Source organism: Lissotriton helveticus, chromosome 11 (assembly GCF_964261635.1).
Source record: "Lissotriton helveticus chromosome 11, aLisHel1.1, whole genome shotgun sequence".
In the NCBI taxonomy this organism is placed as follows: domain Eukaryota; kingdom Metazoa; phylum Chordata; class Amphibia; order Caudata; family Salamandridae; genus Lissotriton; species Lissotriton helveticus.
The window spans coordinates 948,732,321-949,020,678 of NC_136072.1; positions in this window are offsets into that span (position 1 = coordinate 948,732,321).

Genomic DNA, 288,358 nt, shown 5'->3' on the forward strand with positions numbered 1-288,358 from the left:
GGTTATCCCTTCATGGAAGCAGCGTCAGAAGGTTGTCTTTAAGCAGCCCTGGCATAAAATTGATCTTGACCAATTTCATGACCTTCTCTCTGCCAGCTGATCCTGATGCCGCTGATAAAGCACTCTCAGCCTGGATTCTCAGTCCTCTTGATGTACTTATTCCGGCAAAGTGGTCAAGTAGTCTTAACACTAAATCCAACCCATGGTATAATGATGAAACCTGCAAAAGGCTGGAACGGGTATGGAGACGAGAATATGACCCGATGCAGAAGCAGTGCTATCAAGCAGCTATCAAAAACTATCATAGGGCCATTCATACAGTGCGGGCAGCTTATTTCGCCGGCGAAATCAGGAGCAGTGGCAACCCCTCCAAAACCATCGTGCCCATATTTAAAGATTTGAAGCAGCCGGGGGTCCCTGCAATGCCTCATATATCATCTGATGATCAGTGTGAGGCTCTTGACACCTTTTTTGTCGAAAAGGTGGAGAACATTTATAAAACCTTCACTCACACTGCTATGAGTCCTGACCATGTGCCTGGACCACTCCCTACACATACACTGGCTGCATTCCCGCTGGTCTTCCTGGAGGAGCTATGGTCACTATGCAACAAGATTCAATCCGGCTCCCCTTCTGACCCCCTTAAACTTGACCAATTCAAGAAATTGCTACCTGTGCTCCAGTCACCTTTGAGCCAGGTGTTTAACATAGTGTGGTCGTTCCCAGCACTTGGGAGCAAGCCAGGGTGGTCCATCTGCTTAAGAAACCTTCCCTGGATGCAGCCAAACTGGAAAATTATCGCCCAATCTCTCTCCTCCCGTGGATCGCCAAGATCCCTGAGACCCATATCAATTCTATCCTTACTAGATTTCTGGAAGAGAACAACTGCCTGGACATTTCTCAGAATGGTTTTTGCTCAGGTTACAGCACATAATTCGCTCTCCTAGCCGTCCTTGAGCACCTTAGGCTTGCTCTAGATTAGGGACGTACATCGGCTCTGATTCATTTATACCTCAGTGCCGCATTTGATTTGGTTTCTCATCAGATTCTCCTGCTCAGGCTGGAGGAGGCAGGTATTGTGGGCTTGGCCCAGAATTGGTTTGCTTCCTTTCTCTCAAACAGGACCTTCCAGGTTGTGGCCCCTCCATTTGCCTCCACACTCCATTCTAACAAACAAGGGGTCTCTCAGGGTTCTGCGTTGAGTCTCACACTTTTTAACCTCTATGTTCAACCTCTGGCGGGCCTGGCGAGGAGCAGAGGGTTTACTATTGAATCGTATGCTGATGATACACAGCTGGCATTCTCTGTCTCGAACGACACCGTTCAAGTTCAGGACAATCTTACGGTTGTCACCGAATGAATGACTGCCAACTGTCTCCAAATAAATTCCAGCCAGTCAGAGGTTCTGCTGGTAGGAAAAGATCAAGAGCTGTGGGAGGAACGGTGGTGGCCGGCCTTACTGAGCTTTGCACCTACCCTTAAGCAGGTGATGAAAGATCTAGGAGTCTGGGTCGATTCAGCCCTCAGCTTTAAGTCTCAAACCAAGAAAGTTGCAGGGACTTGCTTTGGCATACTTCGGGGGCTCAAACCGCTGCTTGGGTTTTTCGACTGGTCCATCAGGCAAATGATCATTCAGGCCTCCATCTTGTCAAGACTGGACTATGCCAATTCACTTTATTTAGGGGTAAACAAGACCGAAACCATGAGACTACAGGGAGTTCAAAACTCTGCAGCTAGAAACCTTCTGGGCCTCCCTAGAACCTGCCCCATCTCCAGGGCAATTCATCGGCTACATTGGCTGCCTGTTGTCAGTCGAGTGGAATTTAAGGTCCTTTGTACTGTGTTCAAAATTCTGAAATCCTTCTCTCCTGGCATTTTGTCAAACTTGCTCTCATTCTATTCTCCCTCGCGCCAACTTCTCTTGATGGGGCAACATTTTGCGACTGTGCCTCAAAAGAGGAGGGCGCGATCAGGCGGGTACTCCTTCCGTTTACTGGCTGCCAAGCTTTGGAATGCTTTGCCAGTGTCCATTCGTGCCATGAATAACTATCTGACCTTTCGTAAGGCCATCAAAACTCATCTTTTCCCTTCACTTTGGAGCCTCCTTTTGGTTACCAGCCTCCATATTCTGCTTCAGCGCTGGGATGCCTCTTTGCTGAGGCAGCTGTGCCCTCTACAAAATGTGCTAACATAACATAACATAACATAACCCCAGATATGCTGAGCAGAGATGGTCAAAAGATGAAGCTCCGCCCAACCTGCAATTGCACAGATTCAAGGAAGGACTGCGAGGACTTCCCTAGTGATTGATGTAAGCCACAGTGACCGTGTTGTCAGACCGCACCAGAACATTGCAACCCAGCAGCAGATCCTGGAAGTACCATAGAGCACATTCCACAGCCAACAGTTCCTTCCAGTTGGAGCATCAGCAGGACTCCTATCTCAGGCCACTGACCCAGAGTAGCACCCCAAACGGACCCACTGGCATCCGTTGTTAATACCATAGGGGGTTCGCAACCACACGCCCCAGGAGAGATTTGAAGACACCAGCCACCACTGGAGAGTGGACACAATCTCCAAATCACTGGAACCAACAGAGTGAAGTCCTGAACCGGGAAAGGTACCCGGCGGTGAAGATGCCTCAGCAAAGGCCGAAGATGGAATCTGGCCCATGGAGCAGTGAAGACGTTTGCAGCCATGTGACCCTGCACCTTGAGCCACTGAAGCAGAGGAGCCGATGCCTGAGACAATAACACCCTCAACAGGGACTGAAGTCACAGAAGCCTGGAAGGAGGAAGGAACACCTTGCCCAGAACAGAATCAAAGTCTGCCCAATGAAGGACCCCCGGGTGGTAGGAAGTAGCTGGCACTTTGGAAAGTTCCGTAGAAACCCATGGCGCTCTAGCGTGTGAATGGTCAAAGACAAGTGCTGAAATAGCACCAAGGCTGATGAAGACTGGAGAAGCCAATCATCCAGGTAAGGAAACACAGACACTCCCAGGAGGTAAAGAAGGGCCACATGGGGATCCACCACTTTGGTGAAGACCCTGGGAGCAAAACAGAGACGAAATGGAAGGACACAAAACTGCCAATGTCGACCGTTCAGGTAAAATCGCAGAAATCGTCGATCCTCCAGAGCCACGGGCACATGAAGATACGCATCCTGGAGATCCAGTGCAAACATCATCCAACTCTCCTGAATCAAAAGGATCACACATTGCAGGGTCTCCATCTTGAATAGAATTTTCCGGGCAAACTGGTTCAAAGGCCGGAGATGGATCACAATCCGAAACCCCCCGTGAGTTTTGGAACAAGAAATATTACAGAATAAAATGCCAGACTCCATTCTGACTGGGGAACAGGTACACTCACCTTCTTTAGAAACAGGGACTGAACGGCGTCCATCAGTGCTCGACGACGAGCCACGTCCCAAAGGGAATGGAGTCTGCACCCTGCCCGATGGCAACAGAGGGTAAAGGAACTCAATCTGATACCCTCGGTTTAGGACATCCAGAACACACTGGTCGATTGTTGTTAGGCGCCTAGCTGGCAGGAAAAAGCGCAGCCTCTAACCAACCACTGGTGGACCACTAGCAGGATGTCCGCGGGGGTAGCATAGTCATGAATGCTGAGGACCTTGCCCTGCATCCTGAGGGGGTTTCTTCTGAAACCTGCACTAGAACCCCTTACCAGCACCTTTCAGGTTCCGAAATGAAGACTTCTGAAACCGCAAAGACTGACGGAAGTACTTAGCATTGGAAAAAATGACTCCTTACGGGGAGGCTGATGCTGGAAGGACAAAGAATACTTCCGCTCCTTGAACACCGTGTGCAGTTTTTCTTCAAGAGTGTCCCCAAAATGATGAGGGCCAGTAAAGGCAATCACAATGCCATGGACCGCTGAGCCGCATCCATATTCCACGCCTTCAGCAATAAATTCCACCTAGCAGCAATGGATGCACCACAAGACATGGCAGAAGCGCTCACAGAATCTAAGGCAATATCTGAGAGGAACTCAGCCTGATGTTCCATGGATTCTAGAAAATCCAGACAATTGCCATTCTCCTGCATCGTAGCAAACAAAGTCTTAAAGTCAGATAACAAGGACTGAGCGACATATACACCATATACCCCTGAATGGATAGTAAAATGGGACCCCGCATACAACTTTTTAAAGCAGAGTCAATCTTCTTATCCACCCCATCCCGAAGGATATTATCATCAGCCATAGAAGGACGACCCACCAAACTAGCCACAATGGAATCAACATGAACAGTCTCAGGAATAATATCCTCCATGTCCTGCAAATGGTAGAGTTTTGACATAAAGCGAGGCATCATGATGTGATCAGGGTACTTACACTCCTTCAAAAGGTTGTCAAACACAAAGGGATGGATAGGCAGAGTCTTAGTAGCCTGCTTCCGAAACTTAGGCAATGCCGCATCCCTGGATGTGCTGATAACCACCTCATCCGGAAAACCCATGTTCTCACTGACATGAGACAGGATGTCAGACAAGAAATCCTTGGATATATATTTTCCTTTCAGGTCCAGCGCACCCAAGGAGGAACCATCTAAAGAGTCAGAACTGGAAATGTCAGAATAGAGGTAATGACCCCCACCAGAACGACCACAAACCAACTTTTTGGAGGACTTCAAATCGGATAAAGTCTCCAAAATCAGCCTCTTCAAATAACTGTCATCCATCCTGGCCTTTTTCACAGGAGGGGCAGAACCCACACTGTCTGCTGGGGAAGAGGTAGAGGAGACTGGAGACACATCCCTGCGTTTACGCTGATGCTTCCCATAACTCAAGACCAACAACCAGTAACAACCTGTACAGCACGTCAGTGGAGAAGGTAGCACATAAATGAAGAGGGAACCTGTCCCCACTTTAATACATTAAATCCCAGAAGGAGTAGTCACCAGAGGGAACCGGTATGCTGGGACAGCTGACACGAAGGTAGGCACTGAGGCAAGGGTGTGGCCAGCATGCAATACAAGCCCGGCAACTCCCGACCACCGTAGGCCAAATGTACTAGGATGAGCCTTGCTCCAACCTAGAATGAGCGACGTAGCCAATATGCCACAAGGATCACTAAGAGCCCATTCCCAGGCACCTACCATATCAGAGGCCACCGGTGAGAACACCATAGCCACCAGTGGTCATGGAGCAGGTAGCGGGACCCTGGGAAGCCGGTCTCACGCATCCTCTATCAATCCTATGAGTCCACAAACCAGCGCAGCCAGAGCGGCCCACCATCACCACCTGGGACATCTTCAGACAGATGACTGGAAGCATCGACGGCCACATCAGCAGGGAGAGACAGCAGTGAACCCGCTCCACTGCAGTCGTAGGAGGGAACCACTCACCCGCTTCCAATATCACCACGGAGACCAGAAGAAACACCCGCTCAGCCATCGAATCCGCTCAGCACCGGCTCCGGAAGGAAACAGCCAGAAGCCAGGCAAAGTCCTCCAGCCCAACTTGGAAGAGACACTCTCAGAGAAACGCGATTGTTCTCAGCAAAGCATAGTCACAGACCACAGAGACCTGTCCAGCCCAGCAGTACAGGAAGCAAAGTCACGGTCGGAATCCAGGAGGCCAGGCATCCCGACTCCAGCAGCTCCCACAACGGTCCAGAAGCACTGCCAGAGGCCAGCAAAGGAGGGAACAACAGGACAAGCAGTAGAAGGTAAGTGCCTGGCACCTACCCACAGCGTTCCCCGTCATGTCCACCGACAGGAAACAAAACAGGAAGTGCTTTCTGTTGGCTATGTAATCATAGTCTTTGGCAGGAGGGTGGGTGGAGCCTAAAAGCGTTTCTTGTTTTGTTTCCTGTCAGAGGAATATACCTCATTAGTGATAACTGGGTCAAGGACGAGAGACTTAGAGGTAATGAAGTATGCAATCACACAGGAATCACCAAATGACACATAAAATGTATGAATCATTTATGTATTTTCGCACAGCACAAGTGTGGTGGGTAATAGGTAGGAAAGTGCAGTGTTAGGCATAACATTCAATTTCAGTTGAACATGCAAACTCCAGAGTGCAAATTGGAGATGAACAGGCTCGGTGGTAGATGTTCCTTATCCATCGGTCATGTAGTACTTTTCAAGGTTCATATATTCCACCTAATTTGCATACATATCAACCCATATGTTGTTCTCAATGTTGTAGTCTTCTGTGGTAATTTCTGCGGCTTTCATCAGCACAAACTATTTATTAAAGTAATGATTAGCCTATCTCAATTTTTAGGTTTTCATTCCATGATTTATTTGCTGGATTTTGTTTTATTTTTCCTGCACATCTGGTACTACACAAATTCTCCTTTTATGAAACTTATATGAAGAATAATTATTATGCTCTGTTGCAGGTGTGTTCCATTAAACTTGACCAGGCAATTATTGATGCATTGCTCTGTTATATGCGTATGATATTATGACCTTTTAAACTTTGATGACATTGCACCATAGCTGCGTCTCTTTTTAGAATAATTTGTGCTTCTTTTGCTACAAGGTTACTTTTATGTTCTCTTTTTATTTTAGGTGAGAGAGGGTGGCAGTCGGTGATGGGTCCGTACTTATTCATTCAAATTAGTTTTATTTTTATTTTTTTACTTTGTGCCACCTCTCCAGTTTACGGACATAGCAGCCCCTTCATAGAGATTGTGATCAGTAGGTAGGTGAATTCGTCGGTAAACAGTCAAAATATCGAGTAAAAAATATCGAATGGACATAATATTGAGTTTAAAATATAGACAGGACAAAATATCGAATGGACAGAATATAGACATCAAAAATATCGTTTTTAAGGTAAGTAATGTAATATTGAATGTTAAAAATATAGAAAGTTAAAATATCGAAGTATATAATATAGGTTATTAAAATTATCGAATTTTTAATAATATCGAATTTTTTATAGTGTTTTTTAAGTTATTATATGTGTGAAAAGTGTGTATTTATGTTATAATTCATTTTAAATAATGAATTTTGGTTTTTTAATTTTTGCGTAATTTAATTCTGTAGCGGGTTGTGGGTTTATAGGGGAATAGGGTGGGAAGTAATTTAATTATAATTAATTAAATATGTAAATTTGTTTATTGGCATTCATTTTTAATTAATTGTTAATTAATTTATATTTGGTAATTATTTCAATTTTAATTGGCAATTAATTTTAATTAATTGATTAATTGCTAAGTATGTTAATTTGACTAATTTCTTTTCTGTAGCGGGTTGTGGGTTTATAGGGGAATTGGGTGGGAAGTAATTTAATTATAATTAATTACATAATTAAATGTATTTAATTGTATTTAATTTGAATTAATTGTTAATTTATTTTTCATTGTTAATTAATTCATTGTTAATTTGTAATTAATTTGGATTAATAGGTAACTAATAGTAATAATTAATTTTAATTTGTAATTTTAATTGATCAATTGTTATATTATATTAAATTGGTAATTACTTTAAATTAATTATTTATAGATATTAATTTATATATTTTTAAATAATATATGAAGTATTTACTTTCCCTACTGTTGCACTCTCTGGAGTGGGAATAGTAATTTTTACCCCTACGCTATCCAACGCTTTCCCTACTGTTGCACTCTTTGGAGTGGGAATAGTAATTTTAACCCCTACGCTATCCAACGCTTTCCCTACTGTTGCACTCTTTGGAGTGGGAATAGTAATTTTAACCCCTACGCTATCCAACGCTTTCCCTACTGTTGCACTCTTTGGAGTAGGAATAGTAATTTTTACCCCTACGCTATCCAACGTTTTCCCTACTGTTGCACTCACTGGAGTGGGAATAGTAATTTTTACCCCTACGCTATCCAACGCTTTCCCTACTGTTGCACCCACTGGAGGGGGAATAGTAATTTTTACCTCTACGCTATCCAACGCTTTCCCTACTGTTGCACTCACTGGAGTGGGAATAGTAATTTTTACCCCTACGCTATCCAACGCTTTCCCTACTGTTGCACCCACTGGAGTGGGAATAGTAATTTTTACCTCTACGCTATCCAACGCTTTCCCTACTGTTACACTCTTTGGAGTGGGAATAGTAATTTTAACCCCTATGCTATCCAACGCTTTCCCTACTGTTGCACTCTTTGGAGTGGGAATAGTAATTTTTACCCCTACGCTATCCAACACTTTCCCTACTGTTGCACTCTTTGGAGTTGGAATAGTAATTTTTACCCCTACGCTATCCAACGCTTTCCCTACTGTTGCACTCTTTGGAGTGGGAATAGTAATTTTTACCCCTATGCTATCCAACGCTTTCCCTACTGTTGCACTCACTGGAGTGGGAATAGTAATTTTTACCCCTACGCTATCCAACGCCTTCCCTACTGTTGCACTCACTGGAGTGGGAGTAGTAATTTTTACCGCTACGCTATCCAGCACCTTACCTACTGTTGCACTCTCTGGATTGGGAATAGTAATTTTTACACTTCCGCTATCCTACAGCAATATTATTGGATATTTTTGTATTATATTATGTTACTATATATATATGTGTTAACAAATATGATTGTAAAACATTTTTTTTATAACTTTAATTAATTATTTTATTATTATAAGGTAATTTAAGTATTTTTAAGTATATTTTAGTAATTAATTTGTAATATTAATTTAATTTAACATTGTTTTTTAATAAAGTTGATATTTTTATAAACTATATTTTTGTAAACGATATTTTTTACTCGATATTTTTGTACTTACCTGTTTGTAGATATAACGTCGATATTCTGTCTGTCGATATTTTTTCCCCGATATTTTGGCAAGTCGATATTATGTCCTTTGATATTATGTCAGTGATACGAATTTGTCACAGTTTGTCTGGTCATATTCTTCTATGCTGTACCGAATAGGAATTTATACCAGTGTGTCATCTGACACATACCTTTTATTTTCATTTTAGGCATATTTTGTTGTGATGGTGCACATGATGATATGTGTTGAGTGTAGTTCCCATGATATTAGGTGGATATACTTGAAGGAAAGGTACAGGAATGAAGATGGACACATCTCTGTTGGGTATGATCTGCACAAAAAGGACCATTGTGGAGTTTGCACTGGAGATGTATCCATGATCAGTGGATCCCTCGGTAGTTTCCGTGCTTATTATTTCCTAAGATCTGTTTAGGGACAATAATGGCAGCACTGTAGCTTATGATTTATATGATTTATGATCATAACACAGTAGATCTTTTCTGGAATATTTGTCAGGTGGAAACAAAAACCCAAAGTTTATATTTAAAAGGAAGCAGATGCAGCTCAAGGATGCATATTTAACATTGTAAAACAATATATGCGCTTCTAAATCAGCAATAAATGCTATTTATATTTTGTCCTATTGAAATGATTTTATTTTAGCAATGGCGCTGCCACAAAAACATATCTTACTTGGAGTGAAGTGACTGGGGATGCCACTTGTGCACTAGTAAAATCTTTCATCCTAACACCTTGTATCGTAATTCAGTTCCTCTTATGCTTTTAATTCCAAGCACTGTGCACATATAAACAAAACTATATTACTTACCTCTGGCCAAGGCTTCATAACTACCCATGCTTCCTTTTAAGATAACAGTACTTGCCAGCCAGTGTATTAGCTTCATAACATGAACCACAATTGGGACCATGGCAGATGTCTTCTCGAAAACAGGGTGGTACTTCCAAAGAAAAGTAGCACTTTTAATGTGGCTTGAGAACAGGTAACTTTTATCTTAAAGAGTGTGTATAGTTAAACTCAGTCCGGTTATGCATGATGGAGTTCCATATGATTTGTCCATGAAGCCCAAAAGCCCAAAACACAAAGTAGGATTTTGGAATTGCTAATGTCTAAACACTGTGATGTTGCAGGTGTCACAGGGATGTGGCTTGTAACTTTTGATACCCTTTCTAGAGCAAACAAGTGATAATCCAAAATGCTTGAATTTATCTTCACAGCCGGTAATTATTTTGAGTGCATTCAATACCAAATCAGTTTTAGCCCATCTCTCTGCTTACAATAGGTGACCTTCCTGGACAATGTGCTCTCTGTATGCAAATATTAGCAGTACCAGACTTGTTTTGGCCTTTGGATCTTAATCATTGAATCAGAGCTTGACTCCCTGTGGTACAGTGAGCAGAAGACCCAGAGGTGGTATAGGAATGCCTGTATATATAGCTCACTGTGCCATAGGACCCAAGGTGCACCGCATTGATCAGCCCAAAAAGGTTGAAAAATGTCTGGTGTTGCATATCTGTGTTCCCATAAACACTGGCATTGTGTTCCTTAGAGCATCCCCTGAGACCCACATCTTAGAGACCATTTAGTAGGTTCTGCAGTGCATGATTACTGGCATATGAACTGCTTTAAGTCTAGACACCTAACATTCAACAGCCAGTCAACTAAACATATTTGACTGTCCTTCAAAGAGCAATCCCACACCATGTACAGCAATTATTAGATGAATCATATGTGACCACCTCATACATATCCAAATGACCATCTTCTTCTCTGAAAACATTTTTACTATTGTTTTTCTCAGACAACAGACACAAATGTTGCTTAAGGACAACTTTAGAAACCGATCGGAGACAATTTCTAATTCAAACTGTGATAGTACTCCATGAAAACTTCTTTGGGTATAAACAGAAGGACATTTTTCATACTATGGGCCCATTAGGATGACGGGCGGACATTGTCCGCCCGCCACCCTATCGGAGAACGGGACCGCCCGCCATAAGGGCGGGGGTCCCGTGGGGGGAATTAGGATGTGCCCGCCACAGTGGCGGGCACATCCTGTAGTTTTAGCATTGTGGCGGGTGGTGCACTCTGCACCACCCGCCACAATGCTAAAAATGCTTTTTCGCATTTGCATATGCAAAGCGGCAGGCACCGCGTGGTGCCTGCGGCTTTGCATTTGCAAATGTGGGGGGGTACCATAGGTACCCCCTATGTGCCCCCCTGACAGTGGCGCCAACCTGGGGGCCCTGCAGGGGGCCCCTGCAGCAATCGCCGCATGCCTTTCCGTGGCGGCATTGCCGCCGCGGAAAGACCCCTAATGTAAGCCATCGTAATATGGCTGGCGGTGTCCATTGGACACCGCCACCATATCAATCTATTACCGCCGCGGCCGCGACCGCGGCGGTAAAGCGGCGGACTGTCTTTCCGTCCGCCATTGTCCCCTCCGCCATCCTAATCAGGCGGAGGGGAAAACGAGAGTGGTTGTCGGGCGGATTGCCTCCGCCAGGGTGGCGGTGGCCACCGCCACCCTGGCGGAGGCAATCCGCCCGATATCCTAATGGAGCCCCATGTTCTCCTGTCCTGATGTTTACGTATTATTAATGAGGACAGATTACAGTTACTTTGTGTGGCAAAACTCCAAAAACACAGTATTTCTATTTGTGAGATGTGAAACTCGAAATGGGAAAGGAACATTGCCCAGAAGAAAACTGCTGCCCCATTAAGATTTTATCCTTGGGTTGTTTGGCCAACCCAAAAAACTGTGTCAGCATAAATGAATCCATTTGTCAATTAGTCTACAACTATGTTGCTGACACTTAATGGGGTTGTAGAATTTGATGGTAGAAGACCATCTAATTGACCATGGCATGCCACCAATGCCTCAAGTTTGCATAAGTACTGATTCTCTGGATCAAATACCTCATGCTAATTTAGACTTGAGAAGTAATTCCGATAGCATCAGCTGAAAGAGACAACATTCAGAACTCAACTCATTCAATTGTGGCTTCACTGAAGGTTTGGAAAAAGCAAATGTCTTTAGAGGGGTAGAATTGCTTGTAAGGAAACCTAGCGTGGGTACGCTGACTTAGATCTGAATTATGGACAAAATTAAGCCTGTCCAAGATCAATAAATCGGCAGAGTAGCTGCCATTCATCCTTTGACTTCTTGGACCAGTATTCAAATAAAGGGCTTCACTTTCTGCTTTAATACATTTTTCACTTCTCCACACCATCCCTACAACACAAAGGTGTGTACTTTGTCTGTTCCAGTGTTGTATATTAAATATGACTTTGAGGTGTCGTTAACCCCCACCCCGTGAAATTGTCAGGTACCATTATTTCCCTTGTTTATCTCCAGAGGAACAGTAGACATTCTGCTTTGCATACTGTATTCCTGAAGTGGTCTAAAGTGTGTGAGTCAGGTTGACCCTGAACGGTTAGAACACTTCCTCAATGAGTAACGGGGGTACCTGTAAGGTCCACTGTAACAAATTGTACCACATTGGTATATATCTCACAACTTCCAAATATCTTGTCCTTGAAAATCCGTTACTAAATAATGGCAATGATAATACTACATGTTGGCCAGCTCTTGTTACAGCTCATTTTGCTTACCCAAGTTGTAACCTGAATTTGCTCACCTGCATGTCTCACTTGACACCACTTGAACTCAAGACTTTGCAAATTTTCCTTCTGCAAACCAGAAGCTACCTATTAGTTGTGTGGGTCCTGCATTACCTTTAGGATATAGGATTTTTCGATTTAACAAGAATGTTGCAGTATTCACTAGTGTCAAATGAGTTATCTTCTCTGAGATTCCAGAAGAAACCAAAACAAAGAACAGATATTTGCTACCATGTGTGAAACATGTGAACCCCATCTATGCCAGAAGCCTCTATTTCTCTTTTGGGCCTTATTGTGTGTAATTTCTGTGTGATGCTATATTTGCATACAATTATCCCTTGATTAAACCTTGACTGTTCAACTCAACGAGAGTCTGAGCATCTAAATTGCAAAGCGATAATTAGTCAGTTCAGTCAAAATGCCACTCGTAATCAGGCCCTTAATGGGTAGACTCTGCTTGCTCTAGGACTCAGAGTAAAGATTTGACTTGAAGTACCTTGTAAATTACTAGGTATTTTCTTCAAATGCTGCTTATCAATAATGGGACATCCATCCACAACACAGAATTGGACTGATTATGATGGTGAACTAGGCAGATGCAAGGGTTTCACACAGGTCTGCTGCTTGTCACACCCCATTTTGAGCTAATGGTATCTATAGTAGGAATCAAATGGAGCTGAAAGTAATAAAACTAAATTCTGCATACTATGATTGTATTATTATTATTATTGACAATAATAATTATATTAATATTAATATGACTTTCTGGTAGCTTCCGCTGCATTCTTTTCTGCAGCAGCAAATCCAGTTCAGCCAAACTTCTGAGTGACGGTAGTCGGCCTCATGGAGCCCTTATAGGCTATGGCTTACAGCAGAGTGTGCAGAGATTTCCTTACTCCGCGCTCCGCTCAGAATGCGGAGTAGGGAAAAAATCTCCGACTCCGCAGCGGAGCGGAGTTAGCCAGTCTCCCCGCTAAATTGCCCCCTGCCTCCACTTCCTTAATAAAATAATAGTGACAACTTCATTTAAAAAATAAAAATAAAGTATTGGGGCATCCCCGTGCTGCCCTCCTCTTTCTCGCCGGACATTTTGCATGAACTGTGCATGTGCACTCAAGCATGCTCAGTTCATGCAAGATGTCCGGCGAGGAGGAGGAGGGCAGCCCGGTACAGGTTAGTGACTTTGTTTTTAATTAAGTTATCACTATTTTTAGAAATGGGGGTCTCTAGTTGGCAGAGGTAGGTACCTTTGTCCAAATAGGTACCCCTGCTTCTAGTCAGGGTAAGGGGGATACACTCCTAAAATAACCCCTGCCCACCTCCTTGGAAGCTTGGCAAGAGCAGACAGGCTTATCTCAAAGGCAGTGTGTAAGCATTTGTGAACACATATCGTAATACAGTGAAAACACTTCAAATGGACACCACCCCAGTTAAAAAAATTAAGTAATCTTTATCAAAACCAAACAAGACCAAACAACAAAAATCACAGTACTGTAACCAAAATATGACTTTCGAAAGGTAGAAACAGTTCTGTCCATAGTAAACTATGGATGCAACACTTACAACACAAAGTACCTTGGATGCTTCACAGTCATAAACACAAACAGCCACAGGGAAGGTGATACGTCGGTTCCTTACACCCAGGGAAGGTGATGTGTTGGTTCCTTACTTCAGGGGAGGTGAAGCGCCGGTTCCTTACTGCCACACAGGGGAGGTGATGCATCAGTTTCTTTCTGCGGCCGCGGTGTTCTTGTAGACTTGGTACCCAAATGCGATGTTTTGTGCTGCTTTGTGAAGCTTGGCGTCATCCAGCGTCGGTGCTGGGGGCTGCGCAGTGAGGATTCGCGTCACCCGGCGGGACTCGGCGCGGCTTTGCGTTGCCCTGTGCCGGTTCCGAGAGGCTTTGCATGGTTTTGTGATGCTTTGGGTCGGTTCTTGCAGAGATCAGCTGCAAAACCCACTTCTGAGGCCGTTTGACTGCAGGAGGCACCTCGGGCAAGGGTAAGACTCACAGATGGCAGAGTCCAGCAGCACCAGCAAAGTTACAGGAAGTCTTTTGTATCCCTGAAACTTCAGAATAGGTAGCAAGTTAAATTTCAAGCCCTTGGGGATCTTTTCTTCAAGCAGGTGACAAAGCAAACAGCAAAGTCCTTTTCTCCTTTCCTTGGCAGCAAGCAGCCACTGCAGACCAACCCCAGACAGCAAACTGCACATCAACAGTATTCCTCCTCAGCTCACCTGGCTCTTCTCCTTGGCAAAGGTTCCTCTTAATTTCCCAGAAGTGATCTAAAAGTCTGGGGTCTGGGCCCCTCTTTTTATACCCAAAAATCCTTTGTTCTCTGAAGGCAGAGAGTGTCTACACCCAGGAATAAACAGTTCTGTGGGGCACTTTTCAGGTGCACAACAACCTCCATTGTCAGTGTAAGCCCTGGCTCCAGACACACCATAGGGGGATGGAGTCGTCATTGTGGAAGGCAGGCACAGCCCCATTCAGGTGAAGGTGCTACTCATCCCACCACTCCAAATTCAGAACAGGCTTATTCAGACCAGCCCTGACTCATCTTCTGGAGCTGCTGTTTCTCTCCAGCCCCTGTCATCCAAAAGCCAGACATGCAATACACAAACCTAGCAGAGGCACACTGAATGGTTATGCAAGAGACTACCTATTTTCTAAAAGTGGTATTTTCAAATACAGAATGTAGAAATCACCCTCACTAAAAGATGCATCTTAACATTCTGAGTTCAGGCATACTAAACTTTATTTTCCTACCTTGTTCCCAGGGTCAGTAATGTTTATAAAATGTTATAAACAAACTCCCCATTCTGTCCTATGGGAACAGATAGCCTCGCAATAGTGAAAAACAAAATTGGCAGTATTTCACTATCAGGACATGCCACACACATCAGGGCTTGTCCTACCTTCCACATACAATGCACCCTGCCCACAGGGGTACCTTGGGCCTACCTTAGGGGTGACTAATATGTAGAAAAGGGAAGGTTATGGAACTGGCAAGTGTGTGCCCTTGCCAAGTCGACATGGCAGTCCCATATTGCATGCAGGCTCTGCAATGGCAGGCCTGAATCACATTTTACAAGCTGCTTTTGTGAGTGGCACAATCAGTACTGCAAGCCCACCAGCACCATTTGATATACAGGCCCTGGGCACACATAGTGCACTTACTAGGGTCTGACAAGTAAATCAAATAGCCAATCATGAAACCACTAATCTAGAACACAATTTACAAAAGAGAGCAAATGCACTTTAGCACTGACCAGCAGTGGTAAAGTGCCCAGAGTCATAAAACCACCAACAACAGGTCAGAAAAAATACAGTAGGAAGGCAACAAGTTCTGGAATGACCCTGCAAAAAGGGCCAAGTCCAACAACTATTATTTTATTATGGGGGATGGAGGTGGATGGCAGAGCAGAGTTCCACAGAGTTTTACCCCAACTCCTTGGACCTCCACTTAGTTTGACTCCGCCAGCTCCGCTCAGGGTTACAGCTTTGTTCCGCTGGAGATTTCTAACTTCCAAAAAGTTGTCTTAGTCAGAAGATAAAAATCTTTACTGACCTTGATTGCCACATGCTGCTAATCCACAATGACAACGTCCTTGACCTGGAAATCCAGTTTCTCCTGCACAGAGCTTTTGCCGACTATCATCGACCGCTTTACCAAGACTTCGTCCAATGCTTCCAAGTGAGAACGACTACTCCTCAAACACTGCCTGCTACCGTGCCAAGCTAAATTCTGTCTTATTCTGGACATTTCTTCAAAATGTCTTCAAAGTCCAAAGTTAAGCCGAGACTGGGCCCAATCCACCTTGTGTATCAATTCACCACAGCAGTCTGCCTTAACTTCTGACTGTACCTGGACTTCCAGATACCCGTTGTTGGCTTTTAGGTGCCATTTTACACTAAAGACTTTAAAAATTCATAACTTTGGTTCTATTGGTTTGATTTAATTAATTTTGCTGTCATTTAACCCATTACAATTATCTCTATTTGTTAAATTGGTTTGGGAGTTTTACTGTGTTGTGTTTTCAATATATTACTGTTGGTGGGCTGCATAAATACTTTACACATTGTCTCAAAGGTAAGCCTGACTTCTTTTTGACAAGCTACTATGGGGTTAAGCAGATGTCAGGCACGGCCCGTGTAGGGCGTTACACCGGACGGTGATGTCAGGCGGGGGTGGGGCAGGGTGGGGGGTTGTAAAATGCGGGATATGGATGATTTCAGGTAAGTCCCGAAAAAAAAAATGAATTTTGCTGCGCGCGCTGCATCACTTTTGGTGATGCAACGCACGGAACGAAATTCGTTTTATTTCTTTTTTCTGGTACTTACCTGAAATCGTCCATATCCCGCATTTTACAACCCCCCCAGCCTGCCCCTCCCCCGCCTGACATTACCGCCTGGTGTAACGCCCTACACGGGCCGTGCCTGGCAGATGTTAATTTAGTGGTTTTTGTGGTTCATCCTGACATGGATTGTGGTTGTTGCATCAGTGGCTATCTACTACCCTCAATCAATAATCACATTTCTTACATTTTATTTAAACTATATGTTCATTAATTTTAAATTATTGAAACGTTAATTATTTTTTGTGGTTATTTACTTGTCTACATATTTATTATTTTTTATGTAAATTTAAATTTCAGATGCTGGTGTTTTTTGAGAGGTTGCATGGTCAGTGTTTTGAAAAGAACATATATACATAGGTAATAAATGAGTAATGTTTCAATTAGGCAGATTTTGTTAGTTTTTTTTTGCTATAAATTATTTTTAAATATAAAACTGTTTGATTATTTGTTTGGGATATTTTGTGGTTTGGCGGAGCATTGTTATTATTTTATTATATATGAATTATTGTTAGTTGTTTCATATTTTTAATTTGTAATGTTTGCTGTTTTTTGTTACATGTTGTATAATTTTATAATTATTTATTTTTTGTGGGTGTGGGGTTCATTGGAGGATTGGGAAGGTAGCCTTTAAATGTAAATTTATAATAACACATATTCATTGAATTATCTAGAAATTATGTTAAATTTGTATTTAACTTGTTTAGTTTTTAAACTGTTGAAGTATATGATTATATAATTAATTTCAATAAAAAATGCAATTATTAATATGGGTTGTGGAGTTCATTGGTAAGTAGAGATGCTTTTTCTAAATTACATTATTGAATTATAATTAAGTACAAATAAATAGGTAAAGTTTCCCATTTTTATTCAATTTTCTTAGTTTTGAAAAGTATTTTTGGTCTATGTTTGCATGAAGGAGTTTGCGCAACATTGCTATTTTAGAAATGTTTTATTTAGTAGTTGATAAATGTGGCCACATGTCAGTTTTATTAATTTGTAATTTTTTTTAGAGGTTTTTGTATTTGATTTGTTGAATTTTACGTTTTTATTTTTATTTTTAAATAATTTGAAATTGGTGAATTTGGGTAAACCCATATTTGTTGAATTGGAGTTAGAATAGTATATCTACTCCTCCCACCCAAATGTATGTACCTTCCCCAGTATTTGTTAGACTGGAGTTACCATAATTTATTTGAACTCCCCACCCCTAAAATATGCACTATTCCCAATGTTTGTTAAACCGGAAGTAGAATAGTAAACTCCCTCCTCCCCAATATATACACTTCCCCAGTGTTTGTTATCTTGGCTTTCTAATATTAAATTGTTTCTATTGCCTCCAATGAATGCACTTTTTGGAAGGTTTGTAAAACTGGATTAAAATAATAAACCAAGCTCACACAATGTAAACAATATAGGCATTTTACCAAAAATTGGTTAGATTGGATTTAGTGTAGTAAATCTGAGCTCACAATTATATATGCATTTTACATAATGTTTGTAAGATTTTTGTTAGAATAAAGTTTATTTTAATAGTATTGGACTGGAATTAGGTTGTGACGTGTTGCTGAGTATGTTTTGAGACATTTACAGCATATTTGTTTTTGTATTTGTGTTATATCTTCTTATTAGCTATCTATAAAATAATATTTTTATTTTATAATTCGTTAATAGTTATGCTTGTTTATATTGTATGTATTATTTCATTACATTAAAATGATATATTGTTGAACTTAAAAGTATATGTATTTGTACAATGTGTTTATTGTACTCTAAAATGTAATATTTAGATATTGTTGAAAAATATTTTTTAATTATTAAATTACTGTTTATAATGTATTTTTTTGTTATTTAATTAATAACATGGTAATGGTTTTAAAAAAATAATGTAACTTTCTTTATATTTAAAATAGTGTTAACTACAATTAAATGCATATATTTACCAGTATAATATGGAAATTATAGGCCAGGCTATTTTGATATTGAACATTTTTGTTCTTTTCATTGTAAGTACATAAACCTAATATTTTAATTCACATTACTATGACAGCAATGTTTTCGTACCTGAAAGTTTTGGGGATACTGTTCTATCATTCATCCCTAACAGATTACATGTTAGCATAGCTTTACCCATGAAAACTAGACTCCCGATTGTCACGAGGAATTTTCAACATGATTGTAGTTCAATTTTCGAATGTAACCCCTTAATGAATACTATTATTCATTACATCAACTGGTTATATCTTGTTTGTGTTTCAGAGCCTTTTCATATGTAATCTACATGAAACCAGTGCGGTTTAAACCACATATACAGATCTGAATTGAGTAATATGCTTCTTACTGCCATTAATAAGGAAGTGGTGGGGAATCATTGTCAACGCGAGGCTTCAACTATCATGAGTCATGGTGCTTCCCCACACAGTATATTAATAATATATGTGCACCTGAAGATTAGCACATAGTTTTGAGAATTGTGCGCTTTGTAAATGTAATCCATGAATGCATATTGACAAAATATACTGCTTATTGAAGCTGTCTTGCTGTTTCTAAATACTGTAAATAGCAGGCATTACTAGTACCAAATTATAGATACTAGGTCCTTGCATACATCACCTAACAGGTAGCGGTAGGTGAGAGGCTCTGGTCCCTTGGGCAGACTGCCGATTTTGGTGCTGGAAACCAAGGTTCGAGCCTCGGGGTCGCCTCCACATCCTGTGATTCTGGGCAAATCACTTAATTTCTCCGTACCTGAACGTGTGAAGTAACTAGTACTCATTGTAGTGACCCAGAGTTACAGTCAGCAGTCTAGTGTTTTGTATGCCAGCACACTGAACACCCACCCACCACTGACGTCACTGGTTAGGTGACGCTGCTTTAATAAAAGAGGCCGAGCCCATGTGCTCTGGGCCAGTTGTACCATGTAACCCACTGTGTCTGCGTCAGTTCTTTCCAGCATGAGGGCCCAGGGCCCCCAACATTACATTGGCGACGAGGAGGGCGGACGCTAGCCACGCGTGCCGCAGCTGAACATCCCCGGGAAAGTAGAAGGGAAGTGCCCGTGTGCAGGACACCCCTCCGGGGAAGCGGCGCCGGCCGCCGAGAGGCCCGAGGGGCATGTGCTCTGCCCCGGGCCTGAAGAGCCATGAGGAGGTGACCAGGAGCCCAACCCGCACCTCCATGCCCAGCGTGAGCCTCCCGGCGTGACGTGAAGGTGCAGCGGACCGACCAGAGCCCACCTGTGCCGGCCGCAACTGAGCGCCACATGGAGGCGCGGCAAGAAGTGCCCGGGAGTGAGCGGACCGACCGGAGCCCACCTGCGTCGGCCGCAAGTGAGGCCCACCCGCGTGGTGACTGAAGCGGAGCCCACCCGCAGATCAAGAGTGGCCCGTTGGCCGAAGGTAGGCCCATGCCGTGACCAGCACCGAAAGCGGAGCCCACCCGCAACGGTCACAACAGTGCAAATGGCGGCTGCCTGCTAGCGCCGCCCGGAACTACACAAAGCGGAGCCCACCCGCTACAAACATTGACTATACCCCCTAAAGTGGGAGCGGCGCCAGCTATGCCCAATTATCAAGCTACGTTGTCCCTTAATAAAGCAAGACTCGCGGAGCCCACCCGCGGCCTGCTTGCATCATCCTTTGTCCCCTGCCGTGCAGCGTGTGCAATGTGAGGCTGCGGCGGCGGGGTTAATGAATTTCGGCGGGAAGCGCCCGCAGCGTGTGGAGAGCTGCAGGGCACTGGACACTGAAGCGGAGCCCACCCGCGGTGGCCGCAACCAGGTGACCCCACCGGAGGACACCACGGACCGACCGGAGCCCACCCGTGTCGGCCGCGACTGAGCCCCAGCAATAGTGAAACCAACGCCGAGCCCACCCGCGTGGTTGAATAGACTCGCCAGCCAGAGGTGAGCCCAGACTGAAGAGCCAAAGCGAGCCCGCCTGTAGCGACCTTTCTCCCCGCCTGCGCCATGTGAGGAGTGAAGCTGCGGGAGGGAGGCTGAGGAGAGCAAAAGAAGTTCCCAACGAGAACTGTCCCGGGGTGAAGGAAGCCCATAGTGTCTGAGAGCGACCGCATCGGCCACGAGACGTGGTAAGGAGCAACTAGAGAAAGTACCGTCCCGGGGCAGGCATTCCCAGAACCAGCAACACACAGGGCAAACCCACGTGGGACACCAGCAGCGCTGCCTCAGCTGGCGGTCCTTTTTCCCCCACCACAAACACTCTTGCGCCCCACTGAAAAGGAAATAGCACTTACCGGATGGCCTGCTCCTGATGTCTGGGGTCAGCAGTGGCTCCAGCCCCTATGCAGCCTGAGAGTAGCAGGGACCTTAGAGAAAGAAGACAAGAAGGAAAGAAAGTCTCGGGGCAAAGCAGGCTGCTGCTGGATGAAAGCCTACAGCCTCACTGCCACCTAGTAGCGAAATCGCAGCACTGCACCCGCTGCACAAAATACATCACACACAGTGTCTGCACCCTGTGATGTCCCCAACACGAGACTCTGCCTCTAACAATAGACAGGGTCACAAGGGAAGCACCTTAACCAAGCCTGATTACCAGCAGTCACCCCAGGACTGTAGCTATGCACAGTGTCAAGTGGGATATATGACGTTACAACGCGGACTTTTACCACGCAGACCATTACCACGCATTTTTTACAACGCAGGACCCTTTACCACGCATACCATTACAACGCTGGTATTTACAACGCAGGTACTATTACAACGCATACCATTACAACGTAAGTATAGGTAAGTAAATAATATGGTAAAATAATTATTAATAATATTTTTTTAAATTAATAAATTAATTTTTTAATATTTAATATTTTAATTATTTATGTTAATATTTAATTATTAATTTTTAAATATATATGTTAAAAATACCCCTGTACCCCAAAACCCAAACCCAGCCCTAAAACCTAAAAATACCCCTGAACCCCAAAACCCAAACCCAGCCCTGAACCCTAAAAATACCCCTGTACCCCAAAAACTGAACACTGACCTTGAACCCTAAAAATACCCCTGTACCCCAAAAACTGAAAACTGACCCTGAACCCTAAAAATACCCCTGTACCCCAAAAACTGAAAACTGACCCTGAACCCTAAAAATACCCCTGTACCCAAAAACTGAAAACTGACCCTGAACCCTAAAAATACCCCTTTACCCAAATACTGAAAACTGACCCTGAACCCTAAAAATACCCCTTTACCCAAAAACTGAAAACTGACCCTGAACCCTAAAAATACCCCTTTACCCAAAAACTGAAAACTGACCCTGAACCCTAAAAATACCCCTTTACCCAAAAACTGAAAACTGACCCTGAACCCTAAAAATACCCCTTTACCCAAAAACTGAAAACTGACCCTAAACCCTAAAAATACCCCTTTACCCAAAAACTGAAAACTGACCCTGAACCGTAAAAATACCCCTTTACCCAAAAACCCAAAACTGACCCTGAACCCTAAAAATACCCCTTTACCCAAAAACCCAAAACTGACCCTGAACCCTAAAAATACCCCTTTACCCAAAAACCCAAAACTGACCCTGAACCCTAAAAATACCCCTTTAAAAAAAAACTAACATATAACATTTTAAATATAATTATATACTTACCAATACTTACGTTGTAATGGTATGCGTTGTAAAAGTACCTGCGTTGTAAAAACATGCGTTGTAAATAAATGCGTTGTAATAGTATTTGCGTTGTAAAAGTTCCGTTGTAATGGTAGTGCGTTGTAAAAAATGCGTTGTAGTGGGTGTATACCTGTCAAGTGCCACCAGCATTCTGCCACAGAAGCAAGTAGCTGCTTGACAAAGGAGCAAAGTACAGCACACTGATGTGGAAACCAAACTGGCGCAGCGACGCCGCCACGTCCAAGGAAGCGTACAAGCCATCACACAGCCTAGGAAGATAAAAGGCAACGGCGCAGGGACGCGCCAGAAGAACAGGAACACGCCAGGGGACAGCGCAGGAACGCGCCAGGAGTGCCAGAGTGCAAGAACTCCACACCCGCACGCCAGGACAGCGCAGCACTGCACCGGGACGTGCCAGGAGCGCCAGGGATCAGGAGCGCCCAGTGACGCTGCCCAGCGACACGCCAATGCCACAGAACAACACTGCGCAGGAACGCGCAAGGAGTGAAGGAACTCCACACCTCAGGACCGAATAACACTGCGCAGGAACGCGCAAGGAGTGAAGGAACTCCACACCTCAGGACCGAATAACACTGCGCAGGAACGCGCATGGATTGAAGGAACTCCACACCTCAGGACCGAACAGCACTGCGCAGGAATGCGCACGGAGTGAAGGAACTCCACGCCACCACGACGAGTAACGCAGGGATCGCGTCCTCGGAGACCTGTCAGTAGGTCACAGCGAAGATGACTTGCCAGAAAGTCACCGCCAGAAGTGGACCAGTCAGATGGTCGCCCGAATGGAAAGGAAGAAGATGACCATTCAGATGGTCGCCCGAAAAGAAAGGAAGAAGCTGACCAGGCAGATGGTCGCCCGAAAGGAAAGGAAGAAGCTGACCAGTCAGTTGGTCGCCCGAAAAGAAAGGAAGAAGCTGACGAGGCAGATGGTCGCCTGAAAGGAAAGGAAGAAGCTGACCAGTCAGTTGGTCGCCCGAAAGGAAAGGAAGAAGCTGACCAGGCAGATGGTCGCCCAGAAAGAAAAGGAGCAGATGACCAGTCAGATGGTCGCCCAGAAAGAAAAGGAGACGATGACCAGTCAGATGATCGCCCGCAAAGAAAAGGAGAAGATGACCAGTCAGATGGACGCCCGGAAAGAAAAGGAGAAGATGACCTGCCAGAAGGTCACGACTGCGAAGACATGCCAGAAGGTCAAAGCAAAAGTAACTGAATAATCTGACATGAAGACCGACGTGAAGCTCAAGAAGAGGTCCATGGACAGGACCCAGAAGAGGTCTGATAACACCGACCCGAAGTAAAGGAGGAGCGACAGGAAGAAAGGTGCGATGCCTGGTTTTGGTCATTGGAAGAAGAGAAGGCGTGTCCTAAGGGTAGGACGCAACCAGGGAGACACGTGTGGAGTGCACGCCACACGGAGATGGCCTGGGTAGTGAAGACAAGAAATGGGACCGACCACGTTGTGAAAGGAATGGAGGAGAAGAAGGGTAGTGAGTGCCATGGTGCCACTAGAAGATCACAAGAAGAGAAGAGGTGTGACCGGTCAACTCACACACCCATCAGAAGAAGATGGTGACATGCACCAGAACACTGGAGTGCAGCGGAGAACAAGGCCTGGCATGAACACCACAACACCGGCGGCACAAGTCAATGATATCCACCTACGAGCCATCCATCCAGGTGGCGATCGCAGAAGAGGGCAAGTTTTGGACTGTTGACAACAATCTACCTTTGGGGTTGAGTGGAAGATTGGATGGCGAGAGTGCTCACACATTCGGCTGAGGAACTGACCACTCCACACCAACCCGTGGCAGCCCAAGAAGCAAACGCCTCAAGGGACTCTGGTGGCAGCAAGTCCCACAAGAGAGACAGGTCCACAACGGTGCGTCTGCAAGACCCACGAGAGGAAAGCTTCACGTGCAAGAAAAGAGTCGACAGCGTAACCTTCAGGTGGAACTAGTACACAACGGTGAAGATCGTGGAGCGCCCCGCTCACGGCCCGAAGGCTATGGTGGAGCAACATGACCGAAAACACCAGTCCAGTGGAAACCAGGCAAAGAGGTCCTCCCGGACATCTTGTGAGAGAGGAATACCGGCGAGAGGGGCATCCTAGTGAGAGGGATGTATGCACCTACTCCTTTCATCTGCCCAGAAATACTTTGAAGCCTGCCCAGAGACATCACCAAGGACCAGGACTGAAGAGGAGAACTGAGAAGACAAACAATACTCAGATCATGTCACCCTTCTCTCTAACTACCAACTGTCACCAAGGGTGCCAAGCAAAGGCAAGACCGAAAACAACGTCCAGGCGGCGCAGACAGAAGATAGGACCCGCCGAATAACGGCAAACCATGCCACTGTGACTCATGAGTCCTGGATGTAGCAACTACACCATCTGCGACCTGCAATCCACCAAAGAGACTCACTTCAAATCATAGAGTACAGTGTTATATTGTATGTACATTTTCTTTCCCACAGGTTTGAACTTTGTCGTGGGGTTTGCGAACTGCACTTTTTCTCCCACAGGTTGGACTTTCTTTTGTTTTCATTTTCCCCCAAGTTTGGGAGGGATGTAGTGACCCAGAGTCACAGTCAGTAGTCTAGTGTTTTGTATGCCAGCACACTGAACACCCACCCACCACTGACGTCACTGGTCAGGTGACGCTGCTTTAATAAAAGAGGCCGATCCCATGTGCTCTGGGCCAGTTGTACCATGTAACCCACTGTGTCTGCGTCAGTTCTTTCCAGCATGAGGGTCCAGGGCCCCCAACATTACACTCATGTACCCAATACCTTCTGGTCGAGTTCCCGCTATATAAATCTGCAAAAAAACAAACAAAGGGAAAACAGGTGACGGTTATCATGCTGCCGAAATATTTAAATGTGTACTTACATAATTTGTGTTGCTGAATGTCATGCGATAAATTTTAGACAGAATAACTCGATGTATGACTATGGAAATGGGTCTGCCATAAAATTGCTCTCAAGACTTGCCATATTGGAGGATTATTCATAAAGAGAATGTTGTACGACGAATGGTACCTGCATCGAAGAGCTTTTGCAAGCTTCATGTATCCATTCCCGTTCCATGTTTCTAATTAATCATAGCCATAGCCATAGACACCGCCTCCTGTCCTTCTCACGTAACATATTATGCCGTTGACTTAATACACTTCCTGTGTACTCGTGTGTTATTAGAATGTGTGCGCTGTTGGGACGGCCGACTGATGCCTCGTCCTCGTCGCCACTGTAAGTATTTCGGATTCGTCGCGGTGATAATGAAGCAGGCAGGCTATCCTGGGCAAGATGGGATGGAAAATGGAAAGTTAAGTTGCCTTCTGCTAACTGAAAAAGAAGAAAACACCCAGTGGAGGAATAGCAGGAAATTGACTGAGCATCTGTTCAATTCCGCTCTCTCAGCGTGTGGTTCCGCAAGCCATTGGTGTCAAAACAAGCGGAGACGAAATTAATCTACAGCCGAATAACAAAGTGGAACATAATATACTCTTCCGGTCGAGTGTTCATTGGGCTTTAGCAGGTCTTATTTTAGCATAAATAAAACGGTCTGCTTTTTTCTTCTCGCTACCAGTTCAAGCACAGTTAATTGAAAACAAACTGAGATATTTATTTGTGGGCACCTACGGCGCGCTAAACAGAATAATCGTTCTCTGGGGACATTTTGAGAATCAGCGTCAAGATGGATCTCCACTGCATGGTGCTCTTAACATACTAGCTGTTAGTTAAAGGAGGTACTCTGGCTTTTGTGTCCTGTGGAGACTAAAATTAAACAACTCTTTTTATTTCCGAATGACAGACAAGAGACTCATCTTGAAGCGCACTCCGGAGTAGTTCTGTCTCCACACAGGGCCTCTGGGGCTCAGGGCTTCATTTGCCGAGATGTCAGGCGCGCGGAAGATTCTGCATTAGGCCTTTAATTTAGTGTTTTGCCACGGGCTGCTGACCGCTTGACACAACTCAAATGTGAGCAAGGGTACAGTACAAGGGCCTGGGACTGTTCCTTAAATTTGTAAGGATAGCAGACTTTCTGCTGGGAGATTGTTTACCCTTTTATCAAAATGACCGAATTACCATGTTTGTTATGGTTTTTGTACTTTACATGCTGAGAGATTGTTTACCCTTTTATAAAAATGGCGGAAACCACCACGTCGGCTATAGTTAATAGTTTTGTACTTAACATGGTGTAAAAGTAACGTAACTCATGCAGTTTTGTCTTTAATGGCAGCCATTTAGTATTGCTTTTGTGTACAACGTGAATTATCTAAAACGGCCGAAGTTGAGCATCTGCGAAAATGTTTTTTCGGGTTTACTACTAACGTTAGGTCATTTACGACTTGAATGCACTTGACTGATTGTTTCCGACTATTTCTTCATAGGGAAAGTGATTCATTAGTAAATCTAAAAGAATAGTTTGGATATTCATTTAAAGTACCATCTTAAGATGTCATTTCTCCAAGAGACTTTCGCATTTTAAATGTAAATTCTTTGAATGTGCTGAACGGATAGATGCAATGTCTTTACTGGTAATAATATTTTAATTCATGTTCTTTTTGTGCTTCACCCCATGCTGTGCTGTATCGAGTAAAATATGTTTAATCTCCATAATTTCATTGTAACCAATCAACCGTATCAACCATATGCTAATACCTCCCTTCTCAAGCACAACGACTAGAAAGACATGCTCTTAAGCGGAGGCTTTGGCGAGAAATCATGTTTTTGTATCCTCTTGAAGGAAAATCGTGTTTGCCTTATGTCAAATCCCAAAGGGTTAAAGTCAAAACAAAACCCCCAAGAACAAGTAAAAACACTTGCAGAAACGACTATTCATAAATGTAGTGGGTGAAGTGGACCGAACAGAGGAAAACTCGCCACACACACAGCATTCCTTATTAAAAAGTGTGAAGGATGTAAAAAATAATTAGTGGGTGTGTTAAAGTTTTACGAGGAGCGCTGCTGTAAGAGAGGGGCACCTGGACCCACCAAACCACAAGAGAGGAAACGACTGATTTCAACACAGTTGTGAAGAAGTGAGAAAATATTCCTTAAGACTCTCGGTGTGGATGATAAAGGCTGGTGTAATGATCTGGAATATTGGAATGTGCTCAGTGCAGGAAACGAGAGAATCCAGCCAAATCCCAGATCTAGCAGCCAATTATTGAGTTGGATACGGGCTGGAGCTAATGAAATATGCTGAATTTGTCCTGGTGCAGTTTACTAACACTAGAACACGCAGCACCCGCACATCATTGACTTTCATTTTGGATCAGCAACCTGCAGGCATTGTGAGGATTTTCTTAGTTTCACTACCAGCTGAGCCCAAAACAAAGGCCTGATTTTAAAGGTCATTAGCCCTACTTTGTTTGAGTATCATTCTGGCTAGGAGCTATCTAGAGCCTAACACCTAAATGTCAATGAAGTGGAGGGAAACAAAGGCATACAGTCGAGTGCTTTTCAGAAAACAGTATATTAAAATAAACTCTGAAACTTTCACATTTCCCTTTCAACATTTCTTTTTTTTTATTTCAATAGATTTTATTAGAAGACTTTTACAAAACAGTACAGATTAAGACGAAAGAAGACAACACTGGTTAGATGTAGGCATACGCATAGGTAATGGTACATACGGGGTTATTGTGGCACCTGTGTGTTGGTTATACATGGGCGGCTTGAGTCCTTGTCGTTACATACCGGTCATAAGCATTGCCCCCTACGGTCGGAGGAGATCATGTGTACAGGTAAGTAGGATGAAAGACAAGGAGAAGAGAGAGAAGGGACGGACACAGGTGTGGTAGGTTTGTGTGGCAGAGAGTTTGCAGCCAGGTTACGCCAAGGGGGGGGGTTGGGTGGGGGGAGGGGTACAGTGGAGTTGTAATAGTGTTTGGGAAGGTGGTGCGTTCACGGCAGTTTTTGCGAGGCAAGGTATTTGTCCAGGGAGAGCCACATCTCATTGCTGCGTCCAACTTGTGGTGTTCGATTTATCGTTATGTTATCTGCCCCCCTTAGGAAGGTGACCCAGTTGAACCATACTTTGAAGGTGGCCTTCCCTGTGTCCTTCCAGTTGGAAAGGATTGTCTTGGTTGCTGCCGTGAGGAGCAGGTGGATGAGGCTCCTGTCGTTGGCCTAGTGAATCTCTGGCGCCATGAAGGCGTTTGTTATGCTGAGGAGGTCTAGTTGCGGAGTTTAACCCGTTACATTGTAGATTAAATCTATTACTTTCCCCCAGAATTTTTTAACTTTAGGGCAGTGGACAATCATGTGTTCTAGGTCTCCTTTCTGTTTCTGACAGTTCCAGCATAAGTCGCTGTCTATGAGCCCAAGCGCTGCTAGACGTGCCGGGGTCCAGTACACTCAGTGTAGGAGCCAGAATTTTGTTTGTGCTAGTTTGTTCCTACTTGCCGAGGTGGGTTTTTTCTCTTTCGCTAAACCGCCCGGCGTGTAGTGTTTTCCAGTAGTCTATGACCTTCCTGTTTACACTGGTTGTTTTTGCCCTTAGTAATTTAGAAAGGTGTGATGTTTGGTGCCCCAGTTTGTTGCGATTTGTCAGGTATTGGTGTATTGTTGGTACCTCTTTGCTCAGTCTTGCTTTAGTGATTGCCGCCTTGATTTTGAGAAAGTTGTATAATTCTATGTCTGGGAGGTCGTTCGCCTTTTGTAGGCCGGAGAAGGTGGCAGGAGACCCTCGTACTTCCAGTTGGGATGGGATTTGGATACCTTCGCTGGATCCAGGAGGTTATGATAAGTATGCTGTTCTTGTATTTTATTTTTGTGTTGAACCAAATGGATTCGTGTTTTGTGTTTTTTATGCCTTTTTCCATTCTTTTGTCTACTTGCAGTAGGGCGTTTTTGGTGTTCCTGAGGATTGTGTTGTTAGCTTCCGGGTGTTTGTTAGCTGTGAGGAGGGCCGCCGGGTTTAAGCCTCCAAGCAGCGCTTTTTCTAGTTCCAGCCAAGCTGGCGTGTATCCCTGTTCTTGCGTGAGCCAGTATATGCCTTGTCTGGCGAGGCCGGCTGTCTGAAACGTCTTAAAGTTTGTGACGTTGAGCCCCCTTAGATCCTTACTGAACCTAAGTTTCTGAAGGCTGATCCTTGCTTTTTTACCCCTCCAAAGGAACGAGTTTACCAAGGCATTCAGTTTTTTATGAAATTCTTTTGTGACTATCAGTGGCAACATACTCAGCAGGTAATTGACAATGGGGGTTATCATCATTTTAATTGTTTCCACCGAGCCCCACCAGCTGACGTACTTGGGAGACCACGTGTCTAGCCTGTCTTTTATTTTGTTTAGTATAGATTTTTCGTTATGCTCAAGTGTTGGCTTGAGGCCCCTGTCAAACTAGATACCTAGGTATTTTAGGCCCCTTTTTGCCAGTGTAGGCCGGAAGATCCTATCACATCCCTGGTGGTATGGACGTTGAGTGGTTTGCATTTGGACTTGCTTCTGTTAAGCTTGTACCCTACTACATTGGCATACACGTCGATGGTGTTCATTAGTGTCTCTATTGAGGGCTCAGGGTTTTCTGTCATAATGAGTATGTCATCGGCGTACGCTGCTAGTTTGACCGTGTTCCCTTGGACCTCCACCCCCTTAATCTTGGCATTGTTTCTGATCATGGTCAGTAGGGGTTCAAGGGTCAGTAGGGACAGTGCCGGCGAAAGTGGGCAGCCTTGTCTGGTGCCTTTTTCCAGAGATAGGGCCTCTGATGTGCCTCCATTCACCACGACTCGGGCTTTAGGGTCCTTGTAAAGCGCCTTCACCATTGACCTGTACTTCTCGCCTAGGCCAAACTTCTGCATGCACTGGTCAAGGAAGGGCCATGAAACTCTGTCGAAGGCCTTTTCTGCGTCTAGCGCGATCATCACCGCTGGTTTAGTGTTGGAGGAGGCCTGGTTGATTATGTGGCAGAGGAGTCTAGTGTTGTCTTGCGATAGTCTGTTTTTAAGGTAGCCCACATGCGTTTTGTGTATGAGGTTTGGAAGTTGTGCCTTAAGTCTTCACGCTAATATTTTTGCGTATATTTTGCAGTCTACGTTAATTAGAGAGATGGGTCTGTAGTTCTGCGGGAATTGCGTGTCTTTACCTTCTTTGGGGATGACTATGATGTTGGCTTCTGCCATTGAGTTTGTCATTTTCCCTCCTCTGATGCAGTGTGCGAAAACCTCTTTCAGGGTGTTCCTAATTTGGGGGAGGAAGTGTTTGTAAAATTTGGCTGTGTAGCCGTCCGGCCCTGGTGCCTTGTTGTCCTTTAGGGCAGCTACTGCCATATCTATTTCTGCCCCTGTTATTTCTGACTCTAGTGATGCACACTGGGACTCCGTTAGCTTGGGTAGGTTAATCTTGCCCAGGAGGGCCGCCCCCCATCGGGGTTGAGATCTTTGTCCTCCTTGTATAGTTCCTCATAGAATTCTTTGAAAACTCTGAGAATTTCTTTGTTGGCTGTCTGAGATATCTTATTGGCGTCCGTCATGGCCGCAATGGCGTGTTGCCTTTGCTTGATTTTAAGGTAAGAGGCCATGGCTTTGCCTGCTTTGTTCGCTGAACACAGATTTATTGTTTTGTACCTATTAATCCATGTGCCTGCCCTCTCGCTTAGAATCTTTTTGAGTTCGTATTTTTTTCTTGTTAGGGTCGTCAGTGTTTTCCTGTCGGCTAAGTTGACACAATGGTGCATCTCCAGGTCTTTGATCTGTCCCTCTAGTTCTGCTATTGTTTTATTCCTGTCTCTGTTCATTTTAGACCTAATGCTTATTATTTTCCCCCTTATTGTGGCCTTCATAGCATCTCAGAGTACTCCCTTATCTACGTCTGGCTTGTCATTAATTTCTAAATAGTCTTTAATGGCTTCCTCTATGGCTGCCGCATTGGCTGGATCTCTATTATGTCGCTATTGAATCTCCATCTACAGCTTGTTTGTTCGTTGTGGTGGCCACTAAGTGTTAAATTGATGAGGGAGTGGTCTGACACTGTCCTTGGCGCAATCTCTGTATGTTCTATGAGGTGGGTGTGAGTGGCTGACATCAAGATGTAGTCGATTCTGCTATACGAGTTATGGGGGTGGGAGTAGAAGGTGTAGTCTCTGGTGTCTGGGTTTTGGAGTCTCCATGGATCTTTGAGGTGGAGTTTGGCACATAGGTTCATAAGTGTGTGTTGGGACTGTGTTTGTTGGCTAGTTCTTTGTGGGTGTTTGTCTAGTGTTGGGTCTAGTACCTGATTGAGGTCTCCTGCTACTATCAGGAGCTCCTCTTGAGGGAGACTGCTGAGTTTGTCTCCTACTTCTCCCCAGAAGAACTCGTCCTCCGTGTTTGGGCCGTAGATATTGGCGATGTGTATCGTTTCCTCCCCACATTTCAGGCTGGTTATTAGCAGGCGTCCATCATCGTCCGCCTGGTGTTCGTGCAGGGTCAGTCTGGCTTTCTTGTTTATTAGCGTTACTACCCCTCTTTTTTTGTGAATGGCTGGCGAACAGAGGGTTAGTCCAACCCAGTTCGCCTTTAGGCGCTGTGCGTCCTCTTCGGAAAGTTTCGTTTCCTGCAGGACATAAATGTCGCTTTTTAGTTTGGTTAGGTAGTTCATTATCTTCCTTCTCTTTATCGGGTAGTTGAGCCCTTTGACGTTGAGAGAGGTTATTTTCAGGTCTGAGAGTAGTTGGGGGTTACTGTGTGCTGTCATGTTTAGTGTATACTATCGCTCTTGCTTGGTGCTGTCTATGAGGGGTTGCCCCCCCTGCTTTTTGGTCTGTCCACCCCTCTCCTGGTACCCCTCGCATGCCCCCTCTTGTCTGTCTGCGATGCGTGATGGCTTGAAGTGTGTGTCCGTTAAGAAAGTAAGAAGTAGAGAAAGAAAGAAAAAGAAATATATGCTCAGTACCGGCCTGACCCCACTGCCCCCCCAACCCCCCACCCCCCTCCCCTCCTCCCCACGCATTTCGAAAATTGGGCGTGCGTCAGCAAAGTTCCCTCCCCCCACTCCTCCCCCAAGGGTTCCTGAATATATAGGGTATTTGGCCCCGGGCTTGATCAGCGATCGACAGTAAAGGATATACAATTGGTTCGTGCAAAAGACGTTGCGTTGTTTGGGTCTCCTCGTCCCAGGGTGAATGAGGTAGACGTGCTGCCATGAGGTAGGGTCAGTTCATAGAGTTAGTGACGGGGTCCACCCCGGGACTGAGGATCATCTTCTTTGTGAGTTAACGCTTTGGATAATAAAAACTATACAGTGAGGTAGAATGTTGCTTGAGGTAGAAACGTTGATCCCGTGCTTTAGTTCTCTTATGTGCATTCTTATTGACCTTTGCAAGCCTGGTCCGTTGCACTCGTATTGTCTGATGATGCTCTTCTCTTCGCTGTCTCTGAGCGTTGCGCCTCCATGTCTTCCGGCGGAGGGCCGTGTAGGTGTCTTCTTAGCTCCCCCGGGTCGTCGAAGATCAGTGTGTGTCCCTTGTCCACTATTCTCAGTCTAGCCGGGCCTGCAAAGCTGAAAGTGATATTATCCTTTCTCATTCTGTCTCTCAGTGCTAGGAAACCTTTCCTTGTTTCGACTGTTTGGCACGAGAAGTCATGTGTGATTATTATTTTGCTGTCTTTCCACTTTAGAGTCTGGTTTTTCCTGGCAACTGCAAAAATGGCCTCCGTCTGCTGCGACCTAAGGGGTCTGCAAATAATTGGGCGAGGACCACGTGCGTTTTGGATTTTCATCGCTGGTACGCAATAGGCCTTGTTTAGTTCGAAGTATCTGTCAAAGCTAAGACCCCTGATGTGTGGGATGAGCTCCTCTAGGAGAGCTGAGCAGGATCCAGGCTTGTCCTATTCCCCCTCTGGTACACCGAGTAGTCTTATGTTGCCTCTTCTTGTGCGGTCGTCCTGCTCAGCCAGCTGTTTCTGTAGGTTGTTTGTGGCCTTAGAGATCGACAGTAGGGCTTTGCTAGACTGCGTGTTTGCGCCTTCGATGTCACTGATTCTCGATTCCGCTGTATCAATCCTACTATTTGTCTTGTGCTGGTCTGCTCTTATAGCTGCTAATTCTAGTTGCATGTTGTCAATTGTTTGTTTGGTGGATCTAGCAACCTCGTTGCCTTCATTAACTTTCCTGAGGATAGTGTCCAGAGTTGTGTCGCTTTTGATCTTCAGGGTGAGTCAGGATTGTTTTTGTATTTCTTTACTTCGCTGGTTACAAGCATTTTCTCTGCTGGTGCAACTAGCGCTGATTGCTGTCTGCTGCGACTAGTTCCCGGTTGTGTGGTCTATAGTGCCCAAGATGGCTGCTGCCTGTATTTACCTTCAGTTTCGTTTTTCGCCTCAGTTTGCGCCTACTCGCACAAACAGGTGTTGGCTGTCAGTGTTGTTCAGTTGTGGCCCCCAGTGTTGTGGGCTTTTTATCTGTCCGCTGTACTTTGCTCACCAAAATTGTGGCCTTGGGGTGGTGTGTGCAGACCAAGATGGCTGCTGCCAGTGTGCGCCTTCAATTTCGTATTCGTCGCGACTTATTGCCTTTCCTTCCGTTGCCCCAGTCTGGTGTGCTTATGCGCGTTCCTCCGATCAGTTGCTACCACGCGTGCTGCAACGCTGGATAAATGTGTGATGGCTCAGATGACTGTTGCTCGTGTTTTCTTTCAGTTGCGCAGACACCCTGGTTTTGCCGTGTTCTGCGTTATCCCTGTTTGCACCCACAGGACCCGTCTGTTAGCCGCTTTCCTCCGATTGTGACTTCGGTGTTTGCCGGCGCTTCTTTATCTTCTTCGCCTACCTTCTGACCTTGTCGCCTTAGATGGGTTGTGGTGGACAAGATGGCGGCTGCCTGTGTGCACTTTCAGTTTTGTAATTGCCGCAGTTTGTTGCCGACTCTTCCGTTGCTCCAGTTCCGCTCACTGGTCAGGACTATTTGCTATTGCGCTCCGGTTGTGTCCACAAATTCCAGGCGCCCTTTTGCATTCTGCGCTTGCTCGTCTGCCTTGTTGCTCTGGGTGGATGTGTACTGGGTCAGGTGGTTGCTGCCGGTGTGCATCTATGGTTCCGCATTCACGTTGTTTGTTGCCATAATACCGTGTTTGTTGCTGTTCCCTACGTTTGCGCCCGCCGGACTGGTCTGCCTTTGTTCGCCGAGCTTATCGCGTTGGGGTTGATATGTGCTGTCCAAAAAGGCTGCTGCCAGTGTGAACTTTCAGTTTCGTATTCACCGTGGATTTTTTGGGCGTAATCCCCGTGATTTATGTTGCCTTTTCTTATGTTTTTCGCACGCCGGACCGGTCTTATGACTGCTTGCTCCGATTGTGCTGGCGCCCGTTTTTGCCTTCTGCGCTCTGTTCGTCTCACCTGTCGCTCTGGGTGGCCCCGGTGGCAGCTGCCGGTGAGCACTTTCAGTTTCGTATGCGCCTTTGGTGCAGTTACGAACTTTGTACCCGCTTGCACACGCAGGTCTGGTTTGTTCGATGCGTCTCCCTGATTGTGTCCACCGTGGTGCCTGCGCTCGTTCTTGGCTTTCAGCGCTTGCTCACCAAAACTTGCGGCCTTGGTAGGTGTATGCTGGCAAAGATGGCTGCTATCAGTGTGCACCTTCAGTTTCATATTCACCGATGTTCCCTTGCTGTTTCTTACTTGTCACTGTTGACACACACCCACGTTGGCTGTGCATATGACGGCCCTGACCACTCCCCATATAAATTGAGTGGGTGACGACAAAGCTACATGTCCAAGTTCCAACCCGCAACCTGCGGTGACATGTCTGCATCTGATGTACATAGCACAATGTAATGTCATAGGGCCCAGGGCCCACATGCATACTACAAGACCACAGGGATACACAAAGATATCATGTTGAACTGGCTACGGGCACATGCGCCCGGACCCTTTATAGGCAGGGCCACATGTACAGTGGTGCCAGTGCTGGATGTCTGTGGGGTGCGTGTAAGCCATTCCACACGGAATGTCTGGTGCTGGCAACCACTTGAACATTGTACACCAGTGCAACGGAAACTGAAAACGCATGCAATACAGAGTCAACTGCTGAACATCATGGAGTGAGCCGGAGAAAGTTCAGAGGACAGCCAACATCCAACATGCAAACAGAAGTGTCCGTGAGTTGCAGTGCACTGGGCTTTGGACACTCGAGATGAGCGCGCTCATGTGAAGAAAAAGTCTCGGATTGTGTCCCTTTGATAAATTACTGATGCAGATTTAGTGGGGTGAGTTAAACCTGCATCATCTTCCCCATAAACGTCTCAGGGCCCCCACACTGTTAGAGTTGACATACCTGTGAAACTACTCCACAGCACAAAACACAATCAACAATGGACAAAGGCCTGCGGTGCACTGAGTCACTGGCACCTGGAGTGCTGAGCAGGTTATCAGGCCGATGATGGAATCCACGACAGGCCTGAGCAACTCTGAAGTCTGTCAGGACCACAGCTTCAACTCTGGCAGATGGCAGTTGGAGGTGGTCCTTGCGGTGGTGGCGTATTCCTCCTGCGATGATGCGTAGTCCGGGACAGTCTGGACTCGCTTTGGTGTGTGAGCCCTGGTGGGATGCATTTCGACCCGGAGGCTGCATACAGCGCAAGGCCCCAGAGTAATGGTGTTGATAACCCCAAGGCCTAAGCCTCAGAGGCCAGCTAATGTCTCTGGAGAAGGGGTCCCGGACAGAACCAGCACCAAGTTAGTGGCCCCGGATGCACTGTGGCTCGCACAGGCACCCAGCCACGGGACGGTGACTTGCAGTGCCATCAGTTGGGCAATGCGACCTGAGCTGGTCACATCACTGTCCGAGGTGTATATTTCGGAGTGTTCGGGGGACAGTGGAAGGTGTCCTCCTGGGCAAGACGCCAAAGGTTTGATTTTATCCATAAGCAGCAAATGGAGGAGTGGAATGCGACAGCCCCGTTGCCACCACCAATTCTGTATCAGCTACATGAGGATGAAAACTGCCCCTTAGTCCATAGGCTCAGAAGCCATCACAGTTCGACCAGAGAGTGTGCATGACTGTCGGGAAATGGACTTAGTGGCACCGGGGCTGAGTGGGGGTGCAGTCTTCTATGATGCGGGTACACTGATATGAACTCCACCATTGCTGAATCATGACTCTGTGACCTACTAGACCACAGTGTAGGCTGGAGGCAGCGGCGGTCAGCAGAGACACACAGCCACGTGTCATTGACTCGCGATGCACAGCGCAAGTGACACCAGGGCAGTTGTCGGTAGTGTACGAACACCTCCCTAACAGTGATCCTTTTCTCTCCGCTAAGATGCAAGTCATCAACCTCTTACACCTCTCCTTGTGTGCAATAATATGTAATCTGCCTTTGCATACTCAATGTTTAGTTCTGAATCTGTGACCTACTCGAGTGCAGCATAGGCCGAGAGCAGTGTAGGCCGGAGCTAGCGGTCAGCACGGGCCGTTCACCAAGTGACATAGGTTGGTGGCCACACCGGCCTGCATAGTTCAGTTTCAATGGCACCACACCACCAATATTCAGTCACCTCTATGACTGTGACCCGGCTTTCGTCCGGACTGAGCCGTATCTTCCTCTTACTCCTCTCCGTGCGACCACTGGTGTGCCATTCGTGAATCGCGACTAGATGCTGGATGTGAGACCTACTGGTCGGCAGGGTAGTCCTGGTCCTGGTCCCTCTTCCACGTTTCGCCAGATGGCATTGAACAGGGTTTGTGGCAGCACGTGTCGCCGGCTGGCATTGAACAGGGTTTATGGCAGCACGTGTCACCGGATGGCGTTGAACAGGGTTAGTGCCACCACGTGTCGCAAGATGCAGATATGGTACTATGCCTCACGGATCGAAAGGGAGTCTGGTGCTGTGGACTCTGTCGTGGATTTGGGGTCACTACCATTCAGAGGCCAGGACACAGTTTCACATATGGAACCCACTGGGCCGCAGAGGACGCCAGTAGAATATGTCAACGAGGAAGAAGTAATGTGGGCCAGCGTCAGGGGGACAGCGGTGGTCTGAAAGGCTAGCCGGGTCTCGGGGCCTTGACTTACACAGTCATGTGGTCGGCCCTCCATGACACACGCCAGTGTCGAATGCAGATCAGTGTGGCCTGGCTGCGTAGGCTCGGGCCTGACGGGTTTGTGGCCAGTGGGCCAGTGTATTGCAGGCACAAAGGATCTCAGGCAACTCCACTAACGAGGACGACATCGGCCTCATGGCAGTGTGGGAGACGCTGCCCTGGCAGAGACGTTGGGCTTTCTGGAAGAGGAACATGCCCATGGCTATGTGCTTTTTATTCACACCCCTACGCTGGGCCATCCCACTCTGCTCACGCTTACGGGGGGGGGGGGGGCGTAACAGGCAACATGTCTGCAAATACCCCTACTGGCTGGGTGACATGGTTGCGTTCACTGTCCACTACACTACTACACTCCATACACCAGAGGTGTATGTCGCCGTGGATATGGGTGTGTTCTGCATACTGAGGTCTGTGCAGCACTTCGCCGCCACTCTTGGCATTGTGTACTTTCCCAATCATCGTTCTACTGCATCCTTCACACATGCCTGGTTGCCTCCTCTCCCCACATTCATCTATTGTGTGGCTGAGTTGCCATGCCGTTGATTGGTCATGTTCACAGCTTTCCCAGTTTACCATTGTAAGTTGGTCTATCGTGTCTTGTGGGTGGGCATGTTGTTGTGCATGTTGGTCGTGAACTTGTGACGTGTACATTGGCAGAGTTGTGGATTGCATGGTTGTGGAGTTGAGGTGAGTGGGGTGTTAATTGGGAACTTGCCAAGGGGCTGTGCATTTTCCCTTTGTCCCCTCCTGGGAAAACTGGTTGCTGATGGGCTGTCGGAGGGTGAAGGGAACATGCACACTAGCTCTGTCTTTAGAGGCGACATTGGTGTAGCTCCCATGGTGTTCTGATGTTGCCTGCATAATGATGTGTGACGTGGGCTTCCTGTTGCGCTGATTGTGTGCTGTGTCACCAGGGGACCCCCAACACATGCATGCATCCGGCTATGGCGTATGGTCCTTTCTTGGTCTTCATTTGTTCCTGCACATTGTGTTGGCTGTACGGGCCTGGGGTGCCAGGGTGATGGTGATGTCCAGGACAGGTGTGGGGGATTTGGATGTGGCTGGCTGTGAGTCTCTGCCTACTCTGGCGGCTGTTGGTTGGGGTGTGCCAGGTGGCCAACAGGTGCAGCACAGCCAGCAGCGTGGTGTGGGGTGGGATGTTGGTTGTCCGCTGTGTTCGAGCCATTGGCCTGTTGGGCGAGGAAGGCCAGGATGCGTAGGATGGTTGTCCATTTCAGCCTGTAGTGGACAGTGACATTGTCAGATGTTGTGCCTGTGAAGCAGGTGCGTTTCCTGGGGGGTCGCTGTCTTTCTCTGCGCTGCCTCTGTGGTGGTTCAGGGGTGAGTGCCAGGTAGGTGTTGTGGCCCTCTTGGGTGTCCGGGCTGCAAGTTCAGTTGCTCCATTGCATGTGTTGCCCTTCCGATGACGCCCATGGCTCCTTACTGTGGTTCAGGCTCCTGTCCGACTTAACACCAGGTCCGAGAAGGTGTAAATTTCCTGCTGCTAACAAGCCTTATTGCGTGCTTTGTGTTCTTATCGCCGATCTATCTGGTCGTTGTGAATGTTGAGGTGTGGTGTTGTTGCGGCTTTGTGCACGGGAACGCCTACTTAGCATTTCATTAGCAATAGTTGCGGAAGTCCTCTGTGGCGATGTTTTTTGCAGCTACTATCACAGGAAAACTGGTGCTGTGGCCTGTTAGCACCTGCTTGTGAATGGTTGGGTACATTTATCACGACTTTGGCTGCTCTAAAGTACAGTTAATTCGGCGATAGCTCCTTGTGAATATGCACCTTTGTGTTTATGGTTACCATATATATGGTCGAATTCCCAGTTGTGCTTAATCGAAATACGGAAATTAAATAAAAGTATTTTTTGTGTTGGAAAGCATATTTTGAGCAAATTTTGTAACCAAAGTGATGTTATACAAATGAAATGTGATGTTCTGCAATTTGCCTTTCACACTGAATTCTGCTTGTACCTCATAGTCGCTTTGAGTAAGTTGTTAGTTTGTTTTGTGTTTGCTCTTTATTTAAAGGGGTTGTGTGGTCCCTTTTATTTGTACTAGCATTTTCTGTTAAGTAACTTACATGTAAGAGAATTTGACTGGACCCACCAGACCCTGCCTAAAATGGGGTGGTACTCTTGACTGCTGAACATGAATTTGCTATCTTGCTTCCATCTTGGCCCTTCAATGGTGACTGCTGCATAGACACCGGGCACACCTGCCTGTTTTACACCAAAAGCATGCCAAATAAAAGTCTTCTTTTGTTAATCAATGACACTCATTGACACAGATCATTAACCTGGGCCTCACCAGCCCATGAAAGCTCCCATGATACTGGCATTGTCTGTGACTAAAATAAAAAATACTATAATTGGTGAACCATCAACTAGAGGCTTCTATCAATGTATGTACCAATTTACGATTCAATCGCATCTCATCACTATCATCGCCAGTTTAATTTGAATACTATCAACTATGTTCACAATAAATAATGTAAAAATTCTTCCATGTCCTCAAAAATATATGTTCGGCATTTAAATGTAATTTGGAATGTAATCTAGTCACTGAAGAACACATTAAGGACCAAATATTCATTATGCAATACTGGACTGAGGACACATCTTCATTATATCATGCATATGCAATTCTGATAGAGTAAACATTTCTTGTTTGAGACCATGAATCTCAACAGGGACTGAGGATCACATTCTTTTATATGAACCCCTTAACATGATTTTACTCTCCCTTCAAAATACATGCGATTTCAAAGCTGTATTTTGTGGTTGTTCTGTTTCACTCACTTCAACTACCAATACTATCTTAGGTTATCATCTGCTTGGAAAGCACACATCTATAGAATTGGTACTGATTGTAGATAGTAAAGCGACAGGTACCGGCTCTGATACCATTCTAACGGGAGACTGTAATCTTTGTCTGAGTTATTCAGGAGCTGCAGCAGTTAATGATCTCTCACTAGTGTAGAGCCACTTGGGCTGTCCCAAATATTGACAGTGCCTACTCCTATTGCAGGAAACATCCTAGAACAACTCTCCAGTATGGGGGAAATTAACACATTTTTAGAAATGGTGTTAGTTCTCGGGCATACCGTTCTACAGTCTATTTTTGAATTTCCACTACACCACTCCACCAAATTCCACAAGTTGCAGGAAAGAGCATTCAATACCAATCGTAGCAGAACATACATTCTAAATGGTTATTCTGATCTTTAGATGACAAACCCCTGTCCAGTACTGGGAATAAACCTATTCTCTTGCTCATTTTATTCCATAGCCATGTGCTAAATATTTGTGACAAATTAGCACCAAGTTGATGGTGGTCAAAGCATACAAGGAATGAGAAAAAAATGTTGTTTGTCCTTGCAACAGAAATGCTGAAACAAGGCAAACTGAACAACAAGGGGTGTGGATTATGTTCACACTACAAGACTACAATTTTTAAAATAAAATACAACTAAGGGGATTTAATGATATTTCTTAGACCTGGCATCACTGGTGTGGTTTCCTCCAAACATTTAGCCTTCAGACATTCTTTTTTTGCTGGCTTAATTTTTCCTGTTCTTAGGACTCTGCACACTTTACCACTATTAACCAGTGCTAAATTGCATGTGCTCTCTGCTTAAAACAGGGTAGCATTGGCTTATACCCAATTGGCATATTTAATTAAGTCCCTAGTAAAGGGGCAGTGCATGCGTCCAGGGTATCAAGATTAAATGCTACTAGTGGATTTGAGGACCTGACTGTGCCACCCACTTAAGTAGACCTTTAAACATGCATCATGCCTGCCATTGCAGCCTGTGTATGCAGTTTTCAAACTGCCCAAAACCTTCTATTTTAATACATATAATTCACCCCTAAGGTAGGCCCACATAGCCTAGCTGGGAGGGTGCAATGTATTTAAAAAGTTGGACATGTACTTTTATGTTTTATATGTGCTGCTAGTGAACAACTCTACTCACTTCTGTAAGGCATTCCTCTCCATAGGATAATAATTTCCAAATGGGAAGATATCACTAGCTCATGTTTGGTGTCTCTGGAATTGTAAAGAAAAATACTAATTTATGAAGTCTCATTTGTAATTACAAATTTGAAAATTATACTTTTAGAAATGTTGCGTTTTCTTGTTTTAGCCATTTGGTGCCCGCAGAATTTTATCTGGGTCACATAACTGAGTGTGGGTGATAGTTGGGCTTTGTGAATTACTCCTAGACAGCTCACACAATGGGGAGCTTAGGTATAACTGGATCAGCCATCACTTGCAGGATGGGAGGGAGGAGCTGGGCACAGCCCCACTCCTGTCTCCCCACAAAGTGCTGAATAGCCCCTGTAGTTAGTTTGGAGCAGGAGCCAGGAAGGCAGTGTCATGCAGTTAGTATATATTCCTATACAGAATACAGAATCTGCGTGTTTGGATAACATAAACTGTGGATCTGGTGGCAGACTGGCTCTGAGCACCCCTACCAAAAATGTTAGCCTGTTTGCATTAGCTAGGTCACAGTGCCACTAGAATCTCCTCTTATCGAGGAGAGAATAGTTTCTGACATCCTTAGAACATGACAACTCTGAACCCCCAGGATTGTGGAAACAATGTACTACTTTTCTCTCAGTCACTTGTGCTCACTTAGTCGGTCTCAGAGTGTTCCACAGAAAAAACAGTTGGGCGTGTTACAATAAGAATTTATTGCACAGTTGTTCTTCTAGTGTAAAATAGATGTGCTGCAGCAACTGTTAGACATAGCAGATATATATAATCAGCAGTACAGTGAATATAAAAGGATAGTACAGTTTTACCATTTTGCAATAGTCATTAACACATACATGAATATAAAAGGCATGATAAAAGAAAACGCGTACTCCTATGATGCGTGTCTAGATGTACCTAAGTGTACCTAGCATGGGAGTTGGCATGGAGCCAAGAATCCCTCTAGGTTTTTGTCTAACCTCATTACCTGAACTGAGAGAGTGTGGGATCCCACCCCCGTCTCGAGGTGGACACACCGCAAGGGATGTGTTAGACCACTGTCAGATGGAGCATCTGCACTTCAAAGACAAGCCTCTAGAAGCTTCTCGCCTCTTCAAAGGCACAACTGTGTATACATACTGGGCTTCGTATACCAACTATTCAGTACAGTACTGGATTTGTGGATACTCTGCCAGGAAGAAGGACTTCTGTGCTGCTGAAAGGATTGCCTAGCTGCTGGGCTACTGCTATGAAGGAACTGCTGTCCTTCTGTGCTGCCCTGCTGCCCTCTTGCCTGGGGAGAAAGAACTGGGCCTGCAACTTCATCTTGAACCCAGGCTACTAGAGTGACTTTAGGGGCTAGTCTACTGACTTCCTGATCTGAGCCTCAGGGACATAAAAGGCTCTCCAATCCTACAACCTGAACCCAGCTGCAGTGAGTCCCTGACCCCGAAGTGGTGCCCCACAGGTCCTGAACCCTTGGTGTGGTTCAGTGAGCTGAAATCAAACTTTTGGGCTCTTTGCGAATGGGCCCATTCACACAGAGTACTCGCTGCTTGCACTGTGATCGAGATCGAAGCTCCATCAACCTGACATTTTGCTCTCCAGCCTGCACCACTCTCGGGGACCCCAGCACAAAGCTCATCTGTGATCCTTGCCAGCTTATCGCCCTATGCCGAAAGGCTACTGCAACACTCTCCTTGCTCCTAGTAGCCCTCTCCTTGCTCCTTGCAGCCCTCTTCAACACAAGCAATACTCTTCACACGGACATGAGAAGGTAAACTTCATTGGGTCTAATACATCATGATAAGCCTGAAAGTGTGACTTTGACCCGGTCCATCGTGACCAGATTTCCTTTGTGCTTTGTGGCCCTACTTTCACTAATTTACAAAATATCATATTTCTGCTTGTAGCTCCAGTTCTACTGGCTATATTTGTTGTTTTAGTCAAGTTGTATTTATTTAATTGTACTATAGTTTTCTAATACGATGTGGGATCCTTTTTGTGCGGTGTTTTCACTTTATTATTCTTTGAAGAGTTGCACAAATACTGTACACATTGCCTATAGGTTAAGCCTGACTGCTCTGTGCTAATTAGGTCAATTTGGAGTTTAATTGTGCTTTACCCTGGCAAGGATTGTGGTTGCTGCTTGACCAGGGCTCACACACCAGTCAACCAGTAACCCAATTTCTGCAGAATGCAGCACACATGGAAAGAGGAAAAAACAAGGAGGAATACAAATATTTCTCCTCGTAACTCCTGCTCTGGGTAGGTACAAACATTTGCTGCTGTCCCAGGTTTACATGATTAAGTCAATCTGGGGCAACCTCAGAATTCATGGGTTTAGCATGGAAAAAACCCAACACAACACCCTTGGATGCCCTCTGTGGTGCAGAGTAAGGCAACGCAGTAGCTTACTTCATATCTATGAGGCTACTTGAAGCCATTCAGGGTGGCTTTGTGTGGCTTTATGTGGCTTTGTGTGGCTATGGTTGAGAGGGTTTCACTGCTGGAGCATCAGAAAAACTGAAGCTCCGGCGACACAAGCCTCTTAATAATAAGCCTCTTGGTGGTTTTGGGCCTGAAAAGAACATTGCACCATAAATACCAAATCAACATTTGCAACTCTATGGGAAAAATAAACCCCAAGGCTCAACCTTGCACTGTCACCAGATTTTTCAACAAAACAATAAACTCAGTTGTAAATAAAGAATTTTCAAATTTATGAACTGAACATAAATTTAAAGACCTTGAAAATCTATCATCCAGGAGTTCGGCAAGTATTTGCCTCCTTGCACAATGCACAACAATTTCTTGTCCTCTTATCTAACTACAGATAAAAGAGGCTTTTCGCTCTAAGGAGAGGGAGTTTCCTGCTGCTTTATGAAATGCAGAGTAGAAGAAATCCCGCAACATAGACAAACTGTCTTTGCAGGGAAATAGAGGACAAATAACTTTTCATGCTGAACTGTCATCTTTATAACCCTTACAAGTCAAATACAATAATTAACATCTTGTGCAGTGAACAGCTCGACTCAAAAGATGAACAAATATTTTTTCTTCTCAGTGAACCCTCGTGCGTCACCCCAAAAGTACTTCGATCATCCATGAGAAGTTGGGACCTGAGATTGATAGTATTTAAAAGTGAAAGCCTATGCTGTCTGTTACGGATCGTCCCAGGGATTCGCACTCCAAAGAAGAGACACTTTTAGAGCATGTTGCTCTTTAAAGAAAAAACTTTTTGATAGATTTATTTATGTTTTTTTTAAATGGTTGTGTGAAAGGCAGTTATGTTTTTATCATTTGTAAGTGCCTTTTAATGTATTTCAAATTGCAAAGTTAAAATACTGACAAAATCAATGAGTAGCATTTGTGAAAAGGAAGAAGGAGGAGTAAAAATGGCAAAGCATGAAAAGAATATTAATGGAAAGCATTACAGGAGTTTTAACAGTAGAAGAACTGGCGTTGACTCACTAATGGATCAAGATTGAATGCCAAGTCACAAGGAATTCCTCGCTATAATGAATGTTGGCTCATTTGAAATCATTGGTAGGGTGAGCTCTACGGAAGAGCACATATTTTTCAATGTTACCTAATGTTTCATGGCAACCTTTATTGATATTGGCTGACTGTGGCAACACAACTTTCAATGAAGTATTGAACTATGACTAGGAGAATGTTAAATACATGAACATAGTACACAACAATGTGAATATAGTTGAGTGTGAGGCACCACATGTAGAAACATTTTCAGGTATCGCTTTTTCAAAGAATTGTGGTTAGGGGTGGGCGGAATTTGCGTAATCGCGTTACGCAAATCTCCACGAAACGGTAAAAAATCTCCGTGAACAAGCAGAAATTCTGTGAACCCGCAGAATTTCTTGTTCGCGATCCTTTTTTACTGTTCGCAATCGCTGTTTGCGAGCTCGTGGGGGAATATCTTGTGAACACGCATTTTGAGAATGCGAACAAGAAAAAATTTCGCGAAGTCGCGGAACGCAGAATTTTGGGCAATTTCGCGTTCTACGTGGAACGTGAAATTACCCAAGCTCCGCAAATTCCGCAAGTGGAACGGAATTTACTGCACAGGCTTAATTGTGGTTTTGTGTAGTACTGTGCAATTTTGCCTCTGTTTCATGACACCGTTTGGAGAGTCTAGTACAAAAGTGGGAGTGAGCAAAATTAAATGCATTGGTGTGTTCGCTTACAGCACAGATAATAAACGAACAGTACACCTGCTATCAGGTACCTAAGCATATTCTAGGATTTCTACTATAAATCCTTAATTACCTAGTGTGGCATGCTTCATCATCGGGTTCTCTCTCTAGAGCTGCATGCCATCCAATATTGCATCTTTCCTTCGCTCCTGCAGTTTACCTTACACAGGTGTCAAGGTGGGTGTTTTGTGTTTTTTCTGTCAAGTATAAATATATCCTATTGTAGTATTATAGAACCTGTAATTAAAATTGTGTGTAGGTGGGCTCCAAACAATTTTTTTTATTGTTGCTTCACAATCACAAAATTAAAATGAAATAAGTGTTAGCACAAGTCAGGTGCTTTATTCAGGACTGCAGTAGTGTTGTACATAAGTAAAAATTAAGTGTCTAAATCGTAATGGAAATATTGTTGACCAAAAAAGGCACTCTTCTAGACAATAAGGTGGATGTATCAAGTATAAATTGTAGACAATTCACCTGAATAGAAAATTAAGTATAAAACATATATGTCACATTGTCACTACCAGGAATTCCCAATTAGCAATCCATAAACAGCTGCACTGACTATCTAATGTAGGAGGGTTTATGACCGTAGCTAATTGGAGCAGTATAAAAGTCAAATACACTGCATATAGTATCAGAAATGCAACAGATAAGTACGTGTTTTGTAGGAGTGGCTAGACAATAAATTAGCCAATGAAGCAGATGATCTTGAGGGACCAGAGACATCATCGCCAGGCATGGCATTATGATTTGTATTTAGGATTAAACTACCTACCTGCAAAAGAGAGTACCATATTTAACAACTAGTGTTCTACTCTAGAAACCATCCTTGCGAATGTTTCTTTTCTGGAGTTTACATTAAACCCATAAAAGGGGATGGGAAGAATATTTGTAATACATTTAACCACTGGCAATCACTCGGGCTAGCATTCCAGCTCATTTCAAATAAGTTTAGACCCAGCAAAAGGCAAATTGCTTGGTCACCTTGTTATGATTCATAATGTACCCCAGTATAGGCCTGGGTAGTCATCTAACCTTTCATCTACATTTTCCCTGTCATTGTACAACATAACAGGTTTGGTGCTGACCTTTTCCCTAATTAGGTGCTGCATGATTGTCGTGTGTTTTTCTCCAAAAACTAGCCTCATCTTTTATGCATGAGGATTCTCAGAATACAAGCAGGATCACCATCTTTTGCATAATAACTATTTATAAGTTTCATCACTATTGTCATCCTTGGGCCACGTGACACATCAAGGTAGAACCCCTGAGGGTACCTTTTGGGTATATAAATGCCATATCTTTGCTGGGGCAGGCAGAGGAGAAAAGACTTCTATGCTGACACGCTGACACGAGACTCTGAGGTTCCTTCACTCAGACACTCCAGCACTCAGTGGTCTGACATCAGTCGAGGGGTGTCCATCTCAAGACCAAGATGGGGTCCTTTGTTCTCTCACATCAGGTAATGGGGTTGGCTTTATCCTAGGGGGATTTCTGGCTCTACACCTGCATGCATGCTAGGTACATTAGGGTCAAATAGTTAGGGTTAGCATCATAGGAGTACGCATTATTACTGTCACATATTTATATTTATGCATATATTCTTTGTTTTAGCACTATGGTAGAATTCCACCATCTATTTACTCTGTGCTTATAACAGTATATATCTGTTTCTGTCTTATGGTTGTTGCAGGACACATATTTTACACTAGAATGATGCTGGTTCAATAAATGCTTATTGAAAACATCCCCATTGTTTATTCTGTGAATCTCCATGAGCCAAAGTGAGTACGAGTGACTGAGCGAAGCATACTATACTGTTTCCACGATTCCTGAGGGGACAGGATTGTCATGTTCGATAGTTGCCAGAAACTATTGGCTCCTTGTTCAGAGGGATTCATAGTGGCACTGTGAGCTAGCTGATAGACAGGCAAACATATCCGGTGAGGGTGTCTGGAAGCACCATTCCCACAGTTTATGTGATCTAAACGAGCAGGTCCTATATAGATTTATAGGAACTACACCATACCCTTTTGTGTGTTTGAGGTGATAACTCCAAGGCATCGTTTTGTGCGCATGATTTGATGCAGACCAGACTTTAGAGTTCATTTATGGTCATGCCATCTGGAAATCTATGTATTTGTTTAATTTACCTTATGGATGAATATAACAATGTTACTGCTTGAAACATATGGAACAAAAATGTTATTACAACATCCTGTGGACTGATTAGCTTTCCTGTTAGGAGACAGATATTTGCTGACTACTGTGATATGTCAATATTATTTTTGCATAGTAATTTCTTGGCCAGTTTTGGGCCACCAAGCGAAGGCTACTGTCTACTCTCCCTTGTGCTATGGTCCAGCTGCAGTAACAATTCTTTCACTTGAGGACGTTTTAATTTTTAGGATTCTGTTTTTAATGTTCTTTTTAAAAAGTATTTTTTTAACAAATTGAACCATTTTTACACAAATTCATGAAGACAAAATGGTCTCTATTGAAAGTTTCAAAGTGACAACTGTGAAGATTGTTAGATACTAATGCACTTGCACTTTACTCTCGTCTTATTTATTCTTACTTGGTTCTAATAGAGACAACACACAGTAGATGATGTCTCCTAGTGATCTTTCTGTGTCTACAAATTACATTATGAGATACTTGACTTTTTGAACCTGTTGTACTAAATTCTTTAACTTGTGATAACTGTATCCTGGGTTCCAATGTCAAGGAAGAATTTGTGTGTATCTTTTATGGTTCTACAACCGAAATAAAGATTTAAACACATTATTATTTTTGCATAGTAATGTTTGGATGGTTAATGTGTTCTTTAATGGGGAGAACACTATGATAATATGATCTAGCTAGTGCTTATACAACTGGCGCCTTGCTTTAGAAACAGATCTTTTGGAACTATGAAAGACAACATCAATTCTTTGCATTATTGAGTGTCTTCTTTTAATTTATCCTCAGTTTGCTTATCGTCAGGCACAGACAGCTCATCACTGTGGGACACACTTACTATATGTTTTTCATCAATACTGAATGATGCAGCATATAACAACTATTTGAGATAAATATTGAGGGCTCTACATAATGTCACTCTACAAGATATGAAGAAACGAGTATTTACTTTTCATCCTTCCTAAAGTTCTTTGAATAACTTTGCGTTGCTTGTTATGTACTATATCAACCTTCAAATGTGAAGGTAGAATCGGAAATGGTAACCACAGCTTTATGGGCTAAGCACTGCCACCTGTATTGTAAAATAATATTAATGCAAAGAAAGTCAACTCAGTAAGAAGCACATTTTAAACATATACACAAATTTAACTCACTTCACTCCCCACCTAGTAATTCATTTTTCTTTTGTGGTAAACTAGTTAATGGTTGGGAACCATGTATTATTAGGTGTGCTTTACATGCCACATTCACGCAAAGGTAATATGCCATTTTCCTTTTACAGAAAATTTGTTCTCCTGCCTTTGGTGGTACCGTTCTGAAATGGGTGAAACGCACACCACACACTTCTTTAAACATTTAAGAAATAGTGACTTTCAATGCATTTAGTTTATGTATATTTTTTCTTGGAAACCTCGTGTACTGAGGAATTCCAAATATCATGAACTCCAGAACATACTGAAATATGTGGAAAAAAAGTAGGCTAGTGATACCAGCATCCATAATAACTGTTACCTGAAATGTAGCTCACAAAAACATGAACAATGGAGAAATTGCTATATAGATGTCAGTGAACTGTTACATTTCATTTGAATGTGAATCAATATATCCTGGTTACTTTGGTCATCCAGATGGTATGCAGATAGTGCTGGGTGGGATCTCATGTTGCACTAGCCAATACTAGGTCTGTGGAAGCTTTCTGCCCTTTGCTCATGTAACCCTGGCTGATTTAGACTGCGTTATGTGACCCAACTTCTATAATAACGTCTGGTGATTCCTGTGATGCAGGGATATTGCTCGAGACATGTGTTCTTCAAAGCTGGACAATATATGCGATGATGACTTTTCCACAGAAAAATGCTATCTTTTTATTCCGACAGGATTCTTTATTCCCAATGTTGAATACCATCTAATACCATCATAAATTATGATACTTGATGTAAGTTTAATCTTTGTAAATTTCACAAACTTGGGTCTTGCCATAAAACATTTAATCTGTACACAAAAACTTTGCCAGTCATACCAAAATACAATTGAACATATCACAAATACTGAAGCAGAGATAAACTATGATTGAGTGTAATTACTGCAAAAAAGTGTTGTAAATGACATATTTGACCAGAGCTGAATCAGCACCTTAATGTCTGTAATGAGGCCCACCTTTCACATATTCTTCCTTTTTTATAGTAGTTTTGGAAACTGTGGCTCCTGTACTTTGCCTAGCACACCATCTCATGTTCACTTCTCAGAACACTGAGAACAATTACTTTGAGACAATCTTGATGCAATGAGTTTTTCTGCCTTCCTGACCAACCACTTTTAAACCAGGACTTACTTCAACATACCTAGGGGTAATTTTACTCACTTTAATAGAGGCAAGTTTCTGTATTTGGAGATCTGTAATTGTATTTGTTCACTTGAATAACTGTATTAAATGTTCTAAAACATTATACATTTGTAGCTGTTACAAAGACCGTCTGAAGAAATATTTCCAAGTAAAAGATCTGAAACAAAATGACCACCAAAAAACACAAAGAGCACACAAATATTGATCTATATACTTTGCACATAAAGTCAAAAATATCGACAACAAAATATAGAAGACCACAACATTGTTAAAAATGGATAAGTATATCTAATTTAACCATTATACATTACATTTAATTTAAAGCATCTAGGGGCCCATTAGGATGTAGGGTGGATCGCCACCGCTCGCATGGTGTGGCGATCTGCCCAAAATCCTAGCCCGCACCACCACCCATTTCCCCCCGCTATGTTAGTATGGCGGGGGACCGCGGCAGACGGGAAGACCATCTGCCACTTTTCCGCCCGGTGGACAAGTCAACCGGGCAGAAAAGGGTTTCATATAGTGGCGGTGTCTGCAAGACACCGCCATCCATATCAGGATGCAGGCAGGAGGGAGCCTTTCTGTGGTGACGTTGCCACCACGGAAAGGCATGTGGATTTGGAGGTTCAAACCCATTGCGGGCCCCCAGGATGTTGGGGGTGTGTGAGGGGCACATGGGGGTACCATTAACCCCTACATGTGCATGCACAACATGGCAGGCACTGTGTGGTGCCTGCCACGTTGTGCATGCACATGTACGACATGCATTATTGGCATTACAGCTGGTGGTGCTTTCAGCACCGCCTGCCGCAATGTTACAAATGCAGGATGCGCCTGCCAGAGTGGTGGGTGCGTCCTAATGTCACCCACGGGACCCCTGCACATATGGCGGTCCCTTTTATCGTCAGGATGGTGGGTGGACTTCCTAATGATGCCAATAGTATTTTTAAAAGTATTGCATTTTTAAACATATACTTGTAATGTAAAAATTATATAAATAATTATATCTTACAAGCATAACATTTAAATATACTTTAAAATAATAGCAAAAACACATTCTTATAAAATTATTTAAATCTATGTAATAAAAAAGCTAATATAAACTAATTATAATATCAAGCACTAAATATTGAAAATTACTAAATATATACACTAACCATATAAAAAATTAAATTAAGAAAGATCAATGGAAAATGTAAATTAAACTAACATTTAAAATTAAATAAAAAAATGTTAAAACATAATAAAACAAACAGATTAAAAAAAACATATTTGGAGGCGGAAAATCCACTACTCCCAGTCCAACCTGAGAAGCAGTAGGGAAACTGCAAAACTTTAGAGGGGGTTAGATTTGGTATTCCCATGCCAATATAAGCAAAGGATGGAAAAGTGTTGGACTTTGGAGAGGTTATAGTTACTGGTCCCCCTCCAGTCTAAGCAACAGTGTTCAGATTTTTTATTCCCACTCCAATTTGAGCTACAGAAGAGAAAGTGTTGAAATTGGGAGGAGTCAGAATTAATGTTCCCACTTCAACCTAAGGAAAAGTAGGGAAAGTGATCAACTTTGCAGGGTATGGAGAACAATATTCCTACTCCAATATAAGAAAAGTGTTGGACTTTGGAGGGGTTAGATTTACTATTGCCACTCCAATGTAACCAACAGTAAAAAAAGTGTTGGACTTTGGATGATTTAGATTTACTATTCCCACTCCAAAATAAGCAAAAGTAGGGAAATTATTGGACTTTGGAGGGGTTACATTTACTACACCCCTCCTTTCTATTCCCACCTCTGTCTAAGCCACAGTAAGGAAAATGTTGAACTTTGAATGAGTCACATTTACAATTCCTACTCCAATGTATACAAAAGTAGGGAACGTGTTGGACTTCGAATGGAAATACTGGACTTTTGAAGGGACAGATTTACTATTCCCACTCCAACATTTTTTTAAATAGAACCTTCAGAGAGCAAAACATGGAATACGTTCATTCATTAAGTATAACACAAATAAAATATATTTTCAAAATATAAACTTGATTTATGGATAAAAAATCATACTAGAAATATTTACATTAAAACGTTTCTTATTAACATAATAAGCAAACACTCAAAAAGATAATTAAATAATATAACAAATTATATAATTACGATCATTATTTGAGAAAAAGAAATAAAATGCAAACAATTGGTGAATATAATATTAACTAACAATATTTGATATCTAAATAAAATGATCAATCAATTAGCAAATAATAAAAAGCAATCAATCTATTAAAAATCAATTTGTTTATATAATTGATTATCAATTAAAGAATACATGACAATAATTTTAAATTAAAAGCAATAACTCTTATTTTTTAATGCTCCCACCCTAATCTAATCCCCTACAAAACCAACAACACAGCACTAAATAAAAAATTATAATTAAATAAAAATACAAATTGTAATTAACAAATCAAACACACATTAAACACACATACACTTATGAGGTTAAAATAACTATTATTTATAAAACTAATTATAAATATATAATATACATGTATTAAATAAAAACAATATTATCTGCAACTATACTTAAAAAAATAAAATAACGAAAAACATGATATTTTTGCATTTTGCATTCTGTGCCACAATGTTTTTGACCTCATTGTATTTCTGACATATGTGACCCACTGTATTTTGTATGCCATATATAGTGAAGACACAGGAGCCAGGGTGAGAAGATAATCTTTATTGTAGGCTACAAGGTTGTGGAAAAGACAGCAACTCCACCTGTTACTCTAAAACTTCAACTGTGAGTCCAAATTAAAAATCAACATTCTAAGAACACCACACAAATAAATCCAAGCACCCAGCAACCAAAGAACTCTGGCAGAGAATGCTTCTATGTGCAGCCTGGGACACATGAAGCATGAAGAAGTCAGGAACACCAATACTACATATCTTCCCTTCTCCTTTGTTACAAAACGAAAAAAAATAAAAATGCGACAATATGTGAAAAACATAAACAAACTTACCCCCAAAACATCTTGGGTGTAACTGATTCTCTTGAGCTTCTCCTAAATCCAACATGATCCTCCCCAAATCCCATGCTATCATACACAACCGCTTCTTCAGTACTGCATTTGGCACCAGAACGCACATTAACAATTTCTGCAAGGTTCGACCAATGCCCACCCATGACTTGAACTGCATTGTTGCCAGTCCTCACAACTTTAATCGGTTTACCAAACTTGTTTTCCCCTTTTTTTTTACATGAATCAGAGATTTAATCCTGACCATATCACTCACCAACAGTGTTGGCACCTTTCTTGCGATCATGCCAGGCTTTCTGTTCAACTTGAGTCCCAGACAAGTTTTGTCTCACCACTTCCATGAGTTTCTCCAAATCAGACTCTGATTTGAGGTATTTACCCATCCAGCCAGGTCTGAAACTGGTGTTGGCTTTATGTCCTCTAAGCAGTTTTAAAGGGTGACGCCTTAGTGGAGGAATCAGGTGTAGTCCTGTAGATCCACAACATGCTATTCAATGATCTACCAATGTCATGGTTCCCAGACTTTGCACACTTATTGCACTCCTCCACCACATTGTTCATCCTCTCAACAAGCTCATTCGTCTGTGGGTGATACAGTGAACTCTTGGCATGCTCTATTCCACATGAAGCAAGAAATGTTTCAACTTCACCACTCACAAATTTGGTCCCATTGTCAGAGACAAGAGCCTCAAGGAAACCTTCCCTTATGAACACTTCGCTCCAAAAGGCAATAACATTTGAAGCATTGGCTTCTCTTACCAGTTTGACTTCAGGTCATCTGGAGGCATAATCCATAAGTACAAGTACATACCTGTGACCACCAGCCAACAACAATCAAAAGGACCCATCACATCAATCCCCAATTTGACCAATGGCCCAGAAGGACACTCAATGGGTAATACAGGAGGCGATACAACACTCAAGCTTTTATCAGTAGCACCGCTCACACAGCAAATCTGCCTCCTCGATTTCACCATCCATCCTTGGCCACCAAAGCCTTTATCAAATACAAAGTTTGGAAAGTATTGCACCCAAATGCCCTTCATGAGCATTTTTAATGATGGCCTGTCTAACTACATGAGGGGGTACAAGCTTATCACACCATAACAACATGCCATCCTCAATGGAGATTTCATCCTCAACTTTACAATAAGGTTGTAGAAAGGGAGACAAGACTTTTTCTGTAGGCCAACTCTTTTTTATACACTCACAAACTTGCTGAAGAAGAGCATCATCACTCAACGCATTTTCCGCTCTTCTTCAGAACCTATTTTGGACTTAGGTATATCTAAAGCAGCCACAAAACAATTGTCACAGTCCTCATCACAAAGCTCACTGAAATCCACATTCTTTGTGGAAAACAAGACAAGCAGTCAGCTCTCCCATTGTTCCCACTGGCAATGTGGGACACATCAAATTGGTACTGCAACAACCTAGACACCATTCTCAAAACCCTAGGAGTACAACAAGTACTGACATCAGCACTAAGAATAGAAACGAATGGCTTGTGATCAGTTTGTAGTTTAAAGTGCCTGCCTCAAATGTATGGGTGGAATTTCTGAATCGCAAACAGACAAGCCAGCAGTTCCTTTTCTGACAGAGTAATGTAATGCAGCATCTCTCAACACTCTAGATGCAAATGTTACTGTGTCTTCGTTGTCACCACTCCTTTGCCTTAATATAGCACCAAGCCCTACTTGGCTTGAATCCACAGGTACATCAGGATCAAATGGTTTGAGGGCTTTGCACTAACTCAAGATGGACGTGATGAGATCAAAAGACAAGGAACACTCATTAGACCAAAAATTATTTGACACCTTTTTTAAGCAGGTTCCTAATGGGATGCACAATGGTGGCAAAGTCAGGAATAAAACGTGAGTAACATTCACATAGCCCAAGTAGTGACTTGATACTAACCTTATCACTGGCAGAAGAAGCACTAACAATAGCTACAACTAGTCCTAATCTAAGTTTAATACCCTCTTGAGACAACAGATGGCCGAGGTATTCAACCTTAGGGCAAATTAATGTATATTTTTCAGTTATGAGTACTACGCCCTTTCCCTCAAAAAACATTCAGAACTCTGTGTAAGATGACATCATGTGAATGAGTTTCTTTGGTAAAAATCAACACACCGTCCAGGAAAACCAGAACACCTTTCACCCCTTTTAACACATTTTGCATCACCCTCTGAAAAACAGAGGCAGTAGATGCCAACCCAAAAGGCATACGTCGGTATCAGAATGTGCCAAGAGGAGAAATAAATGTAGTCAAGTGACGTGACTCTGGATGAAGCTCTATCTGGTGGTAGGGACAATCTAGATCCAATTTAGAAAAATACATGGCTCCCTTGACACAAGCAAATAAATCATTGATCTTGGGCAAAGGATGAGAATCAATCCAAATCTACTTGTTGAAGGACCTCAAATCTACACAGACTCCAAGCTGCCCACACTTCTTGAAAGCCACAACGTAGGGAGACAACCTCATTGAAGATTCAGTGGGTTCAATGATCCCTTCATCACATAGACTCCTCAACTCTTTGTCAAGGTCATCCCTCACACTAAATGGAACACCTCATAGTTTATATTTTTCTGGGATGGCATTATCTTCAACAATGATCTCATGCTTGAACCCGTGAATCTTGCCTAACTTGTCACCAAAGACGGAAGGAAATTTTTTCCCCCCACTTTTGTCCCTCATCATGACAACCTACATCCAAAATCTGTTCCTTACCATCCTAAAATCCGCCCGAACAGTCTGTGGTGGAATCATCCGAGTATATTGAGACCCTCGACAGCAACATAAACTTTCCCATTAATTTTCCTGCATTTGAATTCCATTTCATCCTAAATACACCAAGTAATTCAATCCGAAGCATCTCATAAGAAACCGGATATCGGTCAGGAGGTGCCAAAACTCTGTTTCCCCATCTCTCCCTAAAAAGCTGTTGAGTAATCATGGTGATCCTGGCTCCTGATTCTACGAACATTTTAAGAACCTTTCCCCCAATACTGACTTCTGCAATTGGTTCAGCACACTTTGAAGGATCAACAATGACAGTTATTTTGGAATCACTTTGACAACACACAGGACTGGCGCTGATGACAGGAACCACCTCGGAATCAGACTCATCTTCAGACCACAGATTTTTTTTTTAACTTCTTCATTTCAGACACACTTAGCAAAATATATATATAAACAATAAGATCCACCTCTAAGAGGTTTCCTGTGAGCCAAGGTATGACAGGCATACACAGTATTTGTTAAAATACCCCTCACATACCAAAAGGACCCTTAGTGTCATGCTTCATCATCGGGGTCTTCCCGCCCCGCTGCGGGACGGTGCGTGCTACGACTAGCGACTACGCTGGAGCACTTAGATATTGTAAGTGCTATGTGAGGTGTATTTGAGTGAGTGTAAGTAGGGTCAGGAGTGATTGGAAAAGTGAGGTTAAAAAATACCTGGCCTTATGAAAACAAAAATTCTTTATTGGTCATAGGCTGGTATTGTTAAAATTAGTGTGGCGGAGAAACCAAAGCTTAACAATGAGCTAGTTCTCCTGGTGATGTCAACATGTTTCGAGGCTGCCTGCCTCTTTGTCAGGACGGGGTCAGATCCCTCTGTCACTCACTAACGTTGCTATCAATATGTGCAATGTATGTATACAAGTGAAAAATGAGAATATAATACCTTTGTGGTATGAGATTAAATTACAGTTACAGCCCTATCAGTATTTCTGAATCATGAGCCTGCAAGATAAAATGAGAGCACGTAAATACTTCAGGCGTGCTTCCCAATGCGCGTTTATATGTCACCTGTGGAAGGAAAAAGCATGGTGACATATATGGTGACTTTTAGCGAGTCTCTAATTTTAAGACACACTATGGTGCTGTGACCTGTTTAAAGAAAGGAAGACACTACATGACGGGACACACACATAACATAAAACACACACTCTATGTCGTGAAGATCTGCATAAATAGTGAAGAGCTGCAAGAAAAATGCTCATGGTAAATTGTATATTCCGCTAAATACATACTGGAATAAGAAGGAGTCAATGCCCCATGAGACGATCTGGAAGAGGGGTAAATGTAACTGCCATCTGTTAGTATAGGAGAAGGAAAAAAGGAAAAAGGGGGGTATTCACAAGTTCAGTACCAGATTGTGGGAGCTATCGGTTCTGTGCTCCCTAACGCGGCTATGCCGTACTCACTACTTGTCGAGAAAACCCCGCATCTTCCCTCGTCCGCGGCTACCGTGGTGTGAGCGTGTGGAGCGGGGGATGCTTTTTCATACTGGGTGGATTTGGATCTTTGATTGCACCTGTGTATGGTGGGGAGTGGCCGATAGTCTAGTAAGAACTAGACCGGTCTATGGTATTCAATGGCGGCAGTGAGCGGCGGCCATATTGGAAACACCGGGTTCTCCCCGAGGCTATTTCTCGTGTCACGAGTGCTCCTACGGGCGCGTTTTTTTAATAATAGTTGCTAAGAGTTGAAAAGTGGGCCGCGCTATGAAATAAATAGGGCAAAAGGTCAAAAGGTAAGGCCAACGCGCCTCTATTTTGCACATGCGCGGAGAGTTTTTCTAATGGGTATCGAAGGCCGTCTACCAAGAATGAAGTTCAGATGTTACCTTCTGATAGGGAAAGTGCTCCATTATGAGCCAAGCATCTTGTGATCTTTAACAACATGCCACATACAGTGTGGTTGTGTGGCATGCAGACGTACATTTGTGCAAGGCTAAAAAATCTTGTGCAGAAGGGGGGAAAAGATGTTAAAACTCATTCCCCTTCAATGGCATGCAGTGTGCAGACAGTTCATCATTGGGGTTTGTAGAGGTCCAAAAAAGAGGCAGTCAAGTTTCATTGGTAATTCCCAGAAATGAAAATATGCATGTATGGGAAAATACAGACATCAATTGAGGGCAATCACTGGCTCAGTTGTGCCCAGGGTATATCATCATTCAACCCTGTGATGTGTGTTCCTAAACGAAACACACAACGTTGTTCTTTCTCTAGAAGGCTTTATTCGGACTTGATGGATTCAATCACTGTCCAGCGAAGATCTTGAATACTGTGGCCCATGGTTAAATAATGGCTGGCCATCTTAGTAGTGTTTTGTTTTCAACGTATGTTGCTTCTGTGTTCACCGATGCGTATTTTGATTGGTCTTGAGCTCATTCCAATATATTCTTTGGCACATGGGCAGGTGATAAGGTAGACGACATTTCTGCTGTTGCAGTTTGTAAAAGCACGTTGTTCCCAGGTGGTTCCATTTGAGAACTTGATAGTTTTGCTCTTACTGGTAAGTTCGCATGCGCTGCTTGAGCCACAAGGATGGTGGCCATTCACAGCTGTTGATTTGGGAGGGCCACTGTCTCTCGTGGTTCTTGGTCTGCTATGGACCAAGATGTCTCTCAGGTTTCTACCCCTTCTGTGGGAAAACATAGGTTTTGGAAAATTCAAGGAGCCACAGTTCAGGATTTTCCAATCTTTGTGATTTTGTTTAAGTTAGTGTTGAATGTGGTTACACAAATTGGGTGGTTTTCTTGTTCTTTAGGCATTGTAGGTTCCAATAGGGCATCGCTAATATTATTTCTGGTCCTTTTCAGGCCCTTCTTGACAATTTTCTCTGGATAGTTTCTGTTCAGTAGTTTTCGTTCAAGGTCAGCTGCTTGGCTTTTGAACTCTGCGATGTTAGAACAGTTTCGCCTGAGGCGAAGAAATTGTCCGTAGGGGAGGTTATTCCGCAGGTGTCTCGGGTGGAAGCTGTTATATAGTAGGAGACAGTTTTTGGCGGTGGGTGCTGGTCTGTAATCTACCTTCATTCGGGTAAATGTTGAGGTCTAAAAAGACCAGGTTTTGATTTGATACTGTGTGGGTGAATTTTAGAAACCGATCTTGTTGGTTGAGCCAGATCATGAATTCTTGAACAGATTGAATGTCACCCCTCCAGATTACAAGCACATCATCGATGTAGCGTTTCCATGTAGCAACATGGTCACATTAGGGGTTCTGTTGTTGGAGAATTCTTGTGGTCTCCAATTGGTGAACATAGAGACCAGCAAGACTGGGAGCAAATGTGCTCCCCATGCTGGTCCCATGCTTTTGTAAGTAATGAGTGCCCTCGTAGAGAAAGAAATTGTCTCTCAATGCCAGACTGATGCATTCCAAAACTACTTGTCTCGGGGTCTGGTATTGCCAGGGTGTTGAGAAAAGTACCTCCTCGATTATCTCAAGTGTTTCACGATGGGGAAGGCTTGTGTAAAGGCTTTCTACGTCCAACCCGAGTAATAGGTCACGCTCGGGGTCGAATGATATTTCTTCGATCAATTGGAGTACCGCCTTTGTGTCTTTAATATAGGTGTTGGTTGCTTGTACTATTGGTTTCAAAAACGCGTCCGCGAATTTTGAGAGGGGTTCCAATATGGAACTGATACCAGACACTATCGGGCGCCCTGGTGGATATGCTGCCTCTTTGTGATTCTTTGGTATAGTATAGAAATACGGTGTTATGGGTTGTTTTGAATGAGGAAATCTGCCTCTTTTTTAGATATCCAATCATGGGCTGTGGCCTCTTCAACCATCATGAGAATCCGGATACGGATTTCTTCAGTTGGATCATCCCGTAGTATCTCATAATTTCTCCTGACATCTAGTAATTTGCGGCATTCTCTGTCATAATTAGACTGGGTTTGGATGACAATAGCGCCGCCCTTATCGGCCGGTTTGATGACGATATCTGAGTTGTTTGCTAATACCTGCAGGGCCTCTTTCTCTTTTTGTGAGGTGTTCCGAAATGTCGTATTGTCAGTGGCTGGTAGGTTTACTAGCTCCTCCGTGACCGCTTTCTCGAAAGCCAATAACTCCACCGGTATGGTTGAGTCTAGAGGAGTGAAAGCTTCCTCAAGCCTTTGTCTGTTGGGTCAATGTCATTGACCCCATTTTCATTGGTATCCTTAAAGAAGGCTTTTAGTTTAAATCTGCGTATGAATACTTTCATTTCTTGACAGATCTTAAATTTGTCCATTCTGTTTGTGGGGATGAATCCTAGGCCTTTTTCAAGAACCTGGCATTGAGATTCAGTGAGTTGGAGGTCGGATAGGTTAACTACTAAATGCCCCTGCTGGTTGACGCTGTCATGCTCCGTGTTGATACACATGGCGGTGCTTCTGGATTCTGGTTCCAATGAACCTGGTTTCCCTTTCGATTTCTGCCTCTTTGTGGACCGCGGCTCTGACCTAAAAAAGGCGGTGGGCCATAGTAGCTGAAATCTGGGGGTGGGTGCTGGTTCCATTGTTAGTACGGATTGCCCATGTATGGTGGTACTGGTGGGTAGTGCATGTAGCCAGAAGGGGCTTGGTAAAATGCCCATCCTCTTCCCCCTGGTGCATACGGTCTCTGGAAACGCGTTCCACCGCTCCTGTTACCGGGTTGCTGTTTCTGCTAGATCCCGAATCATTTGAACTAGTGTCAGAGAGATAGGTGTCTGTACTCTGGTCACTATAGTTCTTTTTAGACACATAATCGTTCTTGATGTATGGGTACACGCGTTCATGGCTGAACACATCAGAGTCTTTCTTAAGTTTCTTGTATTTGCTCTTCTTGAGTGTCAATTCAAACTCTGTCATTTCCTGGTTGAGTTCGTCTAACCTTTTTTTCAATGCTGTCGGGGTTTGGTAGCTCTTAATTTGGACCTCCAATTTCTGTATATCAATTTTGAGTTCCTGAGTTAGTCTAGTCGCTGTTTTTATAATGAGGACTAGCCAGTCTCTGGTACAATGCCAGGAGATCAAAGACCAGTCTTTTTTTAATGCTGTGTCGTGTGTAAAAATGAAAGGTTCATTCCTGACTATTAAGCCTGGTGGTGCTGCTTTTGCCTTAAGGTATTCGGTCATTAGAAGACCGTGTAGAGCTGTTTTAATTTGTGTCCTTCTCAGAGTCGCCAATTCATCCCAATCTCCATTGGTCGGACTAGGGTCGGTGTTGTTCAAACCTTCAAAAGGGTTGAGAGTTGCTAGGATTCTGTCGGCTTCCTCATCATCGAAACTCAGACCTCCTGCTTCAGCCATCTTCAACTAAAAGTGTGTGCTATATGTGGGTCTTATATCTGTAGTGTCTGTGGGTGAACAGTACTCTTTTCCAAATACGGAAAAAGAGTGAAAAGGAGACAAGGAGAAATCGCCTGTCTACCTTTATGCCAGAACTTATAGCTTTTGGGACTCCCACAGCTGTGCGCTGTCTAAAGAGTAAACAAAAAATTAAATTAGGGAGTGAAGAGGTAGTGCTAGAAAGCACTAAGGTGGACGTACCCTCCTCCAGTCAATGGTATATATAAACAATAAGATCCACCTCTAAGAGGTTTCCTGTGAGCCAAGGTATGACAGGCATGCACAGTATTTGTTAAAATGCAAAATGCCAGACTTTTTTGCAATAATTGCATGTGACATTCGTTGCAGGACACCTCACACCTTTGGGATGTGGAGAATTTCCAAATCGCAAACACATGTTGCTGTTGATAACATTGGAAGTATCAGCTTTGGGTTTGGCAGTCACAACCTTCCCACTACTCACACTCTTTTGTCTGGGCTTGGTCACTCCGATTGCAACTACAGACTCTGAGGGGTTATCTTCGAATTCTTTTAGCAAAACAATGAAGATTTCTATACCTTTAGCTATTTTGATAGTCTCCTCTAATGATGGATTGCCTATAGCTAACAATTTTTGCCTCATCTGTTTGCCTTTACACTGACAGACGAATTGGTCTCGGACTAGCTGGTCAGTAAACCCCTCAAACTGACGTACTGCAGCTAACCTGCTCAAAACTGAGATGTACTCATCCACATCTCCTCTGTCGCTTTGTTTTCTTTAAAGAAACCTATGTCGAAGTACCATGAGACTGGATTGTTTGTCGAATATATTTTTAATATAAAGAAAACAATGGTTCTTGAGTTTCAATCCACTAAACCTTATATGGATATCATATTTAATTAGGTAATGCGATTAAATCTGCATATTTCGACACCATAAAAATCCACCACCACCGGATTGCCTGCGGGGGCGCCGGTAGGACCCCTCAATCGATCCACAAACAGTGGTCCATTCCTAACCATCAAGCTGAACATCCTACAGACTTCACATAAGATCACCAACAAGTTAGTAGGTGACCCTCTGGAAGCTTGGACGGAGTTCCAACCTGACCAGCTTCATTGGTGTTCGACTTTGACCATGAGTTTGATCACGGCCAAGTTTCCCCCTCATTCCAACCCCTGCCCCTTGTCCTGAAGAAGACCCGCAGCCGAGGCTTCAAAATTCCCGAGAGCATTAGGGTCGAAACGTCGACGCTTTTCAACTTGTGTGCCTGTACCTTTTCTGTCCCTATTCCCCTTCCCCCTTGAATAGTTTGGACAGGCCTATACAATAGCGGAAGAATTGCCGCCTTGTTTTTTGTAAATACCAAAACTGTATATTACAATTGTTTTCTTTTTTCTCTCTAATCACTTGAGCACCCTTTCCCTTTACTTGACTATACTTTTATAGTCTCTGCGCTGTTTACAAGTAGAATTGTTTTATGAAATTGTAAATAAATATGCAAAACTTTGGTAATATAAACACTTGAAGTGTGGTCACAATACTTTCCATTTTAGCTGCAGGCTATACTTATCATTTTTGGGTACTGCTTTTTCCTTGCATGCAATGTGTACATAACTAATGTCCAATCGAACATATCTCTCCCATTTTGCTTGAGTCGAAATATGCAGATTTAATCGCATTACCTAATTAAATATGATATCCATATAAGGTTTAGTGGATTGAAACTCAAGGACCATTGTTTTCTTTATATCAATTTATACCCAGGTCCCTTGATTCTGTGGGTGATACCCCATTGATTTAATGGAATATATTTTTAAGCTTGAGAAGAGTTTCTCATCAATGTTCTCACCCTCAGTTCATGGAATATCTAGCAGATGTTTGAAGATGGATCTCCCTTCGAAACCAAGTGCATGAAGTAATAAATATCTTTTCCTTTCCGCACAAATTCTAGATGCCCATATGGCTCCCAAATAGGTTTCAAATGCATCAAACCACACCTCCCATCTTACTGGTGGTTCAACTGGATTGTCCAAAAATGATGGTGGCGGTGTGACTGCTTGCATTGTGCATATGATGGATAGAGAGATGGAAAGCTAAAACAACATTAAATGGCAAATTACTTAAAGAGAACAAGGGTACACTCAAATGTCAATTATGTATAGTACAACAACTATTACCAAATGTGCAATTAAATATATAAGAGTGAACCATTAGATGTAGAGTTTGAGGTTGAGAAAAAGGAGGGAACCCAAGAAAAGAATTATGTGAATAAAATTATAAAGGAGAAAAAAAAATGAAGCTTGACAATGGAGAAAAACAAGGGGTGTGCGAATCACCATGACCCACTGTATAGAAAATTTAACTTATACCAATAAATGCTTGAACTGTGTGAAATTGAGTAGAGTTAGTGTTCATAAGTAGTGGTATAAGAGAGTAAATAGTTGATAGGGTGTGCGAATCACCGTGATCCGCAATACTCACTGTCTGTAGAACGTTGTTGAAACACCTGATGAGTATTGCGTTGAAGCATACATGTGGTAATGTATAGAAATGCTTTATGAAGAGCTGAGATCCAAAATGCAGATTGAGCAGGTAAACGAGCCAGCACGGTTGCACAGAAACGAGGTGCACCCTTAGACCTCTAGAAAAGACGTACAAGACAGGTACGCCGCTCTCCGCTTCGTGTGACTACGGTGGCTGCAAATGTAACAGCTGTAGTCAGTTTTCCCTTAGTCACGGGAAGAGACACGCACTGCTTGTAGTCTGCATGGAGCAGCTGAGACATGTCTCGTGTAGGGTGAAGCCCACACTGTGTCACAAGGAGAACTGCACCAAAGCTCCCAACTATTAAAATAAAATCTCCCACCTCAGAGTCCGTGGAGGGTTGTCTCAGAGGAAACTGTAATGTGAAGGTCTCACCAGTCTCACAAAGGATAAGAGGCACCCACTGAGGATGGTCAGAAGTGAACAAGATGTGGAAGATGTGGAAGCCAGCAGGTCCACAATAACTGCAACTTGAGCAAGATTGAAGTAGAAGGCGGCACAACCAGGATGAATGGAAGGAAACGTTTGTCACAAAGGCGACAGGTTGTGCTGAGAGGGACCAAAGGCTAACAGCACACTGCAGTTTTGTCTGTGTAGCCAGATTGTAACCAACAATCTGTAGTGAAGACGCCGGAGCCATGGTGAGTAGATAAGCTTTATTGAAGGCTACATGGTTGAGGAGAAGGACAGCAATTCCACTAGCTACTCCACAGATTCAACTGAGAGTCCAAGTTAAACATCAACATTCTAAGAACACCACACAAATAAATCCCAGCACCAAGCAACCAAAGAACTCTGGCAGAGAATGATGTTCTGTGCAGCCTGGGACACAGGCAGCATGAAGAAGCATTCTCACTCAGGAACATCAATACTACACCATATTTTGTCAGAATATCCCTGCTACCTGCTACCCTTGCAACATATCCTTAGTTTTCAGGAACCCAATAAAAACGTTAGCTTCTCCTCTGCATGCCCTCACTTCTTTACTGTAAGAACATATCAAAACTTTTACCCAATCTGTTACACCTATCTTTGCTATACAATGTACCTGTCATATATATGCAACATTATCTTTGAATATGCCATATTCGTTATGAATTCTCGTGCCTTTTACAGCTGTTACAAATCCTACAAGTACTCAAGCCAGCATTTCTCCAGTTTTTAATGGTGGAAGTACATCATTATTCTTTTCTTCGAGCATGTTAAACAATGAAACATTTGCCTGAAAATGTCATATCTCAGGGAGGGTCATACCTCCTCCAGCTGTCTTTTTTTGTACAACATTCCTTGCTCTTTTCGGGTTTAGTCCCCCAAAACGTTACAAATACATTTAAAAAAAGAGTTTAAGGCTGGTTGTGACTTAATAACTTTGTTAACTACACTGTTCTGAGCACCAGCTATCCACTAGGCTTTAGATATGTATCTGATTATTAATGTTTTAACCATACGTTATGTTTTTCGTGACTTTTTGAAGATTAAACACAACTAATTAGAAATAATGGAAGACAGGGCCCTTTCTGCGGTATGGTTCACACTTAGGACAAGGGTTCAAGGACTTGAAAAGAACACGCCTGTGACCTTATCAAAGAAACCTCCTACTGGTGCAGGAAATAGTCAAGTTTCATCTGTACCATTTTACTCCGTGTGTAAAACAGAATGGAACAAAGGGCGCTCGCACCAGCCGAAACATAGAACAAACTGACCAAAATCTACTATTCCATTCTGCATAATAATTAGTAGATAAAGTAAATTTTCATCCCTTTCCAGATATGAAATGTTGGACAGTGAGGCTATATCAGTGTGGTCCATTTTATTGCACAGGTAGAACATTTTAAAAAACATTTTCTCTTTTTTTACTTGTATTGAGTTGTCTGTTAAAATCTCAATACATTCACATAATTTAAAAGCAACGCCTGTGTTTTTTGTAGTATCACTGTTTTCTTTTTTCATGTTTGCACTGGTTCAAAAGTGGTTGTGTGATGTCAACAGGAGCACAACATTCCCAATTAAAATTAAAATGGCACAGGGGATTTGCAGGGGTTTTTGCATCGGTGTGAAATTTCTGTAATATGGCCTCTATTTTCCTGTACATTCCTGTCTCTTTTTCTTTGTCTATGGAGTCTAATGTAGAAATGATTACAGATGCTAATGGTTTGGGTGGGAAAAGGCTCAGTTCTGCCCATACGAGTTTAGTGTTTTGACAGGGGGCTCTTACATCAGGAACAACATTCTTCTTAGTCCTACATGGAGATTCATTGGAGACAACACAACAGTTCCCTTGAGGGAATATAAATAAGTTTATGGCAGTGATTGCACAGTCTCACAGATGCTACTGCTTGCACTGTTAAAATAATTGTGCTAATGTGAGCTCTACTCTATGGTATAAGGCATATTCATCCATAAGATACAAACCTTTAGAGTGTCATTTTGCAATACAAGCACAGGGCACTGACAGAAAGGTAAAGAATATGGAGCCAAGTGCTATCTACTCACTGGAATAGGCCCATCAATGAACTGGCATGAACGAGGATGAGGATATTAAGCACAGTTTACTTTTGATTATTCAAACTAATGCACTGATGGCTAGACACTATGAATAATCGTTCATACTCTTAATACTTTTCCATTAATGTATAATTCAAACATCTAAAGGCAGTTTTGCTATTTCTACAAACATCAACAATCTTTATTAGAATGTGAGTGTGCAGAATCTCGAAGTGTAAGTGGAGTATTTTAAAGATCTGTTGTAACTGTATTAAGAGTTTAGATGCAGTTGCAGCTACTGCACATGTGCGAAGGAAATCACTTTCCCTCTTTTTTTGGCCCTTCATTGTAGAGCTTTCCCAAATAAGACGATTTATGAATTATACACTTCTGTTAAGCTTGGCTGTATGAGCTTCGCTCTTCGATTGAGTCAGACAGTCGGCAGCCATGGCCCGTATAGGGTGTGCCACCGGGTGGTGACGTGGAGCGGGGGAGGGGCAGGGTGGGTGGTTGTAAAATGCGGGAAACGGACGATTTCAGGTAAGTAACAAAAGAAATAAACACATTTTGTTGCGCGCGCTGCATTGCATTTGGCGATGCAGCGCGCGCAACGAAATTCATTTGTTTTCGTTACTTACCTGAAATTGTCAGTTTCACGCATTTTACAGCCTCCCACCCTTCCTCTCCCCCACACCACGTCACTGCCCGGTGGCACGCCCTATACGGGCCGTGGCTGGCAGTCAACATTTTCGAAAGGCCCACTGCACACTCCAAAGCGTGTGTCTAACTCTGTTGCTTCTGTGTTGAAAGTGCTTACCTACCCACAGTCCTGGTATTTTTTTTTATAGAACAGGTGCTCTCTCTTGTCAGACTCCTCCTCTAACTAGTGCTCACAGAAATTGTGTTTGGGTGCTTCGCTATCTAGCCCAGGTTGTACAATGCTGCATGCCACTCAGCAACAATTTCTGTGGTATCTGCCTTTCTCAGGAGAGAAAGGCAGGGAAATTGTAAGATCCCTACTGTCTCCCATTTCATCACAGCGCGGTGAAAAACCAGCAAGTCTCATTAACCGTGCTTCACTATGACGAGATGGGATAGGGAGGGATTCAGAAGTGTGTGACCTGACGGCATAGACATTTTGTTTGGGACATGCCAATGGAGGATCTTCGGGTCCCAGAATGCAGAACCTCTGTTTTCAGATAAGATCATTTGTACCCTAATCCCAGTGCCAGCTGAAGTGGCACAGCCATGATTTAGGCAAGAATATGAACTCTAATTTGACCTCCCTCTACCAGGAAGCCTGCAGTGCAGACACCATTACAGACTGGAATAGCAAACCGCTAGAAAAATGTAAAGTAATTTGATGCCTAACAACTGAGCACAATAGTAGAAAGAAAGTAAAATGTATTCCACTTTCTGTCCTTCCTTGTTTCCTATGTCCTGGTCTCTTTCTTCTTCAGCTGCAATATGGTTGGTGCCCACTATCACAATATAGAGTTAGAAAAGCCAGTATGTGTGCCATTTTATTATTCAGGCTACTGCTCACTTAATGAGTGAGTATGCTTACATTTGTATAAATGGTTGACACAATGATTGTAGATGTTGACTTGGTAGATGAATGTGAATCGACTCCGAGGTTAAGTGAATGATTGAGTATTTGTAGGTAGGTGAGTCTGAGTTAGTGTGTGGATTTGGGTGACAGCTTGGTGAATCACAGTAAAAAGCTTAATGTTGAAGGCAATGTGAATGAGTAGTTGGTTGAAGGAGAATGAATCATTGAATGTGAGTGAGGGTGTGTGGGTGGATAGGTTAATTAGGTTAGGGGAGCAGATGCATGTGAGTAGCGGAGTGGGTGAATGTAGGAATGATAAAGGTCATAGGGTGACATTAAGCTAGCACACCAAGAATTGAATACAAAGCACAGCACATCCCTCAGCAAAGCTATTTACAAAGTAAAATAAAGCAGTGAGTAGGTAGTGTTGTGTAGTAATCCATAGGATCTGCATGTTTGTTGGACAAGATACACTTTGGGTGAGGTGCCCGGACTGATTCCAAGCACCCCCGCAGGATATGTTCGCCTAGAGACCAGCTAGCTCACAGTGCCACAATAAGCACCCCTAACCCGCATGAGCGCATGGTTTCTGGCAACCTCTGAACATGCCAACCCTGACCCCTCAGGGATCGTGGTAACAGATCAGAACCTCTCACTCAATCACCTGTGCTTACTTGTGAGAAATATACAGAGAATACACAGTGGGAGTTTTTCAATATATTTATTAAACCAACGTGATTCTTGTATAGAATACATGTGCTGTGATAATCAGTAGACAGAAGCAGAATGAAAGTGATTACAAGCACCAAAAGTGTAAATAGTAGATATAGTTCTACCATAGTGCTAAAACAGTGTTTATATGCAGTCATATAAATCTAGGTAATAATCACGAGTACTACTTCTCTGTAAACCCTACTATGTGTGTACCTAGCGTGTGTGTAGAATTAAAGCTTAGAATCCGCCTGTGGGGTTGTGGGCTGGTCGGACCGGAATAACAGGCGGGGAGGCCGAATATAGTGGGCTATGTTCAGTGGATTTTAGTGTGAGTAGAGTACAAAGTCCTTCTCAACAGAGTGGTATGAAGGAGTCCCGGCTGGAAGCGTAGGGCTGAGTTGGTTCGTATGTAGTTTAGGCTCCGTGGGGTGTAGTCCTCTGCTGGGCTGATGTCGTCGTGGGAAGTGCCGGACGCTGGTACTCCTCGGAGGTATACAAGGGAGAGAGAATACAGGGGTTAGTCCAGTTCAGCAAGGACTGTCGAGTACTTCCACCTGCACCGGGGAGTGAGGGAATCGGAAAGCGAGCGTGGGGAAGGGCCGGTTGGGTAAGAGGGGACAGGACCAGTAGGAGAAGGAATGGGAAGAGAGTGTTGGCTGTGTCAGGGATCAGTGCGCAGGAGTATATACAGTGACAGTGATACTTCTCTATCGCTATAGCTAGTGTGGTGTGCTCGTGAGTTTTTTTTTATATACGATATGTACATTATATACAAGGGAACACGGAGAAAGGATAGTGGTCACTCACGTGCCCCGCCGCAACTCTCGTTCGAGTTGCGGCCGCTCTCCAGCCACTTCCGGAGGCCGCCACCAGTCCTCCGACCAAACGTCTTCCTCCTCGTCCTCCTCTCCTCGCTCCTTCTCTGCTCCGTTCTCCTTCAGGGGTTCCACGCCTACCGCTGTCTCCTGCCACGAGTCCGCTGGTGGGAACGCCTCTCCTTCTTTCCAGCCGGCTTTTCTCTGTTCCGGGTTGTGTTCAGAGGAAGCGCTTCCGGGTCCGAAAGCGGTAGTTTCCGGGTCATCGACTGATGCCTCACTTCCGGGGTCATGTGCGATCGCTTCCGGTTCGTTGGTCGGGGTGTTTGTTGTCGGTTCCTGGGGGCGGAGAGAGAGAGAGAATGTCCGATGGGTAAGGGATGCTGTACGCTCCGTTGTTGAGGGGAGGGACCCCTGTCTGAAATGCCGCCCCGGCGGGGTAGGGACGACTGCTTCTCCACATCCCCTTTCCCTAGCTGTCTTTCTAGTAGGGTTTGAAGGAGGTGGATAACGTGAGAGGTAATCCGCATTGCCCTGTTCTAGCCCCTTGCGGTGCAGCGTTTTGAATCGGAAGGGCTGTAGAGAGAGAAACCACCGAAGGACTCTGTCGTTGTGGCCCCAGTTGCGGGCCATCCACTCGAGTGGGGCGTGATCCGTATACAAGAGGAACTCACGTCCCTCTAAATAGTACCGGAGACTGTCCACGGCCCATTTAATCGCCAGGGCCTCCTTCTCAACAACTGCATAGTTCAGTTCACGTGGGAAGAGCTTCCGGCTGAGGTACAGGATCGGTTTTTCGACCCCTGTCGGATCTTTCTGTGACAGGACTGCCCCCAAACCCTGATCGGAGGCGTCTGTCTGCAGGATGAAGGGTTGTGTATAATCAGGGCTGATTAGTACTGGTTCGGAAAGCAGGGACTGTTTGAGAAGGTCGAAGGCTTGTAACACCAGGGGAGTGGGATGCAGTAACTTTTCTTCGGTTCTGGTGGCCTTTTTCAACAAATCGGTCAAGGGGGCTGCGGTTTGGGAAAAGTTGGGGATGAATCTCCTGTAATATCCCAGCAAACCGAGAAAGGCACGAAGTTCCTTCCTGGTGTGAGGGAAGGGTATGGCTTGAATGGCCTTGATCTTATTGTCTTGGGGACGGATGACCCCTTCCCCCAACAGATACCCCAAGTATTTCACGCTTTGGGCCGCCAATGTGGTGTTGGCGGGGTTGATGGTGAAACCGTGCTTCCCAAGTGAGTGTACTACAGATTGTAAATGGTGTAGATGTTGTTCCCAACTGTCACTATAGATGACTATATCGTCGAGGTATGCCCCTGCATACTGCGAGTGGGGTCGTAATACCAGGTTCATAGCCCTTTGAAATGTTGCCGGGGCTCCATGAAGCCCGAAGGGCATAACCCTAAAGTGGAACAAACCCTCAGGGGTTGAAAACGCAGTTTTTGGCTTGTCTTCTGGTTTTAAGGGGATCTGCCAATAACCCTTGCACAAGTCAAGGGTACTTATATACTGGGCTTTACCTATGCGCTCCACCATCTCGTCTACGCGAGGTAGGGGATAGGAATCGAAAGCAGAGATCTTGTTCACCTCTCTGAAATCGATGCAGAATCGAGTAGAGCCATCTGGTTTGGGGACTAGAACGATGGGAGAATTCCAGCTGCTGCTGGAGGGTTCTATGATGCCCATCTTCAACATCTGGTTCGTTTCTTCTTTTATGACAGCTCGTCGTGCTTCAGGGATACGGTAGGGTCTTTGTCTCACTGTTTTCCCTGGTTCTGTGTGGATTGCATGTTCTACTATGGTGGTGTGTCCCGGCAGGGACGAAAACACTGACTGCACCGAGGACAAGACACGTCTGAGGTCCTGTTTGTTCCTTTCAGGGAGATCTGTGTCCAGGCACCCCTCAAACGGAAGGGTTGGGGTGTTCATCAGAACAGGGCGGGGCCCCTCCCACTTCTTCAGTAGGTTTATATGGTAGATCTGTGTGATCCCTCGGGTGGAGTCCGTCTCGATGTCGTAGGTGACGGGAGTCACCTGTCTTAAGACGGGAAACGGGCCCTGCCACTGCCCTAACAGCTTGTGATCGGAAGAGGGCAGGAGTAACAACACCAGGTCCCCAGGATTAAATGAGCGGGCCTTGGTCCCTTTATCATATTGCTGTTTCTGTGTGACTTGAGACGCCACCATGTTCTGTCGCACGATCTCCCTGATTTGTCCTAAGTGGGTTCGGAGATTATCTACATACTCATGGAGGGGACGGGTTCGGTCTGGTTCAGCTTCCCAGGCCTCGCGAGCCATGTCTAACAGGGTCCTGGGGGCTCGTCCATATAACAACTCATATGGTGAGTACACGGTACTGCTTTGCACCTTACAGCGGATGGCGAAAAGGGCAAGGGGAAGCATCTCCTCCCACCTTTTGCTCTCGAGACCCAGGAGTTTCTTGAGGGTGGATTTCAGGGTGGCATTATACCGCTCCACCAACCCGTCTGTCTGGGGGTGGTACGCCGATGTTCTTATTTGCTTGATACCCAGATGGGCGCATACTTGGCGCATGAGGGAGGATACAAAAGGTGTCCCTTGATCGGTTAAGATCTCACAAGGGAACCCTACTCTACTGAAGATGGAGATGAGGGCCTTGGCTATGTTTTGGGTTGTGGGTTGTTTCAAGGGGACGGCTTCGGGGAACCGGGTAGCATAGTCCACTAACACCAGAGCGTACCTACACCAAGTCCTAGAGGGTAGCAAGGGTCCTATCAGGTCCATACCCACTCTGGAAAAAGGGACATCGATAAGAGGGAGGGGCTGGAGAGGAACCCTAGGGGGACGATACCGACTGTTTCTCTGGCAAACCGGACACTCCCTGCAATACCGCTTTATTTGTCCGTGTACGCCCGGCCAATAGAACTTCTCTAGGACTGTTTGCCCCGTTTTTTCGTCGCTGAAATGCCCTCCCAATAAGTGGCTGTGGGCCAGGAACAGTACCTTGTCCCTAAACAATCCAGGGATAACTAGCTGGGGTGGGAGCTGAGGCCCCCCTTTTCTGTACAGGAGTCCGTTCTTTCGGAAAAAGTAAGGACCTACTTTCAGTGGGTCCTCATTGTCCAGGGCACTGTTCCAGGCTTCGTGCAATACTGGATCTTCTTGCTGGGTTGCGCGGAATTCCCTATCGGTTTCCCACGGATGGATGTCTACTTGAGCCGGGTAGGCACTGGTAAAGTCCCTTTTTTCTCTCTTCTTTTGCTTCTTGGTCTTGCACGGTTTTGACGGAGAGTCCACAGAAGGAAACACATGGGGAAACGGGGCTTCCGCCCACCATTTCTTTAGGGAGTCGGTAGTGTCCTGAAGGAGGTGGGGAAGACCACTGTAGTCACTACCCAGGATGGCTTGTTCAGGGAGATTGGGAACCAAACCGACGGTTAACATACTTCCTTCATCTGAGGGGTGTTGCACCCGTACTCTGGTCGTCGGATAACTCCTGGTGTCGCCGTGGACACATTTGATGGCGACAGTTCCGGTCACTGCGCCGACAGGTTGAGGTAGTTCCTGGGGTCGTATAACGCTATGACGACAACCCGAATCCGCCAGCGCCATCATGCGGTGTCCATCAATCCTCACCGGACAGTGGAAAGACGGCGGGTGACTTCAGCGGTGAGACAGACATAGTTCCTGGCCATTCCTATGTCCATGGGCTCTTCCTTTTGAGGACACATACGTGCTATGTGTCCGTACCCACCACAGTGATAACACTGAGGTCCCGGTGGGTGGGGCCGAGGCATAACAGGGTAGGGGAACAAGGGGACCGGATCCGGTCTTCTGGTCGCGGGAGGTGGTCTTTGGGGTCGGGAATGGCTGCCATGTGGGATACGCGGATGCGGTTCCTCCCTGTTGCGCTGTGATTCCTGGGCTCGGCTGTAGGCACTGGCAATCTCCACAGCACTATCAAGAGTTAGGCGGGCGTGTTGTCGCACCCATTTTTGGGTGGTCGGATGTAGGGACGCTAAGTACTGCTCTAAGTATATTTTCGACATGATGTCCTCCTTGGTGGCTGTGGCAGGTTTCAGCCACCGATTAGCCAGGTCCTGTATACGGAACGAGAGAGCCCGAGGCGTTTCCTGGGGTCCTTCCTTAGCCTGACGTAGACGCACCCTGTAGGTTTCGTCGTCAATCCCCAGACGCTCCAGAATGCAGGTTTTAATGTCATTGTAGGGGGTCTGACCCTGTATATTGGCCTGCTGGTAGGCTGCCTGGAGCTCACCAGTCAACAGGGGACCCAGGTAGTGGCCCCAGCGGTCGGCAGGCCAGGCCGCAACCTGGGCTAGGCGCTCGAAATTGGTGAAAAAATAGTCAGGGTCTTCGCCCGGCACGTACTTTTGTAAGACCACGGAGGGCAAGGAAGTTACAGGTCTTTGTTGCCCCATGACGGTGGTTAGTTTATCGAGGGCTTGATCCTGTGCGGTCCCCTGGCCCTTTAGGACATCATGCAGTTGTCCTCTATCGTCCTCTGCCGTTTTGAGGAAACGTTCCATCATCTTGCCAAGTTGTTCCTGGCTCTCTGCGAGCTGTTGAACTGCGGCCTCCATGCCTCCGGTGTATCCCACTTCTGACACCACCTGTGGGGTTGTGGGCTGGTCGGACCGGAATAACAGGCGGGGAGGCCGAATATAGTGGGCTATGTTCAGTGGATTTTATTGTGAGTAGAGTACAAAGTCCTTCTCAACAGAGTGGTATGAAGGAGTCCCGGCTGGAAGCGTAGGGCTGAGTTGGTTCGTATGTAGTTTAGGCTCCGTGGGGTGTAGTCCTCTGCTGGGCTGATGTCGTCGTGGGAAGTGCCGGACGCTGGTACTCCTCGGAGGTATACAAGGGAGAGAGAATACAGGGGTTAGTCCAGTTCAGCAAGGACTGTCGAGTACTTCCACCTGCACCGGGGAGTGAGGGAATCGGAAAGCAAGCGTGGGGAAGGGCCGGTTGGGTAAGAGGGGACAGGACCAGTAGGAGAAGGAATGGGAAAAGAGTGTTGGCTGTGTCAGGGATCAGTGCGCAGGAGTATATACAGTGACAGTGATACTTCTCTATCGCTATAGCTAGTGTGGTGTGCTCGTGAGTTTTTTTTTATATACGATATGTACATTATATACAAGGGAACATGGAGAAAGGATAGTGGTCACTCACGTGCCCCGCCACAACTCTCGTCCGAGTTGCGGGCGCTCTCCAGCCACCTCCGGAGGCCGCCACCAGTCCTCCGACCAAACGTCTTCCTCCTCGTCCTCCTCTCCTCGCTCCTTCTCTGCTCCGTTCTCCTTCAGGGGTTCCACGCCTACCGCTGTCTCCTGCCACGAGTCCGCTGGTGGGAACGCTTCTCCTTCTTTCCAGCCGGCTTTTCTCTGTTCCGGGTTGTGTTCAGAGGAAGCGCTTCCGGGTCCGAAAGCGGTAGTTTCCGGGTCATCGACTGATGCCTCACTTCCGGGGTTATGTGCGATCGCTTCCGGTTCGTTGGTCGGGGTGTTTGTTGTCGGTTCCTGGGGGCGGAGAGAGAGAGAGAATGTCCGATCGGTAAGGGATGCTGTACGCTCCGTTGTTGAGGGGAGGGACCCCTGTCTGAAATGCCGCCCCGGCGGGGTAGGGACGACTGCTTCTCCACACCGCCCAAGGGTTGATCCAAGCCCATTACCTGACAAGAGAGAATGTAGGGCCCTATCTTGGTCACAAACTGGACACCTCTCACAAAAAGTTAGACCGATGCGTGGTGAAGTCTCAGAATGCAGGGACCCTCGGTGTCAACTTAAGTGCCTCACTCCTATGCTAATTCTATGAGATACTGATTATTTATAATAAAAAGGATCCTTGCAATGTACGTATAGATCAGCAATGTTGTGGATATATAGCTAGCCCGTCACCCAGTGGATGAAGATAGAATTACATTAGTACATTCGTGCTTAGAGGCCTTGTACTTGGTGCTCGAGGCATTGTGATAATGTTAATGCAAAGCCAGATGTGTAAAGAGAAATAGTTTCAGAGAAACGAATCCAGCATTGTCATGCACGCAAATATGTGTAAAAGGTCACAGCAGAAATGTTATTGTGAAAAAGACAATGTAAGAAATGAGTAGCTTTGCTACATGGTCCTAACCCAGACACATAACAGTAGGTGAATGTGAATTCAGTGAGTAAGGCACCTGTCATTTAGCTCCAAGATATCCACAAATAAATAAGCCTTTGAGAACCATAAATGTGAAAAATACTCTGTCTTTCTGTCCCTAGTTTTGTTTGACTTTTAGGTATGGGATCATCATATTGCTCCTTCATCCTCTCTTGGTGCTGGATTTTTAATTTAGAATTATAGTATGGTACTCATGCATTTGGATATTGTACCTCTGACATGGCCCACTTGTAGGCATGCTCAGGAAAATCGACACACACAAATCATATGGATGCAGTTAAATGAACACAATGTGCTGTGGTGTGCTCTCATGCAGGAACACATGTATGCACAGGCACAAGCAAACTCCCTAGCATAAATATATACAAACACACACACACACATGTGGCCACGCGCGCATGCACACACACTCATACAAACACAGACACCAACGACAATGGGATAGACATTCAAATTATTTAATTTCCAGATTACAAACTAGAGAGTGCAAAATGCTTTGCAATGAAAACAGCTGGTCAAGATACATTGTTGTATATTTTCACACCATATGCCAGCAGTGACTGCTTTCTTCAATAGTATGAAGTGAGTAAAACTGATTTCCACAAGTGTTTCTAATGAGCAGCATGTTGCAATACACATGGCCATTTAATGAGACCAGATACATTTGACAAGGGAATTAGTAATGATGTAGCCATTGATCTGCCAGGCGCACACACCCCTTGGGAGTGTTCTACTTACACGGCCATCCAGGTATTCTTACAAATATTTATTGAGTTTAACTTTTGGTTTATTTCATTGATAAAATCTGCTTTAAAATAGTCTATTTTACCCCATTTGAAAATAAATTGGAGGGAGAAGTCTGCAAACTATGCTTAGGAGGATTATGCTGCACTGCTTTTTGCAGTCATCAGTCGCCACTCTTTCGTATGCAGTACAGGAGCACAAAATGAATGCACACCCTGGGATAGTGCAAATTAACCCACAAGGTAGTTCATAGAGAGATATTGTTGTTTTCAGAAATTGTTGAATGGATTTTTAGAATGATTTGTCTATGGCTTAGATAACAGAAAAAAGTGTGTTCCAAACTCGGAGGTACCTTATCAGGACAATAGTGTGATATCACATGATGATATTGGTATGTAATCCTTGGTGATAACAGGTAATTGGTGACAATGTGAGGGTGCTAATTTTTACCATTGTTAGCTGGCTACATTCCCCTTCACTTAGCCTTTTTCTGTATCCTGAAGCCATACTGAACACAGGGGCATACTGACAGCTGTTTCGTCATCTAGTGGGAGGTCCTAAGTACTCTTTAGTGGTTGTTCACAACTGTTCACAGTGGGCAGAGGTAAAGTTTGTGGTTGTGGTGAGTACTAGGATGCAATTATATTTTTTAAAGATTTGTTTCCCCATGCAAAGCAAGCTTGGATGATGGTAGGGACTGAAGTAGATGAAGATGAAGCTGGTGCAAGAGGAAAAAAGAAGAAAGTAGAGGTTGTTCTCTGTTAGAGAGTGGCTAAGAGTTACATTGTCTTGGTTACTAAAGAAGTGCTTATCTAAGTTTTCATGACAGTTGAAAGTGAAGGGAGTTTATAAATGAGTTGTGGAGTGGAAGAACGGAAATATATTCAATGTGAGCAAAATCATGTGTGATGGAATACAAGAGAGAAGGAAATGGACAGTGTCAAAGGAACAAGAATGATAAAGTGGCGAAGAGTGTCACTAAGGTCCCAGGGTGGTTGTGGGACTATTACTGTGAGTAAAGTTGTTTTGATACTATATATTGGAGAATTTCATGTTACAAAAAGAATGCACATCATAGGGCCCGATTACGATGTTAGATGGACCTGAGTCCATCCGACATCGTTTTGGAACCGGGACAAACAAACTCCTGTTGCCGGTACCCACCCAGCAAGTAGGATACGAATGAACACTGTTCGGTTGCAATCCTATTCCTTACAATGAGAGCATGCATTGCAACTGGAAGGTATGCTCTCATTGTAAAGAGCTGAGGTGCAGCTCATCCCTGCACCCGGTGGCAGGCACCTTGATGTGCCTGCCACAGGGTTCAGGGTTCAACAGGGCTGCACCATAGGTGCCCCTGAGGTGCCATCTGTGGGACTTGTACCCATGGGGCCTTGCTGGGGGCCCCCAAAGTCAAATTCCCGCAGCCTTTCTGTGTCAGAAAGGCCAGCGCAGAAAGGCTGTGGGAAAATGCCATTGTAATCCCTTGGGCGGAAAGACCCGCCCGAGGGATTACCGGAGGCTTTCTGAATGGCAGATAGGCTCTCCAAGCCCATTGGAGGCCATTCGGAAATCCGGTTCGGATCCTTTCTGATGGACTACATCAAACTAAGTTGGTCAGAAAGGAATCTGAACAGCTGATTACAATGCTGTAGGAACAGCTCTGACTGAGGGTCGGAGGCATTTCCTACGACATCATAATTGGGCCCTTCCAATGCAAAATACCACAGTGAAGGGAGCACCGTATTCAGTAATCAGAATTTGCAAATGCAAACCTGTTTCCAACTGATTCAATCAAAAAGACAGATTTTCTTGAATCCACAGATCCACAATTTATTGCACGTCACTTTAGGATAGTGTTTCCACAACGATTATGATAGTTCATCAATATTAATTAACAAGCTTGTAGCAGTTCATCAACAGAAATTCCTAATAAATTCAGCCAATGCGTTTCGTTCAACGTAGGACATCATCATGGCTGAAAAGAAAAACGAAATACCATGCATATTCCCCACACCACATAATTACATCTTGATTGATGACACAATTTCCTAAGCATTAAATTCTTCACATTATCATCAACATCCCCAATATATCATTGTCATCAGCATTAACAAAGTCCCTCTATAAAGAAGCCTGCCTATATAACAATCTCAACAAAAGTCGATCATATAAAGTAAATTGCAAAAAATCCTTGAAGCAACTAAACACTGGGAGAAAAACATATTCATCCTATATGTAGAAAAACTGGACCCTCCAAAACATAATCTCATGGTTATTGAATCATAAACGTACATTGACCAGTTCTTTCATGTCACCTAATTGTCTTTCCTGACATTGATCATTTACTTATTATTTAGCTAAACCTGAGAAGTTATTACGTGCCAGAATTCTATCTCCATCCTAAAATCCTCTTTGCAGTATTAGGACAGAAAAGTAGACACCTCTCAATAGTTCAGTGTTCTTTCTGTGTAACTTCTACCTATCACACAAAAGGTTCACATTTTATTTTGATTTTTCGGAAGATAAAAGGAGATACATAAAATATGATTATTACATCTGCCCCAATCCTCTTATCTCTTACCAACCATTCCTAATCTGATAACCTCATGGCCCATTAAACATACCTTCTAAAATAATGGTTTCCAAAATGTCATGAGCACCATATTTCATAAGTTCATCCGTGCCTACTAAATTGCCAATCAGCAGTTTTGCACGAAAATAAAATTGAACCTATTACACCAAAGTCCACTAAAGTCTTCATCATACAAAAGTTTCAACATTGAACCCACCACCATATTTAGGATGAGCTCATCTTACATATATCTGCATCCAAATTCACCGAACTATAGGTAGGTGTTTTACTTTTCTGTCCTAATACTGCAAAGAGGATTTTAGGATAGAGATAGAATTCCGGCACGTAATAATGTCTCAGGTTGAGCTAAATATTAACGTGAATCTTGCAAATATCTAGGGGTAGTCGTATGCTCCAAATTAAAATTCAAAGACCATCTAATTGAAAGACGAGCCCAGGTGAACAAACTGCGCTTTGCACTTAACACAATATGAACAAAGCTGTGGTGCCCATCCAATTCCCACATTTTACAAGTAATTGCTGCCAAGTTTCTTCCAACACTCACCTATGGCTCCAAACTTTCAAAGGGTAAAGACGCAACCGTTTTGAACTTACAGCAGCCCACTTTGTTCATACCCGTTTTTCGAATCCCGCAATTTACCTCTCAGGTGCAGGTCTGACTGGAATTCAGGTATTCAATCAACTGCCGGTCAGGTCAGCAGCATTTGTCAAACTGTGGTGGAGATTGGGAGCGGCACATCCAGAATCTCTGGCAGCACTTTGCGGATAGAAGTATGACTGGTCAACCAACCATTTACTGCCCTCAATTTGACTGAAGCATGGGGTTTAAACATCAGCTTTCCCACATTTAAGAAAATTGCCAACAACGCAGCCAAACAGCAAGCTTGGTCGCTTGATAAAGCAGAGAAATTGAGAAAAAAACATGGATGGCTGGTCTTACGATCGTATGGGAACTTGGACTCGCAGCCGTACCTCGTAAGTCACATATCTCCAAAAACACAGCACTCCCTTCTTCTCATCCGACTGGGAGCTTTTTCCACAAAAGATCAGGTTCCATCATGGAAACAAACCTTGCCAAATAATCTTTATCGAATATGCGACCGAGCCGAAGAGACAGTACAACATGCCTGTATCTGTCCAGCAGAGAGTCAATTGAGACGACATCCTTTAGTTCCAGCCCTACGGTCACTCCAGATAAGATCTTGCCGACCTGTCGTGATGACACTTTTGAATAGCCAGTCACTGCAGCTCTCTTGTAGGATAACAAGATTCTCCAACAAATAAACAAACAGTTACAAACACAGCAGGGGTAGAGGGGAGTTTGGCAGCTCAGCGTATGGTACAAAACAACTCAGAATGACGTCTAGCAAAAAGCTGCCCAAGAGCCTTATCAAATTTCGTGGAATCATTCTCCTGAGCTTAGCTCACCAGCAACCATCCTCCTGCATGCTCAGTTACCAATGGACTCCAAAGGCGGCAAATTCTTCAAACTTCGTGAGACAACTTCACTAATGTTAAGAACAGTCAGCACTCTCAGTGTGTCATGCCACAGCGGCAAATGACGATCACGCTAGCACAGAGAACAGCTTTTAGTTCAAAGTTTTGAAAGATTATTTAACTATTTATACATAGTACTCGGATGGTATTTTGTTTTTGTGTCAATCTTTTAACTATGATGAGTTTTATGTTTTAAAAGCTATATCACTGAGCTAAGGGACTCGCTGCATGTTATGCAAACTGAGCAGGCATTTTACAATTGCACTGTCAATAATCATTTTAGTACGGTTACATTTTAACCTTTCATATTGGGCATCATCCCTAAACCTGTAATGCGATTTGAAAAGTCAGCTAATATGCATAATGTTCTTTTTTTGTAATGGATTAGATTAACCAAACAAAAAAGATATATTAATTTAATTGTACTCAAGTTGTGTATGTAGTTTTTGATAGGGAAGAGGGGAATGTGTTGTTTGGGCCAACGTTTGTCAACAAGGGTGGAATCTCAGTATATCGTCCTTGGTTGACATGAGATTCTCTGTGAAGATTGCAAGTGCTGGCAGCTTCTAGCCAATCCTTTTTCAAAAAGCTATACACTTATTTTCTTCAAATAGCTTACCCGTTCTACTGCATCCTGCATCTTGAATGTGGCTTCCACAGAACAACTATCAGGAACGTGCCACTCAAGTACATATGCCTCTCTTATTAAATCTATAGGAGAAGAAGGGAATGACCAAAACCAGCCTTTTACCAATTCCCTGGCCCATGCAACATTCTTTCATCTGGTATTCTCAAATCTCTCACTTCATGGTGACATGACCGAGAGTACAGCTAAAATACATGGCCTCGATTTACAGATTGATTTTTGCTGTATGACCAGCAAAAACAAAACCTTGTCTGTGCATTTTGAAAGGTACCTAATGTATAATCTTTACATTTTCTGTATTGCATTTATTTGCTCCTATTGTTCTATTGATTTCATATAAACTTAGTGTAATTTGTAGGGCAGAGTATTTCATGTTTTAAAACTGTCCTAGGATAATCAATGTGATTGACTACAGTACACTTGAAATTAGCTGTAGAGATGGATATGTCATGAAAACCTTTTTGTGACCTTTGAAAACATTGTAATGAAAATACTTTAAATGAAACACTGACAGACATGCTTACAGTAACCAAATAAATACAGGAATCGCCATAAAATGAGCTTCCTTGTGTGTTGCATTTATAATTCTATCATCTCATCTTCATAACCATGTTTTTAACTATAGGAAATGTTTGCTTTTCCAATTAAATATACACCTACGATCTTCACTTTTTGCACCTAGTTTATCTTGGTATGAGAATTATGTTAATAGCTAAATACTAGACAGATTTGTACACTCAAGCATTTTTCAAGTGCCTTGTTGACAGCAGAACTGTCAAACAGATCTTTTATGTACAACATGCATACAGTGAGTATAGATTCACCCCTTCACCCACCAGCCTTTGTCTTGAAACTTTAGTGATCACAACTTGTCTTAGCCTAGAGGGTATCTCTCTCTCCTCCGATGCTACCAGCTGTTGTGGTGTATGTTTATGCAACCAATGCAGTACTTACATTGAACTGCACAAGGGACTACTGTACAACTATAGCAACCCTTGTAGGTTCTTTCTGGCTCTGTCTTGTGTTTCTCTCGCTCTGCTCCTCTTTGTGCTCCTCATCCCCATTCTAATTATCCCTTCTTCACCATGTGCCAATGTGCTCCTTGTTCCCCTGTCCACCACCCTCTTGATGAGAGTTAGCACCTGGTCAAACACATATAATTAACAGTGTAACCCATTTGGCCACACAAAAAGGACCAGGAAACAGTAAATAGAGTCAAGACGTTGTATTAGAAGTTAACAGGATAATATAAATCAATATCAATACCATGCTGTAAAGGTACAGAATAACAAAAGGATAGTTAAACCTTCTGAAGAAGTTCAGGAGCATCAGTATGAGACAAATAGGAAGTTCAGTCACAGCAATACAAAGAATTAACAGCAGAATCTGATGCTCGGAGAATAATCTTATCTTCTCTGTTTAACATGAGTAATAACTATAGTCCTCTAATCTAGAGTCTAAAACTATTAAAGGATATATAATCTAAAGGAGACAAGGAGGCCAGGGAAATGCGAAAAAGAGAAAAGTGTGGGAAGTGTGCGAGAAGGTGTCGGGGTTGAAGAAGCTTGGTTATGACTCTTCTAGGGATAGGGAGATAAGTGTAAGCCTTAGTCACACTCAGCAAATAATCAAAGGGGTAAGCATAGAGGTCTATACCTCTCAAAGTCCAAAGGTACTTTGCCAACATCATGCTATGAGAACACTAGTTAATACCACAAGAATTGTCTGGGTAACACCCATTGATCACAATATCAGTGGCTCCATTGTCCTTCTTTTCTCACATTGTGAGCTGCAACATTAGCAGACTCTCCTAGGCCAGTCTTGGTCACCTCCAACAATTAGATACATTACAGCAGTTAATACTCCAGCTCTCTATGCTCTTTGTCAAGGTCTTCTTCTCAGGTTTTCAATCATTAGTACAGACTTACATCTATTCTCAAACTAACAAACCATGTTAAAGTATCTGCAAGAAAAACACATGCAAAATGGAAAAACAATATTGTATGCAGAAAGAAATACAGGCCTACTCGAGTGAAGTTAAGCATATTATTCAATAGATGCTTTTCAGGTGCTCATATAAGTGAAAAAAAGTGCCTATAGTGACATGAGTGAATACAGTGAACAGTCACATTGAAACAAGGAGTTATCCACAGAAATATGTACAGTGAAGAGGGGGATTTTCCTTGATAGGGTCGATGATGTTTCGATCTTTATTTACTTAAGATCATCATCAGGACTGGAATGAGCTTCCTGAAACTAAGGAGGGTAAGTAAAATCAGAACTCTGCCCTACAAAATGCAATTTTTACATTACTGATTTGTGCTCCCGATGGCATGATATACATGAGTATGCATGCAATTGATCATGAATCACTCATGGTAGAATCCAGATAAAGCCATGTGCAGCGCACAAAGAGGTGCTTACTTTTAAACACTAAGGGGATCGCGCATAGCCATTAAAAGAAGGTAACGGAGAACTTACTATGTTTCTTATAAGCCCTATTAATGGGATGATGGCGTTGGGGGAAACCTCTTGGTGGTTTGGCAGGACGATCTATATTACGAGAGAGGAGATATTAATAGAGTCCTACATGTACGTGTGGATTAGGGTGGATGAAGGAAAAATATCGGCTTACATTGATATGCCGGCAGCCGGGGGTTAAGTTGGCCTTGTGAAAAGAACAGTTCTCAGTCTGGGATAGTCAGCAGCTGTATTGCTAAGGAGAGACATAAGTTGTTAATGGACTACATGGGTACATGGGGTGGGGTGTAGTCATGCAGAGGGCTTCCTTACGTGCACTGGCAGGTCAGCGTAGTGCAGGACAGTAAATCGGAAGAGTTTCTTATTGATTTGATCTACAAGTGGAGCCAAGGAAGTACTGTCAGGTGTGGTTCAAAAATTATTTACAAGGAAGCATGATGTGCGTCCTACCAAACCACCAAGAGATTTCCCCCAACACCAGCATCCCATTAATAGGGCCTATAAGAAACATAGTAAGTTCTCTGTTACCTTCTTTTAATGGCTATGCGCGATCCCCTTAGTGTTTAAAAGTAAGCACCTCTTTGCGCGCTGCACATGGTTTTATCTGGATTCTACCATTAGTAATTCATGATCAATTGCATGCATACTCATGTATATCATGCCACCGGGAGCACAAATCACTAATGTAAAAATTGCATTTTGTAGGGCAGAGTTCTGATTTTACTTACCCTCCTTAGTTTCGGGAAGCTCATTTCAGTCCTGATGATGATCTTAAGTAAATAAAGATCGAAATGTCGTCGACCCTATCAAGGAAAATCCCCCTCTTCACTGTATATATTTCTGTGGATAACCCCTTGTTTCAATGTGACTGTTCACTGTATTCACTCATGTCACTATAGGCACTTTTTGTCACTGATATGAGCACCTGAAAAGCATTTTTTCTTGTTGGAAATATGGAATAAATATTTTTCCACATGCTACCCTACATTTTTGCTCCTACAATTAATTTGTTAACAATTTATTGTCTGCTATTCTTTCTTAGACCTTTTTAGGCCACCCCTGAACCTCTGTTCTCTTTTTACATAGTCTATAACCCCAGGTTCTAATTTATGGGGTGCCCTTGTTCTCCAAAACTATTATTCAATAGATGACATTAATATGTGTTGTTTGTGCACATTTGCAAGTCGCAAATAATTTTTAAATAATCTTTTGAGACTTGCTATGAGGAAGGGGCGTGCCCCTCCTAATAGCGACCCCACAAGCCATGTAAGACTGTATTTCGATCACAATTGTGGTCGCAAATCACTCGCAGTATACCACCCTCTTCAAGAGGGTGGTAAAGCACTCGCAAACGGGAAGGGGTCCCCAAGGGACTCCTTCTCCTTTGGGAATGCACGTGCAAACATTTTTTAAGAACAGGTAGTGGTCCTACCAGGACCACTGCCTGCCCTTAAAAAATGAAACAAAAACGTTTAATTTTTCTCTTTTTTTAATGCACCCCGTTTTCTTTTAAGGAAAACGGGCTGCATTTAAAAAAAATGCCTTATTTAAAAGCAGTCCCAGACATGGAGGTCTGCTGAGCCCGTCAGGCCACCATCCCGGGCAGGGCCAATCATTCCCAATGGGGTCGCAAATTGCGAATGCCTCATGAATATTCATGAGGGATGCAGTTTGTGACCCCATTGGGTATAGCAAACAGTGTCTCTGACACTGTTGTATATGGCATTTAGCGAGTCACAAATTGTGACTCGCAATTGAGCGCAATTTGTGAGTCGCTAAATGTCCCAGTGATACATCGGCCCTTAATCAGTATGTCCTTAGATTACATAGATCTTTATTTTCAGCCGGCTGTAAGAGCCCCCTGGGTGCCTCCTGGGTGCAAGATTCTACCAGTTTGTTATCTACCAAGGTTAAAAATTTCACTAGCTTGAAATTTCAGCTTCGGGTCATCAGATTTGAAGCATGCTATCACTGCTTCTTGCTGTGTACGAATCCTACCGACGCTGAATTCTGGTTTCAGTATTCGAATCCTTTCTTGCTTTAAGTGAGCACAGGTACAGTTCAGAGGTGCCATATCTTCCCTTCCTATACAGATGACAGTTGGTTGCTGCTTGTCCCCTCTGCCATTGTAGAAGGTGCAGTCTAGATGGCAATTTCCTATTTGAAGATTAAGGAATTTTTCCTTTGTACAACTCAAGCACACCGGGCTAAAGTAAAAGTGTTTTGTAGCCATTGATGGTCACCAGTGTGTGGCTCCCTTTTGCAAGGGCAGCTTTGTCGTCTATTAACGAGAGAGTCCTAATGGTCCTTCATACAGCTTTTTTTTAAAAGAGCATGAGTGGCTGGTGTATCCCAAAGTTGGGAAAGCCCAGTAGTTGTGAGACTACTTTTTAAGTAATTTCTGGCCGGCACTTGTGAGCTAAGCTGTAGCTCCTTCCAGAGTAGATGGTTTAAGGTGTTTGGGGTGGGGGCTTCCCTGATTTTGTGCCCGCAAGTTAGGTAGGACCCCCATCTAGCTAGGTGTTGCCCAAATTGCAGTCTAATCTGAGCCACGAGGCATGAATTGGTATGTTTAAAAAAATCCTGTAGGCTCTGGTAATAGTGCTTTCTAGAGTTTAGCTTTCATACGAAATGGTCAGTAAAATGTTTGCTTGAGCAACCTGAAGTAGAAGAGAGAGCCTAGGGCCTGTCAGCTTGGTTTTTAGTTGTTTCAGAGATGTTGCTAAGGCCACTCCTTTCCTTCTGATTGATTCAAGTTGAGTGACATTTTGACCACCGTTATCAATGTTTAGGCCTAGTTTTTCGTAGTTTGCAACATTCAGAATTTTAATGTTCCCCACATGCCAAACACAGGATTCTTTAAAAGTTATTTTATAGTGATAGTTTTAGTTTTGTCAAGATTTACCTCCAGAAAGTTTTCTGTGGCAGAGCTCTCTAGTGCGTACAGGAGGTGCTGCAACCATACTTGCGTGTGGATAATCAGGACCACGTCGTCCGCATATAGGATACTGGGCATGGCCATGCCACCTTTGCTTGGAGTATGTACATTGCATAAGTTAAGGGATTGCGTCAGATCTGTCATCAACAATTTAAATAGGATTGGTGCCAGCACACAACCCTGTTTAAGCCTGTTGGTTTTGGGGATACGCCTCAAAAGTTGTGTGCAGTTGCTCAGTTTTACCTGATCCCAGGTTACAGCGTGTAATTTTATTAGCATGTCTGTGAGAGGTTTCAGGATATTCCAGCCAGCACGTTTTTTCCACAGTCTTGCCCGATTTATTCTGCCTGTAAGTATTTATATTTTTTATTTCAAAGAATTTTATTGAAGACATTTTGTAGTACAGTACAGTGGTAATGCGGGGGCGATACAGGTGAGATACAAGCGCCTTGTGGTTACATTCGGCGTCTTCGCAGGGCAAGCGGATATTGGTAGTTGACGTTTCTTTAGGCCCCAAGAGAAGGGAAAGAAGGTGTGAAGAGAGAGGAGAAAAAAGAGGATGGGGGGGGACCGACCGTTAGCATGGTGGTTCTCCTCTGGCCTACAGCGGTTGCCCGCGACGGGGGGTGGGTGGTTGTCTGTCTACGGGGGTTTGTGTGACCCTAAGTGTGCGTCCAGGGCAGCCCACATCCCACTTCTTGCTTCGTGACAGGTTGAACTCCTTGCCGTGATGTTGTCTGCCCCCCTGAGGAAGATTACCCAGTTGACCCAGCTCTTAAATGTCTCTTTGCCTGTATTCTTCCAGTTCGCTAAGATTGTTTTAACTGCCGCTGTGAGTAATAGGTCAACCAGTTCCCTGTCCTCCTTGGATTCCAGATCTGGGGCCATGAATGCGGTGGCTAGTCCATCGAGACCTTGCTGTATGCTCCCCCTACTAACGTGTTGATGAAGTCATTCACTTTGCTCCAAAAAGACTTGACTTTCGAGCAGTCGTAGATGAGGTGGGCAAGATCCCCTCTTGCTTTATGGCAATTCCAGCATGTGTCGCTCTCTATGACCCGACTTCAGCTAAGCGAGCCGGCGTCCAGAACGCCCTGTGCAGTAGCCAGTACTTTGTTTGCACAAGCTGGGGGGAGACTTTGCTCTTGGAGGCTGCGACCCAGAGGCAGGACTTCTCATCATTGCTAAAGCGTCTGTTATGCAGTGCTTCCCAGAACTCTATCGTTTTTTTGTTCAGTGTTGACGTGTGTGGACCTAAGAGCTTGTACAGTTGGGCGGTCTGGTGCCCGATCTTGTTCAGGTTGTGCATGTACTGTATGATGGAGGGGGTCCCTTAAGTCAGGATTGCTTTTGTGATAGCTGCTCTGATTTTTAGGAATTCATAGAATTCTATGTTGAGTAGGTTGTAGGCCTGTTTCAGGGTGTCAAATGTTAAAGGTGTAACCTCCTTCCCTAGCTGTGCAGGTATGGTGATCCCTCTCTCATACCACGCCCTGTTGTCTAGTGTCTTCCCTCTGTATTGTATTTTTGAGTTGAACCAGATTGATTCCCATCTCGACCTCCTGATACTATGCTCCATCCTCCTGTCTACCTTCAGGAGTGCTATTCTCGTGTTCTTGAGAACTGCGTTGTTTGCTTCAGGGTGCTTGTTTGCTGTGAGCATGGCTATGGGATCTGCACCCTCTAGGATGTCCCTCTCTAGCGTGAGCCATACTGGTGTGTACTCCTGGTTCGGGATGAGCCAAAATATTCCCTGTTTGGCCAGGCAGGCCATTTGGAATACCTTGAAGTTCGTGACATTTAGCCCTCCTAAGTTCTTGCGCAATATCAGTTTTTGCAGGCTAATCCTAGGTTTCTTATCCTTCCATAGGAACTTGTTGATCATGTTGTCTAGCTTCTTGTGGAAATCCTCAGTGAGTGTTAATGGTAGCATACCTAGCATGTAGTTGATCATGGGTGTTATCATCATCTTGATCGTCTCCACTCGTCCCCACCAGCTGATGAATTTGGGGATCCAGGAGTCCAGTTTCCTTTTACTTTATTTAAGACGGCTTCTTCGTTATGATCTAGGGTTGACCTCAGATCTCTGCTGAAAAGGAGACCTAGATATTTTAAGGGCTTCTTTTGCCATGCCAAGCCAGAGGTACCCAGGACCGCACTCGTTGTGTGGCAGTTCATGGGTTTACATTCTGATTTCTCCCTGTTTAGTTTATAGCCTGAGGCTAGCGTGTACTCTTCTATGGTGTTCACCAGCGCCGCTATTGAGGTGGTCGGGTTGTTAGTTGTGATCAGTATATCGTCTGCGTATGCTGCTAGTTTCACTGTGTTATTCCTAACACAAACGCCTTTTATGTCTGGGTTATTCCTGATCATTACAAGCAGCGGTTCCAGTGCCAGCAGGAATAAGGCTGGGGAGAGTGGGCACCCTTGTCTTGTGCCTCTTTCTAGAGTGAGTGGTTCTGATGTCCCCCCGTTTACTACCACTCGGGCCTTTGGCTAATTATATAGCGCCATCACCATGCTTCTATACTTATTCCCTAGGCCAAACTTCTCCATGCATAGGTCTAAGAATGAAGCAAAACCAAAGGTGGTGATGGATGGAGCGTTGACAATACAAGCACTCACCCCCAGTCAACTGATCTGGGTTTAATCCATCACCGTTCTTTAGCCCACTCTGCCACCCCAGTTCAGACATGGCCATATGCAAATCAGTCTGACCCTGTGCCTCATGGGAACAGTCCAGCCCGAACTGCCAAGCCATGCCTTCCCTGGACCGGAAACAAGCTTCCGAGGACCGGTTTCTGGCATTGCAGCCGTCTTCAGCCCGGCTTGCTTGAATCCAGTGGCAAAGTGAGCAAGGGATTAACGTCTGAGCATACCCTGCCAACTTATGGCGAACAAAGAAAAACCAAAGGAAATGATGGACGGAGCGTTGACAATACAAGCACTCACCCCCAGTCAACTGATCTGGGTTTAATCCATCACCATTCTTTAGCCCACTCTGCCACCCCAGTTCAGACATGGCCATATGCAAATCAGTCTGACCCTGTGCCTCATGGGAACAGTCCAGCCCGAACTGCCAAGCCATGCCTTTCCTGGACCGGAAATAAGCTACTGAGGACCGGTTTCTGGCATTTCAGCCGTCTTTAGCCCGGCTTGCTTGAATCCAGTTGCAAAGTGAGCAGGGGACTCACGTCTGAGCAAAACCTGCCAACTTATGGCGAACAAAGAAAAACCAAAGGAAATGATGGAGGGAGCGTTGACAATACAAGCACTCACGCCCAGTCAAATGATCTGGGTTTAATCCACCACCGTTCTTTAGCCCACTCTGCCACCCCAGTTCAGACATGGCCATATGCAAATCAGTCTGACCCTGTGCCTCATGGGAACAGTCCAGCCCGAACTGCCAAGCCATGCCTTCCCTGGACCGGAAACAAGCTACCGAGGACCGGTTTCTGGCATTTCAGCCGTCTTTAGCCCGGCTTGCTTGAATCCAGTGGCAAAGTGAGCAAGGGACTCAAGTCTGAGCATACCCTGCCAACTTATGGCGAACAAAGAAAAACCAAAGGAAATGATGGAGGGAGCGTTGACAATACAAGTACTCACGCCCAGTCAAATGATCTGGGTTTAATCCATCACCGTTCTTTAGCCCACTCTGCCACCCCAGTTCAGACATGGCCATATGCAAATCAGTCTGACCCTGTGCCTCATTGGAACAGTCCAGCCCGAACTGCCAAGCCATGCCTTCCCTGGACCGGAAACAAGCTTCCGAGGACCGGTTCCTAGCATTGCAGCCATCTTCAGCCCGGCCTGCTTGAATCCAGTGGCAAAGTGAGCAAGGGACAAACATCTGAGAATACCCTGCCAACTTATGGCGAACAAAGCAAAATCAAAGGTGGTGATGGACGAGCGTTGATAATACAAGCCATCACCCCCAGTCAACTGATCTGGGTTTAATCCATCACCATTCTTTAGCCCACTCTGCCATCCCAGTCCTCGGTAGCTTGTTTCCGGTCCAGGGAAGGCATGGCTTGGCAGTTCGGGCTGGACTGTTCCCATGAGCAGAGGGTCAGACTGATTTGCATATGTCTGAACTAGGGTGGCAGAGTGGGCTAAAGAATGGTGATGGATTAAACCCAGATCAGTTGACTGGGGGTGAGTGCTTGTATTGTCAACGCTCCGTCCATCATTTCCTTTGGTTTTTCTTTGTTCGCCATAAGTTGGCAGGGTATGCTCAGACGTGAGTCCCTTGCTCACATTGCCACTGGATTCAAGCAAACCAGGCTGAAGACGGCTGAAATGCCAGAAACCGGTCCTCGGTAGCTTGTTTCCGGTACAGGGAAGGCACTTGGCAGTTCGGGCTGGACTGTTCCCATGAGGCACAGGGTCAGACTGATTTGCATATGGCCCTGTCTGAACTGGGGTGGCAGAGTGGGCTAAATAATGGTGATGGATTAAACCCAGATCAGTTGACTGGGGGTGAGTGCTTGTATTGTCAACGCTCCGTCCATCATTTCCTTTGGTTTTTCTTTGTTCGCCATAAGTTGGCAGGGTATGCTCAGACGTGAGTCCCTTGCTCACTTTGCCACTGAATTCAAGCAAGCCGGGATAAAGATGGCTGAAATGCCAGAAACCGGTCCTCGGTAGCTTGTTTCCCGTCCAGGGAAGGCATGGCTTGGCTTGGCAGTTCGGGCTGGACTGTTCCCATGAGGTACAGGGTCAGACTGATTTGCATATGGCCATGTCTGAACTGGGGTGGCAGAGTGGGCTAAAGAATGGTGATGGATTAAACCCAGATCAGTTGACTGGGGGTGAGTGCTTGTATTGTCAACGCTCCGTCCATCATTTCCTTTGGTTTTTCTTTGTTCGCCATAAGTTGGCAGGGTATGTTATGTTATGTTAATATGTACTTCTACTGCGCGCGTACACCCGTAGGTTTCATGGCGCTATCTTCAAGGAGCACAGGACATAGACTCTACGCGTAAACTTGTTGGAATAGCCATGTTTTCAAAGACTTCCTAAATGATAGAAGGTAATTGCAGTGTCGGATGAGCGGGGGGAGAGAGTTCCAGAAGGTGGCGGCCAGGTAATAAAAGCAGCTGCCTCCTTGCTGCTTTTTTCTAACTAAAGGGACTTTTGCTAAGCCAAGATGGGCAGAACGCAAGTTTCGTACCGGGGTATAGTTAGTGATCATATTTCTGATGAACTTGGGACCGCTACCATGCAATGCTTTAAAGGTGATACATCCTATTTTAAAAGCAATCCTTTGGACCACTGGCAGCCAGTGAAGTTTTTCCAGTCCAGCTCTGATTGATTACCACTTGGGTTGCTTCCAGATGAGTCTGGCCACCTAATTCTGGACAATCTGCAGCCGTTTCAGCAAGCCCGCTCGGAGGCCTAGGTAAAGGCTGTTAGAGAAGTCCAGACGGGAAAGTACTTGGGCAATGACTACTTGGACGAGAGCTGAGTGTGTAAGTAGGTGAGCAATTTTTTACATTTTTTGTAGTTGAAAGAAGCTTGAAGATACAACAGCCCCGACCTGTCCTTTGAGTGACAGGTCGGTGTTGAGTGTAATCCCCAGACTTTTAACCGAGTGGGACTTAATCAGTGGAGAGCCCATGTCTTGTGGCCAGAAGTGTTGTCCCCAGCTTAATTCACTTTTCCCGTGCAGAATCAATTCAGTTTTGCCCGGGTTAAGTTTAAGATGGTTGGCATTCATCCACCTTTGTATGTGTGTCATTGTAGCCTGGAATTCAGCCACCGAGTCCGTAGTACTTAGCGGGATGATTAGCTGGAGGTCATCAGCATAATTATATATTGTAATTCTTCAAGGGGTGGAGTAGCGGGTGAAGATATATGTTAAATAGCAGAGGTGATAGTGATGAACTCTGTGGTTCCCCACAGGTAGAAGGAATCCTAGGGGCTGTGAAGGTCCCTAGCTTCACTGATTGGGTGCGATTCGTAATAAAAGAGGCTATCCAATCCAGGGCGGGACCTCTGAGGCCGGCCTGCTCGACACGGTTCAGCAGTATGTTATAGTCTACCGTGTCGAACGCGGCCGACAAATCAAGACGCATAAGGGCCTGATGGATGCCTTTGTCCGCGTTTGATCTAAGAGTATCCTGAACTGCCAGGATCACGGTCTCTGTAGAATGGGATGGCCGAAAGCCAGCCTGATTAGGCTCCAGGTACTCAGATTTTTCACTGAAGTTTGACAGGCATCTGGATACGTGGGCTTCCAGAAGCTTTGATGGAAACGGGAGGAGGGAGATGGGCCTATAAATGGATAGGTCCAGGGGGTCGACTCCAGGTTTCTTCAATAATGGGATCACCGTAGCATTTTTATAGTTATTAGGGACTTTACCTTGTACCAGAGATTCATTTAGTAGTGAGAGGATGCTAGATGGTATAGCCAAGCAGACCTCTTTGAAAATATGAGGGGGGCATATGTCATTGGGTGAACCAGATTTAACACGGGAAAGCAATTCCACAAATATTTCAGCAGTAATAAGAGGAAGGGCATCCAGTGTAAGTGGATTTTGGAAAATATCATCTATGGGGTCCACACCAGGCAGATTTTGAATGCTCTTTTTTATAATAGCAATTTTATCTGTGAAAAAATGTGTTTAAGGAATTACACAGTACTTGCGTGGGGGCCGGGGTAGGGGCTGTTCTTTCGCTGTTACATAATTAATTTACTATGCTAAAACATCTTTAGATTTATTTTGAGAGTGTAGAATTTTTGCTGAGAAGTAATCTGTTTTGTTTTTTAAGATAATCTTTTGGTAATTTCTACGAGCCAATATAAATTCCTCAAGTTTTAAGTTTTTTAGATCTGAGGTAAACCATTTGAGGGCTTCCATGCTTCGGGTGCGAGAGAATTTCACTAAGGGTGCATGGTTTCCCGTGGCTTTTAAGAGCCATTCTGAGATCCTCTCTTCAGTAAGATCTACATCCCTACATAGGCATCGATTCAGATCCGGTAAAATATTCCTCCGTACGAATCGTATTCGTATCCGAATCCGTACGAATGGAAAATTACCGTCCGACCTGCGAATTCCGATTCATTTCCGACGATTTCCGTACGAATATCAGCGAACCGTACGAACCACAGTCGGTGACCCGTACGAATAAGCATCGTGAATTCTACCGTAAGATTCGTAACCAGGCTGTACAAACTCACTAGTACGATCCCGTACGAAAATCCTGTCCGCGATTCTTATGGGCCAAAGTCTTCGCGCATGAAGATTGATTCGTACGGGATTATTCGCCTCACAGCAAGCAGCATCAACACATACCACACGTGTACCCCTCGCTCAAGCCTACGCGTACCCCCCCTACCTGCCAACGGCCCGTACAACACACGCGCACGCACAAGTACGACACGCACACCCCCCATCAAGCCTATGCGAACCGCCCACCCGCCAACGGCCCGTACAAGTCAATCGCACGCACAAGTATGACACGCACACCCCCAATCAAGCCTACGCGAAGCCCTCCACCCGCCAATGGCCCGCACAAGTCAATCGCACGCACAAGTACGACACGCACACCCCCCCATCAAGCCTACGCGAAGCCCCCACCCGCCAACGGCCAGTACAAGTCAATTCAACGCACAAGTACGACACACACATCCCCCATCAAGCCTACGCCAAGCCCCCCACCCGCCAATGGCCCGTACAAGTCAATCGCACGCACAAGTATGACACGCACACCCCCCCATCAAGCCTACGCAAACCCCCCCACCCTCCAACGGCCCGTACAAGTCAATCGCATGCACAAGTACAACACGAACACCCCCCATCAAGCCTACGCGAAACCCCCCACCTACCAACGGCCCGTACAAGTCAATCGCACGCACAAGTATGACACGCACACCCCCATATAGCCTACGCAAACCCCCCCACCCGCCAACGGCCCGTACAACACACCCGCACGCACAAGTATGACACGCACACCCCCCATCAAGCCTACGCAAAGTCCCCCACCCGCCAACGGCCCGTACAAGTCAATCGCACGCATAAGTATGACACGCACCCCCCCATCAAGCCGACGCGAAGCCCCCCACCCGCCAACGGCCCGTACAAGTCAATCGCACGCACAAGTATGACACGCACACCCCCCCATCAAGCCTACGCGAACCCCCCTACCCGCCAACGGCCCGTACAAGTGAATCGCACGCACAAGTACGACAAGCACACCCCTCATCAAGCCTACGCGAAGCCCCCACCCGCCAACGGCCCGTATAAGTCAATCGCACGCACAAGTATGACACGCACACCCCCCATCAAGCCTACGCGAAGCCCCTACCCGCCAACGGCCCGTACAAGTCAATCGCACGCACAAGTACGACACACACACCCCCCCCATCAAGCCTACGCGAAGCCCCTCACTCGCCAACGGCCCATACAAGTCAATCACACGCACAAGTACGACACGCACAGCCCCATCAAGCCTACGCGAAGCCCAGCAATGGCCCGCTCAAGTCAATCGCACACACAAGTACGACACACACACCCCCCATCAAGCCTACGCGAAACCCCCCACCCGCCAACGGCCCGTACAACACACCCGCATGCATAAGTACGACACGCACACCTCCCCATCAAGCCTACGCGAAGCCCCCCACCCGCCAACGGCCCGTACAAGTCAATCGCACGCACAAGTATGACACGCACACCCCCATCAAGTATGACACGCACTCCCCCATCAAGCCTACGCGAAGCCCCCCACCCGCCAATGGCCCGTACAAGTCAATCGCACACACAAGTACGACACGCACACCCCCATCAAGCCTACACGAACCCCCACCCGCCAATGGCCCGTACAAGTCAATCGCACTCACAAGTATGACATGCACACCCCCCATCAAGCCTACGCGAACACCCCCACCCGCCAACGGCCCGTACAACAAACCCGCACGCACAAGTACGACACGCACACCCCCCATCAAGCCTACACGAACCCCCCCACCCGCCAACGGCCCGTACAAGTCAATCGCACTCACAAGTATGACACGCACACCCCCATCAAGTATGACACGCACACCCCCCATCAAGCCTACGCGAAGCCCCCCACCCGCCAATGGCCCGTACAAGTCAATCGCACGCACAAGTACGACACGCACACCCCCCATCAAGCCTACACAAACCCCCCCACCCGCCAACGGCCCGTACAAGTCAATCGCACTCACAAGTATGACATGCACACCCCCCATCAATCCTACGCGAAGCCCCCCACCCGCCAATGGCCCGTACAAGTCAATCGCACGCACAAGTACGACACGCACACCCCCCATCAAGCCTACACGAACCCCCCACCCGCCAACGGCCCGTACAAGTCAATCGCACTCACAAGTATGACATGCACACCCCCCATCAAGCCTTCGCGAAGCCCCCCACCCGCCAACGGCCCGTACAAGTCAATCGCACGCAAAAGTACGACACGCACACCCCCCATCAAGCCTACGCAAAGCCCCCCACCCGCTAACGGCCCGTACAAGTCAATCGCACGCACAAGTACGACACACACAACCCCCATCAAGCCTACGCGAAGCCCCCACCCGCCAACGGCCCGTACAAGTCAATCGCACGTACAAGTACGACACACACACCCCCCCATCAAGCCTACGCGAAGCCCCCCACCCGCCAACGGCCCGTACAAGTCAATCGCACGCACAAGTACGACACACACCCTCCCATCAAGCCTACGCGAAGCCCCCCACCCGCCAACGGCCTGTACAAGTCAATAGCATGCACAAGTACGACACGCACACCCCCATCAAGCCTACGCGAACCCCCCCACCCGCCAGTGGCCCGTACAAGTCAATCGCATGCACAAGTACGACACGTACACCCCCCATCAAGCCTACGTGTAGCCTCCCACCCGCCAGTGGCCCGTACAAATCAATCGCACGCACAAGTACGACACGCACACCCCCATCAAGCCTATGCGAAGCCCCCCACCCGCCAATGACCCATACAAGTTAATTGCACGCACAAGTACGACGCGCACACCCCCATCAAGCCTACGCGAAGCCCCCACCCGCCAACGGCCCGTACAAGTCAATCGCACGCACAAGTACGACACGCACACCCCCCATTAAGCCTACGCGAAGCCCCCCACCCACCAACGGCCCGTACAATTCAATTGCAAGCACAAGTACGACACGCACACACCCCATCAAGCCTACGCGAAGCCCCCCCCACTCGCCAACGGCCCATACAAGTCAATCGCACATACAAGTACGACACGCACACCCCCCATCAAGCCTACGCGAACCCCCCCTCCCGCCAACAGCCCGTACAAGTTAATCGCACCCACAAGTACGACACGCACACCCCCCATCAAGCCTACGCGAAGCCCCCTACCCACCAACGGCCTGTACAAGTCAATCGCACGCACAAGTATGACATGCACACCCCCCATCAAGCCTACGCGAACCCCCCCAGCTGCCAACGGCCCGTACAACACACCCGCACGCACAAGTACGACACGCATACCCCCCATCAAGCCTACGCAAAGCCCCCCACCTGCCAACGGCCCGTACAAGTCAATCGCACCCACAAGTACGACACACATACCCTCATCAAGTACGACACGCACACCCCCCCATCAAGCCTACACGAAGCCCCCCACCCGCCAACGGCCCATACAAGTCAATCGCACGCACAAGTATGACACGCACACCCTCATCAAGTATGACACGCACCCCCCCATCAAGCCTACGCGAAGCCCCCCACCCGCCAATGGCCCGTACAAGTCAATCGCACGCACAAGTATGACATGCACACCCCCCATCAAGCCTACGCGAACACCCCCACCCGCCAACGGCCCGTACAACACACCCGCACGCACAAGTACGACACGCACCCCCCCATCAAGCCTTCGCAAAGCCCCCCACCCGCCAACGGCCCGTACAAGTCAATCGCACGCAAAAGTATGACACGCACACCCCCCATCAAGCCTACGCAAAGCCCCCCACCCGCTAACGGCCCGTACAAGTCAATCGCACGCACAAGTACGACACGCACAACCCCCATCAAGCCTACGCGAAGCCCCCACCCGCCAACGGCCCGTACAAGTCAATCGCACGTACAAGTACGACACACATACCCCCCATCAAGCCTACGCGAAGCCCCCCACCCGCCAACGGCCCGTACAAGTCAATCGCACGCACAAGTACGACACACACCCTCCCATCAAGCCTACGCGAAGCCCCCCAACCGCCAACGGCCTGTACAAGTCAATCGCATGCACAAGTACGACACGCACACCCCCATCAAGCCTACGCGAACCCCCCCACCCGCCAACGGCCCGTACAAGTCAATAGCATGCACAAGTACGACACGCACACCCCCATCAAGCCTACGCGAACCCCCCACCCGCCAGTGGCCCGTACAAGTCAATCGCATGCACAAGTACGACACGTACACCCCCCCATCAAGCCTACGCGAAGCCCCCCACCCGCCAGTGGCCCGTACAAATCAATCCCACGCACAAGTACGACACACACACCCCCATCAAGCCTACGCAAAGCCCCCCACCCGCCAACGACCCATACAAGTTAATTGCACGCACAAGTACGACACGCACACCCCCATCAAGCCTACGAGAAGCCCCCCACCCGCCAACGGCCCGTACAAGTGAATCGCACGCACAAGTACGACACGCACACCCCCATCAAGCCTACGCGAAGCCCCCACCCGCCAACGGCCCGTACAAGTCAATCGCACGCACAAGTACGACACGCACACCCCCATCAAGCCTACGCGAAGCCCCCACCCGCCAATGGCCCGTACAAGTCAATCGAACGCACAAGTACGATACGCACACCCCCCATTAAGCCTACGCGAAGCCCCCCACCCACCAACGGCCCGTACAATTCAATTGCAAGCACAAGTACGACACGCACACACCCCATCAAGCCTACGCGAAGCCCCCCCCACTCGCCAACGGCCCATACAAGTCAATCGCACGTATAAGTATGACACGCACACCCCCAACAAGCCTACGCAAACCCCCCACCCGCCAACAGCCCGTACAAGTCAATCGCACCCACAAGTACGACACGCACACCCCCCATCAAGCCTACGCGAAGCCCCCTACCCACCAACGGCCCGTACAAGTCAATCGCACGCACAAGTATGACATGCACACCCCCCATCAAGCCTACGCGAACCCCCCCACCAGCCAATGGCCCGTACAACACACCCGCACGCACAAGTACGACACGCATACCCCCCATCAAGCCTACGCAAAGCCCCCCACCTGCCAACGGCCCGTACAAGTCAATCGCACCCACAAGTACGACACACACACCCCCCATCAAGCCTACGCGAAACCCCCCACCCGCCAACGGCCCGTACAACAACCCCATGCACAAGTACGACACGCACACCCCCCCATCAAGCCTACGCGAAGCCCCCTCCCGCCAACGGCCCATACAAGTCAATCGCACGCACAAGTATGACACGCACACCCTCATCCAGTATGACACGCACACCCCCCATCAAGCCTACGCGAAGCCCCCCACCTGCCAATGGCCCGTACAAGTCAATCGCACGCACAAGTACGACACGCACACCCCCCATTAAGCCTACACGAACCTCCCCACCCGCCAACGGCCCGTACAAGTCAATCGCACGCACAAGTATGACATGCACACCCCCCCATCAAGCCTACGCGAACACCCCCACCCGCCAACGGCCCGTACAACACACCCGCACGCACAAGTACGACACGCACACCCCCCATCAAGCCTTCGCGAAGCCCCCCACCCGCCAACGGCCCGTACATGTCAATCGCACGCAAAAGTACGACACGCACACCCCCCATCAAGCCTACGCAAAGCCCCCCACCCGCTAACGGCCCATACAAGTCAATCGCACGCACAAGTACGACACGCAAAACCCCCATCAAGCCTACGCGAAGCCCCCACCCGCACGCACAAGTACGACACGCACACCCCCCATCAAGCCTACACGAACGCCCCCACCCGCCAACGGCCCGTACAAGTCAATCGCACTCACAAGTATGACACGCATACCCCCATCAAGTATGACACGCACACCCCCCATCAAGCCTACGCAAAGCCCCCCACCCGCCAATGGCCCGTACAAGTCAATCGCACGCACAAGTACAACACGCACACCCCCCATCAAGCCTACATGAACCCCCCCACCCGCCAACGGCCCGTACAAGTCAATCGCACTCACAAGTATGACATGCACACCCCCCATCAATCCTACGCGAAGCCCCCCACCCGCCAATGGCCCGTACAAGTCAATCGCACGCACAAGTACGACACGCACACCCCCCATCAAGCCTACACGAACCCCCCAAACCCGCCAACGGCCCGTACAAGTCAATCGCACTCACAAGTATGACATGCACACCCCCCCATCAAGCCTTCGCGAAGCCCCCCAACCGCTAACGGCCCGTACAAGTCAATCGCACGCACAAGTACGACACACACAACCCCCATCAAGCCTACGCGAAGCCCCCACCCGCCAACGGCCCGTACAAGTCAATCGCACGTACAAGTACGACACACACACCCCCCATCAAGCCTACGCGAAGCCCCCCACCCGCCAACGGCCCGTACAAGTCAATCGCATGCACAAGTACGACACGCATACCCCCATCAAGCCTACGCGAACCCCCCCACCCGCCAGTGGCCCCTACAAGTCGATCACATGCACAAGTACGACACGTACACCCCCCATCAAGCCTACGCGAAGCCCCCCACCCGCCAGTGGCCCGTACAAATCAATTGCACGCACAAGTACGACACGCACACCCCCATCAAGCCTATGCGAAGCCCCCCACCCGCCAATGACCCATACAAGTTAATTGCACGCACAAGTACGACGCGCACACCCCCATCAAGCCTACGCGAAGCCCCCACCCGCCAACGGCCCGTACAAGTCAATCGCACGCACAAGTACGACACGCACACCCCCCATTAAGCCTACGCGAAGCCCCCCACCCACCAACGGCCCGTACAATTCAATTGCAAGCACAAGTACGACACGCACACACCCCATCAAGCCTACGCGAAGCCCCCCCCACTCGCCAACGGACCATACAAGTCAATCGCACGTACAAGTACGACACGCACACCCCCCCATCAAGCCTACGCGAACCCCCCCTCCCGCCAACAGCCCGTACAAGTCAATCGCACCCACAAGTACGACACGCACACCCCCCATCAAGCCTACGCGAAGCCCCCTACCCACCAACGGCCCGTACAAGTCAATCGCACGCACAAGTATGACATGCACACCCCCCATCAAGCCTACGCGAATCCCCCCACCCGCCAACGGCCCGTACAACACACCTGCACGCACAAGTACGACACGCATACCCCCCATCAAGCCTACGCAAAGCCCCCCACCTGCCAACGGCCCGTACAAGTCAATCGCACCCACAAGTACGACACACACACCCCCATCAAGCCTACGCGAAACCCCCCACCCGCCAACAGCCCGTACAACACACCTGCATGCACAAGTACGACACGCACACCCCCCCATCAAGCCTACACGAAGCCCCCCACCCGCCAAAGGCCCGTACAAGTCAATCGCACGCACAAGTATGACACGCACACCCTCATCAAGTATGACACGCACACCCCCCATCAAGCCTACGCGAAGCCCCCCACCCGCCAATGGCCCGTACAAGTCAATCGCACGCATAAGTATGACATGCACACCCCCCCATCAAGCCTACGCGAACACCCCCACCCGCCAACGGCCCGTACAACACACCCGCACGCACAAGTATGACACGCACACCCCCCATCAAGCCTTCGCAAAGCCCCCGACCCGCCAACGGCCCGTACAAGTCAATCGCACGCAAAAGTACGACACGCACAACCCCCATCAAGCCTACGCGAAGCCCCCACCCACAAACGGCCCGTACAAGTCAATCGCACGTACAAGTACGACACACACACCCCCCATCAAGCCTACGCGAAGCACCCCACCCGCCAACGGCCCGTACAGGTCAATCGCACGCACAAGTACGACACACACCCTCCCATCAAGCCTACGCGAAGCCCCCCACCCGCCAACGGCCTGTACAAGTCAATTGCATGCACAAGTACGACACGCACACCCCCATCAAGCCTACGCGAACCCCCACACCCGCCAACGGCCCGTACAAGTCAATAGCATGCACTAGTACGACACGCACACCCCCATCAAGCCTACGCGAACCCCCCACCCGCCAGTGGCCCGTACAAGTCAATCGCATGCACAAGTACGACACGTACACCCCCCCCATCAAGCCTACGCGAAGCCCCCCACCCGCCAGTGGCACGTACAAATCAATCGCACGCACAAGTACGACATGCACACCCCCATCAAGCCTACGCGAAGCCCCCCACCCGCCAACGACCCGTACAAGTTAATTGCACGCACAAGTACGACACGCACACCCCTATCAAGCCTACGCGAAGCCCCCCACCCGCCAACGGCCCGTACAAGTCAATCGCACGCACAAGTACGACACGCACACCCCCATCAAGCCTACGCGAAGCCCCCACCCGCCAACGGCCCGTACAAGTTAATCACACGCACAAGTACGACACGCACACCCCCATCAAGCCTACGCGAAGCCCCCACCCGCCAATGGCCCGTACAAGTCAATCGGACGCACAAGTACGATACGCACACCCCCCATTAAGCCTACGCGAAGCCCCCCACCCACCAACGGCCCGTACAATTCAATTGCAAGCACAAGTACGACACGCACACACCCCATCAAGCCTACGCGAAGCCCCCCCCCACTCGCCAACGGCCCATACAAGTCAATTGCACGTACAAGTACGACACGCACACCCCCATCAAGCCTACGCGAACCCCCCCTCCCGCCAACAGCCCGTACAAGTCAATCGCACCCACAAGTACGACACGCACACCCCCCATCAAGCCTACACGAAGCCCCCTACCCACCAACGGCCCGTATAAGTCAATCGCACGCACAAGTATGACATGCACACCCCCCATCAAGCCTACGCGAACCCCCCCATCCGCCAACGGCCCGTACAACACACTCGCACGCACAAGTACGACACGTATACCCCCCATCAAGCCTACGCAAAGCCCCCCACCTGCCAACGGCCCGTACAAGTCAATCGCACCCACAAGTACGACACACACCCCCCCATCAAGCCTACGCGAAACCCCCCACCCGCCAACGGCCCGTACAACACACCCGCATGCACAAGTACGACACGCACACCCCCCCATCAAGCCTACGCGAAGCCCCCTCCCGCCAACGGCCCGTACAAGTCAATCGCACGCACAAGTATGACACGCACACCCTCATCAAGTATGACACGCACACCCCATCAAGCCTACGCGAAGCCCCCCACCTGCCAATGGCCCGTACAAGTCAATCGCACGCACAAGTACGACACGCACACCCCCATCAAGCCTACACGAACCCCCCCACCCGCCAACGGCCCGTACAAGTCAATCGCACGCACAAGTATGACATGCACACCCCCCATCAAGCCTACGCGAACACCCCCACCCGCCAACGGCCCGTACAAGTCAATCGCACGCACAAGTACGACACACACCCTCCCATCAAGCCTACGCGAAGCCCCCCACCCGCCAACGGCCTGTACAAGTCAATCGCATGCACAAGTACGACACGCACACCCCCTCAAGCCTACGCGAACCCCCCCACCCGCCAACGGCCCGTACAAGTCAATAGCATGCACATTTACGACACGCACACCCCCATCAAGCCTACTCGAACCCCCCCACCCGCCAGTGGCCCGTACAAGTCAATCGCATGCACAAGTACGACACGTACACCCCCATCAAGCCTACGCGAAGCCCCCCACCCGCCAGTGGCCCGTACAAATCAATCGCACGCACAAGTACGACACGCACACCCCCATCAAGCCTACGCGAAGCCCCCCACCCGCCAACGACCCGTACAAGTTAATTGCATGCACAAGTACGACACGCACACCCCCATCAAGCCTACGCGAAGCCCCCCACCCGCCAACGGCCCGTACAAGTCAATCGCACGCACAAGTACGACACGCACACCCCCATCAAGTCTACGCGAAGCCCCCACCCGCCAATGGCCCGTACAAGTCAATCGAACGCACAAGTACGACACGCACACCCCCCATTAAGCCTACGCGAAGCCCCCCACCCACCAACGGCCCGTACAATTCAATTGCAAGCACAAGTACAACACGCACACCCCCCATCAAGCCTACGCGAAGCCCCCCCACTCGCCAACGGCCCATACAAGTCAATCGCACGTACAAGTACGACACGCACACCCCCCCATCAAGACTACGCAAACCCCCCCTCCCGCCAACAGCCCGTACAAGTCAATCGCACCCACAAGTACGACACGCACACCCCCCATCAAGCCTACGCGAAGCCCCATACCCACCAACGGCCCGTACAAGTCAATCGCACGCACAAGTATGACATGCACACCCCCCATCAAGCCTACGCGAACCTCCCCCACCCGCCAACGGCCCGTACAACACACACACACGCACGCACATGTACGACACGCATACCCCCCATCAAGCCTACGCAAAGCCCCCCACCTGCCAACAGCCCGTACAAGTCAATCGCATGCGCAAGTACGACATGCACACCCCCCATCAAGCCTACGCGAATCCCCCCACCCGCCAACAGCCCGTACAAGGCAATCGCACGCACAAGTACGACACGCACACCCCCATCAAGCCTACGCGAACCCCCACCCACCAACGGCCCGTACAAGTCAATCGCACGCACAAGTGCGACACACACACCCCCATCAAGCCTACGCGAAGCCCCCACCCGCCAACGGCCCGTACAAGTCAATCGCATGCACAAGTACGACACGTACACCCCCCCATCAAGCCTACGCGAACCCCCCCACCTGCCAACGGCCCATACAAGTCAATCGCACGCACAAGTACGACACGCACACATAACGCCAACACCTAAACCAGCACAAGGACTATGCTAACGAGTCGCACAACAACACTAAACATGTCTCCTGTGTACACCCCATTGAGACTCAATGTCCTGGTCACAGCCAAACAGGCAAACAGAGGTCAACACTAACACCCACCCATATAACACACACACCACTAATTCAAATTAAGCCACACTCATTATTTGACCATCAAAAGGGTCCACACATACAACCCATCATCCTTTGCAACATACCCATTCTTGCGAAGGCACAGACATCTCACCAACAATTGCACCCACACACCTTCACACATACACCCTATCTCATCTACACCCACACCACCCCCTTCACAATCAGACCCACACACCCTCATCCATACACACCATCACCCCCTCAATCACATACACCCCACACCATGAGCACACCCAAGAATCCAAAGTTCACTAACCCGGAGAATCAGATACTTACAGATGAAGTCATCAGAGTCGAGCCACAGCTGTTTGGCGCATTGGTCAGACAGACCAGCATGGCAGAAAAAACACGCCTGTGGGAGAGGATCGTAGACCGGGTCAATGCTGTTGCACCCATCAGGCGCACCAGGGGGGAATGCCTGTCCAGGTGGTATGAGCTACGGAGGATGGTGAAGAAGAAAACGGACCAGGACTACGCCAATGCACACTACACTGGAGGTGGTGGTCCCCGCAGACCTCCTGTATACCATCCCTGGGAGGAGAAAGTCATGGCCCTGCTGCCACCGGTGGGAGTACACGGAATTGAAGGAGCCGTTGAGTCTGGTGAGCGTACAAAAAACACGTTACATGGGTGGACTTACAACAGTGCCCAGCAGCATGGGGTGGGTGGCCATGAGCCCCAGCAGTACACAACCGAATGGGGGTAGTTGCAAGGGGGAGGCACAAAGGGTGGAAGGGGTAGGGTAAGAGGCTGCTCCCATCCCATATGTCCCAGGGACATACCCAAGCACCATGCCCAATGCACAGGGATAGGGAAATATCACTCAAGATATTAGACCACAGCTCATAAACTATTTCATGTTGCTGACACACCTTTTGGAGATGCATCATTTTGTGACACAGTAAGGCAGTGTAGCAAGCGAGCGAGCACAAACAACCTGTCTCCATCCCTCCCTCTGACTCCCTCCATCCCTGTCGCCCTCTCCCTCTGTCTCCCTCTCCCTATGTCTCCCTCCCTCTGTCTCCCTCCCTCCCTCTGTCTCCCTCCCTCTGACTCCCTCCATCCCTGTCACCCTCTCTCTCTGTCTCCCTCTGCCTATGTCTCCCTCCTTCTGTCTCCCTCCATCCCTCTGACTCCCTCCATCCCTGTCTCTATCCCTCTGTTGCCCTCCTCCCTCCCTCTGTCTCCCTCCATCCCTCTGACTGTCTCCCTCTGTCTGTCTCCCTCTGTCCTACTCCCTCTGTCTCCCTCCCTCTGTCTCCATCCCTCCCTCTGTCTCCCTCCCTCTGACTCCCTCCATCCCTGTCGCCCTCTCTCCCTGTCTCCCTCTGCCTATGTCTCCCTCCCTCTGTCTCCCTCCATCCCTCTGACTCCCTCCATCCCTGTCTCCATCCCTCTGTTGCCCTCCTCCCTCCCTCTGTCTCCCTCCCTCCCTCTGTGTCCCTCCCTCCCTCCTCCCTCTGTATCCATCCTTCAGTGTTCCTCCCTCTGTCACCTCACCCCAGCTCCCTGGGCACACACACAGTTGCACCCAAGCACTGCACAGGCCTTATAAAGACCATAGAGCAGAGTGTTTAGGGATGTCTCCTAATTACCAGCAGTCATCTACTAAGTGCCTGCAACACACCCACCATTTGCATGTGAGACTGTACTGTGTCAGGACACACAGTTTGGAAAGCTCTGTAGTACACAATGGCCACCGGTGTAGGCAGCGCAAGTCACTCCTGTGATCATTGCAAACACTAACACCAGGACAAGGTCACATATCCTGTTCAGGAACACACAACCACGATTATGCCAGCATGCTACATGCGGGGACAGCCAAATCATGAATGATGGACGCTTGCTAATCACACGCAAACTACTAGCATGGTCTGTCATACACCCCCCTTACAGAAACTCATCCCCTGGGGACAGGCAATGGAGTGCAACACTGTCCCAATTGTCATGTACCACAACTAAACACTCACTAATATGAATACCCATACAACTTTTACATGCACATTGTAGATGCTACAGTCCATTGTGCCTCTCACACAATGCACGTGCCCCATCTCATGAACGTTGTGGATGCACTTAAGTACCAACATGGACATGGGTATTGACAAGGTGATGCATCTTGGAGAAGTGCCACGTTCCTAAGCCATGATCTAGAAGTGGGTGTACAGGTCCAGGGGTGTTGGCATTGGTTGGCCATCACGGAAAAGCAACACCTATCCAAAGTAGCAGATTTTATGCAATTAAATAATGCACTGTCTCTTACATGAACATGCTGCATCTAAACTCTGTGCATGCTTGACGCAGACATAAGGATTAACACCGTATCCTGGATGTTGCGTGAACCTGAGCACTCATGTATATGTCTAGTGCCGGCAAGACAAGACACAGTAATGGCTGTGTCAGTCATTGTCAAGAGAATGGAAGAAGGAAAATACCCCAGAGTACATGTCAAATTACGATCACTACATACACAACTGAACAATGACGACAATGTAAAGCTTGTGGAACTGTGATGCTGATAATGGCTAACTAATTAAGATGTCATTTGATAGTGCATTAACAGTGTCTGTCTCTCCAACACACAGAGCAACGTGTGGAGACCCCCCCAACCAGGGGGGAGAAGGTTCCAAGTCCTAGGCTCAGCAGGACCCTGACCCCACCGACAGCGACGCCACTCAACGCACTGTGGATGACCCCAACCAACCTGGCTCCTCTGGATCCCAAACCCCTGCAGCAACTGTATCAGCGACATCTGTACCAACCACCGGAACCATTCCCACCACATCCTAGCAGACAGGTCAGAGCCCTGCCCATGATCCACAAGAGAGCCTGTCTGAAAATGAGGGACACCCTTTGTCGGGCACCCCTGAGGTGGCAGACAACCTCCACCCTGCCAGCACTCGGGGGGCCCGTCGATCGGATGTGCACACAAGCGCAGGCCGTGCTCATGTGGGTCAGGGTGGTGGGAGTGGCGCAAGGCAGAGGCGAGATTCTGGCCAGTCAGCTGCAGGGCCTGGTATGCCTGAACTGACTAACATCCTGGAGGCATACCGGCGGGACACCAGGGAGGTAAGCCAGCTAGCGGAGGCCCTCAACCAGGTGAAACAACAGCAGGCTGAGCAAAATGCCAGGCAAGACCAACATTATGGCCGGGTGGAGGCAAGTCTGGCAGAACTCTTGACGCTGCATCGGGAAATGAGCCAATCACTACGTCAGATTGCTGCCAACATGCAGCACCCTCCCTGTGTCACAAGGCCAGCTACATCAAGGCAAAGTGCATCACCAGCCACAGGGAGGAGGAGGAGGAGGAACTGTCTGACATAGCGTCCCATGCATCGTCCATGCCTGCACGTGAGGGTCCCCCAAGGAAGGTGGGTCATCCACGGCTAAGACGTTGAGAGGCAGTGGGCCATGCACAACTCCCAGGACACCTGACCTGGCATATTGCCCTTGGGTGCAACAGCATCACCTATGAGACTCTCCCACATGGACTTGCTGGTCACAGTCTTCCCAATGATGCCAAGCACTGTGGCCTGGACTCTGTTGACTCAAACTGTAAGGCATCTTATCTCCAGCAGTGAACTTTGGATTCCACCCCTTTCTGTACAGCACCTATTCCCGTTTCCTGCACAAGATCACTCAATAAATATTCTAAACATCATACGCATTTGGTGAGTTATCTTGTACCCACAGTATAAAATGATATGTATGTGCAAATGTATGAAATGCAAGGGTATTCAACAAACTGCAGCCATCAACACACTTGGATCTGATTCTGGGTGAGGACACACATCGTTCACAAATTCCTAACAACTAGATACATGGATGGAAAGACACACCTGTGTGGGATAGTAAATGCTGGAGGGGGGGTTGGATCACAAAACTGCAATAACAGCCAGGTCCAGGAGAGTCACTTTGAGGTGTACAGATCAGTGTGACAAAAGTAGTTAGTCCACGTAGGGAGTACCTACATCTGTATCCTCAGGTATGTGAACTATCATCAGCATGATGCTGTACTGTGGATGTGATGAATGGCGCACAGGACAAGGGTGGCAGGACAAACTGTGGGCAATGGCCTGTAGCACTCTACCCAAGCACACCCGATTAGGTGACCTCCCCCTATGGAGCTACAAGTCCATACTCCTGTGATGTGTGCAACACATACAGAACAACTACCCATGTCTGACAATTATCTACACCAGAATTTGCAAATCACACCACACACAAGAGAAGTGGTCATGGTGTGTGTCCCCTGTGGCTACTTGACTGACTGTGACGGCTATGTTGAAGTGGTGTGACCAGGTCGTGTACTGCCACGTGACTGTAAGGAAGCCGATTTTTGCTGCTGTGGTGTGGACAAGGTAACACTGTACAATATTGTGCCTATGGAAGGTGTGTGTGTGCTGTACAAGGCACATGACCTGGTGGTACGTAGACACAATGTCATGTGGCTCAGCATAGTCTTGCCAGTATGTGTTGCACACACAGGCATAGAAGCTGTAATGGGTGAGTTTGAGGCGTTGTGATACCAGGAGGATGATTGTCTGGTGTTCTCTGTGTGTAGTGTGGCAGGAGCATGCTCTACAAATGGATGGAAGGAGGGGTATCCTGTAGGCGTGTGTGGTCCTGGATAGTGTGCGCTGCATTGTGGCTGTGTATGCAGCAGCAGGAATGAGTGAAGACATGACGGCAGGAGGGGTGTGACAACTTGAAAAACAAGCACATACCACAAGGGCATTGGCAAGTCACAAAGTGACATGTGTATGTGAATGCAGGAGTGTCTGCTTCACTCAGGGTTACAGCAAATAAAATGGCACAGTAATCACCAAAGATCTCGGTCACTGGATCAGGCCCCTTAGGGACAAGTGGGGCACAGGACACACAGCGTCAGCAGGTGTAGACTACAGCTAGTGTGTTCCAAGCTAAACAGCAGCTACACAGCCATCTACCTCACACACAATATAGTATTTTAGCCTTACACAACACCATGCATGTAGTCACTGTACACGTAAACACATAACAAGCATAAGCTTACATCCTGCCATATAGTACACATGCACATTAGAAGGACATGTGCGTTGACATCAAGGTAGCACAATATTCAGTTGATATCACACGTCATGCACAACATGATGATTTACCTTGTGAGCCTATGGAGCATCACCAAACATACATGGGCATTGGCAATAATTCAAAACAAGCATTTACAATGCAACGGTTTCGCCTTTGGAGAAGTTAGAGCTATTGGCATTGTAAATGACAAAATTTGTATGTATGTGTTGGTTTTGAAAACAGATAAATAAATGGCATTGTCATTTACATTGTCAATAGCTTAATCTCTCGCAAATGTGAGAACTATTGTACCCTACGGACGAGCTCAGCAGACAGCAATTACTAACACCCACACACACACTCAGAGCCAGCCACACACACCCAGAGCCAGCCACACACACCCAGAGCCAGCCACACACACACTGGAGCAGTCACACACACACACTGGAGCAGTCACATACACACACACACACACACACTGGAGCAGTCACATACACACACACACACACTCTGGAGCAGTCACATACACACACACACACCCAGGAGCAGTCACAGACACACACACACACACACACTCTGGAGCAGTCACATACACACACACTCTGGAGCAGTCACATACACACACACCCTTGAGCAGTCACACACACACCCAGGAGCAGTCACACACACACACACACACACACACACACACACTCTGGAGCAGTCGCATGCACACACACACTGGAGCAGTCACACACGCACTGGAGCAGTCACATACAAACACACCCTGGAGCAGTCACACACACACACACCCAGGAGCAGTCACACACACTCTGGAGCAGTCACATGCACGCACACACTGGAGCAGTCACAAACGCACACACTCGGGATCCCTCATGTGTAGACAGGGGGTGAGATCGTTGGTGTTTTCAAATATAGAAGAACGGGCAAAATGGAAGACTTTACTAAGGTCTAGTGCTTATAGAAATAGTAGAAGTGCTATATAAAAAACATGAAAGTCGTGTGGTCACACAGCGGAGAAGGTGGACTGTGTGCATCGATGGGCTGGCGCTACCAGTACAGGATGAGCTACAGGACAAATTGCAGGCACCTAGTAAAGCGCACATCTAGAGAAGAACTTTAAATGAGTTTGTGACTTAGGGCGGATACTAAAAGGGAACGGGCGCCCGAGGGAAAATTCATGTGAGACGAGTACTTACACAGTGTTTATTTTACAAACGTTTTTCTCTAGGATTACCAGTTTACCACCCTCTTTTCACGTCTTTTCTTGAACAGTGCGAAGCGCCTAAACGTACAAATCTTGATAAAAGCCTGGCACGCAGTCATGCTCCAGGGGCCCCTGCATCGCCTTAAGTGACATCCTCGACTTGTCAAATAAATCCGGTGGATGAAACGCTCACTGCAACATCTTCGCGCAACCTGCAGCCCACAGACTTAAATCACAGCGAGACTGTCAGTCTATCATTCTTCTTCCAAAAGTGGACATGATCGTTCACTTCAGTAACAGCAACACTTTTGACATGCAGTGCTACGAAACTCCAGTTTTGTATTTCCAAACGCTACCCTACATTTTCTTAAAGCTTCACTAGGCGCTGGCACCTTAGAACACTGTTCATCCGCTTTTAAAAAACAAATACAATTCTTTACAACTACTCCCTCAATACGGCATGTGCCCCACGTCACGTGCACTGCGCGGGAATCGCCGTCACCCAATAATTGTTTAAGGGGCAAGGCTTTACTCAATTTTACTCGAAAAGCAGGGATGGATAACGAAGGGAAAGTCCCACCATGTTACCTCTTTTCAGATGTTTTAATGTTTCCTCAATGTTATTTTCTTTGCCGTATTTATCATGGTAGACTCGTGATTGGCCTCAAGGCAGGTATCAAATGGCCTCCGACTTTAAAAAGTCGCCTGTACTCTGGATTCGGCTGGTACTGCAATCATCTGGGGGGCAATTGTCCCTAGCCTTTCACTAGCGCCGCCTCTGGGAAGTGGAGCAGGCGCCATGGTCTTCTAGGCACCCCCAGGTACAAAGTGTTCATGCTGTGTTTCGTTTAATCAGGGTCGATAGCTTCCGGCTGCTAATCACAATGGTCAGCCTCCCAGAAGTGTTGAGCGCCCCCTACAGCCATCAAGAGTAGCTGCAACCACCTGGGAAACTTAACCTGCTGCTGTGGCCACCAAGTGACCCCGCCCTCACCCCCCATATGTGGCACATTCCGTCAGTCCTGGTTGTGAAGCCCTTGGAATGCTGAGGCCTGCAAGTCCACTTGACCTAGAAATAACCCCAAGAACAACAAGTCCAGGGGAATAAAGCACAGCACCTGAATGGTGAGAGACAGAAGAGAGCACGCATGACTGGCAGCAGGGGCGCACTCGGCATCACACACCAGATCACCACAAACCATTTATTTTATTTATTTATTTGAAGCTTGTAGAGCGCACAGCTACCTCCGGCGGAGGTGTCCCGGCGCTAGATTACATAATTATCCCCTTAAAGAAAAAACCAGACACATATCCCACAGAGGGACTAGGAGAGTACCAACGTCTGATAATACCAGGCCCTAACCCTTAGTGAACAACCAGGTCTTGAGATTACGACGAAAGGCAGGCTCAGATTCGCAAAACCTGAGATCAAGTGGGAGGCTGTTCCAGAGCTTGGCGGCAGTGACGGCGAAAGATCTGCCGCCACTCCGAGAAAGCCTAAATCTAGGTACCATCAGTAAACGAAGGCTGTTAGATCTTAGATGCCTGACTGAAGCAGAGATTTTGAGACGTTTTCTCAGATAGGACGGGCCAATTCCATGAATAGCACGAAATGCCAGGGTCAGAATTTTAAAATCGATGCGTCGTGAAATAGGGAGCCAGTGAAGCTCTTCTCGGTAGGCTCTGACTGAAGTACGGGCGGGGATATTACCAATGAGCCGGGCTGCCGCGTTTTGAACTATTTGCAGACGGTCGATCAGGTAAAGGGGGGCGCCTGCATATAGACTATTAGCATAGTCTAGGTGGGTGGTAATGAGTGCCTGGACCACAGTTTTGCGTGAAGATTGGGGGAGGAAGGGGAAAATTTTCCTGATCATACGTAATTTGGAGAAACAGGCCCCTACCACTTTATTGACTTGGGCACTTCCAGACAGAGAATTGTCAAAAGTGAAGCCAAGATTACGAGCTGCTTGAACAGGAGTGGGAGGGGGATTCAAGATGGTAGGCCACCAAAGGTTTGCAGGGGGGGGGGATTTTTTGCTGAAAAAAAGGACCTCCGTTTTATCGGTGTTGAGGGCAAGATGATTGGCTGACATCCATGTGCAGATGTTGCCAAGGCAGTTTCTAAAGTTGGAAAAGAGGGAGTCAGAGTGGTCTCGAAAGGAAAAGATAAGCTGAGTATCATCAGCATAGGAGACCACCCTGACACCCCAGGACTCAACTACCTTGGCCAGAGGAGCCACATAGGCATTAAATAATAAAGGGCTTAAAGCAGAGCCCTGGGGCACTCCGCACAGTAGGGGTTTGTCCTCGGATTCAAAAGGGTGCAACGTAACCCTTTGAGAACGGCTAGACAGAAAAGAAGTGATCCAGGTCAGCACTGTCCCACCGACCCCAAGCTGTTGTAGACGGATGGTAAGTTTTTTATGGGAAACAGTGTCGAAAGCAGCGGATAGGTCGAGGAGGACCAACATGGCCTCCTCGCCCCTATCCACTGACTCCCTGATGATATCTGAGACTTCAAGCAGCGCTGTCTCAGTACTGTAGCCGGTTCTAAAGCCGGACTGTGAGTCATGCAACAGCTGGTTTGACTCAAGGTACAGTGCCAACTGTTTCTGTACCACCTTCTCCAGAATCTTGGCAGGTTTGGGCAAGAGTGAAATAGGTCGATAGTTGCCAAATAGTAAAGGGTCGGTACCGGCTTTTTTCAATATGGGGACAAGCCTAGCCTGTTTCCACAGTGAAGGGAATTGGCCACGCGATAGAGAAGCATTCCAGATGGAAAGAAACGGGTTCACTAGAATGGGGGCAAGAATGCCCATAATTCTGGCCGGGACTAAGTCCAGGGGGGAACCAGACTTAATGTTGCGTAGCAAAACTAACGCCAGATCTGGAGTTAGCTCACTAAAAGAGTTAAGAGAGCAAGAGAGGTGACAAGAGCGATCTTCGGGGTGATTAGAAGTCGTCACGGCAAAGGAAGAGGAGAGTTTAACTATCTTCTCCTGAAAATAATCAGACAATCCATTGCAGAGATCTTGAGTGGGGGTACAAACGGATTTCAAAGCAGGGGGGTTCACAAAATCTTTCACAATGGAAAAAAGAGTTTTAGAAGAATTCTGCGCCTGTTGAATCCGATTAGAAAAGTAAACTCTCATTGCAGAGCGTAAGAGTTTGCGAAATTTATTCAGGGCAGATTTGTATGCCAATTTGGCTAAGGGATCGAAGTTCTGTCTCCATTTACGTTCCAGCTGCTTACACTTGCTCTTTTCCTCACGCAACAAAGGGGAAAACCAAGGAGCAGAGGGACGGGATCTGCAGGAAGTAAGAGGAACAAGAGGGGAAACAGAGTCAAGTGCATCTAAGAGAGACGAATTAAATCTCAAGGTTTCTGAGTTGAGATCTTTTTGGTGGTTCAATTGAAAATGAAGCTGAGCTTCCAAGGAATCACAAGTAACTTTATTCCATTTACGCCCTCTAACTCGATTAAGGGGGATAGGGGAAGGAGAGGTGGGGGCTGTGAAAAAAAAAGGAATAAGAAAGTGATCAGTCCACGTCAAAGGAGTGGGGGGGAGGGTGGAGATGGAAGGATGATTAGAAAAAATAAGGTCAAGTGTATGGCCTGCAATATGGGTCGGGCCAGTAACTAATTGGGACAGGGTGAGTCCTTGTATCTATCACCACGTACAGGCGGCCGGAGTAAGGTCAAGAAAGCCATATGTAAAGAGCAGGCACGCAGAGATCAGAACATTGCGGACGGACACACCTAAGGACAGACACGTTTACCCCGTACACACAAATAGTATTATAGGAGCTATAACGTGCACACGCAGCGCTACAAAATAGGGAATTACTATTAAACGAGGAGGCACTGCAGAGGGGGCAGCAGGCGTGGTGGGGGTTAAGCACACCGCACGAGGCTGAGGACAGCGGTCAGAGGTGAAAGGGCACCCAGGGTTGAGGAAGGGCACGGGTGCGAGGTCCAAGAGTGAAGGGTGAAGAGAGAGCGGGTAGGCCACGTTAGTGAGACAGAGGACAGGCAGGGTGGACAAGTTAGTGAGACAGAGGACAGGCAGGGTGGACACGTTCGTGAGACAGCAGGACAGGCAGGGTGGACACGTTAGTGAGACAGAAGGACAGGCAGGGTGGACACGTTCGTGAGACAGCAGGACAGGCAGGGTGGACACGTTCGTGAGACAGCAGGACAGGCAGGGTGGACACGTTAGTGAGACAGAGGACAGGCAGGGTGGACACGTTAGTGAGACAGAAGGACAGGCAGGGTGGACACATTAGTGAGACAGAAGGACAGGCAGGGTGGACACGTTAGTGAGACAGAAGGACAGGCAGGGTGGACACGTTAGTGAGACAGCAGGACAGTGGGGTGGACACGTTCGTGAGAAAGCAGGACAGGCAGGGTGGACATTGGGGTGGACACGTTAGTGAGACGACAGGACAGGCAGGGTAGACACGTTCGGGGGACAGCAGGACAGGCAGGGTGGACAACCTACAAAAATAGGGTTCAGAAAAAAAGCAGAAAAGCTGGGCTTGCTACATGTTTTATACTTTAAAAATAGTGTTCGTTTATAAGTTGTGTATCACTGAGGTTTTAGCACTTTGCAAACCTGTATGTAAAAAGGTGTGAAATGTTCAACAGAATGGCACTCGCTTCATAAACAACTGAAATATGAAAACCTGGAAGCCGCAATCTGCATTTTCTTTTTTAAAGAGATCTCGGCAGCGAACTAGACAAACTGTAAAGATAAGTGTAAATCTATATATACACACACCACTGTTGAGAGAGAGCGAGAGAAAAAACAGACTAGCTTATATGGACACGTCAGTACATTCCAAAGTGTTAATTCCAGACACCGCTACCCACCCATGGAACGTCGATAAATGGTAACCCCTCTAAGATATGTCACCCTGAAAACAAAATACAGGACAGACTATGTTCTACAATTTCCCATGAATTTTCTGTTTTCTATTCAAGTAAAAATATACAGAGACGAAAACTGAACCAGTATGTTCACTAGCAGAGTGAGTGAAACTTCCAGTGCTACACACACACCAAGATATGGAGGATAAGCACAGCTGATGAACTGTAAAGAGAACATCACCGGCATTACACAAAGGGAAATCCTATATTACAAAAAAAAAAAAAAAAAACATACCATGTTACACAATAGGGCGTTAATCACCAAAATGCGCAGCCCTGGTGAAAAGGTGGAGCACAGTCAAAAAGCGTCTTAGCTACCGGAAGTGCACACCGCTGTAGTATCCGCCCCCCCCCCCCGCAGGTGATCCCATTTACCTGTGGGGCCCCCATTTAAACCAAATGCTGCAATCCGCTCCTGCAGAGCATTCCATCCCTGGACTGCACTTCTAACAGACATGACGAGTGCTGCAGTACTGCTAGCATATATACAAGTCCGACAAAGGTTGGTGAATCAACAAGCTTAGTGTTCATGGCTATGAATGTTGGCCATGTTGGGCAGTATTTTCTTCCAAGCGGAAGGAAACACTGCCCAAGAAGAGCCTTGTTTGTAATGACACATGAAGTTTCCCTTTCAAAAGGATCTGCTGTGTCCAAAACACTATTTTTGGCTCCTCCTGACAACTTTTCAACAGATTTTTGAGCAGATACGTGTGCTGTTTCCTCAACAGATGCATTTGGTTAATTAAAAAGTGAACACCTCTAATTCCCCAAACCGCCCCACTGCATTCCTAAAAATGCTTTTAGTGATTATTCATTTATCCACAAACACACAATGAATTATCCGGCGACCTTGTGCGAGAAATGGGTTAAACTGAGACCGTTTTGGAAATCTAGGGCCTTTAGTTCCACGGGCAGTCTAAAACGTCTGAGAAAACATAAATCAGCCCGGTGCTTTGCCACGTCTTCGCTGCTGTCTGTACAGAAGCAAAAGTGGCTGTGGGGGCACCGGAGGAGGCGCACCCATTAATTTATGGGCACTGGTACCGCAGACACCACTTACTCGAGGAGCCTCCTGCTCTTGTGGTCTTCACCACTTCACACACACATCCCTTGACCTTGGCTGCTCAAGACTCACTCCGGAAACACAGCTCATTAAAGCGGTAGTACTGCAAATACTTAGCCAAATACAAACCAAGGCCTGAAAATGTGAGGGGCGGGGAATAACACCACTGCACCGAAGTTACTAGTCCATTTAAGTAGAGGCCAATTAAAGACAGCTGCCAAGGAGTACGGGGTGGGAGTTCAATGTGACCAAGAAAGAGCGAACAGGAAAGAGTGCATTATTCGAACACAATATTGAACTAGGCACAGACACACAAACCACACCTAAATGTCGGTCCTTCACTTAATTCTAAATATCTTCGGCAGAAAAAGAAAACAAGTCAGGTCCCGGGCCGGCAGCCAATCACAGCGCGGCCCGGGAATGACGTCAGGGGGGTGTCCCGGGCCGCCAGCCAATAACAGCGCGGCCCGGGAATGACGTCACGGGAGTGTCCCGGGCCGGCAGCCAATCGCAGCGCGGCCCGGGACAAAGGGGCGGGGCTTAAAAAAAGCACCAGAAACGCCCCCGAATCGCGTTTTCAAGAGAAAGCGCGATTGACAGCCTCTGTCTCCCAATGGCTAGCCTCCATTTATGGAGCTAGCCAATGATAGACAGAGGCGGGTCATCACCCCACATAGAACTCAAGAGGTTTTGCTAGCGCATGCGTACTTCATACGCATCGCTAGGCAAAACCTAACAAGCACAGGAGAAGACTGAAGATGAGCACGGGAGAGAGCAGAGAAATGGAGTAGGGTGGCGTGCCCTCTTACCTGATCTTGGGACTAGTTTTAAGAAATGTACAAGGGTGTTCAGGGGAGAACAGAAGAAACAGAAAGCAAACAATCAGACGGCGAAAGCAAAATGCTGCTGCGTGTAACTCAAACGTTTCAAGCATTTATGTTATCCTCGAAATCACACGACTTATTTTAATTCCACACACGGTCTGGTCTGTTTTACAGAGCCTGGAAAGCGGTAGTTGGAGAGGTCACGAATCGTTGTGTGATGTGAGCATAACATGTGTATATGAACTGTGCAGATGCAAAATGGACGAAGCAGCTGCAAACTGGAATGACATTTTCGTAATCACAAGCATGGAGGCGATCAAAAAATAAAAAAACATTTCGAGCGAGAATGCAAAACCAACAAAAATGATTGACACTTCAAAATATTTTGACCAGCTCTGTATCGTTTGAGGTTCACTTTCATAAATATATTGTCTGCTTTCATATCCCAGCTCCCCGTTTACTACACCGTTTTCATGTCACAACACGCTTCTGGTGTACAAGCTGCTCACATTTCTATAGGAGGCGCCCTCTTTCCTGGCGGAAGTTGTTCTACAAAGTTAAACATGCATTAAGTTACCGACGGGATCAACAAACGAAAGTGCAATACCTCGACCGTGAAAAAAAGGCACGTCCAGACTGCCGTCTTCCTGATCTAATGCAACCTGCACAGAGGAGCCTGGCGTGTAAACCTCCCAGCTTTACCTTGTGGGAGGTGTCATTCAGGGGCAGACAATGCAACTTTTTTTTTTTTAACATCTCATTAAGCCATAGGAAAAAGTCCTGGGGCACTCTGGAGTGGGGTTTAATTATTAGCCTCAAAATAATTTGTCTGTCAGCATACATGCTGCCTAATCCACTACTGTGGAAGTGATCTATCGACGGGCACAAGGCAGCGTTTGTTAGAAGCATAGAAAAGGCCCAGACAGACGCTGCAAGTAACATAAACTGTACTTCCAGTGCGGAGGAAATCCGCGTATCACGTGGCACCCGCCTCGAGCCCTGCTTCTGCTGCAGCTCCAGTCTGTGACGTCACTGTTTAACTGAGGCAGACAGGAAGTGCGTCACTGAGTGACTCAACACGTCACGTGCAAGCATATACACTCTTTCTGAACGTTCCTAGAAGCCTGACAAGGCACCTGCAATGCAAACGATAGTAGGGGGGGCCTTTGTATGAGCCCACATAGTTCTGTGTCCATCTATATGTCTCTGGCCTCGCGCTTGCAAATCCCACAGTACCAGCTCCATTTCTAAGGAACGTAATCTTTACATCGGCTCTAAAGCACAAATTATTAGCCCCACCAAAAGCAATAACATAACTCCTCCAAAAAACACACACACACATCATTCCCACCCAACCAGTTTCAAGCACACCAAATCTAACTGACTATATGTTATTATGATATAATTCCACGTGACAACGTCCAGGTCTGAATAGACTTCCATCCATGTGCTGTTTTCTGCGGTAGGGAGAGGCCGAGTGAAGAAAGAAGGCACAGTACCTGGCAGATCGCGCCCCTATGCTGAAGCCCATGTAGCCCTCCTGCGGCAGGGAGTTGTCGCCCAGCTCCTTCAGGTCCTGCGGGCACAGGTACTTGTCGGTGTCGCCTGTCATGGCGTCCTCACCTGTCAGAACAGAAGCACATTTCAACAAGACGCTCCGGAATACGCATGCACTTGGCTGTTCAGCGACACTCACAGATCGGCTGGCAGCGAGCAATCAATTAAGTTAGCCCCCAGGGGTTTTTCCATGTTAAAATGCCAACAGGCCACCCGACAGCAGGGGTTAGAATAAAACAGCTTCTACATTAATTAGGACACCAACGAGACCTGTCATTTATCGGCCAGAGTGTCTGAAAACACATTTGGTCCACTCCAAAAACGGGGGGAAAAGCAGCGTTATCTAACACTGGAGAGGCATGTATAGATTCTGTGCCCGCCAGATAAGGGCGAATGTAAAGGTTAAAACACCCGTTCCTACCCTAGCCGTTGAAAAGTGCGTTATCTTTAAGCATACGCACTTTGAAGGGGAGTGCGGATCTTTTCAGGCTTCCAGCAAAGTTTCATGTGTGTATCAGGGCGGCATTTACCCATTTGTGGCAGAATAATATATTAACTAGGCGCTATCCTTAAAAAAACAAAAAAAACTAACAAACTTTATAGGCTTTGCTATTAACAAGGATACATCTTTTTTTAAACACGAACCAACAATTCCAATGAAATCTCAAAGCATTCATTGGTTCGATTTGAGTTTGTCAGAAGTCCAGTGAACGAGCTGAATTTAACAGAAAAGGATGATGCAAAATGGCTCCGCCGGTGAAACGCTCACCCCTGACAACTGCTAATGTTTTCAGGGCAAAGTGTTTCGAATCTCAGCATAGGCCAGCCCAACTTTCCGTCATTTCGACGTCAATAAAATCGAGTACAATTACACTGGGCTATAAAACATGGTTTTCATAGCGCTATAAAACGGCAGACATCTGTGTGAAGGGCTATAAACAACACGAGTTATTATTAGAAAGAATTATGCCAGAGAACAAACTTATCACATTTTATTAGTCACTGAACCGTTCCCTAGAGTCTTTGACTCTTAATGCTTGCTCGGATTTGAAACAAAAGGTTTCGTGGACTTAAAAAACAAGTCAGGTCCCGGGCCGCGCTGTGATTGGCTGATGTCACGGGGGTGTCCCGGGCCGGCAGCCAATCACAGCGCGGCCCGGGAATGACGTCACGGGGGTGCCCCGGGCCGGCAGCCAATCGCAGCGCGGCCCGGGACAAAGGGGCGGGGCTTAAAAAAAGCACCAGAAACGCCCCCGAATCGCGTTTTCAAGAGAAAGCGCGATTGACAGCCTCTGTCTCCCAATGGCTAGCCTCCATTTATGGAGCTAGCCAATGAGAGGCAGAGGCTGTGCCGACATCCCTACTGTAGACAATAGTTTTCGATCTGGGAGTGGCACTGCGTGCCCCTCGCCAGGTCGAAACCTAAAAAGTCTATGAATGATGTCACCTGTAATGCAGCAGAACTATTCGCTACAAGCCTGTCAGGGACTGGCCGTACCTTTCTTCATCAGAGTGGTGTGATGCTCAAAGGGTTCCACCTCCAAATAGCCCCTTGGTCTGAGTGCAAATTACAGACACAAAAGGGTGATCAGGCAAGGGAAGGAGAGGATGGGAACTGCAGGGAGGGAGACCTGAAACAGAGGCAAATAACCATTAGGAGTAGTTTCTCATGTCACTGGCACTAAAAATACATCATGAGATACACTGTACCAGTCACACCTGTGAGGTGTAACGACTGTAGCCAATTAGAGAGCAATCATCATGCTATCACATGAGATGAGATGCTGTAACACGGACACATAAAACCTAGGACAGTCTGTTATCTATTTGAGTCTTGTGTAACGCTCACAAGTCAGCCACCATGCAATGAGCTCTATGTGGACAAAAACGAATTCACTGTCTCTGATGAAGTGGACCCTACACACAAATTACAACATATGGTTATGCTACTTACGCAAAGTGTAATATCTGTATTGGATTGTGTGTACCCGTAAGGGCCATGTAGGCAAACTTGACATCACCCACAACAGCTGTAAGAATGACATATGATGAGGAAGCTAATGACCTACATGCAATGAAGGCACTCTGTAGCCAGTCTTTTGATCTATCAACTTTGCATCGCTATGCTAAACATGACATGCAGGTTGAAAATAACTCAACAGCAAGTGATGTTGATCCAAGCCACATTATGATACCCTACCATTACACAGAAATGCTGCACGGGACAAGAGAATCATGTGAATGACCGCACTCCACTGGTGCAACACAATAATTCACATATGCATCATCACATCATTGTCATGTCTAATGCTAAACATACATGGCATCATGTGAATCAAAACAGAACTGCTACTCACTGTGTAGGCTCGCGTAGCAGTATTCTCAACCTGCACTGAGGTAACGACATGACAGTGACATGATATACTGCAACAAGGGGCAATGCATCCATGCAAACAGAATCACAGGACAGTTGTCTTAACATGTGGAACATACACTGGGCCACACCTACATGACATGGTTTAGTGGTAAAGAAACTGGACTGGCCCACAAGGTGGAGGTGAGGAACCAGACGCATTCTAATGCACACAGTGATGCTGCAATCCCCCACAGAGTCCGTGGTTGTGACCTCTAAGACAATGTCAAACCATGGTATATGCAATGTTGCAGTGTCAATGTCTACACACATTGATGCATTCACCTGAGTCAAATCCTACAACAGATGACTGTCAGATGGGGTGACTATCCTGTCATGGGAGTGGGCATACATGTAATAAGAAACATTATGTTGTTGCATGTATGCATGGTCTCACTACATGCGCAAGAACCTGTACCACACATTTGAAACCATACCAACGCTAAACAGCCTCATATGAGTCCTTACCCAAATTGACTTCTCCACATGTCCATGCATGCTCCGTTGATTCGGCTGACGTTGCAATCATAATGAGCGATAGCAGGCTGACCACGATGACCCCAACGGAGAACAGGCAGGTCGACCTGGGGATGAGAGGCACACAAGGGGTCAAGTTCTGTATAATGTCATTCTGACATTGTCCTGTTGAATAGCCTGATGTTGTAGTACACCTGTACATTCCAAGAACACACATAGCACGTATGTGTGTTGCATTACATCTGCACCTGTGTGACACTGCACAACAAACATCCAAGTGACATTGCATACAGTCAGTTGCATACACAGCATGCTACCCATGCAACTCTATAGTACATGTTTTACCAAAAAGCACCTATGATTGTGGTTCTGAAAATCTGGATTCGTGTAATCGTTCTGGACTCTAGAATTAAAACTTCGTCGAAACATGACTTATTTGGTATCAAAAGACCGAGAATGACGAGTACATCATGTACATATATTTTCAGCATATTCGAGTGACGATTTCACCTCGAAATCATCATTTGCGTTCTGAACCCTTGGCTCCCATTTATGTGTTGCCCTTTACATAGGCCTTAATCCAGTTGAATTCAATTCCACAAGGACACATACTCCTTAATCGACTTTTCCATGACCTGTGCAAGTTGGAACCATTGCCCCAGGCCGAACTCGTTAGGTCAGTTCCCCTCCCAGTGGTCGAGCAAGATAGCATCTAGGCTCAACAAGCCATAAAACCATTTCAGGGCGCACACCTGCCGTATCTTGCTCACATCTGTCTCTACTCTTTTGCTTCACTTACTTTATGATGGGGAGGTGCCTGTTTTTATTGGGGGTCCAGCGATATCTGATGAAATGTTGGCCCTTGCTGGGTGATTTGTTATGGGCAGCACGACGTGAAATATGTACATGTCATCATGACTCTGCTTTCCTTTTGTAAACCAATAACTGTAAATGACATACCACAAATTCGAAGAATGTTTGCCTGAAGCTGAATATTCTGTATAAAGAGAGAAGCCTGACTTTGTAAATTCGAGCAGTCTCCTGAGAATATACTTCCCCGTGTTGTACTTCTAGGACACTTGTTACCTTGGTTGCAGCCAATAAACTAATCTTTGACTTCACCTAGAAGACTCTGAGTTTCCGTGGTCTGGATCAGGAAGAACCCGAGGTCTCTGGGTGTACCCTGACACCGCTGGGTTACCGGGGTCTGTGCCGAATCTGAAAAACCCAGTACCTCAGCTGCCGCCCAACATTTGGGGCGATTCCAGTGGTACCAGTCAGCCAGAGGATCGTGAGGAGCTTCGTGTGAAAATTCCGGAGGACGGCCAACCACCTCATCGACCCCTGCATGTCGACGTGGTCCAAAGGTCTTTGCTGCGAGGTTCCCCGCTTCCCGACGGCTACAAGGACTGCTGCCCTGGCTATCACCCTGATTTGGACCCTTGAAGTTTGGTAGAGCGAAACACTAAGACGAGTCTTCTGGTGACGTCATCGATATTTCAGTTAAGTATAAGTGGAGCGTCTCCCAGTCCTTAGTTGACCTTAGTTTTGGTATCCTTGGGATAAAAAGTTTTGTGTTGGTACTTGCAAGCACCAAAACCGAAGGACTCGTGTATTCACGAGAAATATCGTAATCGATAATCCTTTGAAGTTTGGAACTAGACTAGAGAGCGAAAATGCCTAGTCTTAGACTTGGAAATTTGTTTTGTCTTGGTTATAATAATAGGGACTCCCGATTGGAGGACTCATGTCCGGTTCCTCCAGTTGGAACTCCAACTTACGAGCTATATGTGAAACATGGGGTAGGCCCCATCACCTACAACGAAGTATGGATTAAATACACCAGGAAAGATGGTGTACTAAAATGGCCCCAATATGGTAGTTTTGATTCCGAAATCCTAGACAACCTTGAAGTTAAACTCTTTAAAAAGAAAGCCCGGCCGGCGATGTTTGACTCTTTCCGCTTATGGCGTAAAGAAGCCAAACAAAAAGAAATCAAATTAGCTAAGAAAAATAAGAGAGAAGAGGGACTCTCAGTAATGCAAGCTGCTATACAGTTTAAAGACAATGAAGAAGAGCAGATGAGTGACCAGTTGCACAGGCAACGTAAAATGGCAATAGATAAATGTTATCCAGTTTTGCCGTCTCTTCAGCAAGAGGCAGCAAAAGAGCGTGAGAAAGACCCATTAATGTCGCATTTACTAAATTCGCCACCCCCCTATGCGCAGAATGCCACGGCACCCCCGCAACCTTTAGTTGCGCAAACTACGCCTCCTGTTCTTCCACAGCACTCTCCAGCTGTTCTCCAGCTGACTCCTGTCCCTATGGTGCAGCCCGCTCGAGGCCCACCAACCACACTTGCTTCACCTGTGTTTTCTACGATTCCGCCTAATGTACCTTTTACTTCTCCTAATGCTCCCTCTACGATTTTGCCTAGTGCTCCTTCTATTTCCCCTGATACCTCTTCTGCTATCTCTGCCCCTGCCTTATCTCACCCCGTTTTTCCACCCGTTCTTCCTTCAGTTTCACCTTCCATTCGGCAGAAAATGGCCAGCACTGTTACTAACCTTCTTTTACCTCTTTTCGGGTCGCCTACTACGACCCCTAACATGGGAAGAAGACAGTTGCGAAGTCGACTGCCTGACTATCAAGAGAGAGACTCACTGAATAGTTTAGCACGGAAATGGGTCATGGACACTGTAAAATATGATGTACAGTCTGTCATGGAAGTCTTCCATCAATGGGAAGCAGCGACACAGAGATATGTTTTCGAACAGATGTGTGTTTTTCTTTGCGAGGATTTAGAAGACAATGATCTGGAATGCATACCGCAAGAGATGTGTCGTGTAGGGTTTAAGTTCGGAGAGGGTATGATTGTAGGTCCAGATGTGGAGAAAGCAGTTGAAATGTTGTTATCATATCGAAGTAAGGGAAGCAATTCAGGGTCACAATCTAGTGCATCTAGTAGGAAAAAGGAGCGACAATACCCTATGAGAGAAGTTCCCCCACAATGGAGAGAAGGCGACACGACTGCTGTCCCACCTATTCTGCCACACTTTCAGCGTGTATGGGTACATGTCCCATGGAAGCGAGCTGAAGTTTTAGCACTTAAACAAACGTTACCTGATCCGCGTAAAAATCCTGCAGGATATTACAAAGAGTTGTCGCGAACTGCTGGGTCATGTATAATAAATTTAGCCGATATCGATATGCTATTTGTGAATGTTGTTCCACAGCCTTTATGGGGTAAAATTCGTCATATAGATCATGATCAGGAATTAGGTGACTCATGGGCTAATATTGCCGCTGCAGATGCCCGACAAGTTGGTGGTGCTAAGCCTGAGCCTTTGATAGCAGAACTCCCTGGTAAAATAGTTGATTACATGAAAACGATAATGCCTGCGATACGTGTAAATTGGGATAAGTTATCTGCATGCAAGCAAAAGAAAGAAGAAACTGTTTCAGATTTCTTCACCAGATTTGAAGAAACATTTGTCGACCACAGCGGTCAAGATATGACCACAGAAGGTGGTCAGAGATTGTTTGTCGATAAATTCGTGCACAATCTGCTTCCAGAATTGTGTAAAAAGTTAAAGGATTCAGAAAGTTCTTGGGCAGTCTCATCTTCAGCCCAGATATTGGCTACTGCACAATATTACAAAAATAGAGACAAGGATGAGAAAGATAGAGTAGAAAAGAAAACTAAAGAACTAAAAACGAAGGTTTTGCTACAGCATGCCTATCCGCCACGTGGTAGTGGTAATCAAAATAACAATGGTCAGAATCACTTCCAAAATACTTTCCAGCAGCCTCAACAATATCAGAGAAACTCGCAAAGAGTCGAGTATACTTAACCCTGTGTACCTGTAGGCCCCAACCAGTGTTCATATTGCAGACAAGAGGGTCATTTCAAGTATAATTGTCCTATTCTTTTACAACGTGCAAATGGAGTTTCTGGTGTTAGAGGTCGTGGCAGTCAGCAAGCACCTAGAGGTAGAGGGTGTGGAAACGCCCCTCAGAACGCACGTCCCCTTCCACCACAAAACTCTATGAACAGGTTTGATCAGCAAAATAACGCATCTGATAGGACAGCTCAATACTACCTTGATGATTACTATACAGAAGATGAGTATTTGGAGAATAATGATTGCTACGACAGCCAAAGACAAAGAGAGGGAGTCGTTTCAGTTCCAGTAGATCAGAGTGGACCATACGTTGAGGTGATTACATCAGGTGTGTCAGAGCCTTTTCTGTTGGATACTGGTGCTACAAAGAGTTCTATTATGCACTCCAAACTCCCTGGCGCACCTTTGTCTGGCGAAATGAACGTTTCTGTAGGTTTTTCTGGCGCCCCAGTTAGAAATCCGATTTCTGACCCTTTGTCTCTTTCTGTTGGTCCTTGTGAATTAGAAGCACCCCTTATTCTGACAACAGGTTGTGGTGAAAACTTGCTAGGATTGGATTTGTTAAAGAGATTGTATGCAACTTTGTACTGTTCTCCATCAGGAGTACAACTTACTTTAGGTAAGAAAGTAGTTTCTCCCATGTATTTGTCGAGAGATGCACTTCCAGCAGAATTGTCGTTTCTCCCAGATATTCTTTGGGCCACTGGTCCTAATGATGTAGGTCTTTTAGAAATTCCACCATATGTTGTAACATTGAAAGCCAACGTTAAAATGCCACGAATTCCCCAATACAAAATTTCTAGTGAGGGTGAAAAAGCTTTGCTAGCGATCGTTTACGAATTAATTGAAAAGGATGTCATTGAAGAAACACGAGGCAATGTTTGCAATAGTCCTGTTCTGCCTGTCTTAAAACAAACTGACCCTTCTAAGCCACCTGTGTACAGATTCGTGATTGACCTTAGAGAAGTGAATAAAATTGTTGTGCCACAATTTCCAGTTGTACCCGACATTACCACATTATTGACTATGATTCCAGCCTCTGCCTCTTGGTTTTCGGTGATTGACCTGAAGAATGCTTTCTTCAGTATCCCAATTGCTGAGGAGAGCAGGGATATTTTTTCCTTCAGTTTAGGAGGTCGAAGTTTCCGCTTTAAACGCGCTCCTCAGGGCTACTGTGAAAGTCCATCAATATACAGTCAAGCGCTAAAAACACAGCTTGATACGGTTATTTTACCTAAAGGTGCTACTCTTGTACAGTATGTGGATGATTTGCTCATTGCTGCAGATACTAAGAAAATTTGTAAAAAGGCCACGTTGACATTATTGCGTCATCTGTGTGATCTGCATCACAAGGTGTCACTTTCCAAACTGCAATATTGCCGACAAGAAGTGACCTACTTAGGTCACCTCTTATCGAAGGAGGGAAGGAAACTGACCCCAGAAAGAATTCAGGCAATAGCGAAATTGAATGTGTCAAGAACACAGAGAGAAGTGCGTGCTTTCTTGGGCATTACATCGTACTGTAGACAGTGGATTCCAAATTTTTTGTTATTGGCCAAACCCTTGGTGGCATTAACGTGTAAAGGTACACCCGATCCCATTCCTTGGTCTGAAGAGTGTCAGAAAAGTTTTCTTGAATTACGCACAGCATTATGTTCGGCTCCTGTGTTAGGTACCCCCAACTACAGTAAGCCTTTCACATTGTATGTCCACGAGAAGGAGGGCTGTGCATTGTCTGTGTTGACTCAGTTATTTGGAGGTAGGCAGCGCCCATGCGCCTATTTTTCGTCAACTTTGGATCTGGTAGCAAAAGCATTGCCAAGTTGTTTAAGAGCCACAGCAGCAGCAGCTGTTTCTATTCGACAGTCTGCTGGTCTAGTAATGAATAATACACTAATCGTGATGGTCCCACATGCAGTAGACACATTGTTAAATAGAACTAAGACACAGCACTTAACTAGTGCTCGGTTGTCCAGTTACGAATTAACGCTGTTAGCAAGTCACGTGCACATAAAAAGGTGCAGTACCCTAAATCTAGCTACGTTGTTGCCAATTGCAGAGGAATCAGATGCTTTAGAACAGCACAATTGTTTTCTCGCAACAGAAGAAGAGACAAAAGGGAGAGTAGATTTATTTGACACTCCTCTTGCTGAATGTGATGGTACATTATGGGTGGATGGTTCATGCTTCAAGCTCCCAAATGGTAACGTGACTGCAGCATATGCTGTCACGACTTTGCACACAGTTGTTGAAACTGCATGAGTACCACATGGTTCAGCCCAAGCTGCAGAATTAGTTGCACTCACGAGAGCATGTGTATTGTCTAAAGGAATGAGAGTGACTGTCTACACTGATAGTCAGTATGTGTTTGGAGTGGCTCACAGTTTGGGACGATTGTGGAGAGAACGTGGGTTCCTGACTTCGCATGGAGCTAAGATTCAGCATGGTCAGTTGGTGAATGAGCTTCTTGAATCACTGACCTTGACCCTGCAAATGGCGATTGTGAAATGTAGTGCTCACAAGAAGGTGACTGATGATGTTGGTCGTGGGAATGCATTTGCTGACGAGATCGCTAAAGAAACGGCAAAGAATGTGATGAGCCGAATGTATGTTGCAGGCCCTGAAAGATGGACTGGTGATGTTGGAATATGTGAGGACACGATAGAGAGTGTGAAGTCCATCCAAGCTGAGGCCACAGAGAAAGAGTTGAGCACGTGGAGAGAGAGTACAGGTAGAATGGATGCAAATGGTTGTTGGATTGAATCGACAGAGCATCAGAGATGGTTGTCACCCGATGCATATGTGCTTGCAGTGGTTACAATGGCTTATGGAATGGCTCATATCAGCGTGAAAGGGATTTGCGAGTTGTTGGCCCCGGTGTGTAAGAATTCAGGGATTCCCAAGTGTGCAGAGAATGTTGTCAAGAATTGCATGGTATGTCTGAAGCACAATCCTGGTTGGGGAACCCCAACTCCAGCTGGTCATTTTGCACCTCCTACGTATCCGTTCGAGGTTTTGCAGCTAGATTTCATACACATGGAGAGGTGCAACAACTTAAAATACGTGCTCGTTGTTGTTTGTGCTTTCTCAAAATGGGTAGAAGCATATCCCCTGAAAGACAATACTGCCTTGTCCACAGCAAAAGCCCTTGTGAAAGAGTACTTCCCCAGGTTTGGAATGCCTAGAATGGTCTGGTCTGATAACGGAAGTGAATTTGTGGGTCGTGTGATGAAGAGCGTGTGTGAAGGGCTAGGTATTAGGCAGATGTTCCACGCTGCAAATCACCCCCAATCAGCTGGATTAGTAGAATGTTACAATGGCACGCTTAAACTTAAATTGGCCAAGATCCAAGCAAGCACAGGTCTTAAATGGCCTGACGCTCTACCCTTAGCACTCCTATCCACCAGAATGACTGTGCATTCGCGAGTGAAACTCAGCCCTTATGAAATTGTCTTTGGCCGGCAAGCCAACATATGGGGAGTGCCTAGGCCCACGGAGTTCAGCGAGCTAGAACACCCTCTTTTGCTTGATTACCTGTATGAATTGACGGCTAAATTGCATGTTTTGCATCAACAGGTACATGACTCCCTGCCTCCGGCCTCTGATACTCCAGGACACCCCATAAACCCTGGATCCTGGGTGTTGATAAAGAATTTCCAAAGGACTAAAAACGACCAGCCCAGGTGGACGGGACCATACCTCGTCCTTCTCTCTACCAGATCGGCAGTTCGAGTGGAAGGGAAGAAGGCCTGGATCCACGGGGTCCACTGTAAAAGGGCACCCTTACCTCTGCCCTATGACCAGAGTAAAGAACCTCATGCCGTGCCAAATACCGTCCCTTTTAATGATTCACATGTAAAAGGAACTGACTCTGAACAAGAAAACGAAGACATTTTGCACAAGGCTGTGCCACCTTCCAAGCGAGTGAACATTACAGAGCCTGACCTTTTGTTCCCAGATCAGACAATACCTGGGAAGCAACGGTATAATTTGAGACTGAGAAAAACGAACTAATAAAGTCATTTCTTTTGCAATTTGAGACTAAGATCCATGGACAAATAAAAAAAGATACTTCTTTTTCCCCAAGTACTATTTTTGAAAGTGCAGATCTCCCATCTAGGTAACTTGCTTATTTTTGTTTTTCGAACCGCCATCCGGGTTCCGCTGCTAGGGCCGCGGTTGATTAAAGTCTTCGGGGTGCAGCTAACGACGTTAGGTCGGTAGTTCTGGTTGGTCCAAGGGAGTTGCCCTAGACTGACGGAAGCATCCCTTAGCAGAGGCAACCTCCCACCGCGGGCAGCACTTTAGAGAGGATAGAGTTTCCCGATGTGGAGAGACCTGCCAAACAAATGAACTTTAAGCAGAGACTGTGTAACACGATGACAAAGAAAAGTTTTATAATATTGTGTATTTTTATGCTATTCAGCGTAATGATCTTTTTGATAAGTTATGTTTTATTCTCTTTTCGTGTAACATTTGCGCCCACTGCATCACCCATACCTCCTCCTACTGTTTCCGCTCATTCTTTCCACCCTCTGCCTGACCACGAATCAAATAGGAGATTGGAGTTCATTAATAACTCCTTTGTTCAGTTGTTACACCAACACCAACTTGTAATGAACACAACTAACTGTTGGGTGTGCGGTCTTATGCCTCACACAACGGATAAAGGTATCCCCTATTTGGTCCTGCCATTTAGTCACAATGGTTCTGTATGGGCATATAGGACAATGTTCATATATGCACACGAAATCTACCCCCTGCGTTCTATAACAGACAATCCTAGAAAAAGTGCTCTAGTCAAAGGTATAGTTGACATGATTAAGGAAGGTATTTCTTATGAGACTATCCCTAGAGATGAGACACTATTATACATAGGATGGAACATGACTGGATATGGAACTACTCTAAGTGAGAAACAGCAAGCTAAGAGATCGTCCCCGATTTGGATTGTACCCCATCAGGGTCATCTGTGTCTGCAAGGTAATGGCACGAATCCCAGGGCTCAGTTAGGGAAGAGTGTCTGTACTGAAACGTATATGTTTGGATCTCAGACTTCCCCTGCGTTTTTAGCAGCTAAGGGTACTTATTTCATCTGCCACGATAGAGCCTATACATGGTTGCCCCCTGACTTTTCGGGCTCCTGTTTTGTTTCATTCCTGTTGCCTCCCACCTATACAGGAGCGGCGGATTACCACAGGACAAGGATAGTTAGAGGTGTCTTAAGTAAAGAGGACACTGCAGGTCAAGAATTTGGTGACTTTGCAAAGGGTTTTCTGCCGTTCTGGGGATCCATGGCTAACAGCAGAAACATAAGGCAATTGACAAGGGTAGTTGAGTCCACCGTGATAGAAACTACTGGTGCCCTTAGTAACCTGACTGCTGAGCTCCAGTCGGATCGGCTTATGACCCTTCAGAACAGGGTCGCTTTAGATGTCATACTTGCAGACAGGTGGGGTATGTAAATTGATCCAATCTAGTTGCTGTATCTTCATCCCTGATAACGCTCCAACAGTGTACCAGGCCATCTCCAAACTACATAAGATTTCCGAATCTATTCATGTGGATAAAGGAGATTGGTCATTGATGGGATGGGTCTGGGAACTGATATCCGCCTGGGGATGGAAAATTCTAATGGTCATTGGGATGGTCTTAGCCATTCTTTTCCTGTTCTGTCTATGCATACAGTGTGCTCCTGCAATATGTGGCCTCTGTGTTACATCATGTGTAAGGAAGCCTGTGTCAAGAGATGAACTAAGCCTAGAATGATGTTACAGCAACATCTCAATGACTTTAGGAATATAGATCTGGACTCAGACTAACATGAGAATAGATTAATTGCCTATGTAAGGGCAAAAGGAGGGATTGTGGTTCTGAAAATCTGGATTTGTGTAATCGTTCTGGACTCGAGAATTAAAACTTCGTCGAAACATGACTTATTTGGTATCAAAAGACCAAGAATGACGAGTACATCATGTACATATATTTTCAGCATATTCGAGTGACGATTTCACCTCGAAATCATCATTTGCGTTCTGAACCCTTGGCTCCCATTTATGTGTTGCCCTTTACATAGGCCTTAATCCAGTTGAATTCAATTCCACAAGGACACATACTCCTTAATCGACTTTTCCATGACCTGTGCAAGTTGGAACCATTGCCCCAGGCCGAACTCGTTAGGTCAGTTGCCCTCCCAGTGGTCGAGCAAGATAGCATTTAGGCTCAACAAGCCATAAAAGCATTTCAGCGCGCACACCTGCCGTATCTTGCTCACATCTGTCTCTACTCTTTTGCTTCACTTACTTTATGATGGGGAGGTGCCTGTTTTTATTGGGGGTCCAGCGATATCTGATGAAATGTTGGCCCTTGCCGGGTGATTTGTTATGGGCAGCACGACGTGAAATATGTACATGTCATCATGACTCTGCTTTCCTTTTGTAAACCAATAACTGTAAATGACATACCACAAATTCGAAGAATGTTTGCCTGAAGCTGAATATTCTGTATAAAGAGAGAAGCCTGACTTTGTAAATTCGAGCAGTCTCCTGAGAATATACTTCCCCGTGTTGTACTTCTAGGACACTTGTTACCTTGGTTGCAGCCAATAAACTAATCTTTGACTTCACCTAGAAGACTCTGAGTTTCTGTGGTCTGGATCAGGAAGAACCCGAGGTCTCTGGGTATACCCTGACACCGCTGGGTTACTGGTGTCTGTGCCGGTTCTGAAAAACCCAGTACCTCATGACTCACCATTATGAAAAGAAGTTGCGGATGAGGTGACTCCGGATATCATCTTCAACCTCCTCGTCACTGGCATCCTGGGCAAGGCCTTCATCTTCAACGGGCGGATGTTCCAGCTCATCCGGATCAAGGTAGAGTGGCACGGCCTTCTCCACTGCCATGTTGTGTAGCATGCAGCACACGGCCAAGGTGTCACACACCTTGCGTGGGGTGTATTGGAGGGCTCCGCCTGTCTTGTCCAGGCACCTGAACTGGCTCTTCAGGAGTCCAAATGTTCGCTCGATCACCCGCCTGGTCTTCCCATGAGCATTGTTGTACCGCTGGTCTGCAGCTGTCCTGGGGTTGCGTAGCGGAGTCATTAGCCACGGCATGTTTGGATATCCTGCGTCTCCTGCAAATTGACATCATGGAAATGAGTGTGTAATATGATGCAGTCCATGACGTTTTGACATACTGACATACATAGCTGACAGAGTTTATCCACCAACAAGACATGCCCGGTGGTTGTGCAGCTGCAGCATCATCTGTGGTACCCTGCTACGCCTCATGATGAAAGCATCGTGGCACGATCCTGGAAAACGTGCAGAAACATGTGAGATAATCATGTTGGCAAGACACACCACCAGGGCATTTATCGAGTGGTAGTGTTTCCTGTTGCGGTACGCTTGCTCCTGAGCCTGTGGTGGCACCAGAGTGACATGTGTACCATCAGTTGCACCAATTACATGTGGCATGCGTCCCAGGGCATAGAATTCCCCCTTGACATGTGTCAACTGTTCTGGAGTAGGGAATGTAATGAATTAATCGATGTGCAGCAACATTGCTGCCAATACATCGGTCAATACACGGCTGAACATTGTCTGAGACATCCCTCCCACATCAGCTATGGTAAATTGGAACGTACCTGTGGCATAGAAATGTAGGGCTGCCATCACCTTTACCTTGGGTGTCAGCGCAGTTGGATACCTGTGTCGTGGTTGCAGGTGAGCTTCAAGCCTGTCCGTCAGGTCCTTGATCAACTGTCTGCCGAAGTAACGCCGTATGCAATTACGTTCCCTCATGGCTTCCAAGTCTGGCAACGGCCTTTCCAGAGGGGGTGCCCTGCAAACCATAGTTAGTAGAAAATGTGTACAACTGTCAGACTAAGACAATAACAACAACACTGCTTCAACAAATCTAGATAATTTTGAGTGTGGCGTGGGATACACACTGAGGAAACATGTGACAGCTGCCAGCCACTCCTCCGTGAAAAGTAAAAGACCTTTGGTCTGTGGAATGGATATGACATGCATACAAATGATCTGATGGGAAGGTCTGAGTGAGCATGACAATGTATCATGTCAGTGACACACGTCACGTAAATTGAAATAGATTGTCTTCACATCCAGACAGCTGACAGCAATACACACACCCACATCACATGTGCCATCATTTGCACAGATCAGACCTATTCCTATTGCGTTGTGATATTTCCCAAACTATTACATGGACATCATCAGTCAGCATAAATGTGAGATTTGTGACAAATGGTCTGTGATGCCATCACACATATGAGCGGTTCATTTGCACAAGTGGCATGGTGTGCGTACATTAGAAACCCTGTCCTCACGGCAAGGACCCAACATAGATGCCAGCAGATGGACTGAACAGTATGAACTAGTTACTTACCTTTTGTAACAAAATATCTGTAAGGAACTGTTATTAGTACCATATTCCTAACTTGGAATACATACCAGGCTTTGCAACAATTTGCCTCCGTGGATGCCATCGCTCTGCTCAGTGAGTCGGTGCTATCCAGCCCACACCGGATCGAATACCGTGTCGCAGATCGGCATTCTACAAGGGCTTGGCCAAGTATTGCCCGTACGTACAACGTGCACTCTGGCTGCAGTTCCACAACCGTGTCCCACAGAGAGTGTGTGTAGTGGAAAAAGAGGCATGTGATGTTGGAAGACCTCAGTTCCAGACTCAGGGAGGATGATACCATCTTTCCGTACTGCTCATACATCTTGGATACCCTGTTCAGCGGAGCAAACGGGAATGTGGTCTGTGATTTGGAAGCCTGGATGCCCATGCTCTCTGGGGTGGTGTGGGAGGACAGGAAACATGGGTAGTCCGGGAGGAGTGTGGGCGTCTTGCAACGTGCCTATCTACAGCCAAACCTGCAGCGGGCCGGGACATGGTGGCCAATATAGCATCAGTCAATTCCTCATGAAACGGCTGCAGAGGCTCAGCAGAGCTTGACTGCAGTTTAAGGACCTCAGTGAGGAGGTTGGTCCTCACGGCCGCAACGGGGAGATGAAGGGGCAAGGCTTCGGCCACCCACGTAAACACAACACTGTACGTTGCCCGCTCATCCAAAGACACGTTTGGAGTAGAGACATTACCAGTGTCTGGCGAGGTGTCCAGACCACTCACATCCCCCAGTCCACCTGTCCTGTCGTCTTGGGACAGACACTCACGTGTCAGTGGGTCTTCAGAACCCTCCCAATACTCCTTATCACCCATTCCCTGATAATCAGGGTTGTCATAAGCTGTGCCCGGCTCGTTGCAGTTTACCTCCCCATGCAGCATTAAAAGCGGTGTTCTGCCACGCAGTTCCCACGCCTGAGCCGTATAGTGTGTGGTATCGGGGACAGCACCACCCGAGGACGGTGCCAAGGGTGACACCTGGGGGACTGTTGCCGGTGAGGTTGTGAGGTGAACCTGCGAGGACCAGGATCACCAATCGGATCCTGTCTGTCCCAGCGGGGCCGGGACGAAGGCCCCGCCAGCGTCAGAGCCAAAGCGAGTGACGATGTCGGGGGCAAAGCACCAGACCCGCTAGTGCCCCCAGACGGGTCCGCTGGGCCCTAAGCCGCGGCGTAGGCCGTCCGTGGAGTGAGGGACATCATGGCCATGAGGAAGCGCACTTAGTCCTCCTGCGTCGCATGCTGGCTAGGGACCGGAGGTTGTGGTGCAGGCTATGACGGCTGCAAATCTGATGGAGCCGCTTGGGCGGTGTCACCCGAATCCCATGCAGCATTGCACGTGCATTGTGGTGAGTTAGAATTGCAATGACGTCTCTTTGACTTCTTGTGGTTACCTGTCGATTTTGCCCTGGAGGACTGATGTCAAATCCCGGGGCTCTGATGTCTCAACACCCACGCCCAGGCACTCGACCTACGTCCAGACCATGAGCTATTGCGTTGCAGGGTCAACTGCTGGAGTCCGAGCGGCTTGTGGGACCACTTACACCTAGCTTCATATGTCTGGTCCCGGCTGTTGGAGCAGCTCTTGTTGTCGTGCTTGACGTCAAAACAGTGGAGACACCGACGGTGTGGGTCAGTCACCGACATGAGTCGGTCGCAATCCTCACAGGCTTGGAAATGGCCATCCCTATTGGCACCGTCCTGAATCGGACAATCCATGTTAAATGATGAGAAGTGATCGTACTATGATTTGAGAAAGAAAAATGAGTACGGTTACACTTATACTGGAACAGCGCTGGTGGTGTGAAAAAAGAGGACCTGGCGTGAGCATGCAGAGGCGACGTATGAGTACTCAGACAACGTCATCATGGTGCACACAATGCCAATGACACACGCGGAGCCGCAGGAGATGCCTACCGACACACAAGTGTACTGCTAAGCGGAAATTGCCATATCCAGGATGACACTTGGGGATATTCTAAGGTGAGGAATATAATAGTGACCTGTTTATTTCATATGCAAAAAGCATGCACAATGTCGCACATGGCACACACATGACGTGGTCACACAGGGTCATGCTGTGCGTCAATTAGACCTCTGTGAGAGTGGGCATGTTGCTGTCATCATGTGACAGTTCCCTGTACTGAATGGTGTGCCATTCCAGTGTTCATGTGCATCACAATATGTTGCAGACGTTACTCAGGTGCGAAGTGTTGAATGTACAAAATGATTGATGACATGTCTCTACAGCTCTTCACACATCAACTGAGCCACAAGGTCACAGTCCCTGTGCTTCTTCAATGTCTGCCACACCTGGGGCATGCTGATGTAAGGATGCCATGCTGATGTATGCATCCACATCGTCAACATGAGTGTAGACAACATCCCTGCAATGTGATTTACTGGAGTCACTCTCCCAATGGTGACATGAAGGAGGTCAGGAACGCAGCCTACACAAGCGTTCACTTAAGCATGTCTGACGCACTGTACCCCAATGGTACGTGCGTGTGTAGGCCTCGTTTCCCAATTGCAATGTAGCCATACGCGGGAACAGCGTACCTCAATGGTACGTGCGTGTGTACACCTCTTTTCCCTATTGAATTTTAGCCATACGCGAGCACAGCGTACCCCAATGGTACGTGCGTGTGTACGCCTTGTTTCCCAATTGCAATGTTGCCATACACGAGCACAGCGTACCCCAATCGTACGTGCGTGTGTACGCCTCGTTTCCCTATTGAATTTCAGCCATATGCGAGCACAGCATACCCCAATGGTACGTGCGTGTGTACGCCTCGTTTCCCTATTGAATTTTAGCCATACGCAAGCCCAGCGTACCCCAATGGTACGTGCGTGTGTACGCCTGGTTTCACAATTGCAATGTTGCCATATGCGAGCAAAGCGTACCCCAATGGTATGTGCGTGTGTACGCCTCGTTTCCCTATTGAATTTTAGCCATACGCGAGCACAGCGTACCCCAATGGTACGTGCATGTGTACGCCTCGTTTCCCTATTGAATTTTAGCCATACACGAGCACAGCGTACCCCAATGGTACGTGCGTGTGTACGCCTCGTTTCACAATTGCAATGTTGCCATACGCGAGCACAGCGTATCCCAATGGTACGTGCGTGTGTACGCCTCGTTTCCCTGTTGAATTTTAGCCATACGCGAGCACAGCGTACCCCAATGGTACCTGCGTGTGTATGCCTCGTTTCACAATTGCAATGTTGCCATACGCGAGCACAGCGTACCCCAATGGTACGTGCATGTGTACGCCTCGTTACATCATTGAATGGGTTGCATTTGCAATGGCACAGTACTTGTGTGGGTATTCAAATAAATACATGAGGGAACATCCAGGGGAACAGTGTAATGATCAGAATGCAACCAGGTTGACATGGATACAGAGAGTTTTGAGCCTCCTACAGGTGTTCTAGAAAATTCAGTTGGGCAAATGTATACAATGTTGCAAAAGTTGTTGTTCAGCTCTTGCTCAGTTTTCAAACCATGCATATGTGCGTCATGGCCTTATGTGTGATGTGATTGGATGAAACATAGGATGCAGACTATGGTGGCCTATCACACAATACTCCTTGGACTCACAGACCCTCTGCAGCACAAATATAAGGCAGCATGTGGCTGTGGGAGGGCACTTGCCTGCACAACATTGTAGTGGCAACCACAGCTGCTGTCTCTGTATCCTCTGGACCCTGATTAGCTGAGCATGGAGAGGGCACCTGCATTCACTGATGGTGAGAACAAGGCCCTGCTGGATGCCCTCCTGCCAAACTACAGCAAGCTTTATGGGAGACCAGAGGATCAGGTGAGTGATGTGTGCAATACCTTGGAGTGTGCACCTGTTGTGTGTGTGACATTATAGCCACTGTATATGTATAGTGGATAGATGCTATGTTGTTGGGAGTGAGTGCCAGGGTGTACAGTGTTGTTTCTAGAGAGTTCTTTGTTGTAGTGGGATGTGTGACAGCATGTCACGTGCTGCAGTGCACCCAGATGTAGCATATATTGCTCAGTGAGTGCCATGCTCAAAGAGTGGTTTGAACCCCTCATGTCATCTGTAGCCTTTAAATGGCATTGAATGCAGTTGTGTTTGCTCACAGGCCACATACTCCTGGACAATGATGCAAATGTGTGGACCTTCTGATGCCCTGTTGTTGTGGTCATATGTGTGTCATTGAAACATGGACCAGGTGTACTGATGTTCTTTTCCTTTACATTTGTGACAGGTATCTGCCTATGAGAAGGGTGAAATCTGGGTGGCCATCGCCAGGGCTGTCAGGAGTGAGGGGGGGCTCGCAGGAGGCTCAGAAACATCAAGAAGAGGTGGCAGGACATCCGGTGCTGGACCCGCCGCATCGCCAGAGTACAGCTGAAGCTGGAAGCTCCACGCCGGCATGGCGGCACCCGCCACCTCACCCCCCACATGCTCCGGGTCCTGGAAGTGGTGTTCCCTGACCTCCATAGGCAGTTGCAGCAGGGACAGCAGCAAGAAGGGGGTAGGTACATGTCTGTTTGTTGTCATGTGTGTCACATGCTACCTGCAGTGCTCCAAGGCATGGTAACACTCCCATAGTTGGAGTTGTGTGGTCAGACAGGCACTCAATGCATTGGCATAAGAATGTCCCAGTTTAATCAGCTGCTTCTTTACATGCCTTGCCCTACTCCACATTTGACCAGCGCTTTGGCAAATGATTGTTTTTCACATGTACTCATATGGTGCAATGTCTTAGTATGCATCTTCCTTTGCACATCATCATGTTGGAGGGGGGTCTGTGACACCTGTTGGTACCTTACATGTAGCTCCACATGTGCACTGTGTCAGCCCTTCTTCATATTTTGGCCCTGTTCTTGGGTCTCAACATGTGTTTTCAGCACGAGTCAGCCTCAGTGGCCTTTCTCCATGGTACATTTTCTAATTGTCATGTGTTAGCTACAGGTGCACACTGTACACGTGCACTAAATTTGGCTTGTGCATACTCACACTGGGCAGTGCGTGTGTGCATATTCTCTAAATATGTTGCATGTAGTTTGTAAATAATATTGATGGTCAGCCACAATGTGGCTTTGAGTGTAGACAGCTGTGATGCCAGTGTGAGGTGTTGGGACACTTGGTTCAGGTCCCAGGATGGCATCACATGGCAGTTCAGGCAGGACTTTTCCCATGTGGCACAAGGTCAACGCAAAACAAACATGACCAGGTCTGGCTTTGGGTGGCAGGGTGGGCAAATGAACTGTGATGCATCATCAGCTATCCTGTTGTCAGGCAGTGGCTCATCATTGTTTCTCTCATACAAGTTTTTGCCTTGCCTGTTGCTTGTATCCTACTATACATTGAGCGTTGTCTCTCTTACATTTGGCCAAAACTAGACTTAGCATTGTGCAGAGTTCTGTGGCATGAGACTCATGATGCATGCCATGTTTATAATTGTGCCCAATGGATTTGTAGCTGATATGTCTGATGGGTACAGGTGACTGATATGTTTTTCTTATTCTCCTTGCCAACAGCATCATCATCTGAATCTGGAGGAGACACAGGCGCGGAGCAGGCAAAGGGACCCAGCGACAGTGCCACCTGCTTTGAGGAGTCAGAGGGAGGCAGTGGCACGGAGGGTGAGGAGAGTCTGCAGGCCGGACCACATGTGACTGACACATCCTACCATGCCGACGGCTCCGAATCAGACTCTCCGGAGGAGGGGGAATATGCAGCAATGGTCACTTCTTCATCTTTGGCTGGCTTCCCCTCCTCCAGTACCATCTCCACCCTCCCAGTTGTTAGTGTCCCTAGGGTCCGTGCTAGCCCCCGTGTCTTCTTTGTTCCCGGCACCGCAGCCCCTGCCCCTGTGTCCCCTGCTGCCCTCAGTGCTGAGTCTGTGGACCTACTCCGGAAGCTTGTAGTAGGTCAGACATCAATGTTGACTGTCCTCCATGGACATACACGACTCATTACACAGTTGGTGTCGTTCATGGAGGGCATGTCATCTGCCATGTCTGATCTACGTCGGAGTGTGGCTGCCATAGAGTCAACACTGACGGCAGCTCTGTACACCCAGCAGCATCTGTCCCCCATCCTTCAGACCCATCCACCTCTGCCTCTCCCATACCTACCCAACATACACGCAGACGCCACAGGTCAGACACAACACCAGACACACCCAGCACACCCACACGGCAGAAGAAGATCAAAGCTCCACGCACCCAATCTCAAGGGGATATAGGCACACCCACAGGGAGAGGGGACACAGCTCACACACGCATCCACAGACCCAGGAGAACAGACTCACAGCCCTCTACCTCCACCCCCAATGTGTCCCCGTGTTCAGGTGGTAGTTTTTCCGAACTGGCTGAAGTGTGCAGCCAAGTTTATCTTGCTACTTTCAGCGATGCACCGGCCAGTGTGGATGAATCCACAACACATGAACCCACTCCACCTGTCCTTCCCTCTCCTGTCCATGCGGTGCCGGAGGATTCCACAGATGATACCCCCAGAGTTACCACAGCGGATTGAACTACATGTGCAGGCAAGTTTGGGTGTGAGCACATCCATGAAGGCACAAACTGTTATTCTGACTTGTTTGGACTGGCTGAACTTTAGTTTGTCTGATGATGTCTGTGACTGCTATGTGCCTGGAAGCTGGTGTGATGTTAAAATTTGGGAATGTTAACATGTGTCTATCTCCTGATGGTAATGAGGTTAACAATCGTATGTTTTTGATTTAACGGCTGGGCACTGCTGGGCACTGGTGGGCACTGGTGTGGGTCTTAGACACACACACACTCTGATGCAGGGCACTGGTGGACACTGGTGGGGGTCTTAGCCACACACACACTCTGATGCTGGGCACTGGTGGGGGTCTTAGCCACACACACACTCTGATGCTGGGCACTGGTGGGCACTGGTGGGGGTATTAGCCACACACACACTCTGATGCTGGGCACTGGTGTGGGTCTTAGACACACACACACTCTGATGCAGGGCACTGGTGAACACTGGTGGGGGTCTTAGCCACACACACACTCTGATGCTGGGCACTGGTGGGGGTCTTAGCCACACACACACTCTGATGCTGGGCACTGGTGGGCACTGGTGGGGGTATTAGCCACACACACACTCTGATGCTGGGCACTGGTGGTGGTCTTAGCCACACACACACTCTGATGCTGGGCACTGGTGGGGGTCTTAGCCACGCACACACTCTGATGCTGGGCACTGGTGGGGGTCTTAGCCACACACACACTCTGATGCTGGGCACTGGTGGTGGTCTTAGCCACACACACACTCTGATGCTGGGCACTGATGGGCACTGCTGGGGGTCTTAGCCACACACACACTCTGATGTTGGGCACTGGTGGGGGTCCTAGCCACACACACACTCTGATGCTGGGCACTGGTGGGGGTCTTAGCCACACACACACTCTGATGCTGGCACTGGTGGGCACTGCTGGGGGTCTTAGCCACACACACACTCTGATGCTGGGCACTGGTGGTGGTCTTAGCCACACACACACTCTGATGCTGAGCACTGGTGGGGGTCTTAGCCACACACACACTCTGATGCTGGGCACTTGTGGGCACTGGTGGGGGTATTAGCCACACACACACTCTGATGCTGGGCACTGGTGGTGGTCTTAGCCACACACACACTCTGATGCTGGGCACTGGTGGGGGTCTTAGCCACGCACACACTCTGATGCTGGGCACTGGTGGGGGTCTTAGCCACACACACACTCTGATGCTGGGCACTGGTGGTGGTCTTAGCCACACACACACTCTGATGCTGGGCACTGATGGGCACTGCTGGGGGTCTTAGCCACACACACACTCTGATGTTGGGCACTGGTGGGGGTCTTAGCCACACACACACTCTGATGCTGGGCACTGGTGGGGGTCTTAGCCACACACACACTCTGATGCTGGCACTGGTGGGCACCGCTGGGGGTCTTAGCCACACACACACTCTGATGCTGGGCACTGGTGGTGGTCTTAGCCACACACACACTCTGATGCTGAGCACTGGTGGGGGTCTTAGCCACACACACACTCTGATGCTGGGCACTTGTGGGCACTGGTGGGGGTCTTAGCCACAAACACACTCTGATGCTGGGCACTGGTGGTGGTCTTAGCCACACACACTCTGATGCTGGGCACTGGTGGGGGTCTTAGACACACACACACTCTGATGCTGGGCACTGGTGGGCACTGCTTGGGGTTTTAGCCACACACACACTCTGATGATGGGCACTGGTGGGGGTCTTAGCCACACACAAACTCTGATGCTGGGCACTGGTGGGCACTGGTGGGCGTCTTAGCCACACACACACTCTGATGCTGGGCACTGGTGGGCACTGGTGGGGGTCTTAGCCACACACACTCTGATGCTGGGCACTGGTGGGCACTGGTGGGGGTCTTAGCCACACACACACTCTGATGCTGGGCACTGGTGGGCACTGGTGGGGGTCTTAGCCACACACACACTCTGATGCTGGGCACTGGTGGGCACTGGTGGGGGTCTTAGCCACACACACATTCTAATGCTGGACACTGCTGGGTGTGTTTTCTACACACCTCTTACACTTACACTGACATGGCAGACGTATGTCTCCATATTACACTAGTGATGTGCGGTGACGTACCGTACCCCGGGCTCGATGACGTAGGTGTGGCACGTCTCAGTATAACACTGTTGATGTGCGGTGGCATACCGTACCCCGAGGTCGATGACGTTGGTGCGGCACGTCTCCGTATTACACTGGTGATGTGCGGTGGCGTACCGTACCCCGAGGTCGATGACGTAGGTGCGGCACGTCTCCGTGTTACACTGGTGATGTGCGGTGATGTACCGTAGCCCGAGGTCATTGACGTAGGTGTGGCACGTCTCCGTATTACACTGGTGATGTGCGGAGACGTACCGTACCCCGAGGTCGATGACGTAGGTGCGGCACGTCTCAGTATTACACTGTTGATGTGCGGTGGCGTACCGTACCCCGAGGTCGATGACATAGGTGCGGTGGGTGCACATGGGGGGTACCTATGGTACCGCCCCGCAATTCTAAGTGCAACATGGCAGGCACCGCGCGATGCCTGTCATGTCGCGCTTAGAAAAGCACAACTTGCACTTTTACCATTGCGGCGGACGGAGATTTCTGCTCCGCCCGCCGCAATGGTACATATACAGGATGCGCCCTGATCGGAACCCCCGCCCTTATGGCGGGCGGTTCCGGGTCCCGGTATGATGGCGGGCGGACTAAGTCCGCCCATCATCATAATGGGCCCCTTATAGTCCAAAACGATGCTGACACCCGGACAATCACTTACACACCCATATATTGATGTGGCAGCATTATATTGATGATATTTTTATTTTTTGGCAAGGGAGTGAAAACTTTGTCAGCAATAGCATTCCTTAACCTCATAGTCAAATCTGAAAATAGAAACCTGTAAAATATGGTTTATCGTAACCCCACAGATAGAAACACCGTATTAACCTATTTCTGTCACCATCTATGGGTGCTACATGACTCCTTTCAGGTCCATTATGAGTTTGGCTCAATTGAGCAGCAGAGAGCAGCAGAGAGCTCTGAACGTGACCCAGAGAGCCAGCGAGTTGTGAGAAGGCGCGGAGAAGGAAAGCAGCGGCTGAGGCGGCTCACTCGCTTTTAATGCCGTGAGGCAGCTGAGCCACGGGTGCTGAGAGCTATACAGCGGATAAAAATGGGCAATAGCGGTAAAAACAGCAGTAAAGTGGCGCCGCGGTGCAAGGAGTGCCGCAAGTGCCGCGAGTGCCCGGACTGCACGACTGCCGCGAGTGCGGCAAAAACAGCAGTAAAGTGGCGAGGCGGGTGCTGAGAGTGCCGCGAGCGCTGTGGGTGGCGCTAAGTGTTGCTACTTGGTTCCCGAGAGTGCCGTGAGTCCTCGGGAGGCTCAGCACAGCGGAGAAGTTGCAACCAATGAAGAGAGAGCTGCCTGAGCTACGAAGGAGGGAGGCAACGCTTTGGATCAGTGCTGCAAGAGTCGTGAGGAGGCTCTGACTTGGTAGCCCTGCAGGACGGTCCGTGCACACATTGATTGCAGTTACCCTGAGCCATGGGAGAACTGGGGGAAGCTGTAAGTACCACCAGTACCGTGGGTGCGGGTACCGCAGGTGAGGTTGCTAAGAGGGTGGTAAACGTGGTGAACATGGTGAGTGCGAGGTCCTCTTCATCTCTCGCTCAGAGCTTTTGTTAGTCAACCCAGTAGCCAGCCAAGTCAGCCAAGCAACAAACAAGTGGCCTAACCTAGCTTAACCTAACTCAACTAAAGAACTAAATAACTAAATAATAATTAAATCACAAACTTCATGACTGGAGCTGGTGGTGGCAGCGCCTAATACCGACGATCCGCCCTCTGCCCCCTGCTCCTGATCTTCTCCTCTTGGGGGTGTCTGTGGCCCCCTCTGTGTTAAGACTGCTCCAAGACTGCTCCAAGAGTGTGCTAGAAGGTTTGAGGATTATTTAAGGGTTACAGAGGACGGTAAACTCTTATCCTGGGGCTGCTTTCATAGGACATACAGAGAGCCCAGTGAGCCCTGTCAGCCCTGTCTATTCTCAGAGTTGCACACGCACGTGTTTTGAAATTTGAAACTTGAAATCTACCCTCTGAGTCTTCACATATTCTACAACTTGAATGTGGACTGACTTTCATTACATCAGTCCGCACATTGTGGCACAAAAGGAAAAGTACCGCTTATTAGTTAATTAAGTAAGGCAGCCACTAGAAATGCGCTCAGGTAAAGAAAGAACAGTGGGTACCCCAAAAAAACGCACCCGAAAAAATCAAGTACCCAATGCACTAAAAAAGGCAAAAGCACAAACTAAGGGGGCGATCGATTGGAAAACTCACCAATAGCTAGGATGTTTGAAAGATCTACAAAAATACCACAGAAATTCGATTTTATGCGAGATCCAGCTACTGCATTTATGTTAATGCAATTAGACTCAGAATCAAAATCTCTACAGTCTCCAATCAAACCAACAAATAAATCGAAAGCAAACTTAGATTTAACTGATGAAGTCGGGGTGGATTGGGCTTCAGATCAGATTATAGATCAGCAAGTGAAAGTTAGTGATGGACAAAGTAACGAATACACAGAGGAAAAGGATTTACTACAGTTAGTAAATCCTTTCTATCAAATATTCTCCCAAGAAACAAATTGTGGAATGTCGGATAAAAACAGGATTGTTGTAAGAACAAAGGATTGTAATCAATTTGATACCACCAAGAATAAAGCCAATGAAGGAGTTCCGTTCCCAATAGAAGTCAAAGTGGAAATAAGGGAAAAAAAGGTCAACACTGACAACGAACATCTATTGGCAACTAAAGCAGGATACCGAAAGGCCAATGAGGAGGAAAAAACTGACCATATTCCAGGAAATCAACAAATTGACATTAATGGTTTAATCAATTTGGAACATGGCCTAACTTTTCATACAAAAGCCGGCAGAGAAAATACCATAGTACAAAGCCACTAAAACCAGGAACAATTAGAACAGGCAAACACTAATCACCCAAAGACACCAGATACTACAAACAAAACTATAGGAAACAATGAGCAACCAGCATCTGTAAAAGAATATGCCATTAAAAAAAAATCAGAGTTCTAACACCAAAACATGCTTCAGCACTTGTAGATAAAGAAAGTGATTATGATTATATCAATAACTAGTCAGGCATTAAAGAAACATACTTGGAAACAAGAACAAAGGAACGCGATAAACACGATGTAGGAACAATATGGGATATTCATTATCAAACTTCAGTACTAACCCTTGAAGCATTAGTAGCACAGTCAAATAAAGTGGATATTCAAATTGACATACTGGGAGTTATGGACAACGCAGTTGCTGGAATTGAGAACAAACTAGTCAAGTTGAATGATCTAATAATAAAAGCACAAAGGAAATCAGCGCCAACTTATATCGAGTGCACATGTGCTCCAATAATCAATAAACTGGGAACTATACTGGAGGTTATGAATACTATCTTGGAGGATGTCAAAGACATTGTCAGTACAAGAAATAAGGACTACTGTAAGGAGGATAGACATCAACCTAATACAAGGGAATCCACATCAGAAGAAAAACAGTAGCAATCGTTAAAAATGGAAACTGATGACGCTGATATATTTAATGTGACTAAACAACTGAGTACAAATATGATATAAATACTGAAAGTAACAAAATATTGTCGGACTCACTGCATGAGAGGAATAAGTAAGGACCAAAAGAAGACGACTCGGTAGCCTTTGAATTAACAAAAAGACAGATAAAAAAGCTGCTAAGAAATAAGACAAAAAAGGAAAGTACTCCGCAAATCATTATTGAATTGGATGCACACTATAAAGAAAGAGGAACAATAATATATACCAAATTATACTCATTGCCTAATATAAATGAAGAAGGAAGAAAAAATATAAAGATAAAATCAATAGATGGTAACATCAATGGAATAAAGCATACAAAAACTTCAAAAGCTAATGAAGGAACAACCGGACTGTTTAAAAGCTCATTTTCAATGGCATAACCCCCCCCCGACAGTTAAGATCATCTAGTCTGCGACTGGTCAAGGTTCCTCACGTCAGGAAAGCACGTTGGAAGGCCTGGAATTCCCTCCCTTTTGCTTTGAGAAACACAACTGATCTTATGACCTTTAGGAAGGGCATTAAGACTTGGCTGTTTACTCATTAATCCCGCTGGCGGACCCCTCTTCGGAGCATTTCATTAGCGCCAGGACACCTCCGGGTAACAGTGCGCTCTATAAATGTCAAAAAATAAATAAATAAATAAATGATATTTTTTCCAAACCAATTGTCTCTTTTTCCAAACAAAACTTGGCTAAACTAAATATTAGCACACTCACTGAAACTTCCAATCAAACATCTCGGTCCCCTGGAGTTGAAGTAAATAAAGTCCACAAAGAAGAAGTAAAACGTAAAATCAATGGAAATGGTTGTGCAATAAAAGATCTCATTTCTTCTGATATCCGAAGGAAACAAACCAAAAGTATAACCAAAGATATGATGTCCAAGATCATACCGGATCCTGGAACATTAGTTGCTAACGAGAATGACTCACAAAATTATATATGTCCATTAGTTCGGAACTTAATAGAGCAAGACGAGAAAACGTCATATGGCCTTGTAGGAACTGGGACCAGAAAGAAGACCCTCGAGCAAGAAATGAACTGGGGGCTGACAGAACAATGACTAATTCTTGGAAGGTAAAGGAAACATTCGATGATACGACATATTCAAAAATTTCAGACAACATAGTAATTGAAAGAAGAGGTCAGAATAGACAGATCATGAAAGAACCGGGGATAAAAATAATGAACTAAGGCTTCAAAAAATTGTTCCAGACAACTTATTTTTAAACCACTTTATGAATCAAAAGGAGCACACGATATCTTAAATAGGGGAAATATCCTTCGGCTAATGAAAACTATAACAGCACTTGAAAGGATAAAATCTGAAGATATCGAATGCGTAGGATTTCAGCCTAATCCCGAAGGAAGACTACCATTAATGTGGAGAAGCGTGGCTCAGTGGTTAGGTGGAGAAGCGTGGCTCAGTGGTTAGAGGCGGCAGACCTGGAAGCTGAGATCAGCCGTGGACCAGGGTTCGATTCCCTGCCTCGGCGGGTCTCGGGCTCAAAAATTCCACGGACTCGATAATTCTCGTTCCGGTGCCTACTCAACTCACAGGGTCACACTCTGCGACTCTGGGCAATAGCTTGCTTAATCTCCACTACGGCCCCTCGCGGCGGGATGCCTGGCTTTCACCTTGTGGACACCCTGCCGGGGTATCTCACAGGGGAATACCAGGACGGGTTCCCTAAGCAAGCGCCGAGATGCCTACGGGTAGTCGTGCGCTATACAAGAGCGTAATCATTTCATTAATGTTGGTAACAGTGGCCACAGGGTCTATAGTGGACTCAATTCTGAAAGAGCATGGAATCTTTCTTAATTGAGGGATATTAATAAGCCAACTCTCTCCAAAGGTCTGTCCAACACCTCTTTTAAATATAGTAAATCCTGCAAAAAAATCACATCCTGAAATAATCGACCCTGTTTTTTCCGGTAAATAGTCAAAATATCGAGTTTTTAATTTCGACTAGACATAATATCGAGTAGAAAATATAGAATAGACATAATATCGACTAGACATAATATAGACTATAAAAATATCGACTAGAAAAATATAATATCGAATAGAAAAGCAATAATATCGAATCAAAAATATAGAATGGACATAATATCGACTAGACAGAATATAGACACCAAAAATATCGAATTTAAGGTAAGTTAATATTAATGTTTAATTTTTGTGTAATATAATTCTGCAGCGGGTTGTGGGTTTATAGGGGAATAGGGTGGGAAGTAATTTAATTATAATTAATTAAATATGTTATTTTATTTATTGTTATTTATTTAGAATTAATTGTTAAGTAATTATTACTTGGTAATTAATTAAAATATAATTGGTAATTATTTTAATTGATTAATTGATAAATATTTTATTTTAAGTTATTTATTTTTTGTAGCGGGTTGTGGGTTTATAGGGGAATAGGGTGGGAAGTAATTTAATTATAATTAATTAAATATGTTATTTTATTTATTGTTATTTATTTAGAATTAATTGTTAATTAATTATTAATTGGTAATTAATTAAAATATAATTGGTAATTAATTTTAATTGATTAATTGATAAATATGTTAATTTCATTAATTTATTTTCTGTAGCTGTATGTGGGTCTATAGGGGAATAGGGTGGGAAGTAATTTAATTATAATTAATTAAATATGTTATTTAATTTATTGGTATTTATTTAGAATTAATTGGTAATTAATTATTAATTGGTAATTAATAAACATATAATTGTAAATTAATTTTAATTGATTAATTGATAAATATGTTAATTTCATTTATTTATTTTCTGTAGCGGGTTGTGGGTTTATAGGGGAATAGGGTGGGAAGTAATTTAATTATAATTAATTAAATATGTTATTTATTTAGAATTAATTGGTAATTAATTATTAATTGGTCATTAATTAAAATATAATTGGTAATTAAATTTAATTGGATAATTTTTAAATTGTAAATTAATTTATTGTTAATAGGTAATTAATTAGTATTAGTAGGTAATTTTTATTAAATAATTTTTATTTTTATTTTTAATTAATTATTTAATATATTTTATACAATTGTAAAATATTTCAATTAATTTGTAATTGGTATTACTATTTATGTTATTTATATTTATATATGAAGTATTTACTTTCTATACTATTGCACTCACTGGATTTGGAATAGTAATTTTTATCCCTACGCTATCCAACACTTTCCCTACGGTTGCACTCACTGGAGTTGGAATAGTAATTTTAACGCCTACGCTATCCAACGCTTTCTCTACTGTTGCACTCTCTGGAGTGGGAATAGTAATTTTTACCCCTACGCTATCTAACGCTTTCTCTACTATTGCACTCTCTGGAGTGGGAATAGTAATTTTTACCCCTTTGCTATCCAACGCTTTCTCTACTGTTGCACTCTCTGGAGTTGGAATAGTAATTTTAACCCCTATGCTATCCAACGCTTTCTCTACTGTTGCACTCTCTGGAGTTGGAATAGTAATTTTAACCCCTACGCTATCCAACGCTTTCCCTACAGTTGCACTCTCTAGAGTGGGAATACTAATTGTTACGCCTACGTTATCCACCGCTTTCCCTACTGTTGCACTCTCTGGAGTGGGAAGAGTAATTTTTACCCCTACGCTATCCAACGCTTTCCCTACTGTTGCACTCTCTGGAGTGGGAATAGTAACTTTTTACCCCTACGCTATCCAACGCTTTCCCTACTGTTGCACTCGCTGGAGTGGGAATAGTAATGTTTACCCCTACGCTATCCAACTCTTTCCCTACTGTTGCACTCTCTGGAGTTGGAATAGTAATTTTAACCCCTACGCTATCCAACGCTTTCCCTACTGTTGCACTCTCTGGAGTGGGAATAGTAATTTTTACCCCTACTCTATCCAACGCTTTCCTTACTGTTGCACTCGCTTGAGTAGGAATAGTAATTTTTACCCCTTCGCTATCCAACTCTTTCCCTACTGTTGCACTCTCTGGAGTGGGAATAGTCATTTCTACCTCTACGCTATCCAATGCTTTCCCTACTGTTGCACTCTCTGGTGTGGGAATAGTAATTTTAACCCCTACGCTATCCAACGCTTTCCCTACTGTTGCACTCTCTGGAGTGGGAATAGTAATTTTTACCCCTACGCAATCCAACGCTTTCCGTACTGTTGCACTCGCTTGAGTGGGAATAGTAATTTTTACCCCTTCGCTATCCAACTCTTTCCCTACTGTTGCACTCTCTGGAGTGGGAATAGTAATTTTTACCCCTACGCTATCCAACGCTTTCCCTACTGTTGCACTCTCTGGAGTGGAAATAGTAATTTTTACCCCTATGCTATCCAACGCTTTCCCTACTGTTGCACTCGGTGGAGTGGGAATAGTAATTTTTACACCTACGCTGTCCTACGCTTTCCCTACTGTTGCACTCGCTGGAGTAGGAATAATCATTTTTACCCCTACGCTATCCAACGCTTTCCCTACTGTTGCAATCACTGGAGTCGTTACAGTAAATTTAAACCTCTCGCTATCCTACGGTAATAATATTGTATATGTTTTGTTAATAATATGTATATATAAAATAAATTAATTTCTTTAAAGTTACATTAATTATTTCTTAATTTTACTTTTATTTAAATATTTTAAATAAGTTAAAATTAATTTTATTATTATATTACTTTTACATTACTTTTAAGACATTTAAAAAATTCGATATTTTGACAGTCTATATTTTTTACACTCGATATTTTGGAGTCGATATTTTTGTACTGACCTGTTTGAAGATAGGAAGTCGATATTATTGCAGTCGATATTTTTACCTCGATATTTTGTCATCTTGATATTGTGACTGTCGATATTCTGTCACTGATCCGTTTTTCCATATTAAAAAACCCCTCTTGGTAAAAAAAAGTCTGAAGATAAAAAATGGGGTACTATATTGGAGAAAGAAGATAGAAATGAGGTAAATGAAAATTGGATCATGACATCTTTGCATGGTAATAAAGAGCATTGACAAACTTCTTCGCAAACAGAACTACAAGAACAGAGCATGGCCACTTCTATAATAAAGATATGCTCATGGAACATAAACGGAATTAGTAAAAAACTAATTGATGCCCAAATTCAAGGACTGTCGGATCATAACCAAATAGTACTATTGCAGGAAACATGGGCAATGGAACCATTTAGGATAAAACATTATAAAGGGTATTTTGAACTTTCAATTAAACATCAGAAATTTGGTCGTCCATTTGGTGGCCTAGCAACATTAATACAGATCGAACTAAATGCTAAACATGAGCAAATACAGACGACCAATCCAAATCTTTTTGCAGTGAAACTACGATATAAATCCAGCAAAAGAAGGGCATATAAAATTCTGATTCTAGTCAATATATATATACCACCAAAACAGACCGTAAAGAAAGAGATGTGTATTGCCATAAACAATTTATTACTGGAACAAACTCTGGAAGAGCCTTTGGCTGATTATGTTGTAACAGGTGACTTTAATATAAACTTGTTAATACCCTTTGAGCGGGGTGATTATGTTCAGTCCCAAAATCAGCAATGGGAAATCCCGGAACCAATAATGGAACCTAGAACATTTAATAAACAAAACAGAATGGCGATACACTTGGTAATGGACATGGAAGCACTGGGTTTCAGAATATTAAACGGTAGATTCACATCGTTTCACTCAAGCAATGGTAATTCACGCATTGATTACACAGTAACATCACTATGTACTTACAACAAAGTGATATCCTATCACTTGAATAAAGTCGCGGACAGCGACCATAGCCAACAAATTACTGAGCTAAAGCTATCTTGCCCAAGATCTGAAAATTATTTGACAAACCAAGGCCAGATCTGTACCATAAACTACAGGAAACTTATATGGAAACCCGAAAATGCTGGTGAGATTACGGCAAAGGCAAAAAATCTAGCTAAAGATTGCTTTGAAGAAGCAATGAGGACAACAGTAATGAACCATTGTGAAAAATGTACACAGAAAGTAGTAAATTACAATAAAAAAACAACTGGTGAACAAAGGAAAAAAGTGCCACCGTGCGAAACAAGTGAATCTTACATCTTTCTCCCGTATACTGTAAGGAAAATCAGATGTACACGAAATAGACTTAGAAAACAGCTAACCAAGTCTCCGTTCAAGGAGGAAATACGGGTATTATTAAATAGCACAAACTATACTTTAGGAAGTTAATCTGGCAGGAAAAAAATAAAGCCAGACAAGAGCTATGGACAAAAATCTTTTACACAAGCAAATTAACAAACTCACAGGAGTTCTGGAGATGAATTAATGGTCTGGCTAGACCAAATAAATCAAATAAACCTGCTATAGGATCTAGCCTATCTGAAGAAGACTGGGTGACGTTTCGTAAAAAACATCTAAATTCTGAACCCACAGCATATAATCAATATACAAATTATGAAAACAATACAAAACTTGATCTGGAAGGCGATTATGACATTTTTATAACTAAATCCCAAGTGGTCAGACTGATAAAGAAACAAAAGGATGGGCCCCCCGGCCCCAATGGTATCCAGGTTGAGCAAATCCCGAGGTTATGAAAAGGATCACTAATAACGCCTATCTTTAAGAAAGGAGATTGGCAACTGCCTGAAATCTATTGCCTAATTACCTTGCAAGATACGGATACAAAACTGTTTGTGCGATCCTATTGATGAAATTAACGGATTGGGCAAAGGAAAATCAGTTATTGCCCCCGAGCCCAACAGGCTTTATTAAGGGCCATGGAACATCCACAAATATTTTAACATTATCAGTATTAATTGATAAGGCACTTTTAATAAAACAAACCTTATACTTGTGCTTCGTAGATTTTAAATCTGCTTTTGACTGTGTTGACAGAGAGCTTCTGTGGGAAAAACTTAACAAACAAGGAATTCCGGACACTTTGTTAAAGATGATTAGGCTTCTGCACTCTGATACTTGGGTCAGGGTGAGGACGGGTGAGGGTAACACATAACCAACGAAATTCCCAAAACTAGTGGTCTTAAACAAGGGTGCGTTCTGGCCCCCTTACTTTTAAATCTATTTCTAGCTGATCTTTCTACTGACCGAAACGAAATCAATGCACACCCTCCAAGATTAGCATACAAACAGATATCTAACTTGTTGTATGCAGACAACATCGTACTCTTAAGTCATACCAAAGTTGGAATGTAACGATTAATTGATGGCATTTTTAAGTATTCAAGGGAAAACGGGATGTTAATAAACAAAGCGGAGACCAAAGTAATGGTCATTACAAAAAATGCGCGACTTAGATTTAAACACAAATGGTTTTTGGATGACAAAGAATTGGAACAAGTGGCTGTCTACAAATACTTGGGTGTCATTTTTACTGAAAATGGCAACTTTCTGCCACAAAAACTGGATATCACAAGGAAAGCAAACTCCCTTGTCGGGGCATTTAGAATTATCCAGAAAACTATAGGAGAGTTGTTTTACCAACCTCTTTTAAACATAGTTGCTGCAAAACTACTTCCTACTTTAACATACGGCAGTGAGGCAATCAACGGGAACGATGCTGAAATTATTAATACAGCTGTCGCAAAAACATACAAAATCTTATTCTCTCTCCCAAAGAATGCCTCACAAGCCCAGGTGCGGTTGGAGTTTGGGCTTAACAATCAATGCTATGCAAGGAAAGGGCATATACTGAAATTATGTAATAGAATAAAAAAACTATCAGGATAATGAAAAGTGGAAAACAACAGAAATTTACATGTCTACTCCTACTTAAACAAAGCAATTGAAGAATTTTGAATAATTCCGATTTGGAACTCCAAGGTTGTACAAGAGAGCTTCAAAAAAACAATAAATAAACTTGTCACCCATCTTTTCCTGATAAAGGATAAAGAGATCCTTGTAAAAAGAACACATGCCTATCTGATTGCAAGTGGATTTTATGGGAAAAAACTTGCAAAAGTACCTGGAAACTCCATGGTCCAAGAAAAACAAACAAATCTTTACCAACGATAGATTTGGATATTTTCCAGGACTATGTCACTTACCTCCATGGATAAGATCAAAAGATGATAAAATATGTAGGCTTTGTAAATCAGGTCAAGAAAACATTATACACTTAGGGGCCGATTCCGATCCTGGAAAAACGCTGTACAAATCGTGGTATGGAGCGTTTTCCCCATACAACTCGTACTTGTAAGGAGGCCCCTACAACCTAGGAAGTACGATCCGTACAAATAGACGCACTCCATACAAATTGTAAAAAAGACCATACAACTCGTATATACAAGCGATTCCGATTCGTATTGGTCTGTACGCGACGTTCCCATGTATTCCCGGTAGCAGTTTACAACCCGGCAAGTACGATTCGTACGAACGGCACTCCGTGCGGCTCTTTTTTTACAAGAGCCAAAAAGGCCAGAAAAACCTTGTACGCCCCGAAAACAGCCCCCCTCATGTACACGTTGTACACCCCATGAATACGGTGCGTACGGATGACACGGAAAGTGGGGTACGGTGCTTACATACGCGATGAAGGGGTACTGGTCGTGTACGCACCGTACAAGCACCGTACCCCAAAATCGCGTACATATGCTCTGTACCCCAAAATCGCGTATGTACCCCAAAATCGCGTATGTACGCACCGTACCCCAAAATCGTGTATGTAGGCACCGTACCCCAAAATCGCGTACGTATGGTGCGTACATGCGCGATGTTGGGGTACGCACCATACACACGCCTCGCATGTGGGGGGACCCCTGTACGCCTTATACCCCTATACGACCCATACCCCGGTATGAGTCATACCCCCAGAACGAGTCATACCAGGGTACGAGGCGTATAGGGGTTCGCTTTGTTGCCCGGTACGAGTCATTCCCAATATACAGGCCATTTTCCATACAAATCGTATGCTGACAACCCAGTACGAATCGTACTTGACGGGTTGGACAGCCTTTTTACAAATTGTATGGTCCTTTTTACAAGTCCGTGTCATACAGCTTTTCCCGATCCGATTTGTAAGGATCGGGCCGATCTGTATGTATTTTTCCCGTACGAATCGTACTACACGGGTTGGAAGGGACTTTTACAATTTGTATGGAAAAAAATACAAATCCTATTTGTATGGAAAATAAAAATCCAGGATCAGAATCGGCCCCTTATTGTGTGTATGTCGGGAATTGGAAAATAAAAGAAAAACTATACTTAAAAGACTGTTTAAGACACGTGGAGTAAGGACATGTAGGCAAGCCCTGATTGCATGTCTGAACTCCGAAGATTTACTAATGAATTCATCTTTTGTTAAATTTCTTTCTGTTGCACGGAAAAAGTTGGAGGCTCTTGCTTGACTAACTAATGAATTGTGCTAAAATGTATACTATATAATCAAGTCTTTGAACATAACTACAAATTACTGATTATCTTTTAATCTACTGTGTTTGATATATAATCAAGTTTTAGGACATTATTGATATTTATGAATTGTTTTATAATTTTAAAATTGTTGACATATCAGCTATTTTTTGTAAAATTTTAATTAATCAAATAAATATATAAATACATGACTCCCTTCCATGCAGTCAATTTTTGAGAATTAAAAGCAACTGCAGATTTAAGGCAGACTTTTTCAAAGAGGCAGAAATACTATCTAAGGAACTGATTGTGGAAAGCTACCCCAGATGACTTGTGCAAAGGCCTTTAAGAAGGGCATGAGATTGCCCTAGGGAAACAACATTAACACCTAAATCCAAAACTGAGGACACCAAACTTGCATGAGTTACCAAATTCTTTCTTGTATCTGAGCAGGAAACTAATGGGAAAATTTAATATTCTTTCACACAATGCAGCTCAACAAGACAATTTGCAATGCCGCATTTCATGAAAGGGAGAGAGCAGAAATGCACCACATTTACAAAGATATGGAAAATTTCTGCTTTCTTCTAACACTTGTCACTTGTGTCTGCCTAGTGCCAATGCAGGCGCTCTTGTGCCATGGTGCAATGGTGCCTGTGTTATGGGCAGGATTATTTTTGTGCAGGAAGAGATACCGTCCTGCACAATAACAACCCTTATAGGCATTTTCTTCTTTTTATGTGTTCCTCTGAATGCAGCAGGCATATAAAGAGAAAGTACGAGGAGAATTACATCTCCCCAGTCACAACAAGGACAGGAAGGCGCACCATTTTAGTTCAATCCCAGGTTTACAGGACTTGGTGAATCTGGGATTGTGTCAAAAACGGTGATGGATGCGTGGGAATGCCCATACTCCACCCATGTTACACCTCCCTGCTGCGAGGTAACTCAGAGCAGTGACATGTGGTGCCTACGTTTTTGTGAAAATACTAAACCACGCAAAGCCTTGCAAAGTAGCTTTGCGTGGTTCAGTAAATCTCACTGACGAACTTGCATTGTCTTGTGATGACTTGTGTCATGCAAGGGCAATGCATGCCGTTTGTAAGTTTAGCCCTAAATGTATAAAAACATTGGAACATCCTTGCAGCATTTGACCTCACTCTTGAAAGGCACATTTTTGCTTTTTAGAAAGGCAAAAACCTATAAAAAAAATCTGGTGCAATCCATCCTTCCTCACAATATCACAAAGCTCATTATAAATGATCTTTTGGGATTACACCCCTTCTTGGACAAAGCAAATGTGGACAGTCTACTGTCTGCCCTGGACTTTGAATCCAAAGATTTTCAGCAATGTAAAATCAGGAAGACTCTTTTCAATTGTTAATACCCATAATATGGTATATGCTATTTTCTGCCCTTGCAAATTGATTTATGTTGGAAAAACCAGACAGAAAATGAAAATCAGGATCTGCCCGCACAGAAGCTGCATTCGGTGTAAGGTCACCACTGCTTCACCAGTGGAACATTTTTAGGAAAAACAACACACGGAAGACGAACTGCAATGGCAAGTGATTATCTGCCATCAAGACACTAATCGGATCTTTGTTAAATAAAGATGAACTTGAATGGAATTTATGCCTCAACAGTATGAACTCTGCCCTGAATAGAATGGATCACTGAACCACATTCTTATAAACACCATCATTCTAATAGTGAAAGTGGTTGACCCATTCTTGCTTTATATTGTCTTGTGACTTACACTCCTTGCCATTAGAAATGCACCTCTTTTCTTCTGGTCTTCATTGGCTGCCAGAAATTGTCTCTCTGCAACCAAGGTATTGGGTTATAAATCTTCCCCATTGTCCACGGATATTTGTCTTATGCTACACTCCATCACTTGCCGGAATGGCCCCTGAGTCAGTGCCCTCTACATCAGAAAGGTGTGCCTTAATTCAATATATTTTCTGATATTACAAGATGGCCACCATTATCACAATCACAAGATGGTGCCCTGCTATTAAAACCCCATCTCTATTTTTCCAGGGCATCCTCCTTGAGGTATCAGGTATTTTAGTTGCTATTTGTTGACTATCTTCTTGCCTTTCACGTATCTCGTACCCCACTGCAGATTTCTTGCTGCCCTTAATCAGGGGTGATATTTTGCACAGACCACAGCACTATTCAAGGTTAGTTCTGTTGTCTGGGGATTATTATTATTTTGAGATTCTACCTCCTCAATACTCACAGCAATTCCCCCTTTCTTTATTGTCTATATTGCTCTTGTAGATTCTGGTATCCCACTCTACATTCCAATTTGACCAGACCGATTTCTGCTCACTCATATCTTGGTAAGCTTACTTTAAGATATTGCAACTCATTCACTTCCACAACTCCTTCTCTTGAATCCTTTCTTAAAGCCCCTTCTCATTTTCCTTTATTCTTGCAGGTGCACATGCGTTCTCCTTAAAGAAATTGGATGTGAAATATAAGAAAATGAAATAAAGTATATACTACCAATTCTATGTCAGGAAGCCGAGGCGAGGATTTTGCTAGTCCTTTCTCCATTTTATTGGACAGCAAGTTAGTAGTAAAGAAAAAACAACACATCCAGGACTGCCCAAACCAACATGGCAGCGGTAGTCCTGGTAACCTAACAACCAATCAGAGTCCAACAGTTCGTATATATGGAGTTCCAGCTGTTAGTCCTTCCTCTTTCTCCATTGCTGCCTCGGCAAGATAAGTCACGCTCTTCATATCTTTGTCGTGGCAGTTTATGTCGTGATTGTTGACAGCTTTACTTGATTTCGCTTGTTTGTAATTGACTTTGCCTTGTTATAGGCTGTGTTTATAACGCGGTAGGCTTTCAGCCCGAGCGTTCATTCTTCGCGCGTGCGCGATCTTGGTGTCGGCTTCTGACGCCGATCAGCTGTTCTCCTCAGCGCTCTTCGCGCTTGAGTAGAAACGCGCTGAGGCACTGCGCTTCTGTCATTTTCCGGCCTCTTCCCTCACACTGACGCCGTTTTAGACGGCAAGAAGTATTTTCTGACTGAAATTTTTTGAATTTAATTTTAATTTCTGTCAGAACTTTGGTGTATCAGGTTTTCAAGTGTGTTAGCCTGTCTGGTACCTGTGTGAAGGGATTTCCCCTTGTATTTAGTTGGGGTGTTTGTGTATGGGTACCAGTTTTTCTGCTAATATGCAGTCCAGTCCTTCAACTGTTGAGGTGGTGGCTCCTATTGTTCAGCCACAACTGACCCCTTTACACCCTCCTGCAGAGGTTGACAGGCTTCTCTCTTCGGCGATAGCCCAAGCTCTGGCACCTCTGCAGGACAGTGTAAACAGACTGTCAGCCCATGTTTTTAAAAATGATACTGGTGTTTTTGGGGACAGTGGGGCAGGGCCCAGTGGTGTTCCGTGTGCTCTACCACGTACGGCCAGGAAGCGTGACGCGGGGCACCTGGAGGGCTTCAGTAAATTATCTGAAGTGTTCCGTAAGAGTGCGCGCACGCTTAGAAGCGCACCCTACCGGGGGGAAGACTCACCCGGAGAGACTGGTGGTTATGCCACCCAGGACCTTGACCCGGAGGAAGGGTTCCCCATTGAGGGAGATGATGAGGAGGACGAATACGTAGATGAGGATGAGGATGCTTCCTCAGAGGATTTTTCTGATGTGAGCAGGTCTTGGCGCCCTAAGCCCACCACTCCTAGTCTTACGGAGGGTGATCTTGCGCCTCCTAATATGTTTGACCCATCTACTATTATAAGACCTAGGTCATCAGAGTGGTTTCCTGAGCAGTCTACTGCTGATTATGTCGCAGCTAAGCTTCGACAGCCTTTACCTCAGGATGTCCGACTCCGTCTGCGTTCAGAGTGCCCTCGCCCTTCCCTTCCCTTTAGAGTAGCTTGCACCCCTGAGATTGATCCCAAGTTGTGTACCTTCTTCGCCAAATATATCAAGGACCCTAAAAAGGGTATAGATAGGTCATGGAAGGCCTGTCAAGATAAACTCTTAGATGTGGTGGGCCCTCTCACTAAAATTATTGAAACGGCCCAACGTTCTAAGGAGTCGGGCTTACCGATGTCTGTTGATGACGTTGCTGGTTGGTCGCAACGGGCTATGTGCCTTCTTGGCAATGCCAATTGCGCGCTTTCTGCAGAGCGGCGACGTTCCTTACTGCTTAAGATTGACCCGAAACTAGGGGAGTTGTCGTCTTCAGAGGCAGGCCCTATTGCACAGGGTGCTTTGTTTGGTGACCCCTTTGTTAAGGAGTTGGGGACGTTTGTGGCAACCTTTTCGGCTCTGGACAAGGCTCAGGCTTCGATGAAATTTTTTTTTCCCAGAAAGGTTTTTGGCGGGGCCGGCAGAGGCAGGGGTCGCTCTTCCGGCCGTCAGGTCCAGCAAGGCCCCAATAGAGGCCAATACAAACGAAATAACGGCTGGAATGATGGACGACAGGGTACCTTCTACCCCTCCAGAGGAGGCAGAGGCCAGGGCAAAGGACGTGGTGGATTCCAATCCAACTCCAGAGGATTTAATGGTAAGATTTCGAATCATCTCTCTGGGTCAAATGGGGGGAAGGTTAGCGTTGTTTCCCCAGGCCTGGGCGTCATTAACTTCAGATCCTTGGGTGCTGGAGACGGTTCAGGGGTTTCACATCGAATTCTACGGTTCCCCCGTTCAACTTTCTCGTCCTCGTCCTCTAGTGTTTTCTGTCACAGACCAAGAACTTGTAGATTTAGAGGTTCGGGCGATGTTACAAAAAGGCGCCGTTATCCCCTCGGCGCTTCACCCAAACGGTTTCCTCAGCAACATCTTCCTGGTGGAAAAGAAAGGCAAAGGGTTCAGACCAGTAATCAACCTCCGCTCCTTCAACGAGTGGCTGGTTTACAGACACTTCAAGATGGAGGGCATCCATCTTCTGAGGGACCTTCTGTTACAGAACGATTGGTTGGTTCGCTTGGACCTGAAAGATGCTTATCTTTCGGTTCCAATCTTTCCTCCTCATCGTCAATTCCTCCAGTTTCTGTGGAGGAATCAGGTTTACGAATTTCGTACGCTTCCCTTTGGTCTTTCCTCAGCACCTTGGTGCTTTACCAAACTCCTGCGCCCGGTGGTAGAACATCTCCGTACCCTGGGGATTCGTCTGATTGTTTACCTGGACGACATTCTTTTAATGTGTCAGTCCAAGGACCTCCTTCTTCACCATCTTCAGGTTACTATAACCCTTCTTCAGTCTCTGGGATTCATCATCAATGCCCAGAAGTCGGATCTCTTTCCCCGACAGGAAATGACTTTCCTTGGCTTTCTGATCATAACTACGGATGCGACTCTTCACCTCCCTTCCGAAAAGATCTCCAAGATCAAGAAGGAGATTCGCAAAGTTCTTCGGCGGGATCGAGTATCCCTCCGCCAACTGGCCAGGATTGTGGGCTTACTCTCTTCATCGATCCAGGCCATTTTTCCAGGCCCTCTTCATTACAGGGCTCTTCAGAGACTGAAGGCATTTCACCTCCACAAGGGTCTTACTTACTCGGAACTGATTTCTTGAATCTGGAAGCCCGATCGGAGCTCCTGTGGTGATTGGATCACATGGATGCCTGGAACGGGAAGGCGATTTTCGGTTCCCGTCCGGATCTGGTGATCGAGTCAGATGCCAGTCGCCAGGGTTGGGGCGCCCGTTGCGGCTCTCTCTCGGTGGGTGGCAGATGGACGGAGGAGGAACTTCATCTCCATATCAACTGTCTGGAGCTCCTGGCGGGCTAGTTCGCGATCCGCTCCTTCACCTCGACCAAGGTTTCGTGTTGTGTGCTTCTTCGGATGGACAACACGACTGCGGTCAGGTACATCAATCGATTGGGAGGCACGCACTCCAAGGTCCTAGCGGACCTTGCGAAAGACTTTTGGAACTATTGCCTTCTTCGCCAGATCTCTGTCACGGCGGAGTATCTCCCAGGCGATCTGAACACGGTTGCGGATTGGCAATCCAGGAATTTCCGGGATGCCAGCGACTGGAGACTGGATCCTTCAGTATTTCAGAGAATTTCGGACCTTTGGGGTCTTCCAGTAATGGACTTATTTGCGTCCAGATGGAACGCCCAACTGCCCCGTTTCTACAGCTGGAAACCGGATCCGGGGGCGGAAGCAGTGGATGCCTTCCTACAGGACTGGTCCCTGTTTCCAGCTTATGCGTTTCCCCCCTTCCTTTTCATTCAAAGGGTGGCGGCTCAAGTCCGCAGGCAGAGAGCTTCTCTGATTCTGATCACGCCAATCTGGAGGGCTCAATGCTGGTTCCCTTCTCTTTTGGAACTATCCTGGGACAAGCCTCTTCGGCTTCCGTCGTTCGACCACATTCTAACGGATCCATTGGGTCACCCGCATCCGCTGGTTCTCCAGGGCCATCTACGTCTTATGGCATGGAGGATTTCAGGGGACGTTGGTCTTGTGACTCGCTTTCGAGAGACGCTGAGCTCCTCATTCGAGGAGCCTGGGCTCCTAACACCACTAAGCGGTATAGATCAGCATGGAACAGATGGGTTCGTTGGTGTGTGGGAAAACACCTGGATCCCATGGGCTCCTTTGTCACCGACGTGATTAACTTCCTCGCTGATCTTTTCAAAAAGAAATTGGCGTACAGCACCATTAATTCTTTCAGGTCGGCAATTTCGGCTGGGCATGCCCTCGTTGATGGCTCTCCGGTTGGTGAGCATCCTTGGGTTTGTAAACTCCTTAAAGGTATTCGCCTTTCGCGCCCCCCAGAACCTCGTTATTCAGGTTTGTGGGATGTTAATGTGGTCTTGAATTTTCTAAAGTCCTGGCAGGATAATCAATACCTTTCCCGCAAGGAGCTTTCGGCCAAATTAGCGATTCTCCTCTGCCTGATCTCATGTAAACGTGCCTCAGATGTTCGTGCACTGGACGTATCAGCCAGGGTTTTTTCCCCAGAAGGGGTTACATTTACTGTTTCAAGAAGAACTAAATTTAATACCAGGTCAGTAACTTACCCGGCTTTCCCAGATTCGCCAAAGCTCTGTGTTGTTCGTTGCCTTAAGACATATGAGGATGTTACTCTTGAACTCCGCCCTCCGGGCGAGAGACAATTACTTATTGCGGTTAAGAAGCCGTTCAAGGCTGTTTCCTCTCCCACCATTGCCAGATGGGTCAGGTGGATAATGTCTGAAGCTGGAATTAGCGTCACTGACTTTGGGGCTCATTCCACTAGAGGTGCAATGGCTTCCAAGGCTATTCAGGTAGGTGGACGCCTGGAGGATATCATGAATGCAGCGGATTGGTCCTCAGATTCGACTTTCAAAAAGTTCTACTTTAAGCCAATCCATGAGGCTGCTTCGTTGGTGGTGAGTAGGCTTTGAACAAGCAAAATCCTCGCCTCCGCTTCCTGACATAGAATGAGAAATTTCCTAGTTACCACAAAGGAAAGTTTCAATTCTATTAAGGAGGCGGAGGCGAGGATTTTCCCACCCAGGCTTTATCGAGCCTCCCCTCCCGTGACTGGATTATGATTTTTTACTTCGTCTAAGGGAAGTATACTTTTTTCTGAGTTTTAATGTTTTCATTGATAAGCTGTGCAATGCTGATTAAGTTCTATCTGCATTCCGTTCTGTTTACTCCATTGCAATGTTACTGAATTCTTCGACATTGTTCTGGACAGATATTATTATTATTGTTCTCTTCCCTAGGCTCCGATCAAAAGACGGACTAGTGGTTGGATGACTTCTTTCCTGCGGCAGCTCCCACGAAAGAGGAAGGACTAACAGCTGGAACTCCATATATACGAACTGTTGGACTCTGATTGGTTGTTAGGTTACCAGGACTACCGCTGCCATGTTGGTTTGGGCAGTCCTGGATGTGTTGTTTTTTCTTTACTACTAACTTGCTGTCCAATAAAATGGAGAAAGGACTAGCAAAATCCTCGCCTCCGCCTCCTTAATAGAATTGAAACTTTCCTTTGTGGTAACTAGGAAATTTCTCATTATGTCATGTCAGACTTTATTATTTTAACTTATATATGTGTTTGTCTTTTTGTTATGCATTGATTCAAGTCCTGATGGTGATCCCTTTATGTATGTGGATCGACACTCCGTTGGCTAACTGAGCAGACCTGTTTTAATAATTATGTTGAATATGCAGGCTGCTTTCATATTGTATAAATTGTGATACACTAGTGTATTTGTATCACTTTCGCCTCTGTACCAACCATATTTTTTGCACCCACTGTCACTTGTCACTTGAAAATAGTTTTTTACATATCTAATTTCCTTCATTAAATAATTGTTTTTGGAATACATTTGTATCTATGAACTATTATCATATATGGAGGACCTTTGTTTCTTGAAAACAATTCTAAGCCATCCAGGAGCACGAGGACTCCTCTGTCACCATCGTCTGATACTGTTTTTACATCAATGCAATTGGAGACAAGTGCTGTTTCAACCCAACACATTTGCCACATACCTACTTGTACTGGGTCAAGGAGGGAGTGAAAGTGTAGGTTTAAAATAAGATGTTTGAAAAAAAGAAGCTTGAGTAGGTTGGACCTGAAGGGAATATTGGTGATCTATCTGTAGCTAGAGGGTTCCAATAGATCTAGGGCCATATTATCAAGGGGGTTTATCTCCGCTTTTTTGGCTTTAAAATCCAAGAAAGCGGAGATAAAATTATCTCCCTATTACCTAGCTGTCGCTAACACCAGTTAGCGACAGCTAGTAGGAGATAGCGACCATCTTGGGCCCCGCTTTGCATGTCAGTGATATTTATCACTAATGACATGCAAAGTGGGCGTGCCAAGATGTTAGCGACTGGAAACAGTCGCTAACATCGCTATCTCCTATTACCAACTTTTGGAGATATTCGCGCTATGCGCGAATATCTCCAAAAGCTAACACCTGCCCATAGCAGTTCTTAGCCATGTTATCCAATGGGAGGTGGATAACATGGCTAAGAGCATTAGCTCGGTAATGCATGAATATCGCTGACTTTTCAGCGATATTCATGCATTGCGGCCGTTTTTTATCGCATTTGCAATAAACCTTGGTAATACCAAGGTTTATCTGCGATAACAATCACCGCAGCTCAGCGGTAAAATATTGTCTCTAACCAAGCAATAGCGATATTTATCGCTATTGCTTGGTAATATGCCCCCTAGTTTTTTTAGGGTTAGTTTGATATAAGCTTTTTTAAGTTGAACCAATTTGTCACTCATGTAAAGGAGATGTAGAGGGGTAAGAAGACCTCTGCAATGCATGGGAGTGTAAACAGTTCTTGAATTTAGTTTGGGCAGGTGACACAGGTTTAATAAAGATCTTATAGATCTTCTAAATTACAGAGGTTTAAGTAGAAAGGAGAGTGGTATACGATGAGAGCGGACTGGTGTTTGAATTTGAATCTTTGCACAACTTTAATTAACCTATCACTATTTATAAAATAAGAAATATGTGACTGACATTGAATGACAAATACTGTGTACATAAAATATCAGTTGTTACATAGTGTCACCATGTAATGAGAGTAAATAGTAGGGATTGTGCCCAAAGTGGCATTCCATTATCTAGTCATGCTAATCCTTCTTTTTCTTTTTCAGTTTCAAAAGGATTTTCAATGACAATTTTTTATGTTTTGGTTTTTTAAAGGTTGCAGGGTTGTTTCTTGTGTAAACTAATGCTGTTGATATACCACACATACCTTTTGTCAGTTTAGAAAACATAATATTTTAAACTGATAATTTAGGCCAGTGAGTCATAACACTTAATACCGCGATTTCTATGCTTATGTGGGCTAGATTGTGTAAACTGTTTTGTTTCAGAAATATTTCAGTTTGTTGACATTAAATGATGTTGGGAGTGTTTTAATTTATCTCTGGCAAATTGAGTGCTGCTTGATGTTAGCATCACAATGCATCATTATATTTACATTTCATTGCTACGAGTGTCATTTAAAAAAATAGTTTATGTAATCTGTCAATACCACCAGAACGATTGCATTACCACCAAAACCCAAGCTGTGGTCATGCTCCTATTCAAAGTTTTGAATCCAGGGGTGTGGCTTCATGAACAAGGAAGATCGTGCGTCTGAGTGACTCTCCTAGGAGCAGGATGAGGGCAATGTGGCACTGTGGCATTGTTATTACATTAAGGCTCGCTTTCTCTTTCTTGTGGCGTAGAGCTCTAGTTGCTATCAGGCACTTTTTTCCCCTGTCTACAATATCGAGGAGAGATTCACCCAATGTTTATTGGCAGTAGTGCAGCTCCTCTCATTAATGTTCCTGACATTTTGGGACATTGAATCGCTGTGAATTGTCTGCCCCATTATGGTTATTTTCAAGTTTGTGCTTCATTAATCCTCTGTCTATGCAATGCCTATCTCTTCCGAGGACCCATTTTTGGCTTCCTATAACATATATAAAAGTACTAAAAAGATACTTCTGGTCCATAAATAGGCACAAAAGGGTTGATTATGAAATGTCCCGGAAATGCTCCAACCGACCCTCCCGGGCCACACTGTAATCGGCCCCACGGTTTACTTTCCGACCAGCGCATTACAAAGCTGGCAGCTGGAAACTAAACCATCCGGTCATTCCGGCTGGCTACCGATGGGCTCAAGTCTGAACCAGCTCATGGGAATATGATCCACGGTTTCCTGCATGGTTTCCATGTTGGCCTGTCTGAAATGGAAACCATGTTGGAAAGCGTGTTTGGGGGCCCCGAGCAGGGCCCCCTTGTGTGTGTGACCTCCAGTTAGGGGCCGAGGGTTAACCCCGTAAAGGTGCCTGCCACGGGATGCAGGGATGAACAGAACCTCCTTTCCGTGTTGAAAATGTTGTGGTTCTGATAAAATATTTCTGTGCTATAAAAGATTTACCCCTTCACCTGTTAAAACTCTCTACTAACCTGTTTTGTCTCTCACAGGTATTTTCTTCCTGTTTTGCGTGTATTCTTTCCTGTTTCACGTGCTACAATCCTCCTTGCGGCCTTCCCCTTGGAGTTCGGATGTGCCATCTTTTCTATGTGGTTTCACCTCCCCTGTTCATTTTGGGCGTTATTAGGTATGTTTTACCTTCTCTTCACTTTCTTACTAGTATTTTTCTCTCTATTCGCTAAAAGATTTCCCCCTTCTCCTACTCACTCTCTTTGTCCCTCTTCCTGCCTTCCCTTTCTAGTTCATTACATCTTTACTCCCTATATTTTCTTTCCACTACATATGCTGTTACATGGTTCACATTTAATTTCCTTTTCGATATGCCTGGTCAGACTTTTTTTGTTGTTTTCTTCTTATGTCTTTGAAAGTTGTGCCTTAAAACAGAGGTCTTCAAACTGTGGGGTGCCCCCCCGGGGGCCATGGCAGTGTACCCACGGGGAGGGGGGGGGGGGGGAGCGCAAAGGCCTCAGTAAGAACTTGTAAATCAAAAGGGCTTGGCAGTGTGAATTTGTTTATAAAATGCGCTACCAGGCTGTCTTTATATACAAGCCGCAGCTGAAGTACACGACAGGAACAAAGCCATGATTAAAAAGAGCATAATATTCTAGGAGTATTTTGTGCTATTTTTTCACCTGCAGGTAACGTAAATTAAAAATATATGTATGAATCCTCAAATGGTTAATGTTATCACTGCAGATGTTTGTGTATGAGACCAAAGAGTTGCAGAAAAGAACTTTGATGGTTGCAGTAGGGAAAAGGGGCTTGTGTATATATGATTCTACACAGTCCAAGCCTGTAAAAGAAAGCACTGTGAATGCCAATATGTAAACCATTATTTTAAAACTGCATTACACCCAATATAAGGAAGGCTGCAGCAGAATGGTTTAGTCAGAGCCACTGGAATTAGGGTTGACATAAATATGCAAGAAGAAAAGGCAACTTATGTGGAATAATGTGGCATATTGTTTACACTATTATTTCATTATTTTGTATTTTTTGCTCATGGTAATATTGTTTGGGCAAATATTTTACCTCATTAGAAGCAGGTTAACAGCCAAATACAGAGATAAGCAAATGAAAAATGACAATTTAACCTTTGTCAACGGCCTTCCAAGGTGCGGCACCTCATGTCACCACATTTTTATAATTTTTTTATCCGTTTGAGCTAGAAACAATTGTTTACTAAAATATACAGCTTTTGCACCAGATGATGGATTATGTGGTAAATGTGGCAGATCCATAATTATGCGAAAAAAGCCACAAAATTGCACAAATCCAGTGATTCTGGGTTTAGTGTTGAGAGACAAAAAAAGTGCTTCCAAAGCATATATTTAGTAATAGGTAATCACACTGTACCTAATGCAAGCATTCTTATAAGTATCCATTAAAAGGACACTTTACAGAATTCAACACTGGGGCATATTATCAAGGGGGTTTATCTCCTCTTTTTTGGCTTTAAAAGTCAAGAAAGCGGAGATAAAATTATCTCCCTATTACCTAGCTGTCGCTAACACTAGTTAGCGACAGCTAGTAGGAGATAGCGACCATCTTGTGCCCCGCTTTGCATGTCAGTGATATTTATCACTAATGACATGCAAAGTGGGCGTGCCAAGATGTTAGCGACTGGAAACAGTCGCTAACATCGCTATCTCCTATTACCAACTTTTGGAGATATTCGCGCTAAGCGCGAATATCTCTAAAAGCTAACACCTGCCCCTGAGCAGTTCTTAGCCATGTTACCCAATGGTAGGTGGATAACATGGCTAAGAGCATTTGCTCGGTAATGCATGAATATCGCGGACTTTTCAGCGATATTCATGCATTTCGGCCGATTTTTATCGCTTAGAAGATAAACCTTGATAATAGCAAGGTTCCTAAGCGATAAAAATCGCCGCAACTCGGCGATAAAAATATTGCCGCTAAACCAACATAGCGATAATTATCGCTAGTTGTTGGTAATATGCCCCACTATTATGTCACTTGTCATCATGAAACTACCAGTGACTCAATTAAAGCTAATACTGGGTCCCAAGCAGCCCTTACATTTGGTGATGAATCAATTGCACACATTTACACTTCTTTCAGGTAGCAGCCACTTTGGTGAGAAGACCTATTTCTTCTTTACCTCGGTCCAGCTCTCTCAGCACTATAGAGCCACACACCCTCCCTTTTCACTTTCACCCAGAGGCACTGCAAGGTCCACAGTAACCTTTTAAGGATGACTGTTTCTTTTTGGTTTTAAAAAAAACAACTATGGGAACTGTTAGAACTGCGGGTCTCTAGTTGGCAGAGGTAGGTACCTTTGACCAAATAGGGACCCTTGCTTCTAGTCAGGGTAAGGGGGTACACATCTAAAATAACCCCTGCTCACCCCCTTGGTAGCTTGACACGAGCAGACAGGCTTATCTCAGAGGCAGTGTGTAAAGCATTTGTGAACACATACAGTAATACAGTGAAAACACTACGAATAGACACCTCACCAGTTTAGAAAAGTAAGTAATGTTTACTAGACTTAACACAAGACCAAACGATAAAAATCCACAATACTGTAATCAAAAATAGGCTTTAAAATGGTAGAAAATAGTTCAGTTCAATGTAGACGGTAAATGCGACTCTTTACTCTCAAAGTACCTTGGATGCGTCACGCACTACAAACAAAAGGGTGATGCGTCGGTTCCTTGCTTCGGGAGAGGTGATGCGTCGGTTCCTTTCTGCAGTACAGGGGAGGTGATGCATCGGTTCCTTACCAAAGAGGAGGTGATGCGTCGATTTCTTACTATGATCCGGTGTGATGCGACAAGATGGCGCCTCGATGCGACGTGACGATCTGGTGCGAAGCGAGAAAATGGCGTCTCGATGCGATGCAACAACGTTCGATGTGATGCGTGCATGCCCGACGGCCGTGCTGCAAACTCAGTAACTTCTGAGCCGTGACAGGGCCTGCCACATACTTCTCTGGTGATGCAACGTGCTTCGTCGATGATGCGACGGCGAACAGCTACAGCGGTGACAGGCTTCTTCGGCGATGTGACGGCAACTGCTACGGCGGCGACACGCTTCTCCTCGTTGCGTCATGCTTCCAGCTCCCAGTGACTCACAGTCTCTTCAGAGGGCCCAAACAACAGTAGGCACCTCTCTGCAGGCAGAATTCCACAGTAAGGGAATTCAGGGGAGCTGGGGTGAAGTCTTGTATCCCTGAGACTTCAGTCAGGAGGCAAACTTAGTTCAAGCCCTAAGAGATTCTTCTTCAAGATTGCAAAAGTACACACAAAGGTGTCTATTAAAGTCCGCCCACCATCGCCCTGAGAAATGGGACCTCCCGCCATGTGTGCGGTGCTCCCGCATGCGCAATTAGGATACGTCCGCTAAACTGGCAGTTGCATCCTGCATTTTTTGCATTGCGGCGTGCGGTGCTGTCTGCAGCACCCGCCGCAATGCAAAAAAGGCATGTGTGCATTTGCATGTACAACGTGGCAGGCACTGTGCGGTGCCTGCCACGTCGTCCATACAAATGCAGGGGTATGCCCCCCACATCCCCAACATCCTGGGGGCCCGTAACAGTCCCCCAACTGAGGACTCCGCATGCCTTTCTGTGGCGGAACCGCCACCATATTCAACCCTTTACCACCCGGTCAACTCGTCGACCGGGCAGAAAAGCGGCAAACGGTCTTCCTGTTCACCGTGGTTCCCCGCCATCATAATATGGCTGGGGGGAAATGGGAGGCGGGCGGGGGATGATGTCGGGCGGATCGCCACCACCATGCGGGCGGTGGCGATCCGCCCTACAACGTAATAGACCCCAAATTTCCTTTTCTCCTTTCCTTGGCAAATAAAGTAACCACTGCAGGCCAACCCCAACAGCACAGGACAGGGGCAGTCTCCTTCTTACAGCTTCCTTGGTTCTTTTCTTTGGCAAAGGTTCGTCTTGATTCCCAGAAGTGATCTAAAGATCTGGGGTCTGGCTCCCCTGTTCTATACACCAAACTCCTTTGTCTCTGAAGGCAGAGAGTGTCTGTACCTAGTCCAAACCAGCTATGTGCAGTCCTGGAGCACTTTGCTTACAGGATTTCTTCTTTCCTTTGACAGTGTGGGCCAGGGTCATCAAACACACCACAGGAGGTGGAGCTAGCATTGTGAAAGACAGGTACAGACCTATTCAGACTCAGGTGCAACTCGTCCCACCACTCTACATGCAGGTCTTTTCAGCCCTGTGCTGACTCACCCTGTCTCCTGGAGCCCCTGTCACTCATAAACCAGACAAGGAATACACAACCTAACAGAGGCTGGCTTGGATAATTAGGCAAGAAAATAACTACTTCACTAAAATATGTATTTTATCATTCTGAGTTCAGGCATACTAAACTCAAATTTCTACCTAGTTCCCTGAGTCAGTTAGGTTTATAAGATGTTATAATCATACTGCCCATTCTGGCCTAAGGGGAACAGATAGCCTTGCAATAGTGAAAAACGAAAATGCTGTAATTCCCTATCAGGACATGCCACACACATCAGGGCATGTCCTACCTTTCACCTACAATGCACCCTGCCATTGGGCCTACCTTATGGGTGACTAATATGTAGAAAAGGGAAGGTTTAGGGACTGGCAAGTGGGTGCACTTGCCAAGTCGACATGGCAGCCCCTGGCTTCACACAGGCTCTGCAATGGCAGGTCTGAGTCACATTTTACAAGCTGCTTCTGTGGGTGGCACAACCAGTGCTGCAAGCCCATCAGCAACATTTGATTTAAAAGCCCCGGGCATACATTGTGCAGTGCACTAGGGTCTGAAAAGAAATGAAATGAACCAATCATGGAGTCAATAATCCAATGCAATACTTTACAATAGGGAGCACTTGCACTGTGGCACTGAATAACAGTGGCACAGTGCCCAACGCATCTAGACCAGTAAAACACATAGCGAAAACACAGGAGGTAACGGCTAAAAATGGAACGGAGACACACGCCAATGGTGCAAGGTCTAACAGGAACTAGTTTTATAAAATGAAAAGAAAACATTGGCACATAAGTCCGTAACCATCCTACTCACTTCGACATGCAGATGTCCTTTCAGGTAAGTCGAAGGGCAGCCTACAGGTTTGCATTCAGAAGGAGAGCCCTGATCATCCGACCCCTGCGGCTTTAGAGCGATGGCCCATGGGAAAGTGAAAACGAGGGAGATCCATGGATGACCTCAAAGATATGGCCCATAGATGTTGTGCTATCTAGGGACTAATTGTTCCATCTACAAATGGACAGGCATATGTGAAACATATGGGGGCTGTTTTTTTTTATGAAAGAGCCAGCACTGCCATTAATGTAGCCAATGCAGTGGCACTGGGAACAAGAGTGTGAGATGGCCACTACACTCTAATTATGACTTTCTTGCTAGCAAAGAGTAGAGTGGAGGCCCATTTTCTTTCTAATATTAGGGCCCAGGCCACCCTTGTTGCACAGTGAGCAGGGACCCAGCACTGGGAGCAGGAGATGTGAGACTGTGTTCCCTTTTTTTTATTACACAAATGGGCAGACAGCCTACTCTAAGCCTCAGGCCTAGGAGTAATAGCTGTGCACAGCAGACTGAGGACTAAGCCTGTTTCCTAGGACGGTAAGTGTCATTGGTGCTGCTGCTGCAATGGCACTGAGGCCCAGTGGTGTGAGGGGCCAACTAAACCCCAATTACGGCTAGTTCACTATTCTTCCTTGTTTGCATTAGGCCCCAGGGCACCCTTGCTGTCCCAGTATTTTTGGCCTCAATACCAATGGCCCAAGGGAGGTGAATGTTAAAGCAGAGGAGATGGGTTAGCTTGGGCCTCAGAGAGATGCTAGACACGGTATGATGCAAAAACGTTGACGATGTATTTAACAAAGAGCCAATGAGACTGTCTGGTTCACAAGGCCACAGCTATCATTAGCTAAGCAGGTAACGTGGCACTGGATCTTAGTGGTTTGAGGGGCCCACTGCATCAGAATCATGACAAACTTACTCTGTGAAAGAGACATGGGGCTTTGCTACCATTAGAGCGGAGTAACCTTTGATGCAATGTGGGGGCAACACATGGGGGCTCATTTTGTCTGAAAAGATCAGAGAGTCGGTTTCAGGGCTGGAAGGATGGGCAATCATGATGGGGAAGGCAGAGGCAGAGAGGTTGCCTGCTACTCAGGGCTACAGCTAGCATTAGTGCTGCGGGTACAGCTTAATTGGGGTCGAGGAGAATTTTCAATTTGTATTTTTGTGGGACTTATTTGCTCTTTTATAATGCTCATACTTAGTGTAGAATTTAATCTACAGAAAAGTCCCCTTGAAAATATCTCATACTCCTAGCTTCCTGCACTCAGCTGTACCACTTACTCTCCCCCAAGTCTTGCCATAAAGTTTTGGAGTGGGTCCTACTTCAAAACATTTACCTTAGGGGGCTCAGAGCAAAAAACTTTGAAGACCTCTGCCTTTGAATGCCAGTGGTCTATATTCTCCAATCAAAAAACGTGTCTTGACCCATTTATCAAATCTCAGGGCAAACAGAGCACTCATTCAGGAATCACATCTTACCGAAAGTGAGCTTTTGAAATTGAAAACGGGTTGGGTGGGTGAGGTTTTCTTTTCTCCGGGAAATGGCAAGAAAATTGTGCTTTATCTTTTTGTCATAAATCACATTGTTGACCCATTTATTGATCAAAACTCTACATCTATTTACACACCAAATAGATCCCCAAATCTATTTTTCCATGATCTCAAAGAGAGAAATCTAATCAATTCATGGAGACTATGTAACCCAACTTTGAGAGAATACATGTATTTATCTCCCATTCACAATATCCAATCAAGAATTGATTAAATATTCATCTTGAATCATATATCTCAAACCCTACATTCTCCAGATAGAAGCTCCATCTTAATATCCTATCATTCCCTTATCTCTGTGGAACTAGATATTCTTCTTAAATCCAACTTGCCATAATGATAGCAATTCAACAGCTTACTTCTCTTAGACCACTCCTTCACTTCATCTTTCTTTTCTTTTTTTTCATGAATATTTCTACTTTACCCATATGGATAACATGGCTTTTCCCACCAATTGGGATGTCTTCAAGGCCTCAGCTCATGGATTTATAATTATCTGTGTATCTAAGGAAGGGAAAACAATCTCATACTCATACTAAAGAAGTCTTACCCAACAGTTAAAAACTAGAGCACTTTTATTATACTTCCAAATTGAAAGAGTGTTTATCTGAACTTATTAACACTAAGTTTTAATTTAATAAATTATCTATGGACAACACATCAACCTATTTACTACAAACCAGTGCAAAATATTATGGGTGCCAAAATGAACCTGGTAAATTATTAGCACACTATCTTAAAATGAAAAAAGAAGCATAAAATTCAATCAATCATAGATGTGTATCAGATACTAACACATAAAGACTCAGAACTTTGAAATGATTATGTTCATTTTTATAAGACACTATCTGGAACATGCATCAACGTAGGCATTTGCGATTCCTTAATTGCGATTATTAAGGAACCGCAATTAAGGAATTGCAAAAGCCAATGCATGTAGGAATCTCTATAAATATAGCGATTCCTACACATTCCTTAATTGCTACTCGCAAATTGCAAGTCGCAATTAAGGAATGCTGTCCCATTCATTCCTATGGGCCTCTGGCCCATAGGAATGAATTGGAGATTGCATGAGCAATTTGCGAGTACCAGTAGGTACTCACAAATTGCTCATGCAATTTCAAGGGTGCAAGGGTGTCAAAATGACACCCTGTTGCACCCCTGAAATTGATCTGTGCACATATGTTGCACACACAGATGCCCTAAGGGCATCTGTGTGCGCAAAATGAAACTTTGAAAAATGCACAAAAGTTATGCAAATTACCATGAAGTTCAACTTCATGGTAATTTGCTACTCCTATTAGCGAAATTGCAATTTTTTTTACTTTAATGCATTGCATTTAAGGAATTTCAATTTGGCATTCCTTAAATGCAATTGCAATTTAAGGAATCGCAATTTAGAGATTCCTTAAATTGCAATTTTTGCATTTGGGATGATGCATCCCAAATGCAAAAATACCGGTCAGAAGGGGGCAGATTCTGAGAATCTGCCCGTATGCAACCGGTTTTTCCTTTGATGCATGTGCCTCTATATATGTCAGAAGATTCTCTATCTGGCTTTGACATTATTCAATATCTTTCTACTCCAGGGAGAGTTTCTGCCTGCATTTTACAGCCAGAGCACTTTGGTATTAGAGGAAGGGATGCAAATTCTTGTGCATTTTAGTCCGTAATATAGATAATGTGGAAACACATTTTGTGCCCATGTGATTCCAAGGGGGCATTCCCTCATTTGTATGGAGGTTTTGTGCCACACGAATGTACTACATGCACTGTATTACAGATGCTACAGCAAGGGCAAGCAAGTTAGAGGAAGATGCACTAATTGCAAGCAGCATATGAGGTGCCCTTGCTGGATTCTGCTTGGGACCATCACTGCTTCTTTCAATCCCAACTTTTGCACTGGTCTGTATACATTACCTATTAGCTCTCTGATCAGTTTTGTGACTGGGGACCCTGCTACTCTTTTTGATCCATTGTTTGGTTTTTGTCCTGAAGTAAGCTTTACATGTTTACATCCAGATGTGATTCATGTCAAAGATTAGGAAAGTATGCCCAATATGTAATAGGCCAAAGTGATGTTTATGCAATATATGTAGATGTAATTCATTCACGTTTTGGTACTTTATGCACAAAAGCTTTTTAACTTATGTGACATTTATGGATGTAAAACCAAAGGAGATGATGGATGGAGTGTTGAACATTGCAAGCACTCACCCCCAGTCAACTAATCTGAGTTTAATCCATCATCATTCTTTAGCTCACGCCGCCACCACAGTTCAGACATGGCCATACGCTCATTTTATTTATTTTACTTTATTTATTTTAGGAGTTTTATATAGCGCTGGCTGGAACCAGGGGTATCAGAGCGCTTTACAGCATATACAGTTATGTGTAAATAGACGGGAAAGGAAATTGGAAGAGCATGAGGGATCGCGTCTGGTTGGGAACATATACAGTTTGACCCTGTGCCTCATGGGAACAGTCCAGCCCGGACTGCCAAGCCATATCTTCCCTGGACCAGCAACAAGCATTCTGGTACCGGTTTCTGGCTAATCAGCAGTCATCAGCCAGGCTAGCTTGAATCCATTTGTAAAGTGAGCAAGGGACCCACGTCTGGGCATACCCTGCCAACTTATGGCGAACAAAGCAAAACCATAGGGGATGATGTACTGGGGTGAATGTATGGCATTGTTCTGCATTCTGTCCATCAACTGGTTTTTTTTGCATTTGTCACCGCGAGTGGGACTGGTATGCTCAGACATTAGTCCCGTGCTCGCTATGCCACTGGAATCAAGCTATCCTGGCTGATGAGGTCTGAAAGCCCGAAACCGGTCCTGGGATGCCTGTTTCCAGTCTAGGGAAGACCTGGCTTGGCAGTTCGGGCTGGACTGTTCCCATGGGGCACAGGGTCAAGACTGATTTGCATATGGCTGGGTTCAAACTGGAATGGCATGATGCGCATAAAACGATGGATTTAGGCCCAGATCTCTGTACTAGGGTGAATGTATGACATTCTTCGACAATCTGTCCATGAACTGTTGTTTTTACATTTACGGATGTAACAGAGTCAACGATATAGTCAGGAACCTGAAGCAAACCACCGTATATGCGTATTCCATTACTGCGAGCACATGCAAATTACATGAGAAAGATTCAGGTGTAAGCAATGCTCAAATGTAGTGCAATAATTTCCCTATTCTTCGTTGGAAACAAGGGAAAGAGAGCACCTTAAGGAAACATTTTTAAACAGAAGTCCTAAACTTAAATAGGTGTTGTTTTACCAATTATTCAAAGAAGCACATTTAATGTAAGCATGCTAGCTTTGTGAAAATTCACAATGGTATAACTCAAGCATTTAAAAAATTGCAATAGATGCATAGAGCAGAGTAAATTAACACCTGTTATCATAAATCTGGCCCTTACATTATTGCACGGATAAAATAAATAGATTGCTTTGCTTTGGACTAACATGTTTAAATTAAAGATAGCACTGGTCCTAATCCTTTTAACTGGCAGGCAATAGCTTTTTCCAGAACCTGCCTTGGGTTAGTTGAACTTGAACACCAAGCATTTCAGAAAATGACCAAAATGTTGTGTTAATGAATTGTGCAGCATGCTCGCTGTGCTCCATTTCCATATATGTTGCCCCATTGTTTTTCAGAGATGAACTTTTGTCCCTTTTTAAAAAAGAATATGATTGTTGACTAATGATCTCCTTCATCAGAGCGTTTTTTGCTTTCATTTTTAAATTGCACCCTGAAAACACTCCATATATTAAATGGAACTGAGCATATTTTCTATTGTGCAGGGGCTTATATACATATGATGCCAATAATGTCACCAGCATACAGCAGTTATTGTCAGTATTGTGAAAGGTGTGCTAATTAAAACAATTAATTCACAAACTAGTTAAAACGTTTTCCAGTGTATGGGAACAAAATGTGAAATATATTTTCTTGAGAAAACAGAATATTTTTTATTTTACACCTAAATACGTTTAATGCAATTTTGCATTGCCAACAATTTGTGATATTGTATTAATTGTGGTACAAACAAATTAATGAATCGAAAAAGACAGAGGTCCTCATTACGATGTCGGGCGGACATCGTTGCGGTTTGGAACCGTACAACCTTAGGTCGGTGGTTCCGACAGCAGGATTAGGATAGAACTGCTCTTAGTACTGTTGCAAACATCAATTTTTCAATGGAGCTTCTCCTGGGAGGGAAAAGGACTGTAGCATAAGTTTCCATTGAAAAATGTATGTTTGTAAACATCCCTGCACCAGGAGGCAGGCACCATGCGCACCCTGCCACTTGGTACAGGGATGTTTAGGAGGGCACCAGAGGTCCTGGGGGGATGGAGTTCCTGTTAGTCCAAAGTCACTTTCCAACAGCCTTACCATGTTTGAATGGCGGACATGGAAAGGCTGTCGGAAACCAACATCATAATCCTGACGGCTGAGCCGAGGCTGGCTCTGTCGTCATTCGAGGGATTCCAATTCTGCTCCTCTTCTGACAGGCTCTATGAGCCTGTCAGAAGAGGAGCAGAACCCTTCCCCGTGATTCCCTCTGACTGCCTTCATCCTTATACAGCGGTCGGAGGGAAACCCTGGATGTCAGGTAGAAAGCCTCAGACAGACTGTCAGATGGCTTTCCGCCCAACATCTGAATCGGGCCCAGATTTGTGGAGAAACCAAATTACAACTCTGACAAAAATAATGTGTAGATGTAAATTGTTAGCAATAAAGAGAAGATTATGTGTTTTGCAATTTGAAAGGCATTTTTAGTTTTAATTAGAAGATACATTTTATTTTTTTTTAAAACTACAACTTAGAAAAGCGATTTTTAGCTCCCATGAAATGTTAAATCTTCGGATTACACCATGAATGTATTACATCAGCCATGTCTGGTCATAAAGGGCCCTAAAACCCACAGTTTTCATCTTCTGCTAGAGGTGTTTGAGCATGCATGAGGATATTTTTAAAGTTCACTGGAAAATTTCTCCCAGCATGTGGGAGACATTCCTCCTTTTAATGTGTTGGTAAATTCCATGCCTTGCTTCACAGTCATGAACATGAAAAATCAGCACAGTGAGGCGTTTTTTAAATAAGACAGGCCTTCTGATATACTCCAGCTAATGGTCTTGTAGTGGTTTGACCATAGGCTAAGGATATGCAACATGAGACTCCAACATCAGAAACTAAGTGGTTTCACTGATTCTAAATGGAGCGAAACTGAGAGTTTGTCAGGAAGCTCATGGGTTAATCCATCATCTGAAATTCATCTACAGTACAATAACTATGAACATCTGCTAGTGGATTCTATTTGGCATTTAGAGTTTACACCCAAAATTGGAGGAATTTCTAAGTTAGGCCTTGTGTTAGGAGTCTGTCATATTTGAAATTTCTTGTAACAGGGAAAGAGGAAAGGATATTTCGTGAACACAGCAGGACAACCGTGGTGAAACTATCATTATTGGCTAGGTCGGCTAGATCACAAACGAATGGCAGCCAAGTCAGCTTTTTTTTTGTTTTACCAAAAAATAAAAACATGGCTCTATTTCTGTTAATCAGCAAAGCACAGTCTCCATCTCACTGGAGATTCCTCCAAGAGCCTGATGGACAACATTTTATTATTTTAATTTGCAACTGCCATGCTCAGCATTTCCCCCACCTTCATACTTAGTAATCCCCCTACCTCCAAATGAGGCAGGGGAGTAAAAGGTATGTGGATGGTAGGTGCCCTTTGCCTCAAATATCTAAATGAAGCTTTTAAGACCTTCACACATACTCAATTTTCCTACATATGCTGTTTAAAAGACATCAATGACAGCATGAGTTTGTAGCATTATCATTCCATTTGGAAGCTGTAATAAAGGTTGCACTGTAAAAGAGTATTGACTTCTATCCACACCATATCTCTTGAACCTTAGCACTAGAGGGGAATTTCACCTGCACACATTGATATTCCATGATTAACTATCTATGACACAGACTTCAACAATTGAATACTATTGGAACACCCAGTGAGTTGTGGCTGAAGCATGAAAGGAAATTTCTTAGTGTTTGGGCATATTGTGGAATTCTATAGAACCCTTACATCAGGGTGGAACTAAGTCACACAACTTCAACATACAACTGCATGTCTTGAGTGATGTCACTGACCATGTCATGAGTGATGTAATATGTGACGTCATCAGAAGTGCATTGCACGCGCAAGTTATAGTGAGTCCAACTAACTATAACGTGGGAATTTCATTGGTTTTATGCGAGTAAAATTTCCAGCTAACTATAACTGGTGTCAAACCTATGGTTTTTTCAGTGAATTTGATAGGTTTTTTAAATACTAATTCCTAACTATAACTGATGTGAAACCTATGGTTTTTTCAGTGAATTCCATAGGTTTTTTAATAGCAAATCGCTATAGGTATGAAATGTAATATTTTTTATAATGAAGTTATACTATTTTTTTTAAAGTTTTTTTATTTTTATTTGTGCCTTGGAGCGCTCCCGGGGCGCGTACCGATGCGCTCACCGGTAAGCGCAGTGCTACGGTGCGCCCCGGGGCGCGTACCGGTGAGCGTCCCGTTAGCGCTATTCCCGCGAAGGAAAACAACATCGTGACGTATCGCGTAGCCGCGTGATGCGTCATATGACGCACAGCGTAAGCGCACCCGGAAGCACGCGAGCGCATACGATCGCGCAACGTCCTGACGCGCTTACGCAACTCGCCCCGGGGCACGCCCCGGGGCGCGTAGCGTAAGCGCGTCGGGTCATTTGATCTGAAAATAACACTTTTCATTGGTGCAGATCAGTATTGGTTTCCAAATGATGAAAGCCCGGATCATGTGACTTGAAAATAACACTTTTCATTGGTCCAGAACAGTTTTGTTTTCCAAATGATGAAAGCCCCCACCTTTTTTCCTTATTCTGACTTTGTCCTTTGACTGAGGAAGACCTGTTTGGAGCTCTGTCCCTAATCTTTTGTACTTTAAAATGGCTACAGTAGCAGCAGCAGCTTGAGCATCTGCACCACCACCACCACCAAGAGGACCACCACAACATTACATTGGTGGTCAAGAAGAAGAAGAGGAGGAGGAGGAGGAGGAGGGAAGAAGGACATTCCTGCCAGAAGACAATACCCCATATAGGCCAAAGGAGCACATTGTATGGGAGTTTTTTTCCATCCCAGAGGGCAAGAAGAAAGTGAATGCGCCCAAGGTGACTTGCCGAATCTGTGGCTCAGAACTTTCAAGGGGGAACTCTAATAAAAAATATTCATTTGGTAATTACAACATGATTCGGCATATGCAGCGGAAGCATCCCAACAACTATTCTGCTGCAGAGATCAGAGAACTGGCCAGTAACCCTCCCCAATCTTCACCCAGCACCTCCAAAAGAAAGCAACCCACTCCATCGGGACCAGAGACAAGAGAGATGATGCCAATTATACAACCACGGTTTGGTGAATTCAGGGTCACTTGTATATTTGTGGTAAGACCATCAGCTATGGTTAGCAGAGCGTAAAGCTCATCGTCCTTGCTGGTGACAACCACAATTGCCCCCAAAAAACCTAATTTTTTCCTGATTTTTCTTTGCTCCAGTTGAGCCGTTTACAATTCCCTGTTTTTTGTTTCTCCCCATAAAAAATACAAAAAAATATAAAACTGTTCAGAAAACCCAAAAAAAGTAAAAAAATTCACAAAACAATAAAACAAATATAAAACAACAAAAAGAATAAAAAAAACAGTTCTTTTTAGAACTACCTCCAATTTATAAAAAAATGCTACATTTTTAAAAAAACTCTGTCATTATTTTTTCCTTAGGGTACGCGCACCGGGGCGCGCACCCAAAAAAATAGAAAAAAAAATAATGAAGGAGTGAGCATGAGGAAAGGAGACCGAGAGAGTGATGTTAAGAGAAAGAGAGCTAGATGGAGCAACACAGAGGGACTGTGTATTACATAGTAAGACAGAGAGAAGGTGTAATAGGGTGTAAGTGAGAAAAGGAAAATGAATAAGGGAGCGAAAGAAGTAAAGCGAGAGGAAGAAAACTAAACAGAGGTACCGGGAGAATGTGAGTGGGTGTTGAAAGTAAAGAGAAGGACAGTAAAGGATGGGGAATGAGGGGTAGTGACGGAACCGGAGTAAAGGAACAACGGTGATGGAGGGTTAGAAAAGAGCAGTGAGTGTAAGTAAAGAGGGGTGAAAGAGGGTGGATAAAAGTGAATAAGGGTAAGACATGGGGAGTGACAGAGAGAAAAGAGAGAGAGTAAGGGAATGAGTGACTAAAAGGTAGTGAGTGAAGCAGCAAAGAAAGGTAAGTGAGAGAGTGTGGGTGAGTTGTAGGGAGTGAGCATGACAAGAGAGTATTGACAGAATGAGGGGACAGAGACAGCGACGATAAGAGAGACAGAGTGAGGGAACGGAAGTGAGGAACTGTGAGAACAGACGGACTGAGAGAAGGAGTGACAGGAGTAAAGTAAATGATTAAGGGGAAGGGAATGAGTGAGGGAGCAAAGGAAGGGAACAGAGGGTAAGGGAAGTAAAGCAGGGGGACTGAAAGAAGTTGAATGTGGGAGGGGAGTTAGGGAAAGGGGAGTAAACATGGAGGATAAGAATAAGTGAGGGAAGCAGAGTAAAGAAACAGGAGTGAGGTAGGGTGAGAAAATAGTAGTGAAGTTAAAGCAAAGGGTGATGACAAACTAGTCACACTTACAGTATAATTAATGTAACTTTAATTACATTTTTTACTACACTTTGTATCTGTTAAAGAGAGAAGAAAAAATAAGTTATAATTAGTAAAATATATATTTTAAAATAAAAGATACAAATGAAGAGGTTAAAAATCATAACAGTGTATTAAGAAATAAAGTAAGAGTGAAAGACACAGAAAGGGAAATAAAGTAAGGTAGAAGAAGAAAAAGAGGGAAAAAGAAATAGAAGGAGAGCAAATTACTAAGAGTAAGGCATATAGATTCACTAACAGAGAGGAAGAGAAGAAGAGATAAATGAACTGAAGGTAAGAAAGATACTAAAAGAATATAAGTTAGCAAAACTAAATCCGGAAACAGGAGTAAGTAAAAAGATAATGACTGAGAGGGAAATGAGTCTAATTAAAGATGCATTTAGAAGAATGAGGAATGGAAGATAACTGAGAGTAAGTGAAGCAGATGGGAGAGTGGGTTAGTTATAGTGATAAAGTGCAACAATACTGGTGAGTGAGTAAAGAGGAATTACTAAAAGAGCAAAAGAGGAAAAGACGGAAAAGGGAAGTAAAACAGAGAGACTGAAAGCTGAAAAGTGATGCAAGGGAGAGAGGGGATGCAGACACTTGAAATGGAAATGAGGGGTTGTGAAAGAAGTGCAGTAAACGAATGGATTTGAAATAAAGTGAGAGAAAGGCAGTGTGAGTGAGTAAAGAGAGCTGAAACAGAGAGGAAAAAGGAAAGTGAGTGTGAGACAATGGGAATACAATATAAATTACACAATACAAACTATAGAATAATTTATACAACATGTTAGATAGTTTATTTTTGCTGTTCTCAGAACATATTGAATTTCACTAAAATCAGTGAGTTCAAACTATTCATCATATTACAGTGGGAAAAAAAACACAATCAAAAAGATTGTGTTTAAAAAAAACATATAAACTTACAAATCACATATGTACACTAATCTTTGTTTCACTTCCTTTTCCTTTAGGCCAAATAGTACATCATGAAGGTCCTTTTCATTGGAAGGTACTCTGCTGTTCTCTAAAAAATCCATTTCATCGACTCTCTAGAAAAAAAGCTCCAAGAACATCTGAAATATGTTTCAATGTTTGCCTATACTCCTTCTGTTCAGTCATGACTCTTTCCTCATTCCTTCACCTTTCCTTAGGGCCAAATAGTGTAAGATGTATCAGTATATTTTCAAATTACTTAAAACAAAATCTAAAATTACTGTTTTCCCGACGTTCTGAAAGAAAGGCTCAAACAACATTTTCACAATATTTAAATATTCATAATTCCAGCCCTGGCTCTCTCATGTTGAACATTTCCTATAATACTGATATCACTTACTATGCGATCCACTTACCGTACCTTTATGAGAACTATAATTTTTATATTATCTTCATCACTTTTACGCACAATATAATTTTAAACAGCAAACTAACTTTTATTAACTGCTCCCGTCTTCATAGGGCAATTACCTTTACTTAAATTTTGGAGCTAAAAACACTAAGTATGAATTTTTTAAGTCAAAAGGCAAACGTTGTTTGAAAGTCAAATGAGTGTCATTACACATAGTCCAACCTTTTCGACATTTTAAATAGCATGTGTAATGCCCTGATGTTGTTGAAGGACCGTCTTGATAAATAATAGCTACAGTTGCAAAAGTTCTTCCTGATATTGGTAACTGAGAAGCCACGAAATTTTTAATAGAAGTTGCCAATTTACTTCCATCAGGTCTACATCGTTGAAACATTAAAATGACATACTGACCATAGTTTTGTATAAATAATGTGGACAGCATTGCAGACTTACATTGGGTACACACCATATTGTGATCAGCTGCTTTAACTAGATTATTAAAAGACACTGATTTACAGTCTGGTAAAGTCAAATATATAAATCTTTCAGTGTCTATTGTAGTACTACTTGATAAACTACAGTTGTCGCAGTCATGCTGCCATTGATAAGAAAGGCTAAAAAGATTTTTTATATCTACACCTTCATCTTCCAATACATCAAACATATACATTAAAAATTCCTGACAATCCTGCTGAATATTCTGTGAAAATTGATTTTGACCACAACATATGTCTAGAAGATTTCGAATTTCTGAAACACTTTCTATTTTTGCTCTATCACTGCTACATTTCTCAAACACAGAATTAAAAAAACAGCAGAATGTTTGATCCTGATTTTCAACAATCTGTTCTTGTAAATTTTGAAGAAAAAAACAACATTAACCACTACATTAGCATAGCAGTTGACACCAGAACTGTTTTCAAACTGAAATCCAACAACATCTTCAACAGAATACTTTTTCCTTCTGCTTACAATTACAGTTTCATCTACTTTTTGTCATTTTGCTACTACCTAACTGCAATTATTCTCATTTCTTCTTTTTCGGCCTACCACACGTTTTTCAAACAGAGGATATTGAGGCAAATGTGGAGCATACTCTCTTCTTAACCTATTGTATTCTTTAACACAATCTAGATCTGCACAAATTTTTGATTCATCACACTCAATCAAGTACAATCCTGATAAAGTTCTGACTCGTGATAATGCCACATATGCCATACCCTCTTTAAACACAGAACTTCCAATGTTCACCAAAGCACTATCTACACTTAAACCTTGAGATTTATGGATTGTCACCGCATATGCCAAACAAACAGGAAACTGTTTTCTGCTAACATATAAGTCTTTCACAAGCAAAAATCTAGCTGAACAACAACAAATTTGTTCTATTTCATCAATGCCATCAAATTTTATTTTTAAAATTTCAATTCCATCTCTATTTTTGTAATTCACAAAATCAACAACATGACCCATTGCTCCATTTACCAGACCTCTTTCAACATTTAAATTCCTTCTCAAAATGATACGACAATTTAAACACACATTCAGAGTCTTTTCAAAACCAGCAGTTTTAGATATAGTCTTCTCTAATGAATCCAATTTTGATTTCAAATTTTCAGACAAAATAATTGTTGCTCCCATATGCTCTATTTTATCTATAGCTTCCAGTTTCACTATCTCTTCCTTTTCTAATTTTAACATTTCGTTGTTGAACATGGAACATTCTTTCAGAGTTGGCATCAAACATATGCCAGATTTCTTCTTGTTAATTTTCTTAAAAATATTCTCTGGAAGAATGTTTTCATTTGGGTACAAATTTGAAATTAATCGTCCATGTAAAGCTTCTTTCCCATGCTGACTTACTTTTCCGATTCTTACATCTTGTAGAATATTTTTATAATCTTCATCCTTTGCCTGCCGCATATTTTGGAGTAGTTCTGCATATTTGAAATTTAACCATATATTAACGTTTCCAATGCTTCCTAGGCACTTCCTGGTATCTTCATGCGTGACCATTTTAAACACTGGTTGTCCTTTCACTGGAGTCAACTGCAGTAGATCTCCAAAAACAATAATGTGTTTCCCTCCAAATAACACATCATACTCTGTTCTAAGAATTTCTTGCATTCTCAAATGCACAAAAGCAGTCATTAGATTTGAGACCATGCTTACTTCATCAATGATAAGAAGTTTCATTTTCTTCAGGACTCTCGAAACTTCGGAACACCCATCTCCAGATAGCTTGTGGTATTGCAATTTGTTATCATGCTCCACTGGCAGCATCAGTAAACGATATAAAGTAATCCCTTTAATATTATGTGCTGCCAGCCCAGTTGGAGCGGTAACAACACAAGATAGCGGTGATTCAGTCCTTTTCTGCAGATAAGTTGCAATTGATTTAATCAGAAAAATTTTCCAGTTCCCGCTTCTCCACTCACGTACAGTTGGACAGGCTTAAATGATGTACATGAGCACTCTTTTTTCTCATGACTGAATCCATGTTCAATCTGTTCTGTGACTTCGTCATATATCTGCTTCTGCTCAAGGTTTAGTTGTTTCACCAAATCTTCTAAGTTAACTACATCATCTTGAACTTGTTCCATAGCTCTTTCCACCTTATCCATGGCTGTGGCAGCTTCATTTTGGATAATTGGTCCTCCTAGTGGATCCTGACTCAATGAAGTAGAACTCTGACTGTCTTGAGAACTGTCTCTAGCAATCTCTACAGCAATTGTGGCTTCTTGCTCTATCTCTTCGTTCAACATTTGCAGATAATTTGTAAAAACAGGACATTCTATGGTATCCTTGGTTGCATTAAAAGAATCTTCGTAACAGAGAAAATCTCCAAGTAGTTGCTCTTCTGTACGCCATGGCTTAAAGAGTTGCAAAAGAGCTAAATAGTAAAATTCCCTTTTCTCTGGATTTTCGCAACTCAATTTTCGATGATTAATCAAATGGCCTTTTCTCTGCTTCACTAGACATCCTTCACACCCAATGACAGCATATATTCCATTATTGATATCTTCTCTGATGTTCCTCTTATAAATATATCTTTGCAGAACTTCATAGAGACAAGCGTTCTCAAGGTAAGGACTTCTATTTGGATAGTATGTATCCAACATGTTTGTCTTCAAAATATCTGTACTTTCTGGTTCTTTCTTCGCCAAATACTCTATTTCTTGTACAGATTTCAAAACTCGGTTTTGTGTTGCAGCAAGACCTAGACTCACCCAAATGATGGTTCTAGATTTGGCATATAGACTTGCTGATGACAATCGATCAGAACATTCATATGCTCCAATTTCTCGATGTGACAACATCTTCAGACTGTAACTGTATAATTTCTTGCTTAGACTCTTTTCATGTGAAATGTCCTCCCACATTTCCTTCAGTTCTGTCTTTTCTTTTTTTGTGATGTAAGACGTCACATATCTAGCCACAGCAATAGAGTTTTCAGCAACGAACGGAATATCCATGTTAGCATTCCACATGGACAAAATCACTGGGTTGTAGTCGTTGATGTACTTGGACTCTTCGTTTCTTTTTAAATTGTATGTATTTTTTGGTGATCTCCTCGTCACAGTATGTCGCAGAGATGACATCAAATTATTTACTCTTCCTTTAGAAATCACTGGTCGTGGAAACGCGAAACGACATTTTGTATAGAACTTGTCCTTGTTTCTGAATTTTCGGCGACAGTACTTTCCGCAATGATGGGATTGAAAGCGTAAAACTTGTTGCCTTAAACTGTTTTCTTCGGTAGTTTTCGGAACATCACATGTTGAATACTCTTCAATGAAGCTCATCACTGTCTCATCCGAATCTGTTCCAAATTTGGGTGCATCTTTAATCCACAACAACATATGTATATGAGGAGCACCTCTCGCTTGATACTCCTTTCTCCAAAAGAAATCCAAAACCTCTCCAAGGGGAGGATTTTTTTTGTTGGTAATAAAAGACATCATAGCTTCAAATCTATGATTGAAATATCTGCATACATTCACTGGATCCAAAGAACACAGTTCTCCAGCAGTTTTGAATTCTATATTTTGTATATTTGCATTTGCCTCTCGTAGAAATTGAAGTAAGTCGTCCCATGCATACTCAGCACAGCTAAGAGTGAGGAACCATGTAGGAGTTCCTAAGTTTCTTGGCATACATTTCAATTCCACATGACGACGGTACCAATACTCATTTGTACCACGCTGACATGCCATGAGATTGATTAGATGAGATTCCAAAATATTATCTTGCAGATTGACTTTCTCCATAAAGTCCCTCGCCGAAACATTTTGCAGATGTGCTCCACTTTTCAGTATATGGTTTACTGCATAAGAAAGCCCAGACAAGTCACTTTCATACAGTAGATGAAACAAATATTGAATGCATTGACGAAACCTTGGATCTTCAGCATATAATCTTAAAGTTCGATATTCAGATGCAGGAATTTGAAGTGGTCGATCGTCATATCGTCCACCTCGACCTGTTGGAAATAAATGTGGAAAACAACGAGCTTCCAAACTTTCTTCCCATACACTAATGGGACTTCCTTTTGCTGCTTTCATTTGAAACAAGTCAATTGCATTCCCCATCACTTCTTTGGAATGCAAAGGATGAACAGTATAATGTTCATATATTTCTTCACTTCTAGACACATCAACTTTTTCAATTTGGCCAGCTGAACAATCACTGTCTTCATCTGCAGCTGTTTCCTCTGCTCCAACACATATATGTTTGTAGTACTCATTGTTTTTGACCAAATACAACGTTTGCCTTTTTGACTTTCCTAACATCCACTAAATCTTGCCAGATTTTCTTACTCTTTGTCGGAACCCCATTAACTAGAATAACCAGAGGTTCCTCTTCCACTTTCTCTACACCAATTGTATCAATATTTTTCTTGAAATCTAGAGGCAAATAAACAACTCTTCCCTTTAATCCTCTCTGTAAATCTGAAGGAGGCAATTTCCCTATCTTAGGCTCCATGCGAACAATTGCCTGAAAAGGATGGACACATTGAATCAAAATAGACTCATATGTATTTAAATCCATCAATTCAGGAAGAATGTCTACCAACTCCAGATTATTATGAACAGCTCTAGCAGGCATTCTGTTTTGATTTAATCTATCATAACAATATTTACAAATACGCTGATCAGAACTCAAATCAAAAGAATTCTCCACCCACAAATAAGTGGCAAAATCCTTCCACTCATAATTATTTATCTTTTCACTTTTTACGTATAAATCAACTAATCTAGTTTGATGCTTATAATGAGTTCGTCGACAACACACACAAGTAAAATTTGGCCTTTCACTTGATTTCACCTTAAACCTGGTAATTTCCTGGTCAAACTTTTCTGTACTTGAAATCTGTACATTGTCTTCCACATTACCTTGAATTTCTGTGTCAATTTCTACACTGTCCTCTTTATCACCAAAATAACAAATCTCAATTTCTTCACAAATCTTCTTCACATCAAATTCAGTTCCATGCAAAAGAGCACTGTTTAATTGTTTAAGACTTTTTGCATAATACAACCTTCCCACTAATTTCCTCATTTTGTTTTGATGCACTGCTAACATCCTAAAATGATGAAAAACACTCTGACAGACTTTTCTAGAAAGACAAGCCAATGAATGCCCTTGCAAACCTGTGTTTTCTCTCACTCTACAAGGATCTAAGTCTTGCAACATCTTCATTTTCTGTTTTAGACTTTTCTTACTATATGTACGTAAGAAATTACAAAACAAATCGATTGATTCCTGTCGCACACTACAAATACTACTACACTTCCAAGTGTACACTGGACCCTTAGTACGTCTCCCTAAAACTTCATCAGTTAACACCTCTTCTGGTTCTCTAGGCACAAGTTTCTCTTTTTCAATCGGACAACCGTCTTTCACCTCATATGCTCGACCACTGGTGTCAACTGCATGCACTAAATCATTCTCCTGGAAGTAACTCTCCTCCTTGAAAAATGGCTCATAGATACATCTGTGCCCAGTACTCTAAGGCTCGACCATCCAGCGAATGGGGAAAACCCAAAAATTAAAGTCAAAAGCTCCCAAGGCACCACAGGCAACCAAGGAAACTCGCATATTCAGATCGCACCTGCCTCTCCAAAAAAGAGAAACAGGAATCGACACATTGGACAGGGGCCCGGGCCTGGACCGGAAACCAGAGGAGCCAAAGCTAAAGAAAACACTGTTGAGTGTAACATTGAAAGAAACTCAGGGCAGGAAATGCTTGAAGGCCCAGAGCGAGCTAAAAAAAACTCACAAAAAGAAAAGGATAAAGGCAGAACTAAACAGAAAGAAAGCACAGAAGATAAGAGCAGAGATTCTGCGGATACTACAGAAATAGACTTGCTAGTCAAAAAAGCGCAACGTCTACAGGCTATAACATTTTTTAAAGCTACATCAAAAACCACTGGCGTGCCATCAATCTCTCAACCTAGTATTTCTGAAATTTTTAGCCCATTACCAAAAGAAAGTCAAAACAAATCAACAACGAATATAAAGACATATGATAAACGTGACATAAGTGATGCAAAAAAACTAATCAAAGACATCAATTCGGATTTTGTTGAAGGTGAAGAAGCGAATAATTCTACTTCGGAGTCCAATTTTAGAAAGGAAGATACCGTGTCAGCAATAATGGTAAAAAAAAAATAACATATGAGCTACCCGGTGAGGTCAAATCATCATCTTCACCAGGGGTAGCGCACAACATAGAGACTATTGTGACACCAGAAATACCAGAAGTACAAGATCATGCATTATTGTCAGAGAATCGCCAGTCACCACTAAATAATTTAGCTATTGAGAAGGAATCGGACTCAGACATCTATGAGACTGGGATGTCCGTTTCTAGTGAACCAAGTGAATTGACGGAGAGCTCGGAGAGCAATGAAGATTTACCGGACGAAGAAACACATGATGGGCAAGATTCCAACGATTCTCGTAAATCCGGTAAAACCAGACTTAGCACAAATTCAAAGAAATATCTGGCGAAAAGGAGGATCAAACGTCAAGGAAATTATACAGCGGAAGATACTACCGACCCAGGTATTAATACCGATCATACTAAAAAAACAAGAACAGCACACTCACGGAGAAGTCCATCCGAGAGAAATACGGGAAAATCGATAGAAGAACCTCACAATATGAAGGAAATAGAGGAAAGAAATCGGAAGTCGAAGGGAATCCCTTGTATCTTACCAGAACCATCGTTGGGCGAAGTCTTAAATTCTATCAAGAACTTTCACGCTGATGTGAAAAAAGACAGTCAGAGAAACCATGTGGCCATAGAAAAACTACAGGGCGCAATTAAGAAGGTTGGCAACACATGTATAGAAATCTCAGAAAGAATGGCTTCGGTAGAAACGCTTACCGAATACCTGGAAACAGATGTTACCGAACTTCTAAAGAAAGAAAAAGAACATGACGGAATCATAAGGGATCTCATGCTAAAAGTTGAGGACCAGGAAAATAGGTCCAGAAGGAATAACCTGAGATTTCTCGGAATTCCGGAAGGTTTTGAGGCAAATTATGCAAGAGGATCTATGATTGGCCTCCTAAAAATTGCATTTCCAGAACTTGAGACTTGGGATATGGACAAGGAGGTACAACGGGCCCATCGAATTCCCTTAACGCTACCCAAATACTCTCAGAAGTCACCACAATATCCGAGAGCTATGTTAATCAATTTTGGAAACTATCTTCTGAGAGAAGCCATATATGATTTTGCAAGACCAACTAGTCAGCGGGAATACAAAGGGTTTAAATTTTTTGTTAGACTGGATTTTGCACATCCGACTGTTGAAAGAAGATGGAAAATGCGCCAACTGTTCAAGCCCTTTGAAAAACTTGGAGCCACTGTCTATCTTCAGAACCCCGCGAGACTGAAAATCATATATAAAGGAACAACGAGAAGCTACACTAGCGAGATTCAAGCCCAAGATTACCTGAGAGAAATAACAGAGCCTGGGGCTAGGAAGTCTGGAAAAATCAGCAAGAGTACAAATATAGACTGATAATGCACAACTAGCATTGTGAACTGGTGACTCTAACTAAATATATTTTGAGGGGAAATTTGTGCAGGGGGGGCTGATTAATATAAGAATTGTTGAATTTATTCAATACATAACCACCTAAAGTTTAACTATCACATTTTAGATACACAGGGTTAGGATAGGGAGGGTGCTAATGCGGGCGGATCACATGGACACCCACACCCGGGTACCATGGCACCTGGGGTGCCTCAACGGATGGAAAGGGGGGCGGGGGGTGGGGGGGTCTAGGGTGGGAAGGGGGGGGTCATACAAGCAGGGACAGCTAGGTAGGGGGGCAGAACAGGTTAGAAAATACTTACACTGGAGATACAGATCATACTAACCTTAGCAAAATAGAAAGAAATAAAAAGAAAAGGATTTTTTTTTCAGAGTACATGAGAAAAACTCCAATGGCTAAGATTAGAATATTGTCAATGAACATATGCGGCCTCAATGATATAAAGAAAAGACAGAAAGTCGCAGAGGGTCTAAGAACATCTGGGCCGAATATCGTGTGTCTCCAAGAGACACATATTGAAGGTTCGCAGCAATATCTGTTGAAATCCCTAGGATATCGACTTATAGCAGCTACATCACAGGGGACACGCACTAGGGGGTCGCAATTTTAGCAAAGGGTGGGGGGCTACAATTTTCACGGTCCAAAGCGGATACTTTAGGTAGATTTGCAATTACAGAATGCCATCTTAATAATGGTGAAGGTAAATTCACACTATGTACAATATATGGGGATATTATTGACGATCCGGAGGTATTGATTAAGGTGTCCAACGAGTTAATTCACTGGCCTCTCCCATTGATTCTCTGTGGAGATCTTAATATTCGTTTACCCTATAATTGGTCCACAGATCCTGGGTTTACTTATCAAGGCAGGAAACCGAAGGTCTATGTCGCTCTTCAAGACTTATGTTTACAACACGGCCTTTTAGATGGCTGGGCCATGAGTCACCCGGGTGACCCTGGTTACACTTATTACTCATTTCCACATTCAAAACATGTAAAGATTAGATTATATGCTTCTTTCGAATAGCTTACGCTTTACATGTCAAATCAGTAAACTACCTAGAATTCTGTCGGATCACAACCCGCTTAAGCTTAATCTAATGAAGGGTCCCGAAAAATCTAATATAAATATATGGACATTCGAAAGAGCTTTGCTATACAATGACGCATATAATTCCCATATGAAAACATGGATTCCAGCTTTTCTATCAGATAATATCGGGTCTACCTCCATCGACATAGTCTGGGACACTTTAAAAGCAGGGGTTAGGGGCGAAACGATGAAATTTTCCTTTCACCACAACAAAACAGGAAAACTAAAAATGGCTTCACTGGAAGAAGATTTGCGTAAAGCAGAAGAAGGACTTATTAAAACATTACAGAAAGGTAACCCAATTGCTAATGCAGAGCGCAAAGTGGCTATCGCAAAAAATAGCATCTTGGCAATATTAACTGATAGAGCAGCTAGTAAGGCTAACGTCAACAAAGCTAAAATATATGAGCTTGGGGAAAAAATGGGCCACCAATTAGCTGTTAGAACCCGCGAAGAGATATCTTCTGCTCTAATTAAAGAAATTAGGGACCCGGATTTGGGTCTAAGGTCAGATCCATCTGAAATAAGAACATCCTTTCAGAGATTTTATAAAAACCTCTATCACGAGGATAATGCAGAATGCGGTGATCCCAATATTTATTTGGAATCATTTACCCCATCACACTTGGAAATTGCTGCTCAGGAGATATTAGATAGTACAATTAGCTTTGATGAAATACTTCTGGCAATTAAGGGCCTGGCTAATGGAAAGGCTGCGGGCATGGACGGGATTCCTACTGAATTCTACCTTAAATTCGCCCCTCAACTCGAGAATATCATAACCCTCCTTTTTCAAACTATCTTCTCCGGAGGGAACCCGCCTAGGTCATGGTCCATTGCCAAGATAATAGTATTTCCCAAAAAAAACAAAGATGAGAAAGAATTGGGCTCATATCGACCGATCACATTGATTAACGGGGATTCCAAAATATATTCAAAAATACTGGCAGATCGATTGGCTCCCGTAATTCATAATATTGTCTCAGAACGACAACATGGCTTTGTTCCCGGAAGGTCTACGATTGATCATATACAAAGGGTTATTTCCCTCTTTGATTATACGGGGGTGACAGGAGATCCTATGGCCCTTATATTGCTCGACGCAGAGAAAGCGTTTGATAGGGTCTCCTGGAAATTCCTATGGGCGGCCCTATCAAACTGTGGGATAGGCGGAAATTATTTAACAGCAGTCCAACAACTTTATGTAAACCCCAGCGCCCACATATTAATCAATGGGGCTCTATCAGAAAGCTTTGCCATCACGCGGGGTACAAGACAGGGCTGTCCCTGCTCGCCCCTCCTATTTGCTATTTATATTGATGTATTTATACACAACTTGGAAAATAATAATTTAATTCCCCCAATTCAAGCTCGCAACGTAGAAACTAAATGTCTGGCATATGCCGACGATATAGCTATTATCACAGGTGACCCCAATAACGCTATTAAGTGGATAGAACAAGAAGCCCACGCCTTTGGCAAAGTCTCGGGGTATAAATTAAATAATAGTAAAACTCAGATCATCATAAATAAAAACATTACGATGCAAGATCCACGTATAATTAATAAAGCAATTTATTTAGGCGTGAGTATTAACGCTGATATCGAAAAAAAGGTTGACGATAATCTTAACCCTCTCATTAGTCGCACTAAGAAGGAACTACTACGCCTACACAATTTACAACTCACTATTGGGGGGAGAGTTAATGTAGTCAGAATGTTATTTTTTCCGAAGTTTCTCTATTTTTTTCGCACAATAAACCTAGAATTCTCCCAAACAGTTTTCAAAAACATAGACGATATGTTTTCACGTTTTATATGGGGATATCATAAGCCACGAAGAGCACTTAAATGGATCACCTTACCTAGAGATCGGGGGGGATGGGCACTGCCAAACTTTAAACTGTATTATTGGGCAACAGTGTTGACATTTAGTGTATACCTTTTGAAAGAAGACACCGATGTCCATAATATTCCCACTCCGCAAGAACTTATTTTGGGAGATGGTTGTGCAGGCTGCTTATGGCGTCACTCTAACGATGACTATTTTAAAAAGGTGAAATTCAAGACTATCTCTAGTGTTGTTAAAGTGTGGCGGAATGTTAAAAAACTAGTTGGTCTAGGTCGATATTCCTTTTATACACCTGCAATACAGAATTTGGATCTCCCGGAAATATTTCGAGACTCAATATCAAATAGATGGGCAGAATTAGGGATAAAACAACTAGGGTGCTTTTTTTCTGAGAATGGCTTCAAGTCTTTTGAAGAACTGAAAACCGAGTTCAAACTATCTAAGAGAGATTTCTTCAAATACCTCCAAGTGCGGGATTTTATTTTAAAGAAAGGGGGAGGTCGCATCAAATTTCAATCGTGGCAAACGATGGACAAATTATTAGCTATAAAAACCCCTAGAATTGGCGAGATATATGAAGGACTTAATTTACTTTTGCCAGACGACATGGAGAAACATACGGAGGCATGGCAAAGCAGACTTGGCATCTCTCCACGAACCTCTTTGGAAGCCTTGGAGATGTCAATATCAACCTTAATGTCCATGAAACTCCAAGTACAATTTTATAAAACATTTTTTTCACTTTATTACACTCCAGAAAAAATGGCAAAATGGGGGACCGGAAATTTAACACACTGCCCTAGGTGTTCACTTTCATCAGCAGATCTAACCCACATGTTTGCTACATGTCCTATATTAGGGAATATCATATCGACAATCTCTAACTTTCTTTCCAACCTCGCAAATTGCCGTATTAATATATCAACTGAAGAAATTTTATTAGGTACTTCTAACATACCACGACCACATTCTATGCATGGGCTTATCTTCGTGGCTATGGCTGTTCTAAGATTGTGCATTGCGTCAGCCTGGATAGATCCATTAGCACCTTGTTTTGTAGAATGGAGAAACAGGCTGTTTGCAACTTGCAACCTGGAAGTGGCGATTTATAGAAACAAAGGGAGGACTAAGCGGAATAAGGGCATGATGATATGGGCACCTCTGCTAGACTGGATGCAAGAGGAATGAAATGTCTGAATTACTTAGGTTCTATATTTACTGCTCCTCTTCTCCCCCCCCTTTTTTTTTTTCTTTCTTTATTAGCTCAGTTTCATGCTCACTGAACAAATGTATATACCTTTCCTCATATCTTCTATAATCAATAAAATGTAAGATTTTGCTACCTGTTCTGTGGGGGTTAGGGGTGGGTGGTGGTGTAATGCTGTTTATAAATCTCAAATGCAAATAAAAAAATTTAAAACAAGAAAAATGGCTCACAACTTGAACTGTGCATCCATTCTCCAGAAAAAACTTTACAAAAATTAGTCTGATTAATTACTCTTTTCCATCTACTGTTTGATTTGAAAACATCAATTGTCTTGTTAAGTGTCCTAATTCTATTGAATATTAAAAAAAAAACATTCTTAACTTCAAAAGCCTGATCAACAATCTTCTCTACACTTTTCTTTTTCTTATAAAAAGCAGATCTCTGTTTACCTTTTTTAACATTTTTTAACAAATTTAAAACCACCCTATTGCGAAACATTCGTTTACGAATGTCCCTAAATTGGTTTTGCCTTCTATTCCTATACATATTATTCTCTCCTGCTCCAGTACTAACATTTTTGGGGGGCCTCTCCTTCCTTTTCAAATTTGCTCTCTCCTTCTCTTTTTCTACATTCTGTCCAACATTTTTTTTTGATCTACATATGTTCCGTAAGAAAGACTTAGTTGTCTTACCAGGAGCTTTTTTCCTGTTTTTTGAAGTATTTGTTGTAGAGGAGTACTGTAATTCCGTTGCTGTTTTTCATTTTTTCCGCTTCACATCTTTTCTTCTCCTCTGCCTTGAGGGCATATTTCCTTACTATTGAAATCTTGATTTCAATCTGTGGTAAAGAAAAAAATAACACATTATAGACCACTATTACCAAACAACAAAGCAATGACAATAAGCAAACGGTCTATTCAGGGTTGCAGATGAGGTGACGATTGTCCAGGGGTGCAGAGGAGGTGAGGCCTGTATTGAAGAGTGTAGTGGAAGAGAAGTCTGTCCAAAGGTAAAAAGAAGGTGAGGCCTGTGTCTAAGAGTGCAGTGGGGGATAGGCTTCATGAAGTCTAGTCCACTGCACTCTTAGACACAGGCCTCACTACCTATGCTCCCCAGGAAAGGCCTCTCTCCCGCTACAGTCTTGAACACAGGCCTCACCTCCTCTGTACCTCTGGACATGCCTCACCTCATCTGCACAATCTACTTCCTAATCTGAGGTAACCCAGGTGACATCATTGTGAAAGGTTGAAATATATTTGTTTAATCATGCAGACACTATTTATTCCTTCTCAAAAATCTAAAAGCCATTGATTTTCCTCAAAATCGTTTTTTAAATAACATTTTAGACACAGAGCGCAGGTCCTATGTACAAGCATTCAGTATCCATGAGTGCAGTGGAGAGGACTGACCTCCTCTGACCCTTGGACAAGCCTTACCTTATCTGTGTCCTCTGCACAGGCCTCAATGTATTGGGTATAATTGATGGTAACTGGGTGCAGATGAGGTGACGCGTGTCCAGGGGTGTAAATAAGCTGAGGCCTGTCTAAGGATGCTGATGAGTTGAGGTCTAGTCAGGGTTGCAGGTGAGGTGAGGATTGTCCAGGGGTGCAAAGGAGGTGAGGCCTGTATTGAAGAGTGTAGTGCAAGAGATGTTTGTCCAGGGGTACAAAGGAGGTGAGGCCTGTGTCTAAGACTACAGTGGGGGATAGTCTTCATGAAGTCTAGTCCACTACACTCTTAGACACAGTCCTCACCACCTATGCTCCCCAGGAAAGGCCTCTCTCCCACTACAGTCTTGAACACAGGCCTCACCTCCTCTGTACCTCTGGACATGCCTCGCCTCATCTGCACAATCTACTTCCTAATCTGACATAACACAGGTGACATCATTGTGAAAGGTTCAAATATATTTATTTAATCATGCAGGCACTATTTATTCCTTCTCAAAAATCTAAAAGCCATTGATTTTCCTCAAAATCGTTTTTCAAAACAAATTTAAGAAACACAGCACAGGTCCTATGTACAAGCATTCAATTTCACTACTGAAACCTCACGATTTCACAAAATACAAATCCTCTGTCTTGCAAATGTTGATACCAGGCATTATCTAAAAAAATGACACAAACCAACAGCAAAGATGCTCAATGTGCTTCCTAGTATGAGGTAACACAGGTGACATCATTGTAAAAGATTCAAATATATTTCTTTAATCATGCAGACACTATGTATTCCTTCTCAAAAATGTAAAAGCCATTGATTTGCCCCAAAATCGTTTTTTCAATAACATTTTAGAAACAGAGCGCAGGTCCTATGTACAAGCATTCCATTTCACTACTGAAAACTCACTATTTTACCAAATACATTTCCTCTCTCTTGCAAACATTCCTACCAAGCATTACCCAAAAAATGACACAAACCAACAGCAAAGAAGGTCAGTCTGCTTCCTAATCTGAGGTAACACAGGTGACATGATTGTGAAAGGTTGAAATATTTTTATGTAATCATGCACACACTATTTATTCCTTCTCAAAAATGTAAAAGCCATTGATTTGCCCGCAAAATCGTTTTTTCAATAACATTTTAGAAACAGAGCGCAGGTCCTATGTACAAGCATTCCATTTCAGTACTGAAAACTCACTATTTTACAAAATACATTTCCTCTCTATTGCAAACATTCCTACCAAGCATTACCAACAAAATGACACAAACCAACAGCAAAGAAGCTCAGTCTGCTTCCTAATCTGAGGTGACACAGGTGACATGATTGTGAAAGGTTCAAATATTTTTATGTAATCATGCACACACTATTTATTCCTTCTCAAAAATGTAAAAACCATTGATTTGCCCCAAAATCGTTTTTTGAATAAGATTTTAGAAACAGAACACAGGTCCTATGTACAAGCATTCCCTTTCAGTATTGAAAACTCACTATTTTACAAAATAAATTTCCTCTCTCTTGCAAACATTCCTACCAAGCATTACCAAAAAAATGACACAAACAAACAGCAAGAAGCTCAGTCTGCTTCCTAATCTGAGGTAACACAGGTGACATGATTGTGAAAGGTTCAAATATTGCATTTTCAAAAAGCATCACACAAACCAACAGCAAAGAAGCTCAATGTGCTTCCTAATCTAAACTCTCTATCTATATTGAATGAATCATAACTCACCTTTACAAATGCTTTGGGAGATTGAGAACAGTGTCAGATACACACACCAATATTTCTTTAGCAGAGCAAAAGGTGTTTACTGCAGGCACTGCAACCATGAATGGCACAGAAAACCTCTAATTCTACACACATATTCCTCATGGTAACCAATCAAAACTCTTTCCTCTCTATTTTCAAACCAACACCCTTCCCCCCCTCAGCCCTTTCTACCTGTTACCATACCAACTCCCTCCTCACTGAGCTCTCAGGGTTAAAAGTTTATTCTACAATGTTGCAAATGAACTCAGCAAGGATGTTTGACCTCTCAATACACCAGCTTATCAGGTGCAATCTTTCTTTTAATGACTTTTTCTTAACCATTCAAATTACTTCTTTTACAGAACAGAAACATGCACCCTAACTTTCAGTTTTCAACTATCTGAATCCACCAATCATTGCTTGTGATTCAACAGCACTGAAACTCCACAGTTTTTTTTTGCAAACTCCTACTGTTCCAACTGCAATTTTATTCCTACACTTCATCTGACTGCACCAGAACCTCCTCTCACCATGTATTCTGTCTGGATCATTGGACATAGCTACATCCACTGGGCTCAAAGGTATGCAGCTCTCAGACATTTTCACCACCTTGATTTACCAAATGTGAACATCAAATGGATTGGCCAAAGAGGATTGAGATGTCATCAATTGATACCATTGGTGAAAACCTTTCACCATCTGCCACACCCTGACCTTATAATTTTGCACTGTGGTGGAAATGACCTAGGCACTTTGACTGGGGTAGGTCTGGAAATGGTTTTAAAGGACACCTTTGGGCAATTGATGACACTTTTTCCACAAACTGCCTTGGTATATTCCAATATATGCCAAAGACAGAAATGGAAGTGGTCCACAATTTGAGAAAGCACGGAAACATGTGAATAAATCTGTTTCTGCTTACATGAGAGACTATGGAATGGGTTCAATATACAACAATAACTTGCGTTACAACATGCAAGATATCTACAGAGGAGATGATGTGCACTTCTCAGATGAGGGGAATAGAATATTCCTTCTGAATTTAAGACTGGGCATTGGAACCTACTTGTAGGTACCTAAATCATCCACAGAACCCAAAAGCTCTTTTCAGGGCTACCCTACCTCTGATCACTCAAAATGATTACTTTTCTCTAACTTTTTTCACTGTTTTTCACCAAAGTACGCTCCCCGGTACGCTCCCCGGTACGCGTACCGGGCGCTTCCCCCGCAATTTTTTTTTTTTAAATAGTTTTTTTTGGGCCTATATGGGCCTCCTAAGCCCCCCTCAGAAAACCTAGGGGGTCAGGGGGTGTCTACCGTGCCCCCTTTTACCCATTCCCAACGTTGTTTGTCCTCCATCTTGTGTCTCAAATCTATCGAAGCACAAGATGGAGGACTCCTGTTGCGCTGCCGGTACGCGTACCGGGGCGCGCAACGGTAAGCGCTCCCAAAAATTTTTAAAAGTTAATTTACATAAAAACCACTGGAGAGACTTTCACCAAATATAGAATAGGCCCTACTACATACCAGTCCCTATCATTTTCCCAAATTTGGTGGAATTCCATTGAGCCATTAGAGCGTTAGCCCTGTCTAAATATCCTGAGGTAAATTATATGACAAAAATACATATGAAGTGTTAGGATTTACAACCAATTAAAATGTTACTTTCATTTTCTACTTTTTTTTCCTGACATTTGATTGGTTATGTACATGAATATAAATGAAAAATGAGAGGGAAACACGGCCATTTTGACTACACCTACCTGAGGTACATCTTGAAAAAATGTTCTCCATTCATCTTCATCACCTTTTAATAAGGTAAGTTGTTAATTTGTAAGGGGCACTTTAAGTTAATTTGTAAAAACGTTTTCTGATAGTTATTTACTGTCCCTCTGTTATAGTTATAGATTGAGATAGGCTTCTCTGTTATAGTTAGGGATTGAGTTAGGCTACTCTGGTATAATTATGAAATTACTTAGGCTTCTTCACATACACTTTTTTGATATTTCTACTTCCTGCCTGATACCATACAATGCCCAAAGATAACTTCACTGTTAAAAACTCAGAAGTACCTGTCTAAACTTAAACCCAACACTGCCCTAACTCTACTGATATATTTATTTTTAATGCAATTTACTGCAAGAAAATAGAAGGAGAAGCAAATATTTCTTTCGAAATAGTTCTTCAAAACAATCCTGAGGAAGACTTTGACTTTATGGATCAGTCTCTAGACGAAGAGTTAGTTAATTGTGTGGAAGAAATGGAATCATGGACTGAAAATGAGGACATTCCTGACGATATAATGTTGGAAGTGTTATTAAATTTTGAAAAATGAGAGCAATACATTTTTATTTAATAATTAAAAATTGTTCGAGACATTATTCATTTTTATATGTAATTCATGAAATAGTACCAAAATGAATATAATATAAAGTGAGACTTACAGTATACTGTCCAACTTTTTTGTGTTACATAGTAATTTTGCTCATACTTACTTCCTTTCTCCCACTATATTATCTCCAATGTGTATTTGACATCTCTTTTTCATCTCCTGCCTCCATGTTGTTTCTGCTTTCCTAACAGACTATGCTATGGATTCCATATACCACAATAACTTCTGTAACAACATGCAAGATATCTACAGAGGAGACGGTGTACATTGAATTTAAGACTCTGTATTGGTACCTACATGCTGGTACTTAAATCACCCACACAACAACTCTATGCAAAGCTACCCTACCTCTAAGCACTTTAAATTATTATTTTACTGTTTCACTGGGTTTTCCCTTTGGTACGCTCCCCGATGCGCGTACCGGGCGCTCCCCCCGCAAAAATTGGATTTTTTTGTTTTTGCCCCACAGGGCCCTTTTATGGCCCCCACATCAAACCTAGGGGGTCAGGGGGGCTCTACCCTGCCCCCTTTTGGTCATTTCCCCCCTTTGTTTTTGCCACCTCTTGTGTCTCGATCCTACCGAGACACAAGATGGCGGCCGCTCCGGAATGTTTGGAATGTTGACAGACACCCGAAAGCCAATCAGCTTTCCGCGCGCGAACTTGCGGTGCACGCCTGGTGCGCTCCCCGGTGCGCGTACCGGGGCTCGCTTATAGATATATATATTTTTTTTAACCTAAATTACTCAAAATCCACTGGAGCACATATCTTGAGACATAGCAAAGGCACATCGGGCTACCAGTCCCTACAATGTTGCCATGTTTGGTGGAAATCCATTCAGCCGTTCGGGCTAAAAGTGAGTCCAACCGCCCTATGGAAATTAACATGGGGAAAACATGTTTTGGGACCCCCTTTTATCTCGGCCCCCGCTTGACGAATCCCCCCCAAACTTTCAGGAAAGGAGCGGAGCGCAGCGAGGCAAATTTGAGGAAAATTACAGGCAGATCCCTCAATCTGCGCCAAAGTTGTTCCCAATAGGATGTTGCGGATTTCCTATGGAAAACAATCCTAACTATAACTACCTACTGGCGACCGCCAGTAGGTAATATATATATATATATATATATATATATATATATATATATATATATATATATATATATATATATATATATAAACCCAATCCTATGTTCAAGTCTTTTAGAAAGCAGGTACCGACTCTGTGGGATTCTTAATCAAGGGTCTTTATTTACAAGAAAGACGACCAGACGCGTTTCGGCGGACAAGTTCGCCTTGCTCACTACATCTGGTTTCACCAAGTGTGTAAGACATATATATAGTGATATAATGTAACCCATTCGTTGTGAAAAAAACGACAAAACTGACATGTGACACAATCATAGACATGGAGGGTAAAAAAAAGGGGCATACATTTGAAACTTCATGTATTGAAATAAGTAACAGTAATGCGTAAATAATTCTTTACATTTCAAATTAGTTTAATCCTTTTAATTTGTAAACCTCATGTATTTTTGACCACTTGTGAATATACCTAATTCGGGATTTGTGTGTGTGTGAGGCCTTGCAAAACCTTTAGTATAATGCTATGGACATGGAAGAAGGTTGCGCTTTCTTTAAAACCTATCGGCGCATGTCCTATCTGTAACTTTCCAGCAACTGCATCAGTCAAACCTCCTGTTTATGGCGGCAGGGAAAAACCGTGAGTAGAGGCTTGTCCCCGTTGGAGGTGTTTGTGTGAGCATGATATAATGGAAGGGCTTTTAGTGTCAAGCTCCATCCTTGATCTGAGAGTTGCCGAATAGTTGGTTGGTGTATATATATTCAGTTGAAGTTTCCTGCTTATGCCGCCGCTCACTTTAGCAGCGGGTGCTTCAACACGCGAGAGCAGACTCACGTTACATAAATCAATTCCAACTAATATGTCGAGTACTCCAGGTTTGTAGTCTTTATTTACACAAACAACCCATAGTGTAAAAAGAAACTGCCAGACGCGTTTTGTCAGTGTCAGTTACCAGTGGTGAACGACCCACTTATATCTTGACATACCATTGGTTGGCGGCACATGCAATGTAAACATAAACAGTAGACTTACTAGTCACACTTTAAATACAAACTAAAATCTAAGCCATTATACAAAGTGCATAAACTCATTCTCAAATCAAAACTGATATTTATAATTACCCAAATAATCAAAATTCATAAAAAGAAAGAGCCATCTAGCAATTACTTGATTCCGCCGTCTGATGTAATCTACATATGTAATACCATTCTACAACACATATATTTCCTAAGTGGTTTGCAATGAAGGGAGACCTCTTGTTTCCTACAGGATGGCAGTTCACTAATGGTAGTGACTTGTGATGACGATGGACGAAAATCTCGGTACCAAATTTGAACATGGCTTAAAATGGGTAGGTGATGTATTTCAAATATAATCTTACAATTTTACAATATTTGCATCCCTGCATATCCGAATCCATGGGATGTTGTCTTCTACTATCATCAACATGACACGGAAGTCCAATCATATAACGCCCTGAATGGGCCTACTACCCAAGTTACAGGGTAGTCAACATGTTTCAAAAATAGCAGACTGCCCAAGCTGAATGACCTTCAAGGTACCTAAAACATATTCATCCTATCATTTTATAAGTATTAGTGTTATCCCACCAATTCCCCCCTGATTGGGCCTACAATACCTGCTATAACAATCCTCACAGGAATATGAGAAAAAAGTCTGCCCCAAAATGGACTTATAACTTCTCCTCCCCTGATCCTCTCTTGGAAAAAGGTAACAAAGGGCTGATGTTGCATTACCCGTACTTCATACATCGCTACAACCCCTTATCAAATCCTATCCTCCTTCTCTTAGTGTCAAGGGGTCCAGCTCTCATCCTGCCCACATGGGATATCAACCAATATGCACCCCCAACTCCTCTTCCGTGTTAAGCACTGCTGGCATCTTGGTCCCCAACATAAATATATATTTGGACTCCAATTGTCTTAGAGACCTAACTCGATCACCTCCATGTTCCTGGTGTGGTATCTGGTCTAGGAAAAAAACCTCTTAGTTTGTCACTTGATGAAATTATGGCAAAATGACTCGCCACCGGGTAAGTGTTATCCCAATTTGTAATTGCCTTCCTATGTTCCAGGACACATTTTTTAGCTGCATGCATTGTGCTGCCCGCATATAACTTGCCACAAGGGCAAACTAGGCATTATTTCACAAAATCTGAATTGCAGATGAGGAGTTTCTTGATTTTTGATTTTCCTAACTGACCTGGGACTTTGTGTTCTTTTACCATAGTGCTATGTTTACTCCCCTTACATTTCATGCATGGAAAGAACCCTGCTACTTTAGTTTTCTTCTGTGGTTTGTCCTTGAAATGGCTATGCACTTTCATGTCCTTAATGGACACCCCTTTTCTGTAAGTAATAGCTGGTCTTTCCGATAAGGCTTTCCCCAGTATTATGTCTGTCTGGAGGATGCCCCAGTGCTTGTTAAGATCAATCTTACTATACACTGTCTTTCTCAAATTCCCTTTTGTTTTTGAGTTTTATAATTAGTAAGTGTTTTCTTTCTTTTTCGTGAACACTTAAACTCACTTTCTTCAGTGTTTTATCTGAATATCCAATTTGTCTAAATCTGTCAGGAGCCTCCCCCTCTGCTATCAAGCAATCTGTCTCCAGGATGCAATTGTGTTTTATCCTGAGACACTCCCATTTGGAATGCTGTTAACTAGGAATCGCAGGAGCTGACTGTGGGCATAACGCACAGTGTTACCTGCCGTTGGCTTCCTAAACAGCCAGGTGCATAATTTCTTTTTGTCTACAAAGACCATCAGATCTAAAAAAGGAACTTCTGTGTTGCTTATGTGGCTGGTGAATCTGAGATTAAAGGTATTTTCATTTAGTTCCCCAATATATTCCTCCACTTCAGATTTAGTTCCTCGTCACACCAAAAAAAAGTCATCGATATATCTCGCATGAAGGAAAATATTTTCCACACATACCTCATTTGGTTCTGCCCTGGCCATGATCTTCTCCCACCAGCATACACACAAATTGGCATAGCTGGGGGCGAAGCATGTGCCCATGGCAGTTCCCTGTATTTGAAGGAACAGTTGGCTGGAGAAGGTAAAAAATGTTGCTATTCAAGCAGAAGGACGCCAGCTCTAGAAACATCTGATTATGTTCCTGGAATTGTAATGGCCTGCTCTTAAGAAATATTCTAGGGTTGCAAGTCTTTTATTGTGAATAATGCCGGTATAAAGGCTGGTGATATCATATGTCACCAATAGGAATTGCTCCTCCCACTGGATTCCTTCAAATAGACTAATGAAGTCCATAGTGTCCTGCACATAAGAGCTTAAGTCTTTAACCATGGGGAAGAGAATAGAGTCCGCAAAGATCAGTGGTACTCATACAGGGCCGGACTTGCCGTAGCGGGCACTGGGCAATTCCCCCGGTGCGCCGCACGGGTGGAGGCCGGTTTGGGGGCCCTGGGGGCCTTTTTTGTTACAGGGCCGTTTTTGCAGCATAAATCAGCCCTGTAACAAAATCGGCCGAAAACCGGCCCTGGCAGAGAGCTCGGCGGCACCCCCACCCCCCGGGGAGGGGTGGCCGAGCACTTTGCCGGGCCGGTTTTGGTTCCCAGTCCAACCCTGTACTCATAGTACGGCCCGCGGGCTGCCAGCAGCCCAGCAGGCCTTCATTGGCAGCCTGCAGACTTTACCATGCCATTTTTACATTGCCAGTGAGGCTGACAGAAATCCTAGAAGGTGACCGCAGCCGCACACATAGTGAATATGTATTTAACACGTATTCACTAGTTATGCTCCTGCAGCCATCTCCTGTGTTTACTGCTGGCCTCTGCGACCTCACACTTGGCACAGTCGGAAAGCTTCCTAAACGCGTTTTTACAGCTGACTTTTAAGGGACCTTTTGGGAAGCTTCCTGTTTTGTGTTGACAACTACATCCTCTTCTATGTCCTCTCCTCCTTTATCCTCTATTCCAACCACAGAGACAGACACACAGAGACAGAGAGAAACACACAGAAACAGAGACACACACAGACAGAGAGGCACACACACAGACAGAGAGACACACACATAGAGACAGAGACACACACACAGAGACACACATACAGAGACAGAGACACACACAGAGACACACACACAGAGACACACACAGAGACACACACACACAGACAGAGACACACAGAGACAGAGACACACACGGAGACAGAGTGACACTCACAGAGACAGAGAGACACTAACAGAGACAGAGAGACACTCACAGAGACAGAGGCACACACAGAGACAGAGACACACACACAGAGACACACACAGAGACACAGAGACAGAGAGACCCACTGAGACAGACACAGAGAGACAGCGACACACACACAGACACACACAGAGACAGAGATACACACAAACACACAGAGAGACACACACGCACACACAGAGACACACATACAGAGACACACACAGACATAGATACACGCAGACAGAGACACACAGACAGAGACACACGCAGAGACTCACACAGACAGAGAAACACACACAGATACAGAGACGGACACACAGAGACAGAGACACACACACACACACAGACACACACACAGAAACACAAACACAGAGATAGAAACACACAGACAATGACACACAGAGACACACAGACATAGACACACATGTGTGTGTATGCTGGGTCTGGTGGCTCAAGGGACTAACGCGTCCACTGCAGGGGCCTGTGTTTGACCTAATGGTCACAATTTTTTTTATCTAGCCCCGCCCCCCACTGACCCCACCCCTACAGGTGCGCCCCTCGGCCACAAACCACACTGTAAATTTGGCCCCAAGAGAAAGTTTGGGAGTACCCATGACATAGATTAAAGCCTTTTCCAGTTGGCTTCCCCTTTGAAGAAAAGATGCGATGTCCTGGTGACCTGTCTCTGTCCATATGCACCTTTGGCAGATAGTAAAAGGTGGGTAAGACCGGATGTTGCACACTGATGAATATAAATTCATCCTCTTCTAAAATGCCTTTAGTGGTCCATTTCCGCAAAAGTTGGTCAAATACCTCAGTACTTGCATTGTAGGTTGTCCTGTTTATACACTGATGGCTGAGAGCGTCTCCAAGTAATCGTTGTTCTTCCTCCCAATATGCTTGATTATTAAGTAAAACGACATTAACACCCTTATCTGAGGGCTTAATCACTATAGACGTTTGTAGTGAATTATTGACTTCTCATTGCTTGCTGGTGATGTTGGGCATCAACCAAGTGCCACTAGAAGATTTACCATTGGTAACTAACACGAACGAAGGCTAGCAGGCCGAAACGCGTCTAGCAGTTTCTTTTTACACTAAGGGTTGTTAGTGTGAATAAAGACTTGTAATCCTACAAACCTGGTGTGCTCAGCATTTCCGTGGAGAGGAGTTTGGATCTTGGACGTACATATTTGGTGTGGTCACGAGCACCGAGAGCGCCCATCCTTAAGCAGTCCAGCAGCGTGAGTGCCAAACGTTTTGGACTTACTAATGAACTTGATAGCTGCTGGATTGCCGCACACCCAAAACCTGTCAGCACTTGTTGGAACCAACTGTGGTCAAACATTCGAGGGATACAAACGGGTGGATGAGGGCTGTGTTATTCTTGCAACAAGGCACTTGAGACATGGGTGTCCGTGTAGGGAAGTAGCAAGCACCACCCGCTGGGGATGTAAAAGGTACTTACCGAGGTGCTTGCTCCCGATGACTCGGAGTGCCGAGATCGGGGTATTCCAACACGCCCACTTTTGGTTCCCACCTATCAGAGCAGGCAAGTTCCTTTCAAAAGTACGAAGATTGCAGCACTTATTGATAAAGGCATTTGAAAAATGCAGTAATGCTGAAACATTCAAAGCCGGTGTATTAAACATTGCAAGATACACAACCTGTGTGTGCGCAACTCTTTTTCCGTGGAGAGGAGTTTGGTTCTTGGACTCACATATTTGATGTGGTCACGAGCACCGAGAGCACCCATCCTTAAGCAGTCTGACAGCGTGAGTGGCAAACGTTTTGGACTTACTATTGAACTTGTTAGCTGCCGGTTTGCCGCAAACCCACAACCACAGCCTGTCAGCACTTGTTCTAACCAACTGTGGTCAAACAATCTAGGGATACAAGCGGCTTGATGTGGGCTGTGTTAATCTTGCAACAGAGCCCTTGTTATATGGGTGTCTGTGAAGGGAAGCAGCAAGCACCGCCCACTGGGGAAGTTAAAGGTACTTACCAAGGCACCTGCACCCGATGACTCGGAGTGCAGAGATCGGGGTATTCCGCCACGCCCACTTTTGGTTCCCACCTATCAGAGTGGGGCAAGTTCCTTTCATAAGCACGAAGATTGCAGCACTTGTTGATAGAGGCATTTGAAAAAGGCAGTAATGCTGAAATGCGTCATGCCGTGTATTAAAGGTTGCAAGATACACAACCTGTGTGTGCTCAGATCTTTTCAGTGGAGAGGAGTTTGGGTCTTGGACTTACATCTTTGGTGTACTCACAAGCACCAATAGCGTCCATCCTTCAGCAGTTTGGCAGCATAAGTGGCAAACATTTTGGACTTACTAATAAACTCGGTAGCTGCCGGATCGCTGCAAACCCACAACCACAGCCTGTTAGCACTGGTTGGAACCAACTGTGGTCAAACATTTGAGGGATACAAGTAGCTGGATGAGGGCTGTGTTATTCTTGCAACAAGGCACTTGTGACATGCGCGTACATGAAGGGAAGCAGCAAGTGCTGTCCACTGGGGATGTTAAAGGTACTTACCGAGGCACCTGCACCCGATGACTCGGAGTGGCGAGACCGGAGTATTCCACCATGCCCACTTTTGATTCCCGCTTATCAGCGTGCGACAAGTTCCTTTCAAAAGCACGAAGATTGCAGCAATTGTTGATAAAGACATTTGAAAAAGGCAAGAATACTGAAACGCATCATGCCGGTGTATTAAAGGTTGCAAGACACACAATCCATGTGTGCTCAGATCTTTTTCCGTGGAGAGGACTTTGGGTATTGGACTTACATATTTGGTGTTGTCACGAGCACTGCGAGCGCCCATCTTTAAGCGGTCCGGCAGCGTGAGTGGCAAATGTTTTGGAGTTACTAATGAACTTGGTAGCTGCCGGACCGCCACAAACCCACAACCACAGCCTGTCAGCACTTGTTGGAACCAACTGTGGTTAAACATTTGAGGGAATCAAGCGGCTGGATGAGGGCTGTTTATTATTGCAACAAGATACTCGTGACATGGGTGTACGTGAAGGGAAGCAGCAAGTGCCGCACACTGGGGATATTAAATGTACTTTCTGAGGCACCTTCACCTTATGGCTCGGAATGCCGAGATCGTGGTATTCTACCATGCCCACTTTTGGTTCTCACCTATTAGAGCGGGACAAGTTCCTTTCAAAGCATGAAGATTGCAGTTTGGGTCTGGCAGGTTGATGCACTTGCCATCTCTAAATGGCTGTTTTAAACTGCTCTCACAGACAGTGCAGTGCCAGGTCAGAGACATGTTTGCAGGGCCACTCATGTGAGTGGTACAATCAGTGCTGCAGGCCTACTACTAGCATTTGATTTACAGGCCCTAGGCACACCTTTTGCACTTTACTAGGGACTTACTAGTAAATCAAGTGTGCCAATCAAGGCTAAACCAATCACCAATATAATTTTGCCAGAGAACTGTGGTAAAGTGCCCAGAGAACTAAAGCCAACAAAACCAGGTCTGAAAAAATAGGAGGAAGAAGGCAAAATATGTGTGGATAACCCTACAAAAAGGGGCAGGTCTAGCACTACTTCTAACATATATTTTGTGTATGGCTGTCTGACTGTGTGTACCTGTGTGTGTATCTGGGTGGCTGTGTTAGTGGGTGCGTGAATTGCAGTACAGGCGTGCAACTGTGTGTGTGTGTGTGTGTGTGTGTGTAGCTGTGTGGATCAGTGAGTGGCTGTATGAGTGTCTGTATTGGGGAGTGTGTCAATGTGTCAGTGACTGTAAGGGTGAGTGAGTGAGTGGCATTTAAGAGGGTATTTGGTTGAGTGAGTTGGTGTGTGAGCGACTGTATTGGAGAGTGAGTGCCTGTGTGAATGATTGTATGGTCGAGTGAGTGGATGTGGAAGTGCTTGTATGGATGTGTGAATGGATATGTAAGCATGTGTGTGAGTTGCTGTATGGGTGAGTGATTGGGTGCATGAGTAGCTGTATGGATGAGTAAGTGGTTGTGTAAGTGGCTGTATGAATGAGTAAGCTGGTGTGTGAGTACCTATATGGATAATTAAGTGGTTGTGGGTGTACTTGTATGGGCCTGTGAATGGGTGTGTGTGTGGTTGTGTGAGTGGGTGTATGAGAAGTTGTATAGGGGTATGAGTGGGTAACTGTGTGATTCAGTGGATGATGTAATCAGTGATATCATCAGTGATATCATCAGTGATATCATCAGTAATGTCATTTGAGATGTCATGAGTGATGTCACTGACCATGTGAATTGCAGGGCTGTAAGTTATAGTTAGCTCATGTAACTATAACTGCTTTAGGTTTTGTATGAGTGAAATCTGAGCCTAACTATAAGGTTTCTGTAACCTTTGCTTTTTTCAGTGAATTTCTATGTTTTTTAAAATTCTGTTTCCTAACTATAACGTCCCTCTAACCTTTTGTTTTTTCAGTGAATTTCAAAATGTTGTTTAAATTCTGTTTTCTAACTATAACGTCTCTGTAATTTTTGTTCTTTACAGTGAATTTCTAAGTTTTTGGGAAATGTTATTTCCTTACTATAATATGTAACCTTTCAAAGTGAATATTTGAATGCTTGCATAGTTTGGTGAGTGGGCATGGGAGTGTCTCAGTGAATCTGTGAGTGGACAAGTGAGCAGCTGTGCCCGTGACTGTATGTGTGAGTGAGTGGCTGTGTGAGTGTCTGCATGGATATGACAAGAAATAAATCACTAGTCACAGATACTGTAGATCAGATACCACTCCAATATATTAACATTACAATCATATTTAGTAAGGATTTCAAATTTGTTTTAATGTGGAATACACTAAACCCAAGAATTTAGAATTAATTGTACTTTACAGACGTAGAGTTTCAGTTGGGGCAACTGCTATATCTATATTTGTAACTAATTCCCATTGATGTTTAATTTGTGTGAAATTAGTATCAGGACCATAGTGAAAGCCTATTTTCTCCAAGAAGCATCCACAGTTTCTCCATAAATCTTTGTGTAAAGCAGTACTTCCTACAACTTAATTAGTAACTCCTACTATGTTGGTCAAATTCCTAATCCATACTTTACATTACAGGTGTATTTATGGACCACAAGGTAATGTCTGCAGTGACCTTGAGTGCATAATTTTTCTTTTTTTATTTTTTTTTACATTTGTGTGACCTTCCTGAAATTTGCAGGATCTGCAGTTTATTATTGTATTTTGTTCATATTCACAATTCCTTCTTGAACTGTTTCAATACGTATTTTCTAGTAAAGCGGGAACATTGCAAAACCAGCATGATTTTATAAACACCTAAAATTAAATGTAGACATACTATAATTTCTATTTGAGATACGTAGTTTACTAATAATAAATATTAATTTATGTAGGCATGTTATTTCTTATTATACGCATGTTTTAATATATATTTCAGCATTTACGGTAATGTCACAACGTCTTCACGAACCCCTTATGACACATGAATAAAGGAATATTATTGGTTGAAATAGTTTGTGTGTCTCAACATAGGAAGTACCCTCCCACTTTTCCTTTCTTCTGGGTGTTGCTTTCACACCTCCATTTAGAGCTGCTGCGTCCCTATATTTTTGGGTGTATTTTTCCATCTTAAACATGGCAGCTTCTACATCCAGTGATGTCCAAGACTCAGAGGAGTATGGATCAGTTGCAGAGGAAGAAGAGCTTCCAAAAAGAAATTAAACTATTGCCTGCAAATTTTTTTCCATTCCGTTCGGTAAGAAAAAGGGCCTAGCAAAAGAGGTGCAGTGCAAGATCTGCTCAGAAATACTGCATAGAGGTACGGCTAAAAAATACAGTCATGGGACAACATCGATGTTGAAGCACCATCAAACAATTCTTCGACTGACCTCTGCAGAATGGAGAAAGAAGGTGAGGCAGCAAGAGCACCTGTAGTGGAGCTAGCAGATGGCAACTGGGACTAAAGTCTTCCCTGAACTGAATAATATGGGCACCTTTTGCAGGAAGTGTAACATGGTATTATGTGTGGGTGAGCAGCCTCTTTCTGCAATTTTGGAAGCCAAACAATGCCACAGATGTTATTTTATTTGTTTTTGTGTTTGCAACTATTGCACTATTTTTGTGCATTTTGTTTTTTAGTTCTCCTTTTCAGTTGATGTTTTTAAAGATGGAAAATACATCCCACATTTTTTTCACAAATCAGAAACATAAAAAAACTTGTTCTGAAAAATAAGGTTATTTTTTTAACCACCTTATGTGGTTTAAACATTTTTATCTATATGTTTTTGTAAACATCTGCCAGTATATATCTATATATGTGTTATTTTAAATGGGTGTTTGAATCATTGAATATGGGTGAGTGAGAGGGTGCATGAAGGGCTTTATAAGTGGGTGTTTAAGTGGCTGTGTGGTTTAGCTAGTAACTGTGTGAATGGTTTTAAGAGTGATTGAGTGACTATGTGAGTGGCTGTATGTCTACATGAGTGTGTGTGTCAGTGACTATACGGGTAGGTAAATGACTGTGAGTGGCTGTATGTGTAACGAAGTGGCTGAGAGAGTAGTTTTATTGGTAAGTGGATGTGTGACTGGCTGTATGGGTCTGTGAGAGGGCATGTGTGTGTATTGGTGAATGAGAGGGTGCATGAGTAGCTGTATGGGTCAGTGGTTCCATGAACAAATATATGGTTGAGTGATTTAGTGTGGGTATCTATATTGGTGAGTGAGTGACTCTTTCAGTGATTTTAAAAGTGACTTAGTGATAGTGTGAGTGGATTTGTGTTTAAGTCAGTGGGTGTGTAAGTGGGTGTATGGGTGGGTGAGTGATCATGTGAGTACCTGTATGGGTGAGTGAGTGGGTGTGTGAGTGGTTGTATGGGTAAGTGAGTGGGTGTCTGAGTGGCTGTATGGGTGAGTGAGAGGGTGCATTATTGGCTGTATGGGTGAGTGGCTGCATGAGTGGCTGTATGCGTGAGTGAGTCAGTATGTGAGTGGCTATATGGTTAAGTGAGTATTTGTGTCAGTGATTGTATGGGTGGGTGAGTGACTGTGTGACAGACTGTATGTGTGACTGAGTGGCTGAGAGCGCTGTTCAATGGGTGTGTGAGTCACTGTATGGGTCAGTCAGTGGGTATGTCAGTGACTGTAGGGGTGAGTAAGTGGGTGTGTGAGTGGCTATATGGGTGAGGGAGTGGGTGTTTGAGTAGGTGTATAGGTGGGCGAGTGACTGTGTGTTAGCATTGCAATCAAAATAAACAAACAATATCCCAACTGGTATTATTATCTAGGCGATTAGACATATATGCGAAAAGCATTACATGGACAGAAACAAGGAGACTCGATTTGTTTTGAAACGTGCTCTTGGCATCGTATAATGAAAGAAAAGTAAGAAATACAGTTGTAGCAGCACTGTACATAAATGAATAACAAAACAACCCGAATTGGACTTGATGCTCGGTATGTGTAAGTGACACAAAAGGTGGCGACGCAAGTGACAATTGTGGTCAGCATGAACGGCGCATTGTGTGAAAATATTTGAATATATACAGTGAATCAAGAGAACAATGTGGCTCAAAAATAAATTGCAAAAGCCGAAAGTTTTTTACAGATTTGAAGGAATAATTTAGTATTGATCCAAAACATATATCTATTAGATCTTGAATGCCTGAAGCACAATGTATCAAAGCCCAATCTCTCATTAAAAATTCTTGCTCCCATACAGTGCAGAACATAATCCCTTCTGTGAATTCTGTACTATTGCATGTATTAAATATTGTAAAGGAAACAGTACATTGAGAACAATTTTGTATAGCAGTTGACACCAGCAGTGTTTGACAATTGGTAGCCTGCAATGTCTCTCTCATTCTCCAGTTTTCACTTGTTAACATCTTCCTTGTTGTCCTTATTTTCCTTCTTTAAAGCAACATCGATAGAGTCTTTTGTGAGCTTCTGCTTTGAACAGATTATCCATTTTTTATATATGGGATATTGCCCTAAATGAAGTGTGTACGTACTTCTTAACCAATTGTAATCTCAGATATGGTATCTACACTAAATTTGCTGTCATCAAAATCAACCAAAAACAAACCAGACAATGTTCTTACTCGAGACAATACAATCTTCAATACATCTTTAAACACATTACTGCAAATATTTCTAAAAGCTGTGTAAATACGTAAACCTTGAGATTTATAGAGAGTTCCAGCATACGCTAGAGATACTGGGAACTGCTGTCACCGGACATAGTCGTTTACAAGCAAATAAAGTTCTACACATCGGCAATTTGCTTTATGTCATCAATCTGATAACATTTTATGGCTAAGTATTCAACCTCATCCCTATTTGGAAATCAATAACTTTACCCATAGCACCATATACCAATCCTTCCACAACACTTACATTTCTATGCAAAATCACTCTACAGCTTTTGCATACACATACACACTTCTCTAATCCTACAGTCTTAGATACAGGTTTCTCTAATGAATCCAATTTTGTTTGTAACTTTCCACTAAGCAGTTCTGTTTCTCCCTGGTATTCTGCCAATAGCTGTATCTTCTAAAATGTCTTCTTTCTCCAGTTTTAGTAATTGTTGATTAAAGTTGGATCATTCTTGAAGTGTTAGCATTAAACAGACTACAGATGTGCCTTCTTCAATTAAACTGAACATTAGCTGTGCTGCTGTGTTCTTAGAGGGGAAAAGTTTACCGGTAAGTCAACTTTATAAGGTATGGTTTTCCTTCCTGTGTCAGAATCCTACTCTAATGTCCTTTAGAATATTTCAGTATTCCATGTCAGATGATTGATGCATATTCCTCAGAATTTCCTTGTATTCATAATTTAGCAAAATGTTTACATTGCCAATACTTCCCAAAGAATTCAGAGTTTCATCATGTAGAAGTATTTTGAAAACAGGCTGCCCTTTGATGGGGGTAAGATGCAGTAGATTACCGAAGACAATTATATGCTTGCCTCCAATGAGGACTTCATACTCCAATTTTAAAATCAGTTGCATTCTCAAGTGTATGTAGGCAATCATTAAGTTTGAGACCATGCTCACCTCATCAATGTTCAAAAGCTTCAGTTTATTCAACACTCTTGACACCTCATGTCAAACTTCACTGGATGGTGGTGAGGAAACTAATATCATGCTTGGCAGTGTCACAGAGGCCCTGCCAGCATATTTCAACCTCCACCCCTGCAAAACCGTCAGTGATTACTGAACTTTGGCTGCAGCAGTTGTTCTGTGGTGGTCTCACTGCCATAGTCAGAATATGGTGGGTGGATCACCAGTCTGGTGGTCAATGGACTGCCACATTCCAGTGCCTCTTGGATGACATATTTAAACTCCACAAATGTGTCAATTATTGTTCATCCCTGTGTGCTCTTTGTGGGAAAGCGGCCATTAGTTGAAGTGGAAGGTAGTGTTCTTCAAGTAATAAAGGCACTGTCCTTTACTAAGTCCATTTAGATCTTAATTATTTACACCTGTGCTCAGCCCTTGGTAGCTGTAGCACAGAATAGACAAACTTAGCTTAGGAAAAATGTGTAAAGCATGTATCATTGCCAAAACAGTTAAAAAGCAGAAAGCACAATACAATATTTGTCCCACTCAAATTTATCAAAATAATGAATATTTTAATGAACAGCTAGGCACCGAAATGACAACATTTTGATGTAAGGAACAAGAGAAAGGATTTTTCAGGATTTTAGATGTTTCTAGCACCAAAAAGAGCAAAGCATCAACCATGGGTATCTGGTCTCGCTAGACTGGGCCAAAGTCAAACGTTAAGGTCCACTACAATGGAGCATGGTTTCACATACAGGGACCATACTCGTCCCAGTTTAAAGTTTACCGGCCAACTTAGGGCCCGATTGCAAAGTTGGGGATCTCACCACCATTCCGCTGTGGTAGCTGGACAGAGTACTCCACAGGCGGCCTCCCTGCCTTCTGCATTTAGACTTCCCGCATGGCTGGCGGTTTCAGTTTGGTGGCGTTATGATGGCAGTACGTGTTACCGCGAGCAGGAATGCAATGGTGGCCAGACTGCTGACTGCTCCCATAATGTGATTCCAGCCAGTTGGCCGTATGTGTACATTGTTGCAGAAGCTGTGGAATACAAGGTGACCACAAACAAAAGGAATTGGAGTATGTTGGACCTGGCCCTTTTGGCAGGTTTCACCCCGAAACGTTTTGCTTTTGCCCAGCCCGTTTCTGTAACCTGGTGTTGGTGATTTTAGGCCTCTGCGCACTTTTTCACTGTGGTACAGTGTAAAGGGCGTGAGCTCTCTGTGTGTGTGGTGAGTGACCTGCCCTCCCATGGGAATACATGGGGAATATGTGTGACCATGGTAGTTCCTGATGTGTGGGGAGTGCAGGGTCGAGTTTGGTATGTGCGAACTCGTGAGATTGAATGCTGCGTGATGCTGTATGCGGCACACAGTTGGATCCAGAGCTATCTTGCCGGAAGACAATCTCAGATTAAGGTCGGTCCATTCTCGTCTTCCTTTGTGGAAAATGATAAAGGAGTACCGCAGGGCTCCATATTGAGCCCCACTCTATTTAATGTTTATCTATCCCCACTAGCAAAGGTAATCAAAGCACACGGCTTTGATACGATATCCTATGCTGATGACACTCAGATTCTGATAACCTTAGGCCCCAATCCGGCAGATGCCAAAATCAGATTCCAACAGTGCATGATCGACATTCAAAAATGGATGAACAACAATTATTTAATGCTGAATGCTGCAAAAACAGAGATCATGCTATTTGGCATGGCCAATAAAATCTGGTCCGACGAATGGTGGCCTGCGGCCTTAGGCCCCTGCCCTGTCCCCAAAAACACAGTCAGAAATCTGGGAGTCATCATTGATGATAAACTATCCCTGACCCCACACATAAACAAAATTGTCCATTCAAGTATTGGATTAATGAGAAGTCTTAGAAAAACTTTTAAGTGGCTCCCACTTGCTTCTCGAAAACCCCTCATTCAAGGCCTCATAATCAGTCGTCTTGATTATGGAAATGCGTTATTGGCCGATGTGAACGACAGTGCCCTCACCAAACTCCAGACTCTGCAGAATTCAGCGGCTAGGCTGACTCTAGACCTCCCACCCCGCACACCTTCAGCCCCCTGTCTGAAGGCGCTCCATTGGCTCCCCATAAGAAAACGTATTTCATTTAAAATCTGCTGCCTGGTGCATAAATCCATCAACGGACATGGACCAAAATACCTGCAGCGGAAACTCCAAGGTTACTGTCCCGGGAGAACCCTGCGCTCTTCTACTAAACATCTTTTAAAGGTCCCCAAGGTCAGGACCGTAAGAAACGGAGACAGGAGCTTCTCCAAAATAGGCCCCACCATCTGGAATACACTACCACTAACCATCAGACTGGACCCCAACCTTAAAACTTTCCGCAAAAACCTTAAAACATGGCTTTTTAGTCGGTAATGAATCCCCTTTGGGTTCTCTTCTCTTCAGTAGTCTCGCAAGCGCTCTGAGACCTATTGGTGAATTATGCGCTATATAAAAATAAATACATAGACACATAGACATAGACATGTATGTGTCTAGTGGGGAAGTGCCACTTCTAGACATGGGTGTGTGTGTGTAGTGAGTGTGCTGACACGTGATTGGCTGGAGCCTGGCTTCAGGATGTCTGGATGGGTCTGCCCAGTGGTGAGTGTCGAGATTAGCATGCTGATGTGAGGGAGGAGTGCACTTGAGTCCTGAATGGGACTATGTTTTCCCCACACAATGCTGGCTCCGCCCCCTGTGGTGCGACTGATGACCCTGTCCTGCCTAGTGAATGGGAGGGGTGGCTGGGGAAAGCAAAGCACTCTCAAAACCAGCTGCGACTGGTTTCTCCCCCACCCTGCACCTTTAGACAAAGGTTTTCAATGTATAAAAGGAGGCTGTGACCTCTTGTCAAAGGTTCTTGTTTGCCAACTTGAATCCTGGCAGGGGCGTGCTGCTGCTTGGGCCCGGGGGAAAGCTTGCCCCCCCTGGGCCCTGCCCAGCCCCTGGACTCCTGAAGGACTTTGCTGGACTGTAGGCTCCTCTAGCACCTGGGGGCCCTGGATTCCTTCCCTAAGCGCGTGGAAGCGCTTTTTCTTTGCTCTAGCGCTTGGGAGCGCTTTGTCTTGCCATTAGCGCCTGGAGCTCTTTATTTGCTTTGCAGGTGTCCACCCTGCCTATGGCTGCCCTAGCGAGTGCCCACCTCGCTCATTTGACCTTATTTTGTACCCTGGCAGGTGCCCACCCTGCCAGGGACCTGGCCGCTATTTTTTATATTTAATTCTAGGGAGCCCACCCCTCGGTTAATTCATACCCCGCCTGCCTGAAACGGGCCGCCGCACTGCCCGCGGCGATCCGGAAGTGTTGGGCCGGCAAGCCAATCCCTACGCGGCCCCGGGAGAAGGACCGGAAGTCCCGCCCTCGGCACCGCAGTGCGAGGAGAGGAGAAAGGCTGCCGGCCCTCGCGGGGCTCCCGTGAGGAGAGGCGAGCCCCGCACCAGAAGAGAGACCGGCGTGTTCACAGACCTGGTGAGTGACCCGGTGAGTGCTGCAGAGAAGGAGAGCAGGGGCGTCGGGTCACATTTCCGGTGCCCGCCCCTCCCCTCCAGCGCGAGTGCCTGGGTGCTCGGAGGCCCGTGGGGCCTCCCCTGATGCCGAGTTCTCCGAGAGGGACTCCTCCCAGTTGATTGATAGCCCGAGAGGCACCACCAGCAGCCGCACTCTTGCAGAGAGCCCACGAGGCTCCTGGGGGCAATTTGAGATTTACGAGCCCCGAGAGGCTCCCGCCCATAGTTGTTGCAGAGCCCCGAGGCTCTGAGGTGCCATTCCGTGTTCGAGCCCACAAGGCTCCACGCCCGCAGTTGGTTTTGCAAACCCAGAGAAGGCTCGAGGGGGCACCTTGATTTCTGCTTTAGAGCCCCAAGAGGCTCAGGGTGCCATTTTGATTTACGAGCCCAGAGAGGCTCGAGTGCCAGTCTTTGAGCTAGAGCCCTGAGAGAGGCTCATCGCCCACATTTGTCTTAGAGCCCTGAAGAGGCTCTTGAGTGCCATCCTGTGTTCTTGAGCCCACGAGGCTCCAACGTTGCCCCTTGGGTATTCGGCTGCCCAGCACTTTGTAGGCAGCTGCCACGTTTAGGCCCCTGACATTGGGACACAGAGCGTCCTAGCCCCAACAAGGCCAGAGGGCCTAGGGAGTGCCACAGGTTGTGGCTCATGTGAGTTTTGGCGCAATTACTTGTGCTTGCACCTCTGAATGTGTTTCGATGCATCATGTGTTTTTCCTTGCTTACGCCTCTGAATGTGTTTTGATGCATCATGTGTTTTTCCTTGCATACACCGCTGAATGTAGGCTCTGCATCATGTGTTTCCTTCCTTACACCTCTGAATGTGTTTTGATGCATCATGCGTTTTCTTTCCCTACACCGCTGAATGTCAATGCATCATGTGTAATGTTCCTATGCTTATACCCCTAAATGTTGGCAATACTTAAGTGGTTGTTTTTCTCCTAGTACAGGTGTTGCTAGTGAGGTCTTGGTTCCCTGCGCAATATTTTCCGAAGGTGGTTAGGGTTGCGTAGGAGGTACTTACCCTTTACCAGTAATTACTGGTTGTGTGCTAACTTGTTCTAAAAGTTTTCTATGTGCTAATTACTATTCCTAAAAAGTGATGATTCCTGACAGTGGTCCATGTGGCCCTGTCTTGTATATATCCCCTGTAAATTTTGCCCGTGCCTGTTGGCACATTGTAAAATGTGTGTTCTTATCTAATGTGTTTTGGTATAATACAAAGGCTATTTGTATATAACCTTGTGTGGAGTTTCCTTTGTGGTGGGCGTCAGGTGTTGTTGCTGGGTGCGCACGCAAACACTTAACCTACATAGCCTCCAAGTTTAGCCTGGCTGCTCGCGTCACGTTACCTAATGAAATGAAATGAAATGAAATGAAATGAAATGAAATGAAAAAGAAACTTATAAAGCGCTCTGTGGCCAAGCGGCTTCCTGGCGCTGAGGAACACATCGGTATCTACCTAACATGTGCGGGAAGGGTTTAGTCCGGGAAAGCCTGAAGAAAGAAAAAAGTTTTGAGGGCTTTCCGGAAATGAGAGAAAATGGGAATGGAGCGGATAGAGAGAGGAAGAGAGTTCCAGATCTGCGGAGCACGCACAGAGAAGCGGGTGCCCCCTGTGCGGGACTTACGGTAGCGGGGAACGTGGAGGAGAGAAAGGGAGGAGGAACGGAGGGTGCGGGGAGGGGCGTGAGAGGAGATCAAAGAGTTGATAAAGAAAGGAGCAGACCGAGCCTGCGCCCGAAAGGCCAGGCAGGCAAGTTTAAACAGAGGCCTAAACTGGACAGGGAGCCAGTGTAGGGTTTTAAGGGCGGGAGTAATGTGGGAGAACTTCGGAAGACAGAGGACAAGACGGGCCGCCTGGTTTTGGATGGCCTGGAGGCGACGGGTCTCGTAGGCAGGAATGCCTACATACAGGCCATTGCCGTAATCCAGGCGAGATGTAATAAGGGCAGTGATGATGACTTTGAGGGCATCAACAGAAAAAAAACGGGAAATCTTACGAATGAGGCGGAGGGAAAGAAAGCAAGAGGATACAACAGAGCTAATGTGAGCATGCATCGAAAGATCATTGCTGACCTTGATGCCCAAGGTGCGAACAGAGGGAACCGGGGAAGGTGGAGGACCAAAAGAAAGGGGCCAATGGACTGGGGACCAAGGGTTAGAAGGACCACCAGTGAGGACAAGCTCTGTCTTGTCAGGGTTGAGCTTCAAATGATTGAAGCTCATCCACTGAGAGATAAAGACAAGAGTCGACCTGAACTTAGGAAGAGAATGAGTGGGGGAAGATAGATCAAAGACGAGCTGGAGGTCGTCAGCGTAGTTATACACCGAGACCCCCAGCTCAAGGAGCGATAAAATGAGGGGGCGGATATAGAGGTTGAAGAGAAGAGGGGAAAGAGAAGAACCTTGGGGTACCCCACAGGTGACCGGAAGAGGAGGAGCAGAGAAGGGGGAGAGGTGGACTGCCTGTGATCGTCCCTGCAAAAAGGACGCGATCCAAGAGAGGGCAACGCCCTGGATGCCCGCTGCGCTGACACGGTCGAGAAGAATAGCATGATCGACCGTGTCAAACGCAGCGGACAGATCCAAAAGGACCAAGGCCTGAGGAAGGTTGCCATCGGCCTTGGCCTTCAGTTCGTCAAGGACCGCAAGGACCACTCCCTCAGTGGAGTGGCCCGGTCGAAAGCCAGCCTGGTGGGAGGCCAAGATGTTATTCTCCTCGATGTAGGATGAGAGACAGGATGTTACATGGCTCTCAAGAATCTTCCCTAGATAGGGGAGGAGGGAGATCGGCCTAAAATTCGATGGAAGGGAGGGATCCAGGCCAGCTTTCTTCAGGATGGGAAGCACAATGGCAGACTTAAAGAAAGAGGGGACGGAACCCAGAGCCAGACAAGAGTTAAGGAAAGTTAGGGGGGGGGTAGGACAACTAGTGAATAAAGTTCTAAGGATGCGAGCGGGTGCACAGTCCACCGGAGAGCCGGACTTGACCTTAACAAGGAGGCCGAGAAAAAGCTCAGAAGAAATGGGTGTGAAATAATCAAAAACAGGGGCAGAGAGAGGGAAGTGATCCGGTTGATCGGGGTGAGGCACAATCGGAATGTTGGCCTTAATGGTGGATATTTTGTTGATGAAATAAGTGTTCAACGAGTGGCAGAGGGATTGCGAAGGAGCAGGGGAAAGACCCGCACGGTCAGAAGTGGCAAGGCTACGGACCAGAGAAAAGATCTCGCGAGTTTTATTAGCTGAGAGGGCAACACGGTCGGAGAAGTATTTGGATTTGGCCGCTAGGATGGCTGATTTATACTTGTTGAGAAGAGCCCTATATTTCAGGCGGAGAGTGGGGCAATAGGTGCGGCGCCAGCGACGTTCCGACCGTCTAAGCTCAAGCTTCAGGGATCTGAGGTCATTGGAGAACCACTTGTGGGCGTCGTGAAGACGGGCCGATCTAATCTTTTTAAGGGGAGCGGCCTGATCACAAGCCGAGGAAAGCCAAGCGTGAATGGCATCCGCCTGGTTTTCCACGGAAAGGTCGGTCAGGGCGGGTGCCGATAAAGATAGGGAGGAGGAGAGATCATTGAGATCAGCCTTGTTCCAGCACCGAGCCCAGATGTTCTTGGGCAGGGTAGCTTTCTCGGGCTGAACTAAGGGGATGGAGAAGGAGATCAAACAATGATCGGACCAGCCGCAGGGGGAGATAGAAGACACCAGGGGATTGCAACGAAGAGACCAGATCTGGTCAAGGATATGACCATGGGTGTGGGTAGGGGTCAAAACGTGGGACGAGAAGTTGAGACAGCGGAGAGTAGTGGAAAAATCTTTTGAGAGGGGGTCCTCCTGCGGATCGCCCGGCCAAAAATTAAAATCCCCCAGCAGAATTAGCGAAGAATTATCTACAGCCAGGGTGGCCAAGAGGTCCTGCAGAGAGGACACAAAAGAAGACATGTACTGGGGGGGACGATACAGAAGAATCACAGTGAGGGGAACCGGGAGGTTAAGAGAGCGGGCCACCAGGAAATCTACATTAGTGATGCCAGGATGCGAAAGGAGCTGAAATTGCAGGGATCGGCGGACTATCATCGCCACGCCACCCCCAGATCTTCCATCTGGGCGGTCGGCGCGGAGGGCGTAGTGAGTTGCAGGAAGAATCGCGAGAAGGTCGGGAAGGGAATGGGAAGTAAACCAAGTCTCGGTGAGGAAAAGAAAATCCAGGGGGTCAGTGTCCAGTAGGTTGAAAAGAGCGGTTTGATTTTTTACAGCCGAGCGGGTATTCAAAAGAATAGCAGAGGCGTCAAGGGGAGCAGGGGAAACACGCGGAAGGGAGGGCGGAGAGAAGATTGGGGAAGATGAAGGCAAGACGACACCGGGAAGAGGGGGGGCATAGATGCCATGCGAGGATAAGTGTAGGGCTGCAGATGGGGAAAGAGGGATGGAAGCAGAGAGAGGGTGAGCAGGGGTTATCTTGGTGTGTGACTCCCTTGCCCTGACGTGGAAGTGGTGGTCTCTGACTGACTCAGGCGCAAGCCTTGGCCAGCCAGAGATCCCGTTTCTAACATTGGTGGCAGCGGTGGGATTCGAACCGACGCCTCCGGAGAGACTGGAGGAGAGTGTGTCGCTGATACGCCGCTGGCGTGTGCTCTGTCTAGCCTGAGACATACTGGGACTCACCCTGTGATCATGGAACTGGAAGGGGGTGCAGAGGCAGGGAGTCCTCGCCTCTGACCCCGATGTAGCCGAGCCGGAAGGTAGATCCCAGGTGGTAGACCAGTTGATGGAGTGTGGTCCTGATCTGGTGGGAGAGTTGTGTTCTGGTGGGTGCCTCCCTGGGAGGGTGCGGAACCCCAGAAGTAGAGGTAGGGTGGGGCATTCTTACCCGTGACCTCTGGTCAGCCTGAGGGTGCGGACCCTAGGTTGAAGGATCAGTGGTAGTTGCATCTACACTGAGAAGGAGAGTGGAGAATGGCTATTGGGTGCCAGGGGTTACTGCCCCCACTCTGTGGATTGGTCAGGACCTGTGACATTTGGATGGCCTAGGGCCTGGTCCTGGCCGTGGATGACTAGAGAGTACCAGTGGGGTATCCTAGTGTTGCCAGAGAGCTCTTGTTGAGAGAAGTCCATGTGGGTTCAGAGTGGCGCAAATCTGTAGGGTGTCCCCGCCGTGCGGGCCCGTGTCCGTGTTTTGTCGCCCAAAGCAGGGAAGCCCATCAAGGGAGTGATTGGTCTACCCTGCGTTTTGGCTGGAAGGGGGTTGTGTTGGACATGCCCTTTTGGCAGGTTTCACCCCGAAACTTTTTGCTTTTGCCTAGCCTGTTTCTGTAACCTGGTGTTGGTGATTTTAGGCCTCTGCTCACTTTTTCACTGTGGTACAGTGTAAAGGGCGTGAGCTCTCTGTGTGTGTGGTGAGTGACCTGCCCTCCCATAGGAATGCATGGGGAATATGTGTGACCATGGCAGTTCCTGATCTGTGGGGAGTGCAGGGTCGAGTTTGGTATGTGCAAACTCGTGAGATTGAATGCTGCGTGATGATGTATGCGGCATGTATGTGTCTAGTGGGGAAGTGCCACTTCTAGACATGGGTGTGTGTGTGTAGTGAGTGTGCTGACACGTGATTGGCTGGAGCCTGGCTCCAGGATGTCTGGATGGGTCTGCCCAGTGGTCAGTGTCGAGATTAGCATGCTGATGTGAGGGGAGGAGTGCACTTGGGTCCTGAATGGGACTGGGTTTTCCCTACATGATGCTGGCTCCGCCCCCTGTGGTGCGACTGATGACCCTGTCCTGCCTAGTGAATGGGAGGGGTGGCTGGGGAAAACAAAGCACTCCCAAAACCAGCTGCGATTGGTTTCTCCCCCACCCTGAACCTTTAGACAAAGGTTTTCAATGTATAAAGGGAGGCTGTGACCTCTTGTCAAAGGTTCTTGTTTGCCAACTTGAATCCTGCCAGGGGCGTGCTGCTGCTTGGGCCCGGGGGAAGGCTTGCCCCCCTGGGTCCTGCCCAGCCCCTGGACTCCAGAAGGACTTTGCTGGACTGTTGGCTCCTCTAGCACCTGGGGGCCCTGGATTCCTTCCCTAAGCTCCTGGAAGCGCTTTTTCTTTGCTTTAGCGCTTGGGAGCGCTTTGTCTTGCCATTAGTGCTTGGAGAGCTTTATTTGCTTTGCAGGTGTCCACCCTGCCTATGGCTGCCCTAGCGAGTGCCCACCTCGCTCATTTGACCTTATTTTGTCCCCTGGCAGGTGCCCACCCTGCCAGGGGCCTGGCTGCTATTTTTTATATTTAACTCGAGGGAGCCCACCCCTCGGTTAATTCATACCCCGCCTGCCTGCCTGAAACGGGCCGCCGCGCTGCCCACTGCGACCCGGAAGTGTTGGGCCGGCCGGCCAATCCCTACACGGCCCCGGGAGAAGGACCGGAAGTCCCGCCCTCGGCACCGCAGTGCGAGGAGAGGAGAAAGGCTGCCGGCGCTCGCGGGGCTTCCGTGAGGAGAGGAGAGCCCCGCACCAGAAGAGAGACCGGCGCGTCCACAGACCCGGTGAGTGACCCGGTGAGTGCTGCAGAGAAGGAGAGGAGGGGCGTCGGGGCACATTGCCGGTGCCCGCCCCTCCCCTCCAGCGCGAGTGCCTGGGTGCTCAGAGGCCCGTGGGGCCTCCCCTGATGCCGAGTCCCCCGAGAGGGACTCCTCCCAGTTGATTGATAGCCCGAGAGACACCACCAGCGGCCGCACTCTTGTAGAGAGCCCACGAGGCTCCTGGGGGCAATTTGAGATTTACGAGCCCCGAGAGGCTCCCGCAAGTAGTTGTTGCAGAGCCCCGAAGCTCTGAGGTGCCATTCCATTTTTGAGCCCACAAGGCTCGACGCCCGCAGTTGGTTTTGCGAGCCCAGAGAAGGCTCGGGGGCACCTTGATTTCTGCTTTAGAGCCCCGAGAGGCTCAGGGTGCCATTCTGATTTACGAGCCCAGAGAGGCTCGAGTGCCAGTCTTTGTGCTAGAGCCCTGAGAGAGGCTCATCGCCCACATTTGTTTTAGAGCCCCGAAGAGGCTCTTGAGTGCCATCCTGTGTTCTTGAGCCCACGAGGCTCCAACGTTGCCCCTTGATGATTCAGCTGCCCAGCACTTTGTGGGCAGCTGCCACGTTTAGGCCCCTGACATTGGGACACAGGGCGTCCTAACCCCAACAAGGCCAGAGGGCCTAGGGACTGCCACAGGTTGTGGCTCATGTGAGTTTTGGCGCAATTACTTGTGCTTGCACCTCTGAATGTGTTTCGATGCATAATGTGTTTTTCCTTGCTTACACCTCTGAATGTGTTTTGATGCATCATGTGTTTTTCCTTGCATACACCGCTGAATGTATGTTCTGCATCATGTGTTTCCTTCCTTACAACTCTGAATGTGTTTTGATGCATCATGTGTTTTCTTTCCCTACACCGCTGAATGTCAATGCATAATGTGTAATGTTCCTATGCTTATACCCCTAAATGTTGGTGATACTTAGGTGGTTGTTTTTCTCTTAGTACAGGTGTTGCTAGTGAGGTCTTGGTTCCCAGCGCAATATTTTCCTAAGGTGGTTAGGGTTGCGTAGGAGGTACTTACCCTTTACCAGTAGTTACTGGTTGTGTGCTAACTTGTTCTAAAAGTGTTCTATGTGCTAGTTACTATTCCTAAAAAGTGATGATTCCTGGCAGTGGTCCATGTGGCCCTGTCTTGTATATATCCCCTGTGAATTTTGCCTGTGCCTGTTGGCACATTGTAAAATGTATGTTCTTATCTAATGTGTTTTGGTATAATACAAAGGCTATTTTTATATAACCTTGTGTGGAGTTTCCTTTGTGGTGGGCCTCGGGTGTTGTTGCTGGGTGCGCACGCAAACACTTAACCTACATAGCCTCCAAGTTTAGCCTGGCTGCTCGCGTCACGTTACCTAGAGGGTGAGCAGGGGTTATCTTGGTGTGTGACTCCCTTTCCCTGACGTGGAAGTGGTGGTCTCTGACTGACTCTGGCGCAAGCCTTGGCCAGCCAGAGATCCCGTTTCTAACAGAGTACTTAACAAGTGTACCAGTGCCAGTGCACATAGGCACAATCACCCCTGGTTCATTATTTGGGCATATTTACTGCGTTTCTGCATGGTGATGTTCATACCAGGGAAAGGCCAGCAGAAAGGCAATTTGTAATATGGCAGGTGGTAAAATGGCAGGCACCACATCCATGGGCCATCTTTGCCTCTCCTGCTGCAGCTGTGGTAGCAGCAATGTTAATGGTGGTCTTGAGGCAGTCTTCCTGTTGTGTTTCAAATCATGCGGTCGGACCTTCGGGGAAGCGGGAGGTGGGACCACTGAAAAGCAGTGGCAGTTCCATTACTCCTGCAATCGTAATCAGTCTCTTGGTATTTTTTCTCTAAAATGTTCTCATTGATAAGGTTGTCAGTGGCTCTGGGTTCAAAGAAGGGCTCAACGACGGGGACCAGCTGAAGTGCAGGATTTTGGTGGGGGCCTCTGCTCTTGAGGGAAGTTCAGGGTCTCTACGTCGAAGGCTGGAAAACTCCAAGCTGGCAATGACCAGAGTCTGAGCCCAGAAAGGCATTGTCATTTTTTGGTTACTGCTTGGTGCTGTCCTTGATGAAGTCCATTATGTTTGAACTTTAAACGTTTTCTGGAAGTTGAGTCTAACTGGCAGTGTGGCATCAGTGGCTGCAACTCAGTGGCGGTCCGTTGGTAGCCTCTGGTTCTTTTGTAGAATTTGTTTTATACAATTTTAAGTATCCAGTCTTTCAGTTTTTGATGGGGAGAGAGTACACTCTAACACTAGCAAATGTTGTCTTATGCTATTTGCATTTATATAGTGCAAACAAATCATCCCGAAAGGGTCTCTCTGCCCTATTAACAGATAGAAGAGATCACAAGAGTCAGAAGAGCCAAGTTTTGAGAAATGTTTTCAATAGGGATAGGTCAGGCAAGGATGTATCTATAAGGGTAGTCTGTTCCAATGATTGGGAGCCAGGTATGAAAATTATCTACCCTTATATCTGGCCGTACATATGTGGCAAGGGCTTGCCCACTGTATTTTAGGTAGCAAATTGGCACGTAAGACTGCAGCTTGTTTCGCAGATAGAGTGGGCAATTTCTAGATAAGGACTTGTGGACTAGGCAGAGGAGTTTAAAAAGAAACGCTTTTGATAGGCAGCCAATGAAGAAATTAGAGCATAGGCTCAGATGGGGAGAAGGGTGGCAGGTTACAAACCATGTGGGCAGCTTTGTTTTGTAGTACCTGAAGTTTAGCCAGGAGAGCTTCATTTGCCTCTACCATAGTCCAGGCGAATTACAATAGGTGATTGAGTGAGGAACTGTTTGGGCTGAAGGGGCAGCCACTGGAAAGTTATCCTAAATAGGCACATAATACTGAAACAGGTACCATAGACAAAGTTTACCTGTTCTTTCAAAGAAAGGTTATCATCAATCAGGATGCCCTCATTTCTTACTACCTTAGGTGAGGGGGCCAACAGTCTTTGGACCAAAGGACGTGGGCCTTGCTGAAAATCAGAATTTAAGTCTTTCCACTTTTCAATTGAAGGCAGTAGGACAATATCCAGAGTACATATTTGTCATGCATTCACTGAATCTGATGTTAGTGGATTTAGGATTAATTTCCATGGAGGGGATACGTTGCATGTCATCTGCATATGATTTAACTTCAAACCCACAATATTTCATCACTTGACTCAGGGGGTTTGTAGATATTAAAAAGGTTGAGGCTCAAATATGAATCCTTTGGCACCCCCTTGGCAAGGGCCACGGTTTGGGAGTAAAAGAGCTTTAGCGGCACTCTTTGGGTACATTCCCTCAGAAGGTTTTTAAACCAGCCAAGGGCTTTTCCACCAACACCAATCTCTACAAGTCTTTGGATCAGGATAGAGTGTGAGATGGTGCTGAATGCAGCGGATAGGTTGAATAATACTAACATGGCTGGATGAATTTCATCCAGAGAGAATCTGATGATATCTTGATCAGCTGCCAGCACCTTTTGTGTTCTATGTGAACATGAAAACCTGACTGGGAGGGGTCTAACAGGGAGTGGCTTTCCAGGAAGGACATGAGCTGTTTGTTAACCAGTGTCTCCATTATTTTGCTGAGAAAAGGGGGCAATATTGGTCTAGAGTTAGCATGCTCTAGTGGGTCTGCTATGGCTTTCTTTAAAATAGGTCTGACCTGGGCTACTTTCCATTTTATAGGACGGGTTTCGGTGCTCAGAGACTGATTATACAGACCTGTGAATCTGGGGAGAATTGCTTTTGCCAGGACCTCCATGAAGTAGAAAGGAAGGGGATCCTCTGATGAGCCTGATTTGATGTTATTCATCAATACCAAGACTTGCTCGGGGGTCACTTGTGTCCAAGACCAAGTCCTACGCTCCACAATTATGCCCAAAGAGACCAGGACCTTTTGGGTACCACTTGTAGGTTAGTACTTAATCTTTCAAAAAACAGCAACAGGCCTAAGGAAAATTCAGTTGAAACAGGCCATGTCTGCTCAGCAGAGATTTGGGTTTCTTGCAGCTTATTCCTTGAGCTGAACAGGAGGCTAGCCAGCTAGCCCAGGGAGTTCACTCTTCTGTCCTGAATGCAAGTGGGGAGTCGTTCCAGCTGTTGAGGTTTCTCTCCACAGGCTCAACAGCAGGTACAATCCTTCTTCTGCCTTCCACAAGTCTAGAGGGGTTCTGAAGAGGGTACTGACAGTCTCACATTTATGCCCAGTTCCAGCCTATGAGTGGGAGGAAACTCCTAACCACTCGCTAAACAATGGAGTAATATTTTCCATTTTTCTTGCAGCACTTCCTGTGTGTTTTACTGTAACCTATCATAAAATGGACCTCTGTACCTAAACCAATAAGTTACAATCTTTTTTCCTTTGAGCAGACTTCTGGGCACACCCCTGAGGAGTGTCTTGGGAAATGAGAATGCTTTTCCTACTGAATAGTTGTGAAACAGATTGGCACCCCCCACTGGGATTGGTGACACTTTGGCTACTTGGACAATAGTAGGGGCAGGCCTAGTTGCAAGTTAAATCTACCTGTAACAGGGGATGTCCCTTTGAAGCTTGTGCAGGTAGTGGGCACATCTGCCCAAGCCATCCTGTCAGGTGGAGGTCACATCACCTTCCAGCCAAGGCCTGTAGGCTCCCTTTTCTGGGAGCCATTCATACCTCCTTGACAAGGAACACCATGCTCCCTTGTGACATTTGGGGATTAACTCTTAAAAGGCTACGAAAGTCTTTAGGCTGAAGATGGCCACTTTCTCAAAATGGAATTTTCAAGATAGTATTTTAAAGTGTGACTTGACCATTAGATCTGATGTCAAATTACCAGTGAGTCCTTGAATTAATGTTCTAGGTAGACCCAAAATGAAGTTATCCAGAAGGTGTTATAATCTAACCCGCTGCTTTTCTATGGTAGAGCATGCCTTAGCACAATGAAAGCACAACTTTGGGGATTTTTCACTGCCAGGACACGTAATATATAATTAAAAATGTCCTAATTTTTTTAATACCATGAGCATTTAGAGTCTACCTTAGAGATAACGTATCAATATTGAAAGGAAGGTTGATGCTGACAAAGTGTTTATTTTACCGGGTAAATTTTTCAGTTTTAAAACTGCACATTGCGGGGGCAGGACAAAAGGCATGTTTTGCCTTGTCGCTTTAGTGGTTGCACAATAGGAATCATCTACGCACACGCGACTGATTCCTTTAAGAAACACGCTACCGGCCCCGGTTTTTCATCTTCGGGGGCCGGCATTGAGGCCACAATCAGGTTTGCGGCGGGTCGAGAGCACTGAGGGTGTGAGTAGACCCAGTAATCGAGGTCGCTGAATTCTCTGCAAGTTGAGCTAAGTGTCCACTCGTGCACATGCAATTGCAACTGTACCTCTTTTTTCTTTTAGGATGTGCCAGGTTCGCTCCGATCCCCTCCCGAGACCCATGGTGCTAGTAGCGCCCCATTTTAAAGTGAGAGTTCCACCTTTAAATACCACCTTGAGGGGCACAGACCTTTTAGGTCCATTGATCCCTTCATAAGGAGTACACGCATTTCTGTGTTTTTAAACCCCCCCCATTTTGGAACGTTTCTTGTAAATAGACACCTTTAGCACGTCACTTCCCAGAGTTATCCGCTATCATCCTCTAGGGGCTATCTGGATGGTGCTTAAAATCAGTGTTTACTTTGGGTACACTATTCAAGCCACACATGATGGAGCACTATGATAATTCAGAAAGGCTCATATTAATAATGTTTATGTTTGTCTTCTGTTTGTCTATGTCTTTCACTTTACAGGTGCTGTAACACTCCTAAATTTATGGAGTATTTTTGGAATGAGTAATTTACTCTTCCTTTTTTAAGCACTTTTTTCACTTTTATAATTTTCACTTTCACGTCCCCAGGTTAGGGTGGGTGATTAGAGAGCCCATACCGCCGGGGTTTAGTCCTGACGAATGCCTTGGTAAATGCAAACCACCCATATGGCAGAAACATGTTGACTATGATTTATCTGAGTATTTTCTGTATTTAACCAATCCTAAAACCTTGGCAAATAAATCCAGACACATAATACTCTTTGTTCTGTGCCTTACGGATCACTTATTAAAATTTATTTTTTGATACCTTTTCAAGGCACTTTTAATAATTTCACTGTAATTTAGAGCACGCCCTTCCCACACAACCAGCTCCGCAGTCTTTCTGGCGTCGTAGCACACCAAAGAGGCACTCGGCCTCTTTGGTGGGGCCCGATGATGAAGCATGACACTGACTAGGTCGGTGTGTGAGGTCTTTCTTTACCACCCAAATCGGGTGTGTTTATTTTGCTTTGACTCCATTATTTGTGGTTATTAGTGATTTCTCAAGTGATCGACCATAGATTGATCTGACCTCTCTTTTCTTGTTTATGTGCACAATAGGACCTGCAATCCACAAGTGGCATTTAACTTGAAGGGTCAGGGTACACAGAGTTATATACACTGGGGATTCATAGGTAAGTTAAATATGCCAATCAGGGTTTAGCCATTTCTATGTGCTTTATTGGCCAGAACACTTAAACTGGATATGGTATGGCAGTGACCCAGTGTTTATAAACCTTACATCAACAGTGAAATCCAACAAAAAGTAGAGGGATGACCATGCAAAAAGGCAATTTTCTTTCTTTAACATACATTAAACTTTCTCAAAGATATCGTTTTAGCTGTCTCCTAGCATTATATACAGACGCATAATTGATTTGATCTCTGTTAGCGCACTCAAGAAATAAAATTGTCTTGCAGAAGCACACAAAGTTACTCACTTCCATTGAGTAAACAAACAATAAATAAACCACTATAAATTGTTTGAAATCATAGTTGATTTAGAGATCGCTGCTTGTATATTGAACAAACACCTTCATAGAGGCTAAAATCTTTTCTTTAAGATGGATAATATTGAAATCTATACATATACATTTTACCTTTTGGGTTTTAACTTACACAATGTATACACTCATGTACACAAAACTCAAAATTCCAGTTTTACTTAATTTTGACTGGGGTTCATTCACAAAGGAGTTTCTGCTAAGGTATGCAGTTTCTATGGCAAGTGGAACTAACGCTAAAGAGACTTCACTTCTCTAAACTCTTCCCCCTCTTTATGTTTGTTAACGTCTGTACATGGCACCACTACTTCCTAGCCTCATTGATTTTTTTGATGTTAAAATGCATACGTATATACAACCTTGTAGTGTCAAAAGAGTGGTTAGAGAAATTCCATGGACATTCGCTCAAAAGATTGGAATTCAATAACATTTGGAATGTTGTTGTTTATTGATGTTATGTAGGCTACCTTTCATATGTATATATATATATATCTCCTATAACCGGTATAGTCTCACAGCACTCTTTCCGTGTCCAGTTAGTTACCTGCTAAAGCCTCCCAATCTTAACTGAGTGGGTAAAGCCCTCGCCTTCAAATACTTTATTTGGGCATACATGCCTTAAACGTTTTCGCATTTACAGTACTTAAAAAACAGTCTATCAGAATAATACATTCTCCTAATAAATATTAAAAATTCACAACTTTAGCTGTACATAAGTACTATAAAAATTTAAATTAGATATTGACATCTTGAAAAGATTAAAATTCATTACAACACAGAAAGTATGTAGAAGAGAAGATAACACAATCATGTTGTCAATACTCACATTTAGTCAATGCTGCCTTTTGCTCGAGGAGGGCTCTCTTTTGCATCATAGTTCTGTTACTTATAATTGGTGGAAAATTGTTACAGAAACACATTGAGGCAGAATATTCTTTATAAACAAGGAGAATCAGCCCCCTTCCTGGGCCTTTTTCCTGATGCCCCACATGTGGCCAAGGAACTTGGCAACTGTACAGACAAAAAGTGGTCTGTTATCTGATTTAAGAATTTAAGAATTCGCATTGTGTCCTGGAAGTTACATGTACCCATTTGTATACAGATTGGTTTTTATCCATTTTGATCTGGGATGCACATAGGCCGGATAGTCAAACATAACATGACCCACAGATTCTGTGAGTGCCTTGAAGCAGGGGCAAATACTTGGTGTATGTACTCTACTATGCCATTTAGCAAGAAGGTCATTCAAGGGGAGAGTACCGAACCTAAACTGTATGTACACCTTTCTATTATGAGGAATTTGAATCTGATCAAGATAAGGCTCCAGTGAGCTAAGCTGTTTGTGGAGCATGAATTCTATTGTTAGTTTCCCCCTATCTGTCCTAAGGCAGTCTACTTGTGTAACCCAATCCCATTAGTGCCTCTTTACTGTGTTTTTTGGAGCAGCGTTAAATTGGAGCTTTCCTCAGCTACCCGACGCCCTACATTCGAAAGTAGCCTCCTTATACTGCTTAACCATCAAATCTTATTGCAGTTATCTAGGCAGATTACTTCTGCCATGGCTTTGGCATACGGCACCAGTTGCGGATTTCTCCTGATTCTGGCCCAGAATAACAGTGGGCGGAAATTGGCTATGTCGGTTATGGATCGTCGTCCCATATCTAACATTAGGGGATGAAGTGGAGTGCTCTGGGGCAACATCACTAGATTTCATTAAAATGTGTGCTCTTCTCTATTGAGCTCCTCTATTTTGTCGAAGCCCCATAATTCTGACCAATACAAGTCAGATCTAACTGATTTTGCCTCATAGACTTGCAATACGGCGGTCTACTATAGGAGGAGCGGTGTTCTTTCCCCAAGGCCAAGTTATTTGCTTGCGTTTAAGAACCATCTTTCTCAAGTGGGGTTTCCAGCACATTTTCTCAGATGATTTAACTCCTAAATAGTCACATGTGTTTCTCCTTCCAGTGGTACCCCTCCACGATTAGGTCTACCCCTATATGATATGTGGGGGTGTAGGGTTGTACATTTTGTATACAACATATTTATCTCAAGTTCAAGTTCAATATTTGTATAGCGCACTACTCACCCAGAGGGTCTCAAGGTGCTTGAGGGAGGGTGGTACTTTACGTATCGAATATCCAGGTTTTTAGTTGTTTTCTGAAGGAGAGGTGGTTCTGTGTAAGGCGGAGGTGGGTGGGGAGAGAATTCCAGGTTTTGGCCGCTAAGTAGGAGAAGGATCTTCCCCCCATGGTGGATCTATGGATGCGCGGAATTGCGGCGAGGGCTTGATTGGACGATCGTAGTTGGCGCGTGGGGGTGTAAAAGGACAGGCGCGTGTTGAGGCATTCGGGTCCTAGGTCATAGAGGGCTTTGTGTGCGTGGGTGAGAAGGCGGAACATTATTCTCTTGTTGACGGGGAGCCAGTGGAGGTCTTTCAGGTGACCGGAAATGTGAGCTTGGCGGGGGATGTCGAGTATGAGTCTGGCTGAGGCGTTTTGGATGCGTTGGAGTTTTTTCTGTAGTTTTGCTGTGGTTCCGGCATAAAGGGTATTTCCGTAATCCAGTCGGCTTGTGACCAGTGCGTGGGTGACTGTCTTTCTTGTTTCGGTGGGGATCCAACGGAAGATTTTTTTGCGCATGCGTAAAGTCCACATTTGTAAAGCGCACAATCACCCGTAAGGGTCTTTAGGCGCTGGGGGCCGTCGGGAAGATTAAGCGAGCTATTGCCCAGAGTTACATGGTGCTGGGCTGACCTGCCGCCGGAGCCGGGGATCGAACTGTGGTCCCCAGATTCCAGCGTCAGTCGCCCTGGCCGCGGCGCCACACCTCTCATGCGTAGGATGTTGAAGCATGATGATGAGACGGCGTTGACTTGTCTGGTCATCGAGAGGGAGGAGTCCAGGATGAAGCCCAGGTTACGTGCATGGTCCGTAGGTATGGGTGCGGTTCCCAGGGCCGGTGGCCACCATGAGTCATCCCAGGCAGAGGGGGATGAACCTAAGATAAGGACTTCCGTTTTGTCCGAGTTCAGTTTTAGATGGCTGTTCTTCATCCACTCGCCTACTTCTTTCATTCCTTCACGTAAGTTGGTTTCGGCGGTGTTTGGGTCTTTGGTGAGGGAGAGGATTAGCTGGGTGTCGTTTGCGTAGGAGATGATGTTGAGGTTGTGTTGGCGCGCGATGGATGCGAGGGGGCTCATGTACACGTTGAAGAGGGTGGGACTGAGTGATGATCCTTGTGGTACGCCGCAGATGACTTCGGTGGCCTCTAATCTAAAAGGGGGGAGGCGGACTCTCTGGGTTCTTCCGGCGAGCAACGAGATGATCCAGTCCAATGCTTTTCCTTGTATTCCGATGTTGCTGAGGCGTTGTATGAGGGTGCTATGACATACTGTGTCGAAGGCTGCGGAGAGGTCAAGTAGGATGAGGGCAACTGTTTCTCCGTTGTCCAGTAGTGTTCGAATATCGTCTGTTGCTGCGATGAGGGCGGTTTCGGTGCTGTGTTTGGCTCGGAAGCCGGACTGTGAGGGGTCGACAGATTTGTTGGATTCGAGGAAGGCGGCGAGCTGTCTGTTGACGGCTTTTTCAATGACTTTGGCAGGGAATGGGAGGAGCGAGATGGGGCGGTATTTCTTCAGTTCAGTGGGGTCTGCTGTGGGTTTCTTCAGAAGGGCGCTGAGTTCGGCATGTTTCCAGCTTTCCGGGAAGGTAGCGGAGTTGAGGGAGCAGTTGATGACGTCTCGGAGATGGGGTGCGATAGTGGAGTCTGCTTTGTTGAAGATGTGGCGGGGACAAGGGTCGGTTGGTGATTCTGAGTGGATGGAGTTCATCAGGAGGATGGTGTCTTCAGTGGTGATTGGGTTCCAGGCGCAAAGGTTGTAGGAGGGGGGTTTTGGTTCGAAGGTGGGTGGAGTGGACTGGTCTCCCGATTGGTTTTCGAAGCTGTTATGTATGTCGGCGATTTTGTTGTGGAAGAATGAGGCGAGGGAGTCGCAGAGTTCTTGGGAGGGTGTGATGTTGTTGGTGTCGGCGGTGGGGTTGGTAAATTCTTTGACGATGTTGAATAGTTCCTTGCGGTTGTGGGAGTTGTTGTCAAGTCGATCCTTGAATGCTGATTTCTTGGTGGATCTGATCAGTTGGTGGTGTTTGCGGGTGGCGTTCTTGAAGGTGGCCAGGTTGTCAGTGGCTGGGTTTTTTCTCCAGGCTTTCTCGAGGGTGCGACAGAACTTCTTGGATTTCTTGAGGTCATCGTTGAACCAGGGGGCTTTTTTGCTACCTCGCTTGATTTGATGGTTTTTTAAGGGTGCTAGTACGTCGGCGCTGTGGGTTATCCATTGTGTGAGGTTGGTGGCTGCTTGGTTTGGGTCCGATGATTTGGTAGGAGGGTTTTGGTGAAGCGATGTGAAGAGCTGGTCGGTGGTAATTTTGTTCCAGTTTCTTCGGGGAATTGGTTGTGGGTGGTTGTGGGTTGTGGTCTTTTTGTAGTTGAAGTGAACGTAGCTGTGGTCCGTCCAATGGAGAGCTGTGGTGTGATTGAAGGAGATGTGCTTGCTGGAGGTGAAGATTGGGTCGAGCGTGTGTCCGGCATAGTGGGTGGGGGTGTCAACAAGTTGTTTGAGTCCGAGATTGGCGAGGTTGTCTAGAAGGGTGGTGGTGTTGCTGTCGTTGTTCCTTTCCAGGAGGAAGTTGAGGTCTCCCAGTAGAATGTAGTCCTCGGAGGGGAGAGCGTGTGGGCTGATGAATTCAGTGATGTCTTCGCTGAATTGTGTGCGGGGTCCTGGTGGCCTGTATATGAGGGTGCCTCTGAGTGTGGTCTTGGGGTCGGGGTGGATCTGGAAATGAAGGTGTTCGGCGGCTGCGAGGTCATCGTCGGAACTGGTTGTGATGCGGATGGTGTTCTTATGGATGATGGCGATGCCTCCTCCTGTTTGGTTGATGCGGTCCTTTCGGATGATCTTGTAGCCGTCAGGGATGGCTATAGCGATGTCGGGTGCAGATGAGGCGTTCATCCAGGTTTCTGTAAGAAAGGCGACGTCCGGCGAAGTGGTGTCGAGTAGGTCCCAAAGTTCAGTGGCGTGTCGGTGGACCGAGCGGGTGTTGAGCAGGATGCACTTCAGGTGGTTAGTATCGGAGCTCTGTTTGGAGTTTGAGGATTTGGTGCGGGTCCTGATGCAGTCGAACTTGCAGGGGTGGCAGGTGAAGGGTCCATGGGTGTGTCCTGGGGCGGCTTGATAGCAGTTTGGGAGACGGCCGGGGTTGAGTGCTGAGAGGGTGGCGGCGTCGTACGTTATGCGGGAGGAGTGGGTATTGCAGGGGCCAGGGGGTCTGGCACTGGGCACGGTCCAGGCGTGGACGGGCGTAGATGGGCTTACCTTTGGCGCACCTTTAGCGCGCATGGGGCGCGATCGCTGCGCGTGATAGTGGAGGGGGGGTGGGGCGAGGGAGGAGCAGCTGGGAGGCGGGAGCAGGGTGGAGAGCCGGGCTGGGAAGGCACAACAACAAACAACAAAATGGCAGCAAGCCAAAAGCTACACAGGACGAGACCCCAACAATCGGTATTAAAAGGGAAGCGTCACCGGCACAATCAGGCACAAATAAATCAATCAGCTAAAGGCAGCAATGCACAATCGAATAATAATTAAAGCGCAGCTCAGCAGGCAGTATAGTGCTACGATTCAAATACAGTCAGGCACGATTAAGGCACAAATAGTTGCTGGGGCAATGCGAGCAATGGGCAGCTGATATTGAAGGCAAAGAGCACTCTGGCAGTATAGCGCTACGATACCAGTTTGTGAGCAGGGAGCAGCGTGAGGAGCGACTGCTTCTGAGAAGCTCAGGACGGTCACAGCGCTAGGTCGAGAGGGGAGAGCCTAACATTTCTGTGGGAGGGAGGAGCAGCTGGGAGGCGGGAGCGGGGTGGAGAGCCGGGCTGGGAAGGCACAACAACAAACAACAAAATGGCAGCAAGCCAAAAGCTACACAGGACGAGACCCCAACAATCGGTATTAAAAGGGAAGCGTCACCGGCACAATCAGGCACAAATAAATCAATCAGTTAAAGGCAGCAATGCAAAATTAAATAATAATTAAAGCGCAGCTCAGCAGGCAGTATAGCGCTACGATTCAAATACAGTCAGGCACGATTAAGGCACAAATAGTTTCTGGGGCAATGTGAGCAATGGGCAGCTGATATTAAAGGCAAAGAGCACTCTGGCAGTATAGCGCTACGATACTAGTTTGTGAGCAGGGAGCAGCGTGAGGAGCGACCGCTTCTGAAGAGCTCAGGACGGTCACAGCGCTAGGTCGAGAGGGGAGAGCCTAACCTTTCTGTGGGAGGGAGGAGCAGCTGGGAGGCGGGAGCGGGGTGGAGAGCCGGGCTGGGAAGGCACAACAACAAACAACAAAATGGCAGCAAGCCCAAAGCTACACAGGACGAGACCCCAACAATCGGTATTAAAAGGGAAGCGTCACCGGCACAATCAGGCACAAATAAATCAATCAGCTAAAGGCAGCAATGCACAATCGAATAATAATTAAAGCGCAGCTCAGCAGGCAGTATAGCGCTATGATTCAAATACAGTCAGGCACGATTAAGGCACAAATAGTTGCTGGGGCAATGCGAGCAATGGGCAGCTGATATTAAAGGCAAAGAGCACTCTGGCAGTATAGCGCTACGATACCAGTTTGTGAGCAGGGAGCAGCGTGAGGAGCGACCGCTTCTGAGGAGCTCAGGACGGTCAAGGCCCCAGGTGTCATAGAAGTTTTTAAATCGGTTTAGTTGTAATTGTAACCCCTCGGGGTTTTTGACACCAACAGGGTGTTATCTGCAAATAGTAGAGTCATTATCTTTTCCCCCCTAAGGATGGAGCATTGGCGGGCTCTCGAGATAAAAATCGTACAACGTAGTTCATGTATAGGGAGAATAGCGTGGATGCCAGAACACACCCTTGAGGAACTCCCCTGTTAACTGGAATTCGTTCTATGAATTGCACCTGCAGGCCCCACCTCACCAAAGCAAAATTATCATCATGAAGTCGTACGACCAAGTTGAGCAGTTCGGTTGGGATTTCCATGGCTTTAAGAACTTGCCACAGTTTCTGTCTGGGCACTACGTCGAAAGCTGTCTTTATGTCAATAAAAGCTATATACAGGCTGCCCTGGCCAATGACCATAGTTTTCCAATATAAGAGGAGGAGGTGAAAGACCTGGTCTATTTTCCCTGTCTTTTCTCTGAAGCCTGCTTCATATGATAAGATGGGGTTTTCATCAGCCCATGCCTGGTTCTTTTGTAGGAGAGCTCGGCTAAATACTTTTGTAGTGCATCTATTAGGCTAATAATCCTATTGTTGCAGAGTTGTTCCCTATCCCCTTTTTATATAAGGGGACCACCTCCACCCCCGCCATGTCCCTGGGACCGGAGCACTACGGCATATAAAAGTAATAAGATGTAACAGGACTAGCTAGAGATGTCAGATAGAAAGAGGTCCCCTGGTATACCATCGGGCCCTGCCCGACTATACAGCCAATTGCACCTTGGGTGGGTAAAGTATATTCATGCCTTTTCTAGCAGTGTATGCCAGAACGGTTTGAAAAGTGTAAAGTTAAAGTGTAGAGTGGATGGGAGGAGGAGGATGCTATGGGTGGAGTCCCAGGAATGCTCAAAGAAGTGGTGTGGGTGGACACTGTACTTAGGGTGTGTTTGTGTCTAGAATAGAGTGAGTAGTAAAGAACAATGTTATATATTGCTTACCTACCTATCAACTAAAGATGACTATCACAGCAAATACAGTTTCAGATTTCATTAGGTCCCTCAGAAAGGGTCTCACTGATTCATGGATTAAAAGGTTAAAGAAATAACAAATGCCCTTATTGTCCTACATAAATTGTAGACTCCAATAGTGGAAGATAATTTTTTCTGTAGGGGACAAGATGGTTAGGCGGCAGTATGCTTAGCGAGCTCTATAGAGTGATGTAGGGGTGGTTGAATAAATGCACACTAGAACCCTTGTGGCTTATTTACAAGCCCCTTGCGCTACGAGGGCATCACTTTTGATATGGGCAAAATTGGCGCAAGGGGCTTGTAAATAAGCCCCCTTGCTTCTAAATTCATGAGTCAACATGTTTGGATGTTTGAAAATGGATTACATAAAGTTATGATGGTTTTTCTAAGAAGCCCTGAAGAGAATTGTATTGTTTTGACGTGCTATAGTGAACCTTGTGTAAACATTTGGTGAATTCAGAGTGCAAAATGATGATTTCAGTAAAGGTGTGCTTAGAAGAAAGCAAAACTAAAGGGAAAAGTACTGGTTTAATGAGGGTAGTTGTCACTACCTGATGTTTTGCAATCGTAGCTCCTTTTAGTAGGGAAACGAGGCTCTAAACACTTTATTTTCAAGGATTCTCTGAAGAACATATGCGTTGTTTGGATCTCAAGGAGGGGTAAAGGGCATTTTACTGTCTTGTGCCTTGCATGCCCCTTAATGTTCCTCAGTGTTTCATCAATTTGAACAACCATTGATGAATTAAGTTGGTAGCTGATGAGTTGTTTCTGCAGGTATTAAATACTTTTCCCATATGCCTTTAATGCGGGCACAAATAAACTTTGACAGGCGGCCAGTGATGAGCTGTCAGAACTTTCAGAGCAGACTTTTTATGGTCCCATTCACAAACGTTACGTCACATTTTGGCTGTCTTCATTTGTAACCTCCTGGTGATGAGTGTTTTGGGAGGCTAGGGAAGATGGTGTTACAGTAGTCTAAGTGAGACATTGCAAGGGCTCTTGTCACTTTACCTGATGGTTAGCTGGAAGTAGTGGAAAGATGTTATGGAGTAGGAAAAGCAGATGGCTTGTCTCTTCAAATAATGCTTTGATTTGCGAATCAATAGCCAGCCCTGATTTAAAAAAGCTATGCTCTGGATTCTGGCTTCAAGAGCTGTGGACAGATGGTTTACATTGCCTGGTACCATGTAAAAGAGCATCAAGACAGATTATCTTACTTTTATTATTATGGTATCCATATTGGTTCCATTCGTACATAGGAAGTTCTCCTTCTAGCAGATGATGGGGCCTAGGAGTGTGGTGATGTTAAAAGTGCTTTTTAAGTTCTTATCTAACCAGAAATTGAATTGACTGTCACCTGCATACTTTTGCATATTTTTTAAACTTTACTTTGTACGTCTTGAGATGATGTTTCATGTGATGTACATAGCTATGGAACAGGAGGGAGGAAAGAGATTATACCTGGGGGTAAAAAAAGGATACCACATGTGTGAATGATTCAGCTATTGTGATTCAGATGTTTCGACTGTGATTGGAGATGAAGGAATAAACCAATAATAAAGCACGGTCACCTGTTCTTGCCCATTTTCTAATCTCCCCACAATTGTCCATTTGCTGGTCTGTGCAGAAGTGTAGTGTTGTCAGCAGTTTCATAAGCAAAAGAAATAACTAGGAGTATGAAGTTTGTCATCTTAGCTTCATAATAAGTCTCCTGCCTTATAGCTGCTAAAATCAGTACGTTGGCTGTTCTTGAGAGAGTTTTGAAGGGTCTTGGAGCTGTCTAATCCCCTGCTCTTCCATGATTAGGCTAATGAACGGGAGGTTGGAGATGGGTCTGTACCAGAATATTAGGGGTCGATTTGGCTTCTTCAGTATTGGAATGATGTTACCCTTTAGGCAGCTGAGAGCAACTCCATAACTCACAGAGGCATTAATTAGGAAGGCTGTGCACAGGAAGGTTAAGAACTGTTCAAGGCACGCAGCTTAGCACACGTTTGTTTTTGAATCATACTCCCTTATTTTAGCAGCCATGCTTAGTACCTTATCAGTCTTTAGGGTTTCGAAGCAGGTAGAGGCAATTAGTATCAGAAGCAGTGGCCCTGGACTGCTGGAGGGAGAGACAAACATTTTGGAAATTTTGAATTTTAACAACTAAAGTGATTCTTGTTGAGATGTGCAATACATTAGTTTTTAGGGTGTTTGGTAGCCTGTTCTAGATTTTGAAGAACTCCTTAGTTTTGTTTGGAGGACCTTTGATATGTTTTGCAAGATAGGCCACAGATTACTGTGGAAAACAACACTAAAATAATATCAATCACAAAAATATTGCCACCCTATTCTCAACAAACATAATACAAATATCGATGACAAAAATGCCACTGTCCAAAATATCTATTTTTCACAATAACTAGCACACAATCCAACAAATACACATAATTAAAAGACAAACAGAAACCTTAATTGTCATCTACCACAAGAGGTAATAACGGGAAAAAAAATCAAAGAACACGCAAAGAAGCCAACAAATTTACTATAAAGGAAACCTACCAATAAAAATACAATCATAATTAACTCAACTCAATGGGCGTGATTACAACTTTGGCGGTCTAACCGCCTGCCTGCCATGGTGGTAGTCCCAAGGCCATCCCCAACCCACAGGTATCCTGTACGCCACATTTTGATGCTTCCTATGTGCTGGCGGTGTGATGGTGGCGGTCACCCGATGGAGGGAGACTGTTGCATGCAACAGCCCATAGTTCTCCACACAATGTCAAGGCATATGTATGTGTGTATGCATTTTAATATACATAGGTAGAAAATACACACTTGTGCATTGGACATAGGGAGACGGTGCTTGTGCGAGCAATATCCAGCAGCACAGGTATACAGCCATTGCAAGAGTGCAGAAATGTATGAGTGGCTTACCTCTGCCTATGGCATGGTGGTGGGGATTTCTGGCGTGGACAAGTGTCATCTGTAAAGGGGGACCTGGCCGTTAAGCTCCGTGATTGGAAGTGGATTGAAAACGGGACATTGGGTGAGTGTTGGCCTTATTACCTGTGTTCTCGCAGGGTCGAGTATGGCGATATTCCCACTACAGTCAACTTGGTGGTAAGGCACATTGTAATCTGCACAGCAGGTATGGTGTCTGGGCTTCTACCATCAGTCACTGCAGCCTGTTACTACATCACAGTGGGGTGAGAAATTCTGGTGGTGGTAACCAAGCAGTGGGACCGCCAACATGGAAATGCTGCTGGCAGGCCAGTAAATTATATTATAAATTTTGGGGTTGGACCCATGTAGTCAGTGGGACCTGGGTAATTGGTCGGTATATATGGAAAGGGTCCCAGACAGAACACAACAAATTACTAAATTCGCAGTATTTAAGTAGGATTAATTCAAAAAGATCGAATCAGGGTGCAAGGTGTTTTTATTTTCACCGCACCTGTCCTAAACATTCAATAGATCATTAGTCAAAAAATAAATATATACACAATACACACAAATTCAATGCGCCCACGGGGGAGAGGGGAAAGTGCAGGGAAAATGATATACATTTTTTTGATAGTTCAACATCACTAGTCAAAAAATTCCTCAATTGCATATGTCCACATTTCAAAATCACAGAAAAATATAGATCCCCATACGAGGGGTCAAATACAGTGTATAAACATCAGAGTGAATTTCAAACAGAATCTCCTATTCAGCTATATACATTAGACTGTTCTGTAGGAGTTCAAGTTAGTAGAAAAAAAGTCTACGTTTCGACCCATAAGATGTAGGACGGTAGATCCTTACTACGCGGGTCTTCGTCAGGACGTGAGGGAAGGGGAAGGAAGGTGGGGCTGTTCCTAAAGACAAAACAGTGAGACACGAATTTAAAAAGGTCTCTGAACAGAGTCCCTAGACGTTAGTTAACGCATACATTTCAGAAGATTGGAAGTTATAAATAAAAGGAGGTGACTAACACGGAGGTAATACTGATGACAGAGCCTTAGGTTACACGAAATTACCTGCTGAGGAGTCAAATGGCGGCCTGAGAAAACGTGGTCCTGGCCATTGCCGTGCGTATTAGTAGAAGTAGCTGTATCTAACAACCAAATAGTAAAGGCGGCATTGGAAGTCACTTAAACAATTAGCCTACCTCTGCCGTAGTGCTAGGTTGGACTCGACCATTCAGTTTAGTGTATTACTCTCCACCATTGTAGCGGGGGAGTTGTTCGCAATTAGGTCCAAAGAGCGTCAATTTATCCCATCAGTATATCTGTAAGGTTATAAGGAGCCGAATTAGAGATTATGTTAGCTAGCGGCTGAATCAAAGGGAGGTTAGTAACAGACGTCAACAGACGCCGTCTAATTTTCACTCACCCGATATGATTTGGGTTCGAGAGCGTACGAGCCAGCGTCTTCCCCCGTCAGTGAACAAACAGGAAGTGTTGCCTAGGTAACCCGAGGCCTTTTGTAACACCGCATGAGACGAGACTAGCGTTGCTATAGTTACACAGAACGCATTCAGGAGACATGAATGTGGGAAGAAAGACTTACATTGCAAAAAGGGGCTAAAATAAGTTTCAGCATTTGTTATTGTTATAGCTAGTGAAACGTTCTCTACCAGGTTGAAAAAATGCAACATAGCTCAATGATTTAGACAAAATTGGAAAGACCACAAAATCGGCTTTTTAAAAAAAAAGGTGGGTTTACACATGTTATGCGCGGACCTGCCGAATACAAGGTAGTCAAAGCGCACATTGGGGCACAGGACATGTTATCTTATCGATAGTTACACAGAACGCATTCAGGAAACATGAATGTGGGAAGAAGGACTTACATTGCAAAAAGGGGCTAAAATAAGTTTCAGCATGTGGTTATTGTTGTAGCTAGTGAAACGTCCTCTATCAGTTTGTAAAAATGCAGCATAGCTCAATGATTTAGACAGAAATGGAAAGAACAAAAATCGCCTTATTTAAAAAAAAACGCCTTATTTAAAAAAAACAAGGTATACACATGTTGTGCGCGGACCTACCGAAATACAGGGTGGTCAAAGCGCACATTGGGGCACAGGACATGATATCTTATCGATAGTATATTTATATAGGCAAAACACGTGCGGACCTACCATGCAAGGTGGTCTGAAGCGCGGTATCTCAACACAATTATATGTCCATAAGAGATTGACACAAGACCAAATGGATAACAATCACCATTATTACATACCGATCTGTCCTGGATTCACAGTTGTGGTGTATCAAACAGAAGACAAGTAATGTAATTCAGCAGATGCAATGACAAAATTCACACAGTCTATGATAAGGAATAACCCACTAACGGTGTCACAAAATTGGCGTGAACCTACCACATGGTGGTTAAGACGCGCAATTGATTTAGAGGGTGGCCATCTGAGCAAAACTGCTCACAGATTCATTAAGGCCACTGCGCACTGAATCAAAAAACCGGATCCATTTGATCTCTCTGACGTTGAGGATGGGTTCTATACTACCACCCCTTGGACCCAATCTCACTTGTTCCAGAATGGTCCACTTAAGGCTTTCCGGGGGGTGATCAAAGTTTTTGCAATGGTCTACTAAAGGAGCTCCCTCAACCTTACATCTTATGCGACTGCAGTGTTGCAAGAAACGCACTTTGGCTCGTTGTTGTGTCTGGCCAATATATATTAAATTGCAGGGGCAAACTATGCAGTAGATTACATTGGATGAATTACAATTGGTATGCGACTTTAGTGTCACTTGATGTTGTCCGTGGGAAAAGATTTTGGTCTGAAGTGTTGCTGGACAGGCTTTGCAAGAAACACAACGGTAGTGACCCACAATGGGGGGTAAGTTCCACATGGATGTTATAGATTGTTCCTTCGAGGTCGTCAGGAATGAGCACACCACGTGGTCGCGGATATTCTTCGCTTTTTTAAAAGCGTGAAGGGGTGGGTGGCTGCAGTTGAGATCCTCAGAGATCAAATGCCAATATTTATTGATGGTTATCTTTATTGCATTACTTTTAGTGGAAAAAGTGGTTACACATATAATGCGTTGTTCATTGTTGTTCCGTTGAGACCCAGATTGCAGCAAGGTTTCCCTTGGGTTATACCATGCTCTTTTGGCCAGTAAAGCGGTGGGTGGGGACTTCACTGTGATGGCAGTACTGAGACCGCCAAAGTCATAATCAGGCCCTATTCACTATAGCAGGAGCACAACAATTCATTATTTCATATTGACAAGTTTAAAATCAAATGAAGTACAATATAACCTAACATAATTGTAAAAAGCAAATGTAAAGACACATTACTAAATTCTCTATTTTGTTTTATATACTAGTCGTTAGTTACTGAAGAAACACTTCATCAAAAGTGAAGCACTTAATAACGAAAAATCCAACTCCACACTTGTAAACCCAGGCAAAGACACTTTCAAAGTAAGTAAAATAAAGACAGCTATAAAAATAAAACAACCCCTATAGGTTAAACTTAAAATTAAACCCCATCATCCCTCAGAAGTACCCAAACCTATATTTTTAACATGCACCTAAAAGAAACATTTTTTCACAAACAGAAATGGAATGCCCACCTTTCCCAAATATCAATGACATCAAACAGAAACAGAAGAAAATCAAGTGCAACTTAAAGCAAACGTATAATTATAAAACATGTAAAATCATTTTTAAATTAGCAAATTCAACAAAAGTTTTTAGCATTAAAATGAATTTTATATTTATACTACTTTAAAAAAGAATTGCAGATAGAGCAGCAAATATCACATCATAGGCAAACAATTGCTTTCGCGCGTGGTGTGAACATTCAGCCCGGAAAGAACATGCACCAAGAAAGTGAACTGGGAATGTATATTTTGCAAACGCTTGTTAAAGGTGGGCTAAATGAAAAATTATATTGCAATTAACGTAAGGGAACACAACCACCACCCAAATGTAACAGAGATAGAAGTAAGGCATGCACCTCAATATGTAAAAGAGGGAAGCACTAGTCCTCAAGAGCCTACTATTTAAATTCTAAAATATATAGGGGCCTATTTATGAGAGCCTAGCTTCACTGTTAATGTAAAATAATGCATGTGTGAGGCAGGGCCCCTCATAAAGATTTATGAAGCCTGCAAAGCTACCCTGCTTGGCTTTGAGTCGCACCGCAGTGCAAATTGTTGGGTCACCTTACTCTGAACTCAGGAGGCGTTCCATGGGCATTGCGGTGGGTTTTAGCAAGCAACACCAAGGGAATTACATGCTGCCCCTGATTTACAAAGTGATGTAAACATGGGGAAGCAAAAGAAATGTGTATGCCTCCCGAAGTGAGGTGAAACAAGGAGAAATATGTTTATTTTGCCTCGTTTTTTCATCTTTTCATGTGTGCTACATTCTGCAGAACACATGGAAAGAGGAAAATACCTCTATGGATAGTTTTAGTGCAGGAAGGTGCCCCTCCCTGCACAAAACAATCCTGCCTGCCATGGGGGCACCCTTTTAGCATTGTGCAAGGGTGCATACAATGCTGCAAGGGTGCTTGCATTGGTGCTAGGTTGCCACAACTGCACCAATACAGGAAGAAAGAACAACCCTTACATTTGATATAGGGCAGTGCAGCAAATGCAAAAAATGAGCCCCCTATTCCCTAAAGAACCTGAGCACATTACAGGTTAGCTACCAGCAATTCCTACCTTAAAATGTTCAATAACACATTCTAAGTAAGTCACAAGTCATCAAGCCGCTGACTCTAAAAGATATAGAGAGGGATGCAGACTACTGAGCACCTAACCACTACTCATACCAAAAAATCTTCTTCCTACATGTAAACCACAATAGCGACAGAACAATAATTATATTTACAACTAAAAATAATGTCCTACGACTAAGCCAATGTGAAACATGGATGATGGATGGAACTTCAAAAATGTGCCTCCTACTGTTCACACAGATATACACTATACATGGTGAATAATGATGGTTTCAATGAAACCGATAACATTTTATTTTTGGAAAATGCATTAAAAGTAGCTGCAAATTTAGCATTTAAACTTCATAACCTGAATAAGCATAACATACCCACCCTTACAATATATGTATGACAAATAGTATACAAACATAATGGATCACTGGCACAATATCATTGTAAGGAATATCGTTGTCAAAAATATTGAAAAAGGATATAATTTACCATAATATTGTGAGCCTATACTTATAATCGTGAGTACAAATATATTGGAAACAAATATCCTTGATGCTAATATCTTCCTAATGGGGTGATATTTTCTATTTCTAAAACAGGCAGTACAGCAGTAGAGGAACTTTGGAGGGTAAAATGTAGTGTTCCCACTCCAGTCTGTGTAACAATAGGTAAAGCGTTGGATTTCGGAGGGGTGAAATTTACTATTCCACACCAATCCGCACAGCAGAAGGGAAAGTGTTGAACATTGGAGGGGTTAAATTGATTATTCCCACTCCAGTTTATGCAACAATAGGGAAAGCGTTTGATTTCAGAGGGGGGAAATGTGCAATTCGCACAGCAACAGTAGAGAAAGGGGCTGACTACGATGTTGGTAGGACCGACTTCGATATCAATCAATCAATCAGGAGTTTGTTAAAGCGTGACTACTCACCCGTAAGGGACTCAAGGCGCTAGGGATGGGGGGGTGTAGGTTCCATTCCATCAAGGAGTGGGTCTGTCGAAGAGCCAGGTTTTGAGGTTTTTTGCGAAGATGGGGAGAGATGTTGTCTGTCTGAGTTGGAGCGGAAGGGCGTTCCATGCTTTGGCCGCGAGGAAGGAGAAGGAGCGGCCTCCCGATCTGGTCTTTCTGGTGCGGGGGACCACGGCGTAGGAGAGCTGGGCTGATCGTAGGGTCCTTTGGGGTGCGTGGAATTTGAGCCGGCTGTTCAGGTATGCTGGTCCGGTGCCGTGGAGGGCCTTGTGTGCGTGGGTGAGCATCTTAAAGGTGATTCTCGCCTCGACGGGGAGCCAGTGGAGTGTGCGCAGGTGCTGGGAGATGTGGCAGTGTTTTGGCAGGTTGAGGACCAGTCTTGCGGCGGCGTTCTGGATGTTCTGTAGCTTGCGGATGAGGTTTTTGTTTATTCCGGCGTAGAGTGCGTTGCCGTAGTTGAGTCTGCTGGTGACCAGGGCGTGAGTGACTGTCTTTCGGTGTTCGAGGGGGATCCATTTGAAGGTCTTACGAAGGAGGCGGAGGGTGTGGAAGCAGGAAGATGAGACAGAGTTGATCTGGCGGTCCATTTTGAGCTCGGAGTCCAGGATGATTCCCAGGTTGCGTGCGTGGTCTGTAGGGGTTGACGGGTTTCCGAGGGCGGTGGGCCACCAGGTGTCGCTCCAGGCGTCGGGGTTTGGGCCCATGATGAGTAATTCTGTTTTGTTGGTGTTTAGTTGTAGGCAGCTGTTTTTCATCCATTTGGCGATGGCTTCCATGCCTTCTCGAAAGTTGCGTCTGGCGGTGTTGGGCTCGTTGGATAGGGAGAGGATGAGCTGGGTGTCGTCTGCGTATGACACGATGTTGAGTCCGTAGGTTCTGACGATGGGGGCAAGTGGAGCCATGTAGACGTTGAAGAGCGTCGGGCTGAGGGAGGAGCCCTGGGGGACTCCGCAGGTGGTGGGTGTGGGGTCTGAGAGGAAAGGAGGGAGTCTGACCCGTTGCGTCCTGCCGGAGAGGAAGGATCAGATACAGTCGAGGGCCTTGTCATGGATTCCTGCGTCGTAGAGTCTGCGTATTAGGGTGCAGTGGGAGACTGTGTCGAACGCCGCTGATAGGTCTAGGAGGATGAGGGCTACTGTTTCTCCTTTGTCCAGTAGGGTGAGGATGTCGTCTGTTGCGGCGAGGAGGGCGGTTTCCGTACTGTGTTTTTTTCTGAAGCCGGATTGGGAGGAGTCGAGGATGTTGTGTTCTTCAATGAATGTGGCGAGTTGGCTGTTGATGACTTTCGCTAGGAAAGGGAGCAGGGTTATGGGTCTGTAGTTTTTGAGGTCGCTGCGGTCCGCTGAGGGTTTCTTTAGGAGGGGGTTGACCTCGGCGTGTTTCCAGTCATCGGGGAACGAGGCGGTCACCAGGGAGCGGTTGATGGTGTGGCGGAGCATGGATGCGATGGTGTCGGCGGCTCTGTTGAAGATGTGGTGGGGGCAGGGGTCCGTGGGGGCCCCTGAGTGGATTGACTTCATTGTCTTCAGTGTGTCTTCGGTGGTGAGGGCTGTCCAGTCATCAATCGCTGGTTTCCGGGTGTCGGGGGTGGTTGGTGAGGGTTCAGTGTGTTGGTTGTCTTCGTCGAAGTTTTCGTAGATGCTCTTGATTTTGTGGTGGAAAAAGCTGCTGAGTTTGTCGCAGAGGTCTTGTGAGGGAGGGATGTCGATTTCTCTGATGAGTTGATGGTGGGCGTTGGTGGTGGCTTTGAAGTTGTTGTGGGCTTCTGTGGATTTGGTGTTTCTCCAGGCCTTTTCGAGGGGGCGGTATGTGCGCCTGGACTCTCGAAGTTCGATGGTAAACCATGTGGCTTTCTTGGCACGGGTATTGTTGTTTTTCTTGAGGGGGGCTATGGTGTTGGTGCTGTCGAGATCCATCTATGCAGGGTTCGGGCTGCGGTGTTGGGGTTGTCGTTTTCCGCGATGGTTGGGGTGGAGTTGTTGAGTGAGGAGGTGAGCTGGTCATCGGTGATTTTGGTCCAGTTTCTTTGTGGAAGCAGGTGCTGGTGTCTGTGGATATGACGCCCGTGTTGGTCCCGCAGACATGTATATCCGTGGTCAGACCCCCACATTACGATGAAGTCGTCGGACCACATTGCCCCAAGCACCAACAACATCTTCCGACGGGCTCAAGGAGCACATAAGTTGATCAGTCGGATCGCATTCCTTACAATGGAGGTGGTGCCTTCTCAGGCAATGCCATGGGGATTATGATCCTCTTTTCTTCCAGCCATTTCAGGAATAAAATAATTGCAAACTTTTAATTGATTAATTACAAATTAATCATTTATTATTAAATATTGATTGTTAAATATTTATTTCTGAATTTACTTCACACCCCATCCACACAAACCCAATAGGACACTGTAGATTACTAAAAAAATATAAATAAAACATTCTAAATCACATAAAATTACAAGCTATATTAAAACAAAAAAAATCTTTATGTAAACAATATTACCATGTAAAAGTAATATAATAACTAAAACACATTCAGATAATTAAAAGACTATTGGGCCTATTACAATGTCGGACAGGCTTACATCGGCCTGACACCGTCTTGGAAATGGGACCGACTGCCTCATGTGACCGAAAACACTGTTCAGTCGCATACTCCCATTCCTCTATGTGAGCTTGTATTATGCCCGTAACTTGGCTGTAACACCAGTTCTCATAGAGGAATGGGACCCTGTGTTCATCCCGGCACTGAGTGGCAGGCACCCTAGAGTGCTTGCCACACGATGCAGGGATGAACAGGGGTGCACGTTAGGTGCCCACTCAGCTCCCAACTGGAGGCCGCAGAGGCAATGGGGGCCCTACTAGGGGTCCCACATACTCGCTCACCGACAGGCTTTCCATGTCCGAAAGCCCAACATGAAAAGCCTGCCTAGGAACGAGTATCGTGATCCCAATGGTGGAAAGGCCGCCCTATTGGATTACAGGCCAACCTCCGGATGGCCGATGCGCTCCTTGAGTCAGTTGGAAGCTAGCCGGAATGACCGGCTGGTTTAATTTCTGACCGTCAGCTCTGTAATGCGGTGGTCAGAAATTAAACCGAGATGCGGCCCAAAAGACTCCAACCAACAGTTGGAGCCTTCCTGGGCCGCATCGAAATCGGTCCCATAATATTTTACCATTATATTATTGAAAAAGATATTAAAAACATTGATATTACTAAAAAAGATATTCTTTTCCTAAAAACCGTTGTGAATCACAACATTTCTGTCCAAATTCCCACATAACATTACAACTCTACAAACATATTACAACACATAACTATATAGACACATTACATTACTGAACAATGGAGCACAAACTACCACTAAACAATGTAACCAAATAACACTAACACCATAATGCACCCTGACTACACTTTCCCACAACCCCCTATCTCTAAAACCCTAAATAAAAGTTAAAAAGCTCTTACCTTATCAATTTAACGGTAAAAACGAACTATGACTGGTACAAACTAAATCCTCCCTCAAAATGACACCAATGGAAAATATTGGTAGAGTTACTAAAATGGCCTCCAAATGAACATTATTAAAAATTTTATCTTCCTAAAAAAGTTAATTAAAATGTACCAAAAACCCATCAAATACTGTTAAAAAATGCATGTAAAAATGTACTAAAAGGTTAGAGAATGTTAACAATAGCTGGAATAAATATACATATATATTTGGAAATGGTATTGTTTTGACTTATACTGGGTGCTCCCTTGTGCATGGACAAAGCTATACCTCTCTGAAGAGCTCTAAGTAGAGCAAAACACTGTGTCATGGGTTGCTTTTACTCATTTCAGGTTGGCTTGGTTGGTATTTTACCAATTCAAAGCTGTAATACTGTGCCTGTAGTGGTAACTGAGTTTTGTCATTTTACAGCTCTGCATCGACAGCACTGTGCTAGTCCTCTGCTTAAAGACTTTGCTGTAGAAATGGCAAAAGACTTTGTCCCTTTCTATCTTGGCATGGATGTGCTAATCCTATGCTTAAAGACTTTGATAGAAAAGCAGACATTTGAGGTGAGCAGATCGAGAGTGTCGCTGGTGTTGAGAGTGCTCTATAAAGGAGCTGCTTTCCACCTAAACTTGAGAACTACCCAGAGTTGTCCGGATTTTCTTTATACTGCTACAACAAACACGTTTCGGCAAACTGCCTTCGTGATTGTACATGCCTCTATTATTCTCTACTAATGCATTTGTTTTAATTAGTACTGGTGCAGTGCTAACGTCATGCCATCTTGTCATGGTGATTTATCTGAAACGCAAATACAATTGCTCATCCTATTTCATTGCTCATTTCATTTAAATGGAAACAGTATTGAAATGAACACAATTCTCAAAATTCCAGTTTCAAATCAAATTACGCGATGCACATGTTTCTACCATCTTATAATGGTGTATTCATTTGCTTATCATTGTTTTCCATGTTATTGTCCTCACTCAATTTCCTTCAAATTATGAAACAAGACTATTTAGAGGGTGGGATACTCAAAATTGCAATTTATATGTCAAGATAATTCACAGCTCCTAGCTTGCAATAATTTGTCGGGGCATCCAATCAATTATAGTTATAATGGCATATGCCATTTGTTACTTCAGTAGTATGGAATTATTCCAAAATTAACCACAATCATAATCATAATCGTGCCCTGGATGGGCAACAGTAATCCATTCACTTAAATTATGCCACTAATTACTCCCCTCCCACCATAATAAAATCATATTTCAGTTCCTCATCCCGCTACTCATATATCCTCATATTTAAATTCTTTTGTTAGTTAACTGCTCTTCCTAACTCATCTTTAAAGGTGCACCACTAACACTTCCCCACTATTCAACCCCATAGGTGATTTCATTAGAATATCAATTATGTGCCTAGATTCTATTCTGCACAATTTCTTCTTCCCGTCACCTCCTCTTACGTCTCGCGGCATATGATCCACGCAAGTATGTAATTATTCCAAAATTAACCACAACCTCAATCATAATCATAATCATGCCCTGGATGGGCAACAGTAATCCATTCACTTAAAATATGTCACTAATTAGTCCCCTACCACCTTAATAAAATTGTATTTCAGTTCCTCATCCTGCTACTCATATATCTTCATATTCAAATTCTTTTGTTAGCTAACTGCTCTTCCTAACTCATCTTTAAAGGTGCACCCCTAACTCTTCCCCACTAACCAACCCCATAGGTTAATTCATTAGAATATCAATTATATGCCTAGATTCCATCCTGCACAATTTCTTCTTCCTGTCACCTCCTCCTATGTCTCGCGGCACATCAGCCACCCAAAAATATCTCAGCAAGTTCCTATTGCTTTTGGGGTGGGTCTTAAATATCTCGCGAATGGATAACTGGGATCTTTTTTACTAATCACTCTCTGATGCTCAAGAATGCGCATCTTTATAGGATGGATCAGACTTCCTACATACCTCAGGTTACATGGGCAAATTAAACAGTACACTGTGAAGGGTGTGTTACAGTTCATGAATTTCATTATACAAACCGGGTCATGTAGACCTCGAATTTCAAAAGAACTGACTCTCTTACTGTGGGCACAGACCTTGCATTTACCAAGTGTTAAAAAAACCGGTAATTGCTGTAGACCCATCTGTAATCTAGTTTGGGATAATAACGCTCCACTAGTTGGTCTAGTAGGCCTTTTATAGATCTTGTCTTCCTGAAGGTCAGTGAGGGATGAGATGGTAGGTCATGTACTATCACTATATCGGACTTTAGTATGTGCCAATTTCTCTGTAGGATTTTTCTCACTTGCCTAGCTGCACTTGAAAAGCTTGTGATCAGTCGAAATGTTTCCTTCACATTGATCTTCTTGACCTTGGCCCCTTCTTTCAAAAGATCTGCTCTATTCTTATTAGATACCTTAACCATGGCTTTTTTCAATACACCTTTTTGATACTCCCTCACTTTGAACCTTTGTATACTTTCCTGCGCCCCTTTCTGAAAGTCTTCTTCCCTTGAACTGAAGTCTTCTTCCCTTGAAGTGATCCTTCTTATCCTCAAACGTTCTCCATATGGGATACCGTTAGACAGATTACATGGGTGACTGCTTCTGGCATGCAGGACAGAATTACCTCCTGTTGGTTTCCTGTACAGTGCTGTATTGGTCTTATCATCTCTCACAAACACCTTTAGATCTAAAAAGTTGACCTCAGAGTTGCTGATCTCACTGGCGAATCTCAAATGCAAATCATTAGAGTTGAGAAGTGTTATATACTCCCTTACTAACTCCTCTGTACCCCGCCAGATTATAAAGAGGTCATCGATGTACCTTCACCAACTCACAACCTGCTCGACCTATTTATCATGGGTGTCTGACCATGCCACTCGCTTCAGTCACCAGCTCACTAGCAAGTTTTTGTAGCTGGGGTTGAAGCAGGTTCCAATGGCTGTCCGTTTACTATGTGTGAACATTTGGTCCTGAAAGATAAAAATATTATTATGCAGACAATAGTCCACAAACAACAGCAACATTTCACTATGTTCCATGTATTTTAGTGGCTGAATCTTCAAAAACGAATCTTATAGATTCCAAATACATTCTCAAGTGCTCTACTGGTGTATAGATTGGCTTCATCAAGTCTTGCTCCAATGCAATCCCCCAATATGTTTCAAAAAGACCTTTATGCCTCTGGTGTATGAGTTAACTCTTACACAAAAGGGGAAAGAAACCTTTGGCAAATGGTAAAACATGTGGAATTGTTAAAAATGTGTATTCCTCTGGTGACAGCATTCCTTTTTTGTGCCACTTCAGAATTAGATCCTCATACGCTGCGTTACTATTCATTTATTCCGCAATGGTGATAGGGGCATACTTTTCTTGATTATTATTACATTGCTTTTATCCTTCTTTAAAGTAATTCTCCTTAGTTTGTAGCACCACATTTCCATCATTATCTGAGGGTTTCGCCTCAATCGATTTATCCTTTTCAAGATTCCGTAGTGCCTGTCTTTGTGCATGCGTGATATTTTTCCCATTCTTTGTCTTATCGCTCATCTCACTCAATGCTAGAAAGTCTTGATTAACTCTTTCTGCAAAAATGTCTATTACATCTGTAGATGTCTATGGATAGAACTTAGAGACTGGTCTAAAAGGACTCCTTGGTCCTAATTGTATAATCCCCAAGTTGTCAATTCGGTCCATGTGATCCAATCGAGCACTTGCATGTTTTGATTCCTCATTTTCAAGCTTCTCCAGGATTGCCAAGGTTTCCAAATGATTTACTGTCAAGATATCCAGTCCCATCTGTTCCTTCCTCTGTGGTTCTGTTTTCCATGCTTCTCCTTCCATTTTGAAATACTTATAGAATTTTATTTTTTTAATGTATTTAAACATATCAATGCTTGTTTGTGTGTATTCAAAGGTTTTATTTGGGCAAAAGGTTAACCCCAATTAGCGGATTGATTCTTTCCCCGGTGTCAATTTTCTGGGTGTTAGGGTGATAATGGTTAAATTTTCACGTTCTGTCACTTTCTTTCTTGTCTGTACTTTGTATTCTGTTTGTTGCAAGTGTTCCTGGTTGTATTTTCCTTTCTTTTGTTTCCACCCGCGCCTTCTCGTTGTACTGCAGCCCGTGGTTCTGGTGGTCTACCTTCCCCCCTCTAAACAATATATAAAGCATAAATTAAATAGTACTATAAAAATATAAACCTTATTTTAAATAGTACTTAAAGATGCATGATAAAAATGTATAGTGCGATGTACAAAAATATATGCATACACATAATTATGAACCAGTTTTGTATAAAAGTTTGTAAATATCACTGTAACATTAAAAAATGTAAAAAAAATTCTGTGCAGAAAAAACATATATATGAAAACTAAAAATAGATAATGAATAAAATACACAAAGAAAACGTACACAAAAATCTTGACATGTATTGGTTATTATTTCACAAAACGGTACATTATTCAAAAGTACAAACTATTCTGGGGAAGGTTTTTGACACTAAAAGGATAACATTTTGTATTCCATCTCCAACGTAAACCATGTTGAGGACATTGTTGGACACTAAAGTGGTTATATTCACTATTCACACTCGAAAATAAGCCAATTTGGAGAAGGTGTTGACCACTAAATGGGCAAGATTTCCTATCAGCACTTCAATTTCAACAATTTTGTGAAAGTGTTGGTCACAAAAGGGGCTAGATTTACTGTTCCCACTCCAATCTAAACAATTTTCAGGGATGTGTTGGACAGTAACAGAGTTAAATTAAAATTCCCACTTCAATCTTACCCATATTCGGGTTGGAGTTCAACACTAAAGGGGTTAGATTTACTAGACCCACTTCAATCTAAACCACTTGGAGGAAGGTGTTGGACAGTAAAAGGATAAGATTAAGTAGTCCCATTCTAATCTGAACAAGACATCAAAGGGGTTACATTTACTATTCCCGCTCTCGCATACACCATTTGGGGAAGGTGTTGGACAATAAATAGGTTACATAGACTATTCCCACTCCATATAACTCCATTTTGCGGAAGATGTTGGCCACAAAAGAGGCTATTTTTACAATTCCCATTCAATCTAAATTATTTTGTGGGAAGGTGTTGGACCCTAGAGGGGTAGTATTTAGTATTCCTGCATGACAACATATTATATTTCAAAATCATAAATAACAATAAAGATAAAATAATTATTCAGTATACATTTTTACATTTTACATACATACAAAATACACATAAAATTATATCAAATAAAACCTACTAAAATAGAAACATCATTTTAAAACAAATAAACACCAAAAGCGTTGAATTAAATTCAAAATATTAACTAAAATATTAATATAACTGAAATATTTATTAAGTAATTTCTACAACACATTTACAAGCAATACTTATAGCATACAAATTATAAACCAAAAACCCATCAATTTAATTTATAATATATTTGTAAATTAAAACTGAATTCAGATTTTATTAAAAAAGAAATACATTATTTAAATGCTGTATTTAAAATTAACATGCAATATTTACATAGAAAACTACACACATACACATAGGAAAACTAAAATTTAAATATAATTACATTTATTTTGCAATTGTTACTTTTTACATAATTATTGTACAAATTATAATAACAACTTAAAGTAAAAAATAAAAACCCTTACGGCGGAGTATGGCATTAGCCTCGATGGCTTAACGGCGGGCTCCGCCACTTCTAAAATGCCAGGTTGCACCATATTTCCAACATATTTCCAGAAGCTCCCTCAGACCATGTTTGTAGGGACTATGTTCTTGTGTAAGCCAAATTCTTATTAAGAATATTAGGTCTCAAAGCAGCTAGGTGTTGTAAACTCCTGAGACCAGTATCATAGGATAATGGAATCAGGGGTATATTTTTGGAAAGGCACAATAACATCTGTGTTATTTTAATCTCTCCTAGTGCAAGAGAACCCAGATTATCCCTTCCCAACATGTCTGCCCCATTTAAGGCTGCTGTTTGAGCCTTCACTCTATAAAATTCTAATGCTGGATACACTGCCTTAGACTTGAGAGCCCTTAACCAATAATGTAAAAATGGTAGGCACACCCCTCATGACAGGGATGGCATCAGTGAATTCACCACTGAGGCCCCAGAATTTCAATATCAGTTATAACAGGGGCATAGTCAGAAATAAAAATGTATCCTATCTCAGAATGTGTCAGATGTTGAATCAGATTATTGCTTAAAAAAATATAATCAATCCTAGTTTTGAATTGATGTGGGAGGGGTAGTTTCAATCTCCACCCAATATGAAGTTCTGTCAATAGTGATACGTGATTGTATGAGAAATGGATGCCCAAAACTCAGGGTTTAGATGTGTTGGACCATAGACATTAAAAATTATAAAAGGAACATTATCAAAAATAAGCTGAACTAGAACCCATCTACCCTCTCCATCAGATTCTTGTGATACAAATGACACTTAAACTTTTGTGACAAAGTATAATGACTCCATTCTTACAAATTATAGATGGGGAAAATATGCATAGCCAACCCAGCATATCTTCAACCAATTTCAACCAAAAGGAAACCAATTTGACATTTAAGGATTGACAATATTCTTTGACGCTTGACCAGTTTCTTTAGACCTTTAACATTCCAAGTATCAATTCTCAAGTTTACTGCAGGAACAGTATGATAATAATTGATCAACATATGTGTAGGTATGTAGAGAATATATCCAAATGAAAAGAGAAGAGAAGGAAAGGAAAGGGAAAGGAAAGGAAAGGAAAGGAAAGGAAAGGAAAGGAAAGGAAAGGAAAGGAAAGGAAAGGAAAGGAAAGGAAGGAAGGAAGAAGGATAGGACAGGGGAAAGGAAAGATGAGACATAAACAAAAGAAAAGACTCAAAATGAGAGCAAAAAAGGGCAATACAGGAATGTAAAGATCTTTTATTGCAAGTGAAAGAATAACAGAACAGCACATCTCAAAGGATGCAAGGGGGCAGAACACCTGATGAAAATGTGTCTGACTAGGATCCTGACAGGCACGGTCAGAGCACTATATATTAAATGTTAATCAAAATAAAGACAGAGGGGCATATTATCAAGGGGGTTTATCTCCGCTTTTTTGGTTTCAAAAGCCAAGAAAGCGGAGATAAAATTATCTCCCTATTACCTAGCTGTCACTAACACCAGTTAGCGACAGCTAGTAGGAGATAGCGACCATCTTGGGCCACGCTTTGCATGTCAGTGAAATTTATCACTAATGACATGCAAAGTGGGAGTGCCAAGATGTTAGCGACTGGAAACAGTCGCTAACATCGCTATCTCCTATTACCAACTTTTGGAGATATTCGCGCTAAGCGCATATATTTCCAAAAGCTAACACCTGCCCCTGAGTAGTTCTTAGCCATGTTATCCAATGGTAGGTGGATAACATGGCTAAGAGCATTAGCTCGGTAATGCATGAATATCGCTGATTTTTCAGCGATATTCATGCATTTCGACCGATTTTTATTGTTTAGGAGATAAACCTTGATAATAGCAAGGCTCCTAAGAGATAAAAATCGCCGCAGCACGGCGATAAAAATATTGCCGCTAAGCCAACATAGCGATAATTATCGCTAGTTGTTGGTAATATGCACCAGAAACATTTCAGAGTATTTTTGTTTTAAACACTATCAAAGAGCAAAGGTTGGGTTCCTCTTTTGACTGGCAAAGTGGATTTAATTTTTTCCAAGCAGACTGTGCCCTGCTGGATACAACATTTATAATCCTGATGTTGTGGAATGTCCTGGACATAAAAACACTTAATTGTCAAGAAACTTAAATTAGATTTTTATATCAGGCTCTCTTGATCATGCTGTGGGACTGATCAGCATATCTTGTATGTCACACACATTTAACACATGAAGATGTGTATTGGGATTGTGAGTTATAGTTCAAATCAAATCAAATCCAAAAACTGTATTCTGCTTATTGATATAAAACCATAAAAGTATACATTATACATCACAATCACAAAATAGATAATATACAGTTTATTTGATACACACTTAAAAGAACATTTCCTTTGATTGAATCATAAATTCAGATTTATATTACCAGAAAAGAGTTCATTATAAGGTTTAATAACCAATGCCACTCACATATATCCAGCTCTTCCTGTTTTCCGAGCAAGGGGTCAATGAAGTCATAATTAGGGCTGGGCATAGTTTGCGAGGTAGCGATTCGTGAAGCTATGCGAAGTGCACTTGGCACTATGAGAGCTACGCGTAGCACTACGCGAGCTGCGCATGGCACTACGCGAACTGCGTAGTAGCATGTTCTCACTGTGCAAGATACTGTTTTCAATGATTGCACAGTGCGGACAAGCATCCAGCACTGGGCAATCATTGAAAACACATCTTGCACAGTGCAAACTGTAGTTTTCTGCCGCTCGAGGAGATTTTTACTCGAGCGGCAGCTTTTTCAACGCAGACTGGTAGTTTATCATCGGGAGCGGTCGCAAGCATACGCGAGCACTCACAATGAGAAACCAGACCTCCCTCCGTTGAGAACCTCGCATGGAGGTTTATTTTCCACGCTCGCGATCGGCAACTTGATGTTGCTGATCGTGAACGAGGAAAAAGTCTCGCCAGGATGTCATTTTGCTTGATGTTGAGGACCACGAGCAAGCAAAAATGACAGCTACGCGTGTTCACACTGTGCTACGTGCAGTTCACGTAGTGCGAAGTTGCTCAAACTTCGCAAACTACACAAGCGTAGCGTAGTGCTTTGCACAGTCCTAGTCATAATACTGACTCAATATGTAAGGAATATCTTGGAATTTTTGTTACTCATAATTTAGGGCCTCAAGATATGCCAACTTTTTTCCAGACAGCATAAATAATTAAAAGTTTCCTAATAAAAAACATATTTACCTCTTTTAAGAAGGGGGGCTAAAAAACGTTTTCTAAGGTCTTTATAAAAACTGCAAAATAAGATAAAGTGTGTTGTGCTCTGTCATGATTTGCCTTCACATGGACAGTTTGGTAGGTTTTTGGACAATGCCCCACTTTTTGTGAAGGCAAACTGTACATGGAGTATGTCTAACGCAATCTAGTGAGATAGAATCTTTGTTGGCTATTTTTATCGATGTTCAGGTAGTTAGGCTGACCCCCACAAACATGGTGTTGCAGGAAACTAGCTACCATAGATTGCTTACTCTCTTTTGATTCTCTCTCCTTCTCTCTTTGTTCCATAAGTATAGTCCTGACTTCTTTTTTTGGAATAAGTAAGCATTTTGGCTATATCTATTACACCTATATCAGGGGCCAGTTTTCTCAAGGAGGTATCTAGATGGGAAAGCCATTTTAGTTATTTTCCAAGCATCTAGAGCAAGACAGTCTTAGATTATATTCTTCGAGAACAGTGTCACTGTTTTGCTCCATATGCTGTGCCATAAAATGACAGGCCTAATATATAGATCATCTTCTAAGAAGGGTACAGCCAATTCCTTATGTTAGATGTAAGTAGAACTAGATTTAGGTATTGCGTGTAAGCGCGCCAAAACACATTTTCTAGTATCTGGAGTTTTGCACAGCTTGTATAGCCTCACAAGGGGTCACCATAACCCGCACTTGGTATACATTTCGCTTTGTATAGCGTCAGCATTTCTCTAATCGGATTTTGGCCTATTTTGCTAGAAAATATTTAAAAAAATTCTATTACCCTTAAAAATGTCATTTTTGATATATCTAATTGACTCTCCCACGAGCCTGATGCAGTAAATTGGATACCCAAGTATGTAAAAGTTTGTGTCTCCCCCAGCTTCTCCCCCTTAATGTAATGTGTCCTCTTTTTCAATCAATCAATCAATCAGGACATTTATAGAGCGCACTACTCACCCGTAGGGTCTCAAGGCGCTAGGAGGGGGGGGGGGGGTGCCGTTACTGCTCGAATAGCCAGGTCTTGAGCTTCTTCCTGAAGGAGAGGTGGTCTTGGGTCAGGCGCAGGTCGGTCGGGAGGGAGTTCCAGGTCTTGGCGGCCAGGTAGGAGAAGGACCTTCCTCCTGTTGTCGCTCTCCGGATGCGGGGGACGGCGGCGAGGGCGTGGCTGGTTGATCTGAGGTGGCGCTTGGGGGCGTAGAAGTTGATTCGGTTGTTGAGGTAGGTCGGGCCTTGGTCGTGTAGGGCTTTGTGTGCGTGGGTGAGGAGGCGGAAGGTGATTCTTTTGTTGACGGGGAGCCAGTGCAGGTCTCTCAGATGTCCGGAGATGTGGCTGTTTCGTGGGATGTCGAGGATGAGTCTGGCTGAGGCGTTCTGGATCCGTTGGAGTCTCTTCTGGAGCTTGACGGTGGTTCCGGCGTAGAGGCCGTTGCCGTAGTCCAGTCGGCTGGTGACGAGGGCCTGGGTGACAGTCTTCCTGGTCTCGGTGGGGATCCACCAGAAGATCTTCCGTAGCATGCGCAGGATGTTGAAGCATGACGAGGAGACAGCGTTGACTTGTCTGGTCATGGAGAGGGAGGAGTCCAGGATGAAGCCCAGGTTGCGTGCGTGGTCCGTCGGTTTTGGTGCGGTGCCCAGGGCGGGGGGCCACCAGGAGTCGTCCCAGGCGGAGGGCGAGGAGCCCAGGATGAGGACCTCTGTCTTGTCTGAGTTCAGTTTCAGGCGGCTGGTCGTCATCCAATCGGCTACATCTCTCATCCCTTCGTGCAGGTTGGCTCTGGCGGCGGCGGGGTCGTTGGTCAGGGAGAGGATCAGCTGGGTGTCGTCGGCGTAGGAGATTATGTTGAGGTTGTGTTGGCGTGCGATGGCTGCGAGGGGGCTCATGTAGACGTTGAAGAGGGTGGGACTCAATGAGGATCCTTGAGGGACGCCGCAGATGACTTCGGTGGCCTCTGACTTGTACGGTGGTACGCGGACTCTCTGTGTTCTTCCGTCGAGGAAGGAGGTGATCCATTCCAGTGCCTTCTCCTGGATTCCGATGTTGCCGAGGCGTTGCCCTAGGGTGCGGTGGCAGACAGTGTCGAATGCCGCGGAGAGGTCCAGGAGGATGAGGGCCGCTGTTTCTCCGTTGTCCATCAGGGTTCGGATGTCATCGGTGGCGGCGATGAGGGCGGTCTCGGTGCTGTGGTTGGCTCGGAAGCCAGACTGTGAGGGGTCGAGGGATCCATTCGTCTCGAGGAAGGCGGCCAGCTGTTTGTTGACGGTCTTTTCGATGACTTTGGCCGGAAACGGGAGGAGTGAGATGGGACGGTAATTCTTGAGTTCGGTGGGGTCCGCTGTTGGTTTCTTGAGTAGAGCGCTGAGTTCGGCGTGCTTCCAGCTCTCAGGGAAGGTGGCGGTGTCGAAGGAGGTGTTGATAATGTCCCGCAAGTGGGGTGCGATGACAACGTCGGCTTTGTTGAAGACGTGGTGAGGGCAGGGGTCGGTCGGCGATCCGGAGTGGACGGAGTTCATTGTGCGGACGGTGTCTTCGGTGCTGATTGGAGTCCAGGCGCGGAGGGTGGCGGTGGGTGGCGTTGCTGCGGCTGTGGCGTGCGTCGGTTGGATGCTGAAGCTGTTGTGTATGTCCGCGATCTTGTTGTGGAAGTAGGAGGCGAGGGAGTTGCAGAGGTCTTGCGATGGGGTGATGTCGTTGTTTCCGGCGTTGGGGTTGGAGAGCTCTTTCACGATGTTGAAGAGTTCCTTGCAGTTGTGTGCGTTGTTGTCCAGCCGGTCCTTGTATGCATTTTTCTTGGTGGCGCGGATCAGTTGGTGGTGTTCCCGGGTGGCGAGCTTGAGGGTGGTCATGTTGTCCATTGTTGGTTCCCTTCTCCAGACTTTCTCGAGGGCTCGGCAGTTCTTCTTGGAGCTCTTGAGTTCGTCGGTGAACCATGGGGCTTTTCTGCTGCCGGGTCTGCTGGGCGGGGTCCTCAGAGGGGCGAGTTCGTCCGCGCAGTTGCTGATCCACTTCGTGAGGTTGTCGGCGGCCTGGCTGGGGTTTGCTGAGCCGGCCGGAGGGTGCTGGCTCAGGGAGGCGGTGAGCTGGTCAGCTGTGATCTTGTTCCAGCTTCTTCGGGCAACCTGTTGCTGGTGGTGGTGGGTCGTCGTTCTTTTGAAGGTGAAGTGGACGCAGCTGTGGTGTGTCCAGTGGAGTCCTGTTGCGTGGGTGAAGGCGATGTCTTTGCTGGATGAGAAGACGGCGTCGAGTGTGTGTCCGGCGAGGTGGGTGGGGGTGGACACCATCTGCTTGAGTCCGAGGTTGGCGAGGTTGTCAAGCAGGGTGGTGGTGTTACGGTCGCTGTTGTTCTCCAGGTGGAAGTTGAGGTCCCCCAGGAGGATGTAGTCGGCGGAGGGGAGGGCATGCGGGCTGATGAAGTCGGCGATGTCCTCGCTGAATCGTGTGCGTGGTCCCGGGGGTCGGTAGATGAGAGTGCCTCTGAGGGTGGTCTTCGGGTCGGTGTGGATCTGGAAGTGCAGGTGTTTGGCGGTGGTTAGGGTGTCGTCGGTGTTGGTCGTGACGTGGATGGTGTCCCTGTGGATGATGGCGATGCCTCCTCCCACCTGGTTGGCGGTGCGGTCCCTCCGGGTGATCTTGTAGCCCTCTGGGACGGCGATGGCGATGTCGGGTGCTGAGGAGGCGTTCATCCAGGTCTCCGTGAGGAAGGCGATGTCAGGGGCTGTGGTGTCGAGGAGGTTCCAGAGTTCGACGGCGTGTCTGTGGACGGAGCGGGTGTTGAGCAGGATGCACTTGAGGTGGTTGCTGTTGGTGTTCGGCTTGGCGGGTGCTGCCCTACCTTTTCCAGCTACCATGGTAACAGTTTTCTTTAAATTCACTTTCATGTCTTTATCATCCATAAAATCTACAAATGTATCTATTAATAGCTGCAGCACATTAGCTGTTCTTGAGAGCAGGACTCCATTATTTGAGTAAATTAAGATAGGGACGGGTGGGTGCCAATCATGGGGACATCAGCTTTAGTTTCATGTAGGCATGCAACCACTCCATTTATATAAAGTGAGAAGAGCAGGGGAGCGAGGACACACCCATGTCTAATACCTCGGGTGACCTTAAAGTTTTCTGTGCACTCCCCACTTGGCCTATATCGTACCTTTGCTGTAAGGTGAGAATACCATTGGGATAAAAAATTAATGATACCCCGTGGTGCTTCTAGGTCCACAAGTGTTTTTCAAAGTTTATTATGGTTTACCAAATCGAACGCACTGCTCAGATCGCCAAAGCATAAATCTAGGAGAGATATTGGGTGATAGCATTTTGGGTCACCTCAATTACCTCTTATAAAAAATCTGGGCCAGCGGCATTAGCACTAGCTGCTTTGTTTAGTGCATTGGTGACATGTTCTAGGGACATGGCATGCTCATAGTACTATATTTTAAATGTTAATAAAACTAAAGACAGAAACATTTCAGAGTACTTTTGTTTTAAACACTATTAAAGAGCAAAGGTTGGGTTCCTATTTTGACTGGCAATGTGGATTTCGTTTATTTCTAAGCTGAAGTCCTACTTTTCTAGACAGTGCCCTACTGGATACAACATTTATAGTCCTGATGTTGTAGAATGTCCTGGACATAAAAGCAATCTATTCGCAAGAGACTTACATTATATTTTTATATCAGGCACCCTTGATCATATTGTGGGACTGATCAGCATATTATGTATGTCACAAAACATTTAACACAGGAAGATGTGTATTGGGATTACGAGTTATAGTTACCTTTATATTAGGAAAGGCTCATAGGTTTAAAGAACTGGAAGATGCAAATCAGGTTGTACAATCATAAATGTTACTCAAATGAGACGCAACTTAGCTTTATGATAAGGCTAAAGGTATTCTTTTGGTTTTGTGATTAATATATTATTTATGACTAACTCTAGTGCTTGGTCTACGAGAGTAATTTGCGTCAATACCAAAAATCTTATTACAGTGGATTTCGCTGGGACATTATTTCTAAGATGCCTTCAGGCTCTTATCATAAATTTAGTGGATGAGTTTAACTTATCTTGGAGGTTGACCTCTGAGCTCCCTCACCTTGTCCCTTACTTTTTGCAAGACCTATGTGTTTCACAAAGTCAAGCTGATGGAGATAAAGTGTGTAGCTCAAATAGAGACAGTATACAATTAGATTGCATATTTTAAGACATCTTGGATTGAAAATTACTCCTTCCTTGGAATGGTACCTTTGTTTTCTTAATACGTGTTATTTTAAACACAATGCCAATAATACACTGAAGGTAAAACCAAGGTTAATCTTGATTTGAGCACATAAAAACTGGTTGTTCTTATCTCCCAGTTTGATAATGCTTTGCAGTAAACTATTTAGAAAAACAGGAATTCAGGATAATATTTCCCAGTAATATTTACCTAAGCAAGTGAAATACATTTGCAAAAGGAGCCCCATCAATGTCCTTCTCATGCCAGTGTTTGAATATCCACCCTCACGCTACTAAAATGCAGGCAATACATTTTCAGTGTCTGGAAACCTGTCCTCATCCTCCATCTTCTGTTAATGCACTTTCAACTCTTGAGCAGATCAACTGATCTAGCTGGAATGGTAGTCTAGCATTAGCTTATCAGCTAACAGTTAAACCTCCCACCCCAGTGCTGAGGCCTTTTTTTGACTATTTGGGATAGTTTGTGCTTAGTCCTCCGTAACGTTTTGGACAAATTCGAATCCTGTTTTCCAACATCTAGGGATTTTAAAGTAACCCAGGGCTTTCCCATTCCCCTGGAGGAGACTGGGAAAATAACCAAAATATAGCTATAGTTTGTGTTTTGGGGGTAAAATAGGAAAGAATTGCTCTGGATAAAAGTTGTCTGTTTTTTCCCTAAACATGATATATGAGAAAAGGGTCCCTGTGAACTGCTTAGACATTAGTCATATTTATTTACAACAACAATAATAGAAACATTGAAGCAAAACACTGTAAATTAATCACAATGGGCAAGATCTACAATACATGAAATACAATAACAGTGCCCCAAGAAAGGAGGGAAAGAGGGAAATTAGCGTGATGCTGTGAGAGAGAAATAAATAAATAAGAAATGATAATACTCGTGACAAGCAATTATTTCAAAATCACTTACCATTTACAAACTAAATTGGCTTCAGATCCCTGAGCCAAAACATGGAATCACAGATTTCCAAATATTCGTCAAGAATCATGTATTTGACGCTGGCATATTATATCCAAACATTGGGGGCGGCGTCAATTAAGATGAAAAGAAAAGTAGCCGTCGACGTTTCAACCCCACGCTACAACTGTAGGCGTACTTAAGGCCTTACATCGGGGTCTTCTTCAGGACAAGAAACGTAAAACCAAGGGTACACTATGATTTATATAGGAATATAAATAAAACTATATTAGTACAGTGTCCTCCATCAAATTAGGAGAAATTGAGATGACATCATCCAAACCACAAAAGAATTAAAATGTTACCATGGTGCGTGGAGAAATTAATTTCACACGGTGGTAAATTGAAGTATTTTCTTTCTTTTCAAAATCGTCAACATAAATAAAATTCCAGATTGGCTGTATTATGCCACTTAATCGTCATCCTTAAAATTGAGTGAATGAAATACTACTCGACTTTTGCCAATTAATTACAAAAAGCCGCTTGTATATACCTTGAAGACTCATAAAAAAGCACCTTCAGAAAGGACCAATGCAAACCAAATCTCTATCAAAACAAGTGAACCGTATTGATAGACATATGTCACTCCTGACATAATAGTAGATCAGAAATTCCACTCAAGGTTAAACTTAGTGTTAAGAGCCAACTTCTGAAATCTCATACATACTATGACATGTAACTATCACGTGTAACCAATATAGTGTATCTTCTTGTAGATAACTCCATAATACACTGTATCAGAGGTGGAAAGGATATATAGTGTATTCAAACCCTAAATTCGATCATATTGTGACAAGATTCCTACCTGGAAACGGTAGAACGTAAGTGCATCGAATCTTTTGGTAGTTATGGAAATGCGATCTATCACGAACACAATATCTAAGAAACAGACATGCGGAGAGTTACTAATCTCTACTGAGTCCAATTACAAGAGAATACCAATCACCACCACCGCTCCACACACAGTGTCAGAGAAACACATACCTAATCAGGGCGGGTTGCTGCGTCGTGTTCGGTCACATTCAAAACGGGTGGTTTCCTACATCGGAGAAAACATTATTAACCCAGTGTACTATAGCCTCCCCTGGTCCATAAACCATACGCAAACGTATCATACCTGGTAGAGGTATTCCGTCTAAATCGAGATCTGCACTCAGTCGCGGGAGAAAGCACTCTATAGTCGTGCTGTGGGGAAAACCACTAACGATGTAAACAAAGGACTACCACTAAAGAAGTTCCGGGTCATCTCTAGGGGCAACTCTATTGACGGTCCTCGAGCAGTAGAAAACGGACTAGCGTGGGCCTCAAAGCATATTAAAGGTACAGTGAATAGTCACTCCATGCACTTGGAATCATTCATACTGACTAGTCGAATATGTGGGTACTGATTCCACGAATATTATAAACATAGGCAAGCGACCAAGATGGACTTGTGATATATCAATAATTAAATTTGGCCAGCACGACATCTTTGCTATTATTGGTACCGCATCATAAACCAGAAACATTAGGCACATATTTCCAGATGGACCCATATTATGACGAAAAAGAGCCACGCACCTCTCGCACAGGAGGGTGAAGTGGCATGCATTCACACATTCGATAGGTCAATAGATAACTCCCTAGATGAATATAAATATATAGAATCCCTTAGAACATATGTTGAATAATTATTAGAGTTATCATCAGTTAACAAATCAATGTTATGTCTCGCCTGATTCACCAATATAGACATATCCAGTAGTTGAGCAATTCATATATGGTACTGGAAGAGATTGTAAATACAACAGTACTAATTATCCATAATCTAAAAGTATACCTATTCACATAATGAAATGGCATTACTTATAGTTGTATCCTCAGATATAGCAGATTCATGCTGATCGAAACATGTAAGCAAAACAATGCGATATCTCAACATAGCACACAGATAAAATAAGACGCACCTCTCATACATGAGGGTGAAGGTCTTGTATTACGGATTTACCGACCAAACCTAGTCAACTGTGCATAGCTGGTCTCGGCTTCATTCAATCCATTTCGGATAGTGTCTAGAATGGACATCCATTTGGATTCTCTGAGAGTGAGAATGTGTGTGACGTCGCCACCTCTAGGCCCTAGGATAATCTTCTCTAGGACTAGCCATTGTAGAGTATCTGGAGTATGGCCATGTCTAGTGCAGTGGTCTACCAAGGGGGCCCCCTGTACATTACATCTAATTCCACTGCCATGCTGTAGGATACGAGCCTTCACCTTCTGTTGGGTCAGGCCCACATATGCTAAATCACATGGGCACCTGATCATGTAGATTACGTTAGACGTATTAAAGTTCGTGTGAGATCGTAGTGTGAAAGACATGCCTCTCTACGTCAATTCCTTTGTCTGGATCGCTGTGTCACATGCTGCACAGGTACCACATCTAGTGTGACCCACAATTGGTGGGAGATTCCACAAAGATTGGATTGTTGGATTCCGTGGTATGGGTAGAAAAGATTGTACCACCTCATCTTTAATATTGCGTGCCCTCTTAAAGGAGTGTAGGGGGAGGGCCTTCTGTCCAATGTCGTCCGCCACTAAACTCCAGTGATGGTTGATGATTTTTTTGACATCATTACTCCGAGTTGAGAAAGTAGTCACACAAATAATGCCCCCTCGGGTGATGGCTACTATACTGTAAAAGAGAATTTCGTTCCGATGGTTTTCGGAAGAGTGTTGTTTGCAGGAGATTTTTCTGTCCGAGAACAACACTCTTCCGAAAACCATCGGAACAAAATTCTCTTTTACAGTATAGTAGCCATCACCCGAGGGGACTACGCGACAATTTACCTGTTGGCCAATTCTTTGGGATCCGTCAAAATTGTTCTAGCAAGGAGAATTATAAGACTGAGTCACAAGAACTATCAAGTCGCCTACTTTCATGTGGCTATCCGGCACGTTTAGTGAAACGTGCACTTAAGAGGGCATGGTATAGTCCTCGCGAAAGTCTGCTAACATCTGAACCAAAACAAAACACAGCCCTGGAACGCATTATTTGTGTGACTACTTTCTCAACTTGGAGTAATGATGTCAAAAAAATCATCAACCACCACTGGAGTTTAGTGGCGGACGACATTGGACAGAAGGCCCTCCCCCTGCACTCCTTTAAGAGGGCACGCAATATTAAAGATGAGGTGGTACAATCTTTTCTACCCATACCACGGAATCCAACAATCCAATCTTTGTGGAATCTCCCACCAATTGTGGGTCACACTAGATGTGGTACCTGTGCAGCATGTGACACAGCGATCCAGACAAAGGAATTGACGTGTAGAGGCAGGTCTTTCACACTACGATCTCACACTAACTGTAATACGTCTAACGTAATCTACATGATCAGGTGCCCATGTGATTTAGCATATGTGGGCCAGACCCAATAGAAGGTGAAGGCTCGTATCCTACAGCATGGCAGTAGAATTAGATGTAATGTACAGGGGGCCCCCTTGGTAGACCACTGCATTAGACATGGCCATACTCCAGATACTCTACAATGGCTAGTCCTAGAGAAGATTATCCTAGGGCCTGGAGGTGGCAACGTGACACACATTCTCACTCTCAGAGAATCCAAATGGATGACCATTCTATACACTATCCGAAATGGATTGAATGAAGCCGAGAGCAGCTATGCACAGTTGGCTAGGTTTGGTCGGTAAATTCGTAATACAAGACCTCCACCATCATGTATGAGAGGTGCATCTTATTTTATCTGTATGCTATGTTGAGATATCACATTGGTTTGCTTACATGTTTTCGATCAGCATGAATCTGCTATATCTGAGGATACAAATATAAGTAATGCCATTTCATTATGTGAATAGGTATACTTTTAGATTATGGATAATTAGTACTGTTGTATTTACAATCTCTTCCAGTACCATATATGAATTACTCAACTACTGGATATGCATATATTGGTGAATCAGGCGAGACATAACATTGATTTGTTAACTGATGATAACTCTAATAATTATTCAACATATGTTCTAAGGGATTCTATATATTTATATTCATCTAGGGAGTTATCTATTGACCTATCGACTGTGCTGATGCATGCCACTTCACCCTCCTGTGCGAGAGGTGCGTGGCTCTTTTTCGTCATAATATGGGTCCATCTGGAAATATGTGCCTAATGTTTCTGGTTTTTGATGCGGTACCAATAATAGCAAAGATGTCGTGCTGGCCAAATTTAATTATTGATATGTCACGAGTCCATCTTGGTCGGTTGCCTATGTTTATAATATTCGCGGGATCAATACCCACATATTCGACTAGTCAGTATGAATGATTCCAATTGCATGGAGTGACTATTCACTGTACCTTTAATATGCTTGGAGGCCCGCGCTAGTCCGTTTTCTACTACTCGAGGACCGTCCATAGAGTTGCCCCTAGAGACGACCAGGAACTTCCATAGTGGTAGTCCTTTGTTTATATCGTTAGTGGTTTTCCCCACAGCGCGACTATAGAGTGCTTTCTCCCGCGACTGTGAGCGGATCTCGATTTAGACGGAATACCTCTACCAGGTATGATACGTTTGCGTATGGTTTATGGACCAGGGGAGGTTATAGTACACTGGGTTAATAATGTTTTCTCCGATGTAGGAAACCACCCGTTTTGAATGTGACCGAACACGACGCGGCAACCCACCCTGATTAGGTATGTGTTTCTCTGACACTGGGTGTGGAGCGGTGGTGGTGATTGGTATTCTCTTGTAATTGGACTCCGTAGAGATTAGTAACTCTCTGCATGTCTGTTTCTTAGGTCTTGTGTTCGTGATAGATCGCATTTCCATAACTACCAAAAGATTCGACGCACTTACGTTCTACCCTCTCCAGGTAGGAATCTTGTCACAATATGATCGAATTTAGGGTTTGAATACACTATAAATCCTTTCCACCTCTGATACAGTGTATTATGGAGTTATCTACAAGAAGATACACTATATTGGTTACACGTGATAGTTACATGTCATAGTATGTATGAGATTTCAGAAGTTGGCTCTTAACACTAAGTTTAACCTTGAGTGGAATTTATGATCGACTATTATGTCAGGAGTGACATATCTCTATCAATACGGTTCACTTGTTTTGATAGAGGTTTGGTTTGCATTGGTCCTTTCTGAAGGTGCTTTTTTATGAGTCTTCACGGTACATACAAGCGGCTTTTTGTTATTAATTGGCAAAAGTCGAGTAGTATTTCATTCACTCAATTTTAAGGATGACGATTAAGTGGCATAATACAGCCGATCTGGAATTTTATTTTTTATTGTTTCAGATATTGACGATTTTGAAAAGAAAGAAAATACTTCAATTTACCACCGTGTTAAATTAATTTCTCCACGCACCATGGTAACATTTTAATTCTTTTGCGGTTTGGATGATGTCATCTCAATTTCTCCTAATTTGATGGAGAACACTGTACTAATATAGTTTTATTTATATTCCTATAGAAATCATAGTGTACCCTTGGTTTTACGTTTCTCGTCCTGAAGAAGACCCCGATGTAAGGCCTTAAGTACGCCTACAGTTGTAGCGTGGGGCCGAAACGTCAACGGCTACTTTTCTTTTCATCTTAATTGACGCCGCCCCCAATGTTTGGATATAATATGCCAGCGTCAAATACATGATTCTTGACGAATATTTGGAAATCTGTGATTCCATGTTTTGGCTCAGGGATCTGAAGCCAATTTAGTTTGTAAATGGTTAGTGATTTTGAAATAATTGCTTGTCACAACTATTATCATTTCTTATTTATTTATTTCTCTCTCACAGCATCACGCTAATTTCCCTCTTTCCCTCCTTTCTTGGGGCACTGTTATTGTATTTCATGTATTGTAGATCTTGCCCATTGTGATTAATTTACAGTGTTTTGCTTCAATGTTTCTATTATTGTTGTTGTAAATAAATATGACTAATGTCTAAACGGTTCACTGGGACCCTTTTCTCATATATCATATAGCACCCAGGTCCCCAGTGACTTATTTGGGTAAACCCCCCTCTTCATTTATCTTTTCCCTAAACATGGCATCAACAAATGGTTTATTGTGCTAAAGTCACCATCTTCCCAGCTTTCAGAACCATACAGAGCGGAATAAAAAAAGCAATGTTTTAACCACAGTTTTGGCATTTTTTCATAAAGAACCAGGTATGTTTAACAATTAAACTGTTGAAATAAATATTGAAAATGAGTAGGAAAAAACAGACAAGTGGCATTGTAACTTTTTTTCATGATGGGCAGTTTCCACAAGCAATGTACCATTATGTTTGCTAGACCCTTTGATTAGTGGGTATACATAGCCTGGAACCTTCCTCAGCACATGAGGACTGGTGTGGAAGAAGGAACTAAAGGAGTAAAAATGTCCCTCTCCTTCCCTTTCATCCTCTGCATGCCTCTGCTCTATGAGGACAACCCACTGTTACATGGATTTTTGCTTTGATCCTTACTATCCTATTACTGCAGATTTCCCATAAATCATTTACAAGAATCCAACCTCTCTTTCCTCTGAAAAACATACTCCTCCAACCCCAAAATACTTAATTTTACCTTGCTCATCTGTTAATTCCACCAACCATATACATGAGCTCACAAATCTTCAAACATAACTCCTAATTATTTCCTCCACCACAAAGAAACTTGAGTGAATGTATTGAATGGTTTGCTTGGGCACACAACAACAATCCCAGTAGAGAACAATAACCATTAATACTGAATTGACTAATAACCTTAGGTTTTGAAGAAGTGTGATGCCTGGCATAAAGCACTTCAACACCTTGTCAGGCGTAATAAGCACAATTTAAATATAATTACAATATGTGAGTTCTGGAAGCTTGCCGAACAAAAACCACTTGTGTTTGATTTAACAGACTGTAATGTTGCACGGCGTGCAAGATTCTAGTCCACATATAGGTTATGTCACCCATAATAACTGACTAGTTTATTAGTGACATTTTCGTTATGGTAGGGGTGCAGAAATCTATCTAAGTTCATTCTTAAATTTTGATCACTTTGAATACTAGCTCATCTCTGCAGTGTAGCTTCCTATTATAATATTGCTGCCAAGATCGATCTGGGGAAAGGGGAAGTACAATATATATGATGTATGTAATACTTAAACAAGTCTTTCAGTCCTCACCAGCTATTGGTCTGTTAACATTCACATTTTACTTCCACCCTAGAGTATATAGAATGTTCATTTTTTTAGAGGGCACTGCACTGGATTAGGATGACATATTTTGTCTAGAGAGTGCTTTGTTTCACCATTATAGGTCACTAGACCATCATGCTGGATATTACAACTAAAATACCACATGTATATTTTTTTCTTCCCTGTGTTCTCTCTCTTTTTACTCCACGTCCTCATTGTAGGTACTTAAAAGTAGAAAACAAATAGGCACATTTAGTCTTTTATATTTATTACACATACAGTGTTGGTAATTTTACGCCAATACCCATCCTGACGTGAGTAAGGTGGAGATCTGTGCACCCGTCCTGAAGAAGAAGCTTTTGCTTCAAAACATGTCGACTCACATGAGAGGCATTGTACATTAAATATAAAATACCTCCACCACATTTCTTTTTATCAATATCAGCACGGAGGCCCATTAAAATTATTTTTAGACCTCATGTGCCAGGTATTTTTTAACATTCCCGCATTAATTCACTTTTGACCCCACCACTCACTTACCATCTAATACCCTCACGCACCACACATAGAGATTATATCAGTGCTCCCGCGTAGTTGTTGGTGAGTAGCATGCCGCATTCTGTAGAGGGATGCGAAGACCCCTATGATGAAGCTTGACACCAAGGGCCCTTTTGGTGTGTGAGGGGTATTTAAAGAACACAGTTTGCTCCCCACCATTGTAGGGACCATACCTATCACACCTTTGTGGATTTTGGGAGACTGAATCCACGATTCTCTCCACTCCCCTCTTATTCTATTTATTACATGTTTCTCAGCCACCTTAGAAAAAAACAGAAGCAATGAAATAGGCTTATAATTTTCACACTTTTTGGGGGTTAAAAGAAGTTTTTTAGGAAGACGGACCACTCTTGTGTGTTTCTAGGCACTGTAGAACCTGGCCCACGCAAAGAGGTTATTAAGTAGATCACGGAGGTACTGCCATTCCTCGTTCCAGGACGGCGGGAGATGCAGGGTCAAAAAGGAGACCTACTCAACTAATGCCAACAGAGGGGAAAGTTCCTCAGGTTTAATGGGTTTTAAAAATGATAGCCTTGAGTTACCAGAAGGAGGCTTGAACCACAGATTAATACGTGAGGCACCCCCATAAGACTCGAAAGCCCATACAAGCCTCAGAAAAGGAGGAGTAGATAGATGCCGTTTTATCAAAGAAGAACTGAACAAGAGCATTGCAGTGTACTTCCGAAGATGGAGTGGATGCTGAAACTCGGTCCAGTGAAGATAAAGACTTCACAATCAAGAATAATTTTCGATCAGAGTTTGGGGCTGTTTCTCACTAAGCTGGAAAAAAGTTGATCACTGCCTGTTTAGCGAACATACTTCCTTCCCAATTCCCAAAGATTTTGCAAAGAGTACCTGTGACTTATTCTTGTCGTACAGCTGGCTTACATAAGAATTCCAGGAGTAAGTCAGGTGTACTCCTGGAATTCAAGAGTTAGCTAGGAGTGCTACATACCCACTCACAGCAAAATGATTTGGAATTGGCACACCAGCTTTCTTGGTTACCATCCAGAATAAAGATGATTTTCAATTGAGGTTTCTCTCTTTACGATTCACTTCTAAACCTGATCATCACTTACTCCATCACTAGCCCTAGTACCATGGACATGTAAACTGATTTTACTTAATTTTTGAATTTCATCAACAGCCTCCACCATCCCTGAGTCTTCTGAACAGACTGATCACTAGCTCCCATTCAAGCACTCAAAATGTATTGGATGTTTCTGACCATGCACTCGGGTGTGTCACCTGCACTTAGTGTACATGTAAACATTCAGCATTCTATCACAATTTGTTTGCAATTAAATACATGTAGCCTATAGATGATTTCCAGAAATATAATCTTTGGAAATTTGTGAAATTTGGAAATTTGTGAAAATTATTCCGTCCTGGGTGTGCAGTGCTCTGTGATAATGCAAAGTATTGGAATATAACACATTCTGTACAATAATGAGGTCTAACATTACCCCCTCACGATACAATATCAAATGTCCACATCAGACATGCTTAATAAAGCCAGGCTTCTAACTTGTATGTTTAAATAATCTGTAAATGTCCTTAGTGATGGATCCTATTGGGAGGTGAATTCATATGTGACAAAATGGAATGAACAATCACAGTAGCCACATTCTGAAGACTTAACTACTGCTCAAGTGTCGAAATATTCACACATGGTTCTAGTGACCGACACTGAAAATGATGCCAGGCTTTGGCACTGCCTTCCAGGAGCCATGTCATACACTGATAAATCATTTTAATGCAATGCCTTTTGCATGCTATTATTAACAGATGAGACTCAGTTGAGCCACTGTAACAACAGAAAGAAACTTCAATTGCTCTCAGATTTCCAGGGTCTTTTCTTTCATTACCCTGTTTTGACAGTTGCACTGACATGACATATTGTGCTACCTTACAGCAAAGGTACTTTTGTCTGACATAACTAATCCTATGTATTATTTTACTGGTATACTCTCTACACAAATCTTCTCTCTTCCTCCCCTGCACCTCACTGTTTATGTCTTTCCAGCTTCCTCTGGCTGCCTCTTTTTCTCTGTCTCTCTCTAGGGCCGAATGTACTATAACACTGATGCCAACATTTGAGACCAGTATTTTTGAAAGCAGAGTTGAATTTTCAAAACTGACCTATGTATCAAAACGTCATTTACAAAATTCTGAATTAGAGTGAGTCACACTCAGACCTACCTCATTAAGATTCATATGGTAGTCATCATTTTGCAACTCACTTTGATTTGTCATAGTCACTGGGATGGTGGCCTGCAAGGGTCAGAAGACCACCATGTCTGCGATTGTGCTTATTTTTTAAATGCACCCTGTTTTTTCTTAAAAGAAACAGCACTTAGTTTAAAAAAATATATTTTTTCCTTTTAAAAATAGTTTCACTGAGAGTTGGAAGTGGTCCCATGGATCTGACTGTTTGTCACTGGGAAACAATTTACTATATCTGGCCACTAATTTCTATCCTAAGAAAAATGTATCAAAGCTGTTTTGTGGTGAACCTGCTCCTTTGCAAATGCAATACAGTTAAAGGCTGGCAGAGATCAGGACTATATCGACCTGTGCACCCAGAAGAATATTCAGGAAGCCAATATATGTCCGACTTGGTTCCGAACAGCAATCGAAGTAACGGAGTCAGTCAGAGCCGACTCATACAGGTCTACGGGCCACATTTCCAAACGAGCGCTTAGGATGTTGGATTCAGACAGCTTTTCCAAATCGGTTGTTCTGACATGGATCAGCTGTCGGAATCTGAATTTGGGGGCGGTATCAGGCCCCCCTTCTTCAGGGGGCCCTCCGAATTGGGTCCGTTGGGGTACCCATGGGCCCTCCATTCCAAGCATGCACAGTGTGGCAGGCACCATTGGGTGCCTGCCACAGGGTGCAAGGTTTCCCCACCCACCCCTTTTTTCAATGGGAGCCTGTGTTCTCGTTCGGAACACAGGCTCCCATTGAAGTCAAAGGGAGTCAGACTGAATGATATTCAAACACATCAAAATCAATTGGCCCCCATAGCCGAGTTATTCAGAAAGCATTCCAAAACCAATTCGGTCTGACTGCTTTCCCAACGACATTGTAATCAACCCCTAAGCTGCTGTAAAGAGTTCTCCTGTGTCCTCTTTTCTTCCAATTCATCCCATACGATCCAATCCAATACCATCTGATCTAGAGGACTGCAGATCTTTTGCATCATGATTGCAATAAGGCTCTGATTGGACATTCTCTGTTTGTTCTTAGAAACTTACAAGCCCAGTTGTTTGTTTGAGGCTCAGGAGGTAGAGACACTTGGCCTGGGATCAGTAAATACGTCTATACACTGAGGCTTAATTTTGGGAATGAAAATCTTCCTTCATGCAAAGGTATCCTTCTTCATCTATCTCTGTTCTGATAATAATCATGGCCCCTTATGTCATTTTGAGATGCCCCATTCTTCCCAATTTGTATTGCTTTTTTTGTTTAGTTTTTTTGACTACTTTAAGTGATATGTCTGTGAATATTACCCATGTGCTTTAACGTGGAACCAATCAATGTGGTTTCCAGATTATGAGTTCCAAATCCCTTACTGTTCTGTTATTGAGGCACTTTTTATCAAAGCCCCTTAATCAGGTGGGATTGCCCAGGGTCTGCTTTTTTTGTTTTGTAAGGCATTCATTGACAGTTATTGAGAGAAAGTGAACAATTACTTGTGGTGAAGTGCAGTTCACCACAAGTAATAGTGCCACTATTCTTGTTAGTTCCATTAATGGTTTCAGTAATTTAAACCTGAGCTCAAACAATGGTAGCTAAGGCAAAAAAGCAGAGAGGCTTAACTTAATAAATTGTGTAAAGCATTTGGAAGTACAAAAACAGTTGAAAAGTAAAAAAACACAGCACAATAAAAATCCTACTCCAAATTATAAGGATACAGAATATCTGAATTAACAAAATGACACCAATATGACAAATACTCAAAAGGGGAACTGGAGATATGAATTGTCAAAGTTTTAAATTCAAATAGCACCAAATCAATCAATCAATCAGGGTTTCTTTTAAGCGTGCTACTCACCCGTGAGGGTCTCAGGGCACTGGGGAGGGGGGGCAGCTCCAGTCAATCAAAGAGCCAGGTCTTAAGGGTTTGCCTGAAGATGTGCAGGGTGGAGGCACGTCTGATGTGGATCGGGAGCTCGTTCCAGGTCTTGGCCATGATGTTGGAGAAGGTTCTGCCACCCTTTCTTGTTCTGTAGATGCACAGAGTTTCGGCGAGGGCAAGGTCAGCCGATTGAAGGTTCCTCATGCCAAAAAGCACCAGCAATGTGCACCTCTCGCGCTAGACTGGAACAAGGGTAAGGTTTAAGGCCAACTGTGATGAAGTGTAGGTTGGCACAGAGACCAGGTTCATCCTGGTCAAAGTTAAACATCTGATTTAGGGTCTGATTATGAGTTTGGCAGTCCATCGGACTGTCAAACTTGCTGTGGTGTGGAGGGAAGTGCCGCACTGGCGGTACGACCGCAGCACTGCAAGTGTGGCAGTCTTACCACCACAGGACCACTGCAACCACCGCACATTTGTGATGCCTTCGGTGATAGCACGGTGGTCTGGCCCAGCAATCTGCTGGCGGTGCCGCTGCAGAACTGCCAAGCATAGTTTTCATTGCAGTGAGCCTGCCATGAAAATTATGGCAGTGAGGAAGCGGGCCCCCTGTTGCATCTGTGCCATTGGATGCATGCAGGGGAGCACATGGTGTGCCCCTGTGTCTGCTTGCACCTCCAGTACCTGCAGAGAAAGGACTCAACAGTTCATGCTGTGCAGGAACGAGCTTTGACGCTCCCATTGCAGTTAACCCTGGGCAGAGCTGACGTACACGGAGGTCCACGGAGTTGGGAACAAACTCTGTGGAACTCCACTCCGCTACGCGCCTCCACCCCTATTAAAAATGTAATTATACAATATTAAAAACAACAAAATAAACACTTACCTGTACTACGGCATCCCTGGGCTGCCCTCCTCCTCTTCCTCACTGTCTCTCTTGGGAAACATCGTTTAACAACGCGGTCGTTACATCGCAATGCCATTACATCGCACTTTTTAGAACGCAAGTCGTTACAACGACTTGCGCTGGATGGCGCTCTAGGACAAGGAATAGTATAATTTACTATCCAACACCTTCCCTACTGTATGTAGACAGGAGTTGGAATAGTAAATTATACTACTCCTGAGTCCAGCACCCTCCAACACAAGTTGTTGTAATGACTTGCGTTGTAAAAACTGCGATGTAATGGCATGCGATATATTAGCATGCGTTGTAATGTCATACAACCATCTCTCCCTTACTTGGGTTGATCATCTTGCGAAAACTGCGCATGCACAGGAGAGCGCGCATGTGCAGTTTTCACAAGATGATTGACCCAAGTAGGAGAGAGATGGCAAGGAAGAGGAGGAGGGCAGCCCAGGGATGCCGCAGTACAGGTAAGTGTTTATTTTGTTGTTTTTAATTAATGTATAATTAATTTTTAATAGGGGGTTCGAGGCGTGGGCTGGCCAACTCCGTCCGCTCTGCTGCGGAGTCGGAGGTTTGACCTATACTCCACATTCTGCGCAGAACCCAGAGAAGACAAATCTCCGCTCACTCCACGGGTGGAGCAGAGTTCTCCGCCTGCCCCTAATTGTGGTGCATTTCGAACAGGCACCACCGTGGGACATGCCGAAGCACCACCGCCAGACCACAAATTAACTTGTAATCTGGCGGGCAGTGTGTGGATGAGTTTGGCAGTGGGGGAGCGGGGCAAGCTCCCACACTGCCGAACTCATATTCAGACCCTTAGTCTCTGAAATGGATGTTAAAAATATTCAGTGCATCAAGGTAGCAGGCTGTGGTCAAAAGGGGTTCCGGGGGTTTGGATATCTGTTAGACAAAGTCCTGGTGAAGCTGTTGAATTTTGGTGGGAAAGCTTTAAGATTAAGGGCCGTCAGAGATTTGGCTATATGTCTGCCAACTTAATTTAGATGGGTGGACAATTAGCACTACTTCAATGCCAATCACTGCCGGGGAAAACTGGCAGTAAGTGGCACTGAAAAATGCTCAATGCCCCGCTTGCTACGGGAGGAAACTCCCATGGCGAATAGCCATTGATTTTTTATTTTCAAAAAGAAAATCTCGCTATGGAATTTCTTTTTGCAAAAATAAAAAAATTGTTATGTTTTCAGATGGCTGGGTTATGCCTGATGGAGACATCAGGCAAAGTTGCACTGCATTGAATGAACCGCCTTAATGGGCCTCTGAACATGAATCATGGGCTTTAATGTAGAAATGGTCAATGTGGCTTCCAGATCATGACTTTGAAAGCCCAAATGTTCTGGTCATTAGTGAGGCACTTTCTAATAAAGTCATTTGAATAGGTGTGATGGCACAGGGTATCCCTCTTTGTTTGGTATGGCCTTCATTAAAATAACTCAAATTATGACTTTGAATACCTTCTCTGAAATGTCCTGCGGAAATGGATTTGGTGCTGTGGAAAAACTTAAAGTGGGAGAAACCTGAATATTTGGTCTAGCAGGAGTGCATCTTCTTCAAGCGGACTTGGCTGATTTGTTCTGGTCTTCTGTCGGTTGCTAGGAAAAAATTCTTGAAAAAGTTGAAAGTTGAAACTGGCCACCTGGGCTCCTTCTGGAATGTGGGCCTCTTGCAAGTGTGTGTCCCCGTAGCTTAACAGGAGGTCAGCCAGCTGACCCATGCAGCCTACTTCTTAGTCCTGGGTACAAGTTGGAGGTGGACCCGACTTTAGGGATGCCTCAGAGGTCACAACAGCAGGTGTCTTCCACAGGTCCTGGAGTGTAATGAAGAGGGTGCCCCGACCTGCCACATTAATGACAGCCACTAGGTTGTGGGTGTGGGTGACCCCTTCCGAACCAATGGGGAAAAACTTCCCAGAGGTAACTTGACCCACTTTTCAGGAGATCCTGTGTGCCCTTCTTCAAACAATCCCACAGTGCATGCACCCCTCTGTCTAAATCCAACATGGTAGAACCTTTCCTCCCTTGCGCAGAGTTTCTGTGCCCACCCTAGAGGTATGACCAGGGAAATGAGCAAACCCTCCCACTGGCCACTCAAAACCAGTTCCTGGGGCAGTTTCTATCCCACTGGGATTAGTGCCTGGCTAGCTACACAAAAGGGAGGAAGGCCAAGGTGTGAGCTAGATTTGCCAGAGGCTGGATGGGAATCCCTTAAAAATATTCAAGGGGTTTGGCACATTCCCAAGTCATCCTGTCATTGGAAAGGTCAACTTCCCCCTACACAAAAGGCATTTGTTTCAGCTCTGGAAGCCAATTCACACCTAATCAAGGAGATATCCAGCTCCTGGGTGACAGTTGGAAGCTCAGACAAATGGGCTTCTACGGGCTTTGGATAGATTAAAGTCAACTTTTTAAACATACCTTTAATAAATTATTTGTTACACATTTACCTTTACCATCTAATTGGATTTGTAGTAAATATTTTATGGATCAATTCTATAGCAGTTCAATGAAAATCACAGCCAGTCGCCCAAAGCCCAAGGGGCCGGAATCATTTAGTGAAGCAGTTAAATCCTATTTACCACAGCTTTCCGACTACAACCCTTGGGCTGGCAGTGTTGCTTAGGCATTTTAAGTGAAACATAAAGAACACAAACGAACATCCCGCCTCCCATATCTCCTTCTGTGGAAGTAACTAAGTGGTCAATAGTTGGTGCAAATCAGAATCAGTAAGATAGAGTCAAGTGTAGAAAGTGTTCTCTAATATCAGGTTGGGGATGAGCCATCTGTGGATGTAGCTTCAGGGAGCAGATGTAACCTCTTTAGATAGGCCAGGCATGGCATCTCTCAGAGCTCAGAAGAGAGAATGTAAATGAAAGACGCCCACAAATCTGAGTAGGAGTTGCATTCTGAGTCAATCGATAGAGACTGTATCTTAATTCTAATGATGAATAACAGTTTGAGGAGACAATAGGTCTAATTGAGAGACCTGTGAGTAGCCCACTGGGTGAGAATCACCTGATGGGCTGCCCCTAGAGCTAAGACCATTACCACCCTTGTATGGAGCGAAGCCGAAAGCTCAAGGGGTTTGGAATCCCAAGAGTGGTGTAGGCAGGAAACCTAGGGATTGAGGATTTGAAGACATGGTCAATGTCAGTAAGGATTTGGTTCCAGAAACAAATTCATTTCAGGCAGTGCCACAGAAGGTGGATTAATGTCGGGCGTCCCATGTTCCTGGCCTGGAATCTCACAGGAGTCAATTGCCAGTATGATACTATTTTATATGCAGGTTCAGTGCGTGTCATGTTCTGTGCTTTGTGTCGGGTCCTATAGTAGATGTCTTCCCACTGTTTGGAGGAAAGGGGTCTGCCCAGCTCGGCATCCCATCTCAGTTGGCCCTTAGATTTAGTTAGTGAAGACCCTTTACCCAGCATGGCATCCAGTTCCGTATTAAGGCGTTTATAGTCTGTCTTAAGAAATACCCATTTTTCAAAGGGGGTCAGAGGCTTCCAGCTTGTTCCTTAATGTCAGGTTGCAGCACACAATTTTGTATTTGGAGGTATTGTATATGATCTGTTTTCTCCAAGGCACAGATTTCAGATGTACAAAGTGAATAATCCCTCGGGTATCAAAGAGGCATACAATTCATTAGTAACTGCCTTCCAGCCAATGCTGGAAGCCTTCTTGTTGCATCTCAGCAGTAAAGTGTGGGTTGGCCAGAATTGGATTCATTGGGGAGGAAAAGGTAGTCAAGCCTTCCCTAATCGCTACAGCATTCCAGAGGAATAGAAGCTCCAGGCCCTGTGTTCATGGGGAGGCCAGGCTTCCTTCCATATGCTGGAGCCCACTACAGTGTGGTGCATAAAGGACCAGTATTTTTCAGAGAAAGGTGGGTTCCACTCTACCAGAAAATGGAGCTGGGAGGCCTAGTAGTAGTGCAATAGCATGTGTATTGCCATACCTCTGTCCTGTGTTGTTCAATAAAGTAGGTGTTTGTGAAGGTGGGTTTCTTCCCATCCCATATAAATGATAAATGTATTAATTTGCAGTTGGAGGGAACAAAGGGTGAGTGGTGGTGGGGTCAATGGGAGAGTCTGAAAGAAAATAGATAATGTATGTTAGCATTGTAATTTTAACCGCTTTTACTCTGCCCATCCAGGAAAGGTGGAAGCGACTCCAGGTGGACAGATCTCAGTGTAATTGTGAGGTGAGAGAGGCGTAATTGAGGATTATGGTCTTAGGAATCTATTGAGCCAGATTGATCCCAAGATAAGGTATGAAGTCACTTGCTCATTCAAAAGCGAAAATGGAGCGTAGGTGAGCTTCATGGCATGGGGTAACGGAGAGATTTAAGATTTGGCATGTTTTAATGTTTTCTTTCAATCCAGAGACTTCTCCAAATGCCTGGAGCCCCTCTATTAGAGCAAGGATTGAGGTCATCGCATAAGTGATAGATAAAATAACATCATCTGCGTAGAGGCTGATAATGGTGGTTGTCCCCACCCAAGGGATCCCGGCAACACCTGGGTTGCCATTCAATCGTTGTGTCAGGTGCTCCATGTACAAGGCAAACGGTATTGGGGAAAGGGCGCACCCCTGTTGTGTACCCCATTGGATCGGTAAGTACAAGGGTGTCACCCATTAACCCTCACTGTGGCCCGCAGAGCACTATAAATGTGGTGAACCCATTTAAAAAATGGATCGCCGAGGCCAATCATCCAAGGACTGGTCACGCTCATTGTCCAAGGGAAGGCAATCGGCAGACGTCATTTTGGAAGATACGCTGCTCGCCGTACCTAGTATTGCGAGATTACAGGGGGCAGCCGCTGCTCCGTTATGGACTTGTTACCTTCCAGGTGCCTTCGTTGCATGGGTGGTGAGGTTTCACCCAAAAAGTCCAGCCACCAGTATTGACTGCTATGTATGGCCCAGGTAACAGAGGAGCACAAAGCATGACCTGCTCTGTCGCCATCTTGGCCATGCCCCCTAATAACTATTTCAAATAGTCCAACAATTAACTTTTTATCTGGTTACTTGTTGGAAATTACTTTATTTAATTTTAATATTAACTCCCAAAGCTTTCCTATGAAGAAGCTAACCATTTTATAGTGAACATAGTTTTTTACGCCCTTTTCACTACAAGTGCATGTTTTACAATACACTTTGACATGTGCTTCATTTTTATATCATGCACGTTAAGGAGCTTTAGGATTACTTAGGGGTGACATATTAATATTTCAAACATGGGTTTAGGCCTGTCTAACAGGGGATATTTGTCATGTGACATTTTCAGTTTAAACCTACATAGTCAGTTTAATTGTGGCAGGCCTGCAGCCATGATTTGTATTGTTACTTTTGAGGGAGCGCAATTTGTGCTGCAGTCAACTAGTGATAGTACTTACAAACTCTAGGTACACTTTGTACCATACACAAGGGACTTATATGTAATTTAAATCTGCCAATTAGCTGTATGTAATTTCAGCATGTTTTAGAGCCTGAGCACATACATCGGGCACTGGACAGCAGTGTCCCTGTGTGCAGAGAGCAAAAACTAGCACATAAAATCTTGCAAAAAATATTGGAGTGAGTAAGCAAAATGGGGATTATCTTATAGGGATATAACTGACTTCCATGAATTCCTGTTTTCTGCTCTTGATAAGTTCTGATTCAAGACTTTTTGTGACTTTTTGTTCCCCTTGTACACTAGTGCCATGTTACTAAGTATGTAAAGTCTTGAAATACTTGCATTTTATTTCTGTATTCACGTTAAGTATACTGTCTGATGGTAATATCCAGCCATCCATGGATGTAGATTAATCTTTTCCATGTCAGGCGCATTATAATATTGCAGAAACTTTCCACACATGTTTGCATTTGCTGCCATCTACTTAAATAGGTGCCTCATGAAGTCTACAGTGTTGTCTTACTTCTCCTTTTGCCATATTTATTGAAACATAATTCTGAAATGTTCCACTGTTAAGTGTGAATTTTAGGGAATGCTTGCCCTTATCAAATGCACAGTTAGCAGGTCTTCATCTTCCTACTTTTGCTGGTGGACACTGTGCCTAGATACTCATTTATGACCACATCATTTTGGCATTTGTGAGAAGCAGAGGGAAATGTATATGCTGCTTTCGCCTGCATGCCTTACATATGTACGCAGGAAAACATCACTTGTTGATAAATATTGCTAAAAGTAAAGTGATGTGTTTCTCTGGCTAGAAGAATTTTAAAAATGCGAACTTTTTTTGGAATGTGGGGGGCCAAAAACTGGAAACAGTGAAATCCTATCCTTTTCTTGGCAAAATTGTTATGAGTAATTTAAGTGAAAAAACTCATATAGCTAATAACATTCGTAAAGCTATTGTCCAGGGAAAGAGTTTGTTGTCTTTATATAAAGCTACTGGTAGAAGGCATTTTTTAATACTATTGGATGTATATCGAGCAAAAATCCCCGCTTCATTACTCTATGGATTGGAGTTAATTGATAAAAAAAATTGGAGCTTCTTGAACTCTACTGATGGAAAAATCCTACGTAGCCTTTTATCCGTCAATACAGCTAGTTCTACCGCTGCTCTTAGACAGGAATTCGGTTTACGTAGCAGTTGGGTCCAAGGCTTAGCGGGGAGTGTGCGCTGGGTCTTTAATCTATCTAAAGGTGAGCCTGGCACATTAAGACATCTCATTAAAATCGAGCTGCTGGGAAATCTTAATGATCATTCCTTAATTCTAAATTTTTTTAGATATGCTGTGAACCAACTACGATTAGATAAAGCTGTCTTATTTTCTCTATCGCAATTTCAGTTAAAAACCATTTTGAAATCCGCCTCTTGGGAATTAGGGTGGAGGTTGGACAGAGAGTCTCATATTCTGAAAAAAGGTCTTACTCCTGTTATTAACTCATGTTTGGTAAGGTCTGTGCAACCATATGTTCACTGGAACATTTCTCATGGTATCAGGCGGCTACTATTCTTACTAAGACAGGATCTACTTCCTCTGAAATCGCTCTTATCTAAATGGTACGGTTCTTCAGCTGTCTGTGATTTTTGTCATATGAAAGATCAGGATTTGCTCCATGTCGTATTTGTTTGCCCGGCATTAATGTCGCATAGGCGAAAGCACCTAAGATTAATTTGTCTTCAATTGAACATTTTGTCTGGCGCTGATTTCATAGCTGCTATGAATAACCCCCCTAATGAAATGTTTTGTTTTAAATTGTATACATTTTTTAAATGTTTTTTGAATTTATATTAGGTGGTGATACTATGGTTCAGTTCGTTTCTTGTACTTTTTAAACCCCTTTTTTATGTAATATTTCTGTATTTGAATTGTTGGAATGTACTGTTTTATTTTTTATGTGGATCTCCTTTGAGTTCCGATATCATAAATAAAATAAACTGAAACTATATGCTGCTTTCTTCATCTTTGACGATCCTCACATAGATCTGAAGTTATAGATCCTTATAGCTTTTCATTTGTCAAAGGATGAGGTTTGCAGTGCACTTCAAAACATGGCATTGCTTAATGCAATTATCACCTACCCTGTCTTGCTTTTTACACCTTGCTGTCTGTCTAAAAGATATGAAGTGTTAGGAGTCTGAACTACAAAAGTGTCCATTCCTAACTTCAAGGCCCTATTACTCCTCTCACTACACAATACAAATCATCAGGCAAAATATATGAGGAAGGATGCTTTTTTACTCTAGCACACACTGTCCTAGAGTCTCTTCACCAAATGTAATAAGATTTCCAACAATGAAGTGCAGAAGGGCCCAGGAATATTAAGAACCAATACATTATGCACAGTCAACTGGGGTAAATCTGGACCCTCATTTTTTGATAAACACACATTTAAGCTAGCAATCGAACTGGTGTATATTTCATACCACTAATTTTCATATTTTGCAATACACTCATATTTGTCAGT